General features: G+C 44.8%; 1 protein-coding gene across 5 annotated transcripts; it reads right to left on the bottom strand.

Annotated features, from left to right (window-relative positions):
- Window positions 1-22877: 22877 nt before the first annotated feature.
- Stard13 (StAR related lipid transfer domain containing 13) lies at window positions 22878-230205 on the bottom strand. Of its 5 annotated transcripts, none has more exons than XM_057764146.1 (14): window positions 229983-230205; window positions 83751-83822; window positions 79920-80001; window positions 59790-59853; window positions 48293-49653; window positions 46783-46956; window positions 45517-45733; window positions 37411-37609; window positions 32395-32605; window positions 31678-31792; window positions 30663-30884; window positions 29940-30157; window positions 27626-27802; window positions 22878-25159 (listed from the first exon to the last, which is right to left on the bottom strand). In XM_057764146.1, the coding sequence occupies exons 1-14, from the start codon at window positions 230104-230106 to the stop codon at window positions 25042-25044; spliced, it is 3354 nt and encodes a 1117-aa protein (XP_057620129.1). In that variant the 5' UTR covers window positions 230107-230205; the 3' UTR covers window positions 22878-25041. The 5 variants fall into 5 exon arrangements, with proteins under 5 accessions (XP_057620129.1, XP_057620132.1, XP_057620128.1 ...); XM_057764149.1 differs by having other exon boundaries at window positions 45517-45676; window positions 229983-230204; XM_057764145.1 differs by lacking the exon at window positions 229983-230205 and adding an exon at window positions 185825-186096.
- Between the last annotated feature and the right edge of the window lie 32578 nt (window positions 230206-262783).

Genomic DNA, 262783 nt, shown 5'->3' with positions numbered 1-262783 from the left:
GAAGGAACATTTGTTTTGGCTTAAAGCTCAAAGAGACAAAGTCCATTGGGACAGATAGAACAGCAGCAAGGTGTGAGCCAGATTGCAGCTGTCATGGGGATGGGGACAGAGGACAAGACTTAGGGTCAGGTTATTCAGACTCAAGGCTTGCCCCAGTAACCCACTTCAACCTCCTAATGTTTCCAAAACCTCTCAAAACAGGACCTATGGAGGGAGAACTTTGTAACATGAGGGCCTGTTCTTGGGGTTTCTGTCCCGCCCTGTCCCCCAGCCCTTTAGTCCCAGAGAAAATCACACAGAGATCTCCATAAGTTATAAAACTGATTGGCCCATTAGCTCAGTCTTCTTATTAGCTCTTATAACTTATATTAACCATTATTCTTATCTATGTTAGCCACATGGCTCTCGGTACCTTTCAGCCGGGCAGGTTAATAATTATAATTATTAATGGGTTAATTAGTAATGGGTTAATTAATTATAATTAATAATGGGTTAATATAAGCTACAAGAGCTAATAAGAAGACTGAACTAATGGGCCAATCAGTTTATAATTAAATAAAAGAAGAATTGTCTGCATTCTTTCTATCATGTTTTAAATAAATGCTGATTGGCCAGGTGGTAAGTATAGGCGGGTCAACCAGACAGGAAGTAGAGGAGGGGCGATGAAACAGAATTCTAGGAAGGAGGAAGCCCATTCCTCCCAGTCCAGCTCAGACCACCGAAGAGGCAACCTGTGACCTGCCCTGCTGAGAAAGGTACTGAGCCACGTGGCTAACATAGATAAGAATAATGGATTAGTATAAGCTACAAGAGCTAATAAGAAGACTGAGCTAATGGACCAATCAGTTTATAATTAATGCAGACTCTCTGTGTGATTTTGGGGCTTGCCGGCTGTGGGTTACCGGGCAGGACGGAAACCTCAATAAGCTGGTCCTCATGTTACAGAACTTTTACCTTCAAATCATTACATTCTACCCATGGCTCCGATATGATCATGGCCATTTTATGGCACAACATGAATTCATTTCAAAGTCCCCTTGTCTTTTTATAGTTTCTGAGATTTTATTTGTTTTTATTTTATGTGTAGGAGCATTTTGCCTGCGTTTGTCTGTTATCATGTGCATGTAGTGCTCATGAAGGCCCAAAGAGGGCGTCAGATCTGAAACTGGAGTTAACAGATGGTTGTCAGTCACTATGTGGGTGCTGGGAACTAAACCCAGGTCCTCTAGAAAAGCAGCCTGTGCTCTTAACCACTGGGCCATCTCTCCTCCAGCCTCCCGTTAGCTTTAATAGTCCCAACACTGAGCAAAATCCAAGTCTTAGACTAAGGAAATAGCCTCTCTTCTAAAGCTGTTTTTTTTGTGGGGAGGGTGGGGAGGGGGTGTTATTCAATCATAATGATGAAAAACTTAAAATACACTCAGGTATAATTTCTCTAGACTAATTCCACTTACTCTCAACATGTTTCAGATTTGTTGATAACTCAATATTTAGAGCATAATATTATAAAAACAAAGTCTGTTGTTGTCAAAATGATTGATCCTAAAGCATTAGTTATTTTATCTGTGACTTTGCATAGATATGTTTATAGATAGACTCCCTTAGTAAAATTGAAAAGAAAATTCAGTTCTTACATTTAGTTTATGATACTAAATTATTTTGTTATATTATTTTGTTTAATTATACAAATGTTTTATTGGTAGAATGCTGAAGACCCTTCTGCAGGAAATGCTCCTAGATTTGTTATTGTACCATCTGCTCTTTTGAAACATTCAAATGACACAGGCATAACATTATAGTTTGTATTTTTGTTATTTAGTTGGTAAATAGTTACAGACTTATTCATTTTCCATGTACTTCCAAAACCTTTAGTGGAGTTTCTGAGTTTAGTGCAATCTTTCAATATGTCTATTTTATGGTAAAACAATTTAATAATAAATTACCTTATTTATTTTGTATAAATTATTTTCAATAGAAACAACCCCCCTTCCCCTTAATAAGTTACTATAATTGATAAGTCTGGAAAATTCCATTTCCCTCGGCTGTACTATCTATCTAAACACAGCTTTAGCACAATGTCGTCAAAGGCATTTCATGCTGTTATGGTCACCAACTGCAAGCAAGCCAAAGCTTTGGCTAGTCACGTCCAAGTTACTAGCTGGCCAAAGGTACAGTGTTCAAGCCCATGGTGCTATGTTTAGGACATGAGGGCTTTATAGCCTGTTGCCCTTTAAATTGCGGGATATCACGAATCTCTGATAAATAGTCCCAAGGCTTCAAATAGAAATGTTTCAATAGACAGGGTCAGGTGTGTGGGGGTGGGGGTAGGGGAACAGGAATGGAGATGGGATGATGGGGGTGGGGGGGATGCAATTGGGAGTGGGGCAGAATGCTAAGCCAGAAAGGAGATAATGGACCTAAAATTAGAAAAAGGTTGACAGTAAGATGAATACATAGACAAGGTGATAAATCAAGCCGCTTTTGTTGTGATTGGTACCATGATAAAATGGCTTTAATTTATCCCTGCCTGTCATCGACTTACCATCCCACTGTCACAAGCAGAGTGCAGATTAGTCATCCTGTCAGAGTGGGAGTCGAGGCTCACGGTTCCAGTACACACGATGCCACCGTGATTCATGCAGAGAAGGAAGGACAGGGATTGAGCAGGAAAGCGGCTGAGGGGTCTGCACTGGGGCATCCTGAGTGGAGCGGCACCCACAGGTTGCAGAGTCTGTGTGTGAGTCACGATGCACATGACTTTGGGTGGCAGCACACGTGGGCTGGCAGGATGGCTGGCAAGGAGCCTGTCGGAGTAATTCTGGCAGCTTGTTCTCTAAGACCTGTGGGGTTCTGTGGAAGATGAACAAGACCCGACTCAGCAGGTGTAAGAAGGAGAGGAAGGTAGGATACAGACAAATCTTTAAGGGAGATATTCAAATACATCCAGGAAATCAGCGTGAGCTTTCCCGTGTGTGTGTGTGTGAGTGTGTGTGTGTGTGTGTGTGTGTGTGTGTGTGAGAGAGAGAGAGAGAGAGAGAGAGAGAGAGAGAGAGAGAGAGAGAGAGAGAGGTTTTCCCCCTAGTGATGGCTTGACTCTCAAACCTTACACTTGTTGCTCGTGATCATGCTCTGCTATTTGCTGAGCTAAATCCCCAACCACAAAGTTTTTTGCTGTTTTCTGTCCGAGACAAGGTCCTACGTATCCTAGATTAGTCTTAACCACTATATAGCAGAGGTTGGCCTTGAACTTCTGACCCTCCTGTCTGTGCCTCCCAAGAACTGGGATCACAGACAAAGACTGACCCACCTGGTATCTGTGGTGCTGGGGACTGGGGTTCTTGCTTTCTAAGGAAGCCCACTGTCAATTGAGCCAAAAACCCAGCCCCAGGAAACCACTCTTGAAAAGAAAGGATTCTATCAGTTCCTATGCATGGGAATTGATAGCTTGGGGTGTAGATGGATCATGCTCTTATGTAGTAGAGGCAGTCCCAAATCAGGCAGTGATCTTGGAGTTGCTAGCTCTGCTTGCAAATTTGCATTATAACCTGGAGTAAAACACCCTGTCTTGAAAAACTAAAAAAACAAAAACACATATGAGTTACCTGGACATGGTAGTTTGAATGAGAAATGGGCCCAAGTGCAGGCATTTGGACACTTGGTCCCCAGTTGGTGGCACTGTTTTGAGGGACGTTTAGGAGGCGTGATCTTGCTGGCACAAGTTTGTTACTAGAGGTAGGCTTTGGGAGTTTGAAGGGCTACACACTTCCAGTTCACAGGCTCTGTTTCACACCTGCAGTTAAGGTGTGCTCTCTCAGCTGCCTGTTCCTGCTGCCATGCCTGCCGCCTGCTGCCATGCCTAATCACGATGATGGATTCGTCTTCCTCTGGAACCGTAAGCCAGAATAAACTCTTCCCTAAGTTGCTGTGGTAGTTGAAATGTCATTGCCTCCATAAGCTCATAGGAAGTGGCACTATTGGGAGGTGTGTCTTTGTTGGAGTGGGTGTGGTCTTGTTGGGGGAAGTGTGTCACCGTGGAGGTAGGCTTTGAGGTCTCATATTTGCTCAAGCCACACCCAGTATCTCAGCTCAATTCCTGTTGCCTGTGGGATCAATACGTAGCTCCTTCTCCACTCTCAGCTCCTTCTCCAGCACCTTGTCGGCCTGCATGCCATCATGTCCCATCATGATGCTAATGGACTGAACCTCTGAGCTGTAAGCCTCCTGAGTGAATGTTCTCCTCTATAAGAGTTGCCATGGTCATGGTGTCTCTTTACAGCAAAGGAAACCCTTAAGGCAGTTGCTTTTGGTTGTTGGTGTTTTATCATAGCAACAGAAAAAAAAAATAAAAACCTGAATCTAACAGGCATGGTGTATATCTGCTAGACTGTTTATCTAGCTGCAGCTACTGGCTGTGGTCGGGAATGTTACTTTTGTTTTCCCTCTGAGCACCTCTCTTTCCCTGATTGATCTGCCACACCTGGAGCTGCTTCGCTGTAAAATTTGACAGATTACTTTCACGGCAGTGGTTTTTGTTTTTGTTTTTAGCACCCTGCCCGTCATTCCATGCTTACAGCAGTTTCTCTCTTTGGATTCTGTGGTTAGACCTTTTTCAATCCTCTCTGACTGGTTTCCTGGGTGCCAGAGGTCATTTCTGTCTTTGATGACTTTAGGGAGCAGACCCCACTACATAAAGTGTCTTCTGTTCCTCCGGCCTGTTCATCTGGAAACCTCACAAAAGGCTCGACTAGGACTTGCCTGGTAGACCTTTTTCATTAGATGAGGCTCTTCAAAACAAGATCTTGATCCTATTTGTCATTCTACTCGGTAAGAGGTTTATTAAACACTCAATAAACATATCTTATATAAATGAATACCTAACAAGCAGACAGGTAGTTCTTTAATCACAGGTCAGGTAACTGCTTTTCCTCCCTTCTCTAGACTACTTAGGGCCCAGTAATTACTGGCACTTTACCAATTGGACATCTCGTTAACCATATTTATTCTGGTAATGGTACTCATGGTGACCATCTCCAGGCTGTGAAACATCTTTAGTTTCTATCTCAGTCATTTAAAAATGATCATGTTAGGATATTTATTTCATTTTAACAGATCATCATGAACTACAGCTTTTTTTGATAATTAAAATACAATTAAAATCACCATAGCAACACACGGACCTTAATTAGTTCATTCAGCAAATGATTAGCACCTAATTGCTGTGTGCCTACCTTAGCTAATTTGGATGTATCTGAAAAGCTTTGGTCATCAGCAGATAAAGGTTTGCTGTAATTAATACACAGTGTGATAGTTGGTCATCTCAGTAGACTTCATTTAATTCCTAGCACTCCATGGTAGTTCACTCCCACCTGGACGCCCAGTTCCAGGGAATCTGATGACCTCGGGGCACCATGGGCACCAGGTGCACACTTGGTACACAGTCGTGCATACAGGCAAAATACTTATAAACAAAATAAAAACAGTAATACAATAAAACAATGATGTACTGAATAGCTTTTTATCACGTAGGCTAGAGTCATCTGGGACGCGGGAACCTCAGTAGAGAAAATGTCTCCCTCAGACTGGTCTATTGGTGTAGGAGGTCCTTCTGTCTATGTGTTGCTTTTATTGGTTAATGAATAAAGAAACTGGCTTGGCCTGATAGGGCAGAACTTAGGTAGGTGGGGCAAACTAAGTTGAATGCCAGACAGAGATGGTAAAGATCCTTTAGTGTGTTGGTTGCCCACTCTACTGTGGGGATACATACAGATGTGAGCCTGTTCCACCTGGTCTGAAGGTCAGAGAGTTTGAGCTAATTTTTGTTCTTTCAAAGTGGTTGACAACAGGTCCAAGTACAAGATATCCTGACCTAGGGTGTGGTTACTTGGTGTTTTGGACATTAAGATGGCTGATAGAGGTGGGTCTGCTCCATCTTGACCAAAGGTCAGAGAATTCAAGCATAGTCCTGTGCTCCTTCATTTAAAACAGGAGGTTTGACATAGGGAGTGACTGCCCCACGGGGTGCTTGTTTAGGGTGTATTCACTGCATATCCTGCCCCAAGCATCAAATACCTTTACTCAGGATATGGTTGATGTCTCAAGTATTCAAGCAAGTAACTGTTCTGATTGTCCTTTGTGTCATGTTAAAACAGTCTTTTGCCTTCTTCTCCCAGCTTTTGTATTGGGGTATAAAAGTGTGTGGAAAATAAACGCAGGTGAATCCAGCATTCAGCATTCCCTGAACTGCCCTCCCGGTACTATCCTATGTCTCTGCATTTCTTTCATATCTCTGTTCCTTCTACCTAATGTCTCTAATCTTCACACCTCTACCCTGGAATGTATGAACCCACTGTGGCTAGGACTGTGGCAGAAGTCACCCTGGAAGGTGATTTAGGAGGCTCTACCAGCACCTTTGGGCTCTGCTTCCCAGCCTTGAGCTCATCATTTTGATGTTTTACTTTGCTTTCCTCTTAACGGGTCGTACTTATATTTTATAAAGTCTGTCAAAAGAGAAACGTATTTGTCCAGGCAGTGGTGGTCCACGTCTTTAATCACAGCATTCCGGAGGCAGAGGAAGGTGGGTCTCTGAGTTCAAGGCCAGCCTGGATTACAGAACAAGTTACAAGACAGAGAAAGTCCTATCTCAAAAAACAAAAACAACATAAAAAAAATAAAGAAAAGAAAAGGAACATTTAACATGGCCATTTATTATCATATAGGACTGATTAATTAATCCTAATTAACCTTCTAGTATCTCCTAATGAAGTTGATATAATTTAAATGTGAAATCTCTGGTTCTATTCTAAATTCCATTTGCAAACCACCTATGTTGACTCATGTCTCGAATTCAGGCTGAGGCATAATATCTGTCTCCAAGCTTCATCTCGTTCACGAAGCAAGGCATTGCCAGACACGCCTGGGTTCTGTTCTGTGTGGATAGGAGGAGGTGCTGTTCCAGACTGCCACACAGACATGGAGTAACCCCAACCATCCAATGACAGTCATGGGTTTGTGTTGCTTGTGCCCAAATGACCCTCTTGGCTTTTCTCCCAGTAAGGACAGGAGTCATCACGTACAGGACCAGAGGCTTCTTTCCTCTGCATGAGTTGTAAGCATTTTAACCCTTACTGTTACAATTTCATATTCTCAGTGTCCTTCTGGAGTCATTTCTGCTCCTTGTTGAGCCCCTCCAGGACAAAAAAGGAAAGAAAAATCAATTAGAGCATTTATTTCAAAAAAACCAGTTTTCCTGTTTCTTAAGGGGAGGACTTTAAACTCATTTCTGTGGTTACCCTCTCAAGATTGGACACCTCAGTGTTTCATCATGGACGAGGGTAGGATGCCCTGCCTTCCTGTGGGATGTTTACAGTCAATGGTGACTGGGGGAAGGAGTGTCACTGTCTTCATTGGTGTGTGTGTGTGGTGTCTCTCCTCTTCCTCAGTTACAGCTCTTGTAAAAGTGCTGGTGCATATTATGTGTGCATATTACGTGTGCTGGCACATGTGCTCGAATCCCACCCTCTTTTCTTTCTCCAAAGCCAAGAGTTGGCTTATTACAGGGAGTCTGTGGTTGTTTGAAAGAAAATGGCCCCCAGAAGGAGTGATACTATCTGGAGCATGATCTTGTTGGAGGAAGTGTGTCATTGTGGAGGCGGGCTTTGAGGTGTCATATACACCCAAGCCATGGCCATTGAGAAAGACCACTTCCTGTTGCCTGCGAATCAAGATGTAGGACACTCAGCTGCTTCTCCAGCACCATGCCGGCCTGCACGCCACCGTATGGCAACATGATGATAATGGACCGAACCTCTAAAAATGTAGGCCATACTAATTAAATGTTTCTCCTTTATAAGAGTTGCCATGGTCATGGTGTCTCTCCACAGCAATAGAAACCCTGACTAAGACAGAGGGTGACCTCAGTGGAGCCTGACAACCACGATGCTGGGGAGTGAGGCCAGCGTTGCCTTCTAGTGCAGTGGCCTTTCCAGTGAAGTTGAGTCTAATTCTTCACTTTCTTAATATGTGACAGTAAAGGGCACAGTGACAGCTTGATAACTTTGCATGAAGTTGCCGTGACTCATATTAAAGAAGCAGCAGCTGTACCTACTTTTGTTTTTAAATCATTAGAGCTGACGTCAAAATGGTGGAAACAATATAACTTGTAAACATTATAAAAACGTCTGTGATCTTGCAGACCCTAAAAGGTTCTGAGTACTCTATCTCTGAAGACCACACTGGAAAACATGGTATCATTTGAACAACATGTCATCTGATTCAACATGTGGACCTCACCCTGGTGTCCAGCAAGGTTTAATTGTCTGAGAGGAAGCCAGAAAAAACAGTCTAGGGAGACCTTACATGGCTGGGTTATACCTGAACCAAACCGAGAAGCAACCAAGAGTTTATTAATTTGAATTAACAAATATCCAAAATATTGATAAATTGATAATTGATATTTGCACTGAAAAATACTAATAAATGACCAGACTCTGTGGTACATACCTTTAATCCCAGCACTTGGAGGCAGGCAGATCTGTGAGTCTGAGGCCAGCCTGGTCCACATAAAGAGTTCCAGACTGCATAGTAAGACCCTGTCTCACAACCAAAGCAAGAACAATAAAAAAATGTTAGTAAATGGATTGGACACAGTCTCTTTTGAAACTACCTTAATAGTCTAGGTAATGACTCAAAAGAGAGAAAAAAGCCAACATCACCAGGATCTTGGGTTACAATCCAGGGAAAGGGGAATGGTGAGGACGTGATTGTTAAACTAAAGGAGTAAAAAGAGGCCTCCAGCATTAAGCACAGTTTTACTGTGCAGCATGGAGCCATTCATCAAGTTCCAAGCGGAGGAAATGAGGCAACAGCACAGTCACTGACGCTAGACTGATGAAAAGAAAACCCGACAAACTGCCCAGACTCAGGTGGCATTTGATGGGCAACACTTGAAGTGGCATCCCTGAACACACTGAAGGTGTCCCTCACCTTTCTGGGTAGAGGAAAGGATGAAGGGCTGGGGTTCAGAGAGCTAGTGCCAGCCTCTTGAGTAAATTAAGATGAAATCTGTAAACCAACAGCATCATCATCACGTGTAAACCCAGCAGCTGGGAAGCAGAAGCAGGAGGGTCAGAAGTTCAAGGTCATTCTCAGTTGATGCAAATGAGTTTAGGACTAGCCTGGGCTACGAGAGACCCTGTCTCAGCCTTCTCTCCTTGTCACCAAAAATCACAAAAAAGTAAAAAAAAAAAAAAAAAAAAGAATACATAGCAATATAATGTCACAGGAATACATGTGATATTTATATCAGCATTATTCATAGTTGAATAATAGTCCCCACAGAGAAATAATTCAATCAATTTTTATCATATAGTATCTTCAGCCATTAAAGAATTAATCACAACCAAACCAGTTAGTCAGGAATTCTTTGGAGCATTATTGAGTGAGAAATTCTAACTGCAGAGATACATAAGATCAGGGCTGGAGAGACCATGGACTCTGGAATGAAGAATGGCAAAGGATGCAGTTTACGTGGGAAGCAGAGTACAATCTCTGTTCTTCGCCATATTACGTATTATAGCACTGACTACAACATACATAAGATACCATTCTGTAATGTTTGCTTTTTTCCTAATGAACAAAGAACAGCTTTTTATATATCACTAACTGAGCTTCTTCCCAGAAGACCATTGTGAAGAACATGATGCTTGGCCAAGAAAATATTTGTTGGAATGTGAAGGCAGTATTCTTCCAGAAGTCCGAAAAACATCCTCTTGGTTTTTTTTGTTTGTTTGTTTTGTTTTAGGATTTTTCGAGACAGGGTTTCTCCGTAGCTTTTTGGTTCCTGTCCTGGTACTAGCTCTTGTAGACCAGGCTGGCCTCCAACTCACAGAGATCCGCCTGCCTCTGCCTCCCGAGTGCTGGGATTAAAGGCGTGTGCCACCACCGCCCGGCCATCCTCTTGTTTTCGAGGGCCGTCTGGGAAATGCATAGTCCTGGCCTGGTGTTAGTTCAGCAAATCTCCTTCAATTGCTAATACATAGTGAAGTATGTCCATTTATCCATAGTTTTATACACATGTGGACTGGTGAGATGGTGCCATGTGTAAGGAGTTCTTGTCACCGGTGGCCTGGCTTCAATGGCAACATTCTCCTGGGGTAGAAGGAGAAAACTAACTTCTACATGTTGCCCTCTGACCTCTACACACATAACATGGCATGTGTGTCACCACCACAAAATAAATAAACAAATAAATAAAAAATTGGGAGCCAGAGAAATGGCTCAGGAGTTAAAAGGACTTCATATATTGCTTTTGTATAGAACCAAGGTTCAATTCCCAGCACCCATATGGTGGTTCCTAACCATCTATAACTCCAATTCTAGGGTCCTGATGCCCCCTTCTGGCCTCTACAGGCACCAGGCAAAAAGGCAGTACACATTCATAGATGTGGCCAATCACTCATACACATAAAATAAAATAAATCTTAGATATGTGTGTGTTAAGGTATATTTGTTTATGAGATTGATAACAGGTTTCTTTTTCAAATTCATTTTTATTTTATGTGCATTGGTGTTTTGCCTGCATGTACGGCTGTGTGAGGGTGTCAGATCTTGGAGCTATAGACAGATGTTAACTGCCATGTGTGTCCTGGGAACTGAACCAGGGTCCTCTGGAAGAGCAGTCAGTGCCCTTGACCATTGAGTTACTTCTCTAGCCCTAATAAAAATTAAGACTGGAGAAACGGCTCAGCCATTTTTTAGCATACTGTAAGAAGAAAGAGAAGTTGGCAGAAAAGAAGGAAGGAGATAGGGGATAGAGACAGAGAGAAAGGAGGTGCTGTATCTGAACCTGAAATGACTTGTGCCCTAGCAGGTGGTACCCTGTTGCAAGGCTATGGGACCCAGCTGGTAGAGTGTGTCTCAAGGAGGGGACCTCTGAAGGTTGTTCTCAGTCCCGTAGGCTCCGACTCCACTCGCTGTTCAGTTTGCTTGTCTGTTGTCATGAGCACAGTCTCCACCGCGTCCTCCTGCCCTCATGGTCTTTCTCAGACTGCAGTTCTGATAAAGTGATAATACAGCGACTGTCTTACTGGGTATTACTATTGCTGTGGTGAAGCGCTGTGGCCAAAATAACTTGGGGAGAAAAGGGTTTATTTGGCTTACATATCCCAAGTCACAGTCTGTTGAGGGAAGCCAGGACGGGCATGGCAAGAACCTGGAGGCAGGTGCTGACGTAGAGGTCATGGAGGGGAGATTAGGGAGGGGAGCCGCTTACCCGCCTGCTTCCCATGGTTTGTTCAGTCACCTGCTTTCCTACAGAACCCAGGACCACCAGGACCACCAGCCCAGGGGTGGTCCCACCACGGTGGGTTGGGCCCTCCCCCATTGATCACTAATTAAGAAAATGCCCTCCATGTTTGTCTGCTTACAGCCTTGTCTCATGGAGGTGTTTTCTCAGTTGAGGTTCCTTCCTCCTCTCCTCCCAATGACTATAGCAGATGTCATGTTGACATAAAACTAGCCAGCACAGTTACACACACACACACACACACACACACACACACACACACACACACTCCTTGGAAGCCATAAGGCAGAGTAAATCCTTCCTGTCCTGAGTCCTCTGTCAGGTAGGTATTCTGAGAAAGTAACTAATTCAGAAGGGAAGGAGACAGACAGAGGCTGTCCAATAGTTTTCTCTAGATTGAAATATTCCATCCTGCAGGGAACTCCTTAAGCAGAAAGGTAAGCAACTCAAAATAGCTTCAGAAAGTCCCTGAAACTGACTAGATTCACTAGGCCCCTCCCTGCCAGAGTAAGCCGTAAAGGATGAGGATCCATAAAAGGCTAGTGAAACACAGCAGCCTAAAAGACGGTCAGCAAGCTGAGTCACAGAGAAGACACAGACACACAAAATTGCAAAAAGAAAAAAAAAAAGTATTCTTCCTGGAAGACGCAGAGACCAGCAGAGCAGCCTGAAAGAGGTTTAGACCAACTGAGGCACCCAGAAAGGACACTGTCCAACCTGTTCTGTGCTTGCAGGCTGTGCAGTGTGCTCCAGGTTCCCAGCTTTTGTGAATCACCACCAATGCTGGCATGGACCTTGGTGATGCAGCTGACTTTGTGTCATTTCTGCTCCTGTAAGTAACCCTTCACCCATATTGCTGTAAGGAACTCCAGGAAAACTCACTGGTTCACCAAGTTGGACTTTGGTGATATCCGTACTTTGGTCTGTCATGGGTTCCCTGTCTGGGGTGAGTGGATCTGTGTTGTGTCTCCCCAGGAAGTCTTGTCACACAATAGCAGGGAAGGAGAGAAATATAAATACATATATATATATATATATATATATATATATATATATATATATATATAGATAGATAGAGAGAGAGAGAGTAAGAGGGAGAGAGAGGAGGGAGGGAGGGAAACAAATTCTTAAAAGTCAGCACCTTCATTTGCATTCTCTTCTTGGAATAGAAGAAGCAGACTAAACACTCACTGGCCAAGGCAAGCTTCCCTTCCTTTCTCTTCCCTGGCCTTTCCTTCCTCATGGTTCTGGTAGCTGTTAGTTGTCAGCAATTATTTTCCACCCGGCATGCTATGCTGGAAGAGTCTGCTCGTCTGTCCGTCCTGCCTTCCTTTTTTTCTTTTTCGTTTTCCCACCCTATTAAACAAACTTAGGTGCTCTGAATTTCTTTATGGCGTCGTTTGTCAGGCTGCACTCTTGCCACAGAAAGAGAAAATTATGTGATCATTTTACTGAGCTTGGCACTTTAATGCACCAGCCAACCTTTTCTTTCTTTTTTTTTTTTTACCACCTCCATATTTTAAAATATTCTAATTCCATGAAAAAAGTGATCTTTGGTAGCCACAATTCTCTAAACTCGTTGAGGCTTGACACACTGGGAGGAGAAGCAGGACTCTATGACGTGAGAAAGACTGGGACCAAGTCTTCAGAACTCCGCTGAGTCCTGTTCCCGTGGGGGCGAAAGGGTGCCCGTGGTGGAGCTGGCCTCTGCGAGCTGCTTCAATCAGTTTTCTAGCTACCCTCCTTCCTCTGGCTTGTCGCCACTACTGGAGAGATGGTTCAGTGACTAAGCACTTTATTGCTCTTGCAGAGGGACCTGGCTTGGTTCCTAGCACACACAACTGCCTGGAACTTTAGTTCCAGGCCCCCTTCGGGCCTCTGTGGGACCCTGCATGCATGCAGCACACATATACTCAGGTAAACACACATATACATAAAGTAAAAATAATAAATCTTTTTATTTCTTCGAGACAGGGTTTCTCTGTGTAGCCTTGGCTGACCTGGAACTCGTCATGTAGACTAGGCTGGTTTCGAACTCACAGAGATCTGCCTGCCTCTGTCTCCTGAGTGCTGGGATTGAAGGCGTGTGCCACCACCACCTGGCAAAATCATAAATCTTTTTTTTTTTTTTTTTAAGTCTTAGGAACTTTGAAAACCCACCTAATTTTTTTATTGGTACATCACTTCTTATCTTTGTTGATGATTTATCTTTATTGGTAAGTGCACATTTTACATTAACTAACACTTAAGGTAAGTGCCCCCTTTAAATGACTCCTTTCAAAGCTAAATGTGCCAGATGGGTCTTAGAGATCACTCCATTTGCTTCCAGAGAGAATGCTTGAGAACTAATCTTTTATAATTTGTCCTTAAAAATAAAACGCACGTGTGCATGCGTACACACACACACACACACACACACACACACACACACACACAGGCTTTTGTGAGGGTCCTGCCTGTTTAGAAACTGTACTTAGCTTGCTGCCAAGAACAGCTCTGCTCTTGCAGAGGTAGGTGATTATGGGAAAGTAATTTTTAGAATGGCCACATTAAACAACAGCGAGAAAAGACTCCCTGGTGAATTTTGTCACTTCGTGTGACCTTCCTTAATCTAAATTTCAGAGGTGTTAATGTACCAATCAGAACAGCTCTGGAGGCCTAATTTGCATAATGACGCCTGAGCGCTTTGGAGATAGCCTGGAGTGTGAGGTCAGTTGTGTCCCAAGGATTCAGCAGGCAGCTTCCGTGCCCTTGGATGCCCACTCTTGAAGAAGACTCTACCTTCGGCGTAGGGCTTTTATTTTTGAACATGCGCAGTCTTGCAAACATCCACTCTAGTTGAAAATGATTGCTCTTTATCATTATGTATGATCTTCCTGTGGTGCTGCCGAACAAGCCCTACCTTCTAAGGGGTTTGCTAGTGACTGAGGGAATCATCGTGGGAGGGTTGAAGGAGGCGATGCTCTCCAGAACCCAGAAGCCCCACCTATGGGGGGAGGCCCCTTTATCATTTATCTTTCTTTTCCCTAACGCCTTCTCCCTAACTCTTTAGTCTGAGGCTCTGCCCTGAGGTGAGGTGGAAACCGGTTCTGGAATGTGGACTCACACTGCCTCTCTCTGGAGGGAAACATTCCCTGATGGTTGCTGTGAGGAACACAGACCCTATTAGGTGGGGTGTGGGGGTGCTTGATGCCTCCTGGTCCTCAGAGAAGACTCTGACAGGGGAGCAGGCTCTGGCAGCCATTGCCGGGCTCCCTCTTTCCCAGCGTTCACCTCCGAGCTGTTTTTCCCTCTGCTCTGTCCACCCTCGCTGCTTCCAGAAACAACTTCCAGCTGTTCTGATGTGGAAGCCATTCTGCATGTTACCGTGACAGCGTCATTCTGGCTGGTCCATGTCGTACCTCTCAAGGTGTCCCAGTACCCCAGTTCTAGTCAGTTGGAGAGGAAAATGGGTTTCCGCAATTCCTCTTTCTTAATTAGGGTAGGAGCCTTAAGAGGAAGACCGCATGCAGAGAAGCCAACTCCAAGCCCAGGCAGAACCCGAGGAGCAAAACGAGGTTGGACTCATTGCGAAGTATAAAACACAACGCACCCAGTGTTTTAAAAATGCAGAAACACACACATGCATACTCACACGGTGTACAGACATTCGCCCAAGCATACATATACACGTCAAATAAACATAAAAAAGGTTAAAACCGCACATGATGTTGAGATAACAACTCACACCCACTAACGCGAGCACCCCTCCAAAGGTGACGATGATATGTGTTGGCGTTGATGAGGGCACTGAGAAACCAGAATCCTCAGGCTTGGCTGGCAGGAGCCTAAAAGAGCACCTCGACTTTGGAAATTAGCTGGGCAATTGGTTAAAAGCATCAAGCATGAATGAATCGCCTGACTTTGCAAGTCCATGCTGAGAACCTTACCAGAAATTCAGTTCCACCCCGGCAACTCACTCTTGGGTTTTCCTGCAGATTCTAATGTTAAATGCAAGTTACCAGCCTGGCCTGAAGGGGGAGCATTAAATAACAGCTATTGAGTTTTGACACCATCATGCCCTTGGGTCTAGCTGATTTGAAACCATCATGCCCTTGGGTCTGGCTGCTCATAGTCTTTGTCACGAAGAGGCCAGAGCCCTGCATGGAGGGCTCTGAAGGGGTCACAGGATGAGACCCATTCTGGGCTGATGGCTCCCTTTTCTCCAGCCAAGTGATGTGTGCCCCACCCTTCCTAACTCATCTGGAGACTGTGGGAGCAGGCACTTGGTACAGCTCTGCAGGATTGTGGCACATTTTTAAGATGGCGAGAGTTACAGCTCATACAAACAAGAAGTCCTTTGCTGTTTCTCTGCTTTCCACTGACGTGATCAGAGCTGGCCCCCTCTCTTCTCTTCATCCTGTACTAAATTGATTCTAACAATTCCATGTAGTGTTTTCGTGCTGTGCTGAGCCCTATACATTAGCACAGTCTTGTCACTTTCTGCAGGGCGGCCTCCCACTGCCACGCCCTTAACAGCTACCTTTGAACTTGTGCTTGGGGTTTTTATCTTGTTACAAAGAAGCAAGAAGTGGCAGGAGACCCAGCAATGCTGAATTCTCAGTAGCCTCTCCATCAGTCTCTCCCCGGGAGTTGAGAAGTACCCAGGAGCGATTGGGAACCCAACAGCGATGCCATTGGCAGCTGTTCAGATGAGGGCTGTAGAAAAAGTCAGGGGTCCCACTCCGAGTCCCAATCTTAAGACTAGCCACACCCAGACGCGCCACCGGGTGGAACTCGGAGGGGGAGGGGCAGTGTCCTCCAGAATCGGCTGCAGACTGAGGTACAGTAATGATCAATTTTCTCTCAGCTCCCACACCCCTACCTCTTCCTAAAACCTGAATTCATCAGGGAGCTGGCTATGCAGGTCTCAGTCTGCAGTGTCTCTTTATGGAGATTATGTGCACATTATATTTAGTGTTCTGTTCTGTAGGAGACTTGGGCTCCTGTCTCAGCAAGAAAACTCCGAGACATTTACTCGGGATGGTCGCCATGGCCCCTCTGGAGAGCAGTTTGCCGTCTCCACGAGACAGCAGAACAAAGATTCAATTGCCGGGGTTTCTTTCCTGGGTGGGTAATTTTAGGAGAGGTTTTTCGGTGCCTCAATTTATTCTTTAAAACGCAATGGGAGTAGGATTGGATTAATGCATAAATTATGTGTATACTTAAATTATACAGATGTGGAGATAGTGGATTTAGTATGTCTGCTGTGGGCTTATACAGACAATTGTGGTCAGTTTTCCTTAACAGGGCCAAAACTTTCAGCCCCAGGGGCGCTTCCTACTTGCGGTGCCCACAAAGTCACCTTGAACAACCTATTTTTCAATCTTTGCCTAACGTCTTGACTCTGGAATGTGGGAACTGGAGACACTGTTTGTTTAACACTCCCAAGTCCTTGAACCGGAATTACGGCGTGTTCTTCTGCCTTCCCTGGGAAAGCAGGGCCCCCACCCCTTCCTAGTGAGTTCCACAGCGCAGAAGCCCTGTCCAGTGAGTCACTGTGTGTCCATGTCCCCTGCTGGGTGTCTGCTTTGCCTCAAGCTGAGCACAGAACGGTAACTAGTTTGCCAGGAGGACAGGGACGGGGCCCTGTAGACCTTGGGGAAAATCAAAACAGTTTCTCAGCCTTCGGAGTCTTCGTCCTGCAGCTGACACCTGCGTGCCTTTGAGAGGCTACAGAGCGGGTTGGATGTTTCTATTCCTTCAGCCAGTAGCTGGGTATAAACACCACGGGGTTTATCCCAGAACTTCTCAGAACTGACAGAAAGCTGGGAATCTGCCACTTCCAAGTTGCTGTGGGGTTGAGTGTCCTTCTGGCATGGAAACAGTCTTGCCCTTCGTCTAACTCTGGTAAAAAAAACAACTGGGCAGAGTTGGGTTCCACAAGCCTGAGACAAAGCAGACTCATGGAGTGTTTAAGCACCCTAGGCCTTCCCAGAGCAAAGAAGGTCGGGGAGATGAGTGACCTTGATCTGAAGGAGAAATACCTGGGAGGTTAGTGGAACACGCTTCTGGGTGTGTTTTGGAGACTCTAGCCTAATGAACGATTTAACTCAGTGATGGACTCTGCGATTGGACGGACTATTGAGCATCAGTGGAACTGTGGAAGGCGGGTCCTGGCTGAAGTTGGGGAGTGCCCTTTCAGATGAGTTAACCCTGACCTCGAGGTGAGTGGCTCAGTCACCCCAGTCCGGGCATGACAGACTGAAAACTTTTGAGCCAAAAATAAAAAAAAAATAAAAAACCCTCCTTCCCACAGGTTATTTCTGGCAGCTCCTTAATAGGGATGATAAAATTAACACACGAAGATGGGTCAGGTGGGACTGGGCTTCCAGGAAGCGCTCTTCTGATGTCAAGGCAGAAACTCTCTTGTCCTGGAGTGTTCTGGAAAAGGACAGCTTCCAGGCCTCCACGGAAGGAGGAGTTCCGGGGTGTGTAGGGTAGGGCCACAGAAACGGTCCTGCCCATCCCAGACAGCATTGAAGACAAGGTCGTGTTCTCTTTCAGGCTGAGGCCTTTTTATGCTTGGCCATGATTTCAGGTTTCTCTTCCTCCAGAAAATTGCTCCTAGTTACCTGCAGACGCCAGAAACCCAAGTCGCAGGAGACAAAGCCTCTGATTTCCTTCGAAGGGGGGGGGCTTAATTATGCAAATGAGCAGCTCATTCATATTAAAATGTCATCAGTCAGCTTCCCGGCTTGTCCGTTGATTGAGACTGACTGGGACGAGGAAAGCATTCTAGGTCAGCTGGGAAGAGGGACCTCAGAAGAACAGTCTCCACCGGATTGACCACGGACATGTTGGTGGGGCATTTTCTTGATTGCTGATTGATATAGAGAGAGCCCAGCTCATTGTGGGAGGCCCTGTCCCTTGGCTGTCTGAGCAAGCCAGAAAGAGCCAGCCAGTAAACGGAGTCCCTCTGTTCTCTGCTTCCCGCTCCTGCCTTGAGTTCCTGCCTTGGCTTACCTGGATGACGGGCTGTAAACTGTGAGGTAATTAAACCTTTTTCTCCTGAAGCAGCTTTTGATCAATCACACTGTCCATCACGGCAACAGAGAGCAACACGGGGCAGGGACACTCCAGAGAAACCTGTCCGACCTCGCTAAAAACGCGGGATCCCAGACTGGCCAGGCAGGCAAGCCACGCCCATGTGCACCACCCACTTCCCAGGGCCCTTGGAGGGGCTGCTGCTTTAATCACGCCTGTGGGAAACAATGCGGTGCTGTTTCCCGTGAGATAAACCAGATTTGGGGAAATGAGTCAACGCCGGCCTATTGTGTGATTATCTATGTCAGGTGAGCCACACCCCTCTGATAAATAGGTGAAACTCAGTCTTCTCCAGAGGTGAACTGGTGAACATGAGGCCTCATATGCTGAAGACGGGGTGTACTTGGGCCTGAGATCCACGTGGGCTTGAGTTCCCCTGGGCTCCTTCCATCCGACTGCTGATAACCACTCCTACCCTGAGGTCAGTGGTAAGATAGGGCAGGCTGTGAGCAGCACCCTAGGTCAGGTTTGGGGCCTCTGAGCAAATGTGAGTTCTATCCCGCATAGTGTGTTTGTCTTCTTCCAACGTGTTGAGCCTTGTCACCATGTCACTGTCTTCCTTCCCCCTTAATCTAGCCGGGCTAGCCAGTTACCTGGAACAGACCATTGCCTGGGAAAGCCGTTATGCCTTAAGCCTTACTCAAGTGATGGGAGGAATAATTATCCCTTCTCAGAGATAATATACTCTTCCTTCCCAGGACACTTGGCCTCAGTGGACTGCTTATAGAACCGCAATGTTTCTGTTACGCCTCAGTTTGTGTGAGTACTCACTCAGAAAAATGTAATCTCTATATATACTGGGCAAACCTTGACACTTGGATTCCTCACTCTTTCTCCAAGGCTCCTTCCCTTGCCTTGTGGCTTTTTGGTGATTACTAACTAGCTCTCGGTGGCGGCCTGCTGAATGCACACTCTCACGCCTTGCCTAGGTCAAAAGGTGTGGCTTTTTTTTTTTCCCTCAGCCTCCTTTAGGCTATGCTGAGATTTACAGCTTGATTGGGGTATTTTTTTTTTTTTTTGTAATTCTAATTAAATTGTTCTTGAGCTTCCTTCTGAGTCCTTTTTTAAGCTCTTTTATAAATGAGGCTAAGAACCCAAGAGGAGACCTCCATTTTCCTGGTCACTTGTGTTATCTCAGGTGGAATGTCCCAACATTTCAGGTAAGAGAAGAAAACATCCAAGCTGGTCAGCGGAAATGTGTGTTTGAACCCCCAGAGCAGCTGCAGAGTTCTGAGAGGTTTAACTTCTGAATTAAAAACAGTCAGGGTGCCGGGCGGTGGTGGCACACGCCTTTAATCCCAGCACTCCGGGAGGCAGAGGCAGGCGGATCTCTGTGAGTTCGAGACCAGCCTGGTCTACAGAGTAGTTCCAGGACGGACTCCAAAGCCACAGAGAAACCCTGTCTAGAAAAACAAAAACAAACAAACAAACAAGAAAACCAAAACAGTCAGGGATTGTTCTTTGGTCATTAGACAGAATAATTTCCTGTTAAGGTCTGGGGGAGGCGCCTGCTGACATCTTCATGACTTTGCTTGCTTTCTGATTGGCTGGAGGACAAGGACAGTTTTCAGGAGCAGCCATTTTCCTGAACCGCTGTCTTTTGTTTTCCCCCACAGGGGATGGGTACTCAGCACATTGATTAAATGCCACCTCTCATTCATGTAATCTTAGCAATGCCAGAGCAATACAGGATGAATGCTGAGGTAACAGGCATGCTGAATAGGTCTTTACCACACCCTCCTGCCTGTCCTGTCTGTTACTGGAACTTTCCACTGCCTGTTTCTTTCCTCTGTTTTTATCTCATTAATTATTTTTATTGCTTCTTGGTCACTTCCTCATTAGACAAAGTGCTGGTTAGATTTTATTTTTGTTTCATCATAGTTTTTACTTTTTGTCAACTTGCCACAAGCTATGGTTGTCTGCAGGAGGGAACTCAATTGAGAATCTGCCTCCATCAGGCTGGCCTGTAGGCAAGTCTGTGGGCACACTGTCTTGATCAGTGATTGATATGGGATTGCTCATGTTATGATTTTCATCTTTTCAAGAGACAAGCCACACCCACTCCCTCCCCCATCCGCTGAGGCAGGCTGATCTTCAGCTTCCGGCCTGAGCTCGCTCTCTTTCCTTCATTCTCTCTCCGAGAGGCAGCTTCGCTTCTGCCTCTCTCCCCACTTCTCCCCCCCCCCTTCTCTCTCTGACCTCTTCCTGCTCAGGACCCGCAGGAAAAATCATAACAGCTCAGTCCACTGTGGGGGGTGCCACTCCCCGAGTTGGTGGTCCTGGGTACTATAAAAAAGCAGGATGAACAAGCCATGAAAAGCAAACGAGTGAGCAGTGTTTTCTTCTCCATGACCTCTGCTTCAGTTCCTGCCTCCAGGTTCCTGCCCTGACTTCCCCTTCGGAAAACTCTTTCTCTTCTCTTACTCTTCTTTCTAGATATGCTTTCTCTGGTACATTTTTTTTTCTTTTTCTTTAAACCTCCCGCCCACCACGTGGCTGCTTGTCTGCCAAGTGGCTGACTTCCAAGCCACCTTTAGAAAACCATGGCTCTTTTTCTTTTTTTCCCTCCATCTTCTCACCTTTCAACCTTCACCTCCCAGGTGGAGGGCAGCTGCTGAGATTTATAGCTGCCTTCTTGGGGTTTTTCTAAAGTGTCCTCAAGTGACTGCTTGAATTCATTCTTAAATTCTTTTATTATAAAGACCAAGGATCCTGGGGGGTGTGTGGAGACACCAGATTTCTCCAGTCAGTGTGGAGACTACCTCGCATTTACAGTAACAGTACTGGGAAGGGAAGCATCAGCTGGGTACAGGAGAATGGGAGCCAGAGTTGCTGAACGGCCTGGTGTCTGGGATTCTCTGATGGCAGCTGTACAGATCCGTGGCTTTCCACCAGCACCATGGTGACTCAGTGGCAGGTTTTATTCTTCTTGGCTGCACAGTGGTGCACACTCATTTCGATTTTTTGTGACATTCCACTTGGTCTGGGGATGGGGGGCGGTGTTGTTCCTGTTTTCATCCTTCGCATTCCATCCCCGAGAACTCATGGCTGTCAGTGATTTTTTTTGTTTTTGTTTTGTTTTGTTTTGTGACCAAATATCAAAAGACAGTTTGATGCCTCAGGAGTTCATGTTTAGAAAGAGGTTAGTCCCCAGTGACTGTTTATACCCTAGTGGTTGTGAGAGGGAGAAGCAGTCTGTGCTGTCATTTTCCACTCTGAAGATGAAAACGGGCTTTGAATTCTTCCTTTCCTGATGGAGGTAAAACCTCTAAGTAATGCATATATCTGGGGGCTGATGGCAGGGGTGGAATCCTATGTTTTTATGGGATCTATGTCATTACACTGTTGTGACTTTAAAAACCTGGAGTAGAAGGGCTGGAGAGATGGCCCCGTGGTTAAGAGTGCTTCCTGCTCTTGCAGTTTACTTTCCAGGCTCACAACTGTCTGTAACTCCAGTTCTAGGGGACCCCAGGAATTTGCACATAAATTCATGAAGGCACACACATATGCATTAATTTAAAAATAAATACAAAGAAATCTGTAAATCAGGCTGAAGTGCATGCTTGCTTAGCTAAGAGTAATTTATTTATTGAAGGATTAGCTAGGTATAAAGTTCAGTCATTTGTGACTATGCATGTTTCATTTCCTGTCCACTTAACAAATGTAAAACATAACCAATAAGTTTAGTATTTGATTAAAATAAAACATTTGTTTTATAACCTTCAGATTAAGCTGGGTGGTAGTATTGCACGCTTTTAATCTCAGCACTTATAAGGCAGAGGCAGGCAGGATCTTCGAGTTCAAGGCCAGTCTGGTCTAGGTCCAGGACAGCCACAGCTATGCAGGGAAGTCCTCTCACAAAAACAAACGAGTCTAGATTAAAGAACATTGAAATATATGTTACTTTGATGCCTTGGAACCAAGATACCTAGTCTCTAAAAAAGATTTATATTATTATTTTACTAATTTTTACAATTTTTTTCATGTAATATATTTTGATATTTTCATTGTACTCATTCTCCTTTCCCAGCTTTTCCCAGATCATCTCCTTTTTCAATGTGTATGTGTCTGTCTGCGTTTATGTGCCTCTGGAAGCCAGAAGTGGGCATTGGGTCACCTGGAGGTCCAGGCAGTTGAGAGCCACCATGTGGGTGCTGGGAACCCATCCCAGGTCCTCTGGAAGAGCAGCCAGTGCTCTAACCATTGAGCCATCTCTCCAGCCCTGACATTCAACATCTAGCCTATCAGTGGATGTCTGTTGACATCCTTGTGTTTGGAGCCAAAGGAGTCAACCGCATGGAAAACTCTTCTAGAGAAGTATTCCTTGTGAAGCATGCTTCCTGCTGACAGAATGAATCATGAAAATCCACATGTAATTTATAGAAAATAGGAAATATTTAATGTATATAAATTTATCTGCCTTGGCAATTATTTACAACTGATGATTGATACCAACAATTGAGGTAAAAATATACATGAGGTATAAATATACTATTTAAATGCAAATATTTTATTTCCATCGGCAAGATAACAGTGAATAAAATACTGTGGTATTTGACAAACAAGCTTGATGCATCATTTTTCTCTCCTCCCTTTTCCTTTATTTGAAAGAGGCGCTTTGTGGTTAGCAGAGGTGATGCGATTAGCATGTGCATAAAATTCAAAAGTCAGGTTAGCTGGAAGAGAGAGGGGTGAGAAATACAATCATATCATTTTATTCAGTTTTAAGCATTCCCTGGGTCCTTGTTTCTCAAAGTGTGTCGTTGAGACAGCAACCTGCATCCCACGGGCTCATTAGGAATACAGAATGTCAGGCCCACCCAGACTGCCTGCATCCCAGCATTTTAACAAGGTCTTAGGTGGTTCCCAGTGCTTGCTAAGTAAGGATGTTCCTTGGGAAACAATGCCATTCATCCCGGGGTGCCCATTCTGCTTTCAAATGCATAGTACCCATCGCTGGAGCAGGAACAGTGTTGAGCCGGACTAAGCCCCACTGACGATCTTGCCAATACATAAAAAGCCATCCAGCATGGCATGCATGACGTAATGGCAGAAGTGAATTTGTCCAATCCATAGAGCACTGCCCAGACAGTGGGCGACCTGTGGTCTGGCCGACTCTTTTCCAGGTAGACATGAGAATGCAAAATCCCTGCCCTGCTTTTCCTTGTACCACACCAAACATGCAGAAAACATCTTTATTCCTCCCAGTCAAACGATTGCACACCACAGCTAACAGAAAACACCGCATCACTGTATGTCATACAACATCCCTGAAAGCACAGATTTGTTTTTGCTTTTCTTCCAACACCAGCTGCTGAATTAGGATATCAATCTCTGCCCAGACAGCTTAAGAAAATTTCTCCTGGAAGGCAGACATAATAAGTTATCTCTCTATAGATGCTGTATTACAATAAAAATAGCAAAGCCATTCTCACGTGGTTCAGGAACACCAGTTTGTTCAGTCTGTACAATAATAAATAAGGTTGGGGTCAAATGCACGGGCACCGGTGCGGGATAATGGAAAAACATGGGATTGATACATCTGCTTGTAATTTGTACAAATAAACTAATGACACAGTTTTGGTCTTCTGCTAGTTTAAAACCCTGTCTTTCAGATTGCAAGATTTTTAATAGATTAGATTTTTAAGAGCATCATATATAGGACACTATGAATTCCCTGAAGCTGTGTTGACCCTGGACACTTGATGGACCATCGTCTCTCTTTGTCTGGTGTCCAGAGTCAAGGTCAGTGCAAGAACATGAATAACTGTGGCCATGTAGGCCACTGGTCAAATAGGTCACTAAACAGCATTATGAGAATTATCTGAGTCTCCAGAGGACATGGGGCTCCCTTTGGCTTTGTGGACAGGCTCTGCTGTTCGCCCCTATGGAGGGAGTGGTGGTACCAGTTCTGTTTCAGTCCCTGGTGCCAACTCTTAATGGTCACCTGACATCCCACTCAAACTTCATAGAGTGGGCACAGAGGGCAATGCAAAAATCTAGCCTTGGATTTGGAGACAAACTCTTACCTGCTGCTTTGTGTCAAAGAGAAGCAAATATTATTTTGCTCAATTTATCTCAACACCCCACTCCAGTTTTTAAACATCAGAAATAAGAGGCCAGTGCGTGGAAGAGGCTTATAATGCTATTATTCTTTGGCTAGCTAATCTTTGGGTAAGCATGGGCAGACTGACAGAGGACCCATTTCACGCTTTGGTTATTGGCAGCAGGTTCTGCTCGGCTGGCAGGACAGTAGGGACACAGGGTCTCCAGCAACCTGGGAAGTGCCATGTGAGGAGACTCACAGAGTCAGACACTTAATTATATACAAAACCAGTATTTTACATATATACAGCAAAGGGAGATGTACACACACATATACAAATGCTACAGTACATTTATTTACAGCTAAAACAATGCTTCTTAGAAGCCTTTAAATAGCAAATTAGGCAATACGTAAGGAATAACCCATTTAATTTTGAGCAAAAGATAAATGTCCAAGACATTATATTAGTAAGGATTAGCCATCTCCAGGCAGGTTAGGAATATGGTCCGTGGCCACCGGTTCCCACGGGACAGTGCACTCCACACACCGTGAGCGTTCGTTCATTCCTCTTCGTGTTCCCTGAGTTTGACGCCACACTGGGGAGAGCTCAGATTTTTGTCTCTGGACCCTCAGCAATGAGGGGCTGGAAGGAGTTTCTAATTCTGGCGACTTCAGCAGCACAGAGGTGTCCGAAGCCTTTGTTGTACCATTCTGGGGAGTGACCCCTGAGGGAAGAGAGCAGAAGGAAGTGGGAAACTTGCCAGGGTATAGAGCTGCCTCTCAGGCTTGGGTCATCAGTACCCTAGGAACAGCTCTGTGGCCTCAGGGGTCTGAGGATCCCAGTCCACCACTCAGTATTTTGTCACCAAGCACTGTCTTTATAGTTCTTCAGAATGGTACCAACTTCTCAAAGGGAACAGGAAGACTCAGTTTTAATGTAGAATTCACCAAAAACCAACAAGCTGGGCAGTGGCAGCACACACCTTTAATCCCAGCACTCAATCAAGGCAGAGACAGGTGGATCCCTGTGAGTTCGAGTCTAGCCTGGTTTACAGAGCGAGTTCCAGGACAGCCAGAGCTACACAGTGAAAGTCAGTCTCAAAACAAAAACAAAAACAAACAAACAAACAAACAAAAAACCAAAATCAACCACAAAACCCTACTGATTTTATATCTACCTAAGCACAGAATTCAGTATTAAATGCCTTGTGGTGTTCAGTTCAAACTAGGAACAGTGGAGGGTACAGGCATAAAAGAAACACGAGAAGTCTCAACCGATCAAGAGCCTGCTGTGGGAACCTGAGGCGCCTCAGTTGTCACCTCAGCACTTATGAAAAAGGCAGAATTCAGAAGAAACAGAGTTTCTTAGGCTCGGTGGTCAGCCAGTCTAGCCAATTAGTGAGCGTCAGGTTCAGTCAGAGACGATGCTTCCCTCCACCCCAGGTGCCCAGAGGGAGCAACTGAGGAAGACACTTAGAACTGACTTTTGCTTGACCACGTGTGTCCACATAGGCACATGTGCATATGAACATGTACACATGCATATATTACGTACACATGAATAAAATTAATTAAAAAACAGTAAAGAGTAGAATTCATATTTACTGAACCTGAGGTACTGGTGTGTTCTGTATATGTATCCTCAAAATCCAAAATAAGGACGCTACCAGGCGATCTGATGACCCTGCTCCTGGGTACATATCCAGAGAGAATGCAGTCAGCATCTCCACATGCGTGCTCATTGCAGAATTACTCATAAGGGCTGGGATGTGGAATTAACCAAAGTGTGCAGTGCCAAGTGGGTAGATAAAGCAAACGTGGCATATACATGCGTACATACATCCATCTGTCTGTCTATCTACCTACCTATCATCTGTCTGTCTATCTGATGATTTTTAGTCTTGAAAAAGGAGATGCTGTCATTTTGGCCACAGTGACAAAGCTGATAAACGTCGCTATGTTCAATATAATAGGCTAAGTGTAGAAGGCTCAGAACTGCATGCTCTTACTTCTACATGGAGTCTAAAAAGATGGAACTCACTGAATCAGAGGGAAGGATGGTGCTGGCTGGAGACTACGAGACTATAAGGCTTGGGGTTGGGGAGGTAAATGTTGATCCCATGGTGCAAATTTCAGCTGGGCTGTAGGTTCTAAGCAATCGATGGCTATGGTTACCTTTCTCATCAAGCATTTAAAGATCTGCGTGCCCATGTGCTGTCATCAGCGCACGGTAGGGATGTCTCCAATTCTTTTTTTTTGGTTTTTCAAGACAGGGTTTCTCTGTAGCTTTGGTGCCTGTCCCGGAACTAGCTCTTGTAGACCAGGCTGGCCTCGAACTCCCAGAGATCCGCCTGCCTCTGCCTCCCGAGTGCTGGGATTAAAGGCGTGCACCACCACCGCCCGGCATGTCTCCAGTTCTTTGACCGCTGACTAAATTTGTCTGCTGGGATTTGTGTACCCCTCCTGTTCTAAAACGCATTAGAGGTGGCTTGAACTAATAGTTACGTCACTGTGAGCCGGGCGGTGGTGATGCACGCCTTTAATCCCAGCACTCGGGAGGCAGAGGCAGGCGGATCTCTGTAAGTTCGAGACCAGCCTGGTCTACAAGAGCTAGTTCCAGGACAGGCTCCAAAACCACAGAGAAACCCTGTCTCGAAAAACCAAAGGAAAAAAAAAAAAAAAAAAAAAAAAAAAACAACAACGTCACTGTGCCAGTGAAGAAGCAGAAGTGTTTTGGGACCCTCTGTTGGTTTTCTCTCTAACACTTGGTTCCCTGACACTAATGACCATCATTCCATTCCATTCCACACGGGTGACTCTAGGGGGAACAGACTGTTCTTGATCATTGCTGGATATTTTCATAGCTTGACTTGCTGGTTCTGTCATATGGACATACGTCAAAACATCCTTGTGTATGCCACAAACACCACGCCATTACATATTTGTGGAAAGGCATGAATGAATTAGAAAAAAATGAAAAGAAAGAGGAGCAAATTCTAAAGGCCAAATGTCAGCATTTTAGGAAAGGGGAAGGTGAGAGACTAGGGCGTGTGATTCTCTGGAAGCTGGTTTATGGCGGTGAAGAAACAGACTAGCGGAGGAAGGCATCAGAAGGACAATCAGGGTTTGGGTGCACATACCCTGTGAGCTGAGGCTCATGGGAACTGCCAACACCCAGGGTGACCACTTACTTCAGGTCTATCCTGCAGATGTGGGTCAGCCTGGACTTGCCAGAACCGCATGGTTCTATCAGGTACTGAGAGTCCATCACCACTGCCCGCACGCCGCCCATCAGCTGGGCTTCTTCATGCTCCACAGACAGGGATATCAGGGTGCACATTCCTTTGGGCAAGTCAGTCTTCCAGGTCCTGGAACCAAAGAAGCCATGCTTCAGAGTGGTGGGAAGAGAGACGGGAGACCCCCAAGCACACGCTAAACTCACACTTAAGCCTCCTGCCCTAAACCTGGGCTCCATAGCTCCAGTGTGAGGATTAAGCTAATGGTTTCTGTGAGCTTGTATGAAGTTTACAAAGTGAGGTTCAAAGCACAGATACCAGCCTCCTACTTAGAGGGTGGAAGCTCCCAGACATGGGTTTGGAACCCCAAACTGAGGCTCCATCCCCTACCCATCATCAAAAGGCTACCGTTTAGAATCAGCACTCACTCAATCATTCTATGTGCTGGGCCTGAGAAGCCGTAAGGACATGAAGATGCTTACAACCCAGGGGGAGAGACAAGCAAGTCTAAGAAGAACCCTGCAGACAGTGAAGGAAGTGCACAGTGCTTCTGTGCAGAGCTGGGGCCAGGGGACGGGGCAGAGGAGATAAGTAAGTTTGACCCAGGAGAGTACAAAGAGGGTCTGAGGAGAGAACTGGGTTGGCCAAGGAGCATAAGCGTAGGGAACTGAGTTCAATCCCCAGCACTGACATAAAAAGTCAGGCATGATGGTGCACACACTTGGAGTCTCATCACTGGGGAGGTAGAGGCAAGATGTTCCCTGGACCTGTCCAGCCAGTCAGCTTAGCCTACTAGCCTCAGGTCCCAAAGAGAGACCCTGCCTCAAAGATAATGAAGTAGATGGCTCCCGAGGAACAATACCCAAGACTGACCTCTGGCCTAGGCACACATGTGCAGGCATGAGCACACACACACACAGAACACATTCTCACACACACACATGTGCACACACCCTCTCCCACGCATACACTTCCTCTCTCACGCACACTCAAGCACACATACTCTCGCACATATGCACTTTCACACACACACACACACTCAGAAGTCTAAACTCTCAGAGGAGACCATGATTGGTCAGCCGGCTGCTGCCCGCTACAGGCACCCTCAGAGCCAGAAGCTGTGACTGGCATAAGGGACGACGGGATGATCTTCAGGAAGTAGCAGGCTGGTGGAGTCACTGGAGACGGAAGGAGGAATGTTCTGTGCAGGGACTCCCCATCTGCACAGCTCCAGTCCTGGACAGCTCGCTTTCTGCTTGTGAGTTGCAGGGTCCCATTTTAATGCCACAAGATGAGGGATGCCCTAATAACTGGCAGAGGCCACTGCAGCTAATGGTCTATGTTCTCTATCAGGACAAGGTTGCTGGGATACACACAGATGGTTAGGAGAAACGCACACTTCAAAATTAAGGTCCAAAGGATCCAAACCAAATGCACAAAGGGCCCATGACCAGTGAGCTTTAGTTTGCCCTCAGAGGTCACTTCAGAAGGCAACTATTTCAAATATGCATTTGGGGATTTCACTAGAGAATCCTCTTATACTGCTGATCTCCAAAGAAGAAATTGTTTACTTGTGTTTTTTAATAAAAAGGATATATTGCTCTAATTACATTTTGTTTGTGGTCCTAAGTCTTCCCCAATCCCTGCTCTTGCTGGTGAAATACTGCATTTCTGCTGTGCAAACTTCCTGTGATTGGATGAGCATCCCACTCCAAGGCCAAAGGGCAGGGTTCTGGGACTAACCCCTAAACCCACCAGAAACAATATTTCCATGGCAGACATGGCTCAGGAGGCTTGGCCAGGACTGAATTTTAATAGAAAGTCCAGTGTCTCTGCACATTGGGACTTTGGGGGCTGAGCAGGAACTGCCATGCATGGCAATTAACTGTGAAAGTGTGAGGTCACACACAACTCCCATCTTCAAGTTCTCCAAAATGAAAACCTGTTTTCCCCAGGGAGAAAGACAAAACCAGGAGAAAGGCCAATTGGCTTTTATTTGCATAACTTGGCAGACAAACCCTACAAACAGCATCTATTCTGGGGCCTCTGCTCTGAGGATGTGATATTCATGGCCTAATAAACCGTGTGTACCACAGGCGAGGGGCCATCAGAGAGCCTGGGCAGAGCTGTAAATTGGGTGAAGATGCCGGAAGTCAGAGAGGAGCTTAGAGCCCCAGAGCAGGCTGGGAGGACTGGGGGAAGTGCTTCCGTCGGCAGCTCTCATCTTGCCTTGGGAGCAGGACCTCATATGCCACGGAGTCAGGCTTACCTGAGAACCACGAAGTCTCTGGAGGGATGCGGGGCCATACTGTTCAGCACGTACTGGTAGATTTCTGTTTGCCTGTCCAAAGTTTCCACAACTTTCCACTGCACGAAGTCCTCATCCCACAGGTGGCGTTCCCTCAGCACACGATTCAACACCACAGACGGTGGTGCCTCCACCTCCACAGACGCCTTCCACAGCTTCAGAGGGTTCCCGTCCCCCACCTTGGCAAAGACATGGGCAAGGGCTGAAGAGATCACTAGAGGCCACCCAGACCTACCCTTATATTGCTGTGTGGGGCCTTCTGAACCATCGCTGGTTATATAAAGCGAGCCGGTCATGCTGCACCCAGAGTTAAAATGCAAATACTTCAGTCCTCAGGCCGATGAGGAGAAGGATGATAATCAAAACAGCCACTGCCACAAACACACTCAAGTGGCGTGAGCCAGGTATGTTCTAATCCACCTGACTTCTATGTTTGCAGTCCTTCTCTGACAGGCACTCTTAGAATGCTCCTCTTTGCAAGTGAAAAATGCTGGGCATTGTTTTTCCAGTATCACAGAAAAGGGGCAGAGACTGACTGGGATCCAGCAGCCCTCGGTACAGGCTGGGCTCCGATGAGAGTCCTGTTGGTGGCCTTCGAATAGAGCGGCACCTGGACCTTCGCCGTTTGCGCAGGCGCTAAGTCCCACGGTGACGCACACATTCTGCAGCGGAAGCGAATCTTACCTTTTTGAAAGCCAGGTCTGTGTTGTCGGGGCTGGAGCATGTGACCCACCCTTTGAATTTCTCCCTAGCTTCTTTCTGGAGGCCTTGGACAAGATGCTCCAGGTACGTGTGGAAAGTTGCCCCGCTCTCTGCCAGCTGCGTTCCCAAGTCTTCCAGGCTGGGTGCGTGGATCTCAGCCTCCAAGTAGGAGCTACGAGACTGGACCACCATCTCATGTGGGACCTGAGCCAGGAAATGCACGGAAGAGCAAAGCAGTGAGCTAAAGAGATTCTGAGGCTGCCAGAGGAGACAGAGTCATGCCTCTCCAGTCAAGGGCGAGCATGGGCTGGGCCATCTTAGACCAGGGTCTAAGAAAGTCAGGAAACACAAATAGGATTTGTGAGCTGTTGTTTATTATCCCAAACACTGGGAAACCTTCCTGATCACGTGTTCCACTTTGCTTTTTATTCCTTTTGGCAAGCGTGGGCTCAGACAGTGTCACTCCTTCACACACACTGAGACATGGAGGGAAAGCACAGCTATGACTCAGATATGCCTTCACTATTTGCCGTACAAGCTCTCCCACTGACAAAGGCCGGTGTTGCCATAGAGAGCATGCCAGGTGTCCCCACTTGCCTCTTGAATGCATGTGCGGCTACAATCATAGGCTGTCAATTATCCTAGTGACAAGGAATACTCAATCATACTCAAGCGCACGTGCATACACATACACAGAGAAAGAGAGACAGAGAGACAGAGGAGGACCCTAATCACATCTTGAGGCAAAAATAAAAGGTTATGTAGCTGACCAACTGGCCTTAAGCCCGACAGAGGAAGGCAATTCAACTGTCTGCATGAAAAATTGTCGTGATGAGCCCCAACTGCCAGTGGCTGTCAAAGCCTGGACTATACAGCTAGCTCTTCCTAACTCCTGGGGGCGGAGACCAGAGCTACAGTGCACATGGCTGTCGTCGGAAAATGGAGAGCGATCATCCATCCCCTCGTTCCCAACCTGCTGCTAGCTCCACGGCCTCACCTCAAAGAGTCGGTTGCACTCTGTGATCATGTGGGCAAGCCCCTGGGCTGCTGCTAGATTTTCACTGAGGTCCTTCTGATCTGGCTTTCCGGTGGCGTATTTCTTTTGGATGACCCTGTAATCGAATGTGAGTGTGCTAAGCAGATCCCCAGTATGCTGGGATACCCAGGCCGTCCCATCTGTTTGCTGTTTATCCCCAGATGCTGCCCAGATCCCAGGCTTTCTCCTTTCCAAATAAAAACCAATGACCGCACATTTTTAGATGCTCCGAGGCAGGCTGGCAGGCTCACAACTCACAGTCAAAAGCCATGGAAAATTACAAAGACAGGAAGATCTGTAGATGGAAAAATTATGTTTCTTTCTCCCTTTGAAACTGCTCCACTGCATGTTCCCGTGCCTTGTTTTTTAAATATAGCCTTTTAAAACCAACGATTGTAAATTTCTTTTTATGTATGTTCCTTCTCCTTCCCACTCAAATAAAATAAAGCAAAACTTTTTGGACTTTCTGGATTGCTACTGATGTCATTCAGGGCTACCTCAGTAGTGCTACGCGACCCAGCCCAGGAATGAGTGTGCCTTGTCCCCCCCCACCCCCCCGAAAGCCTTCTGTCTAAACTGTCCTAAAACAACACTTTCGTTTAATTTTACTTCTTAAGAGAATGGGCCTTGGTGGGAGACCTGGTTTGGGAACGGCTGACAGTGATGAGGAGAACTCACCTTGGCGAGCTGTCTTTCTTCAGTAAGTTAAGGTGAAAGAGGGAGGGGGCCAGACACACGGCCAGGTTCATGGGCGTCATCTGATTCTCTTCCACTAAGTTCACGACGTCGTGGAGGAAGCACAGGAGCGTCTGCAGGGCCTCCCGGTTTTCATCCGCCAGCAGCAGGATGGCCGCCTGCACAGCCTGCAGCTGCTGTTCTTTGGGGACATCTGAAGAGAAGTGGGTGTCAGGTTGTTAGAGGGACAGAGCAGAGCCAGTGGGGGAGAAATGCATGCGCCCCTCTTCCAGACAGAAGGCACGCAGAGACATCATCTGTAGTTAATCTGAGAAGTCACAGTGAGGGGCAGAGCTGGAGTTCGAAGCTCATCCAGGCAAACTCCAGAACCTGTCTGAGTGTCCCAGAGGTACTTAGAGCAAAGCTACCACCCTGCGTCTCACACTCTGAGCACCAGGCTCGTCTCTCTTCATATTGCTATGTTAGTGGAAGCTGGTGATGATGGATTGGGGCTCTGTTAGCCTGGCTCCTCTCTTGCTCACCCTCTTTGCCAGGCAGCGCTAGGGACAGACAAGGTTGGGTGGGACTCACATGTGAAAGCCACTGAGTGAAAAGACGAAGACCTGGTCCTTCCCCACCACAGTAGAGCCCTAGGCCATGTTGCTGGTGTGCTTTGGTGAACCTTGAGCAATCAATGGGTGAGCTGTTTGCCCTGGGCCACCCCTAGGGAGCCAGTGCCTCATCGATGAGTGGATCCTTCCTGTCCTACAAGTCACCAGAGCTCAATTTGAAGAAGGCACTGATCTGACTTTGAATGGTCACCAAGTGTCACCTGTTTGATGAGGAACAGGAACCAGGTCCCCTACAGCTCTAGGGAGTAAACAGCATCTCACCCTCCCTCTGAAGGGGACTCTTGTGGAGTTGGTAAGCACTGATCATATAGGCTTAAGAGGTAAATGGCTCAAAACACAATGTGGAAAAACATAAAAATCACAACAAATTGGGAACAAGGGTCTGTATTTTACTGTCCTCTTGGCTGTGATTGGTTCATGATCATTTAGGTTTGATTCAAAGACACAGGCAGGAGCTCACTGATGAATATGACTGACCTAAAAGAGCCACGCCCGGGAGCGGAGGTCTCCCTAGTAAGGTGCTTGTACTCCTGAGGTACGGGGCAGTGTGCTCATGACAGTCCCTTGAGCTTTCAATTGTGCTTTATGACGTACACACTATCTCACTGTATGTCACTGTGTCTTTAATGTAATAAAGAAGCACACACTCAGGTATCAGTTACTGGTAGAGGTGCCCGATAGAAAAGAATTGGCACTGGCTGCTCTAGACAGGCTGTGTCTAGGATTCCGAGGCTGGAGGATATGTCCTCCCATGAGCGTCTGTGCTGGGCTCCCTTAACCCTCTCTAGCATTCTGCAGGTCAGTAAATCCAGATGTCTTGGAAAGAGTAACCATGTGTTAGGGTTCACCCTGTCTATTGCATATTGGCCAAAGATGTGACTGGGTTTTCTGGAGAACAGCACTTGTGTCTGAGTGACAGTGAAATCGTTTGTTTTTTTTTTTTTTCTTTTTTCCCTGGCCTATGCGGAAACCAGTATAACCGATGCTGTAAGATCACTCATAGCCCTGAACTGCTTGTAAATGCGGCCAGGGAAGGTGTCTCCTGTGTGGGCGTGTTATCTAACCTCAGCCGGCCAAACTTTCCTTCCGCTCCAGCTTTTGCTCCCACGCTGTTCTCGAAGTCACCGGCGATGCGCATATGCCGTCTCTGTGTCTTTTCTTTTCCTGTGCCTCTTTGTCTATCTGAAAATATTCTTATTCCGGATTCTATTGGCTTTGCTCATTATACCACACTTGCTGTTACACGTGGCATTGTTGTGGTCCCTGCCTCTTTCTTGGTTCTTGGGAAATGGTTCCAGATCTGTCTGTGTTAAGTACCATAGAATCAATCTATGACCACGTGGGTGGCGACCTGTCTCTCATGCTCAGCGTCCTCTCCTGACTGCTCTGTCTCTGCTCTTGGTCCTTTCTCCTTTCCCTTTCTATGTCCCCTCTCCATACCCCCCCAAACCCGGCCACCAAGCCTGAAAGTCTTAGGGTGTCTCAGGTCCCTCACTGTCCTCTCTTATAGACTGGTAGGATTAAGATCTTCTTGTGACCCACCCAACACTGCGTTCAAGTTAAGCCTCTGACGGCATCAAGCGAGGGTGGCAGAGCTGAAGACGGAGATACTTTTTTTTTTTTTTTTTTTTTTTTTTTTGGTTTTTCGAGACAGCATTTCTCTGTGGCTTTGGAACCTGTCCTGGAAAGAGCTCTTGTAGACCTGGCTGGCCTCAAACTCACGGAGATCCGCCAGCCTCTGCCTCCTGAGTGCTGGGATTAAAGGTGTGCACCACCACCACCCAGCTAGACAGAGATACTTTGGAGACCTGGGAGGCAGCCGAACCTGGGTATCAGCTTGGATACCTGTTGCTATACCATGGAATCTATCTGTTGGAACCCCAGGAGTGTGCCAGCTCCCTAAGCTTCCATTCATGTCTACCTGGTTCCTCTTACTCACCAGGTCCTGAGTCACAGATCCAAATCAGTTCTGATGAATGTTCACCCTTGTGACCCACTTTCCTTCCCTTCTCCACTAACGAAACACACAGTCCTTTTGGTTATGGGCTGTTGGGAGGGTTGGGCCCTCCCACGGATCCAGGGATGAACCATATCAGCTCATACCAAAGGTGGTCGGTCACTCAGTTCCTCTTTCCATGGACTGCGTTAGGGTCATTGTAAACCAGCTTAGGCTGATGGGACCAGTGATGACGTTAGGAGTTTCTGTGAGGGCCATGTTCTCCATGAGAAGAGACACATGTCCAAGAAGATGCTTGACTCTCTCTTGGTGCCTCGAAGTGTGACTTTAGGGAGATGGGGCAATTCTGTGAATTCTGTAGGTTCTGGCAACTGTGCTCAGACTGAACCGCTCCGTAAGCACACTTCACTGTAGTCTGACTTTGAGAGCGGCAAAGACCCTGATGTCCTAGCAGCACTGGACTGTAGGTTTACCCAACACTGGCATGGTTTAATTTCACTTTTCTTCATGCCATGTGTACTAATAAAACGTTCTACTTGTTAAATAACTATCTGTGTGTGGGAGATCGGTTCTGCTTCGGGCATTGTAACGAAGTCTTCCAACATCTGGTGGCTCTCCAGTTCATACCAGATCAAGTATAAACCTCTTGGCCTAGTCATTAGTGCCACTTTCGTGTGACCCTGGCCTCCTAGAGTCTCGGTGTCCCCTGGTGCAGTGCTGTGCATTTCGCATTCACTCAGGACAAATCCCCTGCACACTTCTGACACAGTGACTTGCTTCGTCCACAACGTGTTCCTTCATAACGACCTCCAGCCATTTCCTTCCACCAGGTTCCCATTGCTCGCCTCAACCTTCGTGGATCTGTCTTTGTAACCTTTCTTTTCCTTTTTGAGTGGATGCTATCCAACTGTACTGCAGTCATTTATGCCCTGGTCTCGCTTCCCTCTAGTCGAAGGTCCCTAAGGACAGACAGTGTCACACAGCCCAAGGCCTGCAGTGCTCAACGCAGCCCTGCTCTGTAAATGTTTGTTTCGATAAAATGAAGCCCGGTTTTAATCTGGCTTCTTGGTTGCAAGTCTAGGGAAGAGCTAAAAAGATATTTATCTCTTGGAAATAATTTAGCTTTAGCTGTAGATAGTGCCAGCTTCAACCCAAGGACTGATTGAATGTAAATACTATATCCATAAGGAGGTTTAATTGAAAAACAGAGTGTGACCTCTTCCTGTAACACCCGCGAACATTTTTTGTGGGGCTCCAGGAGCATGAATTCAGCTTAACCTATTCACTTTGACAACATAAGATTTATTTAGTGTGCCACCCTTTATTCTGTTTTGATGGGTGATACAGTCCTCCCTGAATTGTAATATTATGATATATTACGCACTTCTTAAACACATGTGGTACAGAATGTCTGTAGCTGCGGCCTTCAGATTGGATCAGTTCCATCTCGGGACCCATTTGAGGAATATTTTGATGTAAAAATCGAAGTCTGTGGACCAAAGTAATTTTGCCCTAAGAAACGATACTTGGGCCACGAAGCTCATTGCCAATTTGTAATGATATCATTATCCTATCGAGAAAAGGCCTGCCTGCTCCTTCTTAATGCCTGCCTTTGTAACTACGTTTAGCAGAATGGGCCCTTAAATCAATTGTTCTTCTCATTACTACTTTAGCTATCGTGGCTGTGTGGAGAACTACTGATTTAATGTCACTCAAACCCTTCCAAATGAAAATGTAAGCTAGCTGAATTAGGGTATAACCTTGATTTGGTTGCTTACATATCACCAGTTAATATACATCTGCTTCCTTGTTTGTTTCTAACCGTTATAATACACTTGACTCTGAGTCTACTATCAAATTTTGTATCAAAGAGAATGTTTACCTTCCAAAAATGAAATTAGGTTTAACACATACACACCCCCCCCCCAATTCTATTAGATCCTTTTTTGTTTTAAATACATTAGAAATATATTGGAAGATAGCTTGAGAATGTATACAGAGATGTACTGAGTAGGCATATATTGATCTTGGGAAGGTATCCTCAGACACATACAAAGAATGGCATGGAGATATACATAGCAAACCGAGCAAAGGCTATTTCTGAAGAAGTAGGATTGTAACTTTTATATACTTCTTCACAAATTCATGAATTACTTGTATAATTAAAATTTCATCTCTTGTAGGGCTGGGGATGTAGCTCAGTAGCTGAAAGTGCTGTTTACACAGAGGAGCCAGGTTTGGGTACCCACATGGTGACTCACAGTCATCTGTTACTTCAGTTCCAGGGGATCTGATGCCCTCTTCTGGCCTCCATGGGCACTGCATGCATGTGGTGTGCATACACACATGCAGACACACCCATACATAATAAATACATCTTTAAAATTCCACCCTCTTGACAGGTGGGCCCACTGTGCCATTGCTACTTACACTGATAGATGTGGAGGAAGGTCTCGCTGAGCTTGTTGGTGAACAGGGGCTCGGGGAGGTCCCGGAAGAACTGCTTCACCATGTCTGCCACGTCATACGCGGACTGGTCTTCATAGCTCACGTTCTCAGGGAAGCTCTCATTCATTTGACGCAGAGCATGGATTCGAGACTTCACTCCCGACTTGCGGAAAAGTCCCACCTGAAATGAGTCACAAGGACGTGTAAGCCTGGTCTCCTTTCACCTACAACTTCTTTCTTGGGGTTGGAATTCTGGATGTGAAGAGGAGGCCCAGGGCCAGGACTGGAAAGACTGGATGAGCTAGAAATCCAGCCTACCTCCACAATTCTGAGTTTCCAGTATAGCTACTTTAGGTAGCAGTCAAGCATTGACCCCCTTCCTGTCAGATACACGGACAGTATCCCTCTCCACAGAGCCCCAGCAGAGACTTAATGTCCAGACACACGTGGATGTGCTTATGTGCTTTCCAAGTTGTAAGCTCTTGTAACAGCATAGGTGTGACTTGACTCATTTTTTTTTCAACAAGTATCCATACAAGGATACTTGTTTGCTTGTTTGTTTTTGAGATAGAGTTTCTCTCTGTAGCTTTGGCTGTCCTGGAACTCGCTTTGTAGACCACGCTGGCCTCTAACTTGCTGAGATCCGCCCATCTCTGCCTCCTAAGTACTGGGATTAAAGGCATGTGGCACCACTGCCCAGTTAATACAAGGCATTTTTTACACTAGAAGTCATTAGTGAGCAGAGAAGGAAAAAGTTCCTTTCCTTTAACATTTGTGTGTGTGTGTGTGTGTGTGTATATATATATATATATATATATATATATATATATATATATATCTTCCAACAAGACTTTTGGTCAAAATGATGTACTTGGAGAATGGAAACATTTCAGAGATGCAGGCATAGCCCTATGGGGAATGAGTCTATGGGGAACTGGCTCCTAAAACAAAACATTATAAGCACACATTCTGAGTTCCTCATTTGATTTTCTTTCTTTGAAATACTTGGCACCTGTGATGTGTGTTTCTCACATGCCTGGAACTTGACGTGATCAGCTGGGGTGTGTGTGACTGGCTCCTGGGTGGCTTTTTATAGACAGTATTAGATGTGGGAAATGTAAAAGCAATGGACTGTTAAGCAAGAAAAGAGACCAGATTTTTAAAAAAAGTAGGTAGAAGCCACTTGGTAGAAATTCCAGTTCCTCTAGGGTCAGCACTTCATGAAATCAAAATATGTGCTCAGGGTTGTACTCAATGCTCAAAATTGTGCTCCACTTACCAACTGCATTGCTTTAAATCAGGCAGTTGCGTAAGAAAGTGAGGCTGAGCTGTGCACTGAGTGAGGCTGGACCACTGCTGGCTGAGCTTGCGTACTCAAGCGCAGCTGTGCACCCTTCCGTAGAAGTCAACCTGTATCTTTTCTTATCGCCTTGGCTGGAGACTATGGATTATGAAGTTGTCTTCGTAAGACCCAGACCCATTTCTTACATCCCAGTGGAGACCTTTTCATCTTTAGCACTTAGACCCCTTGCTCCCTGATAAACAGAGAGTGATAAGAATAGTTTTAAAAAAATGCCTTTTAGACATGTAAAAACATCTTAGGAACCCCATTACACCCAAGACTGGACCTGATAACCAGAACTCAGTGCCATCCCTCACTCAAGATCACCAGACAGTCCTAGAACCACAGGACACCCATTGGACAGTCTCTAAGCAGAGATCAAGAGCAATGCTCTGCTCTGCACATCTGGAGAGATGCCACCTTGATCTGCCCTGTGGCTAAAGAGTCTTCTGCAGGACCCTGACCTTCGAATCAGAGACTTCTGTTCGAAACTGGACCTTACCTTCAGCTAAGATACATTGCACAGGTGAGCAACTTTGGGGAGATAGGCTTAGAATCATAGTTAGGAATTTAGAGAGTGGGCCTTGTGTGATGACCCTCAGTATAATAAACTATAGCTTTTGTCATACTAACTATGCATATCTACCTTCTAGGTCACCACACATAGCAATTAAGATACGAAAATGATAAGGACCTTAAGATGGACAAGTGAGGCGATCAGAGACCTTATGGTAGACTGAGAATCCTGAGAGGAACCGGGTAAGGTCCAGACGTCTCTAGGAGCTCTCTATCCCAGACTTGCCCTATCCAAATCACAGCTGAGCTTTCCTTGGTTCAGGTATATGAGCACTGAGTTCTCAACACTTAGCCTTTCAGTTTCTGCTCACTGCTCTGAGAGCAAGGTGGAATATTCCTGAGTGGTGGACAGGTGCAACTGGCCATTGCTCTCTCCCAGATACCTGGGGAAACACCTGTATATAGCTGTCATACTAACCCTGGCATCTCGTGCTTGTTGCTCTAAATGAAGGTAACAGTATCACCGTCATCATTATTTACAGGAACAAGGGGGAAAATTCAAGCCATTAGAGAGTTTGAACATGTCAGCTGCATAGATCACAGGGGAAATTAAACATTGCTACATTGTCTGGTCACATGAACAGAATTCTTAGGAATAGCTCTTTGCATTCCAGGGCTTATCACCGAATTTCCCAGATCAAGATATTCAGGCAGATTGATTTTTAATGTGCTGGTTACTTTGTTCCAAGTTTGCAGTGTCTAGAAAATGCCATCTTTCGCTATATTTGGATGATTCTTCACACCGAATCTAGAGAACATTTATTTTTCCTGGCCTGGCAAGTATTTCAAATTGCATCACAGAGCACAGGAAGAAAGCATTCATTGTCAGTAGGAAAAAAAAAGAAGAGGAAATCAAGATAGGTAGCAGGTGCTTACTGAAGTGAGCTCCAGCTTCAATTTGTTGACATCCTTGAGTCTGTGTAATTTTGGAAGCAGGCTCTGAACTGTCTACAACGCACTGGGCTACACAGGCCTTCCCAAGATTGCAGCGCCCCGAGGGCGTATCCTTAAGTGTGACTCACAACTATTTTTCCTCATTTAATTTTTCCCCTCCCAGCAGAGAGGCATCGATCAGGGTCTATAAAAGGAGAACTTGCGTTGCCACCACCCAACTCAGCCCTCGGGCCTCCGGGGTCCTGTGGCTCTTTGGGAGTCTGCACACATGTACACCCCGGATGCCTTCTTTGTATCGTTTCGTTCCCAGGTTTTCTCTTTTGGCAAACATTGTGATTTCAATTATTACAAATCTGTCTGGTGCTCTCTAGCTGTAGGCTCTGAGAGGCCTCTTCCAGCTCCGAGCACACAGGCTGTCTGGAGAGTGGTAGGGAACTGATTCACTGGACTTTAGATTCCAGCAGAGACTTCCTGCTCTGTCCTCACCTTCCAGGGGATGTGGGAAATACCCCCTGGGTTCTGTGGAATTTGTTGGAAGCCTAGAAGAAAAACTGCTTTCCTACACTTAGAGGCAAAGTGGCTTTAAAAACCCCAGATGAGATTTTAGGTACAGTAGCTAAGAATGACCCAAGAATTGCAGCCTTCAGGAAGACACCAGGCAGCTGATGAATGAAAAGCCAGGAATTCTTGTTGTCTGAGGACTGCGGTTTTTGTTAACTGCAGTCAGCAGTTCCTGGACACAGTAAGAAGACAGTAAGCCTCCTGAAGGTGTAGTTCTGAGCCAAGGGGAGGGCCTCTCCGATCTAACTGTGAGGGACAGCTAAATGCCAATAGCCTCCAATGCAAGGATAAATTTGCATTTTGGACCTAAAATGCTGTGTTCTAAATTCTAAAAACAAAACAACAGGAAGTGGGTTTTTTGTTTGTTTTTGTATTTTGAATGTGCTCTAAGGAGCATAAGTGCCTGCTGTTGAGAGGCGACCCAAGACTTTCAGGTCCTTATGAGTGAGATCCAAGAGGGCGACATGTCTTCCACTTACTTCTATGCCTGTCACGAGTGGATGGGAAATCCGGGCAGTCTTACAGGGACCCAGAGTTTGCTGAAGGCTCTGTTGCCAGTTTTGAGATTCTCAAAATATGTGAGTAAGGAGGGGCTGGAGAGATGGCTCAGAGGACCTGGGTTCCGTTCCCAGCACCCACATGGTGGCTCACAACCATCTGTAACTCCACTTCCAGGGGTTCTGACGCCCCCTTCTGGCCCGTGTGGACATCAGGGATGTACATAGTGCACATATACAGTACACACAGGCAAAACAGTCATGCATATAAGATTAAAAATGACCAAATCCTTTTAAAAAATGAAAAAAAAACCAGAACAAGGAATCCTATTATTTTGTACTGGGTTCCAGAGATTACACAGCAGGCTGGCTCTTTACCTGCCTTCTTCAACATCCGCAGTACCCTCTTTAGGAGGTAGGTGGTGCCACGCTGTGAAAACCCACTGCACAAGGATCTCTTGTCTGCGAGCTCCCTGCTAAACGACAGAAGGACGAGGGCTGGGTGTCCCTTTGGGTTACTTTCATTCTTTTTCTCTAAACCCAGCTACCTGAAAGCCAGGGCTCCAGGAGTAGTTGATGTAGAAGGTCCCAGATTATCCCTTATCGCCGCTCAGGTAGTCAGCTGATGACGTGATGAGCAGGCGGCAATGTAGAGAACACTTCCACTGAAAGCGAGGTCTCTTCCCAGAATCCGTAGGCGTTTAAATCTTGTGGCTCCATTAAAAGGAGTGGCTGGGCATTGAGTGCTGCATTAGAATTCAAATTCATCTAAATAGTCTTAAGTCTCCTCCTTGGCATCCTGTTGATGCTAATCCTTGCAGGGCTTAATGATGTTTATCAGGACTTCCATTTCCTCTTCTTTAGAAATGGGCTCAGCTAAGGAAGAAAGGTTGGCTTTATTCAAAAGTCATAAGTAGAGTATGTGATGGGCAGCAACTCTGTGCAGTACTGGCTTAGCCTTTCGATGCAGGAGCCAAAGATAACCAGTGCTGCAGCGGATGGGTGGTTTAGGACAGCCAGGAAAGCTCACACAATAAGGCGAGGCTGGTCCCCCAGGCCACCATGTCTGAATACAAATGGCTGACAATGGAAGGCTAACCTTCTTCATTTTGTCTGCAGCCACCTGTATGGCTGACAATGGGTATGCTGCCCTTCCTCATATAGAAACTGCACTGGGGAGGGAGAGACAGAAAGTGCTGGCAACGCTTCGTGGTCCTGTGCTTTGACAGCCTTCTGATGAGTGCTGACATTCCGGGCGAATGTTTAGCCTTCGGGAAGGGACCCCACCAATTGCAGGTGGCCTCCCACTCAGTGTTCCATGCGGCAGCCTCAAGGCAGTCTCAGATGATGGTTCTCTGACTGTGGCTTACAGGAAAGATGTTTGGGGAACTTTTGGGTCTTCCACAGTCCCGGATTGAGAGTGTGAGGCCCTGGGCAGAGGTGAATCTTGTCAATTCCAATGAGACACCATTGGCGAAGAAAGAGCATCTGCTTCTCCTCCCGTTCCTAGCCCTGCCGCCTGCTCCTTGGGTTCCTTAACTTTCATGTGCACTAGATCTCCAAGGCTATCTTCCCACTCTGCCTGATTCTCTTGGCTTCTTCCTGCTCCTCCAGCTTTCCTTGGTTCTGCTCTGTTATCTCTCTGCCACATGGAGGGCACTGTCTGTGTGCTCCCCTGTAGGTGACACGCGGAGGGAAGGCCACACACAAGGCAGGGCCATTGCAGGACTAAGGTGGATGGTGGCTCTGTCCCTTCAGACATCCTATAGCTACGTTCTCGTGACTGACTCAAGAGAAGCATGGCCTTCCCCGGTGGGCTGCATTGCTCACCAGTGTCCATTTCCCTGACAAAAACTTTCCCCACAAAGCTCTGTACCCAGCTTTTTCCACCATGGGAGTCTTTGAGACTGATACTGGGGAGAAGCCAGTAGTAGGGTTGAAGAGGGCTGTATCCCCACTTTCCTTTCTTCCTACGATTTGGCTTCAGAAGGGAGATGGAGCCAATCACAGGGGTGATTCCAGTGCAGACATCACTGGGGCGGGGGCTGGGTGAGGGGTGTTTTCTATCCAGCGGCACTACATTTTATTTATTTATATCCAAACTGGTTCAAGAAAGAACACGACTGACAGTGATCGACAAAAGGTTCCTTGAAAGATATCAGAAAGGAAGAATGAAAATGACAAAAAGGTAACTGCAGCTGGGAAGGAGGTTGCGAGGAGTTTGTGGCCCGAAGAGAAAAGGGACTGACGTTTAGGACAGACAGAATCTGCATTTGGTTCTGAGCTCTCCAGCAGGCGGTACACAGAGGAAAACACACCCAGTTAGATGAACTTGGAGTTTACAATCAAAACTCAGGCCAGTGGGCCAAAAGAAACACATGGCTCTCAAGTACTGAACCCCGGGCGGAGGGGGCTCTTCCTCTCATTCTCACAGAGGGCCCTAGAGGACATAATGGCCAATACAGTCAATCAAATCTTGACAGTGGATTTATCAATGAGGGTTGTAGTGGGGAGCAGGGTCACACCCAAGTCCCACGGGGAAAATGCAATGGCCGAAACAGTGAAAAGTGAAGTTAGGTTTGGGAGATGTTGGCCTCGCAGTGGAGACCTGGGTGTGGATACTGCCTCGGGTAGGTGTGGGAAAAAGAGGCAAGGAGAACAGAACGCAGAACCCTATGTGGATGACTGCATTTCCTTTAGGTGTTCCGGAGCGTATGTTGTTTGTCTTGTGAGTGCTTTTTCTGGCCATGCCTTGGATATAAACAGTCTTTTAGATCTCAGGAAAGGACAGAGTTAAGAACTCAGAGAGAATTATGAAAAATGTGTACACTTTTACAAAAATCGAGAGACCTGGCAAAGTGTGTTTGCACTCAAAGCCATCTACTTGCCAGAAAACAATCTTGGATATGTACCAAAAACCAGCCAAATGTAACGGGGGCCATAAAGTTATATCAGAGGGCATGGCTGTAATACTTTAGCCATTGGAAAAGAGGTCCGAGTGCTTTCTCGGTAAAACGCCTATAGGAAGTTAACTCTGATTCTAAACGTGGATTTGTGGTAGAACTGCTACAGAAAAAATTACAGGTCAATAACTAGGTTCATGGGCTGGCTCCACTAAGATGCAACAAGACATGCTGAAAACAAAAACAGCCATCCACCCAAATGTCCCAGACAGTAGCCACCTGCCCTGTACTATGACATAAAAAAATATGCAAACTGTCCATCTGCATGTTGTCTGGCTAGGTCAAGGGCGATTGCCAGGTAGGTCAACCCAAGATGCTTGCAAACTGGCATTCACGTCATCAAGATGCCATTGTGATTTTAAGTTCGGTCTGTTTTGATATTGCTACAAGGGTCAGAGCCAAGATCTCTGAGTTCATGGAGCATAGCCCCATCCTGCCCACTGAGTCCAAGGCAAATCAACAAAGCCCGACCGAGAAGGCTGCTGTGGGTTTTCCTGCACCGTGAAAGAGTGAGGCTGCTACACAGCCACCCTTGCTCAAGGGGCAGTCTGTGAAGCGCCAGTGCGGCTTTTATTTGGGGTGGAGTATGGAAAGAAGTAATGGATGGGAATTTATAAATTATGGGATGGATCTCATTCTGTGCTTGGGTAGAGCCCCCACCATTATGATGGTCCTCAAACTGTCTTTAGGCCGAAAACAGTCTGAGTGTCTCCTTCCTGTGACCTTTCCCATGCCCTCTCAGGCAAGGGGCTGTTGGAGTCAGCTGAAATGGCTTTCACATTTTACTTGTGAGTTTTGAAAAAGAAAAATGTAAATAAATCTGTTTTGCTCACTGTGCTGCTTTGAGAAGTTAATAAAGGGAGACACAGACCTATATTCTGTTTCTTTTCTCTTCTTTGTTCTTCCAGAAACTACGTAACTGGTAAAAGAATGCTGCGGGCTGAATAATGTCTTTGGGATAATAACTGAAAATGTAGTGCAGTCCACAGCTTGCATCTCAATTTCAAGGGAGTGTAAACTAGACATTATAGATACACGTTATTACCGTCAGCTTCCTTTGCTTACACAGTAGCCAAGTAGCCAAGGAGGGACCATTGTCCAAAGCCAGACAGGGACCTAACCTGGCCGTATTAAACCATGACATTGGAGACATTAGTGCCGTTTACTTTTGGTGAGGTATGCCTTGTACCAGATAGGCCCCACTCAGTCCGCCATCCCCTCACCCCAAGCCCATGTTTGGGATTTACCACTCTACCTGATCCAGACAGTTGCTACGTAGATACCTCAGTGCTTGTTGAATGCTCTGAGGCAGGGGCTGTCCTGTTCTCTGGACATGGACTATGAGAGGAACACCGAAGACAGCCTTGTCTCTGTAGTCGGGAACCTTCATCCTCTTCATGAACTTTGGAACGGACCTGGAATTCACAGAAACCAGGTCATGCAAGGTCCCTGGGGCGCAGCGTGCTGAGAGGCTGTGGAAGCAAGCGAGAGGGAGGCCAAGCTCCGGTTGGAATACCTCAGAGGCAAAGGCAGACTTCAGCCTTCTCTACGTCAGTCACAGTCTGTGGCGCTCTACACGCGGCTCTTGCCTACCTGTCATTTCTGCTAAACAGCGTGATTCACATTAGCAAACCATCTTTGTAGCGTAGCTCTGTTTTCAACTCGGGGGTGATGGGCAATTTTCCAATTTAATTGTGACTGAAACAGCTCTCATGTGACGAACACTTAAAACTCCCCCAAACGGAAAGAAACAAAATGTATGCAGAGCTTACAAGAGGAAGAAACTGAAGGGGGAAAAAGATGAACTGTGTTTTCCAGAGCTCGCTCTATATTCTAAAGGGAATTTTAACATGCATGTATAGATATTATGTCTAACACACATGTATATTGATTTGATCACATAATTTATAACCTTTGAAAACATTTTTATAAACACAACATTGATTCTTCTATCCATATGACATGCCATAGTGCTTTATGGTTTTCAAATTCACTCATTCATTCATCATCCACAGTAAGCCTACATACACTATTGATTTTATCAGCTCCCTAATTCCAAAGGCATACTGCAAAATCTCACTTTTACTTGCCAATGGAAGCAGACACATACTTGAAGGATTAGTGGATCAGTGCTGTAAGGGGTGCGCTCTGCACCCGGCCACGGGGACCAGTGACAGATGTCTCCCCACAAACTGCCAGCCATATTGTGTGGCAGGTTCATCTCTAACTCCTGTGTTCACCATTTGTCACTGTTTGCTGGCCTTGCTTCTTTCTCAGAACCTGACTCCCTTCTCTGGAAACCACCCAGGAGCTAGAAATAAAGCAACCCGCCCCCCATGCTTCGTTGGGCCTAGCCCAGCTGCCCAGAGGGCAGATGACAAGCAGAAGTCTCCGTGATTTCCAGGAAAGGGAAGTGCAGATGGTGCTTGGTTCTCCAGACACCAGGATATAAACACTGGAGGCTTTCTGCAACGACACAGTTAACTCTGAGCATGTGCTCGCCTGTGAACATGCTACATACCAGGTCCAGCCGTGCTTGTTAGACATGGAGTACTTCTCCATGATGGCTGTGAGACGAAGCAGCGAGAAGCGCTGGAGCAGGTTCAGCTGGGCCGCCGTCTGGCTGCTGATGTGCGGGGTGGCTGGAGACGGCTGCGGTTGGTGTGAGAGGTGGAAGCTGCTCCATCGCAGTCGCCTGAAACACAGAAGGCCAGCGCTGTCAGTCACCAGGTCGAGGGTAACTAAAAAGGTCCAGCCACCTAGCCCTTCGGTACAAATGGCTGCCCAGGAGGTTCTGAGCCAAAAACATCACAGAGCAAAAGGAACAAAGACAGAGCGCTGGACTTGCCGGCTTGTATAAACCCAGAATAGGGTGTGTTGATTATTTCATTTAAAAGTAGGAAATGCTGTACAACCAAATAATGTGGGATTTAAATAAGTGATATAATCCTTTAAAAAAAAAAAACCTTGCTTATTCTCAAATTCACTTCCAAAGTGTCCAGAGCAGCTAAACCAGGTACATGCGTGTGTGCGTGCGTGTGTGTGTGTGTGTGTGTGTACCTGGATGTGTGAGAAAGTGAAAGACGACAGAAAGGGAACGAGAGACAGATGGAGGCAGAGACAGAGATAGAAGAGATAGTGAGACAAAGAGACAGAGACATAAAACAGAGAGAATGGGGGGGGGATACACAGGGGAGATTCTCAAACACAAGGCCGTACAGCATTTTCTACTTTTTATGCGTGCCTCCTCACTGTCCTTTGTGATGGAGCTGGCATCTGAAGGTGACAGGCACAGATGACACACCCCTGAGTCCTACAATACATCCCTGCCTCAACTGGAACCCAGGTGGCACCCACCGATGGCAGGAGTTAGAGACCTCGGTTTGTTTCTCAGGATGCTTCTGCACACCAGTTTTGTCTGTTGTCTGAATGATAACTGCAGCAGCACAAGGCATAAATACGCCTCACATCTCATAGAATTAAAAATAAATCTTGCGCACAGGGACTGGGTCACAGTTGTCTATGCTCCTCCACCTACAGTGTTTCTTTAGATTTCCCTTGAACAAAACTAAGTTTGAAACAAAGGACAAACAAAGAAATGTATGTGTACTGACATGGATTTGGTCCCTCTGTCTGTAAAAACAACTCTGTTGAAATAATTCTTAACCTTGTGTGTGCTTAGAACAGCCCCAGGCAATTGTAAAACAGGCAGTCCACCTGTGTTAAGGAAATAACCAAAGAGGATGAAGAGATGGCTCAGCAGCTAAAAGCACTGGCTGCTCTTGCAGAGGACCTGGGTTCGGTTCCCAGCACCCACATAGCAACTTACAGTGATCTGTAACTCCAGTTCCAGGGAATCTGGTGCCCTCTTCTGATTTCTGAGGGTACTGCATACACATGGTATATACACACACACACACACACACACACACACACACACACACACACACAGTGATAAAAAGAAACAAAACCAAAAACCACAGCCACCATAGCAAAGAAGATTCACAACTTCATAACAACATGTGACCCACCTGTTTGGCCTGGTCAGAGAGGCCCCCACACCAGAGTCCCTTCTTTCTTTGACCCCGGCAGCTTCTGATTCATTCAGAGAAGTTCCATCCCTTTCCATGTCACTGGGTGTCGTCTGACCTTCTGAGACGGAGTTGCCTTCAAAATCTAAAGTGATCTGGTTGGGAGATGGAAACGGGGATAAAGCAGGCTCCCCTGCCAGCACATCGTGACTTTGCAGTTCAGGTAAGATATCTTTTGACCAGTCATCCACCACTTCTTGGATGCCGTTGACATGCTGCAAGATGTCATCCAGCTGTGGGAGGAGGCCATCTTTCTCCAGGTCCAAGAGATCTCCTGTGCTGGCATATAGATGTGAGCCGGGGACATTGTCATAGATACTGACCCGACTGGCTCTGTGGCAGGACGCCATGAGTCTGGGTTCCCTCATGCCTGGGCCCTGTTGTCTGCCCAGGGAGATGCCTCCGGTCCTCCAGTTAATCCCATTGCTGTTGTCTGAGGGTGACAGGCTTTCTATAGAAAGTGCCTTAGGGAACGTTCCTGGTTTGTGATCCTTGGGAATATGTACCACCAAGTTCTCTTGGGAATGAAACCCATGCGTGTGGTTTTGGTCCCCTGTATCTGGTGGCGCTGTCCCTGCCAGCACATCCAGGTCCTCCAGGTACATGCCCCCACGCTTGTTGGCCTCATGGTGGCACTTGCGCTCCTTCATACACGGAGTGCTCACTCGGCTGCTGTTCTCCAAGGGGCTGCTCTCACCACTTGACTTACTGGAGCAGGGAAGCGCTTTCCTGCAGGCAGCTGGAGGCGAGGTCTGCACATCGCCATTGGGTATCGGGACGTACTGCATGGCCTTAAAGGATTCTGGCTCCTGCTGCAGCACAGGCCCACTGATGACCAGGCCACCTGTCCGCCCTGACCCCTTATGCCTCCCGTGTGCTCCCTTAGCTCGAAGGGTATCCATGCGTTTCAAAAACGACTTGGCTCTGGCCCTGGCGGGTTTCTCATTCTTGGGGTGGGAAGGGTAGCCGAGACTGTCTCGGGGAGACTGTGGGAGGCCGCTGCTGACCAGGGTGCCCTCTAGAACTAGTGGGCTGTCGACACAGTGTTGCCCTGAGTGGCTGCGGCTGTCGCTGCCCCCGCTGCTTTCGCTATGAATGGAGCAGACCTCGGGTTCACTCAGATCCGTGAGCACACTCTCGCTGCTGGTTGTGTTTCTCATCCTAGGGCCTCCTGGGGACCCGTTTCTGTCTGCCCCTGGGAAGAGCGTGTGCAGGTCATCCACACGGGACCACCTGCGGCTGCTTCTCTGGAAAGTCCATTTGCTGCTGATGCAGAGATCTTCCTCATCCGAGTCGTCACCCTGCAAAAGACAAGGAAAACGCTCATGTCCACAGATCATGGCTACATGGTGCTCCCATCATGTTCTCTCTGTCTTCCTATATATGTTTGTATATAAAATATGTGTGAAATATATGAAACTGTCATTCATACATATATAAATGTGCATATATACACACACACACATATATATACACACATACATAAACACATATATAATTTTATTTTCCAGTACTTCCTTTGTTTCTAAGCGTTTTCCTTCTGGTTACTGAGTGTGCAGGCACCATCTGACCAGACAATGGAGCCAGCGGCAGTAGCCTTTCCACAGTAGGTCAGCACCACCAACACAGGTCAGGCACTTCTTTCCTTTCCAAATACCTCTCGGATGAGTTCAGGGGCGACTATTCATAGCTCTCCTCCGAACCTTAGCCTCACTCCTTACCTTAGTCCCTAAAATCCTCAATCCTTGTCATTCCTTTCTCCTAAGCATCACCAGTGGACTCACGGGCTGTACTCTGAAAAGTAGTGAAGTCGGTAGCAATTTAGGCTCACACTCGAAGAGAGTCCCACCCAGCCGCTCCGGCTTCTCGGGTTGAATGAACTTGGATCATAGTGCCTACGGCTGTGCACACCTTCCAGTTGCTGTGGTTGCGAAGTTTTGCATTCTGCATGCCACACACTGACCTATCTGTTTCGTGATGGAATTTGCAGCCTGTGACACACAGAAGCCCACCTTCCCCGAGGCTAGCGGTGTCCCTGTTTATTTTTGTCTATCCCTTGGGCCCAGAAATCATTTACTTCCCCATATGAAGGAGACATCGGCTCACAGCCCTCCTTACCATGGTTTTCACTAAGACCTAAGTTGGAACCATTTTTCAGATCAATTCCCAGGTTTGTCTTTACTCTCATTGTCTTACTTGGGGCCCTCAACACCGCTCTCTGGACGTACTCTAGGAAAAAAGCTGGCTAGAATCCTGATCTCTGGAATGTTTCCTGTCTCACCAGCTTCTCAGAATGTGATCCATTTACTCAGCTCAGAAGCCTCCAGTTTGAGAGCCTGCTCTCAGCTGGAAGGAACAGGGCCTGACTTTATTCACTTTGCTCGTAGTTAGATGCTCCCGGACACCATGCCTGTAAGAATCGTTTAATTCTATTCTTATTGTTCATTGGACTTATCTTCCTTTGGCATCTGGTTAAAAGCCCTGGCTCCGAGTGACCATGGTACCACAAGTCTCTCATCTCCTCCGAAGGAAATTCCCATCACCTCCAGTCAGGCTGAAAATAGGCTCTGACTCACAGGCTTTCCTCGGGGAATTAAACAAGGCTGTGCATTTAGCAGTGGGGTTCTGTTCTTCCCAATGTTTGTGCCATTGCTTGTCTATCTTTTCACTCTTCTGACACCCACCTTAGTTCCCTAACCTCCCAATATGTTGTTTAAGGCTAAATACAGATTCGGAAGACTTAACTCACGCAAAGTCAATTGGACCCAATCGCAATATTCAAGCCTAAGGCGGAAGAAGCTACAAAGTCAAAGGCACTTCTAAGAATTGTATGGCGGTTCCACCACAGTGGGAAGATAATTTACCTTTGGTTTTTTAAGGACAAATTTGTGTAACGTTTTGGTGAAATAAACTGAAAAATTAAAACTCCATGTACACACAGAGCTAGGAAAACTCAAAATGGATTTTCTGATATTTTCTAGCTCCTTTCATGATTTTTATCATAAAACAACAACAAAACAAGAAAATATCAGAGCTGTTGATGCATGAGTAACCACCACAGCTGAGGCTAAACTTACTGGATTTCATAGCACATTTTTGGGAACTTGTAAAAAGATGACAAAATTTTAGGGCAGGCAAATGAAGGAGCCACTACCTTTAAAGAAATAAAAATGTTTAAAAATAGAAACTATATTATTTAATGTTGGTTCCAACTATTCTCTCTCTACCTCTACCTCTCTCTCTAGTTACTAACACTAGAAAACCACATACAAGTTGGATAAGACCTCATTTATTTAGGTTAAGAAAGGATGCGAAGCCAGGCTCTGAGGACTGGAGCCAGAGAGCTGGTCCCTTCTAGAGGGCTCAAATTGCTTATTAGCCCAGACTTAGTCCACAGGAAAACAGCCACAACCCAACCAAGGCATCTGACAAAATGGCAGACTCCTTGAGAAAGAGGAACAGTATAAGGATATTCTGTGGCAATTAAGTTCTTTGAACCAAAGCAAACAAACAAAACCGAAGGGGTGTGGGGGAGAGCTAAGCCAAGTAAAATGAAAACTGCACCTATTATCATTAGCACTCAGGGCAGAGAACAGTCAAAGGCAGCCCCATGCTGCGTCTTTAAAACTGCTGATGGGGACTGGGGTGAGAACGGTGTTTGCCAGCACTGCAGAGAAGATGCAACCGTATTACACCCTCGCACAGTGTTATCCTGTCCACCTTCCTTCACTCGTTTATTCCCAATCCAAAACAGTCAGTGCTAACATGCTCTAAAATCCAAACATTTGCAAGCACCAACACGATGTTGCAGATAAAAATTTCACACCTGTAATGGGTTGTAGTTTAAAAAAAAATGCAAGCACATTAAAATTGTACACAATTGCCCTAAGGTCGTATGCACAAGACATTCTTTCTATGTTTATGAACTATCAATTAATTTCATGCTTAGATTTTGCTCTCATTCCCATATAGGATAGATACTACATATAATACAATATACATATGTAACAATACATATATAAAACATATACATTATGCATATGCAAATATCTAAATATAAATCACTGCTAGTCTAATCACTTCGGATAAGGAATATTCAACCTGTAGTCTGGTTTAGTCTATCTAAAAAATGCTGAGCATCAATTCACAAATTTATTTAATAATGTGCCACATAGTCCTGACCTACAATGTGTTGAAAACAAACAAACAAACATTGTTTCAAAGTGTAAGTTTCCTTCACATGCTTGGGACGAGGTCAAGTATCAGGTACACGACAGACTCCGTAGCCGGACTGGTAGTATACCGACAGTTTCAGAGATTATCACATTGCACTGGTTGGTCCTTTCTTTTGGGGCTAGAAACAGTTTGTGTTTATCTTGAATTGTCATGTGGAGCTCTAGAGAGCTGAACATGTGTATAGGGAAAAAAACACTTCAAACTGACTTGACTTTCCAGTCGGAATGGCTTAGCGTATTACAGAAACACTATGGACACAGAACGTGAGAACTTCAGCAAGTCAGCAGATAAAAGTCTGGTAGGATGCTGTTGGGAAGAGGTGGCTAGCTGTGCTGGATGCTGAGAGGGTTTGTGAGTGGAAAGGGTCACACCACTGAGACATGATCAAAAGACAGGGAACAGCTGAAGAAGGGATTTCTGGAGGTGTGCTCTAAGGTCATGCCCGCTTTAAGCACTGTTCAAAACAGGGAGAATTCGTGCTTTTAAAACCCAAAGATGGCATGAGGTCATGCCCGAAGGATCTTAAGTTGGGTACCCTCCTCAAGAATCAGTTTTCTCCATCACAAATATAAAAGACGACAGAACATATATAACATACATACGTATATAGCTGTATATATGTTAGTTCATAAACAGAACTAAATGCAGCTATATGTGACAAAGCTATTTAAATTTCAAAGTGATAGAACCGATTATGACAGTCATAGACCCAGGGTGAGTACTGGCCCCATACACCAACTCTGAGATCTATGCATGATGAATCTTTTGGAGGCTAACATGACAATACAAACGGAAAGCTGTATGCCACGAAACCTGGCTTCATACGGTTGAAGACAGTTCAGTTGTTCACGGTTCAGACTCATAATTAAAATGACAAGAGTTCAATTTCCAGCACCCAGAGACATCCACACATAGGTCGCTTTATGCACAAAGTTGCTGAAAATATTGCAGTAAATCAGCTGCAAATTATGAATAACGGTACAGGTGCAAACAAATACATCTCATGTAGGACTTGGGCCCATCTCCAATATGCCTTTTCATATGAATAAATATTCAGAACTCTGAGAAGAAATCAAATCTAAACAACTTTCTTCGGTAGCATCTTGGGTAAGGAGTAAGGGGCCTGGGACTGAAGGATGTCCTGTGAAGAAGCTGAAATTGCATGATGTGCAGTTCTATCCCTTTCAAAGTGACTGATTTATTCTTCCTTTATGTGTATGAGTGTTTCATCTGCATGTATGTACGAGCACTGCATTTGTCTGGTGCCAGTGGAGGCAAGAAGAGGCCCTCAGGTATTGAGTCTACCTGCTATAATCTACAACGTATCATGTGTGACCCATTGTTTTCCACAGACACGTCATACATCTGTAGCCTCATAATTTCAGGCTATGGCTAATGGGGAAACATGGACTTTGAAAATACAGCACTACTTAACTTCATTTTGAGTGGTAACATCTGAAGGAATAGCCTAAGCTTTGAAATGATGCTAAAATCTCATTCCACTGTTGAGCATAAGGCCAATTTCTTTAGGATGGCTGATACAGAACAGCACAAGAAAGACTTTACATGTCTGGCATTCCCTTTGAGTACCGTGGCCGACCGGCCTAACTAGATTACAAACACAAGGCTCAGACATATTAAACACCTTATAGACTCGGTGTTGTTCACAGTGGGCACACGGCATTTAACACAGGGAGCTAGATTCCTGCTATTAATATTGATAAAGAACAAGAAGTTACCAGCATAATAATGCATATTTATCATGCACACTTTCCATTCTATATTTCTTAATACCCACTCTACTTTTTTTTAATTAGAAGGCAACTTTGTGCTGGTCATATCTAATACTAAAAACATTTATTCTTATATTTTCTGTTTATTTCTTAAAATTCATATATCTGACAATTCATTTGTATTAAAATTTACAAAAATGTCAGTGTTGACTGGCAGAGGAACTAAAACATACAGGCAGTTCATCACACAGGCACTCGAGGAAATTTCTTCCAGATATGGTCTCTGTGAAACGTCAGCTATAAGTAGTTTAGGCTCACAGGACATGTGGTCTCTGTTGGAGAATCAGTTCCACTCTGCTGAGTGTGACTGTGTTCTAATAAAACTTTATTTATAAAAACAGAAGCAGCAGCTTTCCAGCCTGTGCCCTAGAAGGCAGAGCAGAGCTGTGGTGAGAAAGAAAAAGCCTTTTTCTATGCTTCTCCTGAGAAAAGCAGTAGCTTCAGGTTTACCAGCCATTTTTTTTTTTGTTTTTTGTTTTTTTTTGGTTTTTGGTTTTTCGAGACAGGGTTTCTCTGTGGTTTTGGAGCCTGTCCTGGAACTAGCTCTTGTAGACCAGGCTGGTCTCGAACTCACAGAGATCCGCCTGCCTCTGCCTCCCAAGTGCTGGGATTAAAGGCATGCGCCACCACTGCCTGGCGCATTTTTTCTTTTTTATAAGAAGTCTTTTCGATTTAAAGAGTTTGCCCGCTGAGGGAATTGTCGGGGATGCTCTCAGAAGGGGATCCTGTAGTGGCTGGGTGGGAGGCTGGAAAACACCACAGAAGACCCTTCCCAACTCAGAGGATGCTAAGACATCCACATGTTATCTGCAAGTCACGTCTGTTCACATTCCCCAGCCACTGGGATGGTGGCCACTGTGTTCATTTCCTCTTCCTTGCCTCTGCTGCTTACAGCTGCCAGGAAGGGCTGATTTGGTAGGAGACATGGGGCGTGGAAGTCAATGTCCCGGGGGGAGGGTGGAAACTGGGCCCCTTGTCACAGTTGTGGGAACACAGTAATGCCCTTGGCATCCAGGTGGGGAGGTTCTGGCCTGAAGGTTTTACTCATGGTTTCTGCGTGGCTTTCCACCTTTGGTCATGATTTAGTGGGTGCCTTCTTCTGGAGAACTTGTTCCCTCACAGGCCACCCAGGGCCATTCAATGTCATTATGATGCTAGCATGGATTAGTCCGTAGTGACATTTGTCCAAGAACAGGGAACTTGGTTTTGCCTTGTTCTTAGTTTGGACGAGCCTCCTGTGTTTGGCTTTTTTCTAAATGAGAACATTGTTTACTAAAATTACATATTCCTTAGGCATGGATGCCACTGGAAACTGAGAAACGGGTTTTTTATAAAAACAAAACAAAACAGGTTAGGGGAGCCACACACATCTGCAGCTGGGACAGGAGGATAGTCCACAGTTGTACAGACATTTAGAAGCTCAAGATGCGACTTCCATTAACTTGGTTGGTGGGCAGGCTTAGGAACCAATCCAACTGCTGGAGAGTCCCCATTTTAGAAACGCCTCTCATTAGGGTTCTGGTGAGTCTGTAGCTCAGGTACAGTGAGGGTCAAGAGCCGCCACATGAGGGCAGGGGTCATGTGACGTGTATATAAGCAGAACAGACACCAAGCCAAACAGGAACCCAGCTTCAGTACTGTCATTTATTTTCGGACTTCTATTTTCATCCCTTGGCTCAGCTCATCGAATCTTCAAACTTAATTTCCACAGACAGGCACAATAAACTGTGGACCTTCGTACTGACGGCAAGACACGCATCTGTGGTAAGATCAGTGCACTGTCTGTATGCCTTGGGCCAAGGGACTGACACACTTTTAGGGTCCAGAATAATTCCCAAAATCTTCGAAAAGGTGAAGAAGTGGTTGGGTTCAAATCTCATCCCTGCTTTTTGTGTGTGTGGTTTTCGGGCAACTGACTGACCTGCTGAGTTTGTTCATCTTTAACATGGAGCACAGGACCTTCCAGAGAGATACCATGTCAGTATTAGCTAGTCACCCTGGCTGCCATGCAAGCCCACAGAGCCTTCCCATAGGTCCACCCACCTCCAAGAGAGTAATGTGGCCGTGGATGGCTGAGGTATGTATGGACCATACAATTCAAGTCAATGACTCTTGCAGATTGAAGATGAAGATTCTGTTTCATAGATTTCTTGAAAAGAGGACAGCCATGGGACACCGCTGTCTCAGCTCCTTGATTCTTGTTGTTACTCACTTTCTATCTATGTCCAAAGGTGGCTGGAGCTCCATGGGCACTGGATTCTCGAGTCTCCCCCTCCCCCCATATCATTTGGCCTAGTCCCAGTCTCTATTCAAAAAAGTGCTTTTGTTTGGTTATAAAACAAAGGACCAGGCTACAGTTTATGCCAGGGCTGGATCTCAGAACGGGGTGCTGCTATCCAGCATGGTAGCCAGGATTGAGACTGGCAAGTGAGGGGAGACCACGTGTTGGAATGTTTTTATTTGGAAACTCAGCCTCTGAGTCTTTAATTTGCTATTAGATTCACGTGCACGTATTTGTGAGGCCCCCATGACTAAGCGGGGAGCGAATGGGCATGCACCACTGCGGCTAACACAAGAAATGTCCCAAGCCTGCCAGAATACCGAGGTAACGAATTGAGAGAGTGGCTTTTGTGGAGGCTGCACGGAGAGCCGGGAGAACATCGTCATGGCTATCCTGCCTGAGGGGTCTGAAAAGCAGGCGACAGCAAAAACCCCATCACTTCACATTGTGGGAAACAACATGGGCCATTAGTTTGTGACAGTCTCTTTTGTGAGAGATCTCCACAGGCCAGCCACCTAAGGACCCTTGTTTTAGACTCACGAGAAGGGCTGTATGTGGTTTAATAAGAACCATGTGTTATAATCAAAACAACATCTGACCCACATGCTCAAATAGTAAGGGCACTTCTCAAGGGGTCTACTTGCGCAGGCAGTTGTCGGGAGGTCTGTTCCCATGTTTCAGATTTCTCTGTGGCCTGAATAACTCCCTCATGTTTGAATATCACTCTGGATATTGTTTTCCACTCTTCTACCTCCTCAGCTGAAATCCTTGGTTCTGGCTCCAATCCCAAACTGCTTTGAAGGTGAAGTCAAGAGTCTTTGAGGGGCGCTGCCTCTGAGTAGAAACCTGGGGGGTTGGTTTTAAAGAGTTAGGGAACTCCAGGGTGAGTCAAAATGCATTAGGGGTAATTGTTGCTCCGTGCAAGCCGGAATAAAGGATACTCTCTTTGCTTCAAAAACAACCCCAGATTCGACTGACTACACATGGAGACACAACATGAAAAAAGTCCTCTGTGATTTAATCCTGAACTTTCAAGTCCGTGAGGTTGGAGACAGAGCAAGGCAAGGAGGCAGAGCCTTGGTTAGGGAAATAAGTCGCTCCTAAGGACACTGTTGAGGTCATAAGCCATCCGTGTGACTCTCCCGGGGGCTCTGAGCACATGCCAGGCTTAATTTCTTTGTGCAGACCGCAGAGACGCTCCATGCAAATGAGATAATGTAATGAGCAGAGTCCCTAGATGTTGGTCATCAATGAAGCACATTTTATTACCCACAATGCTCAGGTCCAGGAGTGTTCGGCATGTTGGACTTGGGTTGTATTTGATTTTGGAATGTCCTCATTGGCTTTATTGCTTAGTCAGAAACTATGGAATCCATTCCTGCCTGAAATCCAAAACTTTTGACGGTCATAAGCGCACTTGAACAATTTAGATTTTCTAAGTATTGGTTCACATCTGTCAACTCAGCACTTGGGAAGCAGAGGCAGGAGGATCAGGAATTCAAAGCCAGCCTTGATTACACTGCAAGTTCAAGGCTAGCTGCATGAAACTCTGTCTCTAAAAACTTAGACAAAAAAAAAAAAACCCAACAAACAAACAAATAAGCAAGCAAACAAAAAAACAAAAACAAAAACCCAAAAAACAAAAAGGGATTTTAGACTCTATTGATTTTAGGTTCCTTATGGATGCTAAATCTGTCGTTCCTTCCTCCCCTTCCCTCTCCTCCCTCATCTTTCTCTTCTTTTGTTCTTTCTGTACTGCATCCAAATGAATCTTGGGCCCAGAATATTGTACACAAGTGCTCAGCCACCGAGCCACACCCCCGCTTTGCCGCTTCCTTTCCAAACTGAAATGTCCACTCTTGTACAAATGAAGAGAACAGTCTGCAAGATGTCCTGTGAGAAGCAGGGATCGTAGTAACTGTTAAAGTGGGGGAGAGTGGCCTGGAGTCGCACTGTCCCCCAACTCCTGTACCCCACTGCCAAATGAATCTGCCAAAGAACAGACATGTACTTAAAAGAAAATGTGACTTAGAACCAGCTGGAAGCTACATGGCATGGCCCCATCAGCCTTTCCCTGAATCTCATAATCCACTAATCGCTCTGGAGTACCTGGAGTCACACGTGGGTTGCCAGTTACAGCTGCCACCCTTCTGAAAGGGGATGTCAAAGAACTGACATATTCATTTCTTCGCCCGAACCTTTTGATAAAAAAACATCAACAACCAAACTGCTAAAACAAGCCAAAACAATGAAATTGCTAAATCCACCTCTCCGTATGATCTTATGACAGGCTTACTCATGCTAGTGGGAATAAGATGGGATATTTGGAAAGGAAACAGATGGTGGGGTGTGTTAGAATTTAAGCATAACCTGGCCAGGCCCCTTGGGAACCTTGGCCAGTCCAGGGTCCTGACAATGCCATCCTACAGTGTCCCTTTCCCTTGGCAAAGCTGGCTTGCACATGCGCCAAGCCCCCTCCCTCCTTCCCTCCCTCTTCCTCTCCCCTTCCACCCCTCTTCTCATGCTGCTCTGCACTTTCTTTTTCTCCCCTCCCAACAAAACTCTCCACGTGAGCACTGTTTGCAGGCGTGGGACCCTTTGGCTCAAACCTGCCAAGGTCATTCTCGGTCGTTTTTAAAATTCTAACAGGTGGGCATGTGAGAATTTTGCCTTGGTTCAATGCTTTCTTTCTTTCTTTCTTTCTTTCTTTCTTTCTTTCTTTCTTTCTTTCTTTCTTTCTTTCTTTCTTTCTCTTCTTCCCTTCCCTTCCCTTCCCTTCCCTTCCCTTCCCTTCCCTCCCTCCCTCCCTCCCTCCCTCCCTCCCTCCCTCCCTCCCTCCCTCCCTCCCTCCCTCCCTCCCTTCTTTCCTTCCAAGAGTTGTGTGTGTGCGCCGGTGTGTGTATGTGCACACGCGTGCGTTCACACATCCATGGAGGCCAGAAGAGAGCATGAGATCCCCTGGACCTGAAGCAATCGCATGTGTGCTGGGAACTAAACTCCCACATTCTGGACGAGCAGCAAGTGCTCTTAACCACTGAGCCAGCTCTCCAAGCCCCGCATGTTTTTTCAGTCTGTGAATACAGGATGCTTTGTTGGTGTGGTCACGGTCTCTGAGAGCTGCACCCACCTTTTTCCTTTGGAAGTTCACATCAAGTCTCATTGAGGCGCACTTGTTCAACGTATTAAGTCGTCTAAAAAAAAGGAAAATGTGATGATTTACTAAGGGTGCATACCTTTCTCCTAGTCTGCTAACCTTTCTTTACTTTCGGTAAACTTGAAAGCGTAGAATCAACCAGTTATGTTGCAGGGCATTGCAGCGTCTCCAGAAAGTGTGCTACAGAATGATTTAAGATAGTTTCAATGCGTTCTCTAGCCTTCTGATCAGAGAGCCTTCCAATCCCCAGCCCTTTCCTGCTCTAAACCCAGGCGCTTCCTGCCTCCTCCTTTTCTTAGAAACCACGCGTGCGCAGGACAATTTTAACCATCCTTTCACCTGGCCCATCCTCATTGTCCACTGCCCGCTCTGTCGAGCCCGTCCGGTTACAGATCCCTTCAGGCACGCTTTTATTTTTGTCTTCGCTCCTGCTCTGCAGCAGTGATTACACATGGGAAAACAATTCACAGCACAGTGAGTGATTCACGCTCCGTCTTCCCACAAACCTGTATGTTGAAGCCATCACCCCACGTCACTGAATTCAGCGGTTAAGAGAACTGCCTGCTTTTCCAAAGGTCCTGAGTTCAATTCCCATCAACCACATGGTGGCTCACAACCATCTGTAATGAGATCTGGAGCCCTCTTGAGGAAGAGATCTGGTGAGTCATTATCAACAACTTAGACCATGAAACCCAAGATGAACAAGTTCAGCAGAACTGCCGTATATGGACTACCCATTTTTAAAAAAATAATAATGTCACTACGGTCAAGTAAGGCCATAAGGGAGAAAAGCTGACCCCTGGGATTAATGTCCCTGTAAGAGAAGACACAGGGTGTGCATGCACTCTCCTGCTTCAGCACAAGGGGAGACAGAGGTCTCTAGGAAGGAGGTCATCAACAACCAAATTCTTGAATTGCGGAAAGTAAGTAACCCACCGTTAAGCTGTCCAGTAGCTGGTATTCTGTGGTGGCAGCATGTGCCAACTAATAAAGTTGCTTTCCATCCTCAGCTAGACTCTCAAAACTGAGACCCAGCAGAATTTCTTCCAGCCCCCTGTCCCCGCCCGTCCCCACTTCCCCCACAAGGCTCGAGACCACCAAAGCTTCACTTCTACCTCCGCTGGGAAGGAAAAAGAGGACGCTAGCAGGCGTGCATTCCTGTAATTTTCCTTTCCTTTGTCTTAAATTGTTTCTCCTTGTTTGTTTACCTTGCTGTGCTGGCTGCTTCCAAGGGAAAGACGGTCCTTTTGTTCTTCAAAATGAACTCTTTGGCCTTGTTTCTGCTTCAAATTCTCTCACCTGTTTGCCTCTCTGAGTCCATTCTAATTCTGATGAACAAGCAGGGTATCAAGTCCTCCAATCCCGTCTCTCACCTTGGTTTACAGTGTCCCGGCATTCCCCATCCTTTTACTTCTTAACTGCTGAGAACAGCCTCCAACTTCATTCATTCTTAAGTTTTGATTCCCTGAAAACTCTTGGCCAACACCTTTATTATTTTGTGTTAATTCTTTCTTTCCTTTTCTTTCTTTCTTTCTTCCTTCCTTCCTTTCTTTCTTTCTTTCTTTCTTTCTTTCTTTCTTTCTTTCTTTCTTTCTTTCTTTCTTTCTTTCTTCTTTTTAAGTTTGCGTGGGGATTAAGAGTCACTTGTCACTCCTTGTATCTGTGCCGCTCTTCTGGAAGTTCTTGTAACATTTGGCATTTATCTCCAAAACCATTTTCATACCATGACTTCACGTCCTTCCAGTTTGGTTAATTCTGTATTGAATTTGTTCTTTAGAAGCTGACGATTCATCTTCTTTCCCTCTCTATACCCCCATCCCCACCCTTTGCCTGATCCACATACAGTGTTACTGGTGTAGTAATCTGCTGGTCGGCCCTCTCACCTGTGGAAGAGACAAGCCCCGCCCACTCCCAGTCTCCCACTTCCTGCCAAGGCAGGTGAGTCTCCCACCTCCCCTCCCTCCCCCCCTTCTGTCTGTATTTCACCTGAAGAATCTCTCTCCCTTCTCCCCTTCTTTCTTCTCTTTCTCTCCTCTTTCTCCCCTCCACTAAATAAACTCTATACTCAAGATGGTGTTTCCATCTGTCTCTCACCCACAGTGGTCTCCCAAGGTGGTGCCAAGGTCACTCGTGTCATGAATGATAACAACAGGATCACACATTTTTGGTGAATCCATACTTGATATTTATTATGGCCATAAAACTCTATCCCCACATGTATCATACTTGAATAATTTCCCTTTCATTTTCAACTTTTCAGTGTCCCTAGAATTAATGTGCATATGGCTTGTTTACTTAATATTCTTGTGTTTATTTCAAATATCTCCAACTATCTAAACCGTGTTAGAACTCCTGCTTTGGAAATGTTGTCATGGGTCTCTGGCTGGACATTTGATGTTGTGAAGGAAGAGATGACTCTGAAACTCGGTGGGGTGTTTTGGAAGGAAGTACATTCAGTGATTGACAAGCTCTTCTGCTGTTTGTTTCTTTGTTTTTCAAGACAGGGTTTCTCTGGGTTCCTAGAATTCACTCTATAGACCAGGTTGGCCTCAAACCCAGATATCTGCCTGCCTCTGCCTCCCAAGTACTGTGACTAAAGGTATGTGCCACCATTGTCCAACAACAATCTCATTTTTGATTAATAACTTTTTTGTATGCATAGATTATGCATTTTCAACTCAGTGAGCTCTGGCTGCTATAAGTATCTTTAAGAGAGATAAAGAATATTTCTTCACACTGGAAATGTCTCCTGTGCTCCTTATTGCTGAATCTACCAATCACAATATCAACTTCCAGAGACATTTTCATTGACTTTTATCACCCATATACTAATTTTGCTTATTCTTGGCCATCATAGTTATGGAATTATATAGTATGCATCTTAAAATATTTTATATTTATATGAGTATCTAAGTGTGTACATGTGCACCATATTCACGCAGTATCTGCAGAGACCTGAAGAGGGCATTGTAACCCCTGGAACTGGAGTCACTACAGTTATGAGCCACTATATGGGTGCTAGAAACCAAACATGGGTCTTTTGAAGAACAACAGATGCGCTTAACTTCTGAGCCATCTCTCCAGCCCCTAGGTAGGCATTTTTAATGCATGACTTTTTGTTGTTGTAGTTCAGCAGGATGTTTTTAAGATTGATCTATGCTATGAAGTACAACACTAATCATCATACTTTACACGCTGAGTATTTGTATTATGAAGCTATATAACTGTTTTATCTATTCTCTTGCTGGTGGACACTCAGGTGGTTTCTTAGTGTTTCTATTGCTGTGAAGAAACACCATGACCAGAGCAACTCTTATAAAGGAAAACATTTAATTGAGTGGCTTATGAGTGCTAGGATTAGGATAGAGAGGATAAGGGCTAGTACACCACCTAGTTTGTTAGGGATGGATCGTAGGATGGCGTAGGCAAAAAGGAAATATTATCATCACAGTGTGACATGGTGACATGAAGGCAGACATGGTGCTGGAGAAGGAGCTGAGAGTAGAGAAGGAACTACACCTTGAACCCACAGGCAATAGGAAGTAGTCTGAGTGTCATACTGAGTGAAGCTTGAACATATGAAACATCAAAGCCCACCCCATAGTGATGCACTTCGTCTAACAAGACCACACCTATTCCAACAAAGGCACACCTCCTAATACTGCCACTTCCTGTGAGCTTATTGGGGCCAATTACATTCAAACTACTACAGGTTGTTTCTAGTTATTTTACTTTTTGTTTTTTACTAATGCCTTCCTAATTACAAAATTATATAGTTTCTTTTAAGCAAAGCCCTATTCTTAGCAATGGACTGCAATTAAGAAAACAGTAACATTATCCTTGGCATTTAAGACTATGAATGCTCTTATCACTTCCTATTATTACAAACAGCACAGACCCCTTACATATTAACAAGTATAAATACAGACTTTATAGAGCATATACAACAATGTGTCTTTAGGATTGAAACGGAAGGCATCTTCTTTTACTGTGCATGAACATACAGAAGCATCTCCTATCATCCCGCAGTATCCCAGACTCTGATGACACACAGTCTCCTTCCAGCCCATCTCCCCTGAACCCCAGAGCTACGTTTCAAGCCACCCATTGCTCTTGCCAGTTTGTGGAGTCCTTTAGGCTTTTCAGGTTCAAAGACTAAAGCTGAACTCCCTGCACTGTTTCCGAACCCATCTCTCCCATTTACTGTCTCGTCTTGACTGAGTACCAACAGACATCCTCACCAGAAAAGACTAACCCTCAGGCTTGGCAGGCACCGCACACTGGATCTGGTCAAGTAAATATGACTGTGACATTCTTAAAGTCTTGCCTCTCCTTTGGTCCTCATTCAGTCTCTTCTTATCCCGGGTGGAGTCAGGCAATACCTTATTTCCAGTGCTCAGCATTGGAATTACTTCTACTCTGTATATCCCACCGTGTACTGAGTTATACAAGTGAGATGATTCACTTCATTTTCCATTACTGACAGTTTACCCACTGACTGTGTGTTTGACGGGGTCAAACAAAATAAGCTCTTGGTTCTGGATTAGAGGCTGCTCCGAGTGTCCACAGCTACTTTGCTGCTTTCTTGGATTTGCTGCTACAACTGGCAGATTGTCTTCCTGCTAACACGCCCACCTAAGAGCTGTGTGTTAATTAAAAGGCATTCCTGGTGCCCGTTTGGCAGCTCTTCCATGGTTTGTTTAGGGAAGGACGGCATGCTGTTTATACAATACACTTCTCTAGCACACTTGGTCCTCCATTGTGGCTGGAGGCACAAACAAATCATTTGACTCTGTGAAAAAGGTTTTGATTTACTACAGGCACAAGAACATCAAAGAGCTCATCTGTCTTATACTATACATTTAAATATACTTTATATTCATGATACATGGAGACATTTTATTATTTTTGAAAGTGGAAGCTAGATATTTCTTCATAGACTGGGTCTTTTAGACACACCTAAACTCAAAGTTATGTCTTCGCTTAAAATTGCTTCTCTATTTGAAGAAAATATGCAGGAAACATTACATAATTCTATATATAGTATCTGCTAAAGCACTCTATCATACACAAAGAACTCTTAAATTCAGTAAGCCAAACAACTTGCTTTTTTCCACGATCTAACTTTGTGAAGGTACACTTATAAAAGATATTATACAAATGGCCAATAAGGAAACAAAAAGATGTTAAGCATTTGTTTGTCATGGGAGAAAAACAAATTAAAATCAGGAAATACTATTTCATGCATGCCAGAAGGCTCACCTTAACAATACTGACAACAGGGGCTGGAGAGACAGCTCAGTGGTTAGAGCGCTGGCTGCTCCTGCAACCCAGGTCTGAGTTCCAGCACCCACGTGGCAACTCACAACCATCTGTAATTCTAGTTCTTCAGGAACCAATATCCTCTTCTGAACTTCAGAGGCAACAGGCATGCACACAGTGCACGGACATACATGTGGGCAAAATATCCACACACAGAAAATAAATCTAAGGGAAAAAAGCTATAATGAGGGATCAAAGACACAGGACTGCCAACCCATTCTTGACAGAGAAGAGTGAAATGGAGGACGGGCACTCTCCCAGTTCAAGATTTACAATGAAAAACAACAGTGAAGTTGGAGGAGCTTTGAGAAAAGTAGACCAACAGGTCAACGGGACAAGGCACAGTGTCAACCAGATTCCAGAAATACAGTCAACTAGCCTTTACAAAGGAGAAGCGCATGGTAAGAGCTAACAGATAATCTTTCAATAAACAGTGTTGAAACTGCTAGATAATCACATGAAAAGAAGTCAACCTAGAAAGAGACTTTATACTCCTAATAAAGAATGGACCACAGTCCTAAATATAAACATACAACTGTAGGATTAAAGAATGAAAATAGGAGAAAATTTAGATGGCCTTGAGTGTATGGTGACTGTTTGGATTCAACATCAAAGGTGCAGTCAAGTGATAGAATTTAAGACATCTGCTCTTACAGAGGATATGATGGTAAAGTAGAACGGAGGAAAACATTTATGAAAGTCATCCTATGAAGTTTCTAAAGTCTACAAAGAACTCTGAAATCCAAAGTAAGAAAACAAAAGGCCCAGTTTAAAAACGGGTGAATTATCTTTACCCAGAAAGAGAGACACAGTAGGAATATTGAAATGTTCTCAGTATTTGGGCTGGAGAGATGGCTCAGAGGCTAAGAGTCCTGTCACTTTTCCTGAAGACCTGAGTTCAGTTCCTAGCACACATACTGGGAAGTTGACAACCACTTGTACTTCCAGCTCCATAGGCTCTGAAACCGTCTTCTGGCCTACAGATACTATATCACGTGCAGGTGCACACGCGTGCGCACACATACACAGATAAAAATGAAATAAAGTACAATATAAAGTGTTCAATATCACATGTTAATTGCAAACTAAAACCATCACAAGCTACTACTATATAAACAGACAATGTTGGTGCGATGGGAGAAACTCTCAGTCATTGCTGGCGAGGATGGAAATGGCTCAGGTCCTTCAGAACACAGTTGAACAGTTTCTTGCTGCCAAACAACCTGCAATCCGGCAACCATACTACTTGGTGCCCACCCAAATGGCTTTACGATTTATTTCCATGTGTAAATTTGCACTTGGTGTTTACGGCCACATCAGTCCTCATCGGTGAACTTTGAAAGCAATCGAGATATCAGGTGAATGGGAAGCTGAACTATGATACAACCAGGCAATGGCATGTTGATAACTAGAAATGAGTTACAAAGACACGGGGCGGGGGGGGGGGGGGGCATGGAGGAAACTTGAGTGAGTTGAAGGCCAATATGAAGAGCCTGTAAACTGTGATTCTAATTAGAAAGCACCGTGGAAGAGTTAGAATTATGGCGATAGCAAAAAGACCCATGGTTGCCAGAAACTAGGGAGATGAAGGGATGTCTAACTGAGGGCTTTCAGGGCAGTGAAACAGGTGTGTGTGCCATGGTGGTTATCTGTGTCATTAGACCCCTGTCAAAGGCACAAATTGGAATAGAAAGCCGAGCCGTAATGTACACTGTGCGCTTTGCACAGGAACAGATGGTCTACCCTCTGGGGTGTTGACATGGTAGAGATGTACGTGTATGAGGGCCAGGGGCAAATGGGGGCACCGTGCTTCCTGCTAAAGTTTCTTATGGATCTCTAAGTGCTATAAAAACCGAATTAAAAGGTATAATCTTTATTATAATTATTAATTGTACTTACTGAACTTTTAAATTATGAATATAAGTGATATGTATTTCTTTAGTTTTTTTTTTTCCTTTGGATGTGTATGTGTGTGCACGTGTGTATGTATGTTCTCATGTGTGAGTGTTTTGGCCAAAAGTTAATATTGAGTGCCTTCATCGATAACACTCTATCTTAAATATGAACCCAGGGCTCATCAACTCAGTCAGTTCAGATAGCCAGCTTGCTCTGGGGCTCCCCTGTGTGTGTGCCCTATGTGCTAGCATTACAGAAGGGTGGTAATGCCTACCTAGAGTTTACATGGGCACTGCCTCCAGCTCAGTGGTCTCTATGTCTTTTGTTCTTCCAAAGTATACTAATTAGCTCTTAACCTAATGTCAAAATTATCATCATTGGAGGCAGTGAGAAACGTCGGGTATAATCTCAATCATCTTGTCTACAGATCATCCTGCATCTTATAGAACAGTGGTTTTCAGCCTGTGGGTTGCAACCCCTTGGGGAGGTGTATGTCAATGATCCTTTCATGGGGGCTACCTAAGACCACTGGAAAACAGAGGTGTTTACATAACAATTCATAACAGCAGCAAAATAACAGTTATGAAGTAGCAAAGAAAATGATTTTGTGGCTGGGGTCACCACAATGTGAGGGACTGTACTAAAGGATCACTGCGTCAGGAAGGTTGAGATCCACTGGTGTAGAGCGTTATAGAGGGAAATTCTGTGAGGCAATGTGCTTCTTCACGGCGTGATCTAGCATTGGTTTGGGAATTATTTCATGTAAGGTGGAGTAAACAATGCTAACCCTCTAAGCACACGGACTGGATGAAGCATCCATGTGGAGACGGAAGACAGCATCGCCTCTCTCAGGTTTGACTCCTGCAGGAAAGAGAACACACCACACACCAGACATATTCCAACTCTGCCAAAACTGCTCGGAAATTCAGGTGTGAGGGAAGCCAGCCTTCAGTGAGGACAAATATGTGGTTCTGGTATTTATTTCCATTTAAACTTAACCATAAGTAATAAGACAAATTCTCAAATGGTCTGGGTTGGTCTATTAGTGACTGCCTGTTGGATTGTTTCAACATGAATGAAAATTTCAATTAAAGAATACATTTTGCCTCCCATGAATGGAGAGCTCTATTGCATTGGAGCTTCTCTTGAGCTTATACCATAATTTATTATTCTTCTAGTTCCTGGACAGCCTAGAAGAGTGTTCTATGTGAACATTGTTTACACGAGTCTATGGTGTCTTCGAATCACCGTGGTCATCATGGTGCAGTCAGAACAGAATCCAGCGCACTGAACATGCTAGCTTACAAGCTATACCTGGTTTGCCTGCCTATGGCCAAGCACAGATGCAAGAGCAAAGTGAGTCTATTCAATGGGTGTGAAGGGAACGGTCTGTGCAACCCCAGGACCATTCGCACTGCCTCTTTGAGACAAGGAGACAGGCCTCTGGGAGGACCTTTGCTCAAGGGAGTGAAACATAAAGGAGCACCCAGGCTGGATGTCAGTCCTATCTTCTTAATTTATTGCTTCTGTCTACTGTTTACTTATTTTCATTATAACCCAGAAAACAGAGGTAAGCACCATGTTCCTGGCAGTCCCTTTCCCTGCCCACTTTCCACTGAAAGGGAAAATCTCATCATGCTTGTAGCAACCTGGGTTTAGTTATTAATGCAAACAAAACAGTCCAAGCCCTTTCAGGAGAAATGGTCATGAAATCTTTTCAATCTTGCTGCTGTGGCCATAATCTTATAGATGGATAATACATCACCAAAGGGGAAGGTAGTGGTTTCATTTTAAGCATCAAACTTTGGGTTCTACTAGGGAAGTCAGTTCGGAGAGAAAAGCTGATATTCGTTTATCTAAGGGTGTGTGCTCTGTGCCCCAGGAAGACACTGAGAACACAGAGATGAATAGAAGATAGTTCTTATCCTTGAGGCTTTCACAGTCCCATGTGAGCTGCGAGCACGATATATAGAAGCATTTCCTGAGTGCACCAGCCCAAGGAGATAACGTTTGAGCAAGACTGTGAAGAACTAAAAAATTTGCTGCCCAGTCTAGGGTAATTGCAGGCAAAAGAAACAGTCAACACTTAGGATGATGTGGTCTGGGAACTACGAGTACCGAGCAGGGAATGTAAGTCTGGAGAGGCGGGCATGGGCTGGACCACGTAGGATTGGAATGAAGGAATCAGGAGCAGTATGTGGGCAATGGAGAGATGCTGAAGGATATTTTCCTAGGGGATATTACCATACATAGACATATACCTAAGGTGGGATGGAGAATGAATTTAACAGGGACCGTCAAGAAATGGCTTAAGAATCTGGATGAAGTACTGGAGAGATGGCTCAGTACTTGAGAGCAAACGCTGCTCTTGCAAAGGACCCAGGCTTCTTTGTTTCTTAGGTTATTTACAACTGCCTATAATTCAAGTTCTAGGGCATCCAGCGTACCCTTCTGGCCTCAGTGGGCACTTGCATGCATTTGGTGCACAGAAACTCATGCAGGCACATACAAACAAATAAAAGAAAATAAATCATAATTTAAAGAATCTGGACCAGCCATTGCTGCTCTACTCGTAACAGCCAGAAATTAGAAACAGTCTAGATGCCCATCAATGGAAGAATGGATTTTAAAAAATACTGTGCATTTACACAATGGAATATTACTCAGCTATTAAAAATGCAACCATGAGCCGGGCGGTGGTGGCGCACGCCTTTAATCCCAGCACTCGGGAGGCAGAGGCAGGCGGATCTCTGTGAGTTCGAGACCAGCCTGGTCTACAGAGCTAGTTCCAGGACAGGCTCCAAAGCCACAGAGAAACCCTGTCTCGAAAAACCAAAATAAATAAATAAATAAATAAAATAAAAAAATAAAAATGCAACCATGAAATTCATAGATAAATGAATAGTGCTAGTAAAAAATCATCTTGAGTGATGTAACCCAGACCAAAAGGACAAGGAATTAAATGTTAATTAAGGACAAGTAATTAAATGTTAAATGTTCAATTATATTTGGATGTTAGTTGTTAAGTCTTCGATAAGAAGACTACCATCCATATAACCACGGGGGTTAGGTTCACAGTAAGGTACTAGTGGGGAGGGGTAAATACAATGGATGATTATGGATGGAAGGGGTGGGGGGACTGGAATGGGAGGATCAAGTGGCAAGGGGAAAAATACAGGGAGGGACAGCGAAAATGAAGAGCTATTTGAGGGGTTGTAGAGAAATCTACTACAGTAGAGGCTTCTCAAAACATGAACATATCACAAAGGCATCTAAATGGAATCACAAATAACGAGGGGGAGCAAATCCCCCAGATCACTAAATGAAACCTCCGTTTCTGGGACTGAGTTATATCAAATTGAGTTGTTGACTAAAGGGACCCCTTGGAGAGTCCCAAACAACCTAGGCTATTCCCAAGGCTATTGGTTTCTCTCCATAAACTGACAGTAAGGCCCTATTGCTGAAGAAAACACCTACACAACTCACTGAACCCAGAGGGAATGAAGTGGTGCCTACCTAGAGCCTTCACCACTCTACGGACTAGTGCTCATGGTTCTGGAAAGAACTCTGTGACCACCAGAGGAGAATGGTAAACACCAGCCCAGCTACAAACCTTGACATCTACAGTGGTGACCTGCCTACAGGATATACTGCTGCAACAGTGGCACAAAGTCTGTGGGAGAAACCAATCACTCTCTGACTGGATTTAAGGCCCACTCCATGAAATGGAACCCATTCCTGACACTTCTTGGGTGGTCAAGAACCTGAGGCTAGATGGGTCTGGGACGAAGGGGAAAACCAGATACTACTGTTTAGCTAAAGGAATGTAGCAATAAAATGACTCCTGAGGACATTCTGCTATACTCATAGATCTGTCTTGCTCAGCCATCATCAGAGAAGCTTCCTCCTGCACAGATGAGGCAAATATAGACGACAACTGGACAATGTGCAAAGAGTTAGAGACCTTAGACACTCAGTCCCAAAGGGGATGTTGCCATCAAAGCCTTCCCCTCAGGGCTCAGGGAACCCTGTTGAAGAGGAGGCGGGCAGCTCTAAGAGTCAGAGGGGATGGAGAGCCCCTGGGAAACCAGACGGCCTACACACAGTAGGACAGGTACACATACTATGGCAGCATGCACAAGGCCCACACAGGGCTGGGCCAGATGAGCTCGGCAAAGAAGGGCGAGTGGGCCCCAGAAGCTATCTCTATTGATAACTGCTTACAAATGAGAAATCAGTTTTTTCCCAGGGCGTCTCAAGCCACATTGAAGGGCAGACCTGATGTCCAGCAGTAGATGGTCACCACAAAACAAACTCAGTATTTTTTATGGAGTGTTTTATTGACTCACAGTGCTTTGTCTGGGCTTTTTTTTTTTTTTTTAAACCTTAAAGGCCTTTTGCTTATACATTATGGTTGTGTGTTTATCTATTATGTCTTGTGTTTTTAAATTGTGTTGGAACATGTCTGTTTCTACATTTATATGTGCTGCTTGTGTTTCTTCTTTGGCTCTTTTTCTTCTGTTAGTTTGTCTTGTTCTAATCTGGTTGATTTTAGTCTATTCTACTCTTATTATTTTCTAGGTGCCTGTTTGTATTCTAATGAGAGAAAGAAAGGGTGTAGATTTGGGTGTGTGGGGAGTTGGGGAAGCTCTGGGAGGAATTAGGGGAGGGGAGACCATAATCACAATAGATTGTATGAAAAAAACTATCTTCAATTAAAGAAAAGAGAAATCTGAATGTGAGACACCAAAGTGATAAAGAGCGGGCATCAGGGCGTGCAGGCCGGACGTGACAATTGGCTCATATGGGAGATAGGAAGATAAAAAGCGGGCATGGGGGTGTCCACGTGAGGGCAGGACGTGGCGATCGGCTCATATGGGAGATAGAAAGACAAAGAGCGGGCTTGGGGGTGTCTATGTGAGGGCAGGATGTGGCGATTGGCTCATATGGAGATAGGAAGATAAAGAGGCTGAGCCTCAGATTTCAAGCTCTTGTGAATGTGCTATTGAGCAGACAACAATAAAACATGGAAGTCAATGGGGCGCAGGGATATGAGGAAGACAATGGGCTCTGGACTGCCTATGTTAAAATGTAGGGCCATACAGACGGTCAGTATAAAGCGCACAGAATGGCTCTGTCTTTGGGAGACTGGTTCCAGGAGTCCTCGGCAGACACCAAAGTCCTCTGGTGCTCAAGTCCCGTGTGGAACATGGCACAGCATTTGCATTTAATCTCTCATAGCCTCTCCTATACTTAAAACCACTCCTGTATTATTTGCATTACTTCATACAGTGTAAACACCGCATAAGTGGCTGTTTTATGTTTGAGGTGAGGTTGGTGAATGCAGGGATGGTGACCTCATAGATATCAAGGGCTGAATAACTGAACCCAAGCAATCTGGGGAAGCAAATTCAGAATGCTGGGGACTTCCAGTGTTTAGGACTTGGGGCTAAGGGAGGAAGCCAGCCTCAGGAAGGTAAAAGTCAGGGTAGGTCAGCAAGAACCAGCTGAAGGTGGCGCCTTAGAAGCCAAAGAATTTGCACCCAGGAAAGGAGGAAACAGTAGGTTAATTGTGTCAAGTATTTAAGAAAGAACCCGCAGTAAGAAAGCTTCACATTCCTTTGGTACCATTTAGAGGTTGGAGAGGGCGGGGTAGGGCGGGCAGAGGGCAGCCTGGAGTAGGCAGAGGGAGGAGAGCTGAGAGTGTGTGCAGCCTGAGAGTCAGAAGCTAGTGGGCACCAGACGTTCTCTTAAGAAGTTCATGAAGTAGTTGGGCGGTGGTGGCGCACGCCTTTAATCCCAGCACTCGGGAGGCAGAGGCAGACGGAGCTCTGTGAGTTCGAGGCCAGCCTGGTCTACAAGAGCTAGTTCCAGAACAGGCCCCAAAGCTACAGAGAAAACCCTGTCTTGAAAAACCAAAATAATAATAATAATAATGTTTGTAACTTCAGTCCCAGGGGATCTGACACCTTCACACCAATGCACATGAAATACAGTTAAAAAAAAAAGTTCATGAAGTCTGGGTGTGGTGATGCTTGCCTTTAACCCTAGGCAGAGGCCGGCAGATCTCTGTTGAGTTTGAAGCTACCCTGGTCTACATAGCAAGTTCCAGGCCAGTCAGAATTGCTACTGGAAGAAAAAGGAGGAGGAGAAAGAGGAGGAAGACGAAGAGGAGAGGGAGGAGGAAGCTGCTAGCAAAGGACAGCATTTTAAGCTCTTCCGGGGAGAAAACAGTTTATCACCATAATATTTCTAACCAAAGATGCAATATAGTAATTTGTGGACTGAAAGGCTATTTCTGCCAAACCCAGGTTCAACTTAAATATTTATTGAAGTTTCATCTGGGACAAGGCCCTGTATCCATGAGTCCATGACATGGAGCCAGACAGTCCTCCAGAGCTCAGAGGACCGGAGCAGGAGCCAGGCAGGGGTCAGGGGAAAACACACAGGAAGGGAAGGCGAGCGAACGGGTGTCTGGGGTGAAGGGAGATGGTGAGACTGTGCACTGAGGAAGGCCATGGTGCAGGCAGAGAAGCAGGGTCAGTGAGAGGGCCCAGGTGCAGGGTGTCAGGTCCTGACTCACGCTGTACGCAGCCTGGGGACACTCGCAGGCCTTCTGGTACTCCCTTAGCCACCACAGGAAAACATAAGACCCTTTCCTTCCTCATACTTTAGGCTCGTGTTTGACATTTCCATGGCCAGACCTCAGATGGGTCACGAGGTCTTCTACACTGATTTAACGGCTGGTTTCCTGTGATATTTTTTATTTTCCTGCCAATAGCATGGGAGGAATAGCAAGCAGTGTTGGGCGTTCATCTCTTCCAGACCATTCTGATTTGAGTCCAACAGCCTGACCTCCTTACCCTTGGCTCCTGTCAGGGCGGTGGACGGAGCCCTGTCAGCTAAGGAGATTCCTGGGTGGGAACTTCAAAGACATTCAGGGACCAAAGCCAGTGAAGATGTGCTCTCAACCCAGGGTCACGGGGGGCTCCTCCATGGGCTGCGGCCACAGGGCGTGGGAAAGGCCTTGGTACTGAGAGAGTCTGGCAGACATAGATTTTGGAGAGTGGGATGGATTCTCCCTGCCAAATACACAACCCTGCTACGTAATTCCCAAGGCTTGAGGGTGTTTAAGAGTCACAGGCCACGCATAGGAAGGATTTACGGTGTCTGGGGAGGGATGGGGGTGTGATGAGGACATTAGAAATACAGTCTGACGCGAGCAGATGACTGTCACGATGCCACCATGGAAACAGACAAGAAAGGCCGTGCCGCCCTCTGCTTTTCCTTCTGGCTGTCCCACCAAGTGTTTGCAGCAGGAGAAATCACCCCTGTGCTAGTGCTTAAATCCAGGAACTGTCTCTGGACATCAGATGAGGTGTGGGAGGAAAGCGGGGTCAAAGGTCACCTTTGCAAAAATAAAAAAGAAAAGAAAGAAAAAGTACAAGCTGTGCTATGTGTGTGTGTGTATGATGTAATCAGTTTGCACAAAAACAGTTCTCATCATCGTTATTTTGTTTTATGTGCATGGGTGTTTTGCATGAACATCTGCATCACTTGAGTGTCTGGCACCTACAGAGGCCAGGAGAGGGTGTTGGATCCCTTGGTACTGGAGTAACAGTTGGGAGCCACCGTGTAGGTGCCGGACTCCAAACTCGGTCCTCTGAAGAGCAAGAAACACTCTTGACCACTGAGTCATCTCTCCAGCATCCTCTACGATAGGTGTCTTTAAAGGGAAGAGATCTACATTATACTTCACGGAGGCTGTCGTTATTTATCATAACGATGTTAAGACGTGCAAATCAATCGGGCATGTGCAACAGTGCACTCGACCACCCTCTCCCGTGCGTCTTCCCCTCTCGCTGGTCCTTGCTCTTTGAGACACCTCATCACTGCTCATCCTTCTAAGCACACAGGGGAAAGCGGCAATGGGTAGTCATAACCAGTTCCATCACCAAACGACCGTGAACACAGCTCATGCCCTCCTTTGTCATATACTATAATTAGTTAGCATCTATTAACAATATACATATGCAAATGAGCTGCTATTCACATTAATTTAGGAACTCAAAGGTCACGTTTGAGCGTCTGGGCCTCTGTCAGGGAATACCGTCACCCACCAGCGCAGACCGGGCCTCACCTCCCCAGAGCTTTGCTTGCTGATAATTGCCTTAAAACAAACTCGGCCAGCTATTTTGAGATCTTTCGTGTCTTTAAAGTGTTCCATAGAGTTAAGTTCCAACCAACTCAGACAATCGGGTTTGCCCTGAACTTTTCATGACACGTGGGGGAAAAGGCTAGTCAAGGAGTAGCCGTGAGCAGGAAAACAGAGTTGTATCTGTGGCGGCTGAAATGCTGGAAACTGACCGACACTTCCAGCCTGCAGCAGGCAGCGGTCATCTCCATGGAGCCTGCCGGACACAGCCGGTTCTGCCAGCATTCCTGCAGCCACACAGAAAGGTCGTTGCCCTCATCCATCCGGGAGGCTCACTTAGCAGCAGAGGTAGCGAATCTGCCTGGTTTCTGGGGACTAAACCTGGGAGGTAGACAGCTAGACATCCACCCCGATTCCTTCCGGGCAGTCTAACCTCAGCAGCATCTGGATTTTTAAGCTACGCTGCTCAACAATTCTACGGAAAACTGGGGTCTGAGACATGAACTGCTTGTCTACACGGAAGAGTGAGGATGAGTAAGATCCCTGAGGTGAATACCCTTTCGTGGGTGACTAGCTCTGCTGCCTGCCTCAGTCTCCCCAGAGGGAGCTCCCTCCCTCCCACCATGACTCAATCCACCTTTCTGCAGGGCCTCCGCATTTCAAACAAGCATGAGAACTGTACAAAGATCTATAAAATAAAGCAGAGGGGTGGGCAAGACAGACAGATTCGCAGGGAAAGGTGCCTGCTGCCAAGCCTGAGGACCCGAGTTCAATTCCCAAGACCCCTGTAATGGGAGGAGAGAAGCGACTCCTGAAAGGTGTCCTCCTGCACACTGTGGTGCCCCTGCCACACATCAAACAAACAAACAAACAAACAAACAAACAAACATGTAATTTCAAAAATCAAAAAAGAATAAAAAAATTATCTTTGTGAATACAGCGCACAAAAGGGGAGAAAAAAAAAGCATTTTCAGCCCTTACTGTTCGCTTGGCATTAATCAAGACTTACCCTCTGAATAGGCAAGCTTCTAATTAACTGTTCATTAATCTCAAAGTCTAAAAAGCACCGTCAGTCTTTGCTGGTGGGAGATCGGCTGCTTTCTGCTGTTCGCAAGGCAGGAAGTCTGGATTGTGTGGAACTCACAGTGAAGAAAAAGCAATTGCCTGCCCTTGCCGCTCTTCAGCCAGCCACCTCTGGCTGTCAACCTACCCCTCGCTTCCTTTGATCCACCCAGGGTGTGACTCTTCCTTTGGCTATTCTACCCAGAGCTCCTACGCCCTGAGAACCGAGGTTCATAGACCTCTAGCCAAATGCTTTCTCACAAGAATTAATAAAACAGCTTAGGAAGATTTTGCAGGATATATATATATATATATATATATATATATATATATATATACATACATATATGCTGTTTTATTAATTATATATGTATATATAGATACACACAGTCTAGTAATAAAATATTGGTTTAAAAAATAATAGCATGTACAGAACCACGAACTCTTAGGTATTCTCAAGATCATTTTCTGTGCTCTACACTACAGTTTGCTGTTGTAAACATCAGGAGACCTGGACACACACTGATTACTAATGAACACGTGTATTTAGGACCCTGAGATGGCTCAGCGGGCAAAGGCACTTGCCTCCAAGGGGAACAGTCTGAGTTCAGTCCCCAGCCCCCAGAAGGTGGAAGAGAGGACCAACCCTTGCAAGTTGTCCTTTTACCTCAACACAAGCGCTGTGACATACATGTCATAGACACACACATATCACACACAAGAGTACACAGGCATGTGTCAAAGTGACTTGATGAAGAGGGCCATCCAGTCCTTTCCACAGTCACAATTGAACACTGAAATGCAATGTGTGAATCTTGGTGCAGGCCTTGTACTTAACTGAGATAAACTCTGATTCAAATTGCAAGGGAAAACATACTGTGACCTTATTTTAGGCAAAGACACTTTTAGATGCACTCTTAAAATGTGAACAAAGTAAATAAATTTGGCTAGAAAAGAAAAAAGAGCCCTGTTTGTGTGACATTGGAAAGAGGATATACGGGCTGGCAGAAAACATTTACAGAATGCATTGTCTGAGGAACGCGGGATTAATAACAGCAGCGGCATCCTCCAAGTGCAACAATAAACGTATTCGGTTAAAAATGAGAAAAAGATCAAAAAGATATTTTGCAGGAGACGATCAGTTGGTGAGACATGGAAAGATGTCTAGTTTTATTGGCCGCTAAGAAAATGCACATGAAAAGTCACAAAGCAATAATTGCCAGACACCTGTTAGAATGTGCACGAACAAAACAAAAACATACTAACAAAAGGACATATAATAGCTGGAGCCCTCATATGTCACTGGGAACTCAAAACAACAGGGCCACTTGAAGTGGTTACTGCCTCTTTATAAGTTAAAACAGATTTTTCATGAGCCGCCCCCCCCTCATAGCCTCATTCTTAAGATTTTAGTGAAAAGAAACGTACATTTATGCTCAAACCAAACTACATATATCCATGTTGAAGTGTCTTTATAGCCTCACATTGGGATCCCTGAAGTCTGCTCGTACAATGGAAAGGCATACATTTTTGAAACGGAAAGTATTACGAATTAATCTTAAGAACATTGCATCAAGGGAAGGGAGCCAGGCAAAACAGTCATTTCTGTTCCATGCCATATCTGTGATGTCCGGATGGAACCAAAACTGTAGGCACAGAAAACCAATCTGTAGTCGCCAAGGTTTGGTAGTAGCATGGACATGGAGGACAGAGAGGAAGTGCGGCTTCAGGAGCAGCGGATGAAACTTTTCCAAACCTTGATTACATACTAGTACTAGTCCATTTTTAATATATACATCTGTTATACACATGCATAAATACAATGCTGCAAATAAGTCATTTTACAGAAAACAAATTTAGAAGACTTAATGGTAAAATATAATTTTAAAAATAGGATTTTCTTGAAATGCCAGTCAACAGGAACGTCCTCAACACCGAGAGGAAAAACAGCCTGAGGTACTAATTGGATTGGACTGTGTGGAATGAGCGGCCTTCAGAAGGATCTGTTCTTGCTGCAGGTGTGCCTTCCGGGAGGAGAGGCGGAAAGGCTGCTCTTCCAGGACAAAGCTCGGGAAGAACCACGAGGAAATCATCCGGTTACCCCACAGGCTCTCGCAGAGGCAGATCATTGTGCTTACTTGTTTTCTAGCCTAGACGGCCTCCCAATCAAATCTATGATTTCACTGTGTGTGTGTGTGTGTGTGTGTGTGTGTAGGTGGGTGTACTCACGCCACAGTGCATGTATGGATGTCAGGGGACAACTTTTGGGAGGCAGTTCTCTTCTCCAACCATGTGGGTCGCAGGAATCGAACTCAGGTAGTAATGCTTGGCTGCAAGCGTATTTAATCTATTGAGCCAGCCAGCTCTCAAGTTTATGAATCAAAGAGTTTCTTTCTCTTTTAACCAACAGGATTAATACATCAAACTTAAGCAGATACACAGGATTGTCTTGGTGAATAACAGAGACTGTTCATTAACACAAATCTACTTTTTCGTCATATAGGAAACAGGGAATGAGCAGCTCTGAACACAAAAACAGATATTGGAGATCTGGCAGCCTAAGATCATTTATGCTCTGTTTATCATTGGCTTCCCCTTAAATAGTCATATTTATCAAATGCAGTGGGCTGAGGGTCGCAAGCACAGAATCTCCAAGTCCTCTCTCTGTTTCCTGAAAAGGGACAGTGTCCTGCAACAGACACCTACCCCAGCTCTGACTCTTTCCAGAGTGTTGGCCAGGAAATCACAAGTTCTTCAGACATGGTTGACTTTTCATGTGGAATTTTTTTTTTTTTTTTTTTTTTTTTTTTTTTTTTTTGGTTTTTCGAGACAGGGTTTCTCTGTGGTTTTGGAGCCTATTCTGGAACTAGCTCTTGTAGACCAGGCTGGTCTCGAACTCACAGAGATCCGCCTGCCTCTGCCTCCCAAGTGCTGGGATTAAAGGCGTGCGCCACCACCGCCCGGCTCATGTGGAATTTAATTGTCTACAAATATAGATTCCATTGACTTTTCAAAATTATTAACCCAAGTTCAACGGTTCCGTATTTGTTCTTTGGCTCCCACCTCATCACTTCACCTGGGCTTCTCCCACCACTCTGTGAGGTGTTTGGTGGGAGATTCTTCACGTATACGTCTTGGGCTCTTCGTCACATAACAAAGGTTTAAATATGTCCCTCTGCCACTGTGTTTACTCAGCTTTACATGTTCTGACTCGAAGCTATAGCCACTTGGCTTTATATATGTAAAACAAACAGGTCAAGTTGAACATACTCAAAGGGTGAAGTCTCAGCCTCTGCCCCAACAGCGCTTGTGATGGTTGACCAGATGATTCCTCCTCCCCACCCTGCCTCATCTGTGCCGCCTCTTCCCTGCCCTTATCCTTATTCACATTTTGGAAATGGCATTTAACACACTCTGAAACATCCAAACCCTTCTTTCTCTTCTTTCCCCTTCTGTCCTTTCTTCTCTCCGCTTTCCCCTCTCTTTTTCCTAACCAAATGTCCAAAGCCCTCTGTTAGGATTTAAATTCTACACAAACAGGAACTGAGCATGCTCAGGGTACCAGGACCTAATGTCCAGAGACAGTGGTCACAGAGGAAATGTTTACTGAATGGAGGTCGACCTGGGAAAGAAACAAACATCAAAGCTACTTCCCTCATCTGGCTTACCTGCAAAGAGGCTCTACAAGGTCCCTTTCAAGAAAATCATGGTCTTTTTGGACAGCCACAATGTTGATGGGGAACTGGGAATCTAGGAAGGAAAGGGGAGACAGAGGTTATGTCCTTTGCCGTAGGGGATTGCAGGCCACTGTACTCAGGCCACCAAGTCCACACAAATCCCTGATCTTAACCACAGTTCCAGCTTATTACTATTGCTGATGGCCTTTAAAAATAGCACACGATTTTATTTTTATCACAGAAAATGCTTTTGAGAGTACAGTTTAAGTGCGAAACACGAAAACAAGCGCCCGACCTTGGACAAGATTAAATGCTAAGTGCCCTTAGTGTTCCTGCTTATCAGAGGCTCAGGTGGAGGTGGGGAAGAGCATCAGGGTTCTTCCCATTCACCACAGCACAGCCCACAGGCCAACAGTTTCATATAATTCTCAGTTTGATAGATTTTTTTACCTTCACAAAGGACATTTCCAAAAATACCCCAAGTTCAATGGTCTCAGGTTTTCTTTTCCTTCCTTCCTTCCTTCCTTCCTTCCTTCCTTCCTTCCTTCCTTCCTTCCTTCCTTCCTTCCTTCCCTCTCTCCCTTCTCTCCTCCCTCCCTTCCTTCTTTCTTCCCTCTCTTTTTTGATAGCAAAATTTCCAGTCATCTTGAAGTTCCCTACTGATGCCACAAGAGAGGAGATTCCAAACCCATGACTTTTCCTCAAAAGAGGACTCATGCCAACTGGGAGGACTACTGTGACTATCAGAATATGGCTTTAATTTTAGGAGCCTCTTTTACAGAGGAAAACCTCTAGATGTCACTTGGCATAACAGCCAAGGTCAACTTTCACGTTAGTTCACTGTGACCGCCCTGCCTTTCTATTTTACACTTCCCATACCTTCCAAGTTACAATAAAGCTAATGTTTCTAAACCTTCCTCTGTGCTGGAAGCAGATGCTTCCCCCATTCTGGAGAAACATCTTTGCCTCTTTAGAGCAAGGGCCACACAGTGAAGATTTAAACATTATCAGTTTGCTGATATCTTTATTTGGCCTGGCAAATTCCAATTTGAAGACATAAAGATTTTATTTTATTTTAAAAAAAGCCAATTAAGTTAGTAAACTCAAAGAATTTCATGGTGACTGAATCCCGTCTGGTCCCCAAAAGGATACCACCTCACCCTCCTGGCAAGTGAGGTACGTCCTACCACAGACACAGGAGCCCAGGGACTCCAGCTTTAAGCCCTGATTACTTCCGGGTGTGTTGCTCTGGGCAAATAACTTTTCCTCAACTGTACAGTATCACAGTCATGATGGCCACTTTATGGCGGAGGTGTGAGCACTGGTTTTTGAATAATAACGGGCACAGGGAAAGCTCTGTTCTCACTGTGTTTATGCAACATTTATGGATGAGACACAATCTAGCATGCGCATGTTTGTGAGCTAATAGCGCATCTTAGAGAGTTACGGACTGCTCACATTAAAGTCTCACAGTAGCGGCAGCATATGCATTATCGTGTATATTTTTATATGTATATACTCAAGAATCAAAGGGTTGGCATTTTTTGATTTCCTCCTTCTACTTCAGGAGAGTGAGCCGCTTTTGACACAAACCTAGACATGTTTGGGAAGAGGGCATCTTAATTGGGAATATTCCTCCATTGTCTTGGCCTACAGGCAAATCTGTGGGGTATTATCTTGACTAGTGATTGATGGAGGAGAGCCTCACTCACTGTGTGTGGTGCCACCCGTGGGTTGGTGGTCTTGGGATCTAGAAGAAAGCAGGCTGAGCAAGCCATGATAAGCAGGTCAGTAAGCGGTTCCCCTCCACGGCCTTTGCATCAGCTCCTAATTGCAGGTTCCTGCCCTGAACTCCTGGTCTGACTTCCCTCAGTGATGGAGTGTGACCCGAGAGTTATAACACGAAATAAACCTTTTCCTCTTTATTTCGGTCACGGTGTTTGTCACAACAGAAACCCTAACTAGGACAGAGAGTAACTTAGCGTTCTGGGCTCTTCCCTCCTAGTTAGTAAATTGCGGGTAGGATAGGAGTCGGGGATAACATAAACTTAAACTATAGGAATATTTTCTCTCTCTCTCTCTCTCTCTCTCTCTCTCTCTCTCTCTCTCTCTCTCTCTCTCTCTCTCTCTCCCCCTCCCTCCCGCCCTCCCTCCCTCCGTCTCCCCCTTCTCTCTTTCCTTTTGTCTAAAAGGCTCTGTATGACCCTATGAAACTCTTTTTAATCAGAGATTCTGGGCTTCAAACTACATTCCAATGCTAACTCTCTTTGTCCTCACAGAATTTATATGAACAAAGTAGCAAAAAAAAAATCAAAAACCCTTTTGGTTTTTAATATAAAATTGAGATTTTTGATGAAAGGACAGGAGTCATCTATAAGGAAAGATTAATTTCGCTGACTCTTCCCATCCTACACAATGTTTGTGCCATTGGGAAGAGAAGCTGCATATTTTTCATATGCTAGGCACCCTCTCCTGAGCCCTCAGGCCCACTCCGCTGCCTCCTATTTTGCTTTATGCTTTGACACCCCCTGGAGAGTGGATGGTGTCCAAAGAGACTTGTGCTATCCGCTTTCCTTGTGTGTTTGGCCAATGTGAAGCCATGGATGAAACACGAGGAGGCAACCCTTGGCTCTGCCCATGGCCAGCTGTGTGTTTGTTCCCTCCAGAGATATGTATGGGCTCCTTCTTTCCTGGGCTCTGGCATTATCCCCCTGTGGTATTGGCAGCCCCATTAACTATAAACCCTTGGCTCCTTCTTTGTGCATATCTTATCTACAGCTTTGTAATAAATACCACCAGCTATAATTCCCCACAGCTAATCTCGTGTGCCACCTGCCCACTGCTGGGACCTGACTACTTCCTGATGTGTAAGGACCATGTATAAAATATGGAAGATTTGATAATGGTCTTAGATATCAGTAAGGTAGAGAGAAGTGAAAATGGCGGCTGAAGAAGAACATCCCCATGGGCTCATTATGTTTCAGTGCTTGATCCCTAGTTGCTAGAACAGTTTGGAGAAGGATTGGGGGGCGTGGCTTTGTTGGAGGAGGGGTGTCACTAGGAGTGGGCTTTGAGATTTCAAAAACCCACGTCATCCCCAGTATTTACCCTTCTGTCTCCTGCTTGTGGATCAGATGCAAGCTCTCAGCTTCTGCCCCAGCACCATGCCTGCCTGCCTGCAGCCATGCTCCCCACCATGATGGTTATGGACTCTAACCCTCTGGAACTATAAGCCCCAAATAAACTTTTTTCTTCTCTAATTTGCCTTGGTCATGCTGTTTTATCACAGCAATAGAAAAGTAACTAAGACAGCAAATTTGTTAATTAGTAATTAAAGAATCAAGAACCAGAAGTATAACGCTGGCAAGAAAAGCCACTTATCCAAAACTCAGAAGACTGACGTCTGGTCCATAACATTTTTTTTTTTAAATAAAATAGGCATAAGCAAAGGCTATCCCCAAAGAACTAGTTTAGAGATGTCTAGGAAACTTACTAACAGCACATTCATTGCAAGTTCAAGAAAACTGAACACAATGAAGTTAAGGAAGAGCATGTTAGTCTGCAAAGTAAGTCGGGGCAGACACTGGAAAGAAAGTGTGGAGCTGGGTGGGAATCTGCAGGGGGAAGCAGGAAGTGGGGTGGGAACGGGAGGGCACTCATTTCCAGATATGTCCACATGAGCTTACTATTGCCAAGGCTGAGAGGGAAGGAAGCAAAGCCACAACGCATCAGAGCAACAGCCCAGAAAGCAGAAGGCAGGGTCCACATGGTTCGTCCTGAGTTTATTCTCTCTGTAAAGAAGGACGAGAAAGGTTCACGTACCTTCATACAGCTGAGCGTACTGCGGGAACCCAGCAGCTCGCAGCCAGTCACATGCTTCCTTTGCCTCGATTTCTGAAACATACAAGAGAAAGAACGTTGTGAGTCTAACAGTCACACTCCGGTTCTGCTGGTGTGCTCCGTGAGGGCCATTACGAGGCAAAGCTGCTCCTGGGTAGTCGTGTGTAAGTGAGCCTACCCAGAAGGGAGGACGTACTGAGTGTCCGGGCCACTGGAGGCTCTCCCTGTGTCTGCTCGGATTATCTCCTCTGTGGAGCCATAGTTCACGGAATGAGAACCAACCACAGAAGGCAGAGCACAAAGGCTGAATGTCCTACAGGGAAAAACGCCTTGTTTATGCACCAAGGAACTAGGTGATGAGGGAAGAGAAGAAAGACTTATTATAATCGCAATCCTCTTTTTTAATGGACCTTTTAAACCTTCCAAGATAAGCCAGAGATTATTTATTCAACCTTGCTTTACTCTTTCACTCAAGATAAAACAAAACAAAACAAAACAAAACAAAACAAAAAACCACAACCGCCAGTCTATTTTCTCACGAATGAAGGCATTACAAAAATCCAGTTTCACCGACGGTTTTAATTCCCAATACATCACCTGAGGATGTTCATTGGTCAAGTCTATTGGAATGACTTCCAACTCAAGAGTGCAGAGGGGAAAAGGATAGTGAGACCCAAGTCCCATGGAGTTGCCAGAACTGAGAGGGCCACACCCAAGAAGCTGGTTGGTCCTTTGGGTGACAGTTTGTGGGGTGGATCGACCAGCTGCCCATGCAAGCAACCTCCCTGAGGGAATCTGTGGACAGAGCTGGGAGGAGCGACCGGGTAAAGCAGGCCATTCTCTGACCTTGTGGATTCTGGATTATTTCACAACCACCATGCTGTTAGATAAACATCAGCCCAGGGAAAAGAAGTTCATCTGTCAAGAGTTCAGTTTCTCCAAATAGAAGTAAAAAGCCTAGGGAAATGTCCCGGCCAAAGCTCTCCTCAGCTGCTGGATGCTCAGTCAACGCATTTCCGTTTCCCCGGGTGCTTGTTTTCCTCTGTAGTCAAAACTACTAGTAAAGGCCTTTCTTGAATCGTTTACACAGAAAAAAAACCTACATGAACATGGGCCATAGGCCTGGGACTGTGACCTTTAAACAATATCTCAGCAGCTGTCTAGCATGTTTGACGTGACGAAGCCATTTAGGGTATGTTAAAACAAATCAAAGCAGATTTTAGCCTCAAAAGATGCACAGAAGCAAAACCTTCAGGGAAGCAGGTCTTCCCTTGGCATCCCAAATCTGCTGCCACCCCAGCAATAGAAAACTTCCAAGTTCTGGTTTTTGTAGCGATGGGGGGTTTCTGCCAATTCTGACCAGCATGGATTTCATCTTCACGTCGAGTTTCAAGCTGCACCTCTACTGCCTGCTTCAGGGTGATAAAGAGGGCGGAGCGAGAAAACAGCCGATTTCCAGACCTGTGCGAAGCTCAGTTACGAGTTGGTAAGGAGTCGCAGAGTCCTGCATTTTCTAGTGAATCACACCAATTATGCATTTTGCTGTTTTATTTTTGTTTCTATTATGATCAAAACGTAGTTTTTAGCAAGAAAATCCCAGAGAGCCAGGAAATGAAGACATGAAGAGACCTAGAGGTCAGGTGCTGTAGAGCAGACGGAAACCCAGAGGGAAGTGGGAATTCAGGGCAACAAAGGACATTAACCCCCTGGAATAAAAACGATGACAAGATGTGAGGCAACTAGAGCCGCTGGATGGAGAACTGTGGCCAGGCAGGGGGATGGGATTGAGCCTAGGCAGAACAATCTTACATGCGGTCTTTCCAGACGGCTTCATCTCCCTTCAACAGAAACACGGAGAATGAACACACAAACACAAATAATCAAACCTCGGCCACAACCCGTCTAAGTCAGTCACTCAATTAGGCTAATTTTTAAAACCGCTTGTACCAAGTTTTTAGGTTTCAGACTCAAATCACAAATTGCGAGGAGTAAATAATAGTAAATTGGAAAATGCCACTCACCAAACCACGGCGAGTGGCTCTTCAGACCACCACCATACTTGATGTCTTTCTATTTGCCTAGATGCCTATCAAACGCAAGCAACCCTCCTTTTGCATTCTGCATAAGATTAAGTAAAATGGTTCCCTTCAAATTCCTTCTTTCAGGTGTTTATCACCATCGAGAGAGAGAGAGAGAGAGAGAGAGAGAGAGAGAGAGAGAGAGAGAGAGAGAGAAAACAATAGAAATCAATCCATCCAGAGGACACAACACACACACACACACACACACACACACACACACACTATTGGGGCACATTAACAGGCAAAGTGAATATTAAGATAACAGAAGGGGATAATGGCTGCTGGCCTAGTATCTTGACATCTCAATTGAAGAGCAAAAGGAACGTAGCAACCAGCCACAAAATGATCTTGTATAATTACCGCCATCAAATTACACTTTGACTGTTCAGCTGAGTTGGGAAGCGGCTCACCCACAGTCCCTTCTAACCCCTGTCAGACAGACGCTGTTTTCCCCAGGGCCTTTGCAGTGGCCAAAATGCGGGAGAATTAGAAGGGAGTCATATTGCCAGTGTCATTTCACCAAGATCTATCTAATGAGATTTAAATGACACTTGATGAGGAAAGTACGGGCATTTATTTTTTAATGTGCACTCGGTAACCATCACTGTATTATACATGAGCATTAAGAGCCATTAAAATCACATTTTGGCTATTCTATTTGTTCCCCATTTGCAGCCCTCACCTGCTCTTGTAGCGGCTGCAGGGATACATCAACCTACTGCAGCTTCCTTCTGATAACACAAGCTGGGGGGGCATGGAGCCCAAGAATGCCGCTGGACAAAGGGGCCCACAGATGTCTACTGAGGTTACTGTGCTAGAGCTGTCCCCCTTTACCTGCAGAGGTATGGCCCACGGTTCCCAGTGGATGGTGAAACCCATTGCAGGCCATGCCTTCTGATTTGATGACTAAGTCTCCCAAGTGCCTCTCAGGCAGGTGACACATACAATGTGCACATTGGAGACAAAAAGGTAATTCTCATCCTCGGTGTGATACAGTGGAACCCTGTGGGACTGTGGGGGATCTCATCATGTCCCCAAAATTCATGAGCTCTTTCTGGAATTTATTTATTTATTTATTTATTTATTTATTTATTTATTTTCGTTCAATGTTTTCTGAGGCAAACTTCAAGTACCTGGAGTTCTGGCAAGGGAAACTGAAGAAAGGTTTTTTTCGTACTTCCCTTGGGAGAAAGTATTCCATTTGGCTGGGTATCATGACAGGGCTTCTGCAGAACTAAGGATGACATTTGTGTGTGTGGTGTGTTATATGAGTGTGTATATGTCCAAGTGTGAGTGTGTGCAGATGTCCGGGCACAGGTGTGAGAATGCGGAGGCCTAAAGTTGGCCTCCCTTTATTATTGTCCCCTTTGTTGCTTGAGACAGTGTCTGTCTCTCTCACTGAATCAAGAACTCAACATTCATCTAGACTACCTGGCCAGTCAGCCAGCCCTGCATGTACCATGGAGACCACATGTCCTAGGGATCAAATTCAGGTCAGCATCTTGCATGGTGAATGCTGGCCATGGAGCCCTCTTCCCAGCCTCAATATCAGTTTATAACAAGCCCACATAATAATCAAGTCATTTGGATCATTTTGGCTGACAGTCTCTTGGTGGCTGCCCAAACCCCTAAGCATACTCTGAATCTAATATACACTGATCTTCTCCATCGCGTAAGAGATGGGTGCCAAGTGAATAAAAGACAGAGAACATAACAGCCTGGGTACAAGGGACAGAAGGATGTCTCAACGCCATCCAGTTCTAATAGCAGGACCTCCTTATGTGAGGGCTCTTTTCCGATTGGTTTAAGGGAGGCTGGTCATCCCAATTCCCAACTACACACTACTCGTGTGTTCCTGAAAAGTCTCCTTCTCCCACAGTGTAGACTGAGGAGCCCCAGGCTCTGGTCGGGGTTAGGTGCTCTCTTTTTTGTTGTTGCTGTTAGTTTTTAACTAACTAACTAACTAACTAACTAACTAACTAACTAACTAACTAACTATATTTTATGTGCGTTGGTGTAAAGGTTCGATTCCCTGGAACTGGAGTGACAGACAGTTGTAAGCTATCATGTGGGTACTGGCAATTGAACCCGGGCCCTCTGAAAAAGCAGCCAATGCTTTTAACTGTCTCTCCAGCCTTGGGTGCTCTCTTCTGAGGCCTGTCTGTGATTCCAACCTGACAGGAAGCCACAGGTTTTGTTTCATCTTCACCTGGGTGCCAGTTTGGCTGTGCTCAGTGACTCCTCACCTTGCCCACAGCCGGTTGCTTAGAGTGTGACAGAGAATCTGTTCAGGGACAGACCTGGTGGGGGTGGGGGACGGGGACCCTCTCAGTGTGCTGGAGGGCTGTATGTTCCTATGGGTATGAGAAGAAAGGCAGCGTAGAAACAAACCCTGGCTGGTGATGTTTTTACAAGATCGTACCATGTTTCTTAATAACTGTATATGTTCAGCTTTAAAACACCATCGGAGAAAGTCTGAAAGGTACAATCAAAGCGACGTTAACTCTGTCTCATTACCAACACATAATTTAATGTATGTTATCTGCCGGAGTGGCGACATAATAATAAGATCTTAGCTCGACCTCTGTTCACAAACATAATTATATGCTGTGTGTTCCCATATAACGATGTTATTTATAAAAAAACCTGAAATTTTCTGTGTTTGGAGAATGATTTCTTAAACATGCTGATATTTGAATACTACCAAGTTGTATTTTGCTGGGGATTTTAACAATGCACGTAGGATAGAGCACTCCAGCAAATCCTCCCCAGTCCTGACCGAAGGTAGGAAAAGCCTGGAGCTCTACAGAGGCAGAGGAGATGTAAACTGTTTTGCTTAAAAGAGATATCACTAAGTGACTTAGGCGTGAACAGTGCCTGTTCCAGATTCAGGATGGCGGTAGTCAAGGCAAGAGCTTTGTTGAGCTTGAAGGATACAGACTTACTGTATTTTTAAGCTGGTGCACCTATCAAAACAGAAATGCCTAGCTAAAGCACTAAGGCTTTAAATGTACTTAAAAGTACATTTGGGTTCACATTATGCCCTGCAGAGTAAACAGTCTTCCATGGCTAACCCAAAGGCATTAAGTAGTCTTTCCAAATGGCCACAAATTTGAACCAGGGCCACATTAGGATGAACTATCAGAAATCCGGCTGGCTGGAAGGAACCAGGGCTCCTCTGCTGTGAGTTTTACTATTGGGATAGTCACGAGCACTGACCTTTCAAAATTCCCGCAAACTTCACAGACAGACTGGCCCCAGTAGGAAGCAGCTACTTCCTAAGTGCTCATGAAAACCCTCACCAGGGGTGACTCAGGAAAGTGGGCTTGGGGGATGCTAGCTTTCCTCTTCCAATGAACTGGCTAGTAGATTGTACATCTTGTTCCTAAAGAAGCTCTTACTAGCAGCAAGGGACAACTCAGCTACCACGAGATGTCTCCTTGGATGCGTATCTGGAAGGTGTTAAGATTTCAACAGGCTCGTGGTTATAGGTTTAGGATGATTCATACCGATGAATTAGCCTCATGATTAATATACTACTTAAGGCAAATGATGCCTTCGCCTTCAGAGAGAACTCCTCGCCTTGCTTATTAAATGTGTATTTCTCTGGTCAGCTATGAGGTAGATTCTTTTCAAATTAATGCCAGGCTATCTATTTCATATCTATACAGTCATGAGTAACACGCTCGTTAAGATTACAGAGCACACACTTCCCCGGATTCTTCTCCCACGAGGGCATTGGAGCCTACATCACAGGCGGAGGGCAGCATATTATAGCGTTTCTGCCTTTGCTTTAGATTCCATGGCCTCATGTCAGGATGCATTATTTTTTTTCCTGCACTTTGTGAATCTGTATTAAGATTGTTTTGAGCCGGGCGGTGGTGGCGCACGCCTTTAATCCCAGCACTCGGGAGGCAGAGGCAGGTGGATCTCTGTGAGTTCGAGGCCAGCCTGGTCTACAAGAGCTAGTTCCAGGACAGGAACCAAAAAGCTACGGAGAGACCCTGTCTCGAAAATCAAAAAAAAAAAAAAAAAAAAAAAAAAGATTGTTTTGATGTTTTCAGTACCTGAATAATTCTCATGTATATATGCCAAGTGTGATAGTCTAAGGAAGGATGGGGAGTTAAAATACAGGTTATTTAGGGCAAATTTAAGATTACCAGTCATTATGTTTTCAAAACATCAAGTCAATTGATAAGCACCTGTTTTATCTCACCATGGTTTCAAGCAACCCTTTTCTTGATGCACAGCAAAGCATATTGCTGTCAGCATTTGGCCGTAGGAAGGACAAACCTGGGAGTTCATAGACGCCTACAATGCTATAGCATCTAAATCCATTCCATCAAAATAGAAAGGTTTGGCTCTGAGCATGCATATTTCTTTCTCCAAAGCCAGAGTCACATGATGCTATAATATACCATCATCAATTCTTAAAAAAAATTATTTTATTTTTAAATTATGTGTATGTGTGGGGGTATGTTCTCATGAATGCAGTTTTCACAGAGGCCAGAAGGGGGCTTTGGATCTCCTGGAGATGGAGTTACAAGTAGCTCTGAGGTACCACTGTGGTGCTGGGAACCGAACCCAGGTCCTGGAAGAGTAGCCAATGCCCTTAACTGCTGAGCCATCTCTCTAACCCTTCATCCTAATGTTAGCTGTATTTCTTAGTTTTGAAATTATCAACTGAAAGCTGGATTGATAACAAATCTAGTCACTAAAATAATTTCTATTACAGTAAAAGGGGGTAAGCATATTTTAAGAAATAGGTTTATTCCTAGTCACTGAAGAGCTGTTTTAAATACTTCTTTCTCAGTCAAATTGGCAAAAATCACAGTATGTGTATATGTGTATGACACACATCACATAATACCACATGATAGTTATATATAAACATAGAAATTAAGCACTTTAAATAATCAAATATATAATTAAAGAATAAACACACTATCAGCTTTCCTTTTATGCTTCTAGTGGCTTCTACCCTTTCCAGCAACCATCTAGCTCTCCTCTGAAGTTAGCTTGGTCATTAGATTCGCTTCACCCAATGAAAGGTAAGCAAAAGCAATATATGCTAATCAAAAAACAGAAACCAAAACACTTAGGGGTAGTCACCTACCAGTTTCCCTTTCTTGTCCCTGTTTCATGAGGCTGCATATTCTAGGTAGGGCTGATACTTCGGTCTGGGTCTCAGAATGATGACAAAGGGGTCAGAGCCCCAGCAAATCAAAGCCATGGGCATGAGTTAATTTGAGCCGCTGCCATTCCCTATGCAAATCATACAGAAGGCACCATGACCCTTTGTTTCTAGTTGAGAGTCTGCTGCTCTGACTTGGAAATGAAGACAGCTGGAATCACGTCTTCCTCCAGACTTACATCCATGCCGCCTGCACCCAGTTCGTGTGAATTCAGACAGTGTAAGACGTCTCATTTGTACCACAAAAAAAAGCCAGAGTCCACTTGCAGCAGCAGAACAAGAAAGCTTTCGGGGTATAAACACCAATCTTAATTCCTAGTCATATTTAATAAGATAAGAATGTACAGTCTCCCCACCACAATCAGTACCAAAGAGAGAGCAGAGAAGATATGCGTGTCCAGCCAAGTAGTTTCTGACCTGATTGTGTCGACTCAAGTTTTCCATTAGACAGCGGAGAGTGTTAGTCTCCCTTTTCATTTGGGACAGACTGTTCCCATCAGGCACTTGTGATATTTCCCAGGAAGGATGCATGTATACACAAGTGTGTGAACATCCTCAGCCTTTTGAAGTCACGGACACACTGCTTACCACTCATTCTCAAGAGACTCTTCAAGATGAAGTCGGTTCAGCAAATGAAATCGAGGTAGGGAGACAAGATTCAGTTAGAAAGACCAGAATTTGCAGGTGTCACCTGAAGGCCATGAATGTTGACCCATCATGACAGCAGACTCTAGTAACTCTTTTTGGAGCAACTACATGAGTGGAGAATCTCTTTCTCTTGTCTTGTCTAACTTCTTCTAGCAAGGCAAAAAAACCTATAGAAGTTGTACTGATGTTGGTTCCCCAGCAGGAGGTCCAAAGTCTACATTGGAGGGGCTTTGATTCCCCCGCCCAGTTGTAAACTTCAAGGTTGCTGGTTTCTTGCTTCCCAAGAAGCACTCTTCCATCCTACCTTGCTCTAAAAAGCATTTTTAATTTGTGTGTGTGTGTGTGTGTGTGTGTACGCGCGCGTGCACGCATATGCATCTGAGTACAGATGCTTCAAATAGTCAAAAGAGGGCATCAGATCCCTGGTAACTATAGATACAGAAGGTTGTGAGCTACCATGTGGGTGCTGGGAACTGAACCTGGTCCTCTGCAAGTGCAGCCAGTGCTCTTAACCGCTGAGCATCTCTCCAGCCCCTAAAACTCGTTTTTAAGTATTAAAAGGCATGTATGTTCCTAGCGCCTCAAGCTCCTCTTGCAGCTGTTTACAGGGTAGGTGGGAATGTCTGTACTTGGAAGAGGTTATCCACTCTCTGATCAGCCTAGCTTAACTCTTGCATGACTCTGTGACTGCAAGGGCACCAGAAACATGTTTGACGTTGATGAGAACCTTGTCATATGGGTAAAATAAAGAGCCCAGCTATTTTTATGAGAAAGCAAAGCCAATCATCCTCCATGTTTTTTGTATGCTTTCACCGCTCACAGGGCTGGCATGGCAAAATGCAATGCAACCAAAGCCCCCGATGCCTTTCCTGAGACTTGTGATGCATGTCTCTCCAGCTGTGACGCCTGGGTCAAATTAAACAGAAATGTTTGTACAACTCAGAAATAATTTTATTACATGGCTATACATAAAAACTTGATGTTGTGTATATGTGTTTCCTTCTATTCTTTGGCATACATTTAGACTAAATAAAGTATTTGCTTTTCTAAAATATTCTTCAGTGTGCCTTTGGTAGCTTGTGGGAAGGCTTTCTGCCTGGTTGCTGAAATCAGATGACGTTGGCTCTGGGGATGGTGTTCTAAGCACATGGCAGTCACCCCAAGAGGATAACAGGACTCAAGAAAAGAAGTTGTCATTGGTTTTTAGTCGCTGATTTGTTTATCTGTGTTATTCAAGGAAAAGGAGAGTACCAAGTAAAGACGTTTGCTAAGTACTGCGGTTTTTATGTGGGTGTTCATTCACAGTTCCTTGCAGAAGGAACTTATGAATGAGTCCAAGTAGCTGAAATATCTTTATCTGATTTGGGGTGGAGGAGTCCAGGGTTTAATTGATAAGATGGGAAATGGAGCAGTCAACGCAAGCCGTGGTGGTTTGAGTAAGAAACCCATGTTCATATATGAGTGCTTAGTCACCAGGCGGCTCACACTCATCTGTAACTATAGTTCCAGGGGATCCGACATCTTCTTTCAGCCTCTTTTGGTATTGCATACAAACAAACAAACACACACACACGCATGCACACGCGCGATATAGGATTCCTCTATGTATGTTGTGGATATGTTTTACTACCATTGGTTAATAAAGAAGCTGATTTGGCCTATGGCCAGGCAGAATATAGCAAGGTGGCAAATCCAAGCAGAGATAGAGGATGAAGAAAGGCGAAGTTAGGGAGACTTCATGTAGTTGCCAATGAAGAAAGATGCCGGAACCTTACCAATAGGCCACAGCCTCGTGGTGATACACAGATTAATAGAAATGGGTTCATTTAAGATGTAAGAACTAGCTAGGAATATGACTAAACTATTGGCCAAACACAGCACTGCAATTAATATAGTTTCCATGTGGTTATTTGGGCCTGGGTGGCCAGAAAATGAGCAAGTGGTCTCAGTTTACACACACACACACACACACACACACACACACACACACACACACATACACAGAGTACATATACACAAAGGCAAATATTCATATGCATGAAATAAAAGAAAATCTCAAAGAGATAACAGACTTGAGGTAGCAAAGTAACTTTGTATTCCTCCTTACGTGGAATCTAATCGAATGACAGCATGTTTGACCCATAGATTTGAACACGCCCATGGACCCTCAACAAAAGCATACCAATCCAACCATTCAAAGTGCCACCAATGCTCCGTTCATCAGTGTAGCAACAATCAATAAGGAAGGGACACAATGACAAGATTGGGGAGATGCTGATTCCAGGATGGCACTAAAGCCTGGCCATTGCACAAGTTGGCAGGGCTGTTAGCACCTGAGCAAGGGGCGCACTGGATGTCACTGCACTTAGACAGGACAGTGACACAGCCACTTCAAAGAGGCCCAGAGCACTTTTGTGTAAAGATAAACAATGTTCATTTTCAAATATCAGATAAAAATATAGCTGGATTTCCCTATCATCTATATTCTGTCTGCATGGACTCAGCAACCTCATATTAGAGCAACTGAGTGAACGCGGCCTGACCTGACCAGGTGTAGACCTGAGCCGTGCAGAGAGATGAGTGGTTCCACAGCGTTCTCATCATTTGCGGTATCAGATGTAAGTCATCTAGACACTAGAGAACAGACAGGAAGCTCTGTTCCTAGGGAGCATGTAAATGTGCCATTGTCAGCAAGAGAGAGACCTGACTTGCTGAAGGAGAGGGCAGAGGCCGAGGAGCAAGTCCAGGAAGAAACCAACAGGCGGGGTAATGTCATGTTTCTCTTTTTGAGTAAAGAGATACACAAAAGGTTAAAGAATGAAAGGAAAAGAATGAGATGAAAAAATCACCTTAGAGATGAACATGTTTAGTTAGCATGCAATTTCTTGTCATTTATTATAAAAATGTATACATATATCTAGGCTAAGTAAGATTTATTTAATTTTAATTGTGTGTGTAAATATGCACATGAGTGCACATGCCTGTGGGGGCCAGAAGAGGGCATCAGATCCCCTGGAATTCAACCTGTGCTGCTTTAGCAAGAAGCACTTTTACCAGCTGAGCCATTTTGTCAGCTCTTATATAATCTGCTAAAAATCTGATTTTCAGTTGACCAGGTCACCAGATATCCTTTCAAACATTCTAGGTGGCTAATATTCCTGCTGCCATTAGTTTAAGACCTTCTTTTCTTAGCAACCAAGGCTTCCACACTCCCGAGTTTAAAATAAGTTTATTTCTCCAGAGGCTTTTGTCCTAAGCAATACAATTACCAGTATGCGCACCCTAATCAACATACTCCAGAGACTGCTTTCTGGGTCGGTACTTCCCATGTTATTTTACATTCTGGCTTAAGACACCTCTCATATGGTTCTGATTTATATTCTCAGCAGACTCTACAAAGGAAATTCTAAGGGGAAGTCTATCCACACAGTGGAACTTTGCCTCAATGCCACAGGGACACACACCTTCAGCTAACAGGAGTCAGGAAGTTCAAGGTCAAGGGTGGACCCTGTTTCCATTTCTCTCCTCTTGGAAGTCTTGGGTGGGCAGACAGCTGATATCTCTGTAACAGCTGCTCACTTATCTTTGACCTCCTCGACATGTATGTACACAGTTTCGTGAGTCTTGGGTTGATCTCTTCAACATGCCTGTACAACTTTCAAGGATGCATTTCACTCTAGGTATGAAACTGATATTTCTTGAGCAGTAAAATTTTAAGATTTACTTTAAAAAAAGACAACAGACAAGACCAAATAGAGGCAAAGTCTACATCTTTTAAAAATGAACGTGCTGGCAGACTACAGACGCCACAAGTCATCCACATATTCAAGCACACAGGGGGGCCCCTCTTCCACGAAATTAGCAAACCTGTTCAAAGTGAACGTCAGGAACATCTGAAAAGGTACGATGATTTTATCTTTATGCAAAGTTAATGCCACGGTTTCCAAGGAAGTTACAGCAAACAACAATAACCACAACAACAGAGCGGATGCGTTCTAGTTTGCTTTTGCTCAAGTTTTTCCTCATCGCCCAATATACTTTCCCCTCTCAAGGCAGCCAGTCAGTTTATCTAGGAAGCGGTCCGAAGACCAAGCAGACTACGAGGATACCAGGAGGGAACAGGGCTGAGCATGGATGAAGGTGAAGGCTGAGGATGGATTCCAGCTCCAGATCTTGACCTCCTTGACCTTGGGGAGGCTGGATTTACAGGCCCCAGTTTTCCACCTAGAGAATCAGACTAAACAGTAGTGCCTCCCTCCGAGGGCTGTAAAGGGTTAAATGACTGCATCAGGATAAAGTGAGCAGCCTTTGCTACTCTTACTAAGGGGGAAATGCTGACTGTTTCTCTGTAATAGACAGAGCTGTTTGTTGGTTTAATATCCCGTTATCTACCCATGAAGCCCTTCATCTGGCCACAAAAAACCAGAAGACATTTGTATATTTATTTATCCTCCAGACAACTGAGAAATGAGAAGGCCTACTGTTGGGCGCCGTAGGACACTGCATGGCTCCTGACACACTGAGAAGTCAGGCAGGGAAGACAAACGTGCAAATCAGGAAATCCCAGCCGCACGGGGGCTACAGTGCTCTCCAGGGCTCACAGCGAAGGGTGTGGTTTTGGATAAAGCGGCCACTCGAATCCCAGCAGATGATGTGAAATGTGGGGCAGACGGTTCTGCCGTGGAGAACCCTGCTGCTGCCTGCCAAGAGCCTTGGAATCTCATGAGCTCACGCCTTGCTAGCAGCAGGCTCTTCTCGGATTATGTGAGCGCCTGCTGGAGGACCCTGAGGCCACACGGCACCTGTCAGCCTGCATCTGTCTCCTCCTTTGACAAGGCGCTTAACACGATTCATTCTGTATCCCACGGAAGGCTCCATTACAGTCTCTCCACTACATGATAGGTGCCGAGAGTCATAAATGACATCTGACACTTTGAAGGTGGCAGTAAAGGCTTCTCCCAAATGGCTGTTACCCTGGGGATATGAGCACCAGCCTGAGGAAAGGCGGTTCTGCAGGTACAATTTACAATGTGCACGCTAGTTAATAAGTAAAATATTAGCCTCCCTATGCCTGATATCCAGGGAACTCAAGGTCAAAAATGTCTTAGAGTCAAACACAGCAAAACCTTGGGAAAGCGAACGCTATCGACATGTGGGCTTCATTATGGAGAAGACATTCAGAACGCTGATTTTCCATGTTGTGAGGAAGATCTGAGCGGATGAATGAAGTATGAGCAAAGGAAAAGGGCTTCCTGTGGATTAGTGATCTGGGAAAGTTGGGAGTTGACGTGTAGCCCAGGGTCACTGACCTCAATAAGAGGTCCTGATTCTCCCAGGTAGGCTTCATGCCAAGTCCATTCTTACTGTGGAAAATACTCCAGGGGTCTGTGCACAGGTCTGCTTTGTAAGGAGGTAATATGTGAACTCATTTAGATGTCGTGCAAACAAGCTGAAATTTAGTTACCTTTATACCAAAGAACTATTTTAAGCTTCTGTCTAAAAGATTATACTGAATGTTCTCTGGCTGCTCAAATTGTACCGAATGCTGAACAGAAGATTTTGAAAACAGTCCTCCATGAACCTCTGTTTTTCCAAAGTAAAGAACAAGCAAATATTCTTACATAATAAAAAATACTAGGAAGTCTGTCTTGATCAGATTGATGGATCGTCAGGCCTGTTTTGCAATTATTAGTATCAGCTTTAAAACTTATTCTTTGCAACTTTTATGGATGTATGAAATATATAGTTGGTTCTATCCATTCCCCACCTCAGAAATCCTCCTCCTCCCAAAGTTATATCCTCCCATTAAAAAAATCCACCAAGTGCAACTACTGAACCCAGTGATGTGCATGGGTGTGGGACCGTCCACTGTAACACAGGCAACCTACAGAAGAGTGACTTTACCATCTCTAGGAGCCAACAGCCACCAACGGCTCCTCAGCTGGGGGTGGGACCTCATGTGCCTTCCCATGCTCTGGGGGTTCTTAGCCTAGGACTTTTAGATAGGATCCAGGGGTCTGGAAAGCTCGTGGCATGCAATTATTACATGCAAATAAATATGTGTGCATGCCTCTGTGTGTGTATACGTGTGTGTGTTCATGCCTATGTGTCTATGTGTGTACATGCCTATGTGTGTGTGTGTCTATGTGTGTGAATGCCTGTGTATGTGTGTGCATGCCTCTGTATGTATATGTGTGCGTGTATGTGTGTGTTTGTGTGTTTATGTGCATGTATGTGTGTATGTGTTTCGCTGAAGCTACATAGCTTACTCTACCACTACGGTGCTCACATTTAGCTGAAGAAGAAAACTGTGTACCTTGGAGAAGACAAAGATGGCCAGTTTTGTTCAATTCTGTTTCATGTGGGCCATCAATTTTTGAAACTTAGAGAAATAAACAATCTCTCTCTCTCTCCACACACACATTTGCATTCTGTGAAAGACAAAATTACAGGTACCCTTTAACAACTATGTGGGCTTTGCACCATCTTAAACTATGACATCATGGATACACAACACCAGGCTGGAAGTTAGACTGGATCTTCACATCTGCAGCCCCCCTTTAAAAAAAAAACCTTTAAACATTTATCTACTTGTGGTTTGTGTGTGTGTGTGTGTGTGTGTGTGTATGTATATGTGTGCATGCATGTGTATGCACAGACATCATGGTGCTTACCATGGTGCATGTATGGAGGTCAAAGGACAACTTGACAAGCACCTGTATACCTGAGCCACATCTGTATCACTAGTCCACATCTCTAGTTCTTAGGCTAAGCCTTGTGAATGGTTTGTATTCAGTGACTATTGACTGAAGGTACAAATGACTCCATTAAAAGCCAAATGCAGATATGGAGGCCACCAAACTGAAAAATACATCTCTCAGATATTCTAACCCTCCAGGTCTTTGCCAGTACGGTAGAAATGTATGATGAAATATCCCAAGCTGGGAAATCCTCTCTGAAAAGAAGGTAACAGGGGCTGGAGAGAGGATTGAGCAGTTAAGGGTACCAGTTCCAGGGTATCCAGTGCCCTCTTCTGACCTTGAACACATGGTACACACACACACAGAACACACACGCATATTACATAGAAATACATCTGCAGAAGAAGGCAACACTGTTTTAGTTGTGAGTCTGAGTCTGGGAAGTTGTGGATATACTTGGGGGGCGGTGTTCCTGCACGTCTGGATGTCGCCCCACAGTCCTGTGCTGACTGGGAGAATTAGCCTTGCTGACTTTGATCTCTTTTAACATTGCCCCTGCATCAAATCCTTGGGAATTCCTGCAAGGGCTGGGGTCAGGAGAGTAACTGCAAGAAAAGGCAGAGGGCAGCATGATGGGTCATGCTGTAATCCCACCGTTCTGAGAGCTGAGGCTGAGGATTGCCAAGAGTCTCATGTCAGCTTCCAGTACAGTGAATTTTAGACCAGCTTGGGATACAGTGTAAGACAGTGTCTCACCACCACCCCCCCCCCAAAAAAAAAAGAGGGGAAAAAGAAAAAGAAAAAAAAATATTACCTCATTTTATCATTTTATTCTCACAGAGAATCGGTGTCCCTTTTTAAGTGACCAAGCCCTAGCGGGATATAGTCATACTTGAAAAATCACTCATGGTTGAGTCACAACCATAGGAAACAACAGTGTGAAACTTTCTAATGTTTGACCACAGTCTCTACTGTAAGATAAAGAAATACAATCCGTATTGTGACCAGACACACACATCTTAGCTCCAGCTGCTCCCTCTATCTTTCCGTCCATCCCAGTCCTGTCTTTCCCTCCCAACTCGCTCTCATTTAGCTTCTACCAGGACTCAATGGAGACACTGGAATTCCAGGCTGGCCTGGTTCTTGGCTATTCCAGTCCTTATGAGATGCCCCCGACATGTGCTCAGTGCACATCTGTCTCCTCCATCTGGCCACGGCTCTTTGAGGGACTTAGTCACTCTGGCACCACAAGTGCCTGGCAGGCCACATGGAACCTAGTGTGCGTTCCATAGGTGTTGAGCCAAGAGCAGCTGGGAAGGGCTTGCACAAAACTCAGGCCAGAGTGGATTGCAGACTTCTTCCCGCCAGAGGGCTCTAAGAAGTCTCTGGCCATTGAACCTTCTTCTCCCTGGAAAACCTCCTCTCCTTTCCTTCTCCCTACCTGGTCTGAGTCAAGGAGGCTGGGGGAAGGGCATAGGTGGAGTGCCGTAGCTTTCTGTTACACTCCATTTGAGAAGCATGAAGATGCACCTGCTTCTAGGGCTGAAGTTGGGCAGTGTGCCAGGCCCCAGGCTTAATCAATAACAATCAATGGTATGAAATCTCATGTCATTTAGAGGCCTTCCAGAGTTGGTTTTGGAAGCGTGCTGAGGAGACGGATGTGGTGCAGAGTTTGGTCCTAGAGAATGAAGTGATTCAACGGTCAGGGCGCCTCGTGAATAGATCTGAGATCCAGTGGACACTCCAAAACTCACTGGGTGTAGCCCGGAGGAACTGCAACTAATCCTAATGGCCTCATTTGTACCCCAGAGGCAATCATCCAATCGGCCACACGGTGAGTGGGGAGCGAATCCTGCTCAACTATGAATCCTTGGGTTCTCAGCATGAGGGAGAAACTGGGTAAAATACTGGGGTGAGCCGACTTGGGTCCCTGAATTAGCTGTGTCTGTCTCTAGCACCATTTTTCTAGTCTGCTTAAATAAGGCCTTTCCTTTCTCAAGGATGCAGTTCCACGAGACACTTCTTCCAAGAACCTTGTTGGAACCATCTAACAGGATGGCTACCACTGTGCCCCATGGCCACCTTGAATTACCACTTGATTGGTTTTCTGCGAATTCCATCTCTTTATTAGACTGAGAATGAGCATCGTGGCTATGGACACAGGAGGACTCAGTGTAGGTGTGTGGTACTTGTGGCTACCGCCAGTAACAGAAAAAGCGAGCTGTACATGGGAGTGGCTCAGGAGGATGACAATCACCTGGGTGACTTTTGTTAATCTCTACAAAAAGTGACCGAGCCAGGAGGAAAGAGTGAGAGCACTTACTAAATAAAATAAAAACAGAGAGATGGAAGGAAGAGCAAGGAGAGATTATGGACAACAACCGCAAACCAAAAAACGCCACGGACAAAGAGGTGGCAGTCGTACTGTAGAGCTCCCCAAGCAAAGGGCTCCCCAACCCAAGCCTCAGTGTCTTGCATGCACACATGTATCTCATTATCTGTACTGTCAGTGGAGCTGGGAGCGGGTGAGGAGCCCAGGGACAGGAAGGCAGTTAGCTCACCCTATCAGCCTGTCTTGAATACAGGGGTTTGCTTTCATTTTGTGTTTACAATTGTTGAACAGAATGAATTTTCTATATTGACACACATTTAAAAACCCGAAGCCTGGGCTGGAGAGAGGACTCAATAGTGAAGAGCATTGGCTGCTCTTCCAAAGGGCCCCGGGTTCAATTCCCAGCACCCACATGGCAGCTCACACCTGTCCGTAACTCCAGTTCCAGGGATCTGACACCCTCACACACAGAGACAGACAGATATGCAGGCAAAACACCAATGCACATAAAAAATAGATTAATTTAAAAAAAAAAAAAAACCCGGGCAGCAGTGGCGCATGCCTTTGATCCCAGTACTCGGGAGGCAGAGGCAGGCGAATCTCTGTGAGTTCGAGACCAGCCTGGTCTACAAGAGCTAGTTCCAGGACAGGCTCCAAAGCTTCAGAGAAACCTTGTCTCGAAAACAAACAAACATGAAGCCATTGTTCTTCCCTGAAATGAATCTTGATTTTTTTTTCTCCTTTCCCCACTGATTTACTTGAATAACATTTTCTAGGTGCCGTCAGTGAATTTTACATTTTCCTACACGTAGTTAGAATGGAATGTGTTCATACCTTTTTCTTTTTTATAAACACAAAAACTTCTCCTCCAAGTGTGAGAAAAATGATACTCCAGGGAGATGCATGAGGCTGCAGTTTCTGAAGGCCCCTGGGCATTCTGCCTTCCGGAAGACGCTCATTTTAGAGAGATCTATTTATTTATTTTTTTTAGTAACTGCCCCTCTGTGTACCCTATGAGTTCTAACGCCATAGTGGACCCAAGCGCTCAGCTCTGAAGAACCAAGGAACCCAGAGACACAGCCAAAGGAGAGCAGAGGTCAGCTAAGCCCAAGATCGCAAGATGGCTGCAGACTTTCTGCTCAGCAACGGTAAAGTGCTGACTAGCAAACAAAGACATTGTTGAACGCATTTCCTCAAAACAGCAGGACGTCTCAAGTGCATTTTGCTCAAGAATGCAACCGACTTCATGCAAGGTGCTGACTGCAAAAACGACCCGAATCTTGTTCAGTATCCATGGTTCTCAGATCTCTTCAAAGTAACCCTCCCCTCCTCCCGACATCATGGAATCCTTGTGCCTCCCACTTCCAAGTCATGTACACTAGGGGTGCCGAACAACCCGGGGTTCTCTGAGCTGCCTCCAGTCCCACTCCCATTATCTTCTGGCTGTCCTTTTCCGTCCAGGATGACCTTGACCCACTACGTCCATCCGACCATCCAATCCTCATTCATTTTGCCTTCTCTCCCGCCTTAAGCCTCAGCTCTTAGTGCTACCTTCCTGTGCTTCTCCTGCCACCCAGCGTCGCCACTTCCCTCCCTCAGCCTCCTGTGTCCTTCCACCTCACTTACCCCAGCATTGGAATTTTTGGTTTACTCCACTTTCACGCTCCCTCCACAGCCGTGCGCCTCTGTGTCAGCCCAGTGCTAAGCACCCAAAGGGGGCTTGAGTCATGTTTTCAGGAAGACTGAGGAAGCTTCCCGCCCGGAGGTTCGATAGACTTAGAGCAGGAGAGAGATGAGCATTCTCTCTCCCACTTCCGGCCACCAAGAACAGAAAAGAACCTCACTGGTCCCCAGCGACCTGCGGGGCCTCTGCCGAGATTCCAATCCTCCACACTTCCTCTCCCTACTGTTTTCATTCACATTAAAAAAGAAACCTCAGTGTCTCAAGAAGGAAGATTCTGTTTGGAGCAGAAAGAGGCATGCACTGTTGTCTGATGAGGGGTTCCTTAGGGCGACGGAAGTGTGAGGTGGAATATGTTCCACTGACCCCATTATCAACAGAGTGTTTTAGAAGAGGATCGAACTGCCCACCCCTAAAGAAATAGCACACAAGTCATTCTGAATGGAAATTTCCACATCTTTTCTTACACAGCCTTGGAGATTATAAACACACATTGAAAATGTTCCATGTGGCTGGGGGTGCAGTTCAATGGCAGAATCCTTGCCTAGCAAGCAGGAGGCTCTGGCTGGACAAGCCAAACAGAAAACCAAAAGAACACATCCTGCCGCTGAGTAAATGCAGCTAAGATGGGTTCTTTAAGAGACCTTCTCCTCCTTGGTACAAAGGTCTAATTTTAAATTTAATTTCACTTTGGTATTTTTGAAACAGGGGCTTCCTGTGCAGCCCAGATCGGCCTTGAACTCACTATGTAGCTCAGCCTTGCCTCAAACTTGCGATCCTCCTGTCTCCGCTTCCGGAATGCATACAACCTCTTAAGATGTTACAAAGCTCCTCTCCTTTGGCAAGTATGATTTCTGTTTATCATCTAAGTTTTATATTATTAATTATGTATTCCATAATGGTGCTTATTTCATAAAGTGATTATAGCATCATCCATCTTAGGGTATTTGACATAATTAACAGAACACATATACACTCTTAGGTTTACAACATTGTAGGTTTTTAAAATTCAGCTGCTGCATAATCGCCTCTATCAGCAAAGGTCCGAGTCCACCAAACTCCTTTGGCCAGAACCTTTCTGAGACAGTGCTTCAGGCATCTGCACCAGTTCCCCCAGGCTGCACAGCATGCTCCCTTGTCTCGCCGCAGCATCTGTGACAGAGAGGACTGTCTTGGGAAAGTGGAGGAGTAGCCCTGGAGCTGACGTCATTGTCATTGCTGACATTCCAACCCTGTTCTCTCCCCCACAGGGACAGTTTTTTCAGACCTATAGCTCACTCTCACTGCCCACACCTGACTCCCAGGTCACTGAGTCACTTCCTGTCTTCCAGACTTGCTGAAATTAAGTTAAAATTCACAGAATAGTGTGACAGAAACAGACCGGCCAGTTAACAGCAGAAGGCTAATAAACATACAGTGGACTGACTGTGAGTTCCCAGAATCCTCTGTGGTTAGGCCATGAGAGGGAATTCACCAAAGGCATGTGGGCGACTCAGCCAATCATCTCCACCTGCTCTCTTTTCCCAGATGTACTAGAGACCTCAGAAGCTACAGGCGGAGGGCAGCTACTTAGTGTGTCCAGATGTGAAGACTTTCCCACCTCCAGGCTGGGTGGGAGACATATGTGCAGCTGTTGATCATGAGCACTCTGAAAACAGAGACCTCCGCCTTATTTGATGTTGGATCTCCAGTGGCCACTGTGTGTCAGGAAAACTGTAGGCATACAGCTAGCATTTGCGGGAATCCTGAAAGTGCATAAGTTATATAGAATATGCACATGAAAAAGAAAAATGAATAGTGCATTCTGAAGAAAATTTCTGGGCATATTTTTCTGCTACACACACACACACACACACACACACACACACACACACACACACACACACATAACCTTACTCTAAATATTACTCAAAAACTCTTTTGTCTGCGTTCATTTTTTTGTTTCCATGGAAGGCACCCAACTTTCCACAGGCACCACACCAAGCCAGATTGTGTAATGGCTGCTTTTGAAAAGAACCCAATTTTTTCCCTTAAACGACTATTTCAGTTGACCTAGGAGGTTTACTTCAGCCCTGTTTTGTTTTAGAGAACTAAATGCATTTAAAAAGCAACTGGGGATTTTCAGGACTTGAAGGGTGAATCCCCTCTGGGGACAGCAGCCAGGTGGCTCAGGTGGCCTTGCCCTTGTCTCCTCACCAGGAAAGCTCTTCTGCCCTCAGGACCAGAAGTCCATGGGAGTGACAACTGAGAATCCCCACCAAACCCTCTGTATGTTTGCATTGATTTCCATTCTAAACTCAAGCTCTGGGCTTAAGACTCTCAGGAATATTTGGTATATCTTTTTAATCCTTTTTTATTCCGACAAGCAGTGTCTGTCAGGTATGAGCCAGACATACCTTTTATGTCTTATATTCCCCCGCCCCCCTCTCTCTAACAGGGTTTCTCTGTGTAACTTTCACTGTCTTGTAATTCACTCTGTAGACCAGGTTGGCCTCGAACTCACAAAGATCTGCCTGTCTCTGCCTCCTGAGTGCTGGGATTAAAGGTACGCGCCACGACTGCTGGGATTTTCTGTTTCTCTTTTGTCATTCAAACAGGTTCCATTTCTTGACATTTTCTTTTTTAAAGAAATAACTTGGTCTTCTTATAGAACTCCTAACGGTTGATACAGGGGTTGTCTTTCCGGCTCTTTTACTGGCTTCTGGGAACCTACTCCTTATACTGGGTTGCTTTGCCTTGTCTTAATACATGGGGAGGTGTTTAGTATTACTGCAATTTGATATGCCATGATTGTGTTTTTGTTCTTTCTCTCTCTCTCTCTCTTTCTTTCTTTCTCTCTCTCTCTCTCTCTCTCTCTCTCTCTCTCTCTCTCTCTCTCTCTCTCTCTTTCTCCTCCTCCTCCTCCTCTTTTGTTTTGTTTTTTGTTTATTTTTTTTGTTTTATCGAGACAGGGTTTCTCAGTGTAGCCTTGGCTGTCCTGGTTATATGCCATGTTATATTGATACTCACAGGAGACCTGCCCTTTCTAAGATGGAGACAAGAGAAGAGGGAATTGGGTGGTGGGAGAGAGAGAATAGGGGAGAGGGACTGGGAAGGGAGGGGGGGAGGAGACTGAAGTCGAGATGTAAAATAGATGAATAAAAAAGAAAGAGAAAGAAAGAACGCTAAAGGCACATACCTTGATGTACCATAAAACTATAAGGAGGAGTTGCATACCGGAATTTTAATTCCCTTCTCATTTTCTCACGTCGACAGCAGGCACAGCGTACCTAAGCAGGAGTTTCCAATGGAAGCCCCTCCTTTAAAACTGCTACTAAGTTGGACATGGAGGTGCACTCTTGCAGTCCTAGCACTTGGAAGGCAGAGGCAGGCAGAGCTCTGTGAGTTCCAGGCCAGTCTGGTCTACACAGTACATTCTAGGCCTGTTAGGGCTACACAGTAAGACCTTATCTAAAAATAAATAGAAATAAATAAATAAAGCTTATTTTAGCCGTTTCTCTGAACAAAAATAAATAAATGCAATAAGTATATTCTCAGTATAGGTATTTCTGAAGTCAGAAACCGTGATGTCTTTCTCCTGTTGACTTTCCCAGATTCTGCTTGTCCTTGTTTGTCCCAAGCTCGGTGCCCTGGGTTTTGGCAAGTGATGAGTAGGGTACCTGGCTGAGATATGACACCTGGCAGCTTTCAGCTTCAGCCCACTCTGAATCTTTAAATGCCACTGTAAAAATAACAGCCCGCAACCCGACCCTAGACATCTTGTTATTTTAGAATCTGACTTCCCATTGTTCCTTAGGACAAAACAATCTTCCCGTTGTGTGAGGCACAGTATGACGGCAGAAAGTTAGAGAATTCCTATTTGGCTAAGGTTCCATACTTGGGGTAGCAAGCATCGGCTTCGGATTATTATTATTGCTGTTGTTGTTTTTATAACCTGAATGTGGTTTGCATTAAACGTATTGTAAAGAGCAACTAGAGCCAGAGTGGCAACATCGCTGCAAACGGTTCAAGTATACAGCTCTTGGCACTGCCAGTGTGACAGAGCAATGACTCAGGGCTCCGCCCGGGGACAGCGCACCCAGCCTCCATGTACTCAATATAAATGACACAGCCATGAGAAAGACAAGTATTTAATAAAAAGCAAAAACAAAAGCAAAACCTTCAGTTTCATTCCATTTCATTGCGCTGCTCAGATTTCAATTTTACGAAAAGGTTTTGAAATTCGGTAAGCAATTTACTAGGTATAATTATATTTGATAAGCTACATCATAAACAGCTCCTAATGTGAACTAGAACCAAAAATTACATCCGCCTTTCTAAGTGTACTTTTCTTGTAAAAGTTTTAGCCGGGCGGTGGTGGCGCACGCCTTTAATCCCAGCACTCTGGAGGCAGAGGCAGGCGGATCTCTGTGAGTTCGAGGCCAGCCTGGTCTACAAGAGCTAGTTCCAGGACAGGAACCAAAAACTACGGAGAAACCTTGTCTCGAAAAATCAAAAAAAAAACAAAAACAAAAAAAAAACTTCTTTTTTTTTATTCATAAAGTCAGAAAATGAAGGGAAAGAGTTTGCAGAGTGCAGGGGCTTTTATAGGGAAGGCTACTCTCTCAGAAGTGACTTGAGGGGGGGCATAATGAAGTGATCCTGCAGAGTAGCTTGCTAGCTGTGTGTGTGACTTGGGCGCAAAACTTGACCCTTCCCAACCTCGAAACTTTTTCAGGAAGAAGAAGCCTCTTTGACAGTCTTTGGGATGCACGGAGAATCTTGCGATGTGCACGATGAAACGCAACACTGACAGTGCCTATAATCAAGAAGCCCATGGCACTGGGGCGGTGCCACAGGACTCCAGAGAACATAAGCCTGCACTTCTGTCCTGGCTGTCTGAGGGAAGACAATGGCTACACTCATGCTAACTCTATCAAGAAAAGCCCTGTGAATGTCAGGGAATACCACGGAATGTTGAGCTTTATCTGACTCTTGCATTGCTTGGAAAGTTTTGTTGATGAGCCTTGATCCCCGTGGTTGACATGACTTCATAGTGCGGTCTCTGACATAGCAGGCTAAGCCTCTCCACAAAGCCACAGGCTCAGCTGCTGCCTCTTGGTCCCGCGCGTCAGCCCCAATGCATTCTCTCTCAATTTTGGGATCAAATGTAATGTTTCTAACCTCTCCCTGTTTTGTGCTCCGATTCTAATAAAAGTAAAAGAGAAAGGTGGGACGGCAAAGGCAGAGCCTGAGGAAAGCCGTATTTTTAAATCATTCTGTTACCCTAAGGCAGATCTAAGACAGGATGTCTGGGTGAGTACATGACCTCGGACTACACCAGCCTACAACCAGCTGTGCGACCCGGCCTTGGCGCACGTGGCCCTGACTGGCTTCCTCTGAAGTTCACTCACAGGCGACTCTGAGCCACACTGACTGTTATTAGCAGTTCCCAAGGCACCTGACCAGTGTGAGGCACACAGCACATAGTCAAACGTGGCAGCAATTCACCCAACATTGCCGCCAAAAAGGAGGAAAGTCCTACAACATGCAAAGGCTTAGGTATTTTGTGGTTTGACTGGAGATAAACGCTGGCTATAATTGTAGTATTTACTAAACAGGGAATAAGCTATTTGGGAGCGAAAGACATTTCCTGGTAACACAGTGTTCTCTATGTCTTAAATTTTTCCCCAGACATATTCTGGAATCTGGTTTAGCATAAATCATATGAGAAAGGTTTATGAAGCTCACATATAAAGGTTTATGAAAGTGTGATTTTTATTAAAACAAGAATTTCTCCCTACATACTGTTCAAACATTCTGCTAAAGGAAATATGCATGGCTACTGTTGCTGTAAAAGGTGAAGCATGCTGTCTAATGCTTCCTGCAGAACGGCTCGTTTAACCATCCCCACCAAAAGGACGAAGAGACCAAGGCTCAGGGAGGTTAAATAAGGTGACCCAGGTCTTGCATTAGGATGTTGACACTTGAAACAAGCATTTTTGTTTCCAGCCCTTGGCTATAACTATGAACTGTTCCAAATCCTTCTGAAGAAGCTAGACTATAGATAAAAACACACCTAAAGTTGTGTATGTATAAGTGTGTGTGTATATGTACACACATATATATGTAACAATTGATCATTAAATATGCATGTCAACAATGCACCAAAAGAATAAGGAGTAGAGAAAGGCCACCTATAAAGAAGGACTTATCAAATTCTGTTAAAAATAGAACTTGCTGTTGACAAAAATGAGGAGAAAAGTGGAATCACTGAGCAACATTTTCCAAAGGTCTTGGTGGCTTTCCAGAAGGTTCTACAGGAGAACACTGGGTTTCCTGTTGGAGTGAAATCCCTAAAAGTTTTTATGGAGGTGAGGGTGGGGGTGGGGTGGGGACATATGGAAGTCATCAGAACAGAGCATGCGATTAGCACCCAGCTAAAGCCCCTCGTGTGGCTTCTTGCCCTCAGGACACCCTGGGGTTAACTTTACCAACACCACTTCGGAGAGCAGCGATTGAAGCCTCAGAGCCTTAGGAAAGTGGGTATACAACCAACAGTCTTAAAGTCTAACCCAAATCATCCTGAGCCCCAAAGCCTTCTCTCTTCCACAAAGCCAGGCTGCTCAAAGTTGTCTTTCTGCCCGCTGTAGCTGTTGTCTGGTACTCAGTATTTTCAGCAGGACAGTGAAACAGAGGTCTTGTGACGTGGGGACAGGGGGAGAGAGAGTACGTGGACCAGTAAAAATGACAGGCCAGTCCAGTCACCTGTATTATTAATTAAGCCTTGCTCTCTGCCAGCTAAGTCTTGCAGGGCTCCATGGCGATTATCAGGGCAGTCAGGAAGTCAAAGGCACTGATAACAGAACATAATCGGATTATGCGTCGCCCATCCCCCAACTTGGTAGTTTAAGCAAAACCATTCTTTTAAAGCTAAGGTTTCTGCATTGTTTTTCTATTAGTTACTATTCAGAGTGACCCTAGAGATCTCAAGAATTGTCAGAGCTGGTTTTCATGTACCCATGGAATGAGAAAGAACGAATTCTTGCTGAGTGGAAGTGAGAACTCAGATACACACTTGAGTAGCCTCTTCTTGTCCCAGGTGTGGACTTAACCAGTGGCCTCCACACAGCAGAAAAACCACAGCAACGGAGCACTGGACACAGCCCATGCCTAATAAAAACATTTTTGTTTATGATGTCTGGACCGCTGACATTTCCCTTTTAAAACCAAATATTTCCTTAAGTACTTTTTTTTTTTTTTTTTTTTTTTTTTTTTTTGGTTTTTCGAGACAGGGTTTCTCTGTAGCTACGGAGCCTGTCCTGGAACTAGCTCTTGTAGACCAGGCTGGCCTCGAACTCACAAAGATCCGCCTGTCTCTGCCTCCCGAGTGCTGGGATTAAAGGCGTGTGCCACCACTGCCCAACTTTCCTTAAGTACTTATAGCAATCTTGCAAATAAACCTGAATTTAAATATGGAGAAATGGTTAATATATTTTGGAAATATTCTGCTTTTAAATCCACTAAGGTGAAGCCTTTTCATTTGTAGATTTTAGGTTTATTCATTTCTTCTCTGTGTATAGGTATTTTGCCTACACACAATATGCGCCCTGCATTATGCAGTGTCTGAGAAGGACCGGTGAGGGCAACAGATTCCCTGGACTGGAGTTACAGACGGTTGTGAGCCCCATGTAGGTGCTGGGAACTGAACCCAGGTCCTCTGCAAGAGCAGACAGTGCTCTTAACCATCTCTATTCCCTATGGGTAGCTTTGGATTTTCAAAAAATATCCTGAGTTTTAAAAAGTCTCTTACCATGTATCTTGTAATTGTAGACCCTCCTACAATAGGCTAATTGGCATTTAAGTTTAAAGTAGAGTCATATGTAGTTACATTTTAGGATATTTGGCGTGGAGTGAAAAGTTTGCTTTCCTAGGGACTAGGTATTAACAGCCATGTCTGTTACTACCAAACTTGGCCATGCTCTGGGGCTCTATCATTACCAGGGAAAATGCGGGATAGACTCAAAACAGTGAAGAATTAAAATGAAAAGACACTTGATTCTCAATCCCCAGACGTATTTCTCAGTTTGGAGAAAATGATAATGAGTTTTTCAACTTAAAAAATTAACAATAAGCTGCCTTTTATAAAGGAGATTATATATGCTATTAGTCATTTTGAAAAATGACCATGGTTTCCAGAAGCCTTGATTGACACTTCTCTGCTGGGACAGTCCTCCCTTGTATAAACACATACACACACCCGTGTTTCATGTGAGTTGCAATTCCGCAGGAACTTCAAGGAAAAACTGAAGCAAAGCAAAAAAAACCCTCATTTTCCCATGCTTTTTTTTTTTTTAAACTTCTTGTGTAAGAACTTTTATGAGATCGGAGTAAACTGTTTTATTTATTTTCCTTTGTTCCTCCCGTCTTACTGGAAGCAAACATTATCTGGATGTAATCATATTCAATGAGAATAAATTTGGACTAAAGAGATGACTCAAATCAATGACTAAGAATTAACATGTTTAATTCTGCTGCCCCACTGGATATGCCAATTGAATTTTACTGGGTCAACATGTTCACCTGTTCTAATGTGACGTGTGTGTTCCCTCCAAAGGAAAGAATGCCATTTTTATCAACCTTTTGCTTCACTTCAGACTTATCCAGTCCTCTGCAACTCAGCTTTTTAAACTCTGTGGCAACCAAAACAGTGAGGGCTGAGGAAGCAGCACAGTGGTCGAGCTCCTGTCTAGCAATCATGAGGTGCTGTGCTCAGCTCCCAGTATTACCGAAATTAAACAACACGCTCTGCCCCAAACAACAGGAAAACAAAACAAAGCAAAATAAACACCCAACAACCTCCGCACTCCCACACACAGTATGAACCACCTCTCCAGCCTTCTTCCTCAGAGCTTCTTACATGGGTTCTGTCTCTAAAACACTGCTTGTGTTCCACTAGCCTGTCTGGTGTCCCAGCCACCTGGAGCAGACAAATATTTTCCTATGTGAAGGATCCCATAGCAACCAGATTGGTGTCAGGGACATAAACCAGCTGTTTTAGTGCCGCCAGCCATCAGCCGCCACAGAAGGTTCACACAGAGCGTTTGAGAGCTCCCAAGTCCTTGTCTCTCAGGGCACTGTGTGTGTGCGCGCGTGCGTGTGCTCGTGTGTGTTCAAGTGTATGGGCGCTGTCCGTGCTTGTGGCGTCAGGGGACAAGCTCAGGTGTTAGTCCTGGCTGGCCACCTTGTTAAGGCAGGGACTCTTGTTCTCCACAGGCTAGCTGGCACACGGGCTTCTGGGAATTCTCCTGTCTCCACCTCCTATCTCCCCACCTGAGCACCAGGGTTACAGACACGTGTGACCATGGCCAGCGTTCACATAGGTTCTAGGGATTCACACCCAGGTCCTCACACTTATGTGGCCAGTACTGCCCTGACCGAGCCTCTCTGCAGCACTAGACACAGACCTTTAGACACGAGAGTAGAGGGGAACTGAGGTAGGTAAGATTAGAAAGATCTGTTTCTAGACTATTGGTTTCTCACAAGTGACGCCATCTTGGAAAGTCAGTAAGTCTCACACAGCCTCCGTTTCTCATTTGTGGAATGTGGCCATGAGAACGCCACCGTGCGGGGAAGTGTACTATGGTTGGCAGACGAGAACCACGTGGTGTATCTCCTATTACTAAGTTAAAGAACACATGATCTGGACACAGCCGGTGACAACAAAGGTCTACAAAACAGGGCACAGAGGAATGCATTAGACATGCTAGTACTTTTATTTTGTATATTTTATTTAAATTTTTTTTTTTTTTTGCAAAACCAAATCATTTTGTCAGTATTTTATAATGGAATGTTACGCTAAGCTTTGTTGCTGGTTTCTGAAGGCAAGTGGGAACTGTGTGGGGTAGGGGGCTGCTGTGTGGAAAAGCCCCCTCCCTGCGTCCTTGCTTTCAGGAATATCAGTCATCATACCATAGGAAAATCTACACGGACCCAGTTGAGAGCCTCACAGGGAAACAGTGCACACTTCATTAAGCAAACCCTCGGAAGAACCGATAATTGACTTAAGGTTCTTGCGAAGTGGTTTTGAAAAGCATGCTATCTGTCAGGAATGAGTGGCCAACAAGGATGAGATAAAGCCAGTCAACAGTCACATCTCTAAGGGAAGAGCGATGAGAATGCATCTGGATGAGGCAAAAGTCGGGCTGAGCTAATTTAACATAGTGTGGGAAGACAATTTCAAGTGAGGTTGGTTGGCCTCTATGTCTTCCGCTACTAGAGACAGTGAACGTGAATATATATATCAACATGTAAAGATAAGTACGTTAGAAAGGCTGCTTGACAGGAGGGGGAGGTGTCCTCAGCCCATCACCATGGGATACAGTCTATGGCTTCTGATGGATGCTTAGACACAATCCTGGGATACCATGAGTTGATGTCCTAACTGAGATGGCACCTAAGAGGTGGGAAGCATGGACCATGTGGATACCACAGATAATGGGGGGATTCACATGCCAAAGGGAATGGAGACGGGCATGGACCATGGCGGTGTGAGAGTCCAGTCTACTACTCTGGTTAGCAACCAGCTTAGAACTTAAGAGCTGCTCCTTTCTAGAATGTCCTGACTGTGACTAACGATATGTAGCAGAAGACATGGGTAATAAGACGTTGGATAAGGGAATACTGTATACTTATAGCAGGGAGGTGCCCTGTGCTAAGAACCACGTGTATACAGGAGCACAGCTCACGAGCTCATCTCGCATGGCATGCTTCCAACACGTTACACGATATGGTGTGCTTTGTGTTTGTGCCGAGTGGTCAGCAGATCAAGATGCTGGCTACCCAAGCCCTGCTAAACCTGCCTCGTGCTGAGAGGTTAGTATCTTTCGTATCCCCAGAGCCTGTTCACGTCACACACATCCCGTTCGAGGTACCCTCAAGGCTCAGCATACAGACAGATCTAGGTAGCGTCTATCACTGAAGAAGTACAGCTATTCGCTCCTAATGAGTCAGCTCAGCTGAGGAAGGTTTGCAGGAAACAACAAAACTAGCTAGCCCTCTTGACAATCGGCCCAGTAAAGCCTGCCCGAGGTGAGCCTGCTGTTGGAGTTAAATACATATGCTCCCCCACTCTGTCCAATCTAAGAAGCAAACTTTACATGTTTGCAAATATCCTCTCCTCCTGTCTGTGAGCACATGATGTCTCAGTACGTGTGGCGCTCACTCGTTGACACCATATATGGTCAGGGTTAACGTGTGCTTGTTGAGTGGATAAACGAGCTACCCGTAAGTTAAGATACACTGCCCATCAAGTCCCACATCACAGCGCCAAAATCCACATCCTCCACTTGATTTTGATGCTCTCTTCCCCACTAACCCTAAGCTCCACGAGGGAAGGGAGTTCATGTGACTAGCTGTGTTATAGGAGCCTACAGTTGGCCTTGGCAAATATATTAATAATTGTTCAATGTGTTGACGGACAGAGTATTGTAATGGGTCGGTTCACAGTATCATTGTTTCTTCTCTGATCTGCTCTTCTCCAGAACACAAACCCTAAACTAAAAAGTGGCAGTTTCTAGCCTTCCCACACATGTAACTACTCATGATTTGTAAAACAATGTCAAGACTTACAATAATTGAGTCTTCAAGTCCCATTTCCCATGCAGTGATATTTCCAGTAACATGCGAGGGGACACTCATTTATTTCTATAAAGAATTATTTCTTTTTATCTTATGTGTAAGAGTGTTTTGCCTTCACCTATGTGCACTGCCCAAGGAGGCCAGAAGAAGACGTTGGAGCCCCTGGAACTGGAGTTACAGATGGTAGTGAGCCACATGGGTGCTGGGAACTACACCCTGGTCCTCTGGAAGAATAGCCAGTGCTTATAACTGCTGGGCCATCTCACTAGCCCAAAGGTTCTCAACTTGTGGGCCGTGACCCCCTTGGGAGTGCTGAACAACCCTTTCACAGGGATTGCATATCAGAAATCCTGCATATCAGATATTTACATTACAATTCATAACAGTAGCAAAATTACAGCTATGAAGTAGCAATAAAAGAATTTTATGGTTGAGGGGTCACCACCACATAAAGAACTGTATTAAAGGGGGCGGCTTTAGGAAGGTTGAGGACCACTGCAATAGTCCCATCTCATTCTCTCATTTATTTCTTAATATATCAAACATTTTAAAGTCTGAGTACTTTTCAAAGCAAATCTTTTATTTGGTAGCATCTATAGTCTCCCTTTCCCTGTACTAAAATGGGTTCATGCTTCTTGGTCAAGAGCTACGCCACACATCAACCTTTCCGGTTCCTTCAATCAGGTTTGGATGTGTGTATTGATTGCCTCAAGCCTAGGAGTTGCACAGAATCATTCTTGCAACTGACCCTCTCTGATCCGGGATGGGACTGGATGCTATAGGTTTGTTTCCCTTTTCATAGTTCCTTGTACACAGTAGGTGCTCAATAAATACGGGTTGAAATAAGGTACACAATATTACTATGCATACTCTGCAACAAGACAGAGGACTTGGTGTAAGAGTAACATTTGAACCAAATAAGATAATAGGGAGGGAACAGAAAAACAAAACAAAACAACAACAACAAAACAGCCTCTTGGCGTAAACAGACCTGTGAAGCAGGGCATGTCAACAGTCAGCCCTAAAGACACAATTCTCTTCTGTTCTTTGCTCTAAAGCCTGGCACAGAAGGGTCATCTAGTGTGTGTGTGTGTGTGTGTGTGTGTGTGTACTGTCTCATCAGCTAAAATAAATAAATAAAATCAACTCTTTTCATTTAAACTGAGCTCTGACTCTTTTTGTGGTTACATTCAAGTACTTGTAAAGCTTGGAGAGCACCAGTTGGGCGCCTCTAGAGAGAGCACGGGATTCTTTTGTGGAGTCATTTATGGTTAATTAAAGAAGTCGCCTCGGGCCAGCTTGCTGGGGCTCTCGAGGTGTATTCCGTACAGTGCCGTCATGGCTCAGCCCAGAGAGTGAGAGTGCAGACTGTCTGGGATGCAGGAGAACAGTGGTTCTCAAGAGATTTCCCTAGGTCACTGTTTTCTGGTAGAGAAGGGGTCATGAGCCCCAAGAAGCCTTTTAGCTTCAAGGAACTTTGGTTTTGACTCTCAAGAAAGAAACGGACTGGGCTGCTTGCCCTTTGCTGTTGGGTGGAAGATGAACAGGTGTCCCGAGGGGGCATCACACACCCTTGATCTCCTCTCTCCTCCTCTGCTTGTAGCAACACCATTCTTAGCATACTGGAGGCTTCCTTGGTTGAGGGACTCAGCCCACTGCTGGCTTCTAGTTCCCTAGACAGGCTCATTCAGCCCCAGCTCAGATCAGTGGCCAGCCTCTGCCCTGTGCTGCCTGTCGGTGCATGTGAAGTCCCTGGAAGGAGTGAGCTTGAACACGATGCCATGAAGGCGTCTCTTCAGACTTCTGAGGCCTTACTGAGGACAAATGGGGTTCCTTCATGAAAATGATCCTCCTGATTGCTAAGACTTAGGTTTTCAATAGGGCTAATCTCTCAGGACTCCACTCTGGCCCAGACACCTTCGAACTGTCAGCACTGCACGTTTGCCTACCTCTAGTCCATCTGGGAATTTACTTTTGTATTTATTACCATATTTCTATGCATTTGTTAAGTGAGCATTCTCTCATCATTTCAACAGAAACAGAGGAGTTACATCACCTACTCTGCAGTGCACAGAACATGCATCCAATCAGAAGCATCATTGAAGATGGTCCATAATTTTCAGAACCTTTAGGGCTAGAGAGATGTACGTGGGGGAAAAGCTCTGCCAACTGTCAGTTCTTCACTCTGGTATCATGGCTGAGCGCTCGGGGTGGGGTGGCAGCAGGAAGAGTGGGGTGCAAAAGTATCAGTCGAGAACTGACAGCTGAATCCCACTTGCTATGCACAGAGGGAGATGACATGTGTGTGCTTGGTGCTCAGACACTGCACAGCCCTCATCTGGTGGGAGGCTAGCTCCAGCTCCCCTGTGGTTCATCCTGATTCAACATGCAGAGGCATTACCATAAAATGGATTCGCCTCTGCCGGCTATTCGGTGTTTTTTTAAAAAAAAAGATTAAGTGCAAGATTATAGAAAGCTTCCATAATTTACATAGTTTCCTTCAGTGTCATTTAGCAAGTATATTCAAGTTTTCCTGTTTTATCCTCATTTGAGAGAGACCTCAAAGCAGTTAGACTTTCCATCTCTCGGCTGGAGAGATGGCTCAGCAGTTAAAGGGACATACTATACTTGAGAGGACCAGAGTTCACTTCCCAGCAGCCTTTCTCAGACTCACAACCACTTGTAAGCCCAGCTCCAGGGGCTCCTGCACTCTCTTCTGGCTTCTGCAGGCACTGCACTCGTATGGCATACAGATATATGTGCACAAGTGTACACACACATAAATTAGTACAAAAACGAAAACAAATCTAAGTGTGATTAGTAAGACTAAGGTAGGAGCAGTAGGTTAACATTTTATCCAGCAGTGAACTACTCTGAGGTCTTTCTGTTAGAATATCAGGTTTGCAGTCTTAAAGGTGTACATGGCATTACAATGGTCAAGTAGTTCCAGACATATGGCTGCCTGGATTGCGGAATTTGCAATGGCAGAATACCACAACGAACTGGTAGGGGACACTTTGTGTTCATTAACCCAACTAACATAACTTGATCATCAACAGTGTCGTTAGGAGAAACTGCAGGGAGTACCGGATAATCAAGGAACAGATGATTTATCAATAAAGAATTCCAAGTAATGGATGCTGCATAAAGAAAGAAAGAACAAGATAAAGACTTGATTCAAATGTATTCCAAGCGAGTCAAGAAGGAAGAAGACTCCAGTTCTGTGAAGGAACTGTGTTGGGAAAAAGGGTTTCAAAGATTGTTGATATTTAAAGCAGCATTGGAATCTGAGGAAAGGACCTCTGCTGTTGCTTGCCCCAAAGGTATAAACCCCACTACTGCGTAATCAATATAATCTCTAGTTACATTCTAAACCCTTCTCCTTAAATTCACAGGTGAGTACAGCTTCCAGCCCTCAGCAAAGAGGCTTCTTTTCGCAGCAGAAGGAAACCATTACAAAAGTCCACAACTGGTGAGACATGCAAAGGACAAATGACCAGGGGGTGCCCGGCCGCAGGGGCTACATCCACAACACAACCTTTTCACCTAAAGGCTCTGGGAACATTCCAGAAAAGTAAGCAGAGAGACCGTGAGAGCCAGAGGTCCAGGAAATCTGCTGTGAGAGTATACCCATGAAATTCCAAAAAATGTAGTCACCTAAAGAAAGTGACTACACCAGCTGACATGCCAACATGGATGGGGAAATCTCACAAGGCCCTACCTCTAAAGGAACTAGAGGCAATTAATGAATCTCGAGAGACAAGGATCAGTCTTCTACAGGTACAAACCCCCTGATAGGTCATTGGATCCCAAATCGTTAGCCTTAAACTAATACAGTTATGAGTAACACTAAATAGATTTATCAGGCTGTATTTATATGTATGCATGTGTGTGTACATATATCCGTATGTGTGCATACAGAACAATAATTAAAGAACAGGTTGTGAATTTGAGAGGGAGTGAGGAAGATAAGGGCGGATTTGAAGGGGAGGGGAAGATGATGTAAATACGGAACACATGGATGATACTCTCACGATAAAATTAAAGAGATTTTTTTAAATCTAAGGGGATTAATGAGTAAGAAGGTAAAGGAGGTGGAATGTGTAAAGGGGCGAAGAATCAGTAAAGCCGAGAGGACTGAGGGAAAGCACACAGCAAAAAGTACGGTAGCAGAAAAATACTAGAGACTAGGCTGGAAGAGCACTCCTGGGCCACAAGGCAAAAAGTACAAGACAAACCTAAAACAAAACCACCAACTCAAACACAGAAGGGAAGCAAAAATCAAAGTAGGAAAGAAAGAAGAATAGCAATAGTTTTTAAAAATCATAGGAGAGAAAGGGCTGGAGAAATGGCTCAGTGGTTAAGAGCACTGGCTGCTCTCCCAGAGGACCTGGGTTCAGTTCCCAGCACCCACAAGGCAGCTCACAACTGTCTGTAACTCCAGTTCCAGGGGATCTGATGTCCTCTTCTGGTCTCCAGAGGTTCCTGCATGCACATGATTTCACATAAACTCACACAAGTACACATATACACACATAAAAATAAAATAGAACCCTTCAAAACATAGGAAAGAGCACATTTTGTGGAACCCAGAACTGGAACACGCATGGCACGGAGGTCTGCAATGGGGCCAACGGATGGATGGATGGGAGGGACATGGAGGACAAAGCTGGCTAGTTCTGGGAGGAGATCCAGAGTGTCGAAAGAAAGATATCTCTGAGGAGACTGGACGAATAAGAGAAGCCTTTGATCCATGGGCAGGATTTATTAAAGCAGAGGGGAAAAGGAATATTCCAGAAAGAAAGCGGTTTAACATTTCCATGCATATACCAGCATTTGATCTTCCAGACCAACCCAGGCAGCCATTCTTATTCCTAGAGTCCAGAAGCAGAACTGTGGGCCCATAGAACCCAGGGACAGCCTAAGGTCATGCAGTGATCTATGGGTAGCCAAGTGGTGTAGGCAGTGGGCACAGAGGGGTCTGGGCTTTGGTTTCCTCAGCACTGGTGGAGCTGCTGTCCTGTTTATCAGTCAAATGAAAATGTCTTCACACAGAGCACACGAAGGACTGCTGCCGCCAACGCTTTGATTTTAGACACAGTAACTTTTACTGAAACATTTAAAGAACATACCTGAAGATGTGTGTGTATGTGTAAAATATGCATATGTATTTTACATGGTATATATTCAGGTCTGTGAAATTTGGCACAATGACATCAGGCATCTTACTTAGTTTCTTTATATTAGAAAGTTTAAATAGATGTTGCACCCATATTAACCCAGTTTCTAAAACTTCAAAGCTAACTAAAGAAATGACTCGGTTTTCGCGACGCTGGAAAGCGTGATGAGTAAGGGGGAGAAAAAGTCCACACGGAGGGGAAAAGAGTGGGGCGGCTCCCTGCGCGAGCAGCAGAGATAAACAAAGGCAATGCCACATGTGATTACTGGATTTTAGTTTTGAGTGGGTCAGCGTTTCAGCACCATGAGAAGCTCAGCCGAGGGAAACGCAGGCACGTTCACCAATGGTTTGTAGACTAAGGACGAACAGTACGAGGTACTCCAGGATACCTTGCTGACACTGAAGTTCCTCTTGGAGAGACGGCTAGGATCACTCGCTCTGCTTGCAAGCAACGCGATGCAATTATTAAGGGGCTTAACAATTGTATTATTAACAGTCTTTTGTGCAACACAGTGATTGTGACTAAAATCCAATGCTTTGTTGGTCTTCACAACAAAAATCTAAATATCCCTATGAAATCTGACATGGGGACAAAAATCAGCCAGGTGTTCCTCCAGGTGACACACGTGTCCACACATGGGAATTTAGCTCAGGCCAAAGATACTGACTGCGTGGATCAGAAAGGGCCCAGGGGCTCCATCTCTACAGGAGGAAGTGCTGGCAGTTGGGGAAGGAGGTTTACTCTCCCTTGGGGACATATCCCCTGCTGGGTTGCTTGTGCCCCAGTGATGTTCACAGACCCACGTGTTCATGGGCAGTACTAACAGGACATGGAGTTATTAAAAACAAAGACAAAAAAGAAAGAGGACATGAAGCTGGGTGGGAGTTGGGGTTGTGGGGGGGGTTTGGAGAAGGAGCATGGATCAAACAATATATATTGAAACTTTCAAAAAATAAGAAAATTATTAAAACAAAGCAAACCATACTGGCTGGAATGAATGGTGCCCTCATATAGACATAGATATAGAGATCAATTACAGAATGGTCCAGTGTTTCCCAAAGAACGTCATCCATCCGTCTCTAACCCCCATCTCATGTCTAACTTCCCCAGAGCCCTACCTCCTATCTACTGATATTTTCTTCTTCTTCTTCTTTTTTTTTTTTTAAATCTCCACTGCGGGAAAACAGACACCACAGAGAGACAGTAAGAACAAACCTTTGCTTTCTAGTTTGTCCAACAAGAACAGACATTAGTGTGCTACTCATTACCAAGTGTGTGGGAGGGAAGGCTCCTGCTCAAACCGAGTGGCTTCAGCAGTGGCACCACCTCAAGGTGCTGAGGACCCTAATGGGAGCAGGGCTTGGGGGAATCAGGAGACCAGCACAGCCACAGCTCACGTAGCTGTCCCCGCCATCTGTCGCTGCACTCGCCCTCATCCCACAGAAATGAAATTAGTCAGCGAGGATTTTTGTAAAATGCATAACACAGTTGTCTTCTAGGAGCTGGCGGAAGATAAATGATTCCAGACGCTGGACTGTGGCCATTTTCCCACACACGCCACAGAGCTCCGACATCCATATTGGGCCATAACGCTGAGTGGTGTCTGCCTCTGCCAGTTTATAGCCGGTGCCTCCACCGCCGGTTTACACTAGAGAGCCAGCTCTCTATCACACACAAGTCCCTTTCTGCCGGTGTAGGTTAAAAGGGGATTGATTGCCTTTTTACAGTCACAGAGTGCCGATATTCCTCCTCTGTGCTTTGTTTTTGCTATTGCCCCAGAGACTCTGCTATTGAAGCCATTGTTTTAATCTCCCACTGGAATTAGAGAAATCCATGCCTAATAAAACACACGGCATTGGACATTGAATATGAACCATTAGGAGGTGACAGTCAACCATCCAGACCCACATAGCCTAGCTCGGCTTGAGACTGAATACTCTGAAAATGTGCCACACATCCACGGTAGGATTATCCCGCGAGCCGGTTGGTGCTCTGCAATAAGACCCAGAAACAGCTGCCTTCAGAAACAGTGCCACATCAACTGCACGATTTGGAAGGTCCGGCGGGAGTTTAAATATCTGTTCATACACTGTGCGAAGCGATAGCATTTTCTGTCGGCCCTGTGAAGCTAAAAGGTGAGCCACTACCCCGTGAAATTATATTTGAAAGATAAGAATCATATTCACAGTTCCCAATGGTGAAAAAAGGCAAGAGAGGGGGAGAAGAAGGGAGACATGGGAAGGAGGGACAGAAGAAGGGAAGACAGAAGTCTATGCCGGTAACCTGAGATCTGAAACATAAAATAGAGCATTCCACAGCAGATGTCTTTAAAATGAATAATGGGACCACAGGCGCTGCCTCAAGTTCTTGTCAAAAGAATGCTCTCCTCAGGGTCAGCTCTACCCGAGAACCAAACTTCCTATACCCGTAACAAATCTTGTAGCCCAGAAAGGAAGCGCCGCTGTCTTCCCACCACCTCTTTCTCTAAGGAACACAAACTTACTTTGTTTGAAACTGTCCTCAGGCTGCGCTGTGCCTTTGGAACAAAACCACTCTCTCTTTATTTCCTTCTCTGCCGTCTTGAGAACTGCTGCTCAGGAGCTGACAGATGGAGCCTCTGCTGCTCTCTGCTTCCTCTTCGTTATCTCTGCCAGCTAATATTTCCCCTGTGCTTAGCTGTTGTCTGTGAGACGGGCCCACATCACTGTAGCCTGATCAATGGAGCGCCTAGTTTGAGGTTAGTTTTGGCCCCGCCTTCTAGCTCTAAGAGGAAAAAAAAATGAAAACTCACAGCTGGATTTTTTATAAATCTGCTCTTTTAAAACTGGCTCTGCAGCCCTGCACATACCAACGGGAAACGCTGCCAGTCTGTCCCAAGCCAAGAGTGCGTTCCTCATCCTACGTCTCCTGCCCTCGATAGGCCAAGCGGGCGCCTCACCTAACCAACCGCATTCAAGTCTTCAAGTTAGCTTAGAACTTTACAGGAATGAAAAGAAGCATTTCAAACAAAGCTTACATTTTCCCAAGCACAGTGAGCCTCAAAAGATGATGTGCACACACTCTCCCCACACACACCACACAGACACACACATACACACACACAAACACACACACTACACAATGGAATAACCTATGGAATGTTCATATTGTGAAAAACAATTCCAAAGATAAAATGGAAAAGGGGGAAAGACTAAAATCAGACAACGCCACATTGATGTCTATCTAATTTTCCATCCCAAATCCAAGCCACTGCTCATACACGGTGATTGATGTTGTACCCCAAGCAGAGTGTTTGCTGCTCGTATTTACATTGTCAATGAAGTTGTTGGCTCAAGAGAATACATGGCCGGGTTAATTGCTAGCAGGTATAGTTAACAGGGGTGGACACACAGACAGCCATTCTGAGTACTAGGAAATTGAGACTAAACATTTAAATTCTATATCAATCTGATCTCCAATCAGAAGATCTGAATCTGAGTTACAGGTTTTTTTGTTTGTTTGTTTTTTCAAAATAAAACCAAAACCAAACCAAAACAAAACTTATGTTTCGGGATTATAATCTATTTTCCTCTTTCCCTTTTCCCCTTTACACCTCCACGGTCTCTTTCACATTCATGGTCTCTTTTTCCTTAACTGTTGTTTGTGTGGTGTGTGTGTATGTGTGTGTTCCTAAATACATTATTAACACAACTGCTCCGTTGGTATGATGTTACTTGTACATCTATGCTGACCATTGGTACTGGATAAGTTCTGACTGATACATCCACAGCACCATCCTCCTCACCCAAGGCTGAGGAGTCGTTTCGTGAGAGGGGAGCAGAAAGGTTGTAAGAGAACAGGGAGTTTGCTGTGAGAATGTGTCTCCTGGTCCTGTCAGAAGCTACACCTATAAACTGTAGTAGTCTCATCTACACGGCTGCCTAAACATGAGTCGAGCAAGGATGAGAACGGCGACATGTTGATGTGGCGGGGGGGTGGGGGGGATGTCTTCCCCAGGCAAGAGCGCACCGGTTGGTTATTGAGCCTCAGTTTGATTTCTCGGTGTCTGTGGGCATAAAAGGCACGAAGTCATCAGCAGTGATCACACAGGCAGCTGCACAATTAAACAATGACAACTCTACTTTCCCGTCACCCCTTTTCAGTGAGAGAATATTAAATCAATATAAATATTTCATCCGGCAAAGGATGGTAGCAAACTAAATATCACAGGTAGAGATAAGGAGAGGAAAGGATCAAAGGGTTTGGGGAATAATGTCAGGTTTCAATATTTAAATTCTACAGGGAGAGAATATCAGCAAAGAGAGCAGTTAACAGTGAACTTAGGATATGTACGTGTGTATGTGTGAGCCGGGGGCAGTCATGGGGGAGAGGGAGAAAATGTCTCTCATTATCCTGGACTCTCCTAAGTGGTCTAGTCTAGCTGGCCAATAGGTCCCAGGGATCCACCTGTCTCTGCCTCACCAGTGCTGGGATTAAAAATGAATACCACACCCAGATAGTCTGATTAGGTCCTGGGACTTGAACTCAGGGGCTTAAATTTGCAAGGCCAGGACTTTAACAGCTGAGCCATCTCCCTGGTTCTGAGTAGTAAGATTTTAGTGCCTCAGTTTCTCTTCAGTCTCACCCAGTGAAGTGCTAGAGCCACAGAGTCATTTGTCTGACAAGCCCATCGGGGACAGAGACACTCACGGGGTGAACGGGTGGACCAAACATTGGGCCAGATGAGGGCTTCTTGCTTCAAGCGTGGGAGCGTGGTCCTACTGTGAGGGCCTTGGCTTGAAACTGGAGCATCAGCTACGACTCAGCCTCAGGGGTGAGACGGCCTGTGGGTCCTTGCAGAGTCCTCCAATGGGGGCTTTAGGCTTCAAATGCAGGATGGCTTCTTCACTGGAAGGTAGAGGACAGATTTGTCCCTGGATCCCTGATCTAACCCAGCTCTCTCCTCACCCTAACCCCTCTCCCTTTCCTACTTCCTCTTGGAGAAAGTCATCCAGCTGACAAGGGGCTGAGTCAAGAAGCAGGGTGTTTGTAAACATCCTTGAATGAAAACACATGGGCCTTCTGGATGAATGTCCCTAAATGGTGGTGCAAGCCCTTGTTTGCTGTGGCTAGCAAGAAGCGAGTTTCTGAGTTAAGGGGCACCTCCCACATGAGGGCTGTGTGCTGGAAGTCTGGGCAGCTGCGTACTCCGGGAGAAGACAAAGCAGAGAAGATGGGAAAGGCTTGCTGCCTACCCTGTGTGGTACCCCACTGCCTACACTGTGTTCTTGTCCAAAGACTTCGGGAAGTTCCCCGTCTATTTTTATCAGGACATCAAATGTGTGATCTTTGGTTCCTAATCTGAAGGGCTATTCTAATCTGGGATAAGAGAGTTTTCCAAGAGATACTTTTTACCGTTACAATGAACACAGCGCACATGCTATTCACCAGAGAAGATGGGTGCCGCCAGCTCTCTATAACATCCGGTTCACACGGACAATGGCAATATGCAGTATCTGGAGTCAGTGCTATTTCAGATTTTAGAGTATTCCTGCATGTATGTATATGTATGTGTGTGTGTGTATATATATATATATTAGTATGTTTATATATTTGTATATGTATATATATCTAACAAGACATCCTGTGGATGGGACCCAAGTCTAAACACAAGTTTCATTTATGTCTCATGTATACCTCATACACATGGACTGTATTTTTATGTAATACTTTTGATAATTTTGTGCGGGAGACAAAGTTTCATGGTATGGATACTTGGGCTATCATGGTGGCACATAAAAACTTTCAGATTTTGGATGTTTGGATTATAGATGTTAGAGTGTTGTCATCCAAAAGCAAAATATAAGAACACGGAGGGATAGAAAGAGGGCAGAGTGGACAGAGAGGAGGGGCAGCAACTCTTCTGGGGAGCAGGAGAAACCAGGAGGCATCTGTGTACTAAGCATGAAAGGCTGATCCAGAAGGAGGAACCGAGGCAAAGACACAGCAAGACACAGTAATCAAGGCAAGCCCTGTGACACCAGACGAGTGACTTGGGACCTCTCTTTGTTAGGGGATAATTACGGAGGCCTGGTAGGGCTGCTGCACATGTTACGATGGTTACTTGATGGAAAACACTTGCAACGGAGCTTGGCCTACACACCCAATACCTGCTGTTCGCCACATCATTGGCAGAACCTTGGAAACTTCCCTTAGGACCAAAAGGACTGAATTTGATTAAAGCTATAATTTGTAAAAACCCAAGAATTCTTTTCAGGAGCAGCTGATTGCAGTACTTGTCTACACTCTTCTTCCGGTGCCTGAGCACCTGCGGGGCCATGTTATTTAGCCTCACTTAGGACACGGAGCGCGTCTAACCGAGCATTCACAATTTGCAACTCATTTTACAGATGGAATCTGTACTCGAGTGGGTGTTACCAGCATTGCTGTTACCATCTCTCTGTCACCCTCCCACCCCCACCCCACAGGCAGAATTCTGAGCTTCAGAAATGCATTTTGATTGGTAGAAGACCAGGCTACTGATATTGTTTTGAGCAGGATTGGAGTATTCAGAAATACTGACTGGCTAAAAGCTTTGCATTGTAAAAGTCTCCGTGAAGCCTTTTTCTGATTGGTGATCACCATCATGACCTTGTCTAAATCCCTTAGTGGCCTCTGGCCAGCCCTGAGGTCCAAGGAACTCTGCTTGCCTAATGCTGCCTACCAGGGCGACAGAACCTGTCACTGAAATCTTGTGTCTGCCTCCAGCTGTGGTTGAAGTATCTAAAAAAAGCAAACAGCTGGGGCATTTTCAAGCCTGAACACAATTCATAGGAACTGATTTGGTATGTGTTTATTTATGAATTTACCAGTGCTGGTGATCGAGTCCAGGACCTCACGGGGTCCAGTCCTGAGCGACATCCACACTCCCTGTTGCTGAAGGAATATCTACATCAGTTCAGCCTGGTAGCTCATGGGAAGCCAAGGCAGGAATGCTGCAGGTTTCAGACCAGCAAGGGCTATAAAGTGAATTAATTTCAGGCAGCCTGGGCCACAATGTGAGTTCTAGGCCAGCCTAGGATATAGAGCAAGATCCTATCTCAAACAAAGGAACAAGTCTCTGTGTCTGGGGGTATTTGGTCCTGTTTTGTACCCGGGTGATTTGGTTTTGATGTTTGTGAGGGAACAGCCGACCTTACCATTTCTTCATGGGTAGCTGGATGTGACCAGCTCCATCACTCCAGTTCACTACAACAGACAGAAAGGGCACAGAACCCACAGGGCATTGGAAAGCACCAACAGAAGTTCCAGTTGGCTTTACCAGAGAGCCCAAAGAAAGATGTCAATTTTTATCCCAATTAGATTTTTAGGTGATAAGTAATTTAGTGAATTGGAAATAAAAAAAGAAAAAAGAAATATACTACACATTGCTGTTACAGTCTATGAATATATTTACTATAAAAACATAGTTTTCATATAGGGTAGATTTGTTCATTTTTAATGAATTATTTTATCTTCAATGAACACTTAAAGATAACCTTTGAAAACAATAAAAATAAAAATAGTCTTTGAAATATTTCTTTAGACTGTTTTAAAATAAAAATAGTACATATAATATTCAATATGTTAAAATAATGTTCATTGTAAAACCTCAATGCTGCAGAATACAGACGAAGGATGTAACAGCCCATTTTTACTATTTTCCACTACTAATTCCACTTTCCTCCCTAAAGGAGTCTGGTTTGTCCTGAATTTGTTATATCCAGACACGCAGCTCACTCTGGATATCCCATGTAAACACACATATTTTACATATTATATTTAAAATATGCACATATATGCATATTCACACATATGTAGCCATGCTATATGCCCATAAGAGAATTATTTCCCACCCAAATAGAATCTGTTTTTTTTTTAATCTTTTTTTTTTTTTTTTGGTACTGTTCTCAGCCTTGATCTATTTATTTGACAACACACCTTAGCTTTTCAGATGAGCAAACAAGCAAGCTCACAGCTTGGATCTAAAGATGCTGAGCACCTGGTCCGAAGTGTGGGTCTTGAGGGGCCAGGTCAAGGAGGCAGTGTTGCTCCCCAGTGCCAGCAGGAACAGGCTGGTACCTCTCTGGGATGGGATCCCACCTGAAACTGGGAAATCTACCGTGCGGCTGCTCTCTTCCAGGAGAGCACATCCTGGTGGAACAATAACCGAGGAACTCCCCCCGCCCCCCATACGTGAGTGCTGGTCACATCATTTACTTTCCGAAGGTGACAGATGGCTCCTGCCTTGTTTCTTATCCCATTTTAGGATGACACACCATCTTCTCCTGTCACATCCTTCTTGCTAACGGTATGGAGGCAATGAACTGCGACAGCTGGATGCTGAGATGCACCACAGGCAAGCACTGACATGCTTGCTTCCATGGGTCCCGCAGGAAGGGCAGGTGGGTGGGAATACATAGAACGGGGGGGCTCAGGGACTTTCCATCATCTCCATGAAAACCATCTTCAGGTTTCAGCTTGTGGTTCTCGGGACCTCAAAACAAGGTGTATTCCCAGAAACACTTCAGTAGCATGTCATGTGTTTCAGGGAATGTTCAGAAACAAGCAAAGCCATCTGCCAAAGAGTGCTCAGAAGGCGAGCTCCCTAGATCCACTGCCAGTGTTTTACATTCTCCAACTCATAAAACAAGCTATTCTACTATCCTTACTACTAAATTTCTTTCCTTTTTGGGGGGGGGGCGGGGAGAACACTGTCTTATAAAATTAAAAAAAAAAATTCACTTTGCTTAAAGTGGCACTTAAGAGGGGACGCTTAGTGGCCAGAGAAGTGGCCTAGTAGGAAAAACGCATGGCCTGTAATCATGGGGACCCGAGTTCGGATCCCAGCACCCATATAAAAGGCAAGTACAGCAGCACACACCTGTAACCCCAGCACTGGTCTGGGAGATGGTGCAGCCAGTCATAGGAGGATCCTGGGCCCTTACTGTGCAGTTGGGTTAGTCAAGATGGTTGGCTCCAGGATGGGTGGAGAGACCTTGTCTCAGAAAGCAAGATGGAGAAAAATAAAGAAGGGTGTGCATCGCCAACCTCTGTCCTTGTGTGCACATGCACACATATGCACATAGGTGAGCTCACCTCTTCCAGGACCCCTCCCACGTGCCCCTCACATACAATGGAGTTTTGTGAAACCATTTTGGATTTTACATCAAAGCCATTGTCCTCATCACCACCCTGTTCTTATTTTGAGGTGAATCAAGGCGATGCATTTAGCTAATTGCCTTTCTGACTACGACTTCTGAATTTCCTTTTTCTGAAAGATTCTGTAAAGAAAATCAGAAGTGCAGGTTTGCTGCAGGAAGGTCCTAAAGTGAACCAATTGGGGGAGGAGCGAAAGCTGTACATGGAGGCCATGTGGTAGACCTCATGCCAGAGCAGGCACGGCTCAGAGATGTCGGTACTGTTTTGTGTCTCTGCAGGATGCTCCTCCATTGGATACAAATGCTTTCTACTGTACTGTGTGTAAAATGTCACAAGCTACACAATATAAGCTGGTTTTACATTAACTAAAAAGGGGGAGAATGTAAAAATACTTTTGTCAATAAAAAGTCAGTTGCCTTGGGGAATGGTATGGTGTCTTACTTAGCTTTCTATGGCTGTGATAAAATGCCATGATGAAAAGCAACTTGGGGAGGTAAGGGTTTATTTCACCTTACAGTTTTTAAGTCCATTACTGTGGGAAGACAGGCAGGAACCTGGAGGCAGGAGCTGGGACAGAAACCACAGAGAAGTGCTGCTTACTGGCTTGTTCCCATGACTTGCTTAGCATGCTTTCTCACACAATTTAGGACCACCTGCCCAGAGTTAACTCTGCCCACAGGGGGCTGGACCCTCCCACATCAGTCATTAATCAAGGAAACATGTCATAAGCTGATGCCAGGGAGGGGGGTATTTTCTCAATTGAGCTTTCTTCTCAAATGATTCTAGTTTGTGTCCACTAAACTAGCCAGTACATATGGAAAATCAGAAATAAAATACTGTGGTGCAAGAACAATTTCATGGGGCTGGAGAGATGGCTCAGCAGTTAAGAGCACTGGCTGCTCTTCCCAAGGACTTGTGTTTAGCTCCCAGCACTCACATGGTGGTTCTCCAGCCCCAGGAGATCTGATGCCCTCTTCTGGCCTCCACTGGCACTGCATGCACATTGTGCACATACATATGCACAGGCAAACACTCATATACATGAAATTCAAACTTTTTTTTCATTTCAAAAGATCCTAAATTACATATGATGATTAAAAGAAAGAGAGACTGTCCATCAGGTCAGCATCTTTTTTACAAATCTGGTACTCTGCAGAACTGACTTTTGTTTTTATTGGCTGCCTCACGGTAGAGAATGCACTTGAAGCTCTAGAATTCAGCCACCTAGACCAGGGAAAGTCCACAGTGAGACAGAGAGTGTAAATTCCATGCCTGGGCAAGCCAGTGTTGTGATAGTGTTTGTGGCAATGAGACAGGATCAGCCCCTCTTGAAACCTGCACCTTTTCTTTCAGGTATGCTTACCCCAGTTCTAACCCTATCTGGTCCTCACCTTTCCTACTGTCTAGTGACCCAGGACTTGTAAGGATCAGATTTGATATTCCTTTAAGTTTTTAGTTGTGATATCTTGTGTAGAGAAATTCAGAATTCCTGCTATGACACCAAGCACAGGGTACACTTTAATTAACGCACTAATAGACTCCCCCCAACAAAGCTTCAGTTAAGAAGAAACAAAACCTCTGGTCATGAGACACAGGATGCTCCCTGTGCAAGCCAGGCTCTTTCCATTGCTGGGAACACTGACTGACTTATTGCTTCATCCAATTTCTTAAGGACCCTTGACTTTTGACTTCTGGTTCAGGGTTAGCCTCAAGCAATGGATCATGCAAAGAAGTTTCTAGATCTTTTAAAAATTCACCTTTCAATTTGGAGAAGTCTGCAGAGCCCATAAAAGATTCTGAAACTTGAGCAAACATCATTTTATTTTTTGAAGAATCTCACAAACAAAAAAGCACATTCCTCATTTGGGGGTTTATATTCGGCTGCTTTCTAACAATAGCGCTCCCTGATTTGATTGAAACCAACTTGAAAAATCAAAGTTGGAGGCAAGTACATACAGCGGATCTAGGAATCCCAGGCTCCCGAAACTTGTGTTTCTTATTTAGCTGCGAAGCGTGGGTGGCCGTGAGCGTTCCTGGCAGCTAGAAGGCATTTGCTAATGTATTTGACTTTAGCATTGTTAATCACACTTATCAACACAGGCAAGCTGCACTGGCCACAGAAGATTAGCTTCTCTTCTGCAATGCCCCAGCAGTTCAAAGGCAGAACATCAGCGCTGAGTGACAGCAGCATCTGCACGCTCCCACGACCCTTTCGCGACTTCAGAACTCATCGCCAGCCTTAGCTTTTCTTTTCCATACCTTTACACACACTCCTTTCTTCTGTTACAATGGCTAAGGCCAGGAAGTTTGCAAACTTTTAGAGTGAGTTCTGTTTCTAAACACTTCAGAGGTGGCCCTTGCAGTCAGAGAGTCAGGGTCAGCGACCTGCTCTGAGAAGCAGGAACCTCCAGCAGGGCAGAGATTCATTCGCAGGGGAACAAGGCCACTGGAAACTCTTTTTGAGGCATTAAGTTTCAGCTGTAGACTCTCCCCTTAAGGTGTACAGACTATTGCTTCTTACATGAAAACACTTTGCCCGGCTCAGCGGTGAGTGAGACGGGAATATGGTTGCAGAATATGTGTGTGCTGGGAAAGAAAGGGATTCTCAGGGCTGCACCTGCTGGCCCGAGCGCCACACTCTTGCTTGCATTAAAGGATTCCCAGGCTCAAGGCACGACCTGTTTGTCACAGCCTGTTCTAGTCATGTCACAGCTCCACTAGTCATGGTTTGGATCAGTGTCCCCAGAGATCAACATCTTAAAGGTTTGGTGTTTTCTGGTGGCACTGCTGGGTGATGATGGGACTCTTGAGAGGCGTGGCCTAGCTGGAGGAAGTTCCATCACTGGGAACACACCTTTGAAGGAGATGCTGCAGTTTCGGTCCTCTGCTCTTTCTCTTTTGTGTTCCCCCACGCGGCACGAGGACAGCAGCTTGCTCCACAAACAGTAGGATCTCCCCGAAGAGAAACTTCCAAAGCTGTGAGCCCAAACACAACCTGTTTTCTTTGTGAGCCAGTCGGTCATCTCTGGTATTTCATGGAGAACTGACTGCTACAGCTAATAAAGGATCCCGCTTCAAAACAGCAAGGCTCCATCTAGTTCAACTCTTAGCCTAGTCAAAGTAGCCACCTATGGCATCCTATATATTCTTCCACGTTGTGAATTATTTACCTGTAGAACCCAATTGGATGGCACTTTGCTTTTGAGCCATGGATACAGTCAGAGGTTAGGCCATGACCCCACAGTGCCCATCACAGTTGGGGGAAGTTTTGTCAAGGGGAATCATGGCTGACATATACATCAGACATGATTTAGGAGTTATTGGAGGGGAAGACTAGGGGAAGAAGAGACCCCCCCCAACTGTCTTAAATATGAACTAGACTATCATTTTTTTCTACTAAAGCATACACATGACAGCCACCAGGGCTGGAGCACATAGCTCTTTAGGACCGAGAATGTGGCTGATCATATATTTGACCACTCTCTACCTTGCCAGTGGCCTTTGAAATCTGAAATGCTTCCTCCTATAGTCTCAGCTCACTGTTTTGACGACATCTGTAAATGGGATAGTGACCTGCCACTTTGGGAGCCAGGCACAGAGGAAGATAAATCAATTCTTGTCACTCCAGGGTATGAGAGCCTCCAATCTCCACGGCATGACTTCTTTGAAGCACATCCAAATGTTCCATGTATTAATCTAAGCAGAGAAGAGAGCCTTTACTTCCAAGCAAGAGGCCAGATGACTGCTGCGACACCGCTGTATACTTGGCACTAGACAGTGACCCTCACAAGAGACCCAGGCTCACAACTTTGCAAGCTAAGAAGGACTATGTCCTCATTGCTGGTCTGGGCCACTGGGCCACCTAGCCAAGATGAATCCTCTGACAAAAAGTGAGGATGGTGCTATCTTTGGGTTGTAAATGGTAATCAAACTTGTAAAAAATAAACCTGGATGCGTCAACCAATATAATTATAAACCAAACACTAATTCTTAAAAAAGATGTATTTATTTCCATTTCATGTGTCTGAGTGTTTTGCCTGTATTATGTAAGTGTACTGGGTATATGCCATGGAGACCAGAAGAGAGTGCTAGATCTTCTGGAACTAGAGCTATAGACCATTGTGAGCCACCATGTGGGTGCCGGGAATGGAACTCAGGTCCTCTGCAAGAACAGTCAATGCTCTTAACCACTGAGCCACCTCTCCAGTCTCATATTAAATTCCATAAGGCAGTTTTGCTGAAAAAAGATATGAGCTCAGAACTGTGCTGGGAACAAAGATAGAGCAAGGTTTCTTCTATCAGCAAGGGAAACTAACTGTTCCTCAGCTTTGATCTCATCCATGCCGAGAACTATGTTCCCATCTCCTTATTTGGCTATAAATAGCAAAAACCTTCCTACCATGCTGTAACATGGAAGAGCACTTACACCAAGTACCTGCAGTCATTAACTCACAGAAAGTTAAATAGTGGTTGCCAGCAGTTTGGGAGATTAGAAATGGGAAGTTGTTTGATGGGCATGGGGTTGCAGTTATGGAGTCTTGCACAAGCATGTGGATTTGTTTACCAGCACTGAAAGGCATAGTTAGAGATGCTGGAGTTGGACCTGGTGAGATGGCTCCACAGTTAAGAGCACCAGCTGCTCTTGCTGAGGACCTAGGCTCAGTTCCCAGCATCCACACGGTGGCTCATGACCATCTGTAACTCCAGTTCCAGGGGATCTGATCCCCTCTTCTGGCCCTCCACTGCCTACATATGCTGCACAGACTTACACACAATAAAATAAAATAAATCTTTACAAGAACATGGTGGAATGACTTTCTGTTATCTGCATTTTGTTGCAAATAATAAAAATTTTAAGTTGTTTCAAGATGGAAACCAAAGATCAGACTCTTCTGAGTCCCAGGTCTTAAACTCCATGTAAGGACCTCATTTGTGTAGAGGGAGCCAGCCTATAATATTAGCCAATGCAGAACATTTCCAGGGCATTTTCTGTGGCCTTTTTCTAGTCCTATTTCTGTTCATTTCTATTGTGTTCCTGTTTTCCTATGTCTTCGTAGATCTGTATTAAAGATAAAGAAAGAAGGCAACCATCTGTGCTGTCTCCCTACATATAAATAGCAAGGCCCTAAAAATTCTCAGCTGATTGAAATTCTTAGCAACCAGCAAAATGTTCAGTTCTCCTGTCTGGTAATGGATAACATCACAGAGAAAATGCCTTTGGTACTCGGAAGAAACACAGCCCCTCGTCAATCTGCTATCATTTGCTTTTTGTTCCCAGGCTGACTCTTCCTAAGACGGGATTAATTTCATGTTGGTCACTGGTCTGTGAAACACTGATAAATTAAATGATTGGTAAATACAATAACTTTCATAGGAAATAGGGGATAGGAAACCATTTTTTACTTGGAAGTACTGGGGAATTTCATTTCTGAAAACAGATCATAGATTTAAGTTCAGATCTGATAGCTTAAAAAAAAAAAAAGAAAGGAAAGAAGGAAAAAAAAAATGCTTGGTGGAAGTCATCCAGCTCATTTTTGATTACCCAGCACTCACTGGCAGGACTGAGAGTCTGGAACACAATATTAAGAGCTATCTGAGGACAGCAGCTCAGACAGTGCCTGGCAACACCGAGCTCTGCCCATGCCTCCTCCACTATGATGCTTCATGTTGCTATCATAAAACAAAGTGAAGACAACTCAGAGACATTTTAGGAGCTCATCTGTAGTGTGTGTCTTTCAAAATTCTATCTAGAGAAGTCAAAAGTGTGACTCTCAGCCTCACCGCCTGTGCTCGCTCATCTTTGGCCTTCTCTACTCTGGGTAATGTTCTCTGAGTATCCCCTGGAAAGTGGGGCTTGCAGTAACACTTATGTCATGTAAGTAGGAATGAATGAGTTCACACAGCTAAGCACTTAGAAGAGTGCCTGGGGAGATCAGATAGTCACTAAATGTGGACCAGTATTTTCCTTAGAGTTAAGAGTTTTCTAGATTTCAGATTTGCTCAGCCATGTCCATAGAGACAGCTGAGTCAAAATGCCCTGCATAGGCTTGGTTGAACCCATCATAGTTTCCCACTCTAGGAAAACATAATTGTGTGATCCAAGGTACAGCTGAGTTCCTGGTCAAGAGAAAAGGTTAACACTTATGTATTATCCCCATAAAGTGCCAAAGGGGAGGAAGTTGGTTGACCAGTTGTCTGAATGTAATCCAGAAACTGTGGATGGAAACAGAAATAGGAAATATTGTTTGTTCATGGGGTGGAGATAATGCTTTGATCTTTCTAGGTTTGCATTTCAGTTTTTAAAGTCTTCAATCATATCTTCTTTCTCCAACTTAAATCTTCGAAACAGATTGTTTTATAGTCTTCTATATTAGGGCAGGCCAAGGAATGGTTCAGTAACCAATAAGTCCCAAATTGTAGCAACCAACACAATAAGAGTACACTTCTCAGTATGTGTACTTAAGACTGACAGTGAGCTTGGGTTCATCTTTGTCCTTCATAGTGTCGTGTTATCAAACTTGGAGGGGCTGGGGGGGGGTTACAACCTGTGCCCAATTCAGCTTCAGCCACCTGTCCTTAATAGGCCAATTAAAAGAGCCAAATTAAAAGCAGATGGCAGCAAAAGGGGAGATTTATTCAATGTGATCACATTGGGAAAAATGACAAAGGAATTCAGAGAACCCTTCAAGTTCATTCTGGAGCAAGGCGTCTGTCTCCTATGGCAGCAACATGACTTCTCCCTGACTCTGCCAGCTCGCTCTCTCTCTCTCTCTCTCTCTCTCTCTCTCTCTCTCTCTCTCTCTCTCTCCAGCCTGGCTATATTCTGCTAAGTCATTGGCCAAAAGCAGCTCTTTATTTACCAATAAAAGCAACACATACCCAAAAGGACTTCCCACACCACAAGCACATCTGATCAGTTCCGGTCAAGGTGGAGTCCCATCCACCACTGACCCATCCATGTCTAGGCTCTCGTCTCATCTTGTGTGTAATCTGTTTCAGGCAGAGGCCCCTCTGGCAGAGGCCTTTTTCTTCTCCCATCAGGAGAGTCCTGGGGAAATTCCCATTTTTCTCTGGATTTCATTGTTTCAACAGTCAGATACTGTGAGAGCCAAAGGCGTCTCTTTAGACTGTCTTCATTTCTTCCAGGCCTGCTATGGTTGTGGAAGGAGACTTCAACTTAGTAGCCTTCATAGCAGTAGGAATGGGACAGGACAGGTATACACAGGCTCTCAGATATTCTGCCTGGACATGAACACACTCACTTCTATTTTTCAAGGGTCAGAGAGCCACAGGACCATCCCTCATACCAATATCTCAGTCTAAGGAAACCAGTAGTGGAGCTGGCTTGACTGTAATTCTGCTCCTTCAGAAAGTAACAGTGCCATGGACAGTAATATACTGCATGCAGATGTATAACAGCATCTAGTGTGTCTATTTCTTTTAAGCCTGTCTTTCTAAGAGTAAATATGTAGCTTACCCGACCTTTGATTTTTCAGTTAGACAGCCACTCAGTCTATCTACTATGATCTGATGTGTTCTCCAAATTCCATTTGTTTGAAACGTGGTCCCCCAGTGCAGCAGTGTTGGGAGATGGAAGATGTGGAGGTGAGGGATGGATTAATCCGCCAATGAGTCCATAGCTTAGCTGGCGGTCACAGAATTGACTATTATAAAAGTGAGTCTGCCCTATGATGCTTGCTCTGTCTAGCCATGTGTGATCCCTCAAGAGTGGCCTCACCAGGAATACACCAGCATCACGTGGGCCAGTGCCACGTGGGTCATCACGTGGGGCCATCAGAAGAGAAACCAAAAAACTTACTCTCCCTCCCTCATGTGAGGTCACAGAAAGAGAGGTGAACCAGGGAGGAGACCCTCACCAGAACTCCAACATATTGACTCCCCAGCTCAGTCTTCTAGCCATCAGGGCTATGAGAAAATACATTTAGGGGCTGGTGAGATGTCTCAATAGGTAAGAGCACTGGCTTCTCTTGCAGAGGACGAGATTCGATTCCCAGCACCCACATGGCAATTCCCAATCATCTGTAATTCCAGTTTCAGGGGATGTGACACCCTCTTCTGTGCTCCTCAGACACCAGGCACACATATGGTATACACAAGCAGGCTTACATGAAGGCAGTCATGCAAACACATAAAATAAAAATAAAAGAAAGAGGGTGGTTTTTGATGCATCTGGTACCAGCATTCTATAATCCAAATGACTTTCTCACCAGCAGAATTGCTTGAAATCCTTATTCTTGTCTAATGCTAAGGAAAAACATTCCATTCTAAATTCTAGGTATGATTGAAATCCCAACTACCACAACTGTCTAAACAGTTAACCTGAAGTCCTTAAAACCATGTAAGCTTGAAATGACTGTGGAGGAAGGAGGCAACTAGAGAGGGTGAGGATGCTAGGTGCGGACTTTGACCCTAAAGACGTGTGTGGGCTGGAGAGATGACTCAGAGGTTTAGCGGCACTGGCTGATCTTCCAGAAGCCCTGGACAGTCTCACTCAAGCAGTGCTTTTTCAGAGGACCTGAGTTCAGTTTCCAGCACCCATACGAGACAGTTGACAACTGCATACTCCATGCTCTCTTCCGGTCTCCAAGGGCACCTGCACACACACACACACACACACACACACACACACACACACACACACTTTAAAAAAGATGAGATGTGATACCTCCCCCTGACTATTTTACCAAGGAAGAGTACTTTAAGGAATAGCAACCAACTTAAAAGAAACCTTCACTAAATGACAAGGGCTCAGAGTACATAGTGAAGATAATTATTTGGGAAAGCATACCATGACAGGGCATGTGTAGTGCAAGGCCCAGGAGTTGAAAGACACAGGCCCTTTATAAGCTAACTTTATCACACTTTGATTGTACACCAGTGAAACAGAATCCACTATTACAGGGTCTGTGGGGGTGGGGTGCAGCCCGTGGGCTTTAGGTTTTGGAGAGGGGCGGGGCTGTCTCCACAGAGTGATCTATCACAAATATCTTGACAGGGGCCTGTGAGTTTCAGCTGTTTTGAGGCGAGGCGTTTAAACTGGCTGTTCCTTATTCAGACCACGAGTTTATTAAAATAGCAGGCATTTCAAATTCTTCATGAACTTTTTTTTTCGTCAAAATGAATTAACAATACAGTCGATTTGAATCTATAAATGAGGTTAAAATAAAACTGCTTTTTATGAAATAAGACTCCTTGTTGATCTATACGGATTTTCTAGCGAAAGTATCTAGTCCAATTAAGAGTTGCATGAAGCCAGGGAGCAGGCTCCGAGGGAAGGGGCATTGGCTGCCAAGACTGAAAACTTGGCAACTTGAGTTCTGTGCTTGGGACCCACACGGTGGAAGGAGAGAAATGACGCCTGCAAGTTGCCCCTGACCTCGACATGCTGCATTCTGTGACACATAGCCACCAAAACACACACCACACAAATCAAGGCAAAAATAAATAAAGAGTAGGCAGAAGTTGACAATATGAATTTGATCCCAGTCATTCCTATCTCCTTTGCTTTTAGACGCAATAACTCATCTTTAAGTTAAATGCCAACGAAAGCCATATTTCTGTGATCGCCTACTTCTCTGGGCCATACCAAGCTCCAACACACTTGCCTGTGAGATTTCAACAGTTCTGCCGTATGTCCACTAGAGGCCTGTGAAGAGCTTCCCCCCTAAGCCTGAATCTCATAATCAAATGGCCTGAACAAAAACAAATAAGAAATATTGATTCAATACTGATAAGTGAAATCGAATTTATATATAACCTCAAGGTCAAGGTCAGACTCCTGAATAAAACAAGCAAAATCCAATCTTATTTCAAAACTCCACGATACTGAATTATAAACATTACAAAATGGAGAGAAGAAAGAAAAAAAAGGAGGCAGTGTTGAAATTTAAGTTTTGGAAGGTTCAGCCACAATTCTAGAAGGCTACCCGGCTCTGGCAAACTTTGATTAAGCAGACACATGTACCAAGTGGCAAAATGGCAGGAAAAAAACATTGCTTGTAGCCTGTATGACCTTCCAGGTCCTCTAGTACATTCTGAATACAAAAGAGATTCAAGGGAGAACAGCGGGTGGCAAAGTAAACAGCACAGTAATTTAAGACAGATGGGCTGAGAAGGGCCATCTTACATAGTGACAATATGGCAGTAAACAGAATTCACTGAGATGTGACCAGGCAGACCAAGAAGACATGGACTGGGCAGACCCTACGGTGTAGACTGCAGCAATTGCTGGAGGGGACTGGGTGACCGAGATGAAGTGCGCACCGCGTCTGACATGTGAGCATGGCTGCTGGACTGTGCACACGGGTGAAATTATTAGAAGAAATGAGGTGTCCTGTGACAGTCTGCAGGCAGTCTTGTCACCCCCCCTCCCCAAACAGGGGCATTCTTAGTGCCTCCTCAGACCGACAAAACAAAACCCTCAGGGCTCCCTGAAGCACAGGCCTGCCAGCCCGCTGCCGCGAGTCTATTTGCAGAAGTGGCCTGCTTTCCACTCGGTTCAGTTAATTAGCGAGAGAGTTGGGCAGAGGGGAAAGAAAGAGCCTTTTGTTTGGAGAACCTGTGAAAGCATCCCCTCAGAAGCCTGTAACTTTCCCTACAGAGCACCCTGGCCTGAGGACAGCAAGTGCCAGAAGGCGCTGCCATCCACACACAGCCCCCATTCACAAGGCAGTCTCTGTTGTCCCCAGGGAAGGAAGCCTTAATGGGTTGACAATGTGCAAGCTCTTTCGGAGAGTGGCTGGGCGGCTGTTGTTGTCTGCTGCCAGAATCAGAGCAGAGACAAACCCCAGGGACTCCCACAGCTGCTCTCTGCCTGTACCCTAAGAGGAGCAGTGTTCACCCCAGGCATCGAGAAGCATGCAGGAACATGGTGAGACTTAGCAGGACCCGGAAATGAATGTGTGACTGTTGTGAGCCCATGGTTGGTTCCATGAAGAACCAACCTGGCCCTTCATTCTTCAGTGAAGATTGTGGCAACAATTCAGAGTCCTAGAGTCCCCAGATGAGTCGCAGATGGCAAAAGTCATCGTCTCTGTTGTGATGTCACTGTAAATTGCCAAGTTAGTCTTGCTGTCAGGGTTGTGACCCCATAACCTCAAACATCAGTGCGGGCAGGAAAGAGCCAGGGCAACATACATGTTACCTTGGCAGAACGGAGACACGCATGTGGCCCATGGAGTGGAACTATTTGGAAGACTCATTGCCATGACGTCACCAGCCCAAGCGCCACCTTCAGCGTCACCCTTTCCACTTTCTCTTATTTCAGTGAAAAAAAATCTTCATTTTAAACTGAGACACTCTGATATTTCATTCATGCTTTTGAGAGTAGAGATTTCATAATCTCCTTTTAAAGCTATGGCCACCCCCCCACACACACACATCCTTCCGGTCAAGGGCTGTTCTTAGATGTACAGAATTCCTTTTTGCTGAAATCTCAGCCTGTTTCCTGTTACTCTCCTGTTGATTTGTCTGAGAGCAGCATTATCTCCTCTCAAGGCAGTTTATTTAGTCCATTAGGACGCCCAAGGTCAGGTTCCGCTCCTTTGGGTCTGAATGGTTAATTTCTTCAGTTCACGGAAAGTACTCTTAAGTACTGTCGATGTGCCCACTATGCACTGGGGAATGCGGGTTTCACTTATATCACAACTGTGTGAAGCTAGACTCTGGCAGAGGAGATCTTGGGAAAGAATTCCAAAACCCCAGAATGCTAAGACAGGCAAACTCTCAATTCCATGGGCATTTAAGGAAGAGGAAAAAAAAAAACAAAACAAAAAGTCCATCTATTTCCTACGGGAGAGGCTGCAGCATTGATTTGGAAAGATAAGAGCAAAGTTGAGGCACAAGGAGAATGACCTATAGCTCTGAAATGGAAAGATTCCCTTCCAAGGGCACCCTTGATGGGTCACCCGAACTATAAAAGACTGCCGGGAATTTATCTCAGGTGAAGGACAAACTCAATAGCAGTGGGTCAGGGACAGTAATGGGAGCCCGGCAGCCACCAGAGTTGTCCCTAGGGAGGAAGGAAAATACTCGGAAGGCAGAGCCAGTCTGGTTGGCAGCACACTGCTTGTGAACAGGGGAGACAAGGCTCAGGGGTGCCACAAGGACAGTGACTGAGAGCTCTCTGTGGCTGGACATCACAGCTTAAGATCTACAGCGCCCTCATGGGACTCCCTCTGGTTGGCTCTGCTGCCCGATGTTTGGACGCTGGAAGACTGGCCTTTGTGAGTTAGAGATGGCAGAAAGGAAGACAAGGGGAGGAGGATGCCCTCTCTCTCTCTCTCTCTCTCTCTCTCTCTCTCTCTCTCTCTCCTCTCTTGTCACTGAACTCTATATGGGCCCATACAAAAAGACAAGGGATCCATTCCTTAGAACATCTCTGGCCTATTACCACCTGAGCTTCTATTGACAGATGGCTTTTCTGACTCCCAGCCTTAGCAGTATTTATCTGACTTTTTTTGGTGATTTCTTTATTTTATCTGAAGCAGTCATCTCACTTGGAGCCATCTCAGCACAGCAGATCACCCAGGATGATTTCCAAGACCCTCACTGAGGATGAACGTTTGACGGGAAAAAGATTAACAACAAAAGTGTAAACTAAACCACTATAGTAAAATTACACGGCCTCTATGCTCACCTGTGACGGTTTCCCCTTTGCTATTTTCAGCCTGCAGACAGACAACCGAACCCTAGCAATTCAGACCAAGGGAAAGGGACCCACAGACAGGGGGCTCTGCTCCATCACCAGTGCATTCAAATGTATACATGGCATGGCAGGTTCGAAAGAAGCACTTGGTTAATAATTTTTAAACTTTTTTTTCGGCTAGGGTCTTGCCATTGTACACCAGAAGCAACAACGCAGATGGAGTACTGCTCAGGGCACAAGGGGGAGTGTGGGTCAGGGCACTGTAAACAAGCTGAATTCATACACACAGGAATGTTTATGTGCACATGCGGCTTCCAAGTACATGTATTTATTCAGAGGAAGAAAAGGGGGGGTAGCCTGGTTCATCTGAGAGATTCACAGTCACACCAGAACTCAAACCTCCTGACAGTCCTTTCCTTAAGACCACACCTAATGAAGGCAGAGGCGACATGAAAATCACTAAGCAACAGAAAACAAGGCCGGCAGCAGCCAATCAGCTTCCTGCCAATGTTCCATCTCTAAATCAGGTGGATAGAGCTATTAGTAACAAGAAATGCATCCCTCTTATTTACCTGCTTCAGTCTGCAGTTTCAACCAGTCATGGCTGGGAAACATTTGGGGAAAAGAGTCTGCCTGTTCTGAATATGTACAGACATTCTTCTTGTGGTTATTTTAGTATGATAACTACTTACACAGTATTTACACTGCATTAAGTATTAAAGCCGTCTAGAGACTATTTCAAGACCGTAAGACAGTGTGCATAGGTTCTAAATAAATACTACCCTAGTCAACATCAGGAACCTGAGGTTTGGGAATCTTCAAGGGAGTTCTGGAACAATCCCCTATGGCTACTAGGAGATAACTACCTTGTTTTCTTCTGACTTAAGGGTATCTTAAAGAAATCTCTAAGGTTTTAGTACATAAATACATTTTAAGGGCCTTGACTGTAACTACTCTATAGGTATTTCTTTTGGCTTGGGAATGGGGTCCCAGATAAGGTGGTGACTGAAAGACTGGGAAAGGGGCAGCTGAAGCACTGAGGGCACTAGGAACCAAGGCAGCTACGAACCTCCTTGGCGAGGTCCAGACGCTTGGTCTCGCTCCAGACTCAGTGAATCGCAAACTCGGGAGTTGACACTGGGATCCGTGTTTTAACCAGGTTTAGATCTGACTCTAATACACCTTCAAAATAAGAGATTTAGAGACATACAGCTGTGCTTATACCTAGAGGTGTCTAGCTGGAAAACTGACAGCAAGCCTGTCTCTCAGTTGGAGTGAAAAGTGCAGAAATGACCCAAGTGGCTCAAATAAACCCCTCAGTATTAGTTTATACACACAGGCGCGTGCGCACACACACACACACCCCACACCCTTCCTGTCTTAGGGCTCATTCCATAGTTTTAAAATCAGAACTTGCACAGAAATTGAGAACCATCTGTGCTATTGTATTTTCTGTTCCCCCACCCCCCACCCCCAGGACCGACAACGCCTTTTGACTCGCAGGCATGGGCTCTTTCTCGGTACCACTTTGTTTGAAGACAAAATTTATGGCTGGTTGGGAAGGCAGGATCCCATACCTCTGAGAGGAACCTGATTTGCATTCTTACCTAATGCAACAATGAGCAGGATATACTTCATGCCCATTGTGCGATCACAGGCACCGTGAGATCATGCCTACTGTGGGATTCCTGCGAAGACATCCCAGAGGACGCAGGATGTGCGCATGTCTGCATGCAAGGCCGCAAGGGAAAACTCGGCTGAGAGCACATCTCAGTGCTTCGTTCCCACTTAATCCTCTCAAACCTTTGGCCATTTGCAGAGATCTTTAAACTTTTGAGTACTAAAGCAGATGCTTGCAGTCACCGTCTTCTTTGGGAATCTCCACGCCCCAATTGTATTCCCTTAGCAACATGGTGGCTTCAGCACTGAGCACTAGGAAGAGGCCAATAAGGCACATCCATGTGGGTACAGGAAAAGGGAGGTCTTTATTGCCTTGAACCCCCTGACACAGGAATGATTTTGGCATTCGATTTTGGGGTGTCAGTGAGCAAAGACCCATTAGAGGTTAAGAAGTCTTGAGAAGCCAGAAACTAATGTGTCCCTAGCACTGGCTGGCCCATGACAGCAACCCACTACTATCTGATGGGTTGGTCGGTTACTGAAGGCTCATTTTTAGAAATCAGACTATAGTCATCTACTGACAGTATAAACTCACCGGATTATCCCGAATCTTTCAGCCTTCTTCAGTGTTTCATACTCTATTCATTCTACTTAAAACTTTTAAAGGTCTCTGTCTCTATGTGCGCATATGTGTGCACATGTGTGTGTATGTGCATGCGTGTATGTGCATGTGTGTGTGTGTGTGTATACCAACGCTGTGTGCATGTAGAAGTCAGAGGACAGTCCTCACTGTCCACCATGCTTTTGCAGTCTACCATGTTTGAGACAGGGTCTCTTGTTCACTGCTGTGTCCAGCAGACTAGCTGTTCCACAAGTCTTCAGGACTGTCCTGTCTCCGTCCTCTAACTCTCCATAGGAGCACAGACTCACAGATGCACGCTATGGTATCTGTTTCACACAGCTTCCAGGGATCCAAACACAAATCCTCACACTTGCATGAAGAATGCTTTGCTCGCTGAGAAATCTCGACAGCCCAATGCCCACGTCCTTCTTCTTTTGTACATACCCTTGACCGGACACACGAAGGTTGATTTCTGAGCTCTGAGCTCTCCGTTCCAGATTTGTCTTTATGCCAAGGCCACACTATATGGATTACTGTGGCCTTGCAATATATACTGAAATCAGGAAGTGTGGGGCCTCCAGCTTATCATTGTCAAGACTGTTTTGAGGACTGGAAAGGTTCCTCAGGAATTAAGATCCCTTTGATGCTCAACCTAGCATCCCAGCACTCATGTTGGGCAGCTCACAACACTTGTAACTCCAGCTCCAGGGGATAAGATGCCTTTTTTTGGACTCCATGGGTATGCATGTACACACACGTGCATGTGCATGCACACACACACACATAGACAAACAGACGCAGATACACAGATTAATTAAACAGATTATTTTGCCTAATAGGAAATCCTTTGAGATTTTTATTAATTTACTTTTTTTCTACTTCTGCAAAAAATGCCATTGGAACTTTGACTGGAACTGCCCAGAACCTTTAGGCAGCTTTCAGTCTTCTCTTGTGTGGCGTGTGTCTGCTTTAGATTAGTGCTTGCCATTGGGAACTGAACTAGTGTCTTGAACTCCTTTTCTGGCTGTTTACCATTAGTGCATATACACACAGCCGATAGTCACACAGCAGTTATACAGAACACGACTGTACCAGCTTTGCTTAGTGATTCTAACCTTTTGGGGGTGGGCAGAGTGTCCAGGTTTCCTGTGCATACATACAATCAAACCTCCTTGTAAACAGAAGGTAAGCTCACAACTTTCCACAATGGATATCTTGTATAGAGGGCTTTTATGAACATCATATTATAAATGATCAAGTTTTTTGAGTAACCTGAGTTTTCTGGCTATGAAGTTATTATAGAAGCTATTTTAAGACTATAGATTTTCACAATCAATTGACCTCTTTTCCTGAAATAGATCTAAATTATTTCTTGGCACTCGCAGAGTAAAATAAAGATCAAAACAATGGAATGAGGTGTTGGAGAAATCACACAGTAGTTAACAGCACTGGTTGCTGTTCTAAAGGACCTGAGTTTGGGTTCCAGCTCTCCCAGATTGGATCAGTACCACCTGTGGCGGCCTCTGTGGGGCTACAGTAAGCTATTGCAGGTTAGCAGGACTCAGCGACCTAGACCGCTGCTCCTATGAGGAAAAGCTGGAGTCAACTGATTTACACACTCACTTGCTGGGAAACTGGATTTATTTGTTGCAAAACATTGTGCTGCACTTTATAAAGTCAATCAGACAGAAAGAAGGAAAGTCGGTAGTGGGAAGACAGACAGAACAGAATCTTTATCTGCGTTACGTCCTCAGAGGAGCGTGGGAATGAAAAACAAAAAAACCCTGCAAATGCCAAAGACTACAGATGGGTTTCTGGAGCCTTGTGCCCTGCGAAGACAGCAACTTTTAGCTGTAATTGAATCATCTGGGCTGTAGTCTGTGGGTCCCCTAAGGTGATTATGCTTGGAATGGAAGCTTTCAGAATGTCATTTATCAAGGAAAACTAATGCCTTGAGCAACTCTTTTTATTTTATTTTATTTTTTTTTAACAGCAGCCTAATTGAAATGTACAAATTATGGAAAGTTCCTCTCGTGTGAGGGGGACAGGACTGCAGCGCAGGTGACTGATTCCCAAAATGCAGCCATTAAGATAAAGTGTCTTCTTCCACAGATAATACGCCGCCAGTCTAGTTTACGAGTAGCCAGGACTGGTGATTTGTCGTCGTCTCATTGGTAAGATCTTTTGTCCTCTGTGTGGGAGAAAGCTACGGGGATGCGATTTCCTTCCTGAAATTGATCTTCTACTTTCATTTTCTAAAAGATGTGTAATTTGATTAGTATTATAAGTTGATTAGGTTAACTTCTAAACTGGAGAGTGCAACTTCCAGTTTGAACCATACGTATGGGGTTACTCTGTCCAGCCAGGGAGCTACGCTGCCTCAGGCCAGGGCTCCCATTAAGAATATTTGGAGGATGGAGGGGAGGGTGGAGGGGTGGCTTGTTATTCAGTGTTAAGAATAAGCTCAAGGGTGGCCGTTTCTTCAAAATTGTAATTCTTTTCTTGGTGTGTGGGTAGGGTAAGGAGACATTCATGCTCGCAGACATGAACATGTTAAGTGTCTTCAGAGGGGAATGATCTTTTGCCTCGGGATACAATCTAATACATGAAAATCAAAGAGAAGCAAGGGACAGTGACTTCAGATGAACAAGTGACTGTGTCCTTTCCCTAAGGAGGCAAGTGCCATCCTGGTTGAGAAAGGACTGGGTAGAACAGTACCTACCCACCCCTTCACTCTGGGTGACCACGGTATCAGGACATACACACATGGGTTCTGCCCACGTGGTCAGGTGATTCAGGATGGAGAATGTCCTAGTTGGCTTTCTGTTGCTATGACAAACACTGTGACCAAAAGCAGCTTGGGGAAGAGAGGGTTTATTTTAGCTTACACATCCAGGAATAGGCTATTACCTAGGGAAATCAAAGCAGTACTCAGGGAAAGAGCCTACAACAGAGACCGCGGAGGAATACTACTTACTAGCTTGCTTTCAGGCTCATGTCCAGTGGCTTTTCTTACACAGCCAGGGGGCCCCCCTGCCTAGAGATGGCACCACCCACAGTGGGCTGGCCCCTCCTTCATCAACTAGCAATCATGAAAACACCCCACAGACACGCCCACAGGTCAGTCTGATGGAGACAATTCTTCAGTTGACGTTCTTTTCCTAGGTGACTCTGATGTGTGTTAAGTTCAAAATAAAAAGTGACCGGCACAGTGAGCTCCTCATGGTGGTGTCCTTGTCCATGCCTGTATGCCAGGAACAGAACAATCTTAGCCAAAACTGCCACATTTCTTTCAACAATGACATTTCTCTAAATTTTTAATTTCTACTCTCTATCAGTTCTAGATCTCAACCAACATCTTGTTTGACATTTATTAATTCCACTGACTAAATACTGGTTGGGCACTTTCTCTGCAGATGGCAGGCAGGCAGGCACAAAAGAGAATGAAGAGGTCTAGGAGACTCTATCTTTACCTCAGCTCTGAGGTTATTGGAAAAATAAAACAAATGTGCTCATGAACATAGAAGAAATGTGGAAGAGAAAGAAGGGAGGGAGGAACAGAAGGTAAGAGACACAGAGAATACAGATGTGTGTGTGTGTGTGTAAAAAGAGAGAAAGAGAGAGAGAGAGAGAGAGAGAGAGAGAGAGAGAGAGAGAGAGAACCACCTTGTAGTTGGTGTTTCAGAAAGCAAAGACTGATCAGAAAGTGGGGAAAAGCTAAACTCTCACAGCCATGACTTCCAGCGAGACTCCACCTCCTGGCGGTTACACAACCTCCCCAAACAGAGCCAGCCACCTACTGTGGAAACAAGTGTTGAAAACCTGAGCCTATGGGGAGCTTTGCTCATTCAACCACAATGACAGTGAAAGGAGAAAACAAAGCGCAACACAGAAACAGATCTGGGAAACGTACTGGAGTGAGCAGTGGATGTCGCTAAGCATCACCAAGGGAAGCCAAACACATGGTGATGCTGTCTCTCAGGTTCCTGTCTGCAAAGTCTGCAGTGCACCACAGGGAAACTCACCAGGGCTGAAGGATGCGTTAAGAATTTAGTGTGCATCTCTTATCTTCCACCAGGGGAATAAAGATCCCAGAGACTTATTTTATTATGTTAGAATCACTCTCTTATAACCAGTGCTTCCCTTCAAACAAGCAAAAAACAACAATAAAGAACGAAAACCATCAAAAAATATGAAACACCCTGTGAAGAGATCAAGATGCAGTATGAAACTGATAGCCAGACCTTTGTTTTGGAATCTCTGCAGGAAGATTAACCCAAGACTGACTCCTTAAATATATTCCACACTCTCCTGGAGCTTCAAGCATCACCTGTTAGATTATAAGACCGTGTTTTATGGATTCTGTGTGAGACGATAGTAGTGGTCGCTCCACAGAGGAAGCCAACCCACAAGTCCTTTCAGTGCGGTTTTTTAGAATGAGAGAGCCTCAAGGCCATCATGGGGCCGTGAGGTGGGAGGAAGTGCATTGGACAGAAACAATATACCATATGGAGATCTAAACACGTGGGGCCTTAGAGGGAAGGGGAGGCCCCCGTTAGTGTCTGGAGAGGAGCTTCAGTCAGAGTGAGGACAGGAGAGGAGAGGAAGTGGGAACTGAAAGCAAGCGCACCATTAGAGGGCTGTTAGACAGAATGGGTGGAGTGTCCTGGAACAATCTCCCATACAAAGGAAAATTCTGACTTTATTTTTTGAGATAAGGCTTCTCTGAGTAGCTCTGGCTGTCCTGGAACTTGCTCTGTAGACCAGGTTGGCCTAAAATTCACAAAGATCCGCCTGTCTCTGGCTCCCAAGTGCTAGGATTAAAGGCGCACGCCACCACTACCCAGCGAAAATTCTGACTTTTTATAACCCTTTAGTGGTTGCAGGGATTTTCACATTCCATGATCTAGTTCAATATGACATACGTGATGTGACAGGTAACCTGGAGAGCCAGGTACCGTGAACTGAGAACTGCTGGAGCACAGCACAGACTGCATGTTAACTGTTGGAAAGAGTGGCAGGGAGGTGTGGTCTGCTTCAGCTATGAGGTCAGGCCTAAGAGTGCAGGCCAGTATTCTAACAATACAGTTATAAAAGTCAGTAAGAGACTTCATGCCTATTTCTGCTTAATTTCAAGCCATGGTCATGGCCCATTGTCCTGCCTTGTTCAGACCCTTTCAGTTTCCGACGGCATGGCCAATTAACTACCCTTCCAGAAAAGTGGTCCCTCCGTGTGTGGTTCTGCCCCCCGGACTCCTGGTTCTATTAAAAACACTTTTGTTCCTGGTGGCTAGTTCCTAAGATGCACGAAAACAAGAATCTTCTCTGTCTTACTTTCCTGATTTAGTACAGTGCCTTGCACGGAGTATAAGTGCAACGGGTTCTCAATAGATGAAATAATAAGAGATTAGGGAGATTTGGGCATGGGCTGGTGGTGCACAACTTTAATTACAGCCCTCAGAAGGCAGAGGCAGATGGATCTTTGTGGGTTCTTGGCCAGCCTTGGCTACATAGGCAATTCTAAGTTAGACTGTGCTGATAAGACCCAGGAGAGAGTAGATGAAGAGAAATGGGAGCAGGGAAACAGAGAAGAAGGGAGCAACAGCGAACACACAGTTGTGTTCTGGGATGCTGAAGTTGTCAGATACTAACTTCAAAGAGCCTCAGATTTTCATTTGTAAAACAGAACATCACCCTCACAGGATTATCCTATGAGTTGAAAGAGAGGCTGTATGCCCAGACATCTAGTAGACAGAAGGCAGGGTGGCTGGTTGGCAGGTTGCCTAGGTGTCCGTCACTCCACTACCATGGCGACAGTGTGATGAAACAAGAAGATGGGGTGGTTTTGAGTTACATCAGGATGCTGTGCTTTCGGGACCCCGGGCACCCCGCGCTGTCCCCTTGCTCCAAATGAATCACTTCATCAAAGGGGACAATCTGCTAGAGCCAGGTTAGGATGACTCACCCACACCAGCTGCGGCCGTCATCGGAAAACCATGCACACTCCGTACAGTTAAAAAGCCCGAATAGCCACTAATTTGCAGAGAGTTTGGGCTCTGTCATCTATTTTTGTGTTTTAAGAGAGGAAGTGCACAAGACGTTATGACATCGGCCTCCCATCAGAGGACGGTGGCCTCTCGTAAGTGGATGCATATGTCACATTTCCAGACACTTCTCTGTTTATTAAAAGCAAAGCCTATCTGTCTGACTGGCTGCCTGCGTGAAGCGCAGACATCATATGCTGTTATTCCTTCCTTTGATGGCAAGCTATAATGAAGTCCTTCTTTATGTTACATGGGAATTTGAAAATCCATTCTCGGAGCCTCAGATTTAGCTCCCTGCTTAGCTTGCCCGTCATGATGCTGTACAAACACACAACGCTCAACCCTGAACACAGTTTCAAAAACAAACATCAAGAAACAAAATAAAATCAATAAAACCCCTTTCCTGTGAAAACAGATTAGCTAAAACAAAACTTACAAAATCCTACATCTACAGACTTCTGATATAGTTTTAAGAAAATCAAAACAAGGGGGGAGGCGTGAGACGGCTCAGCATGTACTGCCAATTCCTAAGGCCTGAGTTGGGTCCCTGGATACCACCTGAGGGAGAAGAGGGAAGATGACTACAAGTTATCCTTGATCTCTGAATGTACTAACACACACACACACACACACACACACACACACACACACACACAAATGCCGATTTATTTTAATGTTTAAATGCTTTTTAAAAAAATCAAAAGAAGGAGCTTGGGTTAGAGGCACATTAAATATGATGTTCCTATCCTTCAATATTTTCTGTATCAGAAAAACTTCTGGTGCTAGGAAAGGAAGCCCCCTCATCTTCTAATCCAATTTCTTCTGCTTAAATAATATCATTTATCCAAAATTTTTGAGTAGTTTTGATGTCTCTGGAAGCTGTCCGGCCCCTTTGATAGTTCTCTGCCTTTAATCTCACAGGCCTGTGGCCACATCCCTAGTGACAAGGAGGCTTGGGGAACGGGGAGAGGTTCGCTGAAGTGGCCCCAGGGCCTCATGAGGCTGCCAAGGAAGCCAAGCTAGCAGAATGCTAGACATTCCATGAGGAACTCAAAAAGCCACACAGGGGTCCTCTGTCATTGCTTTTGAACCACGTGGAATGTCCAAGATGGTCCTTCATTTGGTGACTGAATTTAGACCCCTGTCTGTGCCAAATGGCCTTATAAATCACAGCTGCCGAGATCTCCACCCACTGGGCTTCCAGCACAATGCTGAAGTCTCAGAGGAAAGCCACTGCTGACGGTACCAGTGATTTCTTCTGGCATATGTTTGACTTGAATTAAGGAAAGCTAAGACCAGTCCACAACCAACCAAAGACCAAATTAGTAGAATGCTGTTTATTTTTCTAACTTTTTCATCATCAAATCATTTCTTGAGATTTGCATTTGAAAGTATTTTTTCCCAATAAAATTGGACTCCCCAAAGGTCAAAAATGTTAATGGTCCCATTGGTGCCATGGGCGGGATGACAGGGCTGTAAAGGACAGAAACGTGTTTCCTTTGCCCCAGGGAGTTGTCTGGAGAGAAAACACTGTAACTGCCAGCCAGAGAAATTCCCCAAGCGAGAACCTGGCATCCAAGATATTCTGACCCAGCCCTTTCATATTTTTAACCATTTGAGGACACAGAGAAAGATCAGTGTCAAGCAAGTCTCCATGAACTCAGACCGCGTGCAGACCTATGGTATGTCTAAGGTCTGAGAAGAACCTGCCTTCACATCTGGAGAACTCTGCATCTGTTTGCTCCCTGCCCATGCTCCCCACAGTCCTGCCTTTGGCGGTCTTGCAGCACTGTCTAAGGACCAGCCTTACTGAAATCCCTCTTCACCCTTGGTGCTCTGTCAATCATAATTCAATGCAGCTATACTCACTTGTCTTGCCCTACTGTCCTTATGCTATTAGAAATAGATCTTAAGTGCAAACCATTTTCTAAACAAAACAAAACAAAACCATTAGGCAAATGAACAGGGCAAACATGCCAGGGAAGAAATGACGTCAAGAGTTTTTCATCGAAGGGAAACGCCACTATTCCAAAGATCCTAAGAAACTTAGGTGAGGTGTTAAGAGAGGGCGCTTCAGAGCCGTACAGCATTTATTTGTAACTCTGTGGTGGAATTTGGCTCCAGCTGCAGGGTTGATGGGCAAGAGAAACCTTGTGAAGTGAGGGCTGAGGCTCACGAGAAGGTGGGGGCCTCACAAGGTGGTGGGGCTACCTTCTTGGCCAGCTCTGTTGATAGTTTAAAAGATAAAACTCGCTCTACTTGCCAAGGTCCCTGACCTAAGTGTGACCCTCTAACACAAAAGGCCAATTCTCAACTGATTTATGTCAGATGATTCTTTGATTTGTAGGGTCATCATCAAAACTTGGAATCATGTTTCCAAAGAGAACCAATATGAAGACGATGCAAGGACTATAGGCCGAATGGGGAAAATGCAAATGCTTTCTTCCAAGTTCACCGAGTGCGAACCAAAGTGAATGAGCATTTTTAATAGGCCTGTCAGAGTCCCTGGGGAGACGGCCCACTACCTCTTGTGTATGCTGTCTACGGTTGCAATCTTGAAACTATACTAGTGCTATGTTGGAATAGACATGCTATTGAGATTACTTCTGCCATGTGTAGCATGGCCAGCCATTCTAGTTTTCCAGGGAACTCTCAGATAAAATTGGCCATTTGGTCCCTAGCAGGCAGGGCACCAAACTTGCCAGTAGTGGACTGTGAAACTGACTGACAAGACAGCACAAGGTCATGACGATTTACAGTGATGGCAAATTCAGACATGAGAAGAAGTCCAGAGAGAATGGGGACACATTACAATGTGAGAGCATCACTATTTTATTGTCCCCTAGGTTAGTCTTAAATCTTATGTTTTGTAGGAGTCATATTCTAATTTTTGAAAGTGCTCTGCGAATACAGTCACGTTAGAAAGCTCGCGTGGATGTGTAAACTGCTGTGTGCCGTCCCTCAGCTTACATAAGAAGGTGACCGAGGAGGGAAGCCTGGCTGCAATTTACTTCATAGACATGAATCTTCTTTCTTTCCCAAAGCCCATGTCTATCAAAACAGGGAGACAGGGAGATGGGGATGGGTGTGCGCAGGCGCACAGCGGTGGGGGTGGTGTGTTAGAATGATCCAGAGCAGAATTCTAGGATGGCTGTACAAACAAGTGTTGCACATGAAAGACCTCCATCCTCATGTTCTGACAGCAGCCAACACACGCCCTTGAGCTCTTCCCACGGAGCGGAAGGAGTTCTCCATGGGCCTTATGGTAGTTTGCGCGTCATTGGCCTCCATAAGCTCCTAGGGAGTGGCACTATTAGGAGGTGTGGCTTTGTTGGAGTGGGTGTGGCCTTGTTGGAGAAAGTGTGTTACTGTGGGGGTGGGCTCTGAGGTTTCCTATGCTCAAGATATCGCCCAGTATCACAGTTCACTCCTGTTGCCTTCTGATCAAGCTGTAGCCAGCACCATGTCTGTCTGTACGCTACCATGCTCCCCACCATGATGATAATGGACTGAACTTCTGAAACTGTGAGTCCCCCAATCAAATATTTATTTTATAAGAGTTGTCATGGTCATGGTGTCTCTTCACAGCATAGAAACCTTAACCAAAACACGCCTTCTACATACATAAGCCTAGATTGACATTTGAAATGTCGGGTCTACTGATTAGCCCAGGCTCTTCATCACCAACAAAGGTCAATTTTTACACCAGGTACACAGAAATAATAAATAAGCACACATAATCCCACTGCCTTCTGCTACCTGATGTCCGTGTTAACTCAGTCCACCAAGACGATAAAGAAGCCGAGGATTCATGCTTAATATAAATTTTTAAACTTGGTTTTATAGAATCTTAAGGTTCTGAACATTCATGTCACTAGATCTGAGTTGTGAGCATAGTTCAGATTTCCACAGGTATGCTACCTCAAACGTTCACATGATCCAAAATGTACATCTCTGGTCCTGCCTGCTCAGCTTTCTCAGGAAAGCTCTGGTTGTCTGGATGGCTTCCAGAACCCTCTTCCATCTCTGAATTTGGCTCTGCTGACACTGTCAGGCTTCATTCCTCTCATTTTTGCATGTTTTCTGGGCACCCAGGCACTGAACTCTTCACTTGGTACATAATTTCTCAGGTTCCTTTAGATACCTGCAAGACTCAACCATTCACCAATTATCAAACGTATTTGCACAAGTCCGCGAGCAGATGATTCTCTCTTCATGGTAATCATGGGGTTCCCACCCCCTACTGTAACTTTGAACTGCTTTTGAATTGTTAATTTGGCTGCTTTTGCATTTATGAGACCTTCAAAAATGATCACAAGCCCCTCCCTAGTAAATTATATGAGCCCATCAATGAATGTGGTGGCAGAATCTAAAATAATGAGCCACTGCCATGAGTCCTGCTTGGCAGCTGATGGGGACCAAGGAGGACTTCAACAGAGTGTAAACTGGGCATGAATTATCTTTCTGCAGTGGAAATCAACACAGACCTCTCTACACTTAAACTACAACGTTTGCAGTAGAAAAGAAAGGACAGTTCAACCCTGATGTTGATCCCAAATACATTATGAAGAAAAACATGGTAGTCCTGAAAGACTGACTAGGATATAAACCTCATCCACTTAAAATCAGAAAACAGAAATCATGTGCTCAGTTCTGGGAACCTCAGGATGAAGGGAGGAACAGAGCTCAGAGCCATCAGTAAAACAGGCAAGGGAAGCAGAGAAATCGGAAACCAATGAGGTCAGAGAAAGGGGACAAATAGGTGGAGCTCAGTGACTTCACATATATATAGTGGCATTTCAAATGTATTTTAATAAATAAAGACTGCCTAAAGATCTGAGAGTAAAAGAGCCCCACTGGTCAGCCTTACAGACCAAATTATAGTAACACACACCTTTAATCCCAGTAGCTGCAACGACACACACCTTTAATCCCAGTAGCTGCAACGCCACACACCTTTAATCCCAGTAGCTGCAACGACACACACCTTTAATCCCAGTAGCTGCAACGACACACACCTTTAATCCCAGTAGCCACCCTAGTTGTCATGGAAATCGGGTGGTGTGTGCATTTAATCCCAGTGGTGCACACTTTTGATACCAGCCCTGGAGAGGAATATAAGGCGGGGCAAGACAGCTCTCAGATAGTCTCCTTCTGAGATTCCAGGAGGCAGGATCGCCATTTCAGACTGAGGTCGAGGTAAGAGCCAGTGGCTGGCTGTTTTGCTTTTAGGATCTTCAGGTTGAACCCCAATTTCTGACCCTGAGTTTCTATTAATTGTGCTTCATTTAACAGTAATTGTGCTTCATTCACATGCCTTCAGATCATGCAATATAACATGTAATTGGTGTCAAGCACTATATACAGAGATGTAGCTGTATTTATACCCATAAGTATAACCCTAACTCCATCCATCCATTCATCCATCCATCCATCCATCCACCCACCCATCCATCCATCCATCCATCCATCCATCCATCCATCCACCCACCCATCCACCCATCCATCCACCCACCCATCATCCATCCATCCATCCATCCACCCACTCACCATCCATCCATCCATCCATCCATCCACCCATCCATCCACCCATCCATCCATCCATCCATCATCCATCCATCCATCCACCATCCATCCATCCACCCATCCACCCATCCATCCATCCATCCATCCATCCATCCATCCATCCACTCACCCACCCATCCATCCATTCATCACAACCATCTTTCCAACCATCCATCTATGGAAGGACACAGCGACGTGACAGATTCCATAATAACTGCCTTGAAATTAAAAATACACATGAGATGAATAAGCCTGAGAGCAGCTTAAGAAAGCGCCAGGCTGAATGAAACTAATGGATATCACCACTAAAAGTGATTTGTAGTCACTTTTCAGAAATATGATTATGACCCTTGAAAAAGATCTTACTCTTTGTAAGAATAGTGATTGCCAGCGTCATAATGAGAGTCCTAGATTATGGAGGAGGTTGGTGCCCACATGCAGATGTTCCAACCTTTTCAGTTCCACAGAAGAGGGCAACAGTAACAAAGTAGTGGGGCTCAATTGCAGTTTGAACATCTTGGGGAATTTGCATTTAACAAGAAAAGATCATTACTGTAAATATATTTTCCAATTTGTAACAGCTGAGACTCCTAAGTGGAGCTCGTTCCGGCCACAGCAACTGACAGCTTAGAAGCATGCGCTGGCAAGAGCTCCTGGCTACTAGCAGGTAATTAAAGCTCCCCATTGTCTCCCAGCTGCTGCAGTCCACATTCTCATATGAATTCACATTCATATGATAGGGCTCCCATTCAAAATGAACAGCTCCCCTTTTTAAAGAGTGTCTTGAGTCCAGCAAATTTCCTTCTGGTGAAAAACTCCCTCAAGGTGTTTTCCCCAGGCTTTGGTGTCAATGGGTCTTGGGGAGTCAAGGGCTCATCCTTTATCTTGCATAGTTAAAGCAAGCAAGAAATGCCGGTGTCATAGGAAAAAATGCTTCTATAACCATTTCCCTAAAACACCAGATGTGCCTGAAAGCAGCTGTTCTGGCTCTCTAATTGAAGAAGAAAAGAGAACAAGCTTTGACTGAGTTTGGATCAAGTTTAGAAATTATTTATGGCCATGAAGGCCAGCTGAACAGGAACAGACTACTACAGGAATAAGTCGATCTGCCGTTCCAGTGATCCATGAGTGTACAATGAGCAGAGCAAGGGGCCAAGATAAAGGTGGCAAAGAAAGGTCTTTTTTAAGGTGCATCATTTCTATTCTTTCTGCCTCAGAAAGCATTTTTGACAGTTTCTAAATGCAGAATATCAAGAACATTTCTGCAAACTGATCTTGAGATTTTTCAGTTTAAAAACTCACAACCGAGCTCTCGAGTTTAGCTTTAGTTGTTTTGCATAAGGACCAAGTAGAGCTACGCCCCTTCGCTCCACTCCAGTAATTGTCTTATGACTTATACGCATGGTCACTACAGCATCGCTCAGTGTGACTGAGCAGGGACGTATTGAGTCTTCTGCTCCCCACAGAAAAGGCTTCACCCCGTCTTCTCTGGGTGTCAATACATGTGAGAACTATCTCCTGCAAACATCTTCCTACTTCTGAGTATCATCCAAATCTTTCCCTTCTAACTCTGCATGGAGACTCCCTATAAGAGTCAGCTGACAATGCATCATATGCGCCTCCACTAAGCACCCGTGGAGGCTCCGCGCTGCCCTTTGCACCATGTACTTATAGGCGCCCTGAATGCCTACCCAGTAGCACCGTTATCTCTGTACAATCCTCTCTCCTGTCTCATTACAAGAAAACCTGTTGACAATGGGGCCATATTTTGTCTTGTGCCATTTATAACAGCTACAGAATAAAACACCAATTGAATGAACAAAGGAATGGCTAACAGAAGTAGAAACATCAATCAGGAGGTTATTCAAATAATTCATAGAAGAGACGAGAACTTCTGTAAAATGAGACCTTTAACCCATGTTTTCCCTTTCAAACCTCACAGCTGCGCTGATCACATCCACCCTGAAAGGGGATGTTTCTTGCATTGGTATTGCCATTTTCCTTTCCGTCTACATAGCTCATACAAAAGGAGTATTGATGGTGGCTTAAGTGTATTCTTATAAAGTCTCAAGAGCCAAGGGCCAAGATCCTTCTTTATGGTTGATCAGGTTTCTTATGGTTGATCAGGTTTCTTATTACTCCAAAGGGATACCATGTATAAATCCTGCTATTTGGGCCTGGACTATCACCCGAGGCTATAGGTATGAAAGACTTGGTTCCTAGCTTGCTGTTAATTGTTGTGAGACATTTGATTATATTCTGTAAAGCTATGTCACTGTGATTGGTTTAATGAGAAACTAAACAGCCAATAGGTAGGCAGGAGGTATAGGTGGGACGTCCAGGCAGAGAGAGAAGGAGAGATGCTAGAGGAGATGGAGAGGAAGCAGGACATGCAGAAGGAGAGCTCAAAGCCACGAGCCATGTGTCGGCATGTAGCATAACAGAAATGGGTTAATTTATGTTATGAGGAATAGTTAGAAACAAGCCTAAGCTAAGGCCAAGCTTTCCTAATTACTAATAAGTCTCTGTGTTGTTTTTTGTGAGCTAGTGGCAATAGTCTACAACTATTGGGAGATGCTGAAACCCTTAAGAAATGGAATGGGGGTGAAACAAGGGGGTACATGAGTGGGATTTGAGGGAAGAAAGGAATTTTTGTTAATTACATCATTAAAAATATATGTAAAGAAGTGGGAGCTACTCAGAGGTCTTTGGGTCACTGTAGGTGTGTCTTCAAAGGGGATATTAGGTCTCTGACACCCTCCCTCTCTTCCTCTCTTTTCATCACATATCCAGAAGAGGTCATGTGTTTCTGTCAGGATATATTGCTCACCCAGCAACAGCCCAACAACTGGTCCACCCTGTGGATGAGGACCTCTAGAACTGTAAGCCAACAAAAGCCTTTGTCTCCGTGAGCTGATTACAGTGGTGGAAAGCCGACGAACACACCACCTTTGCTCCAGTTCCAAAGTCATTAGATGTGAACGAAAACAGACTCAAGACTTGGCTTATGTCCACTTGTGTGGGCTTTTCCTGGACTATGAAGACATTCAGGATTCCCTCCTCTTCAAAGTTCAGCTTCTCTCACAGTTTAACATAAATTCATCAGCTCTTCAGTTGACGGTCAATGACACCACTGTCTCACTGGTATAGCTTCTGCTAGGCTTCTCAACCTTCCTAATGCTGTGACCCTTAAATACAGCTCAACCTCCCTAACGCTGTGACCCTTTAATACGGTTCCTCACGTTGTGCTGACCCCAACCATAAAATGATTTTCTTTGCTACTTCATAGCTGTAATTTTGGTACTGTTATAAATTCTAATGCAGATTCTATTCGTGTATCATATTATGAGCAATATCTGTGTTTTCCAATGGCCTCATGTGACTATTGGGAAAGGGTTGCTTGAATCCCAAAGGGGTCACACACCCCACGTTGAGAACCACTGCTCTAGTGACTCCTGAGAGTCAGATGACAAGCCAATAGTTTTTGACATTTGGCTTTAAGAAACGGGTTCTCTGTGGGCTGTGGTACTTCCTGGTCTTGTTCCAGTCTGTCTTTAAAAACTGTTTCAACCACATGCTGTGGACACGCCAGCATGTGACAGTGCCTGGAAGAATATTGCTGCACTGCGTCGCAAGAGCAGGCATTAAGGGTGTCTTCACAGCAATCTTTTGAGGAAGGCATCATTTTTCTAATTCGACAAGATCTACAGCACAGAAGGTGGAGTCAAGAGCTAGTCATGGTGGAGCAGTTTTGACCCAAGACTTTCTGATTCCTTAGCCAGTGTCCTCAGGGATGACATTGCACTGCCTCCCACATAGCGGAACTAACGGCTTAAACAGATGGGTAAATCTGTATGGACTCAAAGCATTTCCTATAACCGCATCTTGTGACTAATTCACAACGGAGGACAAAGGAAGGATGCCTGTGGGGGTCTGGCTGAGAAACGTCCAGCAGAGGAGCAGGTGTTTGAACACTTGGTCCCCAGTTCATGGTGTTGTTTGGAGAAGTCACGGGACCTTTAAGAGGTACAGTCGTGTTGGAGGGAGTATAGCGCTGGGGTGGGCTTTGATGGTTTACAGCCTCACCCAATCCCCACCCTCCCTCCCCTCTCTCTGTGCTTCATGCCTGTGCCTACAGATGTGATTTCTCAATTTCTCATGCCAGCCAACCTGCTGCCATGCCTCCCCCACCATCATGGGCTCTCACTTTGGAACTGTAAGCCCAAGGTAACTTTTCTCTCTAAGTGATTTTGGTTCTGGTGTTTTTATCCCAGGAACAGAGAAGCAGCTGACGCAGGTGTCCACCTAGTGGGCTTGCTGCGGTGTGCAGGGGGCAGTCATTCCCAGTCCTGCTTTAACACTTACAGGACGTCCTCCGGGGTCCTGGTTTATTACCTTCCATGTTTTGGGGGGCCCTGAGGAATGTAAACCTCTACTTGCATTTGTTATTTTGAACAAAGGTTGAGCTATAACTTCCAGGCAAGGCCTGAGTCCCAGCCTGGACACTGTCCAAAGTTCAGTCAACATTTGCAAAGTCCTTTGAACAAGCAACGCTCAATCGATTTACTTGGACTCTTTCTTCTGCACAGTTTGTACAACAACCCATGTGTTAGTACTGGAACATTTTTAAAAAATGTGTTTGGGCCAGCAAGATGGCTCGCTGAGTATGATGGGTAATGGTGCTTGCTGCAAAACCTGATAATCTGAGTTCGATTCCCAGAACTCATGTAGTGGAAGGTGAGAGCCAGCAACCTCAATGTCCTCTAACCTCCACACATGTGTCACAGCATGTCACATACAAACATTTTATACACACACACACAATTTCTTAAATGTACTATGATAAAAATTTTGAAAACATTTGTAAATGAATGTATAAGTCTAGTTTTGAAACTTGTGTTAATAACTTCCCCTCTGAAAACGTAAGTACATTTTGAATTAATGGGAAGCTAGACTACCCAGCAACTCTCATAACTAAGCCTTCTCCCTTGGACTTGCAAGTGATGTCCTTACTGACTTCCTCAGAGCACATCCTGATGTAATTATCTAGATGAAAATCAGCCAGGTCTGCAAGCTGAAAGAGGGCGATAATCACGAGCTATTCGTTCAAGGGCAAAACAAAGGAGTGAATTCCCTCGCTCCCTTTGCCTAGGCAGGACTACTCTCAGCAGGGGATGGTCCTTCTCCCTGGTGACCCTGCAGCAGAGTCAGGAGCTTCCGGTTAGGAGAGTGGGTGACTGGACACTTCTGGTGCCTGCAGAGTAGAGACACAGACCCACTAACACCTCATGACACCCAGGACGATCCCTGCAGGTAGAAATTTCCTTGACCCCACATGTCAACAGTGGCAAGGGAGAGTCCCATCTGGGGGCAGAGATGCCCCAAGGAGAGAGCTCCTCTAGCAGGCAAATGTTGTGGTACCCACTAATGTCGATTATAGAAGGCTTTTTTAGGTCCAGGTGGTCATTTTCAACTCATAGATCATTCCGTTCTCTTGGCCTCAACTCGATAACATCTTTGGACTTTCTGAGGTCACCATTTATAGACTGACCCATAGCCCAGAATAACCCAAAGAAGGAGACTTTCATCAGTAACAGTGGTGTTATGTTTTATTGTGGGTCATGGCTCATAATACGCAATTCAGCTAGAAGGGAAAGACACAAAACATTTGAGATGACCAGCAGGCCAAAACTCTAAATATGCTCCAGCACAGAAGGGGATTAAAATGTCACAGGATTTCTTTTTCTCTTGAAAATGGAATGGGTTATGAATGCTCCATTCTTCCCAGAACAGTTAAAACACTATGCGCAGGCAGCCCGGGTTCACAAGGAAGGGCAGGCTCTTCTTTTGTTCTGTTGCTCAACCCAAGCAGGCTTTCCCTGGTGTACTTGGGCCGGGGGTGGTGAGAAGCCTGGAGGGCAGGTATTTCATTGATAGGATGAGTCTGTGTGGTGGGTGTCACATCAAAGAAGTGAGGCCCACCTGAGACTGGGGCACGGGAGGCGGAGCAGGCATGACTGACCCTGGCAGAAACATTTGCCTAACACTTCAGTGCCAGCTAATACCTGGAAGCTCACTGTCCAAGACTCAGGGACACGGACAGGGGTGGCTCATATGCAGTCTTCCTAAACTTTCTGGATGAGTAAACAATTACCTCTGAAATTAACAAGCAATTGCCTGTTTGCTTGTCACTGTAGGCTAAGGTCTTACTGTCCTAGCATGCCACACCCTGAACATTGTCGCTCGCTCGCTTGCTCTCACGCTCACTCACTCGCGCTCTGATTTTGCAGGTGTAATTTATAAGTCCCATCTGGAAGGTCAGAGTCCGGTTCCTGCCCAGGCTTCAGCAGTCTTTACAACACCCACGTAAGCATTGCACCTGTCTCCCGAAGAGTAAAGAGAACTGCAGGTGCACATCCCAGGGGCTAAGGTCATTGTGGGGCAACACCACGCTGCCTGGGTTCACAGGAGAAAAACCATTTCCCTCTCCAGATGCTCACCCTGGGAGCAGATGGCACAGCCAAGGAACGTTCCATAAGGAAATCAAATCATGTGACTGAGGACCTCAAAGCAGGAGGGAGGGGTCCAAAACCTGGTTCCACTGCTTCCTAGTGGACCCTGAGGGAGTCACTCAGCTTCCTGTAGCCCAGATGCCTAGGTTTTTAATCAGGATTATAATATCCCCATAAAGCAGGGTTTCTCCAGAGTGACGCTCTAGTTTGCATGATTCTTCCTGTGCGTGGTGGGGGATCGCAGAGTCTGGCACACTGTAGCTCTGCATTCACTGGATAACAGTAGCACCCATTCTCCACGGCTGTACTACTAAAAAAAATACCTATAAACCCTGCCACCTATTTCCTTGAAGAGGAAATAATCCATTCTTGAGAATGCAAATGAACCCTGTATTCTTTAAAGTTTTAACGAAACATCGCCATCTTGGAAACTTCACTTTTACTCTGAAACATTTAGGGAACACAGAGAAAATAGCTGTGGATGAAATGCGAGATGCCTGGGTAGAAGACAGGAACTGGGACAAACCAGCAAGCTGCTAAGTCCTCCCCTGGAGAGCCTTCTCCAGTCACGAGCCTTGTGGGGTTTAGACTCTGCTCGGGATCCTGGTCAGGGCGTAGGGGCAGGGGCTTGCTCTCCTATTCTGCATCATGGCCTGTGGGGCTTCATGAGAAAATGCCCAACAGTGCCCAGAACACAGTCTACAAGTGCTCACACAACCACAAAGAATTAGTGCCGTGTAGCCAGGGACCGTGGAATGCTGCCCAGGCAGTTTCTTCATAGCTGGGGCCAAAGTCACATTGTGTGACTAGCACTGAGATGAATCAGCCAGGCACCAGTCGCATGCCAGCGGGAATGACAGACTCCAGGCGATGGAATGTGTCAAATGTATCTTGTAGCTGTTAGGAACTATGGTGTTGGCCCTGTCTCTGGCTTTAGGGGAATACATTGCAGGACTGCCAAGTGAATGCTGAAACCTTGGTCAGCACAGACCTCTAGACATACTGCATTTGCCTTTAATAAGGTTTGATTTGTAAAATAGTTACACTAAGAGATAACAGCTAACAATAAAAATGGAATTGTTATATAGTCATATACTGTCATAAAGCCTTGTGAACTCAGGTTCTTTTTGTTTGTATCTCTCAAAAATATTCCATTGACCTTACCTAGAGGAGGCGCTTCATGGCGCTTTGACACATCCAAACTGTCAGCATTGTGCCTCACTTTTCTCGTGTTACCAGGCCACAGGCTACAGGGACAGCTCATCATTAGAAGATTCTGGCCACTCTGGCAGAGGACCCAGGTTTGGTTCCCAGCACCCACATCGTAGTTTACAACCATCTGTAACTCCTGTTGCAGCTGTCTGACACCCTCTTCTGGCCTCAGTGGGCACTGCATGCACACACAAACACACACACACACCACACAGTACGTAGACATTCATGCAGGCAAATACTCAAACATATAAAATCAAAAGATCTCTTTTTGAAAAAGAAGAGAAAATGGCATTTGAGACTAGTGTGATAGCTGAGATACCCACTCAGTGTCTAACAGTTGGGCCCTGCAGACACTGCACCAAGTCCTGGAGAGGAGAGAGCAAGACAGCACAATATTTTAACATGTTCCTCTCTCTGAAATGTGTTAGCTATTTCTGGAATTTTCTGCTTAATATTTTTGGATCACAGGTGTCTGGGGATAGCGTCAGCAGCAAAATCAGAGCTCTGAACAAGGAAGGTCTACCATGCATCCACAGAGTGTTTTTGGATCCTCTCATCATGGAGTGGGAGGTCCATGTCCTCTTCCTTCCTAGAGGCTGATGTTTACAGTCCTGTTGACAAGCAGGGCACAATGAAAACGGACCATGTAACTCCCAAGGCCAAATCATGTATTACCAAGTGGTTCACTCCTGAAAGGCAGTCTCCAAGCAGGAAGGGGAAAAGCCTGTGCAGCCAGAGAGGGCATATGAACCTGCCAGGTGGTAGCCTCTGCTGCAGTCCTGACGGACTGACAGGGGCTTTCATGGCCTATGTTGGGAGGGAGGGAGGCTTCAGAGTATCCCAGTGCCGCATAAGCCCCACCTCCATGTCTTTCCAGATCAGGAAATAGATGTTACGGAGGAGAGACCAGCCTTGCCCCCTTTCTTCCAAATTCTTGATCCACAGAAACCACGAGCTTACTAACAAGGACATTGAGTGCTACTAAATTTGGGGTGATTTCTCACATAGCTGGACACCTCCTAGAATCCAACTGTTACTGCCTGAAATGTGTTCCCAGGGGACCTTACTCATCTGGGATCACCTCACCCCTGCATTTGCTCACATGGTCTACATGGGGTGTCGAGAGGTCTTTCTTCACACACAGGAGGTTCACAGGGTGTGGTTTCCTTGGAGTTTCTCAAGTCTAGAGCAATTTACAGCAGGAAAGAGAGAATTTCATTCACCTTGGAGCACAGAGAAGAATGCTAAGTGTGAGCCTCGAGAAACACTCCCTTGGTTCAGGTGTGGGCCAGGAGCACCCTGAACTATTGAACCACCTACGGTCTCTAACTCTTCTTACCAAGAGAGCTAGCAGAGTTCCAACTGAATGAGCATGGCTGTGACCATCTGAGGAGGGAGCCACTGTCTGACTCAACAGAACCCCCGGCCCTCTTCTCTGCAGACAAACTTTTCTTAGAGATTAAAGACGACCTGTGCATGAGGAAAGTGGTGGCGGGCTGCTTTCGAAACAAAACTGAAGAGTCTGGAGTGTGTTGAGGAAATGGTGGCGTGTGCATTAGAGAGGCCGAAGTGCATCACGGGTAATTTGGCAACTTCTGTGCATTAACCGAGCTGTTAGATCACTACTGTGCCTTCCTCTCTCTTGATGCACACACACTCTGTCCCCCTCGGGCTCTTCAGTCATTTCATTTAATTTGGATTTAACTCGCAGCTAGATTTGAAATACAAATTAAAATTCAGTTAGAGCGGTAAACTTCATATTACCAGCTCTTAGAAAAATCCTGCATGAGTATTTTTTTTATTCAGCATCAGCAGGGCAGCTTGCCTGAGGCTAATATGTGCGATTTCATACTTCATAAAGTATTTAAACATCTTGAAATGACTTCTGTAGGAGTGCACATTTGAAATTCTTTCTTCATAAAATGTTGACTGTTTTTGCGTATTAGTACATGAGAGCCTGCTACAGGGGTATTTGCGTATTAGTACATGAGAGCCTGCTACAGGGGCATTTGTTCATTTGTGTATTCACAGACCAATCTTACAGTTCCCAGCCACTTCAAATAAAGGTGGACCCATTTTAACTGGTGTTCTGGTTTACTCACATCCCCTCTTAGGTTTATTTAACTTTAGTTTTTGTGTGTGTGTGCATGTGTGTGCACGCATACACGCATGCGTGTGAGTATTTGCCTGCATGTATGTGTGTGTGTCATATGCATGAAGTGCCAATGAAAGTCAAGAGAGGGCATCCTCAAGCTGGAGTTGTGAGCCATCATGTAGGTGATGGCAATTGATCCAGGTCCTCTGGAAGAGCAGCCAATGCTCTTAAATGCTGTTCTCTCTCCAGCCCCTATTTATTGCTTCTTTACTGCCACACTTAAGATCCATGTTTCTCATAATATTTGAGAGGAGTAGCAGTGGATAAACATGCGTGCTAATGACAGTGGCCATATGCAATGGAAGAACACAGGCTTTGGACAGACAGCCCAGGTCAACTCCGGGCTTTGCTGGTTGTTTAGCGTAACTTGACACATTACTTGAACCTCTTCTCTGGGGTTCAGTTTCTTAATTTCCAATGTGACCATCCATACAGCATGGTATGAGGGTTAAAAAAGATGGCTATTTGCCATGCTTAGACAGGGCTTTATGAAATGCATGCCCTGTCCACTAACTTTACCACGCCCCTTCCATGCTCTTGACTCCACCTTTCTAAAGTCCTCCCCCCCCCGTGTCCTCAAGCTCTTTTAGTGACTCCTCCTCATTGACTCATTGCAGTCCACCCAGTCTCCTCTTGTGTACTGCGCCGAATTTAGCTCACAGTCCACATTTTACTCAAGCCATGCATTCTGGTTCATACTGATGTCCTACTTTGGGTACTCCCTGTGACCTCTGACCATGGGCAGCACGGCTATTCCCCGCAGCTCAGCCCAGTGACCTTTCCCCTTTACCTAGCCACCTTGATGACTGTGCACACTTCTACCTCAACAGTGCCTGTTGTGTGAGCCCATTAGTCACCACGAACCATGTCCTCCCCCTAAGTGTCTCTACTCAAGTCAGCATCCATGTCTTATCTCACTCGGTGGCAAACTCCCTGAGAGCAGTAACCCTGTTTATATGACTATTGCATCACACACAGCACCAGCCAACATCTCGCGCACAGTTCACTCTGCTCAAGTGTTTTCCCAAATTCTTAGTGTTGAATACAAAATAGCCTCTGTGTGCCGTATGTGAAATGCTTGTTCTCAGGTAGCTAGGCTATTTTGAGATGTTCTAGAAACTCAAAAGGTAGTGCCTAGCTGGGAGAAATAGGTCACCGGGTAAAGGTCCCAGGGACACGTTATCTCTGGGCCATTCCTGTCCTTCTTTGCTTCCTGTCTGTTGGGAACTGAAAATGGCTTTCCTCAGCCACAAGCTTCAGAGATCATGGCATTCTGCCTCAGAAGAAGCCCTGAAACAGGGAGTCCAAGTCAATTGTGCTTCTAGTAAGTGCTTCTGTTGGTTATTTGGTTGCAGTGATGATATGAATACATATTCCAACAGTATAAACAACATAGGAAACAATTGTGTTCAGTGTTAAAAGGTAGTGAGTGCCTCGATTTTTGCATTAGTCACCAAAATGACTGTAGTGGACCTCATGAGAAGTTGGCCACTGTCCCAACTCCTCCTGAAGGAATACACAAGCTAATAGAGCAGGGTCTCCACAGAGGTGCACTCTCTCGAGATGGGGGGCTCTGACTCTCTGAGGACACTATGATTTTCAAAGAAGTGGGGCAGTCCGCTTTTCTGAACTGAAGCCCCGTTACCTCGATTCTAAGACATATGGCCAACGACTGGGGCGCAATCTTCTGAAGTCTTAACCTGAGGATTCTCTTGGCAGCTGGGAAGAATCAACCCTTCCTGTCCTCCAGTAAGGCCAGCATGGCTGCTCTCTGCAAAGGGGCAGGCAGTTGCAGCAAAACAACAACACAGCACAGCCGAGAGCAGCCAGCGAGACGAGCCTGCCATTATGCCCCCCATCTCTCTGTGACCGTCTATCGCCAACATTGCGTGGAACCTGTTTTAGGCTCGCCCCCAGTGTGGATGATGTGTGGTTACATACCAAGGCACTTGGCTCGAAGTAGGCATTTCATAAGCCATTTTGAGTGAGTGACTGACTATGCGTCCTAGCTGAAAATGAAAAGACAATAAACACACTTCATTTCTTGGTAAGCCAGTGGAGTGGGTTACAACACAGATACTCAATGTTTTGAGTTTAACAGAACTTGGTAAACACAGAAGACTTAAAAGGCCGCCTTTGAAAAGAAGCCAAGGGGATTCTAGGCTTGGAAGATATGTTGTAGATGTTAGCCAGGCATTCTCTCATCTTTTAGCTACAATCTTGAAAGCAGGGTAAGCAGGTAGGACAATGCTTCCCACCAAGCACTACTAGAGTTCTAAACTAACTAGGCAAATATTTTGAGGGGTCAATGCTGCATTTGAAGAAGTTAGGCTTGGTCTATGAACCATCATCAAATGTTAAATATTCTTCTGTTGTCTTCATACCAGAGTTAAAGCTCAGCTCTGGACTTACATGATCTTACATGGTTTGGCCTCATTAGTTTAAGCACAAAAAATGTTGCCTATTTTAACAATACTCTGTTAGCTATGTACTTTCAGAGTTAAAACCGTTTGACTCGGAAACGCCTTGCTTAAAAGTGTACTTTCTAAGTTGTTCTTGTATTTGTTTTCTTCCTCTGGCGGCATCGCACACAGGTCAATGTGAGGTCTACTATGACAGTGGTCTGAAGTTTCCCTTTATGGAGTTATGAGCAGCCTGGCTTGTGATCGGCCCTGCGAGTAGCTAACCCACAGCAGAATGAACTCTGTAGCTTATCGTTAGTGCCAGATTTTCTTTCTTTCTACAGTGAATATCCATATGGGTGCAGAAGCCTCAGTAACCATGTATGGGAACATTTCGGTCTCAAAATTGCATGGAGTGGCCATAATTATCATTCTTTACAGTTTAGGCATGGAAACAAGTTTGTGGGGGAATCATGGGAACTACTCGAGACCACTTATCTAGAAAGCCCTGAAACTTGGATTTCAACTCCTTTCTGGGAAATAATAAGGCTAGTGTGTCTTTAAGCAATGCATATTGCCTACAAACTAAGAATTTTAACTTCTCTGAGATGCATGATAAATCAAGATTCTGAAGTCTTCATAGCACCCAAGTCAAGTTAGCAAAATCAAAACCATGCTAATTTTCTTCATAGTAGAGTCAGCTATGAAGGAGAGAAGTGTTCTGCTAAGATCAAGGCTGCTGGGACACCCAGAGGCATCGTGTGTATCTGTGTGGAGGTGGACGGAGGTCATCCTCATGCTTGAGAGCAGGGAAGAAGTCAGTAAACTCCTAGGCTTCATTTTTGGTGGGGTAAATCGTTTTGGCAAGCCGTGAGTTTAGGTATTCCTCCGCCAAACAGTTCCCTTCGGTTCTCATTCATGTCTGTCTCTGATTCCACTTCATTCAGGATATACACCCTTTCCAGACCATGACCAGATATACTTTTCAAAGACGTTATTTGAGTTTCGCTAAGCAGATACCCCTCTTCTGAAATCCAGCCAGCATAAACATGCAAATATTTAAAACCAACAAAATAAAACTGACATTAAAACTATGAAAAGCAGAACACATACTGGGCTGCGTCTGTGCGGTGTGTGTTTCTGCTGCTGTACTTCTTCCCTAAGGCCTGAGCTAGGAGCGCAGCGTGGAGGGATCACACCATCCGGGCATTGCAGCCTTAGCCTCCCTTTGTCCCTTCAAAGACCCGCAAGCAGCTCTGAGCTGAGAGCACATCTGAAGGCCTCCAGCTTAGAGGGACATGGCTGGCTATCACACTGAAAGGACTAGCTGACTGCACAAACTCTTGGCCTTGGGCAGCAAGCTAGCCTTTCATAAACGCAAAAGCCTGCCACTTCCCTCTCCTGGCCCTGTCACAGTCCCTCGAGTTATGGCGCAATATATTCCCCTTTAAAAGGCCTGCTTTGCTCATGGTTTTCATTAAGGGTGAAACACGCTTAGTCAAGGAAAAACACAAAATAATATTCTTGACTCTCCAGGACTCATGAAAAACGGAGAGGGGGAATTGGAGCTTTCCATGACCTTAATGAACATAGTCACTCCTCACGCATCAAGTCTATAAAACAACCTTAAAAGAAGCTGAGAATTAGGAGCCTCGGGAACTAATTTCAAACAAACCAAAGCTAGAGTGGCACATTCTCCTCAGGTCCTTGGGGGAGGCCTGAGAATCATTATTTTTGGAAGAGAAGCAAGTTTTTTGCTTAACCCAGGAAAGAATGGAGCCATACTCGGCTTCAGCGTGTGGGTTAAGTCCGGTCATCGCTATAGCAGAGACCCTACCCGGGGCCACTCTAGAAGTGGAGTATCACACATTCACCTCAGTTTTCATTCATTCTTTTCTCCCTCAGTAATAACTGCTGGTGGGCAGGAGCTGCTCCTCCTGGCTAACAAACAAACAAACAAAAAGCCCAAAGCACTGGGAGGCGAAGTGAAAGCATTTGGGACACTCGCTTCCCTAGGGCAGAGGTACCCTAGAGCCCAGCTGCCTGCCTCCCTGAGCTGGCCTCACAGGTAGGGTCTTTCTGCCTAAAACATCACTACCCTCCTCAAAACTCATTGCTCCTTTGTATTCCAGGTTGGCCGTCCATTCTGTGGCTGTTTAATGGCTACAGGTGACTTGTGTTTGGAAGAGCAACATTCCTTGGTAATGTCTGTCTCTTTAGAACCTTGACTGGTCTAGGAAAAATCTCAAAGTGCTGCAAGTGAGCACCCCGTAAGTTGACTTTTTCTGCTTAAGACTCCCGTTCCCCCAGTGCTCCACAGCACAGCCGGCTCAGCAGTCTCCTCACCTAAAGAGCGCTTGTACAGCAAGGAGAAGGTCTGTTGATTATTTTTGATCCTGTTTTGCTTCTGGCAAAAATCTCACAAACAGCCAACGTTGGCAGAGCCCGCATCGCACCTTCTGAGCTACTGTCCTGCAGCTACAACTGGGGCTGTTTTGGTCTGAGGTCAGAATTGTTCCATGTGAAGTAGGGGGGACATCCACACAGGACTTTCCAGAAAACAGGACCCTCTTCTAACTCACTCTTTCTTGGGATTAGAGAGTTGAGGATTTTGAGACCCACTGTCCCCAGATCAGCCACAGGTCCCATTTAAACCCCACGTGGCCAGCTCCTGTCTGAAAAGACCCATTGTAAGGGCACAGGAGCCCCAGAGCCTTGGAGCCCTGGAGGAAGTGCGGGGGAAGGCTGGGCACACCACCCAGGCACTTTCTAGGAGAAAGGCAGCCTTTTGAGGGGTTGGGAGTAGGGAAAATAGGGTGAGGGCAGAAGAAATCTGTCCTTCCCTCTTTTGGGGCCAGGGCCTACCTAACCACACTAGATTCTGGCCTCTGGCAAGACATCCTGCTGCCCTGACATTTACTTTGGACACAGAGTTCTTGATAAAGAGCAGCCAGCTTCAGGAGGGCGGCGGGAGGGAGTTAGTATAGGGTGATCACAAGCTTCTGCTGTTGGCCCTAGCTAGCTGAATGAGGTTCTCCAGCCATTGCTGGGGTGGAGGTGGAGGGAGGAGCTGGAGGGGGAAGGAGATCAACTGTGTCTATAATGACAAAGAATAAAATGCTCGAACATCTTTGGGTCCAAGTAAACAATGCCCACCTATAATTTAGGAGGAGGATGCGGCTGTGCAGTGGGGAGCAACATGGGCTCCTAGCTCATCCCGACTTGAGTTCGGAGGGCAGCTCCAGCGCTCACTAACTGTGGGACTTCAGGAAAGGTCATTTAACACTCATGGGGTCTTTGTTTACTCACCTGAGAAAGGAACAGGGTAAGTCCCAAGGTGTGAGGCCTGATTTCGCTTATTTTCCAGTTGAGTAAACTTAGCTCTCAACTAAGCTAAGAAAGGGAGCTGTAAAATGGCTGCTGCTATGCTCAAAAATGACGAATACTCCAAAGCTTAAGAAGTATGATGTGGGGGGCTGGAGAGATGGCTCAGAGGGTAAGGGCACTAGCTGCTCTTCCAGAGTCCCGAGTTCGATTCCCAGCAACCACATGGTGGCTCACAACCATCTGTAATGTAATGAGACCTGGTGCCTTCCTTGCCAGCAATACATTGTATGCTTAATAAATAAATCTTAAAAAAAAAAAAAAGAAGCATGAAGTATGATGTGAGACATAAAGAGTACATGATTGACTAAGGCCTGAATGTCTTCCTGAGTACAGACGTTAATAAACTTCGCAGGTCACTTGTCTCTCCATGTGGGACCCTAAGTCTTCTCACTGGGGTGACCTCATGGGAATGAGAGGCGGGGCTCACCTCCAGGCTCGGGGTATGTCGGCACAGGCTCAAGCAGGCTGAGGAAGAGTGACTGATTGCTAATGAGCTGAAAAGAACTTGTCTGCACCCCACACCATTCCCGGTGTTATGTAACAATGCAATAAGCTTCAACGGGGAGAAGCTCCAGTGTCCAGGGCAGACTCTGAAAGGTCACCAACCATGAAGGGGACCAAACCAATAGGAAAAGGGACTCATGTGAAGGAAACAGAAATAGAAAGCCTCATGCAAAACGTAGCTGTGATGCAGGAGGTGAGGGAAGAGGAAAATGTGGACCCTAAAATGATTTCTATTCCTGTAGCTGGTTAATGTTTTACCATGGCAGCTGCCTGCCGCCAGGCTTCCTTATCCTAGCAGGTGAGTTTATATTAGTTTGCCACAGAGCCAGTCACGGAAATGTGCTTTCCCATTCCGCACAATTCCATTTGCCCAGCAATGGCTCGGGGAAAATGAGATTAGAAACATTTAAACCTGAACTAGGGCAACAGTGCCCCTCCTAGACACTGTCAGCAAACAAATCAAAAAAGACCAGTGCTGGGAGTCACTTCTTTGGGGGTTGTTGCTCGGTGGGGCCCTCAAATATTACAAGCTTTTGCCAATGTTATCAGTTACTCTCCAGAACTTGATGGTATGCTGAAGACACCGTATTTGAAGAAAACAAGCTGGTTCAGACTCCAGCTCCTCCCTATTCCCTAGTTTTCAGAGACATTTGAAAATAGAAAAACTTATGTATGATTTCTTAGGTCTTAGAAAAACAGACTTTTGTGAGTAAACCTTTCTAATAAAGTGATGGTGAGAGATACACATGTACGTATCCAACTAAGCAACACATGTGGAACTGTTCCCCCAGGTGTCATGCCACCAAGAGGATGCTATGTAGCCTTCCAGGGTTCATTATAAGTCATGCACATACTTCAAATACTGCATCCTATAGAAAAAGGACTTGTCAAGGCTCAATATTAACATTGTTATAATGCATGCAGAAGGCTTGACCTACTGATTCTCTCTTCTTAGGGACGTCTATCTGGAGGGGATTAAAAGCATTTATTTTCTATAAAATCAACGAAGCAGCAGCTTCCATAAGGTATATTTGTCAAAATGTCAATACATTTACTTCTAAGAATAAATCTCAATAAATCTCATCTTTCATAGCTGAAGGAGTCAATAAATACAGAGACCATTCAATTAACAGGGGCAAAGCCCTTAAGAGAAAGGAGCAATTAAAACCTTTGAAGAACTCATTAGAACTAGCACAGAAACCAGAGAACTTAGTTTTTATTTTGTCAACTGGGCATAAATCTCTGCTGACTACACATTAAACAGGGGATCAATATCCGGGGTCTAGAAAGAACTGCAAAAATTAAACAGCGAAAAGCTCTAAACCACCCAATCAATAGATGAGCGGGTGAACTGAATAGCAGCTCTTAAAAGAAATGTGGTTGGCCAAAAACAACCTGAAAAATATTTAGTATCCTCAAGCACCAGGGATAGGCAAGCTAAAACTGCTCTGAGATTCCAGCTACGTCCAATGAGAGTGGCTGTCAGCAACTAAACAAATGACAACCAATGCGTTTGGCAATGTGGGGAAAGGTAAACCCTGACTTACGACCGCATGGTCACTGTGTAAAACAGTCTGGAGGGAGAGCCTTGGAGAAACTACAGACAGAACTGCCGTATGACTATACAGTCACGTGCCACTCAAAGGACTCAAAGTTAGCACGCAGTTGCCGGGGTCCTTCATAGCCATGCTTACTGCTGTCCTCTTCGAAACAGCCATGGGAAAAAAATTAGCCTAGACGGTCATCCACAAATGAACGAATGGTGAAAACCTCACACACACACACACACACACACACACACACACACACACAATGGACTTTAATTCGGCTGTAAGAAAAAATGAATTGCGACATTTGCAAACAAACGAATGAAATTGAAAATCACTTCCATTAAGCAAAAAAAGCCAGAATCAGAAAAATATCATTTTCCTCTCACATGTGGTACTTAGATGAAAAGTGTGTGTTTGAGTGTGTGCATGTGTGCCTATGTGCTGGTTAGTTTTATGTCAACTCGACACAAGCTAAAGCCAGAAGAGAGGAGGGAGCCTCAACTGAGAAAATGCTCCATAAGATCCGGCTGTAGGCAAGCCCGTGGGGGCATTTTATCAATTAGTGACCAATGGGGAAGGAGGTGCCACCCCTGGACCTGTGGCCCTGGGTTCTATAAGAAAGCAAGCTAAGCAAGTAAGTCATGAGGCGCAAGCCAGTAAGCAGCACTCCTCCATAGCCTCTGCGTCAGCTCCTGCCTCCATGTTTCCTGCCGTGTTTCAGTTCCTGTCCTGACTTCTGTGATACGGAAGCATTAAGCTGAATAAACTCTTTCCTCCCCAAGCTGCTTTGGTCATGGTATTTCATCACAGAGTAACCCTGGCTAAGATAGCATGTGTACGTACGTGTGTGTGTGTGTGTGTGTGTGAGAGAGAGAGAGAGAGAGAGAGAGAGAGAAAATGTATGTTTGTGTACGTGCATGTATGTGTGCCTGTGTGTGAGAATGTATGTCTATGTGCTTACATGTGTGTTTGTGTGTGCAAGTGCATGCATGTATGTGTGTCTATGTGTGCATGTATGTGCATGTGTGTATGTGTAAAAGTATGTACATGCGTATTTCGGTGTATGAGAGGAAACTGCAGAGCAGCCCATGGAAGGAGGGAGGTGAGACACAGGGAGGGCAATGGCATACATTTGATCAGACAGCAGAAGGGGGACCTAATTAGGAAGAGGAAGGAAAACAACTGGGCATGGGAAAGGGGCAGAGCTGAGGACGATGGGGGAGAGGGATGAAAGACAGCAAAGTATAATGATGTGTATGTAAGAAGCTGCTGTGCTGAAACTCACAGTTTTTTATGCTAGCCTTAAAATAATTAAAAAGAAATGAATTTTAAAAGCAAAGCTTATGTTCATTTTTACATGTTCCTTCCTAGGGACTTCTTTACATGAACATTCAGACTTGGAAAGTTCCTGCAAAATTAAAAACCTGAAAGTTAACATCAGTTCAGGACATCAAACTGATTCGGAAGGAGGGGTTCAAGGAAGTGTTTAAGATGGAGTCATTCATCCATTGTCTTTCAATTTGTGTCCCTGTTCCCAGGTTCCTCGTCTGAAAACCAGGGCTACAGACTGCATGGCCTTTATCTGAAACTCAGAGGACTAGAAGTGTCTCGGATTTCCCCTTACTTTTCAGGTTCTGAAGTATTTACTTTGCATGATGAGATACATTTGGGGATGGAACCTCAGTTTTAGAACACAGGATTCATTTATGTCTCTTACACCAGAGGCAATCTCATCCAGTGTTTTCAGGGCACGGCTACACTGACTGCATCCTGTCCCCGGAGGTCAGGTGGGAATTTTCCACTTGTGCTCCATGAGCTTCTGATCTGGGACCATTTCAGATTTCCAGCCTTTGGGTTGGGGTGCTCAATGCACATGAAATACCTTCACGATGGCTTTGTCTGTTAAGTGATGAAAACACGGAAGGAACTAGTGACCGAGCCTGACAGATGCACAAGTGACCTTTCTTGTATTTGTTAGTAACAGATACAGTTGGGAAATGATGATCAGACAGTGTTAGGGTCTGAATCCTGTGTTCCTTAGATTTGTATGCTAATGTCCTAAGCCCCAGGTCCTTGGAGGATAACTATAACTGGAGACAGAAGAGACATAGACACGAAATGAGGTAGCCGCAGTAGGCTCCAATCCAATCAGAGTGCTGTCAGACAAGACCAGAATACACCCGGGAATGATGTTATGAAGGTCTGCATCCAGACCCAAGAAGGTACCAACTTTTCAAGCACTTTGCTCACAAATTTTGAGACTCCAGGATGGTGAGAGAATAAATTTTTATTGTCTAAGTGGCCCAGTCTGTGGTACTTGGGTATGGCAGGCCTTCCTGATATCGCCAAACAAAAACAGCCCATTGGCAGCATCAGCATGGTCTGCAAGTTCACAGGACTCCCTTGGGTATTAATCCATATGCCCCCCTCCCCCAAACACCAGTTATGGGGTGATCCATTTGTAGTTCGTGTCACGGAAGAGGAAATTCGTATCCAGAAGACTTGGGTAACTTATTCCCGCCATCCCTTGTCCAGGTTGGGTGAGCTCTCTACTTCAGACACTACTCTCTGGAGGGGCATCGATAGGAACGGATTAAAAGGTCTTTATTAGACGATGCTGCATTTTACCTCCAGATGTCCCATGCACAACATCTCACTGTTACTGATGAATGACTCTTCTCCCAGGCCTTGTCCTGACATTGCTTCTCCAACTGCTTGCCCCCAACCCCCACTCTATCACACCATCGTTCCTGAAGCTTCCAGTCCTCTCCCAGGCTTAGAATTTGTCACATGTGCTCTCAAGAGTTGGGGATACTTTGGGTCAAGTAATGCTTCTGTTACTACCCAGGAGGGGAGGCCATGGGCTTTGTTGCTTTCAGGCCAGTTCAGAGCAGCGAAGAGAATCACTACTGACGGAAGAAAACTACAGTTGGGAGGAGTGACAGTTTTCCCTATAGTTGAAAAGAAGTGAAAAGGAAGACAGAAAGACCACAGATTTCTTGTTTTATAACTCAACATTCGGGACAGACACTTTTTGAGGACACCCAAAGCTATGGTGCCACAGTGAACATGGTACATCCTTCGGCCATAAGTTGATGGTTCTTATGCACATGGATGCTCCGTATCCATCTTCTTATATCAAACATCTAGTGTGCAGCAGGCACCATGTTCTGTGATTAATCAGAGTCCCTCATTTAATCCTCTCAATAACTCAGCTGCAGTTACGAGCTTCACCCTGCCCACCCCGACTCTTAAGAAACTTTATCAAGAGCACTCTGCTGGGAAGGTGGAAGATGAGAGGATCAACTCAAGGTGCACAACCACAGAGGCCTCCGGGGCTTCCAGACTCTAGCTTACATGTGAAAGCTTAGGGGGCTACACCGAACGGATGGGAGAGCAACAGAGGAGCTCCCGTGAAAGCAAGGGCTTCATGAGCATCGTCAGGGCATCCTGTATGCTGACTCCCCTGCTTTCTTGCCAAGGTTTTCCCCAGTCTTCTAGGAAGCCAGCCATAAAAACATGTAAGCAGTTTTGTCTGTTGCAGACTGTAGACCTAGAGGTACGACAGGTGAATAAGTCTGTGGGGAGGGGGTTCCCAGGCCCTCTGACCCAGGACATCAAAGGTAGAGACGGCGGCAGTTTGATGACCGCGAATGGGAGGATGGCAGTACACGGTTTACAAAAGTCCTGTCAACAAGAGCTTCTCAACAGGTTCCAGTGTCTCTTCTGAGAAAAGCACTAAAAAGGTGATGTCTGTGTCCCTCAAAGTGTCAGGTGCATTTCTTACGTTTTTCTCTTGAGAACTCCAGTTTTGGACCCAGAGAGGCAATTCAGTGGTCAAGAGCACTGGCTGCTCATGCAGAGGATGGGGGTTCTCTTTCCCAGCACCCACAGGGTGGCTCACAACCATTTGTAGCTCCAGTCCCAGGGAGTCCAGCACAGTCTTCTGGCCTCCACTGGCACAGCATACACATAGTACAAATACACACATGCAGGCACCCCACCCATGCACATAAAGGAAAACAAAATAGAAAAGAACGACAGTTTTGTGTGGCCGGGTTTATTGGAAAAACCACTGCTATCTTCGCCATTTTTCCTTGGACCTCACAGAACTTGAGATACTGTAAATAACTTCATGATAGTAAAACTTTCTGTGATGAAAATACAGCTCTATGGCCGTCCAAGCTTCCCCTGGCATGTTATTCTGTGGATCAAATGTAGGTGAAGGGCAGCTGTTCACTAAATCAAAGGCTCTTTATCATCCCGATGCATGGTTTTTCAAGATTAACCTGGTAGGAAAAAGCTGGAATGCGCCTCAAAATACTGACACGAGTCAGGTCCGTGTGACCGGCCAGCCCCTCCGGACGCTGTTTCAAACTAGTATTCATCGGTCTGTGTGACAGGCAGAGCAACACAAATCATTCCCAGCTCAGTCAGCTCTGCCTCTGCGAGAATCTTTAAAATGTATTCCTCTACTTTATGAGAAATCGTCCGTCAGGATGGCCGATATTTTGGATTTATTCCCATCGATCTCCTTCATCTAACAGCAATAACAAATTCTGTAACTTTAAAATCATTTTTCATGCCCAAGTTCTTCCTTGAATTCCTTTAGATACTAAGTTGGGGGAGAGGGGGATTTATGTCTCTTCAAACACTGACGCATAAATCTTCATGGTGATGTGTCCTGCCCTAGATGGTCTCATTCTACAATGCTTGCTGTGGTCTGATATGACTTTATAAAGGAGCACGGAGGCCAGCTAGGAAGATACTTCATGCATTCCTCTGTAGAGTTCTGATGTTGTGAAGATCTGTTTAAGAAGGACCATGCGTCATGCAAATGTTCAAATGCCATGTCTTTACCAGCAGAGGAAAATATCCTAAGAACGTATCTGGAAGCTTCCTGGGAATTGACAAGTTGTTTATAAACTCAGTTCAACAGATTTTACTAATCAAAACTGCCTATGTTCTGCCCAGTTCATGTTCTTCTGCATACTGAGAATAACTTCTTTTCTCTTACACACAGGGCCTTGTGATCATGAAGGGCCCAGTACCAACCATTCATTGCCGCCAAAGGGATGTCTGGACCATGAAGTGAGGAAGTAAAAAATACATAGGGCCCTGGCTACAGGGGCTGGTCACCTAGAGCCAGTAAGAGAGGAGTTTGATGCTGCCCAAGGGCCACAGCTGTTTCCCTGTGACTGAGGATTCCACTTCCAAGCAATCCTGGACCTTCTTCAGTTAGCTATGGAAATGCCAGACGCCCTCTGAACTCATTCAAGACTTTTGTTAGACGGCCGGTTAGATCAATCCAAAACCAGAGAGCAGCCGTATCACTTCCAGTGCATTGGTACTTAGGTTTTAGACGTCTCTGCCACTGGTTACCTGCTGTGCCCTGTCAATTAATAACTGCTCAAACACGCTCTCCGTTTTCTGTTTGACCCACAAGCAGGGGATGTCTACTCAGAGTGGAATCCGCATTCCATTGTTTTGATAAAAAAAAAAAAAAAAAAAAAGATGGCTATCTGACCTCTACCAGAAAGAATTTTCTTTTCTTTCTTTTCTTTAGTTCATCTGTTTTGACTTTCTTTTCCCCCTGCTTCATTTGTTTGTTTTAAAGAGAGAAAATGAAGTCGGGTGGGTGGTGAAAGGTAGGGGAGAATCTAGGAGGAGTTTAGGGAAGGCAAGGAATTTGATCAAAATATAGTACATGAAAAAAATTAATAAACAAAAATTTAAAAGATGTCAAATCACCTATTTTTTAAAAAAAAAACAGAATATTTGCAATGTCACCCTTAAAAAAAAACCATAAAACCCTTCTAACTAGGTTCTGTAAGACCCATGCCAGGAATATGAAGAGAATTATTGGAGCAGACTGAAGGCCATGCACTACCCTTAACCTGCTTCCCAGCCAGTCCCCGACAGCCTTAGCTTTGAAAGACATCACTTTCTGGAATCTGGTGGAAAGTGGTTGCCTGACAAAGATTGGCAGTTTAAACAAAGTGTTCTCTGGAGCAGCCTTTCTCTGCCTTCGCTGTGTGGAAATTTTCAAGGAAGGAAGAAAGACGCGTCCCAAATTACTTAACTGCAGAAACAGCTCCTGCAGGAATGCCCGTCTAATGGGACTCTTGTCCCACAGCACAGACCTGGGAGCGCTGCTTCTGCACGGTCTTCTTGCTTGCTCTTCTTATATGAAGTCAGAAGACTGCGCTAACCCCTTCTCAGCCACTCACCCCTCTTCCGGACACTTTTATCGAGGTGTAACTTCTTGTGGTGGCCCTAATCCCACTGACAGGTAAAAGGGAGAAATGACGAGACTGGGGAGGTGGCCCAGTGCTTAAGAGTGCTTGTTACTTTTGCAGAGGACTTGGGCTCAGTTTCCAGCACCTACAAGGTGGCTCACACAGACCACAACTACAGTTCCAGCAAAACCTCTCCTGACCTCCACAGACGCCAGCTACTACACACGTGCAGGCAAAACACAGGCATACAATAAAACAAATAAATCCAAAATAAAAGTTTAAAGGAAATAAATGATAACGCTGAAGTCGCCACAGTGGTGGCTGGACACAGCCTCCACCACAGCTCCTTATGAGACTGGTTTAGGAAGTTACTCTCAGACAGTTTTTGGAGGATATTCTTCCAAACATCAAGTACCACAAGAAGGTATGTTGTGTGTTTCTACGCAATGGACCTGGCACAGTATCCCTTGATTGTGTTTTCTCCTCTGATCCTTTCTTACATACCGGAAAGCTCAAGTCCAATTTGTGGACCATTTTAAATAGCTATTTGGGGCCTTGTGTATTTTATACTTCTGTGTAATAATGTTTTTTGATTTTATCTTACAAATTAACTAGCCTTTTTTCTTTCTGTCAGAGTATTTTTTTTTCTTATGGTCCTATTGAGTTGTATATTTTTCCACAGGCTACCACAAACTAACATATGGTACCTTTCCCCACCCAGCTCATATTCCAACTGTCTCCAGGCAAATAGCAAATGATTTTTAACTAATCTTTATTTTATCCAAATATCTGGGGTGTGATTGATGGCTGCTCATCTTCTTTGCTGTATTCTCATAACTAAATGCAGAGACAGAATATATCCTGGTAAATGACATTTCTCTGCTAAGTCCCCACCTGCACATTCCCCCTTTATCAGAGAGATTTACTGAAGTTCACTTGCTGTTGGCTCTTTACTAGCTTGGTTCTTTTGGATCATCCACTGACAGGCACTAGGGCTTCCAATGTGGAGCCGGCGAGTTGGGAGGGTGATCACTGCTTCTATCTTGCCCATAATTAAGTTTCCCGGAAAAAGGAGGATTCTCAGTTTGTGAGAGCCAGTCACATTGATCATAGATTTTACTAGGAATTAAAGAGCAGTTGATGGGGGGAGGGGAGTGGAGGTGAGAAAATGAACCCCTTCTTTCTTAAAGTCCTGCCACACAATCCAGATTGCGAGCTGTTTGAACGCGAGCGGTGTTTACAGAATCAGAGCGAACAAGAGCAGCAACCCGAGGCTCTGGGCTCGTGGTCTTTAGGGTCATAAGCACATCTCTCTTTTCTTGATGTCTTTCTGCAGTCCACCTGCTGTTCTCCTTCCTACTTTTCTTCCTGTTAGGTAGTAAAAGCTTTAAATACTCTCTGAGGTTATTTGGCTGAAGTCATTAGCCCATTTCCCTGTAACTTTGGTTAGCTGGTACCCTCTCCACAGCAGACCCTCCAATAGCCCCTACTCAAGAGAAACAGGCTCTGATTTAGAAAATGTGACTTGTACCAATTGCCACACTCTCTTTTTCAGAAGCTTGAGCAATGTGGATGGTCACTGGTGACGGTGCCTTCCCAGTCGGCTCTCTGTGCTTCCTTTGTTCTTTTGCGTCACATTTGCCCTGTTACTCAGAGAGGATTGGGTAAGAAAGGACCAAATATTTCAGAGGAACAAATGATCATTTAATTTAGGCTGACATTATCCAGTTAGGGGGTGGAGGGCAGTGAGGGTCCTCACTCACCAGGGACGAGCAACGCTCACCACTTAGGTTGGGCAAATTCCCAAGATGCCATTTGACAGAGTAATGGGGGAGAAAAACTATGCCACTCATACCGCCTGAATTATTTGGGGACTGAAGCACGTACCACTTTAGCGAAGTTCAACTCCGTCGCTGTGTCTGTTTAAAGATCATCTTAGATTAAACTTCAAGGAAAAACGAAAGCCCAGCTTCCACTCCTTTCCCTAGCAGTGAGATTTTCTGAATTCTCTATTTCTTATCAAGCATAGAATCTTGCAGTGAGCACAAGGGCACACACAGGCATTCTCTACTCTCCACACTCCTGATACCAACTGGACAAAACAACAAGGTCACATCAAGGCCAGGACCCCTGGGGAAAAAGTTTCTCTATAATTATAGTAATTACAACATTTAAGTAGACCACAGACTGCACATCATTGTGGTCTTAGGACACAAATACCAAAAGCACATGGATCAGACGTAAGCAGATAGACACTGAGCAACACAATAAGGAAAGCTGGAGTAAGAATCATCCTTCTCTCAAAGGATACCTGAAAACAAGGAATTCTCCAATTTCAGACACGAAGAGAACTTTACAGAGAGCTTAATCCAAACCCATGTTATATGAAGGAAGTTTCAGAGGAGTTGTGACTCCCCTGAAATCACACGAGAATTTAGTAGCAAGGAAAAGACAAAAACCTGATTTCGTTTTACCGCTTTCTTCAGAAAACAGAAAAATTAAAAATTAGAAGCCGCTGGCTGATTACAGATGACAGAGATGCTGTGATTCTGCAGACCAGCAGAGGTGCTGCAGCTCCACAGACGGCAGAGACGCTGCAGCTCCACAGACGGCAGAGACACTGCAGCTCCACAGACGGCAGAGACGCTGCAGCTCCACAGACGGCAGAGACGCTGCAGCTCCACAGACGGCAGAGACGCTGCAGCTCCACAGACGGTAGAGTTGCTGCAGCTCCACAGACGGCAGAGTTGCTGCAGCTCCACAGACGGCAGAGACGCTGCAGCTCCACAGACGGTAGAGTTGCTGCAGCTCCACAGACGGCAGAGTTGCTGCAGCTCCACAGACGGCAGAGACGCTGCAGCTCCACAGACGGCAGAGACGCTGCAGCTCCACAGACGGCAGAGATGCTGCAGCTCCACAGACGGTAGAGATGCTGCGAGTCCACAGATGGCAGAGATGCTGCAACTCCTCAGACAGCAGAGGTGCTGCGACTCCACAGAAGGCAGAGGTTCTGCAGCTCCACAGACGGCAGAGATGCTGCTACTCCTCAGATGGTAGAGATGCTGCAACTTCAGAGACTGCAGAAATGCTGCGACTTCATAGATGAGAGAGACGTTGCGACTCCTTATGGTTTTTCTCATGTTGTATTTAAGTCCCTCAGTTTTCTATCCACGCAGTGAAATAATTACTGATATGACTACAGAGAATTCTAACACAAGACATAGCCTGTCCACATTACTCACTCAAAAGCAAAGGCCCAGTGATATCCTGGAAACTGCCATCATAAAGATGGATGGTGTTGAAACAGTGCCTGGATCCCTGCCTCTTTTTTCTTTCATCAGTAGATTGTACTGAAATATGGGCCATATCATGATGGTTTTTGAGAATTTCAAATAAAATGCATGATGATAGATTTCTTCAAAAAATAACCACATTTATGGACCTGCTTTGATTTAGCTTTTGCAAGGAGAGAGAGAGAGAGAGAGAAAGAGAGAGAGAGAGAGAGAGAGAGAGAGAGAGAGAGAGAGAGAACATGATGTTTTTTGATATCCTAAAATAACGACATTGGAAGGCCAGTTCTCCTACACGGCCAATTATGGTAACTGCATTTTTAAAGGGGAAATATGATACAGACATACAATGGGATACTGTGCAGCATTCAGAGGTAAACAAATCTTGTGAAAACACTGTAATTTAGATAAAAGCAAGACAGTGGTAGGCAGGGGCTGATGTGAGGGAGGAAATGAAGCAAGTATAATGGGCGCATTGAGAATTTCAGTTCCAGCAAGATGTAAGTGGAGACGGACAATAACTGGGGCTGCCAATACTATGATAACGACCATACAATACACTGACAAATGGCTGCTGTGGTGAGTTTAAGTTGTATTTATCTTACTATATTAAAATTGGAAAACAAATCCTGTCCTGTCTTACCATGGCCTAACTATACCCTCACACCCACATCCTCTGTTCTCTCTCCCCACGGTGCCTCCTGGAGAAGGAAGCGACGAACGAGGTTTGAGCGAGGACCATAGTCATCGCCTTTCTATTTCCGCTGCAACACTTTCCAGATTGATTCAGGCAAGAACGGCTTGCAAAGGGCAGGGAGGAGAGCAACAACTCCTGGTAGGTGCTCACTCTCTCTTTAGCACTCTGATTTAGACCTCTCTCTTCTTAGCTGGGATTAGCTACAGAGCCCTTGTATACTGCTAGAGAAAGAACATGTGCATGTTTTGGAGTATGCCCTGCCCTAAGACAAGCAAGCCTTGATTCATGTGGGTTTGGGTAACAATTCTGGTCTCAGGCATCATCAAAGGGTTCCATTATTTCTCTCCCTTGTTTTCCCTTCCCATGAGCGTATCTGCCGTTGAATCGTGTCCATGCCATTCAATGATTAGCTCACTAGAATGAGGTCATCGGAGAGCAACTTGCTCCTCTCTGTACTCCCCCCACCCACACCAGCCACAAGAAATCATGACTGTAGTACCACAAATGATATTAATAAGAGCAAAAGTTCCTTTGAAAGATCTAAGGCAAGATGCTGAAATTTTGCTACTGTAGCCGTCACTTTAAGACGCTGGTATACAAATATAATACTTATATTAATTTTATATGCACTCTACTTTAATGGAATGATTAAAGATTGTTGGTAACATACCAAGTTGTGTTACCTGTACTTCTGGGTGCTAACTATCCAAACAGACCCAAACTCATAGTACATTGCTCGCACAACAGAAATAAAACCTAACTGGAAGTCACACCGTGAGTAGGCAACTGGAAATCTGTAATGGATTCCTTGCTGTCTCTAGTTACGAGAACTTTGGTGTGTCCTAGAACCCAAAACCAAACCACAGGTCCAGCATTCTACCTAACATTCATACATTCAATATATATAAACCCAAAATATAGTGTAGTGTATTGAAGAGCATGAGCCTCGGATTTGTGTTCAAATGCCAGCTCCACCATATGCCTCTGAAGGTCATGTGCCTCTGTTTGCTCAGCTTCACAATGGACCTAAAAGGACACTGAACTATTAGTGCTTTTTGAGAGAAAAATAAGTTAGCATTCATAGTTCTCACATCCTGGTATGCTGCAAATGCTCCATTAATAGCCTGAGCCGTGAAGTCTATCAATATGGCAAATCTGATAAAAGTCACTTTGTATCTGCTCACTAAACAGTGTATGATGTTCACCCATCACGATTTCTGAATCAGTCAAGGGTGGGAATTCTGTCCTGTGTCCTAACTGTTGCTTTTAACCTTTAGGAATCCCGTCGCCTCAATCATTCTATTACCCCATATAAAACAAGGAGGCTCCTGGGACTTTTTTTAATTATTCAAAAATAAAGCACAGACAGGGATACAGTGCCCATATGTATGAATGACTCACTTTCAATGGTAATTCATGATCCCAGAAGAACATAAATCAATGGCCATATGACGATATATATGACGAACCATATGACGATACATATGAGGAGGATTGGAAAACCACGCAGTTTCTAATATGATAAGCTTCATATGCACATGGAGAGCTGAGCACAGCCTGCAGGTGACAGATTGCTTGCTAAATCCCAATGTCCAAAGGATGAGAGACCCAATACGGCCCCCACGGTAAGAAGTTGCTAAGTCGAACACGGAGTCGGTTCTTATTCTCAGCTGAATGTATTTTTAAATCAAGCCACAGGGAATACTTTTGTTTCTATTCAAGTGGGACTTGCACACAGAGTTCATGGAGTGACTTAATATCCTTCCTGCAATCAGAATGGTATGCGGCACCAGTATCCTTCACACATAGCCAGTTCCTGAACATTCACAAACAAATACCCATTCCCAAGGAAACAATCTCATTAGATGCCGCCCGCTGGAATATGTATTGTTCCTCTCGGAGACATGGCAGTGAGATCTTTTAAGATTACAGACCCTGGCTTCCCCTCGAAAATTCAACAGACTCTTAAACACACGGATCTAAGTGGGAACTCCATTTTCCTAACAGCCCTTGACATTCCTGGTAGAGCCAAGGGAATGATTTAGTTAGGTCTGTAGTCAGCAGGAAGGTGACTAGCTACTGACTGTGGATCTGGATAGGTCTGTCTTTTTAAATGGTCACTAGTCAGGGGCTTCCTTGACACTCTTTAGATCTGTCCCATACAGAGCATGCTTTAAGCTTTAAGCCTTTAAACGAAACAAACCATGACTTTTTATTAATGTTCAGGGTACAAGGATTTTATTTTTTTCCTTTGAGAATGAAAACGGATCACCTAGCAGCCCGTAATAACGTAATCAACACTACCCCCTTGCCTTAGGAAGCCACTGCTACTAAGTGTGTGTAGTCAGAGGCTCCATTTGAAGGTGAAGAGTCACATTTATCCTTTAGCAAGAAGACAGTATCAACAAATCAGCGGTGACTATCCACACAAATACACAGACAGGAAAAGAATGTAATTCAAGCTGTCAGCCCAGTGGCCTTCAGCATAGACTCTCACTGTTCCTCTTCAATGAAGATGCCCTATAAACGCCAGGCAGGCTGGAGATTAGTCCCTAGCTCTCTGTTCTTTCCCCAGTCAAATAAACAAGTGTTCGCTTTTAAAATGTGACGGGAGTATGAGTTTACCTGCAGAAAATCTACCCAACACACACACACACACACACACACACACACACACACGCACGCACGCACGCACGCACGCACTCTGAGTAAACCTTTCTCATTCGTTCCGTTGACACACGGAGGATTTGGAATTCGTGATTCACGTCCTACTGGGAAATATTCTTGTGAGTTATGCGGCGCTCAGTGCTGTCACAGACTGCTTAACACTGGAGTCTAAAGTTATCTGGAAGAGTTCCACGCAGCGTGGCATAGGAATCTGTGCGGTGTACAGTGCGAACGGTAACTTTCTAAGTAGTACAAGACAGAGCCAACAGAAATGAGCGGCACCCTGGCAGTGCCGGCAACTCACCTTGCTGAATTTTAGTCACTAGGTGATGGCGTGCTAGGATCCGGCTCATCCTGTAGGGAGAGCGTCTGGCAGTCTGATCAAATCGCAAGTACATCTCCTGGCTCTCAGGTGTCATGGGATTTAGATAGTAGCAGCCTGCAGCCGGGGTCCTGGGCACCTGGCTGAACATCTCGGGAGAGTTCCCACTGCCACCTCAGCTGCCCGTGGCTGTTCGCAGCTGTCTCCAGCCTCGGTCAAAGGCACCGAGCCCCAGGAGAGAGCCACAGACCCAGCGATTTTTAAAAAGAAAAAGGAGTGCCAAAAGCCACAAGTCAGAATTCCAACCCTCCGGGTCCCTCATGTGACCCCAGGAGCCAATCAAAGCACGAGGAGAGGGGACTGGGTGTGTTCCGTCAGCGCGGAGCCGGGAAGGAGAGGCAGTTCCAGCAGATCCTTCACGCAGTGCTTAAAGCAAATATCGGATTGGAAGTGTCAGGGGCTGACAAAGACCCCAAACCCCAGAGCTGAGAAAGGAGAGAGGCACAGAGAATTCAGAAGGGGACGAACAAGTCCTGGCACAGGAACCCGTTCAGGTTATGAAAGTTAGAGAGAGCGTTTTGGCTTTCCTAAAGTCAGCGGCAACTAGAATTTTTTTTAAAGGGGTGGGGAGCTTCGTTACACGTCTTAAATAAAGAGTACGGGTCAAATAAGTATGGGTCACTGGGTATAAAATTTCAGCCTTCATTACAACGGAATTAATTAAATAAAACGTTTCTAAAGAAAAACAAACAAACTTTTTAATTCTTTGTTGACACCAGAGGTAAATAAAGAAGCCCCGAACAACCATGCAATGGAGCATCAAGGCTCTTATAGACAAGATCTGCAGAGTTATATTCTCAGCACCAAGCCGTGCCCCTTTAATTTGTCTGCGTCCCCAGCTTTTAATCACTACGAAACAAATACAAAGTCCAGGTCCCATTGAAGCCGCTGCCAAGAACCACTACACGGGACGCAGGTACACTGGCAGACTGTGGACAACCTGCAGAACCACAGGGAACACTTGTAAAGGCATATAGGAAATATCTGGTCACGTGTAGAGGGGTCTCGATTTCAAAAAGAAAAAGAGAAAGACAAACCCAATGCTAGTCGAACAATATTACATGACTGGGGTGAGGGTAGCAAGCCAGACCCAGGCTGAGATATTAGGAAGGCTTAAAAAAACATCCCCAAACAACAACAGAAATCGAGTCTGGGAATTCTGACATGGGACCTGGGGAGAGCTCTCTCTGCAGGAGAGTCTGTACCCACAGGCGTGCAGGCTGGAAACTGGGGAGCAGGGATACAGAAAACTGCTGCTCAGTTTGACCATATCTGAGGAACCACACAAGGCAAACCAGAATCTCTTCTCATTTTCTCTTTAGAAGTGTATGATGTCAAAAGGAAAAAAGAGAAGGAAAAGGAAAAAAGGAAAAAGGAAAAAGAAGATAAGAGAAAAGGAAAGAAAAGAAAAAAAAACCCACAGAAAACTTATTGCATTCTAAGCCTGGAGCTGAGAAATAAAGTTCTTTGAGTTGCAAAGCTCATGTCCAGGTTGTTTTCACTTTTGGCTGACTCAGAATGAAAAGCAGCCTACCTACCAACTAGAAACTTTCAATTAAAAATGTAACAGGAAGCTGGAGAGATGGTTCAGTGTTTAAGAGCACTGGCTGCTCTCCCGCAGACCTAGGTTGGATCCCTGGCACCCACATGGCAGATCTCCACTATCTACAAGCCCAGTTCCAGGGATCCCATGCCCTCTTTCCGTGTCTTTAGGTACTGCACTTGTGAGCTGCACATACATGCACTCAGGCACACAGGCGTACATATAAAATAATTAAGTCTTTAAATGTATAACAAGACTTCAGTTAAGACCTTGCTTTTTGTTATTATTGCTCCAAGCTGCTCATCAGCATGTAGTGTCTTTCCTTGTGGAAATTTTTGCTGGTCTAATTTTATAAGACACTGTCATGACAATAGTGAATGAGCCTCGTGTGATGACTATGCAAAAAAGAGGCAAGATAGTTTTCAGGTAGAAAAGGAGGAAATCATGTAGAAAAGGATCAGACCATGGGCTCTGTATTTTTATTGGGGTCTAAGATTCTTGTCCTCCCGTATCCTTTGTAAGATAAGAGATATGTAAGTAAAGCTTGGCATATCGGTAGCCTGGGTCTGAACTGTAGAAAGGTTGAACTCTAACACAGTATCAGATGGCATTAGCTAGGCTCGCAGCATCAGCACCAACTGCTATGGGACTGAGACACTACTGTCAACTACTTTGGGGATGTGCTTTTGTCTTGACAGCCCCACACCAAGGGCATGAAGCCAGATAGGTGACATTATCACATATTCACTGGGGTGAGAGAGGGTGGAGAAGAGAGAAGGAAGGGTTTGGTGTTTAGGAACACTGTATGCGGGCCAAGAAGATAAGTAAAGGCAGGAAATGGGGTGTAGCCATTTTATTATAGTCACGATAACCTTAGAGGTGGGACATCCCGAGTACCTAGATTATTGTTCATTGCTTTCTTGGGTACATTTTTTAAGTGTATGGAATGATTCTTCCTCAGAAGCATGCCAATAACTGAACAAACGATTGTGGCCTGTTGTTCTGTCTCCTTGCTTGTATGATGAGGAGTGTGCTTCGAAAGAGACGAGATTACCTTACTCTGAAAACACCAAGATTGTAACTATGTATGATTTGGCATATACGGACACTGACATGAAAGCAGCATTGCATAGATGGGTAATAGAGAACAAAAACTGAATTTGAAGGGGGATGTTGGAGTCTTGATCGAAAGAAATGCAACTTAGAACAAAGCCATATGCCACAAAAGCCAGTCTTGTTTTTGGCAAGAGCATCCAAGGAGAAGAGTCCCATTCTCTTCTATGCCACACGCAACAACCCTAATTCTTATATTAGAGCCCAGGTTGCGTCTGTTAATCGAGCCAACTGCGCACAATGTTTTTGTCATTTTATATTTCTAAAGCCGTTTATTTAAAGCAGACGGGTGATATCATTGAGAACCTGTTTTGTGGTAACTTATTGGCATTGCTATGAAACCTTTGCTCATGAATTACTTTTATCCTGCACTCCTAGTGGGGAAAAGCACAACAGCGGTGGGCGGTTCTGTTCTCTTTAAAGTTACTGCTGACTTCTCTGGACGTGTCCACCCTGCATATCATGGAGACAACTGCCACTCCACTCTGGTGAGCAAGTAAGTGGAGAACTAAGTGCTGAGGGAGGGAAGAAGAAAGAGAAAGAAAGCAAAAGATCCAAATACAAGAGCATCTTTCATGGCTTATCCTTTCTTTCATCCAAATTTTTTTAAAAAATGGGGAGAAGTCTGTGGTATTGGAGCCTAGTTTTCACTCGGCTTTTCCTCTCTGTTGATCAAGAACAATCTTTGCTCGCTGTTTCAGGCACAGAACTAGCAGACGTACATTAAACAAAGGGCAGAAAAAAAGAAGCAAAGACAACAGAGCTGACTAACCATGTTGGGCATCCACTGCATGCCAGGTTTCTGCCACGTATAGTTCCTGTTTCTAACCAATCTCCTCAACTGCTCGTGAGGTACCACATTTTAGAGAAAAGGAGATAGAGACCCATGGAGGTGAAATAATGGCACAGGTCACAAGCAAAGGCAAGCAGAGCCACTGTGTGTCTCCAAGCCAATGACATTGTTATTATCTTTCTCTGATCACTCACTTGGAACAGGAAAGACGAAGTCCCACACTGTAAAAGATCCTGGAGAAATCACTAGGTGATAGAATTTTGGAAAAGTTTATTGAAAATCATCATAGACCTCCTTACTGGTATGAGATCCTGGGATGTGCAAATGGAGATACAAGCACGGGATGGGTCAAATCCCACTGAGACAGATCTGTGCAGCCTAAAAAGCCAAGTCAGAGTCCAGAACACTTGACCGATGATGGACACAGGACCTCTTAGGAGTGATGGCTGAGAACCAGACTCAGCTCTAAGGGGAGCGGTGACTGTGCCCACACGACCTGGTCCATCTGCGATGAAGCTGCTATGTAGCTATCTCCACTGATTGAAACATTTCCTTACAGAGCGAATGAGGAGACTCATAGATCTGGAAGTAAACTACATTTTCAAGGCTCGGGAAATGTGGAAGGTTCCAGATTCGCAAAGTCCAATGAAGTTATCTCAGCAGCAGCAGTCACTGGGGGAGCACACCATCGCACTGGGATGAGCAGAGAATCCTGCAGACTGCGCAGGGAGCTCCAAGGGTGCAGTACTGTGAGTCACCCAAGCTGGGCCAGGCGTGCAGCTGTATGCTCCTTGAGGTAACCTCTTTCCCACGGACCCGTGAGGAATTCAGTAAACTCACTGGCTTACCAAACTATTCTGGGGTGGAATGATTTCTTTTGGTGTGCCACCATGTCATTGTCCTCTGCTTTTTGCTTATTTCAAGGCCAATGGCAATTGTTGGGACTGTGCTGTGGTAGCCATTCTCAAGGTAAATACTCCAGGTACAGTCAAAGGTTTGAACTCTGACCAAAAAAAAAACAAAAAACAACTTGGGATGTTCAAAATGCCTGAATCTTTTGATGGATGACCCCAGATTGGCCCCCATGGAATCCTGCTCATATAGCAGAGAGGCAGGCGTGCTTTGACAGAAGCCAGGAAGCGCTTTCATCCATCTGTTGCTCCTTCTATTCCTTCACACACATTCCAGCCTCCTCAGCAGGCCTCTGTGTGGAGGGAGCCAAGGTACTGCCGCTGCCAAGCAGGGGAATGCTTGAGATACAAGTAGCAGGCAGAAGAGATGCAGAACTGATTTTAAAAGCTGCTTTTGAAATCATATGAACCCATAGGTGCAGGTGGATGTTAGAGCGTTCCCGTGGGGTGGACGCTATTCATGATGCGTGGGCCTAGCTCTGTGCCAATGGCCTTCCCAGTCTACAAGCTTCACAGGCTTAATGCTAAGTGCCTGCAAGCCCGTGGTGCCAACACTTGCTGCTATGAGCACAGCTCATATTGGATCCTCAGCTTCAGACCATGGTTCCCATTTAGAGATCAGATGCTGCTACAGTCTTAGTACTGAGCATGGCTAGAGGTTAATTCACCCTGAATGGGCCTTGTAGAGGCCCTAGGAACCATCCGTTCTAGTTCAGATGGCCAGTGAGCTGGTCTGTCTTGACCTGGTGCCATGAGCCGTATCCAACCAAACCAAAGCTGACTCTGCTCACTTTTTTTCACAGGTCAGAGGTCCCCTCCCCTTCTACCCATGAGGCTCATCGGTTAAAACCTACTGCCATCTGGGGCTGGAGAGTCAGTTCAGCAGTTGACAGCACTGGCTGCTCTTCCTGAGGACTGAGTTTGGTTCCCAGCACTGGCATGGCAACTCACAATCATCGTAACTCAAATTCCAGGGACTCTGACCCCCTCTTCTGACTTCCACAGGCACTGCACACATATGGTGCACATACATGCATGCAGGCAGAACACTCATACACATAAAATAATTTTTAAAAGCACTCTACTGCCTTCAGAACATCACTATGACTATACCCTAGGTTATTACCAGTCAGACCTGCAGATAGTCATGTGGCGCGTTAATTACACGAGGCTCCTACTTGCTCTGTCAAACCCATCTGTGCACGGCATCTGTTGTGAGCAGTTTGTAGGCCTGGGATTCAGGAGGGACATTAAACGCCTTCTAACCATCCAGCTGATTAGCACCATCGCAGCTTTCCTGTGAGATCAATCTATCCTTTCCCTTCCCATACAGACCATAGTTTTTCACAGAGAATCCTGAGCTATTTTCCTGTACAGTTTCTAGGCAGCAACCTTAATTCTGCCATGGGGAGTGCGGCAGGACCAATCTATTTCTTCTCACAAAGGACTGTCCTTCAGGTGCTACCAGACTCGTTATATGTCATTCTTGGGACCCTTCTGTAGGCTAGACATTCCTTTTCCTCTCTCCTCATGATATAACTGTTCCTCAGGGTGTTTGCTTTTGTTTGTGTTTACTTCAGTCTGCTGCTATCCCTTTAAAAATGTGGCACTTCCCCTAAGCTCAGAAGCCCAGACACAGCCAAGCATCGCAGTATTACGGCAAGCATCGCAGTATTACGGCAGCGTGCACACCGAACAGCATCAGTCTTGCCCTTCTGTACTCTAGTGTGACATTATGGGAGATTTTGTTTGTAGTAACTTCCTTTTGCTTATTTGTGAGCTCAGCTCGTGCATCAGTGCGGTTGGTGTGAGACCGAGGGCACGGTCCTTGCATGTGAGTGACTTGTGAGGGATGGAAAAGAAATCACCATCACGCCACTTTTGCAGTGCTGTGTAGGAGGCTCTGTCTGTTGGCCCAGACCATTTTGTGGCTGACAGAAAACTGTGTGGTGTTTATGTGTCCTAATATCTGGACGCAACAGCTTTGAACTCAAGGATAAGACTTTAAAGTTTCTGGAATCCTTGAGATGGCTTCCACTCGTGCTTCTTGTCTCTGGTGGTCTACTTTTACATAACTTGTTCTGGCGATAAACAAAAACTTCTATCATTCAAAAAGCAAAGAGCAGTGTGCATTTGATGGAAAGCTAGGAGAGAAGAAACAAAACAAGATAGAGAACGTCTTTTTGGAATTCCAAGCCTCACAACCCTGTGTGCTTGGTAGGTGGTAATGCGAGACTCTGTGGAGGGTCCTTAGCCTTAGGGAAAGCAGGTTATGTCTGGCCTTTGAAAAAAAAAAAAACTATACCTATTTTATGTATGTAGTATGGTGGTTTGATCTATGTTCATCAATACCCATGGTTGCTGGGGGTGAGGACATTTAAAATCCGCTTTCTGATTTAATTTTAAGTAAACATTCACTATAGTCATCTCTGCACACTGATTGATCTCCAAATTTTATCCAGCCTGTGATGGAGAAGTCTCACTCTGACCAATGTCTCCTATTCCGCCCATCCCCCTTCCTCAGTCCCTGGCAAGCTCTGTTCTACTCTCTGCTTCTATGAGCTCACTTTTCGATTGTACACGCAGGTGAGATCACGCAGCATTTATCTTTGTACATCTGGCTTGCTCTGCTTAGAGTAGTGTCACCAGGTTTGCCCACTGAGGAGTTCTGTAAGGCCTGGGGTGTGGTGAGGGGAGAGGATGTTTACGTCTTAGAGAATATAGGTGCATAAATATGCGGAGCTTCTCCTGAGATTTCTTATCTCAGCAGAACTCGGTGACTATCAGAGTTGACAGTGGCCTCTGAACAACCTCCCAGAGCGCCACCATAATCATATTGAGTCTCATGGCACAGACCTGTTTAAACAGCCCAAGTACTGCACGGATCGCCAGGCGTGGCTGTCTTCTCCTTAGCCTGCCCCGCCAGCATGACTCATCACTAATCAATCACGAAAGAATGCTTCTGAGCACCAAAAATGTGTTTGCTGCAAAGGACAGAACATTTCGGAGAGATTCCTGCGATCTGTAATAAATATAAAATACCTTCCTTCATTTCCAGGCTTTGGGGGTCTCAGGGGCTAGCCTAGATCTTGGCTTGTTCTCAGCGTGGGTTACATGAAGAGACCTAGTTTTGGTGTTTCATTAATTAATCAACAATTTTGCAAGTAAAACATAAAGGAGGCAAGGTAGTGTGGAATGCACAAAGGTTACAATTTTTTAGAATTAGAAATGTATAGTATAAAAGAATAAAGAAAATTTGCTAGAGGGTAATTATGGCTATGGATGATGCTTCTTGAATTTCCACTTTTCAAACATTCTAACTAATTCCATCCCCTTATGATGAAAAGATGGAGCTGAACCTGTAGTTCACACTAGAGGATGCAGAGGAGAAGCCTTAGCCTTAGGGAAATTCCAGCACTCTCAGTGATGGAAGGCAGAGAGAAAAAGATACCCATCGGTGGCACAAAGATTGCAGACACTGTCCTTCAAGGCTTGGGCCCCTGAGTTCCCGACACAGTAAAGTAAAATTCTAGTGCTCAAACACTTAGGGAAGGGAAGACAGAGTCTCTTCATTTCTCTTTGCGAACACTTTGCCATGTACATACATTCCTACATGACCGCCTCCACCCCCTGGGGGACTGGGTGCCCTACCCAGGGGACAGACAACACCGTGTCTAGTTGCCTGCACACTCATCTCCCCTGACAGCGGGAGCTTTGCTTTCTCGGGCCCCACTTTAACCACGCTACTTTCGCTCATACGGCTCTGCTGTTGTAAAGACCTGAGCGTTGCCACTCCACTGCTGTTTAAGCTGTGATCTCTCTGGTGCCTACAAATGTTTTGCACGCCCAAAAGCCTAGCAGAGATGTCTACACAAACACAGACACATGCAGATACATGCATGTGAATGCACACACACACTCCTGCATGCACACGAGAATGCTCATGCACATACACAAGCTGGTCATGCAAGCACATTCATTGACAAATGAATGGGTGCAATAAGTGAAGACAAATGAACGGATCAAAACCTAACCCAAAAGATGAAAATTAATCTCGTGTGACTTCGATGTCCAGTATGCATGCATAAAAGGCTAGGTATGGGGACAGTTCCCTGTAATCCTAGCTGTGGGGATGCGGGACATGTAGATGCCCGGAGCTCAGTGGCTGGTACACTAGCTTACTTTCTCAAGCTCTAGGCTACTGAGAGCTCCTCTTTGGACACCACCTATGAGGAATGACATACGAAGATGTCGCCTGGATTTCACATGCTTGTACTCATGTGTTCATGTGCATGCACACACAAGCACCACATAAATATGGACACACACATACAAAATGATCATAAAAAATGAAGCTTAAAAATAAACAGCCATAATTTCCCAATGCAAGTTCTCGAAGGCACCTCAAGGTCTTCTCGCTGTCAGAAGAGGCTTGGGGAATTTTTTGTAGCCAGTGATTCCCACTGGTATTATTCTGTAACTTCCACCTTGAAGGTTTTTTTTTTTTTCTTGAAAAACATGGACTGGCCGGGCGATGGTGGCGCACGCCTTTAATCCCAGCACTCGGGAGGCAGAGGTAGGCGGATCTCTGTGAGTTCGAGACCAGCCTGGTCTACTGAGCTAGTTCCAGGACAGGCTCCAAAGCCACAGAGAAACCCTATCTCGAAAAACCAAAAAAAAAAAAAAAAAAACATGGACTGGTGTATTTATTTCAAAATGGTTCTCAGGGCTATAGCTCTTCCTTCCTAGTCATTTGAGCCTATGGAGAGCAGTCTCAGGAAGATTTCTCATCAGCAAGCAGAGCAGAAGTTAGTAAGGCTGACACGCAGAGAGGCAATGCTAAGGTCAAGGAAAGGCACTGCTCTGCCCTGGCAGTGCGCACGCTCAGAGAAGAGAGGGGGCAAATGCATGGCTATCTGGAGGAGAGAGAAGAAAACCAAGGCGCCATCAGCAAAGCCTGGCCGCGAGCACTGTCTGTGCACCAGCGCTGGACTGAGAGGCTCTGCGAGCTGAGAACTAACTGTGACATTTATTACATATACCCAGTGCAGACTCGGCTCCATCACCTTTGGGGCTAGGATGCTGAAGTTTTGGCAGTTTTATATTCTTTGAAGACTTATGTGACAGGCAGCATTTCAAACAGTTAACATGAGTATCTCACCTAATTCCAAAAGGATCCTAAGAGCTAGCGACGACTATTTTTTTTTTATTTTTTATTTTTTTTGGTTTTTCGAGACAGGGTTTCTCTGTGGCTTTGGAGCCTGTCCTGGAACTAGCTCTGTAGACCAGGCTGGTCTCGAACTCACAGAGATCCGCCTGCCTCTGCCTCCAGAGTGCTGGGATTAAAGGCGTGTGCCACCATCGCCCGGCTAGCGACTATTTTTTATCTTTGCATGTAGTGAGGAAACTACACCCTCGTCTCCTGCTCTGGCTGTTCCCATTCACAACTGTACAATTTATCTCCTTAACTAAAGCCTCGGTATTTGCATATTCCAACTAAGTATGGAAAGAGTCTCCAATTCATAAAAAGAATGAAGTCTAAAGTCTTCTCTCTAGATGGGCAGTGGTGGCACACGCCTTTAATCCCAGCACTCAGGAGGCAGAGATAGGCAGATCTCTGAGTTTGAGGTCATTCTGGTCTACAAACAGAGTTCCAGGACACCCAGGACTGTTACACTGAGAAATCCTGTCTCGAAAAACAAACAAAAACAAAGGAACAAAAACAGTTCTCTGTCCGGGATTGAAGTCATGAACCATTTTTAAAGGGACTTTTGTTTTGTGGATTTTTATAACAGCAAGATCTAAAAATTGTCCCCATGGATACCAAGAGATGCCTTTACTTAAGACCAGACTTAAGGAGATGAAGAACATAGATCAGCCCTCACCTGGGGATACCAACAAGTGACACAGCTGCAATGCTGTGTAGTAAAAATTATGTTGTATTAACACAGAAGTGCATGGACCAGCCTGGTTAGCCTCCCTGTAAGGGGATACACAGAGGGGACTCAGAGAAGGTCTTACATGCCGTTAGTTTATAGGCCGTGTTGATCTTCCCATCAGCACTTTGGAGGCAGACCCAGTATCTAACAAAGTTGGAATTCTGTACTAAGGGGTCAAATTTGATGTTACTCCTTCTGTGCGCACAGGGCATCGCTTCTTCATTTAGAAAGCACAGAAGGGCAGGAATCTTTTCAGTCTCAAACCTACCACATATTATGCATTTGTCAACAAATACTTTAAACAGTTACCGGTAAGGAACAATTGTGGCGTTTCCTTGCTAGTCTGCTTTTATCAAAGGGCTGCCTACTTAGAAAAGCTTCTGGGCAGAATTCCATTGTTTCATTCTACCGCTGGATTTCCTGGACCGCCACACAAAGGGGCTATATTTGGGGAAACAACAGTACTGCAGCACACGGAGCTTTAGTAGCATTTGCTCCAGAACACTCGACAAGAACACCTCATTGGTTGTCACTGGAGGAGAACAACTAGACTGTGGCCACCTCCACGGATATAATAATCATCACTGGCTCTAGAATCAATCCATTTCCTGATTAATAATTTATAACTTCACTTGTTACTTCTTCTGACAGAAATGCTCCTGTATAGGTAAATGACATAGACAGTTCATTGTTAAGGTGTGCTGCAGCCAACAGCATGGAAAATTTGTAATCTATATTTTAAGTATTGAACAGCACCTTCAACATGCATATCTGCATTTTAAAAGTGTATGAATCTGAAAAATGACTTTTTGTCTTCTATTTCCCAGTCAAATGTCTTTTAAAACATAACTCGTCTCATGAAGAACACCAGTGTTGTCTGAGGGAACGGCTCAGTTGATTAACCACCTGCTATGTAAGTATGAGGACCTAAGGATGATGGGGATTCCCATCATCCACATAAAAACCTGGGAGTTCCAGCACACTCCTGCAACCCTGGCTCCATGGAGTGGAAACAGGAAGATTCCTGGAGCTTGTGGACCAGCCGGTCCAGGTAATGAGAGAGCTCCAGCTTCAGTGAGAGACCTTGGCTTGGAAAATAACATAGAGAGCAATAGAAGAAAAGACCAGATGTTGACTTCTGGCTTCTACAGGAACACACATGCATAATACACACTGACACACATGTACACACACATGCACACACACCCGCACACAGGCATGCACGCACCCACAATGTTTCCTGTAAGAGAGTTGGGAATGAAGAAGTAGATGTTCTCAAGCCCTACCTAGCCTGTGCCCACATAATTTCCTTCATAAAGAATCTAATTTCTAGAAATTAACAAGATACATAAATGATCTCCTACTGATTCATTATTTTAAGACTTCACAGTTGGTCTACTTCTCTAAAAGGAGGGGGAAGGAGGGGGAAAGAGAGGCCATTTGCTTCCTGGGTGCTGGACTTTTGATTATAATGCTACTTAGTGAAGTTCTTTCCAACTAATTCCTGCTCTCTGTGGTCCTAGGGACCAAACCCAGACCCTTTGTGTACAAGGCAAACGCTGTGCCCTGAGCCCTGCAACAGTTTTTTTCAAATGAAGGTCAGGGAGGCAGCGAGCAGCGACTCCTCATTCAGTTCTTGGGAGACTATGTTGCCAGCTCTCTCCTATGTGTGTAGATGGTTTTAATTTTTCCTTAGCTAAACAAAAATGCTGGTGGCTCTTCCAGGCATAGATTAGTTAAGGCAAGAGCTTTATTAAGAAAGTGACTACCTACAAGGAAACAGAACTTTCTGGGCCCAGCAGGGGTGCTTGCAGTGTGAACTCAGCATTTGCCAAGCATGTACAACACCTGTGCGAACTCAAGGCAGGCAAAACCCCGGCGTGGCCAGTGGAGGTGGGCACAAAGTCCCATGCCTACCTACTGATGAGAGTCATTCTTAAAGATGAGGCCCTTGGTAGGTTGGCCCTACTCCAGAAGGTCACACTCCAAGAGTATATGGGCAGTTAAAAACTGTTAAAAAAAAGAGAATGAAAAGTTGGGTGACTGGGGGAGGGGTAGATCGGTCCAGGAGGAGTTTGGGGGAGGGGCGAATATAATCAAACTCCATTGTAGGAAATGTTCCAAGAATTCATTTTAGATAGAGGAAAAAAAAATTACAAGAAAGGAAATTATGATGTGACTGCAAAAGGAAAATGGTTTTTGCAAATTATATCCTTAGATGCAGGGTGTGGGGATGCACAACTTTGATCCCAGCATTTGGGAGGCGGAGACAGTAAGATCTCTCTGAGTTCAAGGCCAGTATGGTCTACAAAATGAGTTCCAGGCAAGCCAGGGCTGCACAGTGAGACTCTGTCTCCAAAACAAAAAGACAAAGGTCATGTCCTTAGGATTACAAACCTTTTTATGTCTGTCTCCTTTAGGGGAAGTCATGCATCCCTAAGCTGTGGTTCCCTCCATCTGTACAGACTGATACACAGTGGTCATTATAACACTGAATAGGACAGGACAGAGTGAATGACATCCTGCCGGTTCCTCTGTGATGCTAAACTCGCCCTGCTGGCTCCTCTCCTTTCATTATAACAAATAACAGAACAAATGAATGTGAGCATTCATGAGAGGCCATTAACATTCAGAGCTTGTTGAAAATGGGCTGCTTTCTTACTCCGCTCGAATAAAATTTAGTAAATTAGATGTGATACTTTCAATTTCTGTGTGTTAACACATCTCATGGGCAGGAAGATGCAGTCCAGAGCGTAAAGGATTTAGGCAGGATTGATTTGCATATGTGGTGGTTTGAAAGAAGAACATCTTGCAGAGTCTCGGGCGGGCATTCGAATGCTTGGGCCCCACTGGTGAAGCTGTTTGGGAAGGTTTAGGTGGTACAGCCTTGCTGGAGGAAGTACATCACTGAGGGCAGGCTCTGGGATTAAAAACCACTCTCGCCACTTCCGGTTCACTTTCTCTGCAGTGTGCTGTGGGAAAGGATGTGAGCTCTCGGCTTTCTGCTTCTGTCGCCATGTTTGCCATCCGCTGCCATGTGTCCTCACCATGAGAACTCTGAGCCTCTAGAACCACAAGCCATTATAAAATCTTTCTTCTCCGAGCTGCTTGGTCACAGTGCTTTATCACAGTAAGGGAAAAGTAACCAATACAGCATGTGTATTTAGTCTAAAGTCATGCATTTAGTCAAAAAATATTTACGACATTTCTTTGGGGCTGTGGGTTAAAGCAACTCTTCATGAGCACTATGGGTAGGTTAGGGTGGGACCAAGGTCCTCTCTCAACATAAGCGGAAAGCAATTTCGTATGTGAGACATAGTTTATACTATGCTTTTCTTGCATGGGGATTATTTTCATACATGAGACATTGTTTATACTGTGCTTCTCTTGTACGTGAAAAGTTCCATGTCGAAAGAAAAATGGTGCGATTTCTCGAATTCCTTGAAACACACTCAATGCTCTTAGTAAAAGACAAAATGTGTTCACTAAACATATAGTTCCAATCAGAACAAATGGTTGTTTTTCTTTTTAAAGTTGTGGTTGAGCCATCACCTGAAGCCTACCTGTTTTTCTTTAATATACATGCAAAGTGGTAACTTACAATCGCCAAACCATTTTTACTGGTTATCTATGGTTTCATTTATTTCTGTACTCAAACCTACTTTTTGAAAAAATTTCACTACATTTTCTTTGTTTGTGAGTGTGTGTATATATGTGCGAGTTCGTGTGGGTGGAGATCAGAGCATAACTTGTGGGAGTTGATTTCATCCACTGTGTGGGCTGTGGAAATGAACTCAGATTGTCACGGGCGGCAGCAACTGCCTTTACTCCCTGAGCCATCTGGCCCACTGTGTGTTCATAAAGAGCACCAACAGATTTTGCTTTAAGAAAAAAACCACTGTTCCCCTTTTCTTTCTCCCAAATGCCAGTTCTAGGTTTCAGGTGCCACCTCGCTGGGGAAGGTTGTCTTCAAATCAGAATTCCCTTGGCAGGAACATTGTGTGCCTAAACTCCTGTCCTGACAAACAGAAGTGCACTTCGCTGTCCCTCCCTCCTTCCTCTTGCTCTCCCCTCCACTCCGCCCCACCTTCCCCTTGTCCATGGTTCTACCTTTGTTTTGGCAGCTCCGCTTGACTCCCTGTTTTAAGTTCCAGGTCAAGAGATGGTGTCACTAAAACAAGGAGAGAATAAGAAACTGGGCGGTTCCCAGTATGCATTGCAGGAATCCTTTCTGACATGTGTGATGCTCTCTGCTATGTGGACTCATTCCTCCTCGATGAGTCAGTTCAGAAGGTAATGTTAATTCATTGGAGCCGACGTGTGGCAACACGGCTTTGCGCTCCAATCAAAACAAACGAAAACTCTGCAAGGTGAGTGTGAATACCTGCTGTTGGTTTTAGAGACAGCTTTATTTGGGAACACCTTATTCAGATCAAAGCAACAACAAAACCTGTAATAATAAACAATACACATTCCACAAAGAATGAAGAACAGTTTACTTGCTGAGCCAGACTGAACAGATATCGACTCAAAATCTTTTTCTAAGCAATAGCATTCTTTGTAGGTGGGTGGCGACATTTTTAGCGAATTTGAACTAAATTTAAAATGCTCAGATCCAAATTATTATAAGTGAAATTCTGAGCCCAATCTTATGATTTGCTTTTAATCTCCTTGTAAAGTGACCATCTTTGTTGCTGGACATTCATAAGGACACTGAAAATAACCCAGGAACAAACATATAAAAGTCATAGGAGAGTCCAGTATAAGGAAATCGAATTGAAGATGCCAGTTTTGAGAAGTTTTTCCCTGAGTGCACTGCCTGGGATATATGGTATTAGAAAAACAGGGCATTTGGAAGAAAGAGTCTTTACTCCCCGGGGGAGATTTAAGGCAGTGTAGCATGAATAAACGCTTGTTTTAGTAATAAAAAGTTATACGAACTGCCTAACTAGAGCCAGCAACTGCACTGAATATTTCCATTTGTTCATCCTCTTGACACCCAGTCTGTGGCCAGCATCCCGAACAGCTGGCCTCCCAGCTTGCTGCACTTTCATGTCTGGCTAGCCTTGACAGAAGGGCGCCCTCCATCCAGTCCTCCAGTGGATTTATATTTACATCTAATTGCTTTTTAGCAACTTCTCTCCTGAAGAGCATTCCACACCTACTTGTCCAAACTCTACTTTACTGCCCAGAGGTGATTTTGTATATTCAAATGGCATGAGATACAATTCTACTTTTTGTTTTTTTTTTAAATAGTGTATTAGCAATAAAACTAGCATTGGGAGAGATGAAATGACCGCAGTAATACTGCCAATGATAAGGAACCCAAGCACCCACCCACGTCTTCTTTTCTTTAAGGCAACCAGCAAACCCTTCTTATATGACTGGATTCGTAGCTGTTTGTTGCATCTGAAACCTTTCACTTGAGCCTGGTGTGACAATCCAAGCACTTATCTGTCTGTTGACCCAACTCTGTCTGTGTAACACATGTACTTTTAATACTATTGTTTTGTATTTCAATCTTCTGACAGGTATCTCTTCCACATATGTTTCTGTGGCCCACACCACCTGGAACTGTAAGTTAGTCCTGTCCTCAGTGTGCTAAACCCCAGAGCAAGATGTGGTATACCCACACTATGAAGACCTGGTATGGGCCTACTATCTAGAAAACAATCCATTTTTCGGGAATGAAGTGAGGGCAATGTGAATTATGAAATATATTAAGCCACACCCAGTCCAAGGGATAAGGCCTGTACTGACACTCATCTGTAGGCAGAGGCACCACATAAACTTCAAAGCTGGCAAAATCTAATGAGGACTATGCTAAGGGCAACAGACAAAGCAGTCATGGGTCATCAATTACCCCCTGGCATCAATAGCAGAATTCCAGGGCATGCTGGGTGGAATGTCGTAGGCTTGGGAGAAATGTTCAGACATATTACTTAGATAAGGACGTTAGCATAACGCACTGTGGCAAAAGGCCAGTTCTCTGAGTCAAGACACAGAATAAAAGGTGAAATGATTGTTAACTCTGATTAAGCACAAACATCATGCCAGGCTCTTCGCCGTGTGTTTCTTTCATGCATGTTTACTGAGTACTTGCTAAGTGAACGAAAACAATATTTTGTTAAGTTATCAGAACAGTCAACGATACAACCAAGCACCAAGTGATACCAAGATTGTTATCCCCATGCTACAAAGAGAAAGCCAGAAAGTTAAATAGTAGAGGTAGAATTTACTCATAGGCCAGTCAGAATACCAAAAGCTGGTCTACTTCCCCAATAACAACACTTCCAGTAAAATACTGGCCCTTTATGTCTACTGTGTAGTTAATATGTATGGAGTTCTTGAGACCAAAAGTTATGCCATTTATAAACACCCTATCTGGTAGTATATCAAGTAGAATGTACAATATTCGCTGAGGAGAGTACAAATGATTGAATAAGTTGTGAGATCAAAAAATGAGGTAGCAGTAAAATAAGCAATGAAAAAATACTCTGTTGGGTGGCAGTTTAAAACAGTTATAAAAGATTTGGATGATGTGTGTGCTCTGTAACATCCTTGGAAAGAGAAACAACATAAAATATTCTACCCAAAACAGACATGTTCATCTCCATTGATATCAAAAAAATAATCTTATTCTAGCTCCCATTTGATGCTTGTCTTTGTAACACAAATGTGAAGTGGAAACTACAGAAGCATGAATTAGCATATAAAAGTTCTTGGCAAGACTTCACTTTTCTCCTTCATCCAATTCATCAAATCCTTCCATAAAACTGAGAAGGATTTTCAGAAATATTCAGTGTGATGTGATCTGAGCATCTGGTCGACCTCTTTCAGTAGAGGTTGGGAGGTAAAATCAAATGGCACAACTCTGAATTTATTTACATAAATCAGACTTTGAATTTTATATGTCAACAGAAGTTTGGGCATCTGATAGGACCAGAATATCCCTAAAGGGCTCTGGTTGGCAAAGCCATCATCCATTCATAACAATGGTAATTATTAACTGTCAGCAATACCTTCATGGTTAAGTGAACCAATCTTTGTAGAACTAAGAAACTGTGCTTCTAAAGATGCAGAATTTCCGACTCTGGGATTTCCATCGACTGGGAATGTTTCCAAAAGAAATTGGAATGAAACTTAAATTTAACACCTTTTGGCTTTGCTAAGTCAAAGTATTCAACACCTCCATCATCTTATTAAAGCAATACTATTAAAGACATCTTATTAAAGACATACTAAACATCAAAAAGGAAAGGCCAAAAAATCTCATAATAAAGAAAAAAAAGGCAGTTGAAATTTCAAAATAACATTTTCCCTGTGGAATCCTGAGCTCCATCCAATTGCAACCCAGGAAATAGCAATGAAAAGCAGTGCTTGGTACTCCTAGATGGTGTAGATCTATCTCTAAAATGAGTGCTAGGGGCTATGGACTTGCCTTGCACATTTGTGCTACTTCTAGCGAGTAACTGTGACTGCTTTCAAACTCAGATCTACAGAGGCACTGAGATCTTAATTAGGTGAAAATAACTGGCACATACACATTTTTCATTTAAAATTACATGAAGACTATATAAAATCATGCTGACCTTGGGGATCTTGGCACCCTATCTTCTGTCCTTCTCCCCAGTGAAAGGTCTTATTTCTTCAGGCAGCCTCTTGACACACTCGCTGTCACTTGCTCATTGGTAGGTGGTATGCCTGTCTTTCAAACAAAGTCATAAAGAACCATCCTACAACCTACCAATGAGCACCTAGTGATGCTTTCCAAGTGCACTCGAATCAGACACCATTCATCACTACTGACTCGAGCCACTACCCTCTCTCAGGCAGATTTCTGTAACAGCCTTGTTTCCATTCTTGGTCACCACACTTTCTTAGTCTGGCCCACACTCTAGACGAGGGGTTCTCAACCTTCCTTATGCTGTTGACCCTTTAATACTACTAGTTCCTCACATTGTGGTGACCCCTGAACCATAATTTTTTTGTTGTTGTTGCTACTTCATAACTGTAATTTTGTTACTGCTGTGAATCATAATGTAAATATCTATGTTTTCCAACGGTCTCAGGTGACCCTCTATGAAAGGGTCTTCCAATTCCCCAAAGGGGTCCTGACCCACAGGTTGAGAACTGTTGCTCTAGAGGCTCCTCTCCTTCCTCCCTTTATTTAGATCTCTTCCCACATAGCACCACCCTTGATGAGGCTTTCACATTCTCCATGCTCACACCTGGTTCTCTAAATCTGTTACATTTTCCTTCACCTACACTTAATCCTATCTGCTATTATGTATATGTTTATTGATTTATTACTTCATATATCCTCTAGTGCAAAGTGAGTTTCATAAGAATAAGGATTTTGTCTCTTTAATATGCTTATTCTAATAAAGGTACTTGTTAAGTTTTCTTGAATAGAAGATGAATAAGTGAGTAAGTCTCATGATTTTGTTTTTAATCAACATATAATATTAATATTTATTTGTGGGTAAACACACCAGTACTTTTTTAAAATTGAGTTAGGCCTCTGTCTTTACTAAATAGTATGTACTTTAAATGATACAGTGAGGCATTATTACCCTCATTTTATAGATGAAACAACAGAGATATTGTTAGAGTTCAATCATTTGGAAAATAAAACAACTATCAGTCAACTCCCTCATTTTTAATTCATAAAGAATTGGCACTCATTTTATTGTAAGAATGGATGTGTTGATAGGATGCCAGAATAATTCATTTCAACAACATATTGTGTAAGACAATTGAATATTCATGTGCAAAAGAATGAATTTAAACTCTTCCTTGACATCATTCTTATTATGTGATTGTGTGTATTCAAAATATATGTTCAAAAAGAATACATTCAAAATGGGCTAGAGACTCAAATATAAGAAGTAAGATCATAAAATTCTTAGAAAAAAAAGTATGAAAGTACAGATTCTGGTGACCTCAGATTAGGTCTTTCTTCTTTCTTAGGAATGACAGTAAAGCAGCAAGAGATAGATAAATAGATAAACTAAACCTAGTTACAATAAGAAACCTTGTGTCTATCAGTGCACTGTCAGGCAAATGAAAATATAAACCACCAAATGAAATAGTCACAAGAAATATATCCGAATAGACTTAAGAATTCAGGAACATGAAGAACTATTACAGCATAACAAAGAAAATCAACTCAAAAGAAAAAGAGTCAACGGAACTTGAAGTACACATCCCTCAAAGAATGTATACAACACATGTGACAAGTTCCTCAGTGTCCCTCAAAGAACATATACAATGCACATGACAAGTTCGTCGGTGCCTTTCCTAAGTGAGGCATTCATACCAATCTGTTGTGGAACAATCTTTATACACTGTAAATAGGTATCACTCTCATTGATTGATAAAGAGCCAACTAGCCTATAGCTGGGCATGAAGAGATTGGGCAGAAGAATCAGACTAAGAGAATGCTGGGAAGAAGATGGGTGGAGTCTCAGGAGTTGCAAGCCAGATACAGAGGAAAATAGGTGTGTACAAAATGTAATAAAAGTCATGAGCCATGCAATAGAACTTAGATAAGAAATATGGGTTAATTTAAGTTGTAAGAGCTAGTTAGTAATAAGCCTGAGCTATCAATTGAGCATTTATAATATTAGAGACTTGCAGGTGGGAGACCAAAGTCCCCCTCAGAGGATGCTACTCACAGCCTCTGTAACATGGCTGCATTGAAAAAGCTGAACAGGTGTTGGCTAGCCTAGTCAGAAACTTGAACTCACTGTTAGCATGGAAAGGAGAGGGGCAGAAGAGGAAAAATGTAAAATGACGTCTCCACTTCCCTAAAAAGTTAAACATGGAATGCCGCATGATCAAAAGAGTTTAAATAATCTACTTGAAGATTTATACCTATTATATCACTCTGTTTATATGAGATACCCAGAGTATACAGATTCCTCTGGTTAGGGAACAGCTTCATGTTTTCCCATGTTTGAGAAGGAAGAAACAGGATGTAAATCTGGGGTTTTCTTTAGGAGTGAAGAAATGTTCTCAATTAAGTAGAGGTAACTGTTACGTGATCCCTAAAGTTAAGTAGGGTAACTGTTAGAGGGTCTTAAGAATTTATTTAAGTATAAAATGGGGACAAGGACTCACTGATACAGAAGAGATAAGAAGTTGTCACTATCCAGTTGCTGTGTCCTGCCATTTTACCCAGGGAAGCTGGGGTCCAACCAACCTGAGAAAGCGAGAGGGCGTGATCCCTCACCCTCAGCTTTTAAACAGTCATGTGTGCAGACAAGAACACACCCAAGGGTTTTACTGTCCCAAAGGTCATTGGCTAAATGGATTGAAATCCCACAATACTTCCCCATTTTTTCTAAATAAGAATGTTCTAATCCTAACATAAAACTATCTACAATAAGTGGCCGGGCGATGGTGGCGCAGGCCGGGCAATGGTGGCGCACGCCTTTAATCCCAGCACTCGGGAGGCAGAGGCAGGTGGATCTCTGTGAGTTTGAGACCAGCCTGGTCTACAGAGCTAGTTCCAGGACAGGCTCCAAAGCCACAGAGAAACCCTGTCTCGAAAACCAAAAAAAAAAAAAAAAAAAAAAAAAAAAGAACAACTAGCAAGTATTGTGCAGAAGAAAGAAAGGTAATACCAAAAACAAAGATGAAACTACAACCAACAAGAACAACATTAAGCATAAAACACATTCTAAATATTCAGGCCATAGGTAACTGGCAAATAACAGAGATTATTCCAATAGCTGTCCTATCCTGGAGAGCCTAAGTTTTGTACCTTATACGCCCTAGTTAAGATATGAGAAGCAGTATAACTGCAACTATCTAATCTTCAACCCCATCAAACTCACACTCTACTGACTGAGTTATCTCCCCAGCCCTTGGATACAGCACATCCTGTATCTAAACCCCCTTGATTTCTATCATTTCCATAAATAAACAGTGATGATGAATAGAAAAGGCTAGTACTTTAAACACTTCATTTATACCTGTTGACTACCCTCTTACATACATTACTCCACAAAAAGGATCATCATCTCTATTTTAAAGATGAAAACAGTGAGTTAAGTGGGGGAGCACCATGCCTTGAACCAGGCAGCAAAGTAGCCCAAAAAGCAAAGACAGGCTTCCCTGCCTTCTGCACGTTACCCTTGAGCATGAGTCCATTGCTCCCCTCCTTCTCAGCCAAGCCCAAACCCATCTCTTCTGCAATGTGTTCTGTAAACAAACCTTGCTGGTAGGAGTTGTCCTTCACTGTTCTTTCAATAATCCTAAGCACAACAGGTAGAGCAGTCATTCATTATTTTTGGTCAGTTTTGTTACCTTTTAAATAGTATAGGGAATGGGAATTTTTTTTTAATCAGGTAAATTTGTTTCATTACAAAGAAAAGACTTCATCTTCTAACCCTTTTTTTTAATTCTCTGTGACGTGTGTATAGAAGAATGTTCTGAATAAGGCAGGCATTTGGCAGGAGATGCATCAATTCACCACTTGTTAATCAAAGTGTCGAGATTACCATGCATGTGACTCCTAGAAAAATATCATAGCCTGTTTCAGAATCCACTTCGCATACCAATTTTACATAACCACTCATGGCTGGATATGATATCCCCATTTATATAATAATTCAAGCCAGGCGATAAGCAAACAAAACTGGCTTATATTTCCTCACAATGAACAGTGAGGACAAATAAACAGCCTGGCATTTTAGTAACCCAAGCTTTCAAAACAATGCGCTCAGTGAGATCTTGTCCCATGGCTGGAGGAGCCTCTTGCTAGTGTTCTTCCATAGTTAGGCTGAGAACCTTAAAATACCATGATACATTAAAAAAAAATCTGATATTTTCATTTCCCAACAAATAAACCAGAAACTGTGCTTTGTTGTTCAATAAGAAGCATATTTTATTCAAATAAAACTCAGAAGCTTACACCTGCTCATAAAAATGTCAAGTATCTGAAAAGAGCAGCAAATGCTGGGGCTGCTGCGGCCGCTACAGCTGTCCATCTCAGATGGCACGCGGAAGCTCAGGAGAGCCCGCAAAGACTTGGTGCATTTTCTCTTGAGAAACCTAGCTCTCGGGCACTTGAAAAAAAAGAGATGGCTGTCTACCAAAGCACAGCATGTGCTTGGCAATCTTAAACACCTGACTAATAATCCCGAGTTTGAAAGGAGACACAACCGGAGCGAGGTCTCTCGAGATACCCCCATCTCTAGACAGTTATTATTACAACGCGACAGTTATAATGCGAGTTACAGTTGCCAGCCTATGGCGAGAGATCTGTAGTATACATTTCTTAACCCTCCAGACGTATTCAAAGGAAACTTTGAAACACAGATGCAGACACAGGTGAAAACAACGTTCAGAAATTGGTTTTCCCTTCCCACCATTTGTGAGCTGAGAATCGAACTCAGTTCCTTAGGCTGGTTGCAGGCATCTTCACCCGATGAACCATCTCACTTGCCCAAGTCCCATTTTTTTTTCCAACCAGAAGATGAATACCTCTACCCAGAACTACAATGTGGAGTCCAGCAGGTAAGAAGTGTGGAGATCTACAGTTACTAATAGTGCCCGCCAATCTCATCTCACATGGGTCCTTCGAGATGGAGTTCAACATCCCCAGCCCTGATGTGACCCGCGTGTTTCCTGGTTGTGGGGCTTCTGCAGAGGTGTCAGCAGCTCCAGCGAGAGCTCTTTCTAGGCCTTCCTCGGGATGAACTCATCCTCAAATGCTGTTCCTCAAGGATGCCTTCTGCAGGCCTGTGGATATACCGCTCTACCCCTGCACTCCGCCACAGCACCTTCCTGGTCTACAGCACTTCACAATGCAGTTTGTCTTGTGAGGGCGATCCACCAACAGGGCGCATGTGCAGTCGATGGAGACGCCTTTCCAACTACGCCAAGAACTTAGCAGAACGCCTTTCCTAACAGAGGCACACTGAATATTAATGTATGTACTTATGTTCTAATTAGATCAACTTCAAAGCCCTATTTCCAGCTGCCCGCTTTCTCAGTTTTCTACATTTTCAAGTAGATTCTCTAGCAGTCAATTTGTTTAACCCCAGAAGAAAATGATGTTTGCTAACTATGAGTAGAGTATCACTGGTGTTCTCAAGAGTTTCTGGGACTCTACAGAATTACTCAGTTGGAAACTCCCTAGCTCCCTGGGTTCATCTGATTGCTGGTCCAGAACAATTCCCTTCTGGTTTAGGTCCACAGCCTTCATAGATTCTACCAAGGAAAAATGCCAAACCAGACCTTGGATTCCTCCGGGTGATTTCATAAAGCTTTTCCCACTGCTGATGAACACTGACATTGGGCAGATAAATAAATGCAACATTTCACAATGGCCAAAAGCTGGGTTTCAGATTCAAAGCGTGTTTGCTGTGTGTCTATCACTGTGAGGGGTCTAGAGCCACAATGTGACCTGAGAACTTAGCACTCTGTGAAGCACAACCATAAGGTACCTATGTGTCTCCATCACTGTGAGGGGTCTAGAGCTGTAATGTGACCTGAGAACATGGCACTCTGTGATGCACAACCAGAACAAACCCTCTTTACACTCTGCTAACAATAACAATTACTACTGACTCTGAAATAAGCAAATTCATATTTGTTTTTAAGTTAAGCATGTTACTTGAGAATATTCAAAAACATTTGCTAAAGAGGTGTGAACAGTGCAGACTGTCATCAGAATCCATCCGTCTGAATCTAGCAACTGGCATTGCCCCACCCGGGACATTCTTCAAGTCTACACAACAAAAGCTCCTCATGTCCAGGGTGAGGGCTCATACCTAACTTAGAAACAGGGTTATTTTATCCACAATTCAGACTCTAAATAGAGTTTGTGACTATGCTATCCTTCTGAATCAACTCCAAAGTTGAATAGAGAGAGTTTGAGATTCAAAGTCAAGGTGAACATGACTGACTACTTCTTATATAAAAACGAAAAACAAAAAGCTAAAACTTCTTCATAAAAAAAAAACTTTAAACTATTCAGGTTGATTCTTCAAGGAGGAGGTCTTTGATGGTTCACACATCCTCCCCCTTAGCCAGTTTTAAAGAAAAGAAACTGCACATCATTCTTACAATATTCGGCCTTACGGAAGATTCGGATATGGCAGAAACTGGAATCCGAAAGAATTCAGCAGTCTACAGCTCTGCACCTTTCAAGCACCTTAAAGATCAGAATCAGTTTATGTCCATGTCACGTTTCTCCCTAAAACCTGTTGTTCTAGATACGGGTGCTTCTCTAGGCTGTGGAGTAAAGCAGCCGTTCTTACCTGACCTCTGTTCATATACCCTGAAACTGTTTGCACTGCCATTCAACTTTATTTTCCCTCCCTCCCTCCCTCCCTCCCTCCCTCCCTCCCTCCCTCCCTCCCTCCCTCCCTCCCTTCCTCCCTCCTTCCTTCCCGCCCTCCTCCCTCTATCCCTCCCTCTCCCTCGCTCTAAATGGAAAGGATGTTGCATCTAACTTTTGGGTTGCTTGCTTATCTCCAGCAGCTTGCTGTCTCTGCATCTCACTATAGACATGTTGCTTCCAGTTGGTGGCCTAAGTGAAGCCTCACCTAAACTTATCTTCATCCTTGACTTTGGTCACTACAGGAACTAACAGGAAAAGGGTTTTTCAGGTCTTTTGCTTCCTGCCAGCAGCCAACAGTTCTACCCCCAGAAACCTGAATATTCTACACAAAAACAATAAAGAAATGAAATAAAGAAAATTTGAAATCAGCAGAAACTTTTAGAATGATGTGGGATTTTGACTTTTAGAGACAGGGTTTCACTTTGTAGCCCTGGTTGTCCTGGAACTGCCTCTTGTAGACCAGGCTAGCCAAGATCCACCTGCCTCTGCCTCCCTTGCGCTGGGATTAAAGGCAGACACCACCACACTCAGCTTGGTGAGGACTTTTGAATTGCTTTTTTCAAGGTTTGTTTGGTTTTTAAATCTCAGGAACTTTATTTTATTTTAGGAGAAAGAGGAGAAAGGAAGGAGGGGGGAATGGTGAGAGGGAGGAAGAGACAGAAACAGACTCATTTTTGTAGCCCAGGCTGGCCTTGAACTCTAGTAATCCTGCTAAACCCTTAGGCATATCTGGCTTATCCAAGTTCTTTTAAAGAAAAAATTTAATTATCTTCCCTTTTCTTTCAATCTCCTTAACAGTAGAATTAAGTTATGTAAATATTAAACATCGAAGGGAAAAATAAGGAAGTATGGGGATCCAGGGAGAGGGCTGTGTGGCCAGGTTACACGGCCCGCCTCCTGGGGTAACAGCTGCCTGACACATGGTAGTTTACGAGCCTCAGAAGGCCCCAGAAGCCTAGAACTGTAACTGAGAAGCGGAAAGACGAAGCTAACAGAATTATAAACCCACGGCTTCTGAAGAGTGTGAAGGAGATTGACGCCCCTCCCTTTCCTCGGAGAACACAAGCACTGTATTCAGTAGGGTCCAATACAAGATCTGCCTTGCAGAGCAACCGTGCTGATCACAGGATACAGAAAACCAGTTTTAAATAAGTAATGCGAATAAACAGGAAACCTCCCTCGGTGCACCTGGCATGGCTCCGGGGTTTGCCTGTGCCAGCCACGTTTGTCCGCCACACTTCCTTAGTTCAGCACTGCACAGTCCACCAAGCTTGCCAGAGGCGTGGCCAAGGCAAGAGGCTAGATTTGAAATGAGGTTTCATCTTGGCCCGTTTTGATGAGAGTAAAGTCAACCAGACACGATACTCTACCTGCCGTGTTCCCTGGTTTCTTCCTGTGCTCAGTCAATCAGGGAGGAAAACCAAGAGGAACTCATGCTCAGAGCATCTGTTTAGGGAGAGAAGGGTGTTTCCATGGAGGCACTATGGATTGATCGTCTCTTGACTCTCTGGAACACTTTTTTAAAATGGACCCCCACCTGGACGATTTTCCTGGCTAGCTGTGTGTGCTGAAAGGCATCTGAGAGGACTTCTGTCCTGAACCTTGATTATCAATAAAGTGACATTGCCTAAGTGTCCCCACATAGGTGGCCTCACTATCACCGTCCTCTCCTAGCACCTGTGGGGACGCTCTAACTGTTGCTGGGTCGGCCTGACAACTTTTCTTTCACAAGGGCTCCATGCAGCAGTTTTTCTCATGCTTTTCAGATTTTTCTGAAAACTTTTTTCTTGGTGTTTTTACTCTTTGGTTAGTAGAATCCATCGACACGAGACCCAGAAATACCGAGGGCTCACGGGAGTTTCTAGCAGCGCATCAGAGTCTGACTTACTGAGCGTTCACAGTTTATTTCGCTTACTTCACCTTAATTTAAGGAAAAATAACTCCTCGGCGTGTTGCGTTTGGGAAGAAGTCAGCCATGAGCTCTTGCTCAGACTCCCCTACTTAAATGAACTTTGAACCAAACAAACAAAAGGAATGCAATCATGACCCACGAGGATTATAAATAGTACATTTGCTGACATATGCTTGGTACACAACTGGCAAAACCAAACAGTGGTTATTTCAATAATCCTTGTAGGGGAAATAGTATTCCTAGTATTCCTATTAAAATTGGATATCTGTGAGTGCTTCTAGTTTAGTGCACTGTTTTATAATACAATTTGCAGCAATGCTGTATTTTGAAATATGCATGACAGCTATCTATACATGTGTTATTTCTATCAAGTGGATTTTTCTTGAGAGACCACACTGAAGGCCTGCATAAGACGTTTTCATAGTGCTCTTCTGAGTACCCTTCCCAAGTACCAGTGGCGTCTATGGCCGCCTTTTCAGCATTCATCACGTTATTTTCATCACTGTAAGGAACGAATACGGTTTTGAAGGAAGGGGAACTTCATCCTTTAAACACACTGTGATGGGGCCACATCTCTGCACTGTGGGAGTGGACTTGCTTCAGGCTGATTACGACTTTCCAGGTCAAGCGAGGTGAAAAGAAGGCAATTAATCTTGAGGAATCCAAAATTGAAATCATGCCAAAAGGAAGTAAGGATTATATTTCTTTCTTTAAAAACTTTTTTTTTAATATTTATTTATTATGTATACAATATTCTGTCTGTGTGCATGCCTGCAGGCCAGAAGAGGGCACCAGACCCCCATTACAGATGGTTGTAAGCCACCACATGGTTGCTGGGAATTGAACTCAGGACCTTTGGAAGAACAGGCAATGCTCTTAACCTCTGAGACATCTCTCCAGCCCCAAGAATTATATTTCTGTAGGGTTCAGAGCTGGCACTTCCCAGAGAGGAACTGCATTCACATGTTGGTGGAATAAGGACGTGGTGGGGCATGACGTCATCTGCATGGAGTATTTCAGTGTAGACAGGGATCTGTCTTATTTTGTCTAGACTTTGCATAATACACTAGATGTTATTTATTTCTTTTAACAAGTGGCCTTTCCAGGATTCTGTGGCGGAATTCTTTCCTACAATAAAGGATTTCTGTTTGTGGTTTTTAGATGATCCAGGAGCAGCTGAGTATAATTGCAGTACCTGGTATGTTTGAAGTTTCCCCTATACTAATACACAGAGTTCTGAAGACTTGGGGTGGATCGGCTGGTTTAAATCTTCATGTATAGTACAGTACTCCTCCTCATGAAGAGTCCAGGCCAGCAATCATAAAGCATCATAGAGTGTAAAGGACTTCATGTAAAATGAGGGTGTTACTAGTACTGCTCCCTATAGGCCATTAGGGTGGAATAAAAGATGCAAGCCAGGCTCAGCCTGCCCAAAGGGAGGACCAAGTCAGTATCTCGAGGGTACTGTTAGGTTCTCCACTGGAGAAGGAACGGTTTCAGCCAGCGAAGAAACTCATTATGCTTGTGGAGAGAAGGCTAAGAGGGATGGAGTTAGGAGACAGACAGGACTTTGTCTCATGTCAGTTTCCCAAATTTAGCCCATGATTCCCTTGGGTTGCTGTTTCCCACATTCCCAGGATAGGGGTCACACCAAGATCTCTAAGGGGAGGGCAGTTAGGGACTTAGCGGTGGAGGTGGGATCAAGCGCCACACTGTTCGGGGTTGTTTTCCACGACTGCTTTTCATATGCAGATAGCTCGTGATGCAATAATCCAACTCAATGCCTCTACTTCATGTGTGTCACTTTGTTGTTGCCCTGGTGACATTTGAGGAGCCCCCGGGCGACCGTGGCTGTCTGAGGACTCCAGAGAGCAATTCCATGCGAAGACAAAGGGGAAGTGTTACAATGCAGCTGCTCAGCTCCGCGCGGACTCTCGGAGTTGGGGTTGGGCACCATGAATTAGGACTTGTTTTCTGGCCTCCTTCCCTTCCCCTCTACTCTTATCACTACATTGCAAACATTAATTCAGCTTTCTGTGGGAAGCTGAGCTAATGTATAATCAAAGGACTAAAACAAAATTTAAACCGCTACTGGGAATACAATAAAATCATAGGATTATAAAGTTTATAATCCCAGAACTCAGGAGACAGAGGCAGATGGATCTCTGTGAGTTCAAGGCTACCCTGGGCTACACAAGATTGATCAAGAAACAGATCCACATGGTGGTAGCTCACACCTTTAATCCCAGTGTTTGAGCATCATGCAGCTTTAATCCCAGCACTAGGGAGGTAGAGACAGGAGTGATATGGTTGACCAGGGAGGGAAATATAAAGGGGAAGAGCAGGAACTCACGGGAGTGTGGAGTCTGCAGATTCCAGCAGACAGGATCTTGCCTTTTAGTCTGAAGATTTGGTAGAGGTAAAAAGTCTCTCTAGTGGCTGGCTGCTTTGCTTTTCTGATCTTCAGCCTGAACTCCAATATCGTTTCTGGATTTTTACTATTTATGCTACAGTTTAATTAAATGTTAACTACAGCTTGTCCATTTTGTTCACCTAGACCTGATGCATAACAATTTCCTCCAAAGATAAAACCTTCCATCTTCAAGGGAAAGCTCCTAGAGACACAGAATGTTCTAAAGGAAGGTGAAACATTCTTTCTGGAGAACTGAACAACTCTAAAGCTTCAGGAAGTCCCTGAAACTGAACAGATTTAGTAAGCCCTTCCACACCTAAGTTTATATAAGTAGTAAAGACTTTTGAAAGACAATCTCGGAGGAACCAAGCTACCTGGAAGTCAGAGACCAGACCAGCTGTTTGGAAATGACTCACATAACCCTAGCTGCCTGGAAAATATAGTCCATTGAACTGTCCCAGATTTTATGGGCCATCACTCACGTGGGGGTGGGCTTTGGTGATGTCTTTGAGTCATGCATGCTCTGATAAGTAACTTCTCACCCATACTCCTGTAAGTAGCCTTAGTAAAACTCACTCCACCAAGTAGGACTTTAGTGATATCAGCACTTTGATCTGCAATGGTTCCTTATCTAGGGTAAGTAGATATTTGTTTGTGTCTCCACGGGAATAGCGTTGCACAACACATACAATAGCGGCAGTCTTTGTTTCCTTTAGCTATGAGATGAGAAGCTCCGATAGCATTCTGCAAGGCTAGAAAATAAAGAAATGTTATCTTGCATAAATCGACAAAGCTGACGTATGACATAAAGTATGCCAAACACTAGGGGGTGGCATCTGTGCAAGCCAGGGGTTGGGGTCACCAGGGGTCTATTCAGCATCTAGGAGGGAGGAATAAGATGCCTTTAAGCCCCTTCAGCCAGCGACCTTCCCTTTACTCCATCAGTGAATCAGAGTAGTTTACCAGCAGACCCTTGTGAAGTTAGCATCGCTACAAAGGCTTTACTCCTGACATTAAGCTGGTACCTTTCTCCCAAAGACACTGTACTCCAGTAGACAAACTTTGGAAATAAGCATTATGTTTACAAATGAGTGGTCAAGTACAAGGTCGCCTGTAATCCCAAGAGTCACTTTGTGTGACACAGAATGTGGCTGCAATGTCGGATTTGTCAATACGTGACAGGAAGGGGTTAACTTTCCTCGGGGCCAGTTGGTTGGTCTTGATGAATGGCTCAGTCAAGATAATTTTATAAAGTTTCTGTGAATCTTAATGCTTTGTGGTTCTTTGAGTACGAGGAAAGACAAGGACAGGACTTTTGTTTGTTTGTTTGACTAGAATCACCTTGAAACAGTAAAGGGCTCAAACAAACAAAAGTCCTGTCCTTGCCATGTATGCAGGCATCACTATACCCCTTCGACCATTGGGTGATTTTGCCATGAGGACTATGTACATCACAAGGAAACACAAAGTGTCGCTATTGTACGACAAACTCTTGCCAGTAAGATACAGAGTGAAATGTACAGCTAAGGCCAGGGAGAGGCGAGGGGTGACGTCCAAGGGGACCAGGTCTTCACATTCTAGTAGTGTTGTCATATCCCTCCCCTTCCTCCTTCTTCAGAATGGACAGCAAAAGGATTTGACGCTTTGGTCTTTATTCCAGCTTGACTCAGTGAGGGTCATCTGGGATGAGGGAATTTCAATTGAGAAAACAGCTCCAGCAGATTGGCCTATAGGAAGTCTATAGGGGCATTTTTGTGGTAAGTGATGGGTGGGGGTGCGCGGTCCACTGGGGTCAGTGTCACCACTAGGCAAGCAGTTCTGGGTTGTGTAAGAAAGCAAGCTGAACCACAGGGCGCAAACTGGTAAGCAGTGTTCCTCCATGGCAGTTTCTACCTCCAGGATCCTGTCTTGAACTCTTGTCCCGACATCCATGAGTGACGGACTGTGATCAGGACACGGAAGCCTCATGCTGTTCCCCTAAGTTGGTTTTGGTCAGTATTTTATCACAGCAAGAAAGAAGAAACTAGGATAAAGGATGACAAACAGAGAAGCACCGAGCTGGGTTGTGTTAGAACATCCTAGAGCCGGGTCTTCCAGCCTTTAACTCCACAAAAGGCACCAAGAGAAGAAGGCAGGAGACCCTCAGGAAGGGGGAGCAAACATTGGTACGAAGACACTAGTGAATCCATCAGAAACTGGGTAGGATCTGGGTAGGCACGAGGGATGCCAATTATTAGACCTTGAAGACAGCATAGCATAGGATCTGAGGAGCCATGACCATGGCTGTACCGTTCCAGTCACTGCCAGCGGGAAGACAGCGCCAGGCAGTCTATACACAAAGAGACAGTTAAATCATCTGGAAAAGTTGTTGAAATAAAACCCCACATATCACCTTCTTCTCCCTGCACCCCCTCCACCCCCAAACATATGACAGATCTGGTGAGGACATAGCCTGGATTTCATGGAGCCCTCCTGGCAGCTCTGATGAGTTTGTCCACTTGGGAGCTCTGGGTTCACTAAACAGCACTGATAGACCTGGAGAGAGTGAGCCCATGTTGTCAGGGGGGAGGACCAGAAGAGCAAACATGGGGTAGAAACCTGAATTTAAATTCCCTCTGCCATCCTCTGGTCATGGGACCCTTGGGAGTCACATGACTTCTTTTCTTCTACTATGTAATTAATGTAATCAAGATCATTGTGCCCACACGGCCTCCCCGAGAGGATCTCTGTGAAACCCTGTTAATATTAAGTCACTGTTCAAGTAATAAGCAGACACGGTGCTGCAAAGCACTACACAAGTGTTCAGGGTCATCACGAATCATCGTCATTGTTACTATAGAAACCCAAAGACGCCAGAGTGCCCTGGACGGCTCCCTCGGTTACCTTCTGGGCTGTCTTGAAGCAGCTGTGCTGCAGAAGCCGTTCCACCCTTGTCCCCAGGACACCCTGCAATGTCATGACTCACTGCTGTTTGGGACTTTGTACCCTCTGAGTCTCACAAATGTGAGCGTTGAGCAAGTCACCTGACCTCTCCAGGCCTCGGTTTCTCCACCGTGAAGTGAGGAAGGCAGCAGAGTGTTTACGGATGTCGTGGGGCTGAAACTGCCCAGGGTAAGATCATGTTCACTAAGCCTATGCCTAGGGGTTGCATTTTCTCAGAGGAAGTATACTTCTGTCTACATCATTAGTCTGTAAAGAAACCTTTTGTTGTTGTTGTTGTTTTTTTTGTTGTTGTTGTTGTTGTTTTAGAAGGCTGTAAAATTCTGTGTGTGTTAACAGTTGCCCTGCTGGTTCCTACCAGGAGTCTAGGCATTAAATAAAAAGAGAAGGGAAGTATTTAGCATAGTGGCTGGCACTCAGTAGGGCACACTGCAAGGTAGCTACTGCTAATAGAACGACATCACCAATGTTTACCCTGGTTGGAAACACAATGCATAGCTTCTATATCCCTGGTACAAAGCTAGGGCAGCTGACATGTCTCTCGGAACAGCGTGATCCTAGAGACAGATACATCCATGAAAGCAAGTCATTAGATCAAGCGTTAATCCAGGAGCCCTTCCAACAGCAGTCCAGTGGTTTAAATCCCCACTATTGATGACGGTGCTATGACTGATTCACTACAGACTTAGTATCCCACATCTGGAGTATAAAACTCGTTAGAGGTTTCCTGTGAAACAGCCACGCATCTCATACTTGCCTTCTAATCAGAACTAGATACACAAAGCCAGTCGCTAGCTTCTCTTCACGGATCATCACGCCCATTCACCTGACAGTGAGGATACTGTTGCTAGGCAGGTCAGCTCTCTGGTAACGTCTCCAGTCGGCTGGTTAGATCTGCCCACTGACTCGTGTGACTATTCAGAGGCATTTAAGTATGTCATTGGATGGTGCTGGGCAAGAAAAAAGGAAACACTCTTATTTTTAAAAGATGTGTTTATTTTTTATTTCATGTATATGTGTGTTTTTCCTGCATGTATGTACATGTACCATGTGCCTGGAGATGTCAGGAAATGCCGAAGAGGGCATCAAATACCCTGGAAATGGAATTACAGATAGTTAGGAATAACCAAGTGGGTGCTGGGAGCTGAACCCAGGTCCTCTGCAAGAGTAGCCGGTGCTTTTAACCACTGAGCCATCCCTCCAGGCCCATGCGCTTTTCTTAAAATGACTAGAAATAATTGCATTTTCTAGATAAGCAAACAAGGAGTTCTAGGTAGAGTTGCTGTTGGCAAAGGAAGATCTGACCTAGGCCACGGGGGAGATGAGACTCCATCAGCACCGACACTCCTTCCAGACAGATGGGTATTACGACAAAACGCAGTGTTGGCAGAGGGGTTCAGAAAACCCTGGTGATAAATGAGAGGCTTATAACTGCTGCTAATTTCCTTTTCTGGGTGAGCACCCCAGGTGAAAGCTGCACAGGAAATAGCAGGAATGGTTCAAATAGAAGCGATTTCATGAATTAATCTGTTATGGGCATTGTAAAATGAGCAAATATTTAATTAAGCAACAGCTTAATTAAGAAGTTGCAAAACACACATCTAAAAGCGTAGCATGCCAAGTATGGTGCCTTGTCCCAATTTTCTTACATACTTTAAGTCACATACTTTAAAAATAGAAATTAAAATATTTGCTTCAATGTATGTAATAAATTATAGTCCTTATAACTGTGAAAACCAAGGGCAACATAGTGTCTCATTTCATCATGATGGTGTTCAACTCATCAAACAATAAAACAGAACAAACAAGACAAACTTACAAAGCAAAGCCTGATTCAGCAAGAGCCTGTTTTCTACCACACGCATGACTGTTCATCATAGAAGGCCCCATGCAAAATTAAAATGAGACTTCAGTTAATTTTAAGTTTTTAACACCAGAACACTGGCCCAAGTGGTGGTGATTGGTGTGCGTGTTAGGGATGGGGTGGGATTACAGGTTTCTGCATAGGAGGCATGCCCCCGAAGCTACGCAGCCCGGCACAACTGCAGTGCAGGGCCTATGGGTTCATGCGTGCACGAGTCAGAGGGTAATTTTCAGGAGTGGGTTCTCTCCTTCCACCATGTAGGTTCTGGAGATTGAACACAGGTCCTCAGCCTTGGCAGCAGGTGCCTTGGCCCGCAGAGCTCTGTCCCTGCTTGTTGCACAGACTTTAGGAGTGCTAGCAGGCTCAAGGCTATGGCACTTTCTCTCCTTCTTTGATTCTGGCAGATGTAGATCCAGTTCTAGAAGGGACCTCCTGTGAGATGCTTTGCAGTGTGCTGAGAGCAGAACTGCATGGGGGAGATGGTCATGGACGCCTCTAGGCCTCCTCCCTCTTTCATCCACTGGACCACCCCACAGAATTCCTACAGAAGGGGGACTTAACTCTGTGATGTTTACTTAATTCTTCAGGCTTCATTGAAGAGCTAAATGCAATCCTAGAGATTAGCTAGTTCATCATCTCTCTCATTTTCATCATATTTCCATCAATTCCAGTTAGGCTAAGGGCACGCGAATGACTCTTGACTGCATAATTCCAAAGTTGATGGTATCTTTTATGAAGAAATCATAAAATTTTAGCATAATCAATAAACACCTTAAAATATAAATGGATTTGATTATGATGCTACCATCCATGCTAGCAACATGTTCAGCATTTGACTGCTTGCATCTCTGTCAGAATAAGGAAAACAAGGCTAAGGTCCTAACCCTTGGAAATGCCTAGTGGGGTCCAAACATATAGGGACAAGCAGATGAATCCAGAATTGAAAGGAATAGCTGGTTTACAGTTAGGGCTAAAAGGATCCTCTTATCTCATGTATCCGGCATGTCATACCTCAGATAAATCTTTCCTAAATTAACACTTATGTAGTGTTTACTGGAGGCAGACATGAACTGACTTTTTTTTTTTGTGGAAAACTCACCCAGTTTTCATAACAGCATAGAAGTATGTACTATGCTTGGCCACCCTTTTGAACATAAGGAAACAAGACACCGAGGCAAAGTTAAGATACAAACTCAGGTAGGTCTTAGCTCCACTAGCTGTAGACCGTGGTGGTGTGCACACGGTCTTCCATCACACACCAGTACCCTTGAGTTGTGGTTTTATTAGTCAAGAGTCCAAGAACACACACACACTGGGTACACCAAGCAATCACGGCTTTCAGCACTGTAGTCACAGCAATGACAAATATTCCTATCCTCTCATAACTGAAGAGCGCTGGTTTTGCACGTTGACTATCCACTGTACAGCTGTGATTTTACAGAAGACGTCCCAAACAGCTCCCAGCCCTCTTCCATATCTACGATTCTGCCGTGGCGAGTTAAGAGTCAGAGTCTCGCATCACTACGGCTTTTGCTTTAAGAGCTATGGAAATGTTATGGAATGGCCCTTGACACTATGTGGAGATGTGTCATGTGACTGGTTTAATAAAGAGCTGAATGGCCAATAGCTAGGCAGGAGCAGGCTGGGCGGAACTTCTGGGGACAGAGGGGCTCTGTGAAGAGGAAGGCAGAGCTGCCTTAGAGCAGGCAGCATGAGCAGTGCTGAGAGATGAGGCACAGGCCACGCCACAGATCGTGGATTAAAACTAACCGGTTAACTTAAGTTCTAAGAGCAGGCGGGACAAGCCTGAGCTAAGGCCGGGCCTTCATAATTAATAGCTATTCTCAGGGTCATTATCTGTGAGCTGAGAGCCCACAGAAAAGCCCACTACAAGGAAGCCTCTCTTTTTCCTTTCAGAAAGAATAAGGCGCCTTACAGACCTACTTGGAATATTCCGATGCTCCCCTTTAAAAGTGTCTTCACTCCACTCCTCACTTTCTAGTGCCTAAGCAACATTCTCTTGCCTCCGACCAAGAGATGCTGACTCTCTGGCTAGGATTGTGCTATGTCTGTCAGTGTTTTCGAAAGACATCCTCCATATCCGGGAAGGACGGGGAGCATTATCGCCCCATCATCATGATATTGTTGTGATGACCCGTACGTCCGAGTGAAGGAATAACTGTATAACTTAGTCTTGCTACATTTTCCAGGGGAGATCTGTATTTTCAGGTTGTTCTAATAGAGAAAACAGAATTTTAATAAAAAAAAACCATTTTCAAGGCATCCGAAATGTTTTGACTTTTTCTAGAGGGAGGCTGAGCCACTGTTAGTAAAGGTGCTTGTTTCTTTTGGGGTCTTCGAGTTCATTGGTTCTCAACCTTCCTAATGTTGTGACCCTTCAATACAGTTCCTCATGTTGTGGTGACCCCCAATCATAAAATTTTCTTTGCTACCTCATAACTGTAACTTTGCTACTGCTGTGAATCATAATGTAAACATCCGTGTTCCCAGTAGTCTTCAGCGACCCCCAGGAAGACCCGCAAGGGGTGGCGACTCCCAGGTGAGACCCACTGCTCTGCTCTAGTTGTCCTTATTTATGTCCTATTTAATGTCACGCAGAAGGAGAAAGGAACGTTCAGAAAGTCCCATATCCTATGATGTAATATAAATAATATAGTCTACTGTGAAAAGTAATCGCAGCACAGGGCCATGCCGTTCTCAAGTTTCTTTGTCATGGCTGAAAATGTGACCAAGGAGATCTGGCCTGAGAGCCTGGGCCAGTTTAGCACAGTGTAAGGATACTGTGCAGTTGCCACGTAGCTCGTACTTGTCCTTCACAGTTTCTGGACGCTCACTCCGTTCTGGGCCAAAAATCTGGGGTAACTGATTTGAGCAGCATGACAAAATTGATGCGCTTTGCCGGGAGACAACCATAGAATGGGGTTCATATTCTGTAAGTCTGTCCCCACAGGCTTTGACCAGGATGTTACTTCGTGGCTCAACACTTATTGACCGACTGCAAAACTGACGCCAAATGTTTGCCCTTCAGCTTCACTGACTGAATCAGCCTCAAGACTGTTGACACTTTCCAAACCGCTTTTATTTTCACTTTGTACTATCATAAGCTTGCACAAGGGCATATATAGAAATATCCTAATGGCTGAATCCCCAGAACACTGCAAGGTCACCAGGCTTTTTTTTTTTTCTTGATAAGTGCTGTGTTTGATCTAAAAATGCAAAAGGCATGAAGGAGAAGGCTGCATGATCGCGGGCAGTTGACACATGTGCATACCACAGGGCATGTCGCATGGTCTTCTGGAGAAGCCTCAGACAGTTAGCTAGGCCCTGTTTCTTCTTCAGGGGAACCACACAATTAACATGGTCTTTCTCTGTACCAGCTGCAGGACGACTCTGTTCCCTAAGGGCTAGCCTCAGCTTTGCAATCAGGCTAGCCCAAGTTTAAGCTAAGCTCCTTGCAAACAATAAGCGGTAGACTGGTGGCAACCTGTTTTCCTTTGAGAAATTTCATCTCAGCCAACATATTTGTGGGTAAAGTATAACGGATGATGTCAGTTACTGGATGCGGTACTGAGAAAGTCAATGCGGGAAAGCTTCCCTCCTGGACTTTGCTGGATTAGACTGTTCCTATCGAGCCAAAAACTCCTACCTGTTTTATATAGGAACCCAACAAGTTGCAGTAACCACAACCGACACTACGCTAAGACCACTTGTTATTGAATTTCCATGTTTTTCTTTTTGTAAGTGTAGGGTGAGGGCGACCTTGAAAATTTATTCTCATGATATTCTTTAAAATATTGATTAAATTTTTATTTTTATTATATAATATAAACTTGAAATTAAAAGGCACTTTAGTAATGAAGAATTTATTATTATTATTAAATTTATCAACAATTTTAGTGCCAAATGAGTATATCTCTCATAAAGGAGTATTTAATATAGCATGAATATCTTGCTGAGGAATGAAGAGTTTGGGACAGTATTGCTAATGATCCAGTGCCCCTAAGAACGTACAGCTCATGTATATTCAAGTCTAACTGTTCTGTTCTAAATAAGGAAAGTCCTAGAACATTCTCTCCCTGTAGCAGGTTTTTTCTTTTGGGCTATCAACCAGCTCCCAAATCATGACACAGACTCAATATTAGTTATGAATGCTCCATCTCAGCTACGCTTGTTCCGTGCTAGCTCTATAACTAAACCTGTTTATCTGTGTTTTGCCCTGAGGCCTTTTACCTTTCTTTTCTTCTCACGTCTGGCTGGAGGCTGCCTGACTTCTGGCCCTGGGTGTGTCCCTCTCTTTTTCCCTCCTTCTCTCTCCAGCCTAGGTTTCTCCTCCCACTTATTCTCTCTGCTTGTCAGCCCTGCCTGCTTCTCTCCTGCCTAGCTATTGGCCATTCAGGTTTCCATTAGACCAATCAGGCACCTTAGGCAGGCAAGATGAAACAAATGGAACACATCTTTACATAATTAAACAAACGCAGCACAAACAAATGTAACACACCTTTACACAAAGTGATATTCCGCAGCATAAACAAACGTAACACACATTTGCTAAAGTAATATTCCACAACACACACCTTATTTATATTCTCTTCCTAAGCTTTATGGAGTAGTTAGATGTTGATAACTCTAACCCCTATTTCTTTAGCTCTGCTTTTTATCTCAGAGCTGTGTTTGGAACCCAGCTCTTTGACTTTTGCATGGAAGAGGCCACATGTGACAGAAAGCTCTTCATTCTTCTTCCCCCACGCAGACCCGCCGTGGTCCCGTCTCAGCCAACAGCGTCTCCCTCTATCACCTGTTCTCACCCAACCCTACCCGTCTCCAACAACGAGCTGGTCCAGGTGTTATCTCCACATCCGTGGCACCCCACAGGTGCCCCTTTCTATCACCTACTTCCATCCATCCGTCCATTTCCACCACCATTACCCTCATTCAAGCCTAGTTTGTGCCTCGGTTCTGCCATTGTTGGTGGCCTTGTTTGGTCTTACCCCTTTCTCTTTGTGAAGTCCATTTCAGACTCAAGGCTAAACATCTTTCCCTGGTAGCAAGCCTACCTAAGCCTTTAATGCCATCCTGGCCGTGTGTCTGCCACCGTTTTCTCTCACTGACTTGCTTTTCCATCTTTTTCATTATTTTCTAGGCCCTGCTAACTTTCTGTTCGTTTTGTTTTGTTCTTGCCCTTTGATAGGATAAACTCCCTCTCATTTCACTTTGTTAGGTGCTTGCAATTGAGTTTGAGTATCTCTCAGCCAAAATGCTGGAGACCAGCAATGGTTTGGGTCTTTTTTTATTTGGTGTTTTTTTTTTTCTTTCAGATTTTGAAATATATGTACATATACACTGTGAGATGTCTTAGGGATGGGACTCGAGTCTAAACAAAATCCATTCATGCTTCATATATATCGTATACACGTAATAGAATTTTTGCAATATGTTTAATAATTTCACGATGGATAAAAGTCTGTATATCACAGACAAAAGGACTCCAGAATCTTCCATCCCTAAGGGTGCAGAGAAAGCTGGGCATTACACACATGCGACCGTGGTGCATCTGTGCGGACAGAGTGGCATGTTCCACCTGTGGCCTCCTGTCACCTTGGTTCTTTTTTTTTTTTAAATTAGAATTTGGAGCAATTCAGACTCTGAGTTTTAGGTTAGGTCTGCTCATTTTGAATAGTCCTGTATTGGGTTCCACATTTCATGAGTATCATGGGGAACTTAATGTAAAGTGGTTCTTCCCCTCCCCCAGCTGCACACTGCGGGACATCTGTTTTGTTTTTTGTTTTGTTTTGGTTTTGGTTTTTCGAGACAGGGTTTCTCTGTGGTTTGAAGGAGTGAGGGTGTCAGGGAGGGGCTTGGGTCCTGGCACTCTGAAAGGCTGAGGTGAACCTGAGGTTAGTGAAGGTCAAGAATGCTGATCCAGTGATAGGCCCTATTGGATTTTGTCATTTGACTTAGAAGTTTTTGTTACTGTAAATATCAAGCCCATTTCAGTGCTGTCCCAGTGGGAGCGGCAATGACAAACCCTTGTGGGAGCAGCACAGCCAGTCTTCATGCTGAAGTGATAGTAAGAAAAGATAGCAGAAACATGAAAAGGATCCGCTAGGGCCATCCGGTGCTTGTGATGTCATGGCACGCAGTCAGATTTTAAGAAAAGATAGCAGAAACATGAAAAGGATCCGCTAGGGCCATCTGGTGCCTGTGATGTCACGGCACGCAGTTAGATTTTTAATAAGGAACATTTAATGGACTACGCTTTATTCTACACCTGCTTGGCATTGAAGTCCCAATCTGTGTTTACATCGTGAGACAGAACGCCACTCTTGACTTTGAGAACTGAGGGACCTGTCTTAACAGGAACCCGCGGGGACTTGGTGGAACTACGGTTCCTAAAGCAACTGAAACTTTTCAGGGTTTTAAGTTAGTATATTCTTGGCAGCAGTTTAACTTCCTGGGTCTCAGAGAAATAATTTAGCAGAAGACTACTGAAGAAAAAAGAAAGAACAAAAGACGTGGTATCAATTAGCATACACATTACCTAATATTGTTATGCGAGTCTAAGGGAATCAAACACTGCTGGACTTCCGGTAGGAAGGAGAAGGAAGCCTTTCAGAAGTCATTGGGATCTTCCTCAGTCATCAACATTTGAAAAGTAGCTCAAAGTGCTGAGGAATGCCAGAGTGCATTGGGTGTGCTTTGGCCAAAAGAATTTAATGACCTTGTAGGCACAGAATCGTCACTGGCAGCAGCTGACTGGAGAACTGGGTGAGCTGAAGGGCCTGTCACTCACCTACCTGGAAAAAATGGTAGTACGTTTGGAGTTTACCACTGACTGCCCTTGCTCCCACGATGGGTGGGGTGAACGCCTACAGGCTCCAATAAGCAAGATGTATGACTATCGATTTGTCTCAAACCTCTATAAGCTCACATGCTAACCATCACAGTGGAATGATTTGGGGACGAGCTTGGTTAGATGCAGAGGGTTATCCTTGCCAGCCCAGGACAGAAGAAGCAGGTTTTCAGGTTCGTTTGTTATGGTTTAAGTCCCACTGTGGTAACAGAATATCTCAACCGGTCTGTATTTTCTCAAAGCTTAGGACATGGACACAGGCAGCATGTCTTCTAGCATCTGATGACCTGAATTTGAATAAACCAGCTTTGTCATCTGGGAAATAAACAATTGCTGCCACTAGTGTGGAATATGGAGGTGACAGATGAGGAAAACTCTTGCTGGCCCCATGGGAATTATAATCCTGGGGGAGACGAAGCACACTCTGGTAAACTCACCTGTCTAGTGGGAGCTCATTCAGCTGTTAGTGCCCACAGAACCGGAGAGCCCCAGGAGGGTGCCTGCTGTCTCTTTGACAGGAACTCCCTGGTCTTTCATTATTTGACTCATTTATGTCATTGCAACCTATGTGTTTTTCTCATTATGTATGCTCACACGGCAAGGAAATCCACAGACTTTGCTATACGTGCGCTTAGTTGTGTTAGCTCTCAAACTCAGGACAAATGGTGAAGGTGCTATTAACATATCAAAGTGGACTCTGGCCACCAGGTTCTCCCAGCATCCTTCAGTCCCTACCTCTGACAGTGTTCTCCTGGCTGGCACATCCCATCCTCTACCCTAAATCCCAGTCCAGGGACTGGCTGGGTTTCCCTTCCCCTAGCTTCTCTGACTGCTAGAAAACCCAGCCATTTTGGGTAGCATGGGTTCTTTTTTCCCTTGGTCTCCTGGTCTCTTGGCTTCTGACTCTCCCCTCTCTCCTCTTGCTACATGGCCCAGTTCAGTTGGCTGATCATGCCCACTCTGAACTCTTCCAAATGCCTCTGCCTGTGTTCTCCCTTACATCTATAATGAAAACGTCAACCCTTAGGAGCAGTCACATGCCACTTTCACTTTTTTTTTCATTCAGTTGTATTTCTTTTTTGCATTTCTGTTGAGTTGAGGGGACAACTTTTCATGAAGACTGCAAAGTTAGAACATGGGTTTCCTTAGATTCAGTGCATTCAGGGCACTCTGGCTAGCCAACACAAGTGTGCTCAACAGTACTCTCAGCCCTGGTCAGTCCACTAGGCTCAAGGGGAGAAGCCTAACAAGCTGAAGACAAGCAGGCACAGAGCTTTTATTTGTTAGGAAAAGAAAATAAAGGAAACAAAATAAAACCCCAAACAAAAAAGACAGGGTCCCTCTCAGAGCACATGCTCTCTGGGGACATGGTCAGGCGTCTGATACTGTGACCTGAGTCTTATAAAGATGACTTTCACCAACAGAGAGCACTTTCCACTGGAAGTGATGCCAACATTAATAACTTAAGCATTTCAGTGTCTGGTGGCCAAAGTTCCATATTTTAGCTACTTTAGCAAGAAAAGCAATTTGCATCTAAAAGCTCCTCCATGGGGTTGGCTTGGTTTTGTGGCATGCAGCCCAGCAGCTTAGAGAAGCAGAAACTGAAGTTCACTTTACAGAGAATTGTCTGGTCCTAGTTGAATAACCTCCTGGCATTTGCTGTTAGCAAGGTGGTGAGAAGATTAACGGGAGGCAGGTATTAATATTCTAATTAAACATTTTAAAACTTCATACCACTATTTCAAAAATTAATTGAGTTCCTCTGAGTGAACTCTTAAGCTCAACATTCTGAAGCTGCATCTAGCCTTCATATCTAACTTCATATTTGTGGTCTTAAATATGTTTATTTTTTACCTATAGTTTTTAGTCCCTGCTGCCACTGCCTTAATAGCAATGTCTAAGATGCCCGTGAACATAGTCTTTGAAGCCTTTACAGCACTCTATTCCTTCCAAGCTCTCTTTGGAGGAGAGGTTGCAGTCACCTTTGGTCTCAGCACTAAAAACCTAGCACAGTCTTGGCAGCCCTCCTGGAGAGCTTTCTTGCTTCCTGAGGATGCACGGACATAACCAACTCCACAGAATTAAACAACAGACGCTATCAAAGAGTCCTTTGCAGTAAGAATTCCGGAGTTAAGAAGAAGCAAACTCACTGGTCCACAGAATGTTCCTGACAGGATCCATGCCAGAGACGATACAATCTATCACAATACGACCTAACCTAATAGGAAAGCAAGGCACAGGAGGGTCGGGTGGGGTGGGTTATTAACTGTTACTCTCCAGGGTCTACCATGTGCTTACAGGTCTTTAAAAGTCAACAGCCAAAACTACTGAGTGACCCAATTTGTTTCTGGGTCCAGGTGGAAAAGTCTGTTTATTTGTTGGGTACCTACTAAACGGAGCCACCATGCTGAAAAGAAAATATGGGTAAACATGTATTGCTTACTACATTGAGTGTCAGAATCATTCACAATGCCTTCTTCTGAGTTAGTTTGATAAGGGCACATTCTGATCAAAGTGACCTGGGCTGGGGTGTCTGAATCCAGAATGCTGTCAGGCTGATGGGGGTGGGGGGCTTGTTCTGCAGGTTAAATAGGAGAAATGGGGAGTCCAAAGGTCAAGGTTATTTCACCTGTGGCATCCTTTCCTTCTGCCAAGCTTTATACCTTCCTTTCTAGAATTCTCTTCCACACCAACGAATGCCTACTTCTGAACAAGACAAGGTCAGAAGACAAGTCAAGATCATCTCAGAAGCATTCCAATCAATCACACTTCCCATAACTCCTGAAGCATCTTCCGGAAGCTTCGGCCAGGCATTACCACTGCACTGCCCTTGAACCTGGTGGAGAGGGCGGCTTGTCCTCCTGAGCATATGCATATGCAAAGCAGTGACTACAGGCGTGGAGGACCCAGAACACTCACTGTGCTTGTGGTCCCACCAAGAGATGGCGGTTCCTGCAGCGCTGACACACACTTGACGACACAACGCACAATCTGGGTGTCGGTGAAGAAGGGGGAACCCTTTCGACCTAAACAAAAGTTCTTAAAACCTCTTGGCTAGGAATAACCACAGCCTCTCCTTCAATCCGGGGGGGAAATGGATTCCTAAATCTTTCACTGGCAGCTCCCAGAATGGGCACATCGGATCCCAGCGGCACCAGGGTGGTGGGCAGCTGTTGGCTTTCACCAACTAACTGTTCACCTGTTTCCCTCCAAACTTCTGGTCTCCGCCACTACGGTAAGCTCTTACAGGATCGCGCCGCCCTCGCCAGCGCTCAGGGGATGAGCCACGTGGAAACGCCAATCTGGGACGCAGCCACCGGCTTTACCTTTGCGCCCCAGTGACGGAGGACCCTGCGGTCCGCGCGCAGCCCAGCTGTCAGGCACCATGCTGGAACCCGCACCCAGGGCCCCGGGACACCGACCTGCCAGCCGCCTCTCGCGAACGTTCCTCCACAGCAGATCCCAGGCTCTGGCGGTGGAGTCCCGCAGCTGCTCGCTCAGCGACCTCCGGAGCGGCGCGTGGACTGCTCCGCGTGGGCTGCTCATCTCAGACGCGTCCTCATAGCGTGGGGCAGCCTGGCCGCCGCCTCGGGCGCTGGGACGCTCGGCCACGCGGGACCCGGTGCGCCCGCCTGGCGCCCTGCGAGGCGGCCTCCGCGCTCCTCCACCAGCCCCTCTCCCTTCTCCCGCTGCGTCCTCCCTCTCTCCTTCCCTCCCTCCCCGGCTCCTCCCTGCACCCTCGCCCAGCCTGACAGCCCGCCCCAGGTCTTCCCATCTCACCCCAAAGTTAGGGGTTGTGCCATAGCCCTATTTCCTGGTTCTCTCCATCGCTCCCCATCCCCACTCTGACACCGGAGCTTTGATATTTCAGCAGCTAGTGCCCAAGACTCTCAAGAGTTCCGGATTTAGACCACTCAGCCAGGCTGACCTTCTGGGTTCCTACACCGTGTTTTTGAGTTATGCTGTACCTTCCTGGTTCCATCAACATGAAATAATTTTCAAAGTACAATCTATCTACAGTTGACAGTGAAGTGGACCTGAGGGAGTCAACATATCTGTATGCAGAATTCTAAGGAGGAAATAGGAATTCTAAGGAGGAAAATGGGAAATGACCTTCAGTATCCTTATCAAAAGTATACATAACAGAAATTAAAACTGATTCCTGAACGGAAGTGAAAGTGAATGGATTGTGCTGCTTTTAAGCAAATGCACCATGGTCTTGATTTAAACGACTGAATCATCGTCTTTAAGAAAACGATCACCTCTTCACTTCATGAGGTGATGAATGGCCAAGTTTCCTGGACTGCAAACTTTTCATTCAAGAAGGCAAAGACAAGCCAGCCCATGGCTCACATCTGTAATTCCAATATTAAGGGGCTGAGGCAGGAGAATTCCCTGGAGTGTGTGAGGCCAACCTGGGCTGTAGAGTGAGATCCTATTTCAGAAGAAGACAACCACAAACAAACAAACAAACAAATAAGTAAATAAAATCAAAGGCAAGAACCAGATTACCCCAGCCCCTGCCCCTCAGGGGGTGTCTTGCAAATTACAAGGCTTTATTTGCAAAGTGTTTTAAGGGTGTCAGAGAAGTCAGGACACTGTTTGATGTAATACAATGACATGATCATTGCCCCACACATAAAATTTGGTGTAACCCTAAGTATTTCAAAAGAGAATTTCTAATTTTGCTTGTTTTTGAGAGGGTCTCAAACGTAACCCAGGATGGCCTGAAACTTGCACCATGAATGCCCCTTATATTCCCAGTAGTCCCACCTCACCCTCCCTAGCGGCCGAACTACTGTGCCCGCCACCACACCTTGCCAGAGAATGCCTGGATTCTTGCAATTGTTAGTTTCTCCCCTTTCTTCTTAAATGTCTTTCTGCCTTATTGACAGTGTTTTTTTTTTCCACTTTAGACGCCCCATGTGAAGTTTAAAAATTCAAGAAAATGGTCCAATTCTACTGTTTTATAAATTACTAATGGCTTAGGGTGGAATTAGAGCTACCCACGTATGCTCTACTGGGGTCTACATGCTCACTAAGAATGTCTTCTGTCAGTTTATACTGTCCTAGAGAAACCGGGAGACGGACCATTGCAAAGACAGTCGTGATCACCAAACTTTGTTGTCATAGATACAAAAGTATCCACAGCTGAAGCGCGTCTCAGAACAGCTAGAACGCATTGAGGAGCGTTTTTGCATGGCCTTGGTAAAACCTTTGGCACTGTCAGTTATGATGCAATAAGACCCGGCCTGTGGACTTGATCTTACGCAGCCAGTTACAGACTAATCGGCTCCAGTTCCAAATGTCCTGATTGCATCTTCTGTGTTGTACGCTTAGAGGAGCAGCAAACTGCCCATCTTACACATCCCTGCCATAGGATGTAACAACAGAGTTATAATGCCAGAGAAGCTGTGTGTTTGGCTTTTAAGGGATCCTGTTGATGGGAGGCAGTACGACACATCACACATAAGAGTAGAACAGCGCTAGAAGAAGCGGAGCGATTTCAGTCGTCGGCAAGCTTTGAAAAGCGTGGACCTCAATTGTTATTCATCCTAATAAGCATTTGATGCTGAGGTGCCCTGCCTTAGAGGCTTTTCCTAAACAACAGATTTGAAGACAGGTCTGGCAGTGAAGTTTTGGTTAGTTCTGGCTGCTGCATGGTTGCGAGCTGGGGGCAGTCGCAGAGAAGCTGGATGATCTGCTCAGACAGGTGCTGCCTAAGCAGCTTGTGCCATACTGCATGCCTAGCCAGCTGCCAGTGCGGCTGGAGGAAGTCTGCAGCTCAGAGTGGCTCAGTTTTACCCAGGTCCACACTCGTTCTCCATCAGATCTGTTTCCAAGCCCTAGTCTCTCTTGGGGCCTCCTCTCTGTATCAGTCCGTGAAAATAAACCAGCACCTACTTAGCAAGCAGAAATCCCCACACTGCCCACCATTCCACTTCCTCACTTTTCTCCCATCACATTAGAAGAGAGGTTACTCTTCCCGTTCAGGACCCAGTCCCAGCCCTGTGCTCTACTCTCTGCCCCTCCTTATGCCCCGGGAAATGTGTAGGTTCTGTTATTTCTTGCATCTCTCTCTCTCAGCAACCCCAAACTCACACCCTTCTTTAACTCCAAAACCCGACAACAGCACCCATAGAAAAGAATGGTAACCCAGCTTCTTTGGAACACGGGTCTCCCTTATCAGTACTGAACTCTTGTCCACTCATGAGCTCACTAAAGCTCTGTCCATGTCACCTCTAACTACTGACTTGGTTATTCTAACAGTTGCTTTCCTTTCGGGAGCATGCGAGCTATTGGATGTTGAATATCCCATTCCTCCAGGCATGATCTCGTCGTGTTCCTGTAGGCCCTACCTTCTCATATAAGGTCCCCCATGGCTAATCGTAAGGCTCAAGTTGGTACAGAAATAAAATGTATGAATTCAAGATGTGGTTGGAGGCAGTCCCGTTGACTCGTGTTTCTGTCCCTTGACATTAACTCTGTTGAGAATGGGGTTGTGGGAGAAATGACATAAGTCACTTATCACGTAGAAAGCACTTACTCAATGCCGCCAACCATAATACCATATAATTACATCACTGTCCTGGCCCAAATCTTTCCTGGGTCCCTCCACCTTAGTTCATCTGGCCCCCAGTAAAATTAACCCCATCAGCCTCTCTCATGGTCCGGGAAGACGTGACCCTGTCGTTTCATTCACCTGAGCATCCTCCTACTCTCTCTCGGAACAACCCCTGACAGTCATGTTCAATTGACACTTGCAAAGCAAATGTCTGGCTATTCTTTCGGGTCTTACGCTACAAACTTTCCTAATGGATCTATCAGATTGCACCCTCCAGATCTGATCTTTTATCTGTATCTCCTGTGTTAACCAACTGAAGCTGCCAGTGTCCCAGAGAAATCTAGCAAGCATGCTGATCCCCTCCCCCAAGTCTTTAGGTTAGTCTTTCCCTGACTCTCCATCCCTCTAGTAAACGGGTCTAGTTTAAGGTTTTCTTTTTTTGCCTCAAAATTTCAGAATAATGGGAATCCCATTTCGGGGGTAATTGCTCCCATTGCACTGAGTGCTCTGAGGGTTAGCCCTAGTTGGATGCTTTTAATCCAATTGCTTTCGTGCGCTGTTTTTGTTTTTGAGACAAAGTCTTATGTACATGGTGACCTTGAATTTACTGTGTGTCTGAAGATGACCTTGACTCCTGATCCTTCTCCCTGTGCCTTCTGGCTGTTAGGTCACACATATGCAGCACCTACCTGGCTGACACGGTGCTGGCCGTTGAACCCAGGACCTTGTGCATACGAGGCAAACACTCTACCAACTGAGCTACATCTTTAGCCCCCTTTCTATATCTTTCTTGTGTGCTTTTGGGGATGAACGTTATCAAATGGCAGATATTGAGTCAGTGTTATTAAGAAGAAGCCAGTGACGTCAGTTTGCAGACAACCCCATGACATTCTTCAGGCTGTCCATTTCATAAAGGTTGAGTAAATTTAGCTTAGCAATCAGCTTGTTTTATTATGTTGATGCAAGGAAACTGGTCCCTTGATATTTATCTATTCTGCTATGATAGCCCTAATTTAGAGCAGTTTCAGGTTTCAGTACTTTTGGGGATGTTCAAATAGGAAAATATACACCAATGGGGCTAAGCTCTCCTACCCAGGGATGCAGGATCTAAGGGTACACCAGGGATTCTAAGCTGTGGAAGCCAGTCCTACCCAGGGATGCAGGATCTAAGGGTACACCAGGGATGCTAAGCTGTGGAAGCCAGTCCTACCCAGGGATGCAGGATCTAAGGGTACACCAGGGATGCTAAGCTGTGGAAGCCAGTCCTACCCAGGGATGCAGGATCTAAGGGTACACCAGGGATGCTAAGCTGTGGAAGCCAGTTCTACCCAGGGATGCAGGATCTGAGGGTACTTGCAAAGGAGACAGTCTATTGGGCTCATATGCTGGCAGCACAAGCTACGGGCTCTGGGATCTTAACAAATTACCTCTCTTTCCTGTTGCCCAATCTTAGCACCTACAAAAGGAGGAGTGCAATGTTGTCTCTTTCATGGAGTTTTTGACAAGGATCAAATGCAGCAGCATACGCACATTCTGATGGGGCCGCTCAAATACTTAACACTTATTGACTGCGAGCTTCTATCATCACATCCCCTTCATCTTTTCACCTGAGCCAGTTCTGCGTTCTTAGGAGAGCTTGGTTCAGCTAAGTCTGAATAACATTCTGCTTACCAGCACAAAGTGACTAAACAGTAGCAGGAGTGCCACCCAGGGGAAAGGTGCTTGTCAGTGACAGAATTCGGAGGTTCTGCCCCTGAAGCATTTGAATGTTTAGAAATATTCAGTGGCAGTCTCTGTCCTCAAATGGCATAGGGTTCCTTCCATGGCCTTCTGTTCCCACCGCTGACAGGATTTAAGGTCAGGTGTTTATGAGAACAGCAGAAAGGGCTGAGATAACTACCTCCTTCCACAAGGTGACCAACCCTTTTACTTATCTATTGATGCCACAATATTTACGGCCATCTTTAAAGGCAGGCAGCACCTATTTCATTTTCTAGAGAAAAACCTTCAGAGCCATCTGCAGAAAATCCCACCTCAGTACTTAATCATCTGATCATCAGCTTCAATCACAGCAGCGTATGTATGACTTTTTCTTCAGGGGTTCTGTCATTAGCAAGCCCTTTCATAAGTCACCTCTATCCAGGACAAAGCTGTTTCTATACATTATTTATGTAACAAACACACGCTAGGCATTGCCTCTTTTTTTTTTTTTTTTTTTTAAAGATTCTAACTCATAAAGACATGAAACTGGCAAGGAAAGTGGCTCAGAGACGCTTGCCTTCCTCAAGTCCATCGGAGGACTCCTCAGCTTTATTGTACTGCTTCAGAGGTCGTCATGTGACAGTCATAACTTCCAGAGGTCTAGTCCCTCTAACTGAGCAGACATGTTTCCTTTCCAGTCTGTACAAGTTCAGAGGTTGGTGGACAGTGCATTAGAACCATTAAAGAAATGTTATCCTTATCACAATGAGAGTAAACACATTCCATTCTTTAATCTAGATTTGAATTGTATTGATGTCTGTCAGTAAGCCCTTAGAAAAACAATAGTTACCTAAAATTATGTCTTGAGCAGGGATATCTCAATGGAAGGATTACTTCAGAGTGACTCTAGGTCCGCTAGTCCTTAATGTTTTACAGACACAACAGAGACCAGAAAGGACCAAGACTGGGTTCTATCAACACACTATGACATTAGTTACTAGCAGAACTTGAAGAGTATATATAATATCAGAAAATATATTCAATTTATGATGTCTTAAAAACTCGATTCTTTGGTCAAGGGCCATTTAGGTTGTTTCCAGTTTATGGCTATGACAAATGATGCTGCTGTGAATATAGTTGAGCACATGGCCTTGTGGTATGATTGAGCATCCTTTGACCAAAGAATGGATAAAGAAGACATGATACATTTACACAGTGGAGTACTACACAGCAGGAAAAAATAATGACATCTTAAAATTTGCAGGCAAATGGATGGATCTAGAAAACATCATACTGAGTAAGATAATTCAGACCCAGAAAGACAAATATAATATGTACTCACTCATGAGTTGTTTTTAGACACAAAAAAAAGAAAAACCAGTCAACAATTCACAATCCCAGAGAACCTAGACAACAAAGAGGACCCTAAGAGAGAGATACATGGATCTAATCTACATGGGAAGTAGAAAAAGACAAGATCTCCTGAGTAAATCAGGAGCATGGGGATCATGGGAGAGGACAGAAGGGAAGAGGAAGGAAAGGGAGGGGAGGGGAGAAAGATATATAGCTCAATAAAAACAATAAAAAAAAATGATTCTCAATCTGGAGGTCCCAATCTTTTCTTTAGCAAAACTAGTTCAAAAATAGTTTTTGGTTATTGTTCTTTTTTTTTAAATGATAAGTTCTTTCTGGTGCCTTAAGACAGCATGTCAAGCACAAAGGGAACACTATCATGTTTGTTTCTGGAGCAGCAGAAGTTACTCCTGTCATTTAGCATATATTTTTCTTCTCTGCCTTCACGAATATTTTTCCTTCCATGTAAGAAAACAGATTATCACTGTATTATTATATTTTTCGAGACAGGGTTTCTCTGTGGTTTTGGAGCCTGTCCTGGAACTAGCTCTTGTAGACCAGGCTGGTCTCAAACTCACAGAGATCCGCCTGCCTCTGCCTCCCGAGTGCTGGGATTAAAGATGTGCACCACTGCCACCCGGCTGCATTTGCTTCTTTAAAAATTATTTTGCAGTTATCATTTAGGATAAAAAAATCTGATATTGATTACAGAAAAATGATAAAAGCCAAATTCACTTTTGACATCTCGGGAAATCATTCTGGGTTTTTTTGTTCTTTTTTTTATTGATACCTCTGTTTATTGTGTAACAGGGTGCCACTATAGTGGGTCTGCGGAGAATATGGTAGAGAAGCTTAGGTTGTTTTCGTTGTTTTGTCATAAAAGGTTGATTGAGATGAGGTTGATCAGGAGGCTGTAGGTGCCTTTACATTTCCAATGCCTGCACAACAACAATAACAACAACAAAAGGTTGTTGAATCCAAGTTTCTCAGTTTTTCCATCTGCATCTTCTCCAAGGAGGCCCTTCCCACCACCAAGCTAAGAGTCATTCCTTTGTACTTCATGATCAAGCTCACTAACTCTGAACTGACACACGCCCATGGGCCACCCCATCATGTTTGGTTCCTCGCTCTTTCCCAAATCACTTCTTCACGCCATCAAAGTTCTGAAAGAGTAGTGATTTTTAATCTAGAACAGAGTTTGGTATAAAACAGGTGCCCAATAAATCCATCTGATGGCTGAGTGACTGATGCAGCATTTCGCCCAAAGGGCACACACCATGGCTGGGCATCCTCAATGCTGCCTAATTCCACTCTGTGTCTTCTGACACGAGGTACTTCCACTCAGCTCTGATAACTCTGTTTCCACTTCACCACACCCTAGGCTAGTTCACCACCCAATCTGCTATGTTCTTGAGATCTTGAACCTTTATTTCAGCCTCTGTGTTGCTCCTGTATCCTTCTCCCATTCCTTGTCTTGTCCTGTGATCTCCTTTCTGACTCTACTGGATTGGCCCCTAAGCTGGGTGTCACACCCTCCCTGTCCTGAACCAGGCTTTCTACCACTGACCTCTTACACATGCACAAGTCTATTCTAGCTTCTGTTTCTCATACTCCTATCTGGCAAGCCTTTATCGTCACACTTATACCAGGCCACCACACATCACCAGTCCTGGAACTACATAGACCTCACAGTGCTGATGCCGTGAGACATCACTATCGCTCCAAGCTCAGGCATAGCTGCATGCAGCTTGTCTGGACCGTGCTCTCCAGGACCACCTTCACTAACATGCTCAGAACTCCATCGCTCTCCTCAAGGCTCATGTGTGCTGTTTCCAGTCACCCTCATCAACATTGCTTGTCTGGTTCTTCATACCAAAAAGCTTTCTGTTCCTTCTAGGAACCACAATCCCTTTATGCCAGTGGCTCTGCACTTGTTATCTCTGTTTGGGCTCATGGACCATGAGCTCTCAGGGCTTGTGGCCAAGTAGCTCTTTTCTATGATCCGGGCATCACATCGCTACCTATTGCAATCTACCTTGCTTCATCTTAGCCCCTAAGCATATTACCATCAGCTCATCATAAGAATGGTGAGTACAGTGCAACAAGGTTCCAAAACACACACACACACCATATTTACATGACCTGTATTATAATACATTGGCAATATTACACACGTGTGTGTGAATGTGTGTGTATGTGGGGATGGGTAGGTACTATTTATTCGTGCTTTCTGCCAACAGCTGGGGGTGGGGGCTTAGGCACATATTTCCCATGGAGAACAAGAGGACTCTATATTACAAGTGCTCAATATATAATTGACTGATGAGTTGAAAATTGGGGTAATAGAGTGAGCGTGGAAGCTGTTGTTCCCAGTTCAAATGTCAAAATACCGAACGGTCCATTAATAAGACAGAAATCAGTAAACATGCCTAAAAACATGTAAGTTCTACATAACAACTGATGAAATAACCAAAAATGACAGGAAATTTCAGAACAGCAGGAAATTGTTGATGCGTGTGATGAATAACTTTTTGGAGAATTGAATCAAGCTGGCTCCTTTAGCGTGTAGAAACTCCCCGCCCCCACTAGACGCTATACTTCATAGTACAGAAGATAATCTTGTCAGAGATCAAGTCCCTCTCTCCCTGAAAGGCAGATCTGGAGTCTGGAGTTTCCTGTGTGAAGATGCAAAATTAGAGTCAACGGTGCCTTAAAAATGAAACTTTGTTGGGTTATGTGCCACATGCAAGAGAGTACTGTGGCTTTAATATCCGAATGAGAGAGCAATGTTTAAATTACAGTCCCCTTTACCTAAGGGGAAACTGTGACGTCCTTTTGGGCAAGGCTTGTATGGTTCTGGAGGAGAGTATGACAATAATAGAATAACGACTTGTAAAGGCAGAGAGGTGTGAAGGAGGCGGGCCATGGGCTCTCCAGGCACTGCACCAGGAGCGGACCTGTGGGGATTTGGTCAGGAGAGAGGTGACTACATGGTGTAAAAACTCTGCAGTAAAACCAGTTGAGCATTTCCCACTTGGGTGAGGAGTGACCCCAAAGTGAGTCCATGATGAAGTTCCTCTAACCCCATACAGAAAAGGACTTTAGCTCGCTGGAATAAGACGGGAGGATGGACAGACCGGGAGAGTGGGTTTGAGTGAGAGGGCGGGAGGAGACGGTCGCTACAACCTTGATGGAGTCTGCTAGAAAACCCTTGGGAGCTCCAGGGCTGCAAGGAAGGGGCTGTGAGGGGCTGCATTAAGCAAAGGGAACAAGCTTGGGAAGGGAGCAAAGCAGTGAGAAGCTCCAGTCCTGGTGCACACCGACAGGAGGTCGCTGAGGCTGCAATGTGTCTGTACTGTCAGGAGTCGGCCGGGGGTGTTGCGTTAAATGGCTAGGTGTGCAGGATGACCACAGCTAAGGCCCAAGGAAGACAACGCAGAGTTTAAACACTTGAGATTCCCCTGGCTGCTTACCCTTAGCTCAGCAAGACTTAATAGCTAACCGGGTTTCTAGGTAGAGGGACAGAAACATTAAGAGACGATCCTTTACAACGAAAACCCGCTAAGAGCAAATCACATCCTCCGCGACCCCCACGTGGGAACCAAAGGGCCCACACAGAGTTTTGGACAAACTGAACTTTGTAACACCATCTGCTCTGCACACAGAATGTGTTTCTTGGTGCAACTACGTAAGATATTAGTTTTTACCGAGGTACCAAGCATTCCTGCTTAAGAGAATCTCTACTGTTTGTTTTCCTCTTTTCTCTTCTGTGATTCTGTTTTAGTTCATTTTTTAGCGTCATCTCTGTTTATTTCTTAACCATCTTTTTCACGATAGTGTCGACATGTGATGCGACTTTCATCTACCGCTGCTTGATTTCAAGCAGGTTTTGGACTCTCTTAGCTGGAAGTTTCCATCACCGGGCTATAGTTGTATCTCCATTTCCAGGTACTTGTGGTCAACTAAGTTCCAAAAACATGATCTAATTTACAAATTCAGTTTTATCAGAGGAATGTGAATATAGGCCAACACACATATATAGGATTGAATATATGCCTGCAGTTTTAGGAATCCACTGTATACAGAAGAAAACATCGCCACAGACAAGGGGAGGCAGGGCAAGTGTACTCGGCCCCTTTCTAGGTGATGTGTGACAAGCACACCAGGGCTCAGTGAGTAAATTGCTATATAATTACATGTTTATACCACGGCTACACCAGCCAAAAGCTCTTCCATATAATAATTCCTAAGGGAATCTGGCAGGCACCTTAAGAAACAGGGATAGAATGCCATAGATCTTGGGGGCATTTATAAATGTTTCTGAGGCCGAGCGCAGGGGTTCGCTTTAGATGACACAATTTTCTCATGCTTATTCTGGACATAATGGGCTCTCAAAGCATGACAGTATTCAACAACTTCACCTGCTTAGAAGAGCTTCTCCTTCTGGGACTAACAGGAAGTTACAGGTCTTATTCTAGTGGGGCCATAAGCACCTGCCTTGCCAGTTAGCCCTGTCTGCTTCCTGGTCACCATCCACTCCTGCAGGATGATGCTGAAGTTTCTCCGGCTAGTGTGTTTAGCCTTTTAAACACCTGTGGCTCAGTAACAAGGATGGCATTGTCTGGCTGTTTTGCTCAGCAGTAAATTGACTTACCCGTCAAGATAAACCCCACTGTTCGTATTACTGGATTCTGGATTAATGCCGTATAAGAAAGGACTCTCCCACTGTAGTGTGTATTTCATAAGCCGGCAACACAGATTCCTTTCTGTATTATATCAACATGTCACAGAAGGGGCTTACTGCTGCGGGTCTAAAGGTGAACGCACTGTTATGAAAGCTAACCTTTGGGATGCAAGCTGAGAGTTTATTTAATCCTTTAAATGTAAAGATTTATTCATTTTTGTTTTATGCATCTGAGTGTTTAACCTGTGTTTATGTATGTGTAGCACATTCATGCAGTGCCATGTCACCCAGAAGAGGGAGACGGATCCCCTGGGACTGGATGGTTGTGAGCCACCGTGCGGGTGCTGGGGATTGAACCTAGCTCCTCTTCAAGAGCAGCCAGTGCTCTAACCACCGAGTCATCTCTCCAGCCCCTGTAAGTCTATGTTCCATGAAGGACTTGTAGTAGTTCTCATAAAAGGTTTGCTGGTGTCTGGTACACGGATATTATTTAAGTTTCTGGCCATCCAAGTCTGCTTTAAGAGTACATTGGAGCTGGCATCCAGCTGTCTGATTAATGACAGCAGTAACAGCAGGCACATTTGCCCCTCTCCTGTCACCATGACGATAATACATCAAGACTGAGAGAAAAAGCACACTTTCGTCAGGTCAGAGGTGATCTACATCACAGTTCAAAGGACTCAATTTCCGGCCATTTTTCTTTTATAAAGCATATGCTATACATAAAAAAAGAAATGATTCCAACTCTCTCTGGTTCTTCTTAAAATTTATATCCAATAAAGCATATACATTGGTAAAGACGTCAAGCTGTGTTTAAAGCCTGCAGACAGCCCTCGGCCTTAAACAATTAATCAGTGCCACACAGAAGCTGATTTCCATTCAATTCAGCCTAAGAGAGAGGTATTCCAGTAAGCTGATAAAGAGATTCAAACAGGCACTTCCCAAAGATGGGCAGTATTTAAAAGGGCTGGAAGAACTCAGGGAGGAAACCAGTGATGTCTGCCTCAGGCATGAAGACCCTTCCTTGGCCCTTTGGCTGTCTGCAGAGCTTCACAGAGACACTTCCTCTCACAGGCTCAATGCTGCTCTTGTCCAAGGTCAGCTGCCAGCTGGTCACCTGTCTACCAAGCTTTACCTTGTGATACAATGTAAATCAATTAGAGAGGGTTTGGGGGCACGCTGTTCTAACTGACGGTGATTTCCTCCAGTCCGGAGTCAGTACTTCAGTGGAGTGTGGGAACTATTTCCCGTTGGTTGTTGTCAGTGAATTTAAGACTAATGTAATCTCTTGAACAGCATTAGTGACCCTGTCACTTCCAGATAGATGGCCATTAGGAAAGGAGCCCAAAGCAGCTGTGAGAAACCACCTCCCCTTCCTGATAACAAGGTCTGAGGTTTCCTTCCTCTTCCTCCTCCTGTTTGGTCCTGCAGGTGTCTCTCTACTTCAAACACTTGGGTGAGTAAGTCACATGGCTAATATCCACTCCTATTTCCTCCTAGGACTCCCTGACAGCTCCTTTCGTGTGTCTTCCAGCTGCGTGGCATGGAAGGAGCCTTCCTCCCCTGTCCCAGGACAACTCCTATAACATAAGAGAGGTTCATTGAAAAGGCATTTGAGAACTACAGATACATATTGTGTACGCCACTATTCACCTCTGTGTACCTTGTACGTACCTGACACCATGGTAGGCGTGCAACCCAGTGGCATCGTCTGTAACTCTGCCTTTCTCCCTGGGAGTCTATAGATTAAAAGAAATATTGAAAACTAGGAGGGAACACATTTATCCAGTTTCCTCTTTACTGTTACTAGAAGGAAGCGACGGCAAAGCTTGCGGGAGTCTCACACAGTAAATAGTATTAGACATCCAAGATATTCTGGGTGCTCGGAGCCGTTCTGGGGACGGCAAGAGAAATATTAAGGAACCTGTGTCATAAAAGGTCTTAAGAGCAGAATAAGAAAGTAATAACAAGAGCCATTCTGGACAGGAATTGGGTCAGGCTGTGGACATGGAAGCAGACCCAACAGCCCCACAGTAGGAGTGTTCTACCCCAACACTGAGTGTTTTCCTATTGGTTACCAGACAAGAGTCTCCAGTCTCCAATAGGAGGGCCTTCGGGTCCACTTTTGATTGCTATAATGGCACCACAGGCTGGTGGTCTATAAGTGATGTTTTTCTTCAGTCTCATGGTTAGAAAGGCAAGGGGAGGAGGTTTTATTTGTGGACCTTCTTGCTGACGAGGCTCTTTGCAGAGTCTCGAGTTGGACGAAGGCATCACATGGTGAAAGGGTCCAGATGGTGAGAGTGAGGTAAACTGGTCTTTGTAGCAGGGTTACTTTGGGGGTAACCCATTAGTCCTTGAACAACATAGTTCTCATTACCTGGAGACCTCTTAAAAGGCTAGTGTGGCCCTAGCTCTTACTACCTTACAATAGGGATGGACTTGTGCATGAATTGGGTGGCAATCTTTAAATCATAGGAGAAGCCCCCTGAAGGGTCTCTGTTAGGGATGTTATCATGTCATCAATTCCATCCCAACACACACACACACATGGACAGACACACTGACAGACAAATACACACCCCCACACATGCAGAAACACACACTGACAGTCAGATACACGTGCATAGAGACACACACAGACACAGAGAGACAGACAGATAGATAGACACACCAACAAACAGATACACAGACACATACAGAAGCAAACAGGCACACTGACAGACAGACAGACACACGCACCAGAGCATGGCAACTGGGATGTAAGTGGGGATGCCAGGCACAGGATGCCCGATTTTACGGGGGTCTCCCACAAATAAATAATTGCTCACTCTAAATAAGCACACTGTGTTTGTTTGTCTACTCTGAGCTTTGGCCTGACAGTGCAAAGTGGAGGACACCTTTGCTTCCATTTCACTGCACAGGGCTTCACAGCCTGCAGTCTCCAAGGACACCAAGGGCGCCACCTTTGGAAGCGCCGGGACTGACTTTAAAGCCGGAGCTTCGTTGTTTTCCTTGCTGTGGACACAGGCACCTTTCTACCCACTTGATTTCCGCAGCTAAAACAAATTTAGTCCTTGGCATGAAGCACATCTCTCACTCCAATTTTCTTCTTTCAAATACCTTGAAAAAAAAATCACCATTTTTGTTCTGCTCCAGTGCACTTGACATCACACACACACACACACACACACACACACACACACACAGAGGCCTACTCCAAAAACTGGCTGTATGTTCAACACAGTTTTCTAAGTGGGTAGGTATTCATCTCTCCTGGGCAGTTAATGGTCTGGAAACAAGTCCAATGGTTCAAAGCAAATGGAAACAACTTGTGAACGTGAGTTGACCTCCAGCGAGCTGTCACCTGTTCATCAGCTTTAGTCCTTTTCACGGAGAAGAAACCGAAGGCTCACATTGCTTTTTTAAAGTGTGTATATGTCCATAAATGCATAATGTGCAATGTATGTATTTTATTTAAGTTTTCCTATGAGGGCAGACAGCAAAGACTTATCTTTAGATGTTCCTTGTCATTAATGGAGTAGAGAATCCCTATGCTTGGCACATAGGTGCCACTCAGTAAATATTTGTTAAATGATCCAAGAGCTATTGAAAGACTCATAATTTTAAATTTCTCCAAATATTTCCAGTTCAATACCGAAAAGATGAACCACCATGATACATGATGCCGTGCCCAGTGTCTCTGTTCTGGCTCAGCTGAGCTCTGCCAGGTTGGAGCTGCCTCCTGAGTTGCTTCCAAGTGGCTGTTTCCTGAGAGTTTTGGTTCTCCCCTGTAAAACAGGGGTGATAATCTTTCCCCACCTCCCAGGACTGTTAGACTAGATAAGCGTATATTCCCGAGGTGCCTGGAGCAGTACCTGGTACATGAGCTGTCAACCAAGCCGGCTCTTTTGTGTTAATCTAATACTAATACCTATGCTCACCGCTTCAGACTGCCCTAGAAGGGGGAATGGGTTTGACTATTATGGGATGCTTTTTCTGGACTTTCAGTGACAATGCTACATTACGGTTTGAATAACTGGGAATGATGTATTTTTGTGTGTTCGTTTATAGTGCAGTTAGTCTCAGAAAGGCAGCAAGAATTAAATACAGCATGGAAATTTGCTAATACCATTTTAGCTGAATTTGAATTTTGCCTGTTTACTTATTCTTAACTATATTTGGAAAGAAGGCCAGAACAGTGTGCAGCCTGTAATTTATATCAGAAAGGTGACAAGACACTAGCGCATAGTAAAGACTTTTAAATATTTTTAACTACTAATTATTCAATTATTGTTATATATTGAATAATATTTTAAAATCTAGCTGTGGTGGTTTGAATGAAAACGGCCCTTGTAGGCTCATAGGGAGTGGCACTATTAGGAGGTATGACCTTGGAGGAAGACTTGCCGGTGGGGGGTGGGGGGAAGTGGGGGGGTGGGAGATGGGGGGGGCTCTACCTCAGCCTTTCTTCTTTCTGCCTGTGGATCCATGTAGAACTCTCAGCTATCTCTCCAGCACCATGTCTGCCTGTATGCTGTCATGCTTTCCACCATGATGATCATGGACTGAATCTCTGAACTATAAGGCAGCCCCAATTTAATGCTTTCCTTTATAAGAGTTGTGTCATGGTGTCTCTTCACAGGAATAGAAACCCTAAGTAAGACAAGTGGTCCCAAAAATAGGGCAATGCTGTGGTAGGCCTGACCATGCTTTTGACAGAATGTGGACTTTGGGACTTTGGACTAGAAAAGCAGATAAATGCTTCAAGCAGAACTTAATGGGCCATATTAGTAGGAACATGGAAGACAGTGGTGGTAAGGGTGATTTGAACTCTCAGAGCTTGGCTCAAGAAGTTTCAGATAAGAATATTATTATGCGGTCTAGAAATCATTCTTGCCATATTTTAGCAAAGAATGTGCTACTTTCTGCCCTCATCCAAACAATGTGCCAGAGGCTAAATTGAAGAATTATGGATTAACAGCTTTGATAGACATTCCAAACAACCTAGCACTGACTATGTTGTGTGGCTATTAGTGGCCAGTCTTTTGCAAGTCTATAATGAAAAGGAGCAAGATGAACAAGGAAAAATACAAAATGTACGGTTGGAGGAGAAAAAGGGGGCACCAAGGAAGGGTAAAAAGATGAAAGAAAGCCTGATGCTAAATAGAATAAAGGGAATGGTGACCTCAGAGCAAGACCCCATTCAGCTAGGCTTCCAGTTTATGAGAATAAATGAAAGCAAAGCAGAGGGCCAGGCACAGTGACACACACCTGTAATCCCAGCACTCAAGAGGCAGTGCAGGCCTGGTTCAGGGCCAGCCTGGTCTACAGAGTGAGTTCCAGGACAGCCAGACTTAGGCAGTGAAGGAAACCATTGAAAGCAGAAAGCTGGTGAGGATGTAACTGAAGAGGCCAGTCCCAGCAAGCAGAAGAACTTGACAGCTTTGACCACATGGTGCTGGCTTTAGAGTAAAAGATAGGAGGGAAAGGCAACAGATTTCCCTCTAAGATGAAAGAAAATCACTGAGGCCAGGCATGTGTCAGGCATGTCCCTGAATGGAGACCCAGAGAGGACATTCTGTCAAGCTGTGGAGGAGAAGCCTGGATTGCCTTGAGACCACAAGATGTTAGAGATGCCACAGCCATGGGATACCTGCCTAGAAAAACTGCTGACAGGGAGTGGAACCAGTCCAAGAGAAAGAATTATCTTGCAATCAATAAAGCTGGAAGGAATTGGAGATATGAAGAGGATTTTGACATCAGACATAAAGATGCAGAGTTTGGAGTTTGCCCAGCTGGCTTTTGATCTTGCTTTGGTTCAATATTTCCTCACTATGCTCCCTTTCCTTATTTTTGGAATGGTGATGCATATCTCGCGCCGTTATATGTGGGAAGTATGTGATCTTTTTCATTTCGGTTTTATAGGGGTTAGAGTTATCAGATTGTCATGCATTTCTGAGGAGACTTTGGATTTTAGACTTCTAAAAAGCATTGAGATTGTTATAGACTATGGAGACTTTTGAAGTTGCTACATATATTTTGCATTATGATATAGCTACAAGCCTATGGTGGAGTGTGGTGGTTTGAATGAAAACAGCTCTCATAGGCTCTCAGGGAGTGGCACTGTTAGGAGGTATAGCCTTGTTAAAGTAGGTGTGGCATTGTTGGAGGAAGTGTGTCAGAGAGTGAGTGGGTTTTGGCATTTCAGAAGTTCAGCTGAGACCAAGCGGCTCACTCTTCCTTCCTGCTGTCTGAGGATACAGATGTAGAACTCTCAGCCCATCTCCAGCACCACATCTGCTTGGTCTGCCCCACCACGCTTCCAGCCATGATGATAATAGACTTAACCTCTGAACTCTAAGCTAGCCCTAATTACATGTTCTCCTTTATAAGAGTTGCCATGGTCATGGTGTCTCTTGTGTTTGCTTATAGTCTACTAGATCCACTGGCCTTCTCATTCTGTTGTCAGAGGCAGACCAAAATTTTCTTGAACGTCTCTTGGTTCTTGCTTGATATCTTAAACTATAATGAGAATAATTCCAAAGAGACAGTTTCATATAATATCTGTCCAAAAATACAGAATAGCTTCACTCCATGCCTAGATGAACTGGTCATGAAATATGTAACCACTTTTAGATGGCTTCTCACCAGGAGGGGTTCTGACATCTCCCTTTCCCAAGCAATGGCAGTCCCCTGCTATCTGAGCAAAGGGGTTCTGCAGTGCTGTCAAAGTCTGTCTAAGAACTCCCTCGGGCACCTGACTGTGCCGGCATCTGAGTGTGCACTATGGAGAAAGAACGCTTCCTCCCTTCCCATATCTGCCGCGATTCCACACCTGCTGATTCTTCCACCCTTCCTGGAGAACTAACAAGAGTTCTCCTTGGGTCTGTGTTTCCAACATTGTTAATTTCAGACTGGAATTGTTAAGGATGGCGTGCAAATGCTTTATGATCATTTTGAAAGGTTTGATACTTCAAACGCTCTTTTCCATCACAAAGTCTGAGGTGAAGAGAACGTCAATATTTGGTAGAGAAGCAAAATGTTACATCCACAGTTGCACTTGATGATCTATGGGATCTTGAAGGAAACTAAACACTAATAGAAATCTAAGGTGCATGCATGTGTTGTCCTCAACTTTTGGATGGTTGAGCATTGAATATAAAATGTGTCAGATTTTTCTGAGACAGTGACTTTTCTTTTATGTTTCTTTGAGTTTTAATTGGAATTTGAACAGAAATAAACCTTTTGGGACTACAACAGCCCAATTTTCAGCTTGTAAACAGAAAATATCAGCAAACATACAAATTTAAATTAAAAATGGGACCTTCACAGCAAACATAGGTTTGAAACCATACAATTTCTCTTTGCAAAGGAGGGAACAGTGGAAGGATAATGACTTTAAGGGACTAACCTGACATCATAGCTCCCAGTGCCAGTCAAGAATGGGAACTCGGGCCAGGGACCATTCTCCCTCAGCATTTGATGAGGCACTGCAAGCTGTCTTCTCCCAGAAACCTCTTTCTTTTAATATAAACCATTGGATAAATCACTCAAAACAAAAGCCACAGAGTGATTCTACAAAAGCTTAGGCAGGGGTAAAGAATCAGGCGACAACAATCAGGGATCCTATAAGTCTGGTGTCGGAAACACCACCTAGAGTTCATTCCAAATGGATCATTCATCAAAAGTCAGAGACTGAGCATGCAGAGAGTCATAGCAAGAGTCTAGATGTGACTGTGGCTAATACACCCACGCATCCCCTTTAAGGACACCTACATATGCGCATGAATGAATCATTATTAATACCCACTTTTGTTAACCCAGGGGGCAGGCTATCATTGAACTGCAGTCACTAAGTAATGTTTTGCACTAAAATTTTTAATTGACTCATGGCTTTGAAGTTATTTCATAATTCAGAATAAAAATGATAGCAAGATGGCAATCTCATACGCCTTCTAAGTGACTTTCTCTTGTCTGAACCATATGCCTTCTAAGTGACTTTCTCTTGTCTGAACCATTATTGTTTAGAAAAAAAGCATAAACTAACCCTTTGTTAGAATGCAATGACTCAACAGAGTCTTAGTGTAATCCTTTCAAATAGAACCATCTATGCTAACCAGAGTTTCCATTAAACTCATGTACAGAGGACATATGGTGACAGCAGAACACAACCCGTATGATTCCGTGACCTAATGATAATGTGTGGGAGAAAGTTCTAGAACTAAAAACAAATCACAGGGCTCAAACAGCTAGAGGTAAAGATACGAGGAATCAAAGACAGACAAAAGTGCACAGGCGATCTTCCCGAGTTTTCCTGGACTGTTCTAGAAGAGACAGACAAAACTGCTGGAGTGATCTTCCCGAGTTACCCGACTGTTCAATAGCCAAAGGACACAATGGAGATCCTATAAAGCCATGAGCTCTTCCTTGGAAAACCTCGCAAGGGCTCGGGAGCTTTTCTCTCTCACTGCTGCTGCCTAAGTGACGTCTCTGACGGCAGCGAGACCAGCCGGACCCAGCGCCGCCCCGGTGCACCCTGTATTCCCGTGAACACTCTTCCTGACCTTCTTTCAGTCCCACTTTCTCTCATTCCTCTCATTTCGGTCGTGGAACAGCTCCTAGCTAAACTCAGGAATAGAAACGTTCATAGGATTGCCCCACAAGTAATTCCTTTCATCCCTGTCTGGCTGAAAAATGGCAATATTCTAAGGCTCTTCGCAGAAGTGCCACGATTCTAACTCCAGGGGCAATGGTGGGCAGTTGCAGGCCTTTGCAGCTCCCTCTGTCTCCTCTGACGAAACCTGAGCATGGGAGTATTCACAGCTGCATCTGGAATTCTTCAGTTCCAGACTTTGAGACTGACAACTTGAAAGTAAACTTAATTTATATGTCATCAGCTTAAGCACAGTGATGAATTAGAATTGTTTCTGAATTAAAATAAAAACATAAATATTGAGCTGGAGACTCACCTCAGTAGTTAGAGGGTGTGTGTTGCTCTTACAGAGAACCAAAGTTCACTTGCCAGCAGCCACATTGGGTGATTCAAAACCACTGATAACTCCAGCTCCAGGTGGATTTTACACCCCCTTCTGGCCTTGGCAGGCACTGCACTCACGTGCATATACCACACATTCTCATATATGCACGAACATATTTAAGATAAAATCACATGTACGTGGAGAGAGATACTAATAGCATTGCAAGTTCTATATTAGCCAGAAAATAGACTAGTTATTGTATCGAAGAATACTGGTAGAGCTACCTAGAAGCCTATATTGTGCCTGGAAAAGCCCATAAAGTGTTTCTGACACATGAAGAACCCCTTTGACTCAACAACAAAATATACTCAACAAAAAGAACAAAGGATTTGATAAACAGTCACCTACAACAGAGGTTCTCAACCTTCCTAACACTGTGAGGCTTTAATACAGTTCCTCATGGTTGTGGTGACCCCAACCATAAAATTACCTTTGTTGCTACTTCATAACTGTAATTTTGCTACTGTTATGAATTATGGTGTAAATATCTGTGTTTTTTGATGGTCTTCGGCAACCTTTGTGAAAGAGACATTCAACCCCAATGTAGCTTACAGATTGAGAAAATATGATCTAGAGAAATGTAACTGGCCAATAAAAACTTGAACAGGTGTTTAACATCATTAATCAATACACACATGTAGATCAAAACTATAATGGCATCCCACCCCATGAGCACAACCTCAAGACTGACATTACTAACAACAGAAAACAGTAAGTGCTTGTGATGGTGTGAGCAAACCAGAATTCCATCCTTGCAGAGGGACAATATAACATGGTGTAGTCACTATGGGGAGCAGTGAAGATCCCCCCCCCCATAAAAAGTAGATTCACAGCACACATGACTAGCAATTCCACCACTGGTCATGCACCTAACTTAACTCTGCCATGACAACCTTTTCATGAGCAGAAGACAGCACAACAATCTGGGAAAGGCTCCACTCCATTCCATTTGAACAGCATTTATTGGTATGTAGTGCCAGGCTCTATGCTAAGGGCAAGGAATGGAAAAAGAATCCCATAAGGTCCTCACACTGAAGGACATGATTCCTGAAGGCACATCATCTTAAAAGTCTATGACAAATGCTATGATAAGTCTGTGCAACGCAAAGGAGTCAAGCTTTTATTGTGTGTGTATGAAGATTTGGCTATTCTCTCTGTCTCTGTCTCTGTCTCTGTCTCTCTCTGTGAGTTACAGTTTAACTCATTTATGTAAAATGTAGAATGTGCTTCTATCATCAGTGGCACAAAATTTCACGTTCCAACATCAACATGGACTTAACTTACTTAGTCAGGGCCTTACTCTATACCCCAGCTACCCTGGAACGTACTATGAAGATCAAGCTGGTCTTGACCTTTCAGTGAGCCTCCTTCCTGCCTTTGGTATTAAAAGGCATGTGCTCCCATGCCCATCTATCACATGCATTTTCTTTATGCATTGTGCTCTATTAGATAAGAGTCTATGTAAATATGCAATCTGAGGCAGAGGCAAGAAAGGGTCAGGGAAGTAGGCAATGAAAGCCTGATGCCGCAATGCTGTCATAGAAAATGAATTATCAGAGAGACAGGGACTAAATTCTACAGAATGAAATGATGAGTGGCAAGCACAAGTTGAAGCCAGGGTAAAGAGGTGGGAGCCCAGAGAGACCAAGGGTTTCCAGGTAGATGGTGAATAGGCAGGGTTCAGGTCAGTGGAAGAGTAGCAAGTTCAGGATGAAGTGATGTGCACTATGGCCCGAGCATAAAGTGCACTAACAAGGATTCTAGCACACTAATGTTAGAAAATCACAGATAAAAGACAGTAAGGCTTCAAAACGCAAGAGAGGGAGGAGAGTGAGACTTCAGAAACGGGTTAGAACCTAGATCTTATTTCTTCATCTTCGGAAATTTTAGGGTTGAAATATGAGAGAAATGCCATCCATTTTGTGTTAGTTACTTTTCTGAAGTTGTGATAAAACACCTTGACCGAAAGCAGTTTATAGAAGAGAGATTTTATTTGGCTTGTGGTTCCAGAGGGCCGAGTCTATCATGGTGGGCAAGGATGCAAGCAAGTGACAGGAGGCTGAAAGATCACATCTCAACTGGAAGCAGGAAGCAGAAAGCAAACTGCAAGTTGGCTGAGAATTTAAAGAAGTTCTCAGAGCCCACCTCTAGTGACACACATCCTTCAGCAAGGTTGCACCTCCTGAACCTCCAGAAGTAACAGCAGCTGGAGACCAAGTGCTAAAATGCCTCAAACTAGGGGACATTTCTCATTCAAATGGCTACCCATTGGTGATACAAATGCCATTCCATTGATTTCCTTATCTTTTTTTTTTTTGGTTTTTCGAGACAGGGTTTCTCTGTAGTTTTGGAGTCTGTCCTGGAACTAGCTCTTGTAGACCAGGCTGGTTTGTACTCACAGAGATCCACCTGCCTCAGCCTCCCGAGTGCTGGGATTAAAGGCGTGCGCCACGACCGCCCGGCTTGATTTCCTTATCTTATGGGTAGCTAACGTTAGTTATTATTATTACTAATGGAATTAAATAACCTATTTTTACTTGCTGCTGATTTTATTTCTGGATGTTTAGATTCTGGGCACCACTTCCTTTACAGGGGTCTCACAATTCTCCACGGCATTCATACTCCTTAAAGGCGTCTCATCCACTCCCACTTGACTACTCTCTGCAGGCTTTGTTTCTTTAATCTGTCTGTAACCCACTCCCCTCTGTTCCTTTATTATTCCACTGGGTCATTCAGATTCCATCCAATTGAGTCCACGTTTTGTACCTGAGTTTTATGCCCAATAGAGCATTCTGCCTGTTTAGAGCCAGGGGGTCCGGGTGGGTTTAGACTCACGTGTTGAAGAAACGTTGAAACTACAAGCACCAAGCTCTGACAAGACACCCCCTGTGCTGTGCTGCAGGGCCTCTGCTTGTCTCACAGGCAGGCCACAAGAGCCGCTGGAAGCTGTGTTCACCCTGGAACACTACACACGGAAGGAGCATGGGGAAGAATGATACCGATGGCCAATTTTAATTCACCCACTAAGACAACACAGGCTGCCGCTCAAACTCCAATGTGTGGTTCTACTTAACGTGTCACCTGGGAGATAAACTCCCCTCTGGGAGAAAGCTAGCTGGCCTGCCCAGCTCTAAAGCGAAGACAATGAAAATCTCAAGCCCTGTGTCTTGCACTGAGTTCTGATCATAGATCATACATTTTTTAATCTGCCAAGTAATGCTATCAGCCACATGGTCGCCTTCCCACTTACTCTCTTGTCTGTCACTTTTTCAATTGGAGGAAGTAAATATTCCACTGTTTTTCTCTAATGTATTTTTTTTTAGATTTTGCACATGATTATATTACATGTTGATACTCGCCCTTCTTCTTTTCACCCCTACTCCTTCATTAATCCCCCTTGTCCCCTAGACATTTTCACTTCTGCCTTCATATCATCTATATGTATAGGATTTTGTTATAAATCTTAGGAAACACCAACAAGAGAAAAAATACGCCGTCTTCCTGAGACTTGATTCTTTATGAATCCCCAGCTGCATCCATATTCCTACAAGTGGCATAACTTTGTTCTTTCTTTATGGATGAAATTTTCATTTTATTTACCTATTCCTCTGTTGTTGAACACCAGCTTGGTTGCATAATTTACCCATGATACATATTGCAGTAAATACTGACTTGCAAGCACCTCTGTCGTATGTTGACCTGGAGCCCTGTGGGTAAATAAATACCCAGGCACTACTGGGTTGCATGGATCATCCACTTTCAGATTTGTAAGCAGTCTCCACACTGACCTCCACAGAGTGGCTGGATTAGTTTACATCACCGCCACAGAGTCTCCCCTGCAACCCCTGCCCAGCACCTGTTGTGACTTGTTTCTCAGTGACTGCCGTTCTGACTGGGGTGGAACCTCAATGTCGTTTTGATGTCTCTTTCTTTGATGGCTACTGAAATTGAATATGTCTTCATATATTTATTGGTTATTCATAAACCTATCTATTGATTGTGTTGTTAACCTCTACAATGCACATATTGCAAAACAGAGAATATGACATGTCTAGGAGCTAGACAACAGAGTGAGAGTTTCAAAATGTCACTCTCTAGAGTCTGTATAAACACCATGATCATTAATTCCTCGTATCTGTGGTTACCTACACTGGTTCCACACAAGACTGGCTCTATAGGAAAGAAAGTTTGCCCAGCTCTAAAGCAAAGACAATGATAACCTCAAACACTGTGTCTTGCAAGATGAGATTTGGTTATAGATTGTATATCATGTTTTCAGTTGTATATACACAGCTGTACATATGTGTTGTGCTCACCAGACTACAAAGGATAGCTTGGAACTCACGGTCACACAGGCAGCCTGTTTAAATCCAGTGGGTCACACACCCACACCCCCCCACACAAATCCCAGACATGAATGTGGGAAAGGTTTGTGGGGAGGAGAGAGGACGGGGGTGATAGAGAGATTAGAGGATGGAGACAGTGGACAGTCTGCTTTTTGTACATGTTCAAAATTAAGAACAAATTTAACCTATAAAAATACTATACAAAAAATGAAGAAGACACTAGAATAGGGAAAAACTTCATGCTCATGGATTGGACAAATTAAGGCTGTGAAAACGGCTACTCTACAAAAGAGGATCTACACGTTCGTTGCAAAACCATACAAATCCCAGTGCAAATCTTAGCATAAGTGGAAAAAACAAATCATTCACTCTCTCTTAGCCTGCTGAGAAATCAACTCCAAATGAAACAAATGCCTTAATGTAACCCGAGACTCTTAAAAAAAAAAGTAGGGAATATACTTTAAGATATAGGGATAAGCAAAAACTTTCTGGACACGATTCCAGGCATTCAGAAACAAGGCAGCCTTGGTTAGGTATACATACAATAAAGGGTTAACATCTGGAATATACAAAGAACTCAAAGAAGTAAACAACAGGAATTCAGTTTTGCTTTGCTTTGTTTTTAAAGCAGGAGCTCTGCTGTTGGCAAAGCTACAAACTGGGGAGGGTGATGTTAACTCATAGCAAAGGTTACCACTCAAAATGGTTTGTTAAATCCTGACCCATCATCATTAATCTTAATGCTGCTTAAGAGTGTGCTAAGTCCATAGGTCCAAGAAAGCAAAGGCTTTTCAATCAATAACTGCAAAGGACTTAAATATACCAATAAATCACACACACACACACACACACACACACACACACACACACATACACAGAGAGAGAGAGAGAGAGAGAGAGAGAGAGAGAGAGAGAACCCTATAATCCTGTAATTCCAATAGTGATTAGTGAGGATATTCTACTTGAACCAGTGGCACTGAGTGTTATTTCAACACATGGGAAGCCGAGACAGAGGATCAGGAGTTCAAAGCCATCCTCAGCTCCTCGGGGACATAGTGAATGCAAGGCCAACCAAATAGCAGAAGGGCTCAACATGAGAAGTGCACCTCTCCTCACTATCTCTTTAATCTTCCCCATTCGCCTCTACCCACCTCCCTAGGAGTCTGCATGCTGGACAAGAGAGATGGGCAAATGTATCCAGAGCTCAGTGGGAAGACTGGGGAAGGTGAATGACAGCAGAGGGCAGCTGTGTTAGTTGCTTTCCTCATCACCATGGCGAAACAGATGGCAGAGACAACTGAAAAGGAGGAATTACGTATTTGAGCTCGTGGTTTCAGATCGGTTGGTCTGTCACATTGAGGATGGTAGAGCAAAGCGGTTCACATTATGGTGCCTGGAGTTACAGAACAGGCGAGAGGAAGGAACCTAGATGCAGTACCTCTAAGGATAAGACACCAGCCAGTGACTTGCATCTCTCAGCTTGGACCCTCTAAAATTTTATTCCCTGGGGACTCTCCATGTTGGTGTGTAGCCAAGGCCCCAATAGCTCTTTCATTCTGGTCTCTGCAGACTTACTTTTGTCCAGAAGCAGCCTGCCTATAGAAGCCCCTCTAGAGGGGCTCCCTCCCTCCCTCTACTTCCTGAGCACTCCACCTGGCCTCCTAGCTCTCTTCCTCCTTCCACTCTCAGCCTTTCTTTCTCGCCCATATCCATATCCATTACCTGCCTCCTAGGGACCCCGCAGCCACTACACTTGCCCAGCAGCCAGAGTGGGCAACAGCAACCAAAGAATGGAGTGCCCACCCAACAAAGACAAGACCAGATACCTACACCAAGAGGCACCTCAAACATCATAACTCCAGATACCTAGATCCCAATGCAAAAACAGCCAAGACAATATGCCTCCTCCAGAAGACAGTAGTTCTATTGCAATAGGCCCTGAGAGATGTAGTTTAGCTGAACAAGACAAAGGCTTCAAAAGAGCAATTGTGAATATGTTTAAAGACCTTAAAGAGGATATGAACCAACACCTCAATGAAGACTGGGAAAAACATTCAAGATATAAAAGTAGAAGTTGATTCAGGTTCCAGACTGAAACAAAACCAGAAGTGAAAAACTTAGGATGTCAAATAAAGGCATCAGTGATAAGTCTCACCAACAGATTACAAGACATGGGAGAGAGAATTTCAGGTCTTGAAGACAGGTAGAAGAAACGGATAGCTCAGTCAAAGACTAAGTTAAATCACCCTCCTGTGCCAACACATAGGCCTGCTGGGATCTCAGTTTGGAGTTGGGGCATGGGTGGAGGCACTTGGCAGCAGATGTCTTGATCTCAACAGTTGGGAATCTCAGCTGAAACTGACTGGAATAGTTGTGTTTTATTTGGGCTTTGTGGATAACAGAAACAGCCACTATGTTCCCTCTTGGTCCTAGGCCCTCTTCTGGGTGCTGGGGTTAAAAATCCAAAAGAAAAATACCAAACACACCAAAACAATGAAGAAAACATGGTGGTTGCCTTCAAGGACATTGGAGAGGGTGAACTCCCTGCCCCTCCCTGCTCTGCTCAAGTGGGCTTTGTGCACACGAATGAGTGCTGGGATGTGAGGCTAGGAAAGAAAAAGGGACATGTGTGACAGCCTACGGGTGCCCTTTTATAAAGTGACAGATGTATCACCAAGTCTCTAATCCCTAACCATGGGAAATGATGGTCAGAGTCATCAGGAAACAGATACCAGCATTCAAGAAGTCGCAGAGGCTGTCAAGGGACCAGTGCTGGAAACCAACGCTGAAGCTGGGTACTAAGGGACCAGGAACAACCGCTCAGAAAAGCCATCCTGTGCAGCTTGCTCTCCCCTGGCCGCAGAGGCCTGGTGCTGGAGCAGGTTTGCAGGGGTAGGGTCAGTGCTGCAGCTGTGGGGTGGTGTGACCACAGGACTGTGTGACCTGCAGAAGGTCTGCAGATATACAAGACCTCCTAGCTGCTGTGGCATTCCTTAAGTCCTACAGAGATGGGCCCAGGCTGAGCTGCCCCAGTGATGGAAGCTGTTTAGGAAGATCCAGAGACAAGTGGTGAGGCTTCTGCTTTCCTCCTGGGTTATTTTATTTAAGCTCAGTCTGTCTCCAGAGCACAGCTAAGTTCTATCTTTTTAAGGACTTCACGGCATCTGTAGGCTCTCCACTTACACAGGGCTGTGGAAGTCACTAATAATGCACTGCCCTGCATTGTTAATACCCCTTGTGGACACACCCTACTCTGACTTGCCCAAGCACATGGACCTGAAATAACCTACTTGGTACTCTGCCCTACAGCCTGGCAGGCTGAGATCTGCCCTTGAGTCAGAGATCAGTCCTCACATCAGTACCCTGTGGCGGACAGGAACATGTGTCACCTTTGTTGCTGTGGCCGATGGGACCACACAGCCTCTGTCTTTGCACACCACACTAGCCCTGCTAAGGAAACCTGACCTATGCAGCATTTGCAGCTGCTAGCTGAGGAAGATGAAGCGGTACAGAGAACGAGGGGAAAGGTTCCGTGTCTCCTGAGAGTGTGGCGGTGGAAGAACATGGCAGAGAGGGCTGGCAAGTGTTCAGGTGACAGTGGCAAGGAGATGGCTAAGCCAGTACTTCTAACCACTGTATCTCCCTGGTTCTGGTTTATTTGCTAACTTTGGCTAGTAGACTATAATAAAGGGGGTTTCAAGTATTTTCCCCATCATAAACTATAGAGAACCTGAAAAGGATATGTTCAGTGAAGTCATTCGAGAAATGGAATTGTTCTCTGACGTTCAAACTGTATGTGCATATTTAATTACACGTCATTAATAAAACATAGAATTTACTGCCACTGAATCTGTATTATGTGATTATTTACTTTAATAATTATCTCAGGGCCGGGCGGTGGTGGCGCACATCTTTAATCCCAGCACTTGGGAGGCAGAGGCAGGCGGATCTCTGTGAGTTCGAGACCAGCCTGGTCTACAAGAGCTAGTTCCAGGACAGGCTCCAAAACCACAGAGAAACCCTGTCTCGAAAAAAAACAAAAAAATAAAAAAATAATAAAAAATAAATTAATTATCTCAGTTGCAATTAAAATGAATCGACTGTATTAGTCGCAGTTAATTATCTTCACTCATTGGCTTTCAGCATGTGGGTCTGACTCGGGTGTTTAGGAAGCTAAATAGTCCTCTAAGTTTTTTCTTTGTTTGTTTTGTTGTTGTTTTACCCCAGGACCTTCTCAAGTCTGTAAGGCTCACAAAATTCTTAAGTGCACCTCTATCGGTATGACTTACTTCCTAGTATGATTTTAAAATATCAGTTGAAGAAATAGAAGAGTGAGACTCCCTTCTTCCTCACAAAGATAAATTAAAGATGTGGAAGTCGAGTTCAGCAGTAGATAGTTCGTGAAATTTTAAATACAAGGAAATAGAGGAAACCAGGTCTGGAGAAGACCAACCGCTCAGAGAATTCAATAGCATACAGGTCTGTCTTTATGTCATTATGAGGAGAGTATGTAAGCTGTTGTAGACATTAGCTTGACACTTTTTTACTTCAATTTACTCCTGAGGTCAGAACTGAAAGGTGTCCCTCAGAATGTGACTGCTTCCCAGATGTTACGTAGCTGTGTCCTCTAAATCGGGAGCGAATAGGCAGTCTTATAAGAGCAAGGAAGTTGAGAAAACCTGCAGGAGGACCAGGAAGCAGAGGAAGTCAGATTTGCAGTCCCACCCCATGGTCATAAAAGCAGGAATAGTTGCTGGGGACAGCTCACGCCAGTAAACTCCCTGGTCCACCAATCTAAATGTGTGTGGGATCATTTCTTCAGTTTGCTCTGGGGGAAATAGATGTCAGTTCATGATTTCCACAAGGAAAAGTGACAGGACACCAGCATTATCATCAAAGAATGACAAGATCAATTCTGTAAGATGTCTTCATCGATCCTGAGTTTCCGGAGAGCTTGACGTTTGCCTCCCGAGGCCCTTGGCCACCTGATTCAGTTAGAACAAGTTGTCGGGGACCCGGGATGTTACCCTACGGTTTTTTGAAGTATAAGCCCCATTCTTGGGAAACACACTGTTCGTCTAGCCTCTTTATAAATGTATAACTCATTGCAGAGCAGAAACAAGGGCAGGAAAATGAATCAGTGTGCATCTGTCAGGAGCACTGGAAGGGGGAACTCAAAGTCCGCATTTGCAGCATCAGGAATGTGAGGCACACAGAAAGGAATTGTCAATCCTGACCAAGGAGAGGGGAAGCTTTCATTCTGCCTTCTCTGGAGAACAAGACAGGCTTAAGCCTCCAGGTTTTAGCTCTGGCAGCTAAGAGAACTGAAGGCCCGTCTCCAGCTAAGAAGCAAAGTATTCTTTATCTCAGACATTAAGCCAGAAGGAAAACAACATTAGAGAAACCTCTATGCTCTGTTCCTATCTCTGGATGGGTTTGCACACATTGGCTGCTGCCGAACTTGGGTGTTCTTAACCACCGTGCAGCTTACTCTGTGTGTGTGTGCTGTGTGCATGTGTGTATGTTTGTGAGGCAGAAGGAATTTCCCCTTCTTTTCTTCTAGAAAGCATTAGTCTGTATTATAATTAAAATATAAGAAGTCTTCACTAAATTATTAAGAAAATCAGTATGCTTTATATTAAAAATGAATGACTATACCTTATGAAATGGAACAATATCTAGATAAAGTATAATATTTTTATTGTGTGCTCTGGGTAAGGAAAAGGCAGAGCACATTGACAATTAGCTAAGTAAAAACCACAACTTTAAATCCTCAACGATAAGACTGTCGGGTAGCACGAGTTTGTTCGTGTAGTGTTTACGATATTTACCCAAGTCATCGCTGCCTGGGATCTGTGCAACTTACTTTTTAAGTTAACTCAGTATTTTCTTTTAGAAGCAGAAGCATGAGAGAGGTGGATGGAGAAGCCAAGCTGTTCATAATCATACAGACATGCCTATAGGTCAGTAGTAAGATCTCCTATGCCAGATATTCGCTCCCAAGCAAAAGAGCCTACAGAATGGACGCACATCTAATTTGCATGTGACGAATGCCGTATCCATTTGGCTGTATTCTAGTTAGTCTGATGAGGGGGAACGAGTGCTGTCAGACAGCTTTGCCCTTATTTAACCACACATCCATATTCCAGCTAATTAAGAAGAAAACTGCTTCACAATACCACCACATATGCATTGGCAGGAAGACTTTGTTGAGTACAGATTCAGAATCTAATCTTCCAAGCCTCACGTGGGCTCCCAACTATCTTCCATTTACTGGCTTTAAGACTATGGGCTAGAGTCCCGAGGAAATGGAATGTAGAAACTGCTTTGTTTAATTATTCCAAAGCCCTTTGTCTCTTACTTGTAAGGTACAATGTGGGAAAGGCTTCTGGCTCATGCCTAAGAGCTTTTATAACAATGTCGGGATCCTTTGGAACAAAGACACGTTTGTTGGGTTCTAGAGGCAGACGCTGGCCAGGCTTGGCAGAGGTGAACCGCAAGTGTTTGCACTTGAGCACGGAGAAGAGCTGTCTGGAAAATTGACTTGCCAATGCGTAGATACAATGACAAGCTACTACTGCAAAGCACAAAGCACCGCTCACCTGGTGCGTTAGAAACAAACTCAAAACAAGAGCTGTATGGGCCTGCGAAAGGGGCAGCCTTAGGTAGTACATCTCTAGAAAGCAGGGGTGTTTGTAAAGCCCAGGTTAGATGACCTAATCAGAAGATGAAGAAAGGGATTCCTAAAAAATGCAGGAAGGTGATTACAGTGGCAATATGGCATAGTGGGCAAAACACCGGGGCATCGAATCTGAAGGCAGCTTCTTTCTGCCTGCTAGTTTTTGGGCAACTTGGTAAAGCGCTCAGCCTCCAATTACTCTCAATGAGTGGGAAGAAAGCATCTGCCTGATTATGTTTTTGAGCATGTCTTGTCAACTAAAATTCTATATAACAGAGAATAGTAATACACGCACAATACAATAGTCATCACAGTTATAATGTCAACTGACATTAAATACTCATTTGTGCCAGACACTAAGGGAGGCTTAATATGAATCCACTCACTGTGTGTCATAGAAGCATTAACTCCATTTTACAAAACAGGATATTGTGCAACTTGGATCGAGTATCCTGGCCCAGGTCTACCTGACATCGCTTCCCTGTCATAAGCATAGGAGATGACAAATCACCCAGCGGTGAGTTCTGTGTGGTGAGAGAGTAGGACCAGGTCACGGCCAGCCTGATGCACCTAGTAAGGCCTTATTTCAGGACAACATAGATCCCAATGAGATGGACTGTTAGTACAATCTGGACATTTCAGTCACTTATCAAATAAGTAACAAAGATTTTAAAGGCAATTCGAATCCAGTTTAGATGAATATACTAATTTACAACACTACTTATTGGTTTCCTAATACCCAAAGTACTTAAGATATAATTATCACAACGGGAATAAAATGTAAAGAGACATATGATGTCACATGTGAGAAAGGCAGCAAGCGAGCCAGGGCAGCACTACTGTGCTAGTGTTTCGTTCATTTTAGGAAAGATCTGGCAAAACACGGGAGAGGCTCATCTCTCAATTCTCCCATGGCAGTAAGTCAGTTCCCAAGTTATTGTTAAAATCCGTGAGGGCTTGTAGCAGGAAATCCCTTCACGCCTGCATGAAACCTTTGCCCATAACCTGTGATTTCCGGATTGCAAGGCATTTTCTATAAGAAAGATTGATTATGGAATATGAAGAAATACAGAAGTCAGCCATGGATGAATTGTCGCCATTCCCCAGTAAGAGACGGAGAGCTCTGACCTGAGGGAAATCACATTCCTTTCATTCATGGATTCAACCAACCCAAGATTGAAAATGCCTGAAAAAAATATCCCTTAAACAAACCGGGAATAACTATTGATGTATGATTTACTTTAGACTGTATATTATACATAATCGAGATTCTATGAAATATGCAGGGGGATGACTGTACGTGGGTAAATGCAAGTACCCCATGTATTATTTAAGGGACTTGGCATAGACTGGCATCCACGGGGGTCTGGTGACCAATTCCCTGTGACATCTTTTAAGCCGACAGCACCCGCTCTGAAGTAAAGGAAGGACTCCGGTAACAATCAGGCATTTCCCAAAGGTTTTGCTGGTGGGCAATGCTTTCTTCAAGTCTTCTTCTAATGATGCTCCCCTTACCTTCTGGCCTCCCTGCTGCAGAGGGCTCCATAAGCCTCCCCCAGGAGCCTAAGGCTGTAGTTTCCACTCCTAGGAAGCACAAAACAAAAGAAGAAGAGGAGTGCCTTTGGTCTCGGGACGCCTGGCACATCATTCTGTCCCGCCTTAGGTAGGAAACTGAAGTTAGTTTTGAGTCTCTACAATTTAAACACTAATAATTGCAATAACTGTTCTAGGAGTTGTTGGAAGATAAACAAACACGAAGACACCCGCCTCTGCCCTTTTGGAGTAGAGTTGCAATTGGAAACCGGTACCTGCAATGGAATAATGTGAATAGTTGGACCCAAATTATAAAATATA

This window comes from Chionomys nivalis, chromosome 3 (genome assembly GCF_950005125.1).
Source record: "Chionomys nivalis chromosome 3, mChiNiv1.1, whole genome shotgun sequence".
NCBI lineage: Eukaryota > Metazoa > Chordata > Mammalia > Rodentia > Cricetidae > Chionomys > Chionomys nivalis.
Note: the sequence above shows the minus strand (reverse complement) of the source record. Positions and strands in the feature narration are given on the sequence as shown.

Excerpts from the sequence above, each read along its gene's own strand:
- Stard13 (XM_057764145.1), bottom strand. The coding sequence starts at position 185,993 with ATGTTCAGCCAGGTGCCCAGGACCCCGGCTGCAGGCTGCTACTATCTA. Across the intron at positions 80,002-83,750 it reads GTACGCTCAGCTGTATGAAG|ATTCCCAGTTCCCCATCAAC; the intron begins GTACGTGAACCT and ends TTTCCTTCCTAG. Across the intron at positions 27,803-29,939 it reads AGAGACTTCGTGGTTCTCAG|GACCTGGAAGACTGACTTGC; the intron begins GTAAGCCTGACT and ends CTTTGGTTCCAG.